Raw genomic sequence first — 288358 nt, 5'->3', positions numbered from 1 at the left:
CCTCAAACCTGGCTGCAGAGTGGAATCTATCCAGAGAGCTCTTGAGTGGTTCTGGGGTGCTGAGCCCAATCTCTCCCCTCCACTGTAAGACTTCATTGCAGTCTTTCACTGCAGAAAAAAAAAATCTGGTGTCCAGACCCAAACACAACCAATTAAATTAGAATCTTTTAGGCATGGAATTTCTCTTCTCAGTATTTTATTGAGAAAATTCTCAAACAGACAAGAAAGTTGAAAAATTTACAATCTTGCCACCTGGATTTTACCATTAGCATTTTATTATTCATGCCTATCCATTTAGTAACATTTTATTACCACATATCTATCTATCTGTTAACAATCCTCTAACTACTAATCCACTTATTTTTTGACACATTTAAAAGTAAATTGGACCAGGTGTGGTGGCTCACACCAGTAATCCCAGCATTTTGGGAGGCTGAGGCTGGAGGATCACTTGAGGCCAGGAGTTCAAGAGCAGCCTGGCCAACATGGTGAAACCCCATCTCTACTAAAAATACAAAAATTAGCTGGGCATGGTGGTGCATGTCTGTAATCCCAGCTACTTGGGAGGCTGAGGCAGGAGAATCACTTGAACCCGGGAGGCAGAGATTGTAGTGAGATGACATCGTTCCACTGTATTCCAGCCTGGGCGACCAAGTGAGACTCTGTCTCAAAAAAAAAAAAAAAAAAAAAAAAGGAAATGCAGATAAATAATGTATTACTTCCTGAGCCTGGGTAGTATGCATGTGGGTGTTTTTCATTATTCTTTATACTGTACACATATATTATAGGTATTGTATTTTATCCCCCAAATAAAAAGACATTTAAAAAGAATGAATAGTATTCTTTGCCCACGGGAAAATACTTAGGTAGTTTTTTTCTGTGTGGAATACCTACCTACCCTACTCTTTTTACCTATGGAAAGTCTACCTTTTTTAAGGAATTGGTGTAACTTTCCCCTGCTGAAGAATCTTTCCCTTGCTTCTGCAGCCATCTTCCTTCCTTCCTTCCTCCCTCCCTCCCTTCCTTCCTTCAGACGGAGTCTTGCTCTGTTGCCAGGCTGGAGTGCAGTGGCGCGATCTCGGCTCACTGAAACCTCTGCCTTCCAGGTTCAAGTCATTCTCCTGCCTCAACCTCCTTAGTAGCTGGGATTACAGGTGTGCCACCATGCCCACCTAGTTTTTTGTATTTTTAGTAGAGATGCGGTTCCACCATGTTGGCCAGGATGGTTAGATCTCCTGACCTCATGATCGCCTGGCTTGGCTTCTCAATCTCTTTCTTTTGAATTTACTTAATATCTTTACCATTCATCCTAGCCCCAAATTAAATGCTATTTAATTTATACTCTTTTCATTTCAGGTAAAAAAGGTAGCTTGCTGACACTAGTCTCAGATCCATTCCCACCGCTTCCCTGCTCTGCTCTGTTGCTGCCTTTTCACAGGCTGTCTCGTTCTTTGGTACTTAATAGGTTAAAACAATGAGAAGCACCACAGGAGGACTGAAAACAGGGGACGAGAGAAGCCAGGCCATTTTTCACTCTGTTACCTCCATCCTCTGGAATCTGGCAGTTTCCCTCTGGACAGCCCCTCCCTTCCTTCTCCTGATCTACTCGAGCAGTTCTCCTGGTGGTTTTGGCTCCTTCTGCCTGACAGCCAAGGCTTCTGGGCTCTCGTGACAACTGCTTCTCTCAGTGTCACACTTGCAACAAGGAGAATAACTTCCCAATTTTACTAATCTGTGAATTACTTCACCATTCCCTTTTCGACTTCTTCACTGCTCCATTCATCTACATAACTAATCCTCTGTTGAAACAATTTCCCTTCCTCTGAAAGACGTGTTTTTTTTTTTGTTTGTTTGTTTTGTTTTTTGTTTTTCCTGGCTAGATCCCAGGATCCCAGCTGACACCATGTATAGGGAAAAGAGCACAGGCTTGGAAACTAGAGGGACCTAAGTTTGAATCCTATTGTTTATTCTATGAACTTGTTTAAGTTACTTAATCTCATTCTTAAACTAGGGGTTATAACACCTACTTCATTGGGTTGCTATGAGTGTTAAATGGCATACTATATGAACAGTGCCAGTACCATAGTTAGGACTTAATAAATGGAAGCTACCATTATTGATTTATAAACTCCTTGACAGTATAGCCATTTTCTTCTTTTTGTGTCTCAGTGCTTTACCTAAAGGTGTTTATCACATTACTTCCTCTTAAATTTAATTTAATCAGCAACTTATTGAGCATGTACTACATACTGACAATTGTATTAGGTAGTACTTCTGGAAGATATGATGAAAATACAGCCCTTGCCTTTAATATGCTTACAATCTAATGAAAGTGAGAGATGTGACAACAACTAAGTCTACAGAAATGCAATCTGACAAACACACCAAACTGAGGTACAAGTGACACCAACAGGTACATGGTTGAAGGAATGAATGAGTGACTCTGCCTAGGAATATCAGGAACAATTTTGGAGAGGAATAGGCGCTGTGCTGGCTTTGAATGAAAAGAAAACTTTCAACAGGCAAAGAATGAGGGAAAGGAGAATTTGGGCTGAGGAAATGGCATGAACTAAATGGTGGAGCTATAACCATGCATGCACATTTAGATCACAATTTCAGCACCTTTAATGGGAGTATGTGGAGGGAGATGTAGGGAGAGACCTTGAAATCCTTGATAGCTACTGGGCATGGACTTGATCCTACAAGTAAAAAAATCAATACAAATTTTTGAGAAGGGGAGTGATTCAATCCAATTGTAACTTAAGAAAGAAGAAACAGAGTATGGAGACCCATTATCAAGTTCTTACTATAGTCCTACTGTGACATAATGCACAACACATGGGGATAGATAGGAAGGATGGGCAAGAGTGTTCATTCAAATTGGCTTTGAAACAGCATTTCTCAATCTGTTTAGCATACGAGTGTCTCATGAATCACAACAATAGCAAATATAGTCAATTATTTTTTTAATGTACTTAGAAAAAATATACATTCTTTATACTAGCCTATGATAAGGCTGTATGTGATCTGACCCAGAAAGTTCTCAGACTTCATCTGTATGCTTCCCCTTGCTTAGTCTACTCCAGCTCTATAAGCCATTTTTCTGTTGCTTGAATAGGCCAACCAGGCCCTGGTTGTGACTCAAGGCCTTTGCAGCTGCTGTTCTATCTGCCTGGAGGAATTTTGCTCCAGACCTTTGTTTATCCTTACATTTTCTGCCACTTCACTTCTTACTACCCTTCCTTTTACTTACCCTCCTTTAGGCATTCAGCCTTCCTACTCTTTCTTGAATAAATCAAGCATGCTCTTGCCCCAGGGCCTTTGCACTTGCTGTTTCGGCCTAGAATTCTCTTCTCCTAGATTTCTGCATGGCTCATTTCCTCACCCCCTTCAGGTCTTTCTTTGCTTACATGTCAACTTTTCAGTGAGGAATCCCTGCATCCCTGTTTAAAAATGTGAAGTTAAATATTTTTTCCCCATAGCACTTAACCACTTGGGATATTATGTATTTTCCTTTTTCTTTTTGTTTTTCCATAGTAGAATTTGAGGTGCATTAAGGCAGAGATATATATATATATGATATATATATCATATATATATGGCAGAGATATATATATATATATATCCATATATATATATATATATATATATATATGGAGTCTCGCTCTGTCGCCCAGGCTGGAGTGCAGTGGTGCAATCTCTGCTGACTGCAAGCTCTGCCTCCTGGGTTCATGCCATTCTCCTGCCTCAGCCTCCCGAGTAGCTGGGACTATAGGCACCCGCCACCACGCCCAGCTAATTTTTTGTATTTTTAGTAGAGATGGGTTTCACAGTGTTAGCCAGGATGGTCTCGACCTCCTGAACTCGTGATCCACCTGCCTCGGCCTCCCAAAGTGCTGGGATTACAGGTGTGAGTTGCTGTGCCTGGCCAGGGCAGACAGTCTTGTAGAATTTTGTTTCTTGCTTTATCCCTGGTGCCTAAAACAATTTGTGGTATACACTAAGTACTCAATAAACATTTTTTGAATGAATGACTGAATAAATGGATAAATAATTCCAGTCTCCTCATATCTCAGGTCTCAGATAAAACGCCTTTCTCAAAAATGCCTTTCCTGATCCTCCCATCTAAAACAGCCTTTCTTATCCTAATTGTGCTTTATAATATCATTATATATAGTACTTGTCGTTATCTGAAATTATTCTATTTATTTACTTGCTTATTGTCTTCCTCTTCCCTCCTCCATTAGAATGTAGGCTCCTTGAGACCTGGGCCCTTGACACGATAATTGTTAAATGAGTGAATGTACAAAGCACTGTGTTGAAAGCTTCAGATGAATTATCTCACCCACTTCTCACAGCAACCTCAATTAAATAGTACCATAGACTTCCCTTATCTCAAATGAGAAAACAGAGGTTTAAAGAGCTTACGTAGCTAGAAAGTGGCAGAGCCCAGATTTGAACACAGGTATTTTGATTCCAGGACTCATTCTGAGTTAGTTTATGTAACTGAAGACTTCTCAGAACCTTGTAAATCTACAATCTACAAGAGAAGGAAAGCATCTACAACACTGCCCAAATTTACTTGACCACAGAAGCCTCTTCTTTGTGGAAAGTTCCTAGAATTTATGGATATACTTTTGAAAATGCGTCCATAAGGTTCTAGCCCTTTTGACTTGGAAGTTGTTAGAGCTTTCTTTACAGGTCTAACATAACTTCATTGTAATTCAAGGCATGTCACCCAACATGCCCAAGAGACATGGTGGGAAGAAGGAAGAGAGGTCTGCTCAATGGAAAAGCAAAGACATTCTGGGGTTACTGTCAAAGAAAGTAATAGAGGAGGAAAAATATCTAGGGGAGAGAGAGAGCCCTAAAATGTGGTCCTAATAAGAGAAAGGAACAAAGATCAGCTTTCTTTCAGCAAAATCTGTGACTATTCAGTATGTGGTCCTGGGTAAGGCAGCAGAAAGTTAATTCTGGCATGTAAATTCCCAGTGGGTGAGTAGACATTGGTGTTGTTTACTCAAAATTCATTCTCTTTCTTCCTCTTTTCTAAGTGAACACTGTATCTTCCCTTGTAATTCACCCTCATGCCCTTAGCCTGTGCTTCCCTAAGCCAATCACTCCCCTCACCAGTAAATGCTGTAGGAATGCATAGGTTGCCTTATGCAGCTGTGATCAGTAAGACATAAAGGCAAGTCTGCCTGGGGACTTACATCCCTTGTAAGTTGGATTCCTAGGTATATTTTATTCTCTTTGAAGCAACTGTGAATGGGAGTTCACTCATGATTTGGCTCTCTGTTTGTGTTACTGGTGTATAGGAATGCTTGTGATTTTTGCACATTGATTTTGTATCCTGAGACTGCTGAAGTTGCTTATCAGCTTAAGGAGATTTTGGGCTGAGATGTGGGGTTTTCAAAATATACAATCATGTCATCTGCAAACAGGGACAATCTGATTTCCTCTTTTCCTAATTGAATACCCTTTATTTCTTTCTCCTGCCTGATTGCCCTGGTCAGAACTTCCAACACTATGTTGAATGGGAGTGGTGAGAGAGGGCATCCCTGTCTTGTGCCAGTTTTCAAAGGGAATGCTTCCAGTTTTTGCCCACTCAGTATGATATTGGCTGTGGGTTTGTAATAAACAGCTCTTATTATTTTGAGATATGTCCCATCAATACCTAATTTATTGAGTTTTTAGCATGAAGGGCTGTTGAATTTTGTCAAAGGCCTTTTCTGCATCTATTGAGATAATCATGTGGTTTTTGTCGTTGGTTCTGTTTATGTGATGGATTATGTTTATTGATTTGCATATGTTGAACCAGCCTTGCATCCCAGGGATGAAGCCCACTTGATCGTGGTCGATAAGCTTTTTGATGTGCTGCTGGCTTCAGTTTGCCAGTATTTTATTGAGGATTTTTGCATTGATGTTCATCAGGGATATTGGTCTAAAATTCTCTTTTTTTTGTTGTGTCTGTGCCAGGCTTTGGTATTAAGATGATGTTGGTCTCATAAAATGAGTTAGGGAAGATTCCCTTTTTTCTATTGATTGGAATCATTTCAGAAGGAATGGTGTCAGCTCCTCTTAGTACCACTGGTAGAATTCGGCTGTGAATCCGTCTGGTCCTGGACTTTTTTGGTTGGTAGGCTATTAATTATTGCCTCAATTTCAGAGCCTGTTATTGGTCTATTCAGATTCAACTTCTTCCTGGTTTAGTCTTGGGAGGGTGTTTGTGTCCAGGAATTTATCCATTTCTTTTAGATTTTCTAGTTTATTTGCATAGACGTGTTTATAGTATTCTCTGATGGTAGTATGTATTTCTGTGAGAGTGGTGGTGATATCCCCTTTATCATTTTTTATTCCATCTATTTGATTCTTCTCTTTTCGTCTTTATTAGTCTTGCTAGTGGTCGATCAATTTTGTTGATCTTTTCGAAAAACCAGCTCCTAGATTCATTGATTTTTTGAAGGGTTTTTTGTGTCTCTATCTTCTTCAGTTCTGCTCTAATCTTAGTTATTTCTTGCCTTCTGCTAGCTTTTGAATTTGTTTGCTCTTGCTTCTTTAGTTCTTTTAATTGTGATGTTAGGGTGTCGATTTTAGATCTTTCCTGAGGTCTCTTGTGGGCATTTAGTGCTATAAATTTCCCTCTACACACTTTAAATGTGTCCTAGAGATTCTGGTACATTGTGTCTTTGTTCTCATTGGTTTCAAAAAAATCTTTATTTTTGCCTTCATTTCATTATTTACCCGGTAGTCATTCAGGAGCAAGTTGTTCAGTTTCCATGTAGTTGTGTGGTTTTTAGTGAATTTATTTATTTATTTTTGCATACTATTTCTTTTTTATTTTATTTTTTTATCATACTTTAAGTTCTAGGGTACATGTGCACAACATGCAGGTTTGTTACATATATATACATGGGCCATGTTGATGTGCTGCACCCATTAACTCGTTATTTACATTAGGTATATCTCTTAATACTATCCCTCCCCACTCCTCCCACCCCACAACAGGCCCCGGTGTGTGATGTTCCCCTTCCTGTGTCCAAGTGTTCTCACTGTTCAATCTCACCTATGAGTGAGAACATGTGGTGTTTGGTTTTTTGTCCTTGTGATAGTTTGCTGAGAATGATGGTTTCCAGCTTCATCCATGTCCCTACAAAAGACATGAACTCATCCTTTTTTATGGCTGCATAGCATTCCATGGTGTATATGTCTTAATCCTGAGTTCTAATTTGATTGCACCGTGGTCTGAGAGACAGTTTGTTATAATTTCTGTTCTTTTACAGAATTGCTGTAATTCTGTAAAAGAACAGAAATTTCTTTTACAGAATTAGAAATTCTGTATTTTACAGAACTAGAAAAGAGCAGAAAATTGCTGAGGAGTGCTTTACTTCCAAGTATATGGTCAATTTTGGAATAAGTGTGATGTGGTGCTGAGAAGAATGTATATTCTATTGATTTGGGGTGGAGAGTTCTATAGATGTCTATTAGGTCTGCTTGGTGCAGAGCTATGTTCAATTCCTGGATATCCTTGTTAAGTTTCTGTCTTGTTGATCTCTCTAATGTTGACAGTGGGGTGTTAAAGTCTCCTATTATTACTGTGTGGGAATCTAAGTCTCTTTGTGGGTCTCTAAGGACTTGCTTTTTGAATCTGAGTGCTCCTGTATTGACTGCATATATATTTAGGATAGCTAGCTCTTCTTGTTGAATTGATTCCCTTACCGTTATGTAATAGCCTTCTTTGTCTCTTTTGATCTTCGTTGGTTTAAAGTCTGTTTTATCAGAGACTAGGACTGCAACCCCTGCTTTTTTTTGTTTTCCATTTGCTTGGTAGATCTTCTTCCATCCCTTTATTTTGAGCCTATGTGTGTCTCTGCACATGAAATGGGTCTCCTGAATACAGCACACTGATGGGTCTTGACTCTATCCAATTTGCCAGTCTGTGCCTTTTAATTGGAGCATTTAGCCCATTTGCATTTAAGGTTAATATTGTTATGTGTGAATTTGATCCTGTCATTATGATGTTAGCTGGTTATTTTGCTCATTAGTTGATGCAGTTTCTTCTTAACATCAATGGTCTTGACAATTGGGCATGTTTTTGCAGTGGCTGGTACCAGTTGTTCCTTTACATGTTTAGTGCTTCCTTCAGGAGCTCTTGTAAGGCAGACCTGGTGGTGACAAAATCTCTCAGCATTTGCTTGTCTGTAAAGGATTTTATTTCTTCTTCACTTATGAAGCTCAGTTTGGCTGGATATGAAATTCTGGGTTGAAAATTCTTTTCTTTAAGAATGTTGAATGTTGGCCCCCATTCTCTTCTGGCTTGTAGAGTTTCTGCTGAGAGATCTGCTGTTAGTCTGATGGGCTTCCCTTTGTGGGTAACCCGACCTTTCTCTCTGGCTGCCCTAACATTTTTTCCTTCATTTCAACTTTGGTGAATCTGACAATTATGTGTCTTGGGGTTGCTCTTCTCGAGGATTATGTTTGTGGCATTCTCTGTATTTCCTGAATTTGAATGTTGGCCTGCCTTGCTAGGTTGGAGAAGTTTTCCTGGATACTATCCTGCAGAGTGTTTTCCAACTTGTTTCCATTCTCCCCATCACTTTCAGGTACACCAATCAGACGTAGATTTTGTCTTTTCATATAGTCCCATATTTCTTGGAGGCTTTTTTCATTTCTTTTTACTCTTTTTTCTCTAACCTTGTTTTCTCACTTTATTTCATTAATTTGATCTTCAATCACTGATACCCTTTCTTCCATTTGTTTGAATTGGCTATTGAAGCTTGTGCATGCATCACGAAGTTCTCATACCATGGTTTTCAGCTTCATCGGGTCATTTAAGGTCTTCTCTATACTGTTTATTCTAGTTAGCCATTCGTCTAATTTTTTTTCAAGGTTTTTAGCTTCCTTGAGATGGGTTTGAACATCCTCCTTTAGCTCTGAGAAGTTTGTTATTACTGACCTTCTGAAGCCTGCTTCTGTCAACTCATCAAAGTCATTCCCCATCCAGCTTTGTTCCATTGCTGGCGAGGAGCTGCGTTCCTTTGGAGGGGAAGAGGTGCTCTGATTTTTAGAATTTTCAGCTTTTCTGCTCTGGTTTCTCCCCATCTTTGTGGTTTTATCTACCTTTGGTCTTTGATGTTGGTGACCTACAGATGGAGTTTTGGTGTAGATGACATTTTTGTTGATGTTATGCTATTCCTTTCTGTTTGTTAGTTTTCTTTCTAATGGTCAGGTCCCTCAGCTGCAGGTCTGTTGGAGTTTGCCGGAGTTCCACTCCAGACCCTATTTGCCTGGGTATCACCAGCAGAGGCTGCAGAACAGCAAATATTGCTGCCTGATCCTTACTCTGGAAGCTTCGTCCCAGGGGGCAGCCACCTATATGAGGTGTCTGTTGGCCCCTACTGGGAAGTGTCTCCCAGTTAGGTTATACAGGGGTCAGGGACCCACTTGAGGATGCAGTCTGTCTGTTCTCAGAGTTCAAACGCCATGCTGGGAGAACCATTGCTCTCTGTGGAGCTATGAGACAGGGATGTTTAAGTCTGCAGAAGTTGTCTGCTGCCATTTGTTCAGCCATGCCCTGCCCACAGAGGTGAAGTCTAGAGGCAGTAGGCCTTGTTGAGCTACATGGGCTCCACTCAGTTCGAGTTTCCCACCACTTTTTTTTTACCTACTCAAGCCTCAGCCATGGTGGATGCCCTTCCCCGAGCCAGGCTGCTGTCTCGCAGATCGATCTCAGACTGCTGTGCTAGCAGTGAGCAAGGCTTTGTGGGCGTGGGAGCTGCTAAGCCAGGAACAGAAGAGAATCACCTTGTCTGCTGGTTGCTAAGACCTTGGGAACAGCACAGTATTTGATCGGGAGTGTCCCATTTTTCCAGGTAGTCTATCACGGCTTCCCTTGGCTAGGAAAGGGAAATCCCCCAATCCCTTGTGCTTCCCAGGTGAGGTGATGCCCCACCCTGTTTCTGCTCACCCTCCATGGGCTGCACCCAGTGTCCAACCAGTCCCAATGAGATGCACCAGGTACCTCAGTTGGAAATGCAGAAATCACCCATCTTCTGCATCGCTCCCGCTGGGAGCTGCAGACAGGAGCTGTTCTTATTTGGCCATCGTGGAATGCCCCAACATTTCTTTATTTCTGGCTTTCACATTGGCATTCTTTCCCACTTTTGTGTAGTTCCAATTTTTTGTTTAGTATTATTATGTGTTTTTTTTTTAAAACCAAATATCTTAGAAGTACTATTAAAGAAATTAAATTTTAGATAGGGAAACAAATCACTCATTCCCAGTAAATAGCATTATGTCATGCATTATTCCATTTTAGAAATTCAGCTTTGACTCCCTATTTCAGGTGATTGCCAGTTTGCTATTTCAGGAGTAAGGAGCCAAACATCAGTTACACAAGCAACTTGCACGAGGTCTTGCAACACAAATGGGTCAGTGCTGACTCAAGGGTGCTGCCTAAATTGGGGGGAGTGGGACTTGTGTTGGAAACAAACAAGAGAGGAGTAGCTGACAGATCAATGGTGTAATACTGGAGTAAAAATCCCCAAACTACTACAGCCAAGGATTTTGGGGGTTCTTTCCTGTTCCTAAACTATGTTCTAGCCTCCTGGATGCCCAGCTACATAACTATCCCTGAGTCTGGGATGAAATCTGTACTTGAAACCAACCAAAGGCTGCTGTTCTTCCACCTCAAAAAACAAATCTAGCTACTTGCATTATTGCCTGAAAGCCTCTAGATATGGCTTGGAGAAGATGTAAACCCTCTCAGACTCAGTCTCTTGAGCTGGTGACTCTGGGTGAATGGAGGCTTAATACAAATAGAGCAAGGGGTTCTTCATGATCACATAATCCTGTCTACATGCTCACTTTGGGGAAAATCAGGATGCCATGGGCTTCAGAATCAGAGTTTAAGAGATTTATAGATGCCTTAACAAGCAAAAGTGAACACCCCTACTCCCACCTCCATGAACTTGCTCAGGTAACTTGTCCGAGGACACATATCTAGTGAGTGGAAGAATGAGATTAAAATCCAAGTTGTCTAACCCTCAATACCTATGCACATAACCATTTTGCTAAATGAGATTTCCGTCAAGGTCCATGCCAAATAACTTCATGCATGAGAAAATCTCGTGAAGGGCTTACTGTCAGAAAAAGGTAATGAGATCGATGTTTACCCACACCCTTCACCATTCTCCACCTTTCACGTCTACCCAAAATGTAGTCAATCCTCTCACTCTCTACATAGAGTCCTCACTGGTTCCTCACTATATATTCATGAGTTCATACTTCACACCCAGCATAGCACACACGCATCAGTGGGTCCTAGCTCCGGTTCAGTAGAACCACCTATAATGGCACATCTAGTTTTTAGATCCCTCCCATTAGAGCAAGAGGATCCAGCAGGATGGAGAAACTCATGAACACTAAACTACAATTGGAGAGGGAATTTCAGTTATGTGATAGAGACAGTTTTCCAGAACTAGACTCTTGGGCAAAACTGTCTTGGCAATGAAAAGGCTGAGCTATCACCAAGCTTTTTGGGAGTAGCAAAGAAAACTGTCTCATTTATCACCACCTCTTTGGGACATTTGTTTGGGGGAAAAGGGTGCCCTTGACCTGGCACATTCATTGGGCAGAGAGCTCTGTGTCAGGCTTTCTAGTTCCTTTTAGACTTTCAGAGGTATGAAAAAATCATACTAATAGAAACTTATTTCTGTACATGTATATGTATATATATTATTTTTCTTATAATTTTATAGTCTACAAAGTGTATGAAATTTGACCTTTTTTTGATGGGAGGAGTAGAAAGTCATGCTCATAATCTTGGAGTAGCCTTTTGGAAGGTACTAAAAATGGCTGTTGGTGGTGATAAAGTTTAAATAAAACTTGGATGTGCAAGACAAGAGGCTGCAGGTACTGGTCTAAAGAGCAGGTAAATATATAGAGAAAGGCAGAACCCAGCCTGCATTGAGTGCTAGCTGAATTTACACTGAAAGCAGGAACAAAGATGGTAAGTGTTTCTCATGGATTAGGTGTGGGCTTGGCAGATGAGAGCCAGCCTGGAGGCATTTCAGATTTCACCTGAGTTCTGCTCAGAAAGATCAAGTGACCCCAATAGAAGATGGGTTCACCTGATTTCCACTGCTATGGGGGGATACATAAGTAACCAGTTGAAGGTCAATGCTTCACCCACACTATAGACCGTTTGATGTGGGGGCTTCCAATGTACCCATGAAAGCAACTGTGAGAAGAATCGTCAGCTTGGAACATCAGCCAGAAAGAGCTGGATTTAAATATTTGTCACAGCTAGAGGTAACCAATGCCAAATTACATTGGTGACATTCAGGTAAGACATTTCTTGCTCCCTCTTATTCCTCTCACTGTTTTAACCCTGGAGGATCCAGAGGCAGCCTGATGGTGAGTAAGGAAGGATAAGTAATTCACCAGGTAGGGAAAGAGAGATGAAGCCAGCTAAGCACCCCTCTCCCACTGTAAGCACTTTGTTAAGGGGAGAAATTTTAAATGAAATTTTGAACTTTGACTCTTACACTTAAATTACTGAACTTTTAATTAACAAAAGAGGACTATCCATATGACAAGATGTAATCAGATGACTTTATTATCTAGGAGTGATCTGCTCTGGATTTCTCTCAAGCAAAGCACCACTTCCTCAAAATGGGCAATGAGGAGAGGCGGAAAAGTTGTTTTTTTTATTGCACCCTATGAGTCCACTAACTCAAAGTGTTGGGTGCATGTCATAGTGTTTTGTGCTGAATTTTCCTGTTATTTGCAAGGGTTCTAATACCATACAAAATATTCCATGTATAGACTAAACATCAAATATTTCCAGCTAATTATTCAAGTAAGACAAAGATGGAAATTATTAGGCATACTAAAAGCAGCAAATATTTGGCTTCAGTAAATTCTTATTGGACTTAAGCTGGTTGACTGTTTAATTACAAATTCATGAAACAAATTAAGTATTTATACAAAATGCAGAAATGTAGTGACAGGAAAAACAGATCAATAAAATTACGAATTGGAAATCAATATCAAGAAATATTCCAGGAATTCAAATGCAAAGCGAAGTTTTAATTCCATAGCTCTGGTGACAGGGATACAGCTTGTGGCTTGATTCCTTTACAAGAGAAAAAAGACTGATGCTTAACTCTCTTTTGAGAAAGTTATCATATAATCTTCTGTTGGATCCCTACAAAATACTCTGAAAATCACTCTTAGCAAACTCTTCCCACCATTAAAATACATTTCCTCTAACTACTAAATGTCCTTTCCAGTAAGCTGAGAGAGATAGAGTTTGAAGTAAATATTCGTATTCATATTCATTCTTAGCTCACTGCAGCCTCCAACTCCTGGGTTCAAGTGATTCTCCTGCCTCAGCCTCCTGAGTAGCTGGGATTCCAGGCATATGTCACCACGCCTGGCTAATTTTTTTTTTTTTTTGTATTTTCATTAGAGACAGGGTTTCACCATGTTGCCCAGGCTGATCTTGAACCACTGACCTCAAGTGATCCACCCACCTCCGCCTCCCAAAGTGTTGGGATTACAGATGTGAGCCGCCGTGCCCAGCCTAATTCTACTTTCTTGACTGGTTATGTTCTGTAGAATATATGTGACATCTCTATATTCAGGCCTTCCTAGGGCCCCAAAGCAAAGATAAAAATATTTGGGGTACATGCAATTTTAGTCCATTCCTTGTAATATGCTAGAGGTCACATGAGAAAATAAGGTAGTTAGAAGTTAGATTTTTCTTGAAATCACCTCTTTTAAAAAATTAATTATTTTCAACGTTTTTGAGTTAGAGGTACATGTACAGGTTTGTTACCTGAATATATTACGTGATGCTGAGGTTTGGGGTATGAATAATCCCATCATCCAGGTAAGAAGTATAGTACCTAATAGTTTTTCAACTCTTGCCCCCTTCCCTCCCTCCTTCCTCTGGTAATTCCTGGAGTCTACTGCTGCCATCTTTATGTCCGTAAGTACCCAATGTTTAACTCCTACTCATAAGTGAGAACATGTGGTATTCAGTTTTCTCTTCTTGTGTTAATTTGCTTAGGATAATGACCTCTAATTGCTGCAAAGAACATGAGTTCATCCTTTTTATGGCTGTATAGTATTCCATGGGTTATATGTACCACATTTTCTTTATCCAATCCACCACCGATGGGTATCTAGGTTGATTTCATGTCTTCGCTGTTGTGAATAGTACTGTGATGAACATGAGAATACATGTGTATTTTTGGTAGAATAATTTATTTTCTTTTGGATATATACCTAGTAATGAGATTGCTAGGTTGAATAATAGTTCTGTTTTAAGTTCTTTGAAAAATCTCCAATTGCTTTCCACAATGGCTGAACTAATTTGCATTCCCATCAACAGTGTATAAGTGTTCCATTTTCTCTGAAGCCTTGCCAGCAGCTGTTGTTTTTTGACTTTTAATGATAGCCATTATGACTGGTGTGAGATGGTATCTCACTGCAGTTTTGATTTGCATTTCTCTGAGGATTAGTGATGTGGAACATCTTTTCATGTTTCCCAGCCACTTCTGTGTCCCCTGTTGGGAAGTGTCTGTTCATGTTTTTTTGTCCGTTAATTTTTTTATTTTTTTGAGATGGAGTCTCACTCTGTCACCCAGGTTGGAATACAGTGGCATGATCTTGGCTCATTGCAGCCTCAGTCTCCCAGGTTCAAGTGATTCTCCCACCTCAGCCTCCCAAGTAGCTAGGACTACAGGCATGCAATACCATGCCTGGTGCTAATTTTGTTTATTTTTTGTAGAGACGGGGTCTCACTATGTTGCCCAGGCTGGTCTCAAACTCCTGGAATCAAGCAATCCTCCTGCCTCAGCCTCCCAAAGTGCTGGGATTATAGGCGTGAGCTACTGTGCCTGGCTTCTTTTGCCTATTTTAATTAGGGTTATTTGTTTTTTGCTTGTTCAATTGTTTAAGTTCCATATAGATTCTGGATATCAGACTTTTATTGGATGCATAATTCACAAATATTTTCTCCCAATGTGTAGGTTGTCTGTTTACTCTGTTGATAGTTTATTTTGCTATGCAGAATCTCTTTAGTTTAATTAGGTGCCACTTGTCAGTTTTTGCTTTTGCTGTAATTGCTTTTGAGAACTTGTCATAAATTCTTTCCCAAGGCCAATGTCTAGAATGGCATTTCCTTGATTTTCTTCTAGAATTCTTCTAGTTTGTGGTCTTACATTTACATTTTTAATCCATCTTGAGTTAATTTCTGTATATGGTAAAATGTAGAGGCTCAGTTTCATATGAGCCATTTTGCATATGGCTAGCCAGCTCTCCCTGCACAATTTATTGAACAGACAGTCCTTTCCCCATTGCTTATTTTTGTCAATTTTGTTGAAGATTACATGGCTATAAGTGTGCAGCTTTATTTCTGGATTCTCTTTTCTGTTCCATTGGTCTATGTGTTTCTGTACCAGTACCATGCTGTTTTGGTTACTGTAGCTTTATAGCATAGTTGGAAGTTGGGAAATGAAATCACCTTTTCTCAGGATGATCACCTGGGCCCAGGGAGGTCAAGGCTGCAGTGAGCTGTGATCACACTGCTGCACTCCAATCTAAGCTACAGAGTGAGACCCTGTCTGAATGAAAAAGAAAAAAAAAAAAAAAGAAATAATCTGTTTTGAAATGTTTGTCAAGACACTCAGGGAGAGATTTCAAATGTAACAATGTAATAGTTTAAAAACCTTAAAAATCCAGGATAAATAAATGCAGGCCTACAGGACCAAACCTTATCAACACTACTGATGTATTCAGTAATTGGATGTTTCTAATTCATGTGCATCAAAAGCCTTTATCATGAAACAGCTATAAAAAGAAATGGCAAAATTAAAAAGCAGAGAGGCTAAGGACTTTTTCTTGAGTTCTAATTCTGACACTTATTAGCTGTATAATCTTGTAGAAGTTGATATACCTGTTTTCTGCTAGGTAAAAAGGGAATATATTAATGGAATTCTGAATCAATTATAAGGCAAAAAGGAAAAAATAAATAGCAGTCACAATATCACCTGATAAACTGCTAAAGGCTAGAATTGAGGATGTGGCTTAGATGTGTAGGAATAATAGGTTTACTGACACATAGCGCCACACATATAGACCAGCTGGACCTGCTGGTCTCCCTGTGCATGAGCCTGCCCCTGTAAAATATATGATATAGAGGAACAGAATAGAGTGCATGCTCTCTGTGGATATTATGTTAAAATGAAGGAGGAAGGAGCCGAGATGAGCATTGTAAAATTCTTCTTCCAAACTTATCAATAAGGAAAGTCACTAGTGTTTCCCTGGGGAGGACTGACAGAGGTTGGCAGAGAGCACACAGGGGTATTGTGCCAGTGAAGCTCTTTCCACAAGGAAAGAAACACTGGAGTAGAGGGACAGTTTTAGCCCTGAACATTTCCCAGACTCTAATTCTCTTAATACATTGGGCTTGACCATTTAGCCTATATTCCATCAAGCTGTAGTCATCCTCTTGTGGAGAAGCGATCAGCAGACAATCAAGATAGTTCTATTCTTACTATTCTATTCATAAGACTGTTCTCCTAACACTAATTGTGATCCTCTGTGCTGTGGGTCCTCCTGGTACTGTCCAGGGTTGCTTCTGACCACAGAATGCTCTGAAATAGGCCAGATTAATACATTACATAAAATAACTTGTAGGCAACATTGTACCCACGGCTGAAAATCAATTTCCAACCCCAGACAATGTCTAGCCAAGTTGTCCTGTTACATAGTATGTATCTTTGGGTCCACTGAGAAGCAGATGCCAAGAAAAGATGAGAAATGGAAGAGATTTATTGGATGGAGGAGCAGGTGAAGACAGGGAATGCCTCCAAAGCATGGTGTAGGTCTGACATCTGTGCAAGAAGAGAGGGAAGGAAGGACAACTGGGTAGGTAGAATCTTAGACTGCAATGCAGCAGTTCTTAGAAAGGTTAAACCTGGTTGATGGAGAATCCTTCAGCCAAAGTTCCTTGTTGGAAGAGTTCTATTTCACTGGAATGGGCATGTTTTAGTACCCTAGTCATCTTCAGTCATTGGTAGAAGCAGCTAGTAGGAAGTGTGGCCTCAGTGTGAACATGATGATGGGTCCAGAGGCCATCAGTCCATTATGATCCTCACAGCAGGAAGTGTGAGCAGTGGATTTTCATAGATGTAACATGTATATAGCCCATCAGAAGTTCCACAATGGCACTGAATGACAGCACAAGAATACCCCAATAATAGTATATAACAAGGCAGGCACAGTGGCTCATGCCTATAATCCTAGTACTTTGGGAGGCTGAGGTGGAAGGATCACTGAGGCCAGGAGTTTGAGACCAACTTGGGCAACATGGTGAGACTTCAGCTCTATAAAAAATTTGAAAATTGGCCAAGCTTGCTGGCATGTGCCTGTAGTTCTAGCTGCTTGAGAGACTGAGGCAGGAGGATCTCTTGAGCTCCGGTGTTGGAGGCTGCAGTGAGCTCTGAGCCTGGGTGTACTTAAGCCTGGGTCATAGAGCGAGACCCTGTCTCTATTATATATATATTATATGATTATATATGTTAACAATATATAATTATATAAATATAAAGCAAGATCCTGTCTCTATTTTATACATATAAAATATACATGATTATATACATTCTTCCAAACTTATCAATAAGGAAAGTCACTAGTGTTTCCCTGGGGAGGAGTGAGAGAGGTTGGCAGAGAACAGACAGGAGTATTGTGCCAGTGAAGCTCTTTCCACAAGGAAAGAAACACTGGAGAAGAGGGAAAGTTTTAGCCTTAATATATAAAGAATTATATATTTTAACATATAAAATCATATATAATATAAAAGTATGCATAATATGTATAAAATATATAAAATAATAAGATGCTTCACATCTGAATATAGACTTCTTCCTATTATCAAATTCCAGGGAGAAATTACAATAAAAAAATTAGATTCCCTTGCAAGTTAAGTCTAAATAAGTTAAAGCCCAAAAAGATTAAAGTCCTAAATAAAATTATTTTGACTTTATGAGTTAAAGTTTAAAAAATTGAAGTCCAAAACTTGTCTTTCCTTATTTCTTACTCTACTCAGTCTTGGACGAGAGAAGGCAGATGTGCTCATTTCCGTCAGCAGCGCAGTTCCTAGGATGGATGCAGTTCCTTCAAGAACTCAGAATTTGTTTTCATGATCCCCACTTAATAAAATAAAGTCCAAAGAATTCCTAGAACATACTGAATTATAAGAGTTCTAGCTCAGTCACTATGCAATTTGGAAAGCAAGCTAATCCCTAGATTATAATGCTGATAATATAGGATATATGGCTCCAGATCGCATCACTTGGTGAGTCCAAAGACCATATCAAAGTTATCTGCATAACGATAGGTGGATGGAGATAATCCAGGCTTGTCTTATCAGGATTCATTCATTCATACTGCAAATAATTACTAAATGCCTACTATGTGTCAGGAGATATTCTAGCAGCTAATAAAATAGACAAAGATTCTTGCCTTCATGGAGCAAAATTGCATTCTTTTGGGGAAGACCTTTTTTAAACAAGATAATTAAATATTTAACGTATTAGTGACATGATAAGGAGAAAAAAACAAAAGAATGGAGTTTTGAGATGTTGAGAGGGGATTAGAATTTTAGCTAGGAGAGCCAGGGAGACTATTTTGAATAAAAACCTAGAGGATGTTAAAGAGAAAGCCATGTGCCTATGTAGTCAGTGATGATTTTAGGGTGGAGGAAATAGCAAATGCAAAAACAGGAGGCAGGAGTACTCCTGGACTGTTTAAGAAACAGCAAGGAATCCTATGTGGCTGGAGTGCAGTGAGCAAGGTGAAGAGTGATGAGATGAGATCAGGGGGACACAGAGGGCAGACCATGTAGTGCTCACTCTGATGAGATAGGAAGCCAGTGCAGGGTACAGAGGAGGGTACTGACTTGAATTAACAAGATCACCTGGATGCTCTGCTGAGAAGAGACTCTAAAGGGTAAGTGCAGCAGCAGGAAGACCATTTAGGAAGCTGTTGCAATAATCTAAAGAAGACATGACTGTGGCTTGGACCAAAGTGATAGCAGGGGAGGTGACAAATGGTTGCGTTTCTGGATACAGTTTGGTGGCAGTCACAGCCAATTTTCAGGAGTCAGGAAATTGTGAGCTTAAACTCAGTTGGGAGAAATTAGCCATCAAGAAGGTAATCTTTTACTTCCAGTATCAGAGGAAGAGCTACTTCTGCATACTATCTGCTTTCTCAGAGAGCAGCATTTGCAACACTTCTGGCTACTATAAAAGTTTTAAAATCTTCATATGATGGCAGCCCCAATTAATATGTTTTACTTGAAGTGCCTTTCCTTTATAACATATTCAAATCCTCTTAATTTCTATTTTCCCATTGAGTCTCATGTTTCTGGCACCTCATTCTGATAAGAGTGGGGCTGTGTCTAGTGACACAGCCTCCGTGAAGTCTTATGAACAGGTATCTCAATCCTGTGCCACAGAGGCTATTGCCTGTACCTCTTGCTATGGCCTAAGACTTGCCTCCTGTGTCCTACTATTGTAATCACCCTCAGCAGAGATGTGAATTAAAGCTGCTTGGGAAACAAGTACTCCTTTCAGTCTAGTGAGTGTCTACACCTATGTCATGTACTATGTAAGACCTTGTCTTGTCTTCACTTTGAATGTCACAAGCCTTGAGTGGCATTTCTTTCAGTTACATTTTTTTCTCTGCAGGAAAGGGTTAAGCCTCTAGTGTTATATATCCCTTCTTTGTCCCATGACTATTTTTCAGAAAGGCTCATTTGATTTTATGATAATTCACCTTGTAACTTAGATCTGTAGACAGGACTCTTGCATATTCAGCAAAAGTATTGATCAATGCATGTTGTAAGAAATACAAAAGGCAAGGGGAAGAATCATCTGAAAGAGTTAGTGGAAGAATACTGGAGAGCTTACACCAGGTCTGGTAATGTTCCTGTTTTTCACCAGTTGATCCCTTCTTTTCATGTCTATGGCAAGGCTGGTATGATTTGCTGGATTTGAGCAACTTCTTTCCTTTACTTTCTTACACAGACATTTTTCTTTTTTTCTCGTTTTGTTTTCTAACCTAGAGATGCATTTTTCTCACATACTTCTCTAGGTTTTGTTTTGTGGGGTCTCACACAGTGAGATGTGAAATCTATGCATTCCATGTTTACCAAAAAACAAAGATATTCTCACCTTCACCTTGCTGAGCTGCATAACATTTCCAGGAGACAGTCACCTAGTAGACCAACATCCAACGTAGGTCTGGATTTGACTTGTCATTGTCTTTTCTCAACCTTGCAGGGCCAAGGCCTTTACCACTCTGCTACTGGCCTTGCTGACAGCTGACCATGAATACATGCTTTTTGCAGGGTGGAATATCTGAAAGACAATGAAGAAGGGAAAAGGAACATGAGTCATATTAGATCTTCATCATACATCCTGTTCCTCATCTCAAACTCATCAAACTCTCTTCTCCTGTCCTGGGGGTTAGTAAGTAGATACAGGCCAGGCGAGTTATTCTAATGGATGTTTCCCCATGTGGAGGGAAATATCAAAAGCGAGGAATAAGTGCTTCCCCATGAAAGTATGTAAAATACTTAGCACAGTGCTTAAAATGAGGTTAGAACTCAATAAATTTTAACTATTATTTAGCAAAAGAATTGAAAAGTTGAGATGAAAATTAGATATGTTCTATGCATAGCTAAAGTGGAAAAGTATAAATAGTAGAGATGGGGCAACAAAACAAATTCTACAATGATGGATTTTTTGTTTCTCAGTTTTTAGAGTAAAACTCTATGCCTTAAACTGTCCTTAAAATCATCTATGAATATAACCTGTCTCCGGTATGGAACCGGCCTCTTGACAAAGGAATACAGTTAGGTCAGGTGTGCATTTTTTTCTTGGATCTCAGGACCACAGAAATGGGTTAATCCTAATCTTTGGTTATGACACATACTCCTCACTAGATTGTTCCTTCCTTTCCTCCTTCTTCCCACCCTCCCTCCCTGCTCTCTCTCTTCTCTCCTTCTCTCCCTTTCCGGTCTGCCATCTTTCCAACTTTGTCTCTTTTCAAGGGAGTCTCATAACATTGATACCTTATTTTGCGTGGAATAGAACTTTAGGATTCTCCAGCCTCTACCCGCTTCCTTTCCCAGGCAATTGTCTTTATTTGTGCTGAGTTTGGAGTTGGAATAAGCACTGAAAGTGACAGACTTGCCACATCTAGAGGAAAAAACAGCTGTTTTTTTGCTTTTCCCCAAAATTCTAAGTGCATCCCTAAAGCTGAAAGGAAGTGCATGGTTTTGACTCAAACTTTGCCCTGTTTGCCAGCCCCAGGGAGTCTTGGTTGAGGTAGGGGGAATGTAACAAAATCTGACAACAGACGAGCATGATGTGGTGTGAAGTTTTATTATGAAACTTATGTGTAGTTCTGCTTTTCACCCAGTTGTGTCATAGAAAAACAAAACATTCATTTCAGTTTTTGCTAACCATGTGTTTAGAAGAGCAGAAATATATAATTTGTGTTTAAATATTATGTACTGTAACACACAATTCTCATAAGATGTCGAAATTATATTATGTATTGATTCATAAGTCAGTTTTAAACTATTTCCTTTCTTTCCATTGTAAGTATGATCATATATGTATTAGTGTGTATAATATCATATATCTATATAAAATATATACATTTAAGACAGGAAAGAGACATATAATTATCATATGAGCAGTTTATCTGCATTAAAGAAACATTAGATAATACAGAAAATTAGAAAGGAAAAAATGTATGGAGCAGTTCCTTAATTCATTCTACTGGCAACTGATACTGTGCTAGGTGAAAAGAAAAATACGTAGATGACTAGGACATAGACTGTACCCTCTAGGAAAGAGATATAAATGAAATATTTTTGAAATATTCAACAGAAATTTAAAATTTGTCAAGCATTTTTAGTATCCTCTGTATCTTCCTGTTACCTTTAACTTAGTCATTTAGAGTAGGCTCTGTTGACCCAGAGATCATATGATCCACGGGTGACTGGGCCTGGTCATAATTTAACTTTAGGTCCAGTCCTCTTTACACCATGTGTCTATGCTTCCTTTCTTAGAAAGGGCAGGAGTTAGGAAGAAATCTTCCCACTTATTTTGTGGGCCGGGCGGGCTGGGCAGATGAGTGATAAAAGATGCAGTGTTGACTGTGCCCATTGAAGACAAAGAACTACATTAAGATGGAGGTAGGGAAGGAACATGGTTATGCAGTGTATTAATGACTCATTCCAAATTTCACTGGATGGACAACCACGAAAACAGAACATTTTTTCTAAAGTTATTTTGAATAGAGAATTTTAACAAAGTCTGTAATAAAGTCAATAATTTAAAATAAAGTAATAAGGTCAATAATTTTAAACAGGTTTATTAAGTCACATATTGGTCATGTATAAAGTTAGGAGTTAAAAATATTTTTTTTAAAAAATTGAGATGGAGTCTTGTTCCAGGGAGGCAGATGTTGCAGTGAGCTGAGATGGTGCCCAGGCTGGACTGCAGTGGCACTGTCTCGGCTCATTGAAACCTCCGCCTCTCAGGTTCAAGTGATTCTCGTGTCTCAGCTTCCCAAGTAGCTGGGATTACAGGTGTGCACTACCATGCCCAGTTAAATTTTTTGTATTTTTAGTAGAGACGGGGTTTCACCATGTTGGCCAGTCTGATCTCAAACATTTGACCTCAGGTAATCTGCCCACCTTGGCCTCCCAAAGTGCTGGGATTATAGGCGTGAGCACTGTGCCTGGCCAAAAATCAATTGGTTCTACTGTGCCTCATTATATGGTATTAAGGACAGACTTCCATTGGTTTCAGATAATCAGAACCATATTTCTGAGATTTCAAAATAATTATGCAGTAAACTACACAAAAGAAGTAAAGTAGTGAAACCCTATAGCTATGCTCATTTTACACAGCGAAGAACTGGAACAGTATTTTAGTTCTTTTTAAGTAAGGTGGTTGAGGCCTCTGCACACAAAGGAGAAATAGGCAGTTGTCTAAATAATTCTGGCATCTTCCACAAATGAAACAAAAGTAGACTATTTGTAATACTCTCTTGATTATGGTTTTTCATACATTTATATATGAATATCAAATTTATAACAAAATCAAAATTACTTTATCACACTCTGCTGCTTTCATTTATCCTTCTACCTATCCATTCATCCAGTAAATATTTATATTGAACTTACTATGAAGAAAAGAACTCTGCTTGTCACAGTATTATCAAATGTCTCAGTTGAAGAACAATTGCATGTCACTGGGATATGGGTTTAAATAATAAAACAAAGCTTTTATGGAAAATTTGGATATTATTTACAAAATAAACAAGTTTTAAATATAACAAGCAAACAGTACTCAGTTTTAAAAACTGAGGGTTTTTTTAAAAGAATACTCCTAAACTACTATGCAATTCTGAGTTATGAGTTTCTATTATTAACAAACAGATGAAAAACTCTTCCCTAGTAAGACGTGTCATCAATGGATTTATTTCTAACTCTGTGGTTTATTTCATTACATGATGAGTAACATTTTTTCCTTTGTTAGTTATAGAGGTTGAGAAAAATTTGGTGAGTATGTTTCACATAGGCTAAAAAAAAAAAAAAAAAAAAAAAAAACAAAAAAAAACCCCAAACAATGAATTGTTCTTCTCTAGAGTGTATATCTGGCTCCTAGATCTCTCTTCTGAGTCCTGACCTTCTATTGTTCATTGCCAACTAGATATTTCTGTTAGTGATCCATAGGCACAATAAACTCAGTACTCAGAAAGATGAAATCTATGCAGTCTCACACAAAGCTACTCTGCTTGAATTTTCTCTCCTAATTAATAGTACCACCATAGATCTAGTTTCTCAAGCTAGAAATTTGATTCTTATCTAGAGCCTGTCTTTTTTTGCATTCCTCATAGTTACTAGGTCACCCAGTTCTGTTCATTAAATCTTCAGAAAATGCCCAGAATCTTTGCTTCCTTATCACTGCCACTGCTTTAGTGTCATTCACCTTTATCTTGCTTGGACTATGGCAAAGATCCCCAAATGATCTTCCTGCTTCTAGTCTTTCAGTACTCTAGTCCATCCTTTACACTGCCATTAGAGGAATCTTTTTCTAACTTAACTATGCTCATGTCACTCTCTTTCTCTGAAAGCTTCTGAGTGGATCCTCATTAACTACAGGATCTAGTCTAGTCATTTTAGCTGGCATTTAAGAGCCTTTATAAGTCTGATCCTAACTTTTCTTTTCAGACCCATCTCTCTAGAAGTATCATGTGCTTCTGCCAAATGGGATTGCTTGTCTGAATATATACCCCATGCAAGTTCTTTTGTATATCTATGAGATATTGACAATGCTATCCTTTTGATTAAAATGTCTTACTCACTTCTCTATTTGGTAAACCCCTACTTATCCTTCAGTGCCTATGTCAAATATAACCTCCTTTAAAAGGTCTTATTTGAAATCCTAAGAAAGTGTTAGTTCCTTTGCTTCTGTGCTGGGTTGTTCTTTGCTGGCCACTTGAGATCCCCTCTCCAACATCCTCTACTTGCCCTGCGTCCTCAGAGGTTGACCTCTTTGGATGACAGTAACAGGTTTCCTTGTCCTCTGACTTTCCAGTAGATTTGAACAGTGGGACACCCTGAAAGAAACTCAGAGGACGGAAAAGTATGATTGTAATATTTCCCTACATCCCTCTCTTCCAGGCCTTGGATTGGCAGGGGCTGGATTAACTGAAACAGAGTTCCTGTGAGGTAGCTCTCTCCTATAGCTTTCTTTCTGAAGTTTGGTAATAGCTCTTTCCCTTTGTCTCTTCAGGCCTAGGAATAGGAGCAATTTTCACTGTTGATGCTTCACTATCCTTAATTGCCTATACCTTTGTAAATAACTTCCTTATTAAACTCTCTTTAATCACTCCTTTTCAGTATGCCATCTGTTTCCTGTCCTGACTGGTCCACTTCTGTGGTACCATTTACATCTCTTTTAAACTATACTTAATACACTGTATTCCAATTATTTTTGCTTACCTGTTTGTTTCCCTCATTGAATTCCTGAAAGGCAGATCTGAATCCAGGGAAAGAATCATTGTGACTAGGTAGGAAAGAGCCTTCCCTTCCTAGGAGGGTTTTGCAAAGACCACAGTAGGACACGCAGAGGCCAGAGCAAGAGGGGATCTCTGGAATGTGCAGATAACCTGAGGGACATGGGATTAATCTTTGAGAATCAAGTAAAGAGCTGCCTGCCTGCCTTACCCATGGAAATCAGAGGCGTCAACCTCAAACCAATTTGGGCTAAAGTCTGAGATGCTTGGCCTGGCATTTGGCACTCACTGATACAATCTTCCAAATTTCATCCGGTAAAGAGCCAAGAACTATAAACAAAAGGGCAACGACTGTAAGAACTGTGTAAGATTTCTTAAACTTCCCTAACTATTGGAGGTGAGAGTTGGAGGATCCCAATGCAGTTTTCTTTTCTTTTCTTTTTTTTTTTTTTTTTTTTTTGAGACAGAGTCTTGCTCTGTCGCACAGTCTGGAGTGTGAGGTGCCATCTCGGCTCACTGCAACCTTCGCCTCCCAGGCTCAAGCTATTCTTGTGCCTCAGCCTCTGAGTAGCTGTGATTACAGGCAAGCACTACCATGCCCGGCTAATTTTTATACTTTTAGTAGGGACGGGGGTCTCACCATGTTGGCCAGGCTGGTCTCGAACTCCTGACCTCAAATGATCTGCCTGTCTAGGCCTTCCAAAGTGCTAAGACTACAGGTGTGAGCCACTGTGCCTGACCAGATCCCAATAAATATTAATAGCACTTCTTCCTGCTTGAGTTTTCAACAAATTGAGAAATAAGATTACAATAGATAAAGGTTAAAATAATAACAATAGTAATGATAGCTCAAACGACTGGAGCGCTTATTTTGTAACAGGCACTGTTCTGCGCTTTATATATGTTAACTCCCTTAATCCTCACATAATCCTATGAGTAGAAACTATTAGCCCTATTTTGTAGGTGAAGAAATTGAAGCCCTGGGGAGGTTAAGTAACTTACCCAAAGTCTCGTGGCTATTATTAAGTAGCAAACTCAGGGTATGAACTAGTTTGGCTCCCGAGTCTATGCACCTAACCACTACATTGTATTGCCTCTTGAGAAATAACACATTTAGTACAGATTAAACTGATGGCGGAGAATGTGGTTTTTATCTATGAACAAAAAATAGTGAACCCCTACTCACAGACAATGCTGGACTTCTCTAGGCTTCCTTACATGAAGCCAGTCTCTGAAAAACATAGGGCATGGAAGAACAGAAATTATCTTCTTTTCAGGCTGCCTGCTGAGAGTAGGTGCTGAGGGAGGGAATAAGGGGCCTGTGTTGCATGCTCACTTTCTTTTTTCATACTAATCAATCAGATTATGTAATTTCTCCTCCTCTGGGAAGGAAAGAGTTGAGGGGTGGACAAAGTTTAGGGAATACCATACTAGTGGAATCTTCTTCATCTGGAAGGAAACACCAAAAATTGGGAAGGGATATTTCCCCCAATGTAGCATTCCTATATTTATTACTGTTAATTTCTTTTTTTAGTTCTCAATATGAATGCTACATTGTACTATAATCATTTGCTTGTTTCTACCTCCCTCTTCCTTCCTCAACTATGTGATTCTTAACAGCAGAAATCTTTTTCTATTAATCTGTGTTTCTCCAGTGACTGGCACAGGGTAAGCACTCAATAATTGCTTGTTAAATGAAAGAATGAATAAATAGACATTTCTCTCTAATTCTGAGAGAATACAGAAGTAAGAACTTAATACACATTAAGACTGTTAGCTCAGAAATAGGTTAGCTGCTTCAGAAATTCAGCTACTTGGTTTGAGTTCATCTTCAGCCTCTTTATTGTCTTTTATTTTTAAATATATATACAGGGGGTTAACAAGTGAGCTGTTCAAGCTGAAAGCTTCTTACTGTTACTGCTGCTGTGACTCACGGCTTTACTGAAACTGAAATCAGGAAAGGTGTAAGGAACAACACAGCCTGGCAGCTCGGCACATACCTTGATTATTCCTTGCCTAGGAGAGAGAAGTACAGTGTGGAGGATATGGGCTTTGCTGTCAACCTGGTTTTGAAAATCCATTTTGCAACTAACTAGCTGTGTGACTTTGGCCAGATTATGTTTGCAGCATAGAAACTATGTTCTAGTAGTTTTTAGGCAATTTTCTTCTGTGAGGGCATCATTTGCTTTTCAGAAAGATTCCCATTTGACCGCTTTTATGGAATTACTCGTGCTCTAGCCTATGGCCTCCTTTTCCATTTTTGAAATCTGCCTGCTTTATCTTCTAGACATCAGATTCTGCTGTCTGATAGCATGTGACTATTGAAAAATGTGATTATTCCTCTGACTTCTTTAATTTATCCTGCTTTTCTAGTTTGTGATTGTATCTCAATTAACTATTTCCTTAGTTACTTATTGACTTAATGGAATCCAGCTTCATTGACATAATTTGTGAACTTTGGCTACCACTAACATCTGTTTGAACCAAGTAGCCTGTCAAATTGCCCTGATATGTTTATTGCCTCTTCTAGAACTGCAGAAGCTTACTATCAGTGGTCACTTCAAAAATGAATCAGTTATTTTAGCCTCTCAGTAGAGTTATCCAAATGTAAGACATGTTTCCTTGACCAATCAAGCCTGTATGTTTTATACCTGGTAACATATATTTCTGGGAATACTATATGGAATTATCCAAATCCTAAGCATCTAAAAAAATGGTCATTTATAAACCAGGATACAAAAATTAGTATTTGAAAGACCTCACCAATGCCTGGTTTTCCAAAACTGAACTCTCACTGCATTACATTACAACCAAACGACAACTTGTTGTCAACTGGCTTCCATTTATTATTCCTTTCATGGTCCTACTATTCCAATGAGTCAAGTTCATTATTTTTTTCAAAGTTTGATTCACAAATTCAGAAACTATTCCCTGAGGGATACTAAAGAGTAAGTAACAGTGACATTTGCTCACATTTGTGTATGATTTTGCAGTTTATAAAGTATTTTTGAATCCATTTTCTTACTGGATTTAAGTTCTGTAACAGATGATCTTATACAGGCATATCTTTAAACTACTAGAATAATAATTCTTGGGTTGATATTTTTGACATGCTGGAATATTTCTGCCTCCACAGCCATTGTTCATTCATTCACTAATTCCTTCATCTAACATCTATTGACTCTCCCTTTTTATTAAGCACGGTGCTAGAAATTCTGGAAAACAGATGAATAAACATGGCCCTTACATTTAAGCCAGGGAGAAAGACTTAAAATTAATCAACAAAAATATGATTTTAAAATACTGTAATATAGGCTGGGTGTGGAGGCTTACACCTGTGATCCCAGCACTTTGGGAGGTGGAGACAAGCAGATTGCTTGAGTTCAGGACCAGCCCAGGCAACACGGCAAAAACTTATCTCTACAAAAAATAAAAAAAATTAGCCAAGTGTGGTGGTGCACGCCTGTGGTCCCAGCTACTTGGGAAGCTGAAGTGGGGGAGCCAGGAGATCGAGGCTTCAGTGGGTTGAGATAGTGCCACTGAACTCCAACCTGGGTGACAGAGAGAGACCCTGTCTCAAAAAAAAAATCTGTAATATAGATTCATAGTGCATAAAGAGCTAAAAGAATACACCAAGAGGAGAGGTTAATTTTGCCTTAAACCTAGGGTGACTCAGCTTCAAAGAAGAGGTAATTATAAAGAAAAACAAGTAAAAGCCTGAAGCAAATTAAGATTAATTTAAATTCATTTAAGTGTTTTTTTATATCACATAATAGATTAATTGTTTTCCTTGAGTGTGTGGGAACAGTATAACACGAGGAAGGTTGTGATGTCTAACAGGCAAAATAGGGTGTCATAATTTCAAAGAGGTTAGAAATCACTCTCTTAGTACCCTAGAAGTTTAAACACTGGATTACTCAGACCTTGTTATGTGTAATTTCTAGGTGATGAATACTGGGAAAAATTTGTGCCAAATCAGCATAACTAAAGGGCTTTAATAGCAATAACTTACTTATCTTTATTGTAATAATCATGAAAAGGTGACTATATGGCATCAGAACCTAGATAAGTATTTCCCACTTCATAAGTTAGGGCATTTTAAGTTGTATTTTTTAAGGATATTGAGCAAACACTTTTAATTCTCATGTACCTAACAGTAAGGACAACAGTGATTTGCTTTCTTCTTGGTTATAAACACTTGTGTGTGTGTGTGTGTGTGTGTGTATGTGTATGTGTGTGTTTAAAGGATGTTTTTAACATTATAACATACCCCAAAGCTCTACTTGAGTTCTTTTTAAAAGGACAATTACAACAGAAGAAGAACAAACAGGATTTCCTCTATAACTAATATTGACTTAACTTTATAGGGTCCTAAGCCTGAACTCCTCTGTTTATTCATGAAACAGATCCAGGCTATTGGTCCATTTGAATTTATTTCCAAACTTCACAGTTCAGACTGTACAGCCAGTTTAACTCTTGGCTTCTCAGGTGACTTGACTTGCAAGGGTTATAGAAAAGACCACAGCAGTGTTGTGATGTTGCAAAAGAAACCCATGCCCTGGCCCATAGCCTAGTAGACTAGAGTCCCTCAGCAAAAGAGAGTTTCCACTGTTTATACTTGGGAATTATCCCTGGTTTAGCCTTTGTCTCAAACCATCTGGATGTCAAAAGTGCTAATAAGCAACTGACTTACTGGAGGAATAAATTCAATCTAGTGATTCTATTCTGGAAGGTTCTGTAAAGACAGAGATACTGGCAATAAAGAAGCAAAGCAATTTCCTAAGTTTTGAGGTCATCTAAACCTAGTTGTGAGACAGTATATTGATAACAGAGTGGCCACTGGAAATTCTTCATAGTGGTTCAACTTTTTTGTAGATGAAAGAATCCATGTTTAGATCTTGTCCAACAACCCACTTCCTAGCTTTCTTAAAAGTAGCAAGCGTGGATTCTTTCCTAGAGACCCTGAAATTATTTCACAGCTTTCATTGTGAAAATTGTTGGGAAAGTTTTATGAAACTTGGGGTTTCCTGAGAATTATCAAGATCATTTAAAATTTGACCACAAAGCTAATGTCAGAGAATAGCAGCTTTAAGGCCTCTCAAATCACAGTATTGTACAAGAAAAAATATTCTTTTTTTCTAACGAAGAGTAGGGTATGTCCTGTTATTATACCTTTTCATTTTCCTGTATTAGCTGGTTCATTGACCTATGTCAGAGATGAAAACTGAGTGTACTTTTAATTTATTTTTACATGGAAATAGTTATTTAGGTAATGGAAAACACCATTTTTGTGGAATGGCTAGTAGGCATAATTGTACTCATTCACTTTATTTCAAGATCATGCTTTGCTTTATTAGTAAAAAGCATTTGTCAAAAATTTTAACTTTGAGATTTTCTGAAATTATCTTTTTTTCTTTTCTTTTTTTTAATTTGAGACAGGGTCTCACTCTGTCACCCAGCTGGAGTGCAGTAGCACCATCACAGCTCACGGCAGCCTCAACCTCCCTGGCTCAGCCTCCAGAGTAGCTGGGATTAGAGGCATGCGCCACCACCCCCAGCTAATTTTTCAATGTTTTGTTTTGTTTTGTAGACATGGGGTCCCAATATGTTGCCCAGGCTGGTCTCAAACTCCTGGGCTTAAGCTGTCCTCCCACCTTGGCCTCCTAAAGTGCTGGGATTATAGGCATGAGCCACCACACTCGGCCCTCAAAATTATCCTAAATATAGCAATGCTAGTAATGAATTGGCACATAGTAACCACCTTTTTCTCTCCACTAGCTATGAAAGTGTCTGTTTCTATAAGTAATTATTTCTTTCCAGCTTTACAATCAGTTTTCTTTTGAGTTTTCCTTGGAAACCTCACACTCTCAGGAAAAATGTTCCAGACTCTTTCACTTTAAAGGCCAACACATGTCTCTCATGTTTCATTTAAACTTCTGGTCAAGGAGTTAGCTTAATGTCAATCTCTCTATCATATCTGATGGTTCTCTGTGGCCTGGAAACATACAATTGATAAGATTTACTAAATGCTTTTTATGTGCCAAACACTATTGTGAATACTTTCCATTTAGTAACTCATTTAATTCTCATAACCCTATGAGCTAAGGTCATCAGCTAAATCAACCTAAGTTAGTAGGCATCTTCTTGAATGTCATACGCAATTTATTAATCCATTCATAAAATACATATAGAATATCTCCTAGGTCCTAGATGCTCTAGATAGAAAAGTATGTAAGACTGGGTATCTACGCAGACTTTTAGGAGTTTGGGGTCAAGCAATTAGTAGCCCCAATTGCAGTTGCTTTGCTGGACATTGTGTAATTAATAGAACAGATTAATAAGGCCTCAGGCACATAGTATGTGGCAACTGATATGATGAATACATTCTTTTCTATTCCAATTAGAAGAGAGGATCAGAAACTGTTCACATTCCTGTGGATTAGATAACAATCTTCAATTACACTTTTGCCTTAGAGCTATATTAATGTTCTTACCTTCTGTCATAGTATACTCTGAAGAAATCTGGACTGCCTGAACATTCCTCTGATACATTAACATTGATGACATTATGCTGATTGTTCAGAATGAGCAAGAAGGCACTAGTATGCTAAAGGCCTTGGTAAAGACACAATGTTGCAGAGGATTGGAAATAAATCCTATGAAGATTCCGGGATTTGAAACTTCAATGAAGTGTTTTAGGAATCCAATGGTTAGAAACATGACAAGATATCCCCTTCAAAGTAAAAGAAAATTGCTGCATCTTGCGTTTGCCACCACAAAGAAGGAAATGACGTGGCTGGTAGGCCTCTTTGGGTTCTGGAGGTGATGTATTCCAAACCTATGAATACTGCTAGACTGAGTGACATAGAAAGTTGCCAGCTTTGAGAGAAGAGGTCTAGGCTGCACTGCAAACAGAGCTGCCACTTGGGGCATACAATCCAGCATATTTCATGGTGTTAGAGGTGACAGTGGTGGGAAAACATGCAGTGTCTTATGGCACGTATCATTGGGAGAATAACAATGTAGGGCCCTGGAATTCTGGGGCAAGGCTATGCCATTTGTAGCATAGAATTATACGTCTTTTGAGAAAAAGCTCTTGGTGAGTTACTGGGACTGGTAGAGGCAGAGTGCTTCACCATGGGGCACAAAGTGACCATGGGTCTAGAACTGCACATTACAAGTTTGGTTCTGCTGGATATGTTAAATCACAAAGCTGTATAGGTCCAGCAGTAGTCTACTTTAATATGGAAAATTACATCAAGGATTGAGCCTGAGAAGGACAAGGGACATGGCAAATTGCATGAGCAGGTAGCCCAGACCAGCATGCCATTCACAACAGCTGAAACAGCACCCTTCCCTAGCTTGTTCCTATGGTCATATGGGGGCCCTGTATGACCAACTGAAGGAGAAGGGAAGCTTAAGCTTGATTTTTGGGTGGGTCTATTCTGTATGTGAGTACAAGTTCAAAATGGACCATGGCTGCATTACAAACACATTCAAGGATAGCCTTGAAAGACAGTGGAGAGGGAAAATCTTCCCAGTGCATGGATCTGTAAACAGTGTACCTAGTCACTGACTTTTTGTGGAATGAGAAGTGGCCCAGTATATATAGACTTGGGAAATAGCCAATGGCCTGGCTGTCTGGTCAGGGGCCTGGAAAGAAAAGAATTGGAAGATTTTAGAGAAGGAGTTCTGGGACGGAGGCATGCAGGTAAACATGAAGAGTTTAGTGTGACATATTATGGCCCAACAGAAAGTATCTACCATGGAAGAGATTGTGAACAGTGAAGCAGATATAATAACCAGACCAGTTTATATAAGCCAGTCTCTGTTGTTGGCTACCCTGAAACTGACATTTTGGCACATGAACAAAGTGGCCATGGTGCCAGAGACAGGCTATGCATGGGCCCAGGAGCATGGACCTCCCATCGCCAAAGCTGACCTAGCTTTTGCTGTTTCTGAATGTCCTACCTGTCAGAAACAGAGATCAATGCTGTTATATCACTATTTCTTAATAAGACCAACTGGCCACTTGGTGGTAAGTCAACTAAAAGGGCTAGAGGGTTGTTTTCACCGATTCTGGGTACAGGCTTGTCTTTCCTGATTGTAGTACCTTAGCCAGAATCATAATCCAGGGGCTTAAAGAATGTCTGATCTATGGGTATAGAGTACCACACAAAAAACATTTGAACAGGTGACTCCCTGATCATCAGGAGGAGGTAGTGCTGCTTATAGACAATATGGATAGGAATATGTATGCAACTCCTATGTGATCTACTTGAAAGCCTGCTGGTACTTCTTTGGCCCACCGTAGCTGTGAAAGGACATGTACAACTCTGACTCGAAAAGGGTATGACTGCCAAGGGCTCAGACCCATCAGGAATGAAGGTTTGGGTCACACCACAAGGTAAGCTTCCATTACTTGCCAAGGTGATAGCTGAGGTTGAGAGGACTTGGAATGGATAATAGAGGTGGGAGAGGTTAAGTACCTTGTTGCAGTCTCAAGCCCAACTGCAGCAATGGGGCTCTAGTTCATCTCACTAACTTCCTTCTAAGTTTTCCCTCAGGAAGAAAGTCTATAGGAAACATGGAGGATATGTTCCCTAAATTTGCGTAGAGAAGCAGATCTGTCCAGAGAAAGAGGTGGACTGTGGGAATCAAGAAAATCTGTCATTCAGCCTGGGTGTGGTAGCTCGCACCTGTAATCCTAGCATTTTGGGAGGCCAAGGCAGGAAGATCACCTGAACTCAGGAGTTTGAGACCAGTCTGGCCAATATGGTGAAACCCTGTGTCTACTAAAAATACAAAATTAGCTGTGCATGGTGGCGTGCGCTTGTAATCCCAGCTACTTGGAAGGCTGTGGTAGTAGAATCACTTGAACCCGGGAGACAGAGGTTGCAGTGAGCCGAGATCGCGCCACTGCACTCCAGCCTGGGCAAAAAGAGCGAAACTCTCTCTCAAAAAAGAAAATTTGTCACTCAAATATTCTGCTATAGAGAGCATAAGTAACTACTGGACCCTTACTCTTCTGGATCTACCCCTGTTTCTGTACTGAGGCAATACTTCTTTTGGGCTTCTCCTAGTCAATAACAGCAGGGGTATAATGTAGGCCCATTCCTGTGAGATGAGGGACTCCTTTTAACAGGTGACTTTGGCTTGAAGACTCCACATTGGCCTGGTTGACACTTTCTTAGAATGATGCTGTAGTATAAGGCTCTTTCTACCTAATCCTCCTTCCTTTCCCCCACTTTCCCTATTGTGAGACTTGCATCACAGTCTGAAGACTCTCTCCACTTCCTCTGGCTATCTTCCACTTACCTTTCATAGGCATTTTCCACAGTAAGTCACTTGCACGTCTAATTCTGTTTTGGGATTTGTTTCTCAGAGGATACAAACTAACACAATGCCACCAGGGAATAAGACCTTAGCTAACAATAAAATGGTAGGGTATGAGGAAGACAGAATTAGAATCTACCTCCTGTACTGGATCTACAGAAATGTAGTATACAATGTTGACTGTGTTCTATGAACTATTTTCTGCAAATACCAATTCAAAAAATGTTATTTTTGCTAACTTAAATAAAGAGGAAGTGCTGGAAAATAAAATGAAAGTAAAGGAATCACTTCCTCTATCTCTAACTGTTCTTTCACTTTTTTTTCCCTATTTACAGTTTTTATTATTACTTAACTGGTAATCTTTTCTATAGTGTGGCAGTCTACAAATTTATAACACTTGGCATTTGAGCAAAACACTGCTAGAAAACCACTGAAAAAGTGTGTGCCATGAAGGAGCAAAAGCATAATCTTAATTCATATAAATGAGACCATTTTGTTACTGCCTAGTCAATTGTTTGAAAAGAAAAATGAACATTAGGAATCTTGTACCGTATTCTTATCTATGTTACTACCATTTTGGCACATCTCTTAAATTCTTGAAACTGTATCTTACGTAACTAGAAAATCAAGTAAAGGCATTTTCTCTCTAAAGAAAGACATATCCTTAGATGGGTCTTTTATATATTAATCATACTTCATGATATGTGTGCATGCATATGCATGTGAGTGTGATGTAGAAAAAATCAGCATAGGATTTGGGGTAAGGAGACCTGAACTCAGCTCTACAACTTGTAAGAAACCTGGGCAAGTCCTATTGCCTTATTGAGTTTGGTTACCCTGTAGGCTGTTGCAAAGTTCAAGTGTAACAGAGCATGTGAAAAGGCTTTGTAAATTATAAAATGCCATATAAACGTGAATTTTTATGATAGCGATGATAATTAGGGATCTTCTTTAGGACAGCTCCTGATATATGACAGATGTAAATAGATTAGGATAAGCAGGAAGTTAATTTAACTCATTGTATGACTCTACTAGGACTTCCATAACAAAACACCATAGTAGCTTAAACAACAGAACTTTATTTTATCACAGTTCTGGAGACTAGAAAGGCTAGAAGTTCAAGATCAAGGTGCTGGCAGGGTTGGTTTCTCCCGAGGCTTCTCTCCTTAGCTTTCACCCCTTCTTGCTGTGTCTTCATATTTTTTTCTCTCCATCCCTGGTGTCTCTTTCTCTTCTTATAAGGACATCAGTCATATTGGATTAGTGCCCCACCATTAGGACTTAATTTAACCTTAATTACCTCTTTAAAGGCTCCATTTCCTAATACAGACACATTGGGCTTAGGGTTTCACATACCAATTTTGAATAAACACAATTTAGTCCATAACACTCATCATTAAGTATGTTCAAATCTATTCCAGGGTCTATTTGAAACTATGCTGGTCTACCTCAGGATAATGTGGTTCCTAGACCTCCTGCCTCAGGGTTACTTGAGGTGCTTGGTAGAAATGCAGATTCCTCAGTCCCATCTCGGGTTTAATGAATCAGAATCTCTGGAGTTAGCATTCAGCAACAGCATTTTTATCATCTGGGTAAAAGTTATCTGGATGATTCTTGTGTACCAAAGTTTAACAATTACTGTTATAATGGAAAGCACATAGAGCTTTGGAGTTCCATGGCCTGGTTTCAAATCCTGGCTCCACCAACTACTAGATGTGTAATCTTTGACAAATTACTTAATCTTTCTGCCCCACAAATTACTTAATCTCAATTGTCCCATATGTTGTAAAAATGAGGATTATTATTTCTACCGGCAGATAGTTGTGAGGATGAGAGTAAGACGCTTAGAGGACCTCACATGCTGTAGTTGCTTTATAATATTTTTATTGTTATCATTCTTGTACTTTATCTTCTGATAAAACAATGATTCCATGAACACTTTCATTTTTATGCCTTTTTTTCTTCCTTGCAATGCCATCCTCTCTTATATCTAAATCCTACCCATCCTTTAAGACAGATTTTAAATCTCATCTACTTTATGTCACCCTTCCTGATCCTCATTGCAATTTGGCTATCTTTTAGGACAGGGGTCCTCAACCCCCAGACGGGTACTGGTCCATGGCCTGTTAGGAATCAGGCTGCACAACAGCAGGTGAGTGGCAGGTGAGTGAGCATTACCACCTGAGCTCCACCTCCTGTCAGATCAGTGGAGGCATTAGATTCTCATAGGAACATGAATCCTTTTGTGAACTGCGCATTCAAGGGATCTAGGTTGCATGCTCCATCTAATGCCTGATGATCTGAGGTAGAATAGTTTCATCCCGAAATCATCCTCCATGGGCCGTGGAAAAATTGTCTTCCACAAAACCAGTCGTTGGTGCCAAAAAGGTTGGGACTGCTGTTTCAGGATATTCCATTTTGTATTACAGTTATTTGTGTATTTCTTGTTCCCCACTGACCATTTACAACTGATTCTATCCTAACACTTGTATACATACACGCAACACACAAATGCATGCAACACATACTTTTCGAGGGTACCTAGGACAGGGCTTAAATTAATAAATATTTGCTGAATGGAATCAAAGGGGATATGCTTTTTGAAGGTGAAGATCCCACTTAACTCTTCGTAAAATTTAGGCTTATTTTTTTAAGTGATTTTTGTATTTTTTGTAGAGACAGGAGTTCACTATGTTGCCCAGGCTGGTCCTGAACTCCTGGCCTCAAGTTATTCTCCTAACTCAGCCTTCTGAAGTGCTGAGATTACAGGCATGAGCCATTGTGCCTAGCCAAAATTCAGGCTTTCTATGCCCATGATACAAGAAGTGGTAGCTCATGTTTTAGGGGCTGGTAGTACACAAGAAAATTTGAAACAGAATTTTGACAAATGTGAATGTACGCAGGGAATAAAGCTAATATATACCTTCATTCTTATATCCCAGTAAGTAAACAGAAGTGGAGCCTTTAGTTATTATTATGAATATGTGGCCAGAGAAACTTCCTGCAATGTGTAACTCTGGAAGAGTAAAGAGTTTGAGAGTGAGATTGATGAAGGATGAAGGAATTTTGATTGTTAGAGAAACTTGGAGCCCACAGTTTATTTTGAAACCATTTTTAGTAAAGATTTAGTCAGGTTCATTCCTATGAAGGTTTAGAAATATCTGGTCTATTTTATAGCACAATAAAACCTCATGGTTTCCTGGTTGGCTGGTATTTGTTTAAAGAGAGTGGCTTGCTGGTCTGGACAACATTTGAGAGGCTATAATGAGAGGAAATCTGATGTAAACCGTTTCACCTGTAAAAAGGAGGGTCTCTAAGGAATAAAATCAGCCATAGCCATGAAGTTCACTGGTTAAAGAGCCGTAGTTTTGATTTGTTTAAAGTGTTGTTCATGTTAGAGTGGATGTTAGTCATCCTTTCAAACATGATTACACATCCCAAAATACAGTATTAAAACCTTGAATTTATATAAGAGTTCTTGTTATTTTTCACAGTTTGCACTTATATTTAATATAGTTACCAAAGCACCAAACCATGCTAGAGAGTTGTCACTGGGAACAGTCCAAGCATAATTCTAGTGAAGATTGATGTTAGGTTAAGAACTGGAGCGCTGCAGTTAATCCCGGTCATTTAGCAGGAAAATGACATAAAATACTGTTGCTTTTGTCTGAATTATCTGACTAGACATTAAACAAATTCTGTAAATGTACAAGTCTTTATTTTGCTTTTCATTAGTAGATCTAGTTGTTTGTTTATTATTTCTGGAGCTGGTAAAAAATATAGTGATTTTAAACAAGAATGTTGAACAAGATCATTTCAATGATCTTACCATCTGAATCTTTTCAAAAGGGAGCTTTCTCACTGACTTCAAAGGGGTACAAGAAAAACAGAATCAGAATAAGATTGTATGACTCATTGAAGCCAGATAATAACTGTTTAGTTATTTTAACCTCTAAGAGCTATGCTAGACATTTATATTTGTTTCTGTATTATATAGAATCTGTAGCCTCACTGTCATATTTTTTACTCTTTTATTTGTAGGATACCACTGTGAATACAAAATAAGTGTTGGTTTATCATATCTATTTCTAGAAATGTAGGGAAGACTGTAGTTAGCATACCATTAAGGGGAATCTGTTATTTTAAACGTATTTTTTTTTACACAGGAGAAAGGTTGGTGTATGTGTACTTTATATTGTATCAATAAACTATTCAAATTTTCTTTTTACACTAAAACTAACAAAATAATAATGAAACTAAAGGTAAAGCTTTTTCCTGGCCAAACTTTCTAGAATGAAACTTTCTTTTCTTAATGTCAAAGTAAGTATTAATTCATTCCTCAATCCACTGCAATCTGGCTTCTGCCCCAACTGTGGCAACTGTTCCACATAAGGTTGACAACGAAACTTGTCATTGTCAGGTTTCATTGATGCCCGTGGTTACTTTCCTCTCCACATCTTTTTAGAATGTGGTATTTTATGTTTTTTTTGTCCCCCTTCTGGAAACTTCCTCATTTTGGTTTGTGACACCACTCCTGTCTGATTCTCTTTCTAGCTTTGCTACTTCCTTTTCAGTCATTCTTTTGAGCAATTCTTTAGTTCCTCGTCCCTTACATGTTGGTATTTCCGAGTTCAAAAACAAATCCTCTTCTATTCTCACACTATATACTCTCATAGGGGATATCTCTTTTTCTCCCAGGGTTCTCCTTCTCCATATATACTACAGGCTTCCAATCTATACCTCTAGCCCAGATTGTTTTCTTGAGCTTCAGACTTATACATCCAATGGCCAAGAAACATTCCCACTTGGATTCAATCTGTTCGAAAGGAAATCCATAATGTTTACTCTCAATTATTCCTCTAGTACTTCTTATCCTGCTCAATGGTTTCAAGATATTCCAGTCACCTAGGCTAGACCTGGGGAACCCTCTTCACAGTCTCCTTTTCCCCACATTCCAAATCTATGGAATTGATAAGAAAGTTTTATAGCTGTTATTAATTCAATTAATTCTTCCTTCCCAAATGGTACTGCTACTGCCATTGCCTTACAGAACTTTATCTTTCATTTGGTCAACTATAATGGTTTCTTAAATGATTTTCCTAACTTTGGTCTTACATTCTTTCAAATTAACCTTCATTCAATATCAGCATTGGGTTTTGAAAAATAATTAAATTGCAATTAAATATAATAAAAATTGATCAAGACTTCTCTCTCCTTTAAAACTTTTAACAGTTCCTTACCACCTACAGAATAAAGTCCAGGTTTCTCAGAATGGCCTATAGGGCTTCCCATGATTTGGCTTCCATCTATCTATCCAGTCTCATTTTTCCATTTCCATCTCCCCCCCCCCCCCCACAAATCATACCAATCTCTTTACAGTTCCAGAAATGCCCATGATGTCTCATGCTTCAATGGCTTTGCAATACTATTCTTTGTATGGAATACTCTCCCTCCTCCTTGTCCACCTGGAAAGCTCCTATTCTTCAATACCTAGGTTAGTACCTCTTCATCTGTGAACTACTCCATGTCCTATCACTGTACCTGGTAAGAACTCTGTTAGAGCATTTTGCACTGTACTGCATTTGTTTACTTATTTTCTCTTTTACCAAACTGAGGGCAGGGACTCTTATTCATATTTGTACCTTTAGCATCTGAGTAGTGTCAAGCACATGCTGAATAAATGAATACATGTTTGCAAACATAAATCTTTTCTTGTCTTCCCTATGTTTAATGCTAATATGAATGAAAGTGGTTACGGCTTATTTTTTTTTTTTTCTGTTTCTCCATGTTACAACACATAGGCCCTAAATCAACATCTTTTCTGCAGAATGAGATCTAAGATATGTAGGGCCATAAAATTAAGATAATATTATGTATGTGTTCCTTAAAATTAACATATAAAACATTTCTGCATTTATAGTAATTAGAACAGAGGCACTAACATCTCTGAAGCATTTACTTTTTGATGAAAGGGAGCTAATTTATCTACTTGATTGTGTAGTAAAAAGGCAGACTTAGTTGAATAAAATAATATTGAAAGTAAGGCTTAAAAAGAGTCAAACAGATAATATAATCTGGAGGTCTCCTTGGAGAAACTCAGAATCCTATGAAGTCCTGAAGGGATGTGAGAGGGTAAGGAAAAGGATAGATGTAAGAAAAATAAACTAACATTTACTAAGCATCTACTCTTTGTTAGTTACCTTACGCATTGTAATTTAATTTAGTTCATAATAACTCTTTAAGAGGTAGACATTGTTATCCCCATTTCACAGATGAGGTAGGTAACATGAGACTTTAAGTAACCTCCAAGGTCATGTAGCTACAAATGGTAACTAGATCAGAATGACGCTAAAGTTTCCTTCCTTCACAACACCCTGCCTGGCCTTTCATATGAAGTTCCCAGAGCTGCTGGGCTGCTGTACGCAGCTTAGTAACACACACAAAGTCACATTATTTACTCCTATTTGCAATGATAATATGTAGGTGTTTCACTTAGCAGTTAATAGTAATATAACTATAATTTATTTCCAATTCCATACTTACTAAAAATTTTTTAATGAAAAGAACAGTCGCAAACTTTTTGATGATGCTAATGAACTAGATGAATCCTTTTGAGCTCCTCTTGCAAAACTGCATGAATACATTTTAAGTAGGCTTACTGGAGAAACACACACACACACGCATATATCTATATACATCTATCTATCTATCTATCTATCTATCTATCTATCTATCTATCTATCTATCTATTTTTTTTTTGGTGCACTCTGCTTGTTGGCTCCATTTGGAATCCAGAAATGATTGCTTTCTGGGGGAAAAGGCAGTTTGCTTTCGCTGCCTCCTGTAGATTGCTTGGCCTGGCAGTTTGTCACTTCCCTGGGCAAGTATCCAGTTTGTGGTAGTGAGGTGGTTTTGTGGCAGAACTCCACAATTAACCACAAGTTCAGTGTCAACGGTAGTCTGCCACCGTCGTGGCTGTGATCCTTCAGATCTGCTGGGATAGCCAGAGCTGAAGAAACTCCTGCTTGTCTAGGGAGGGAACAAGAAAACTTGGAAAGAGTCTGCATTGCTGTTTATTGTTCAAGGTTCAGGTTTTAGATTTAGAACAAAAAATTCAGGAAATTTTAGGGTAATCGTTATAGATTTAATACTTTTACCAATTGTTATATTTTAAAAGTATAATAGTAAGTTTGTGTCAGAGATACAATTGTTGCTCTGAAAACTTGAAATGGAAAGAGGAAATTCTTTTTTTTTTTTTTTTTTTTTTTGAGACGGAGTCTCGCTCTGTCACCCAGGCTGGAGTGCAGTGGCCGGATCTCAGCTCACTGCAAGCTCCGCCTCCCGGGTTCACGCCATTCTCCTGCCTCAGCCTCCCGAGTAGCTGGGACTACAGGCGCCTGCCACCTCGCCCGGCTAAGTTTTTGTATTTTTAGTAGAGACGGGGTTTCACTGTGTTACCCAGGATGGTCTCGATCTCCTGACCTCGTGATCCGCCCGTCTCGGCCTCCCAAAGTGCTGGGATTACAGGCTTGAGCCACCGCGCCCGGCCAGAGAAAGGAAATTCTTAAAGTACTAGAATATATGCTTTCACAGCCAAATAATCCAGGTACTGTCACTTGAGTTAAATGACCCACACATCTCTGAAACATTTATTTTATGTTGAAAGTGAAACACAACATAAACATATGTGTAATTTTGTTTTTGTAAATCTAGGAAAAAGGGTTCTTTTAGTGATTTGGTGCAAATTAATGTTAAAAATATTTTTAAATTACAATATGAAAAGTTTTTTTCTATTATATTCTGAGTTTTCTATTAAAAGTCATTGACTAATAAAGCTAAAAATCAAAGGAAGTACAGTTAAAGTCTGATTTATTAAAATAGTTTTGAGAAATATCAACACACTTGAAAAATTCTGAGGACCTGCTGTAGGTTAAGTACTGGGTTAGGCATGAAGATTGAGCTAAGATTGAATAAGAGAGAATTCTTGTTTGAAGAATATATTGCAGAGGGAGCCATGTAAATAAGCAAATACGATAAAAGAACATAAACCTTTATGTAACAAATGGTAACAAACTCCAGTTGCATTAGTAGGGCCACACCATCTCTGTAGTCCCATCATACCTTACACTTACGCCATAGGATACTTGAGTTATCCAAATGCACTATAGTTGCATTCCTTTAGATTTTTGCACTGCTTGCTTCCTTTGCCCAGATTATTTTTTCTCCTTACTTTACTTAGGTAACTTCCATTTACCTTTTAATATCAAGCCTAGAAATCAGTTTCTCTGAGTCCTCCAGAGAATTACTCCTTACCTGCTACTCCTACTGTAGTCTGGGTTCCTGAGATCGCAGAGTACACTGAGGATTATTACCTCTGTATCACAGCTCCTGTTACAATGGGCTGTAACAGTCTTCTTACTGTCTTGCTCTCATTAGACTAAGGAACCACATCTTCACCATTATGTCTTTGTCATCTAGCACACCAGGCACATAATAAATACTGAATGAATGAATGCATTCATTAATGGAGACAGATTAAATGCTGGTGGAGGGGGGATGGTACGAAGGAAAACTGAAGAAGTAAAAGAAGTTAGGGAATATAATACAGAGATGAAAGAGAGAGGTCAGGGGAAAGAGGAGAGAGATCAGAAGACAGCCATCTGGACGGATGCTGGGGAGAGAAAGAAGGAAGACTGTAAGAGAGAGAAATGGAACTAGAAGAATGAGAAACTGTGAGAAAAAGCTGAGAACTACACAGTGGGGGCACCCTAGAAGAAAATGATTTTCTTCTTTTTTAATAGTCCTAATACATTGTTCTCAACAGTTCTTTTCTTTCTTTTTTTTTTTTTTTTTTTTGAGAGGGAGTCTCGCTCTGTCGCCCAGGCTGGAGTGCAGTGGCCGTATCTCGGCTCACTGCAAGCTCCGCCTCCGGGTTTACACCATTGTCCTGCCTCAGCCTCCCAAGTAGCTGGGACTACAGGCACCCGCCACCACGCCCGGCTACTTTTTTGTATTTTTTTTAGTAGAGACGGGGTTTCACCGTGTTAGCCAGGATCGTCTCGATTTTCTGACCTCGTGATCCGCCCGTCTCGGCCTCCCAAAGTGCTGGGATTACAGGCTTGAGCCACCGCGCCCGGCCGCTCTCAACAGTTCTTAATCACATATTTATTCTTTTGTGCTATTTAATAGTTTATGTGCAGAGGTTCTATCTCTTAGATAAAGTTGCAGCTCTGAGAAAGCTCTGAAGGAACTGTTACAGTTTTAAAAAATGTTCTAAATAGCATTTAGCACAAAGCTGTGGCATATAGTGGGAACTAAATAGCTACTTGTTGAAAGGAACTAAAAGAGTGAGTCAAAATGAGGCTCAGATTCTGAGATGAGTATTAGCTGGAAGGAACATAGGTATTGTTAACATACTTAGGCAACAGAGTTGCCACTGTACATGGAAAACAATGATTCTTTTTTATGCTAGAGAAAAGCTTGTCCATTTTTACTTTTAAATATAAGGTTGTAAATATTAATTATTTAATTCTTTGAAAAACCTTGTAAGGTTTTGCATGTATCTTCAGGGAAGACTCTAGTTTTATAAATGTGGAATCTCAATGATACTGGTTAATTTACTGCCTATTTCTGAGTTTCTTTGATATTTAAAATGTGTCAGACCACTTTATCCTGAGAAATTAGAAAAAAAGAAATACATAGGGGCTTGCATTGTCCTAAAATGACTTGGGAGTGGGGTGGTAAGACCCAGGATCCCATGTCATGGTAAACCAGGAGAGGGGAAAGATTCATTAAGAAGTGGAGAGATCATGGGTCAAAACGTGAGGTAAGGCACCTAATGTAGATGACGACTTTAGCAAACCACCATGGCACGTGTGTACCTATGTAACAAACCTGCACGTTCTGCACATGTATCCCAGAACTTAAAGTATAATAATAATTAAAAAAGAAAAAAAAAGACGTGAGGGAAGGCAAAGTCAGGTAAAATGAGGCTGGGGTAGAGCACTGGGAAAAGTCAAAGGTATATTGTGACTTTAGTTTTTTTTTTATGACAGTTAATGGTCATAAATTCTTGAACCTAAAGAACTAAGTAATTTTATTGGTTGTTTAAGTTTGGCAAGGGAATAATTAAATAATTTGACCTCTAAGAAATGCGGCCTAGTAATAATCTTTGACAAAGACTGTAAACAGAGAAGGGAGTTGCTATAAACATAGCTAGCTCATTCTTTTTGTGCATATTTTTAGTTAAGTAAACTTCTGAAGGTCTTTGGTCACGTCCTTACATTTTATTTTAGAAATTTCTCAGGTGCTAGGTTGGCCTTCAGAGGGATGCACTCCGAGTATGGGTTATTGAAAGAGTTGGGCTTGTAGCCTTATAAAAACCTGAATGACAGCTAAAAGAAGGCTAGAGAATTGAGAAGACAATTTTGTGAAGAGAGCTTTGGATTTTATTTTTCAGAAAACAGTCTTTTGATACAATCCCTTTATTTTTACTTGTCAACACTGAGAGTTTGGTAGTATAAATAATATAAAAGTTTGCTATTGGCTCTTACTTTTATTATACTATTGGCAACCTGAAAGGTGAGTCTTAAGGATGCCTATGTATCTTTGGCATACAGAAATCAGAGCTTTTTCAGACTAGAAGGGATTTCAAAGGTTAGCTAAATTAATTGCTTCATTTTATATTTGAAAAGAACAAGGCCAGTAAGAGTTATAGAATTGCTTAATGTCAGGGTATGAATGGCTAGGCCCAGACAAAAACTCACAAAACTGGATTTCTACTCCCCTACCGTTTCCATGACCATATGCCAATCCTACCTTAGATGACAACTTCAGATTAAATGCACACACACGCACAAGCACACACACACACACCTTTTAATCTGAATTTGTTCTAATTTCCAAATCAATTTATTATTTCCTATGGAATTTATAATGGGAATTTCAATAATGCTGGTGCTAGTTTTGTCATGCCCTTTTGTACAAACTCAAAATGTATCCATTGTTTTTTACTTTAATCTTCAACTGGTGGTAATGAGTTCTATGCACATCATATAAAAAATGTATTTCCTGAGTTTTGCTGAAATGAACATTTTTTTTCTTTTGTCATGGGGATAAAAAGACCTTTTGAATTTTTATCTTTTAGGACAAGCATTTGGGTAATCCATTAGAAAAGGAAAAGCAAAGGAAAGGGAATTCTGGAACTTTTTCATTTTGGTTAAATTCTTGTGCTAATTTCTCAGTGACTTTTGCTATGCATGTGAACTACAACCATATACGAAAATGGTCTGTTTTAAGTCATGGCTGTGGGCAGAGATTAATTGGTGAAAAATGGGCCTGTTTGTGGGATTTACCACACAGTAAGGTTTCTCATCTCTCTGGAAAAATGTGAAATTAGCTCGTTGAGAAATGCAGTCCGGTCATGAGGTTGAAGTGACAGCTTAGGGAGGGAAACACAGTTCACTCTCTAAGGCGGTTATGATTGGTTAGATTCCAGAGTAGTTTCTTTGGTGTAGCAAAGTTCTTTTCTTCTCACTTTCAAGTCTGTGTTTCCTAACGTTGCTAGTTTCACTAGTACTTCACAAATAGCATCTTATTCGGCTTCCTTCAAGGCCAGCTGATCCAAACTGGGGAGTGGTCTTGGAGAGGATTCCTAGTTCTCCCCGCTCCCCCATCTGGAACATGTTACAGTGAAAAAGCCTTCAATTTGCAAAGACCAATTGCGACAGCAAATTTGTGCTGTGTGGAAGGGGATACAGGATGTGAACCAGTAGATATGTATGGCAAGGGTGAAAAATGGAAGGCGAGACGTTGGTTCCTCGCCTGTGAAGATGGTTCATGAGCAACCCTCAAGAACGTGCACGTGGAGTGCTCCCAGAGTGTACTCCACGTACACGGTCCTCTCTGAGAGCCACTGCAAGGATCCTGGGCCTGCTGCGTGGCCCAAGAATCCACGTTGCTCTGGAGGCCAGATCTAGCCACAGTGATTACGGTTTCTTCGCCATGGTCTTGGTGTTGGCTGGCCTTCATTTGGTCACAGTCTGAGAACTCACCCTGAACGGGGCTGAGGTCAGAGACTGCGCCCCGCCCCTCCCACCCTTAGCTCACCATATCCCCACTAAGCACACCCCTCAGTGAAAGGGGACCACAAACGCCCTCTTTCCCGACGACCCCAGTAGTGACCTGTGGGATTCTGGCTGGGTGTCTGTGACTTACCCTCAAAGAGAACCTGCACGCCTGGGGTCCCAGGATGGCGGGCTTGCCCCTCCCATCCGAAGAAGACCTCGTCCTTCTCTCTTAGTCCTGGCCGGTCTTCGGACTGCCGCCGCCGCGCTCTCCTCGGCCCGGGCACGCCGGGTCGGCGGGGTCCCGGCTCGCGTCCCTGTTGGGCGACGGCGGCGCGGGTGGCGGCGGGACAAGGCGCGAGCGCGCGCCGGGCGCGCGCCCGGCCGCGACAGCCGCGGGGGAGGAGCGCCCGCCCGCTGCTCGCGCGCCCAACGGACCAGGCTGGGGCCGTGAGGTAACTGTTGCAGCCAGCGGAGCTGGGAGGCGACACCGAGTCTCCAGTCCCGAGAGGTGCCCAAGGGAAAAGGAGGCGGCAGCCAAACTGGTTCTGGAGAGAAGCCCCTTCTGCCCCTCTCCTCAGCCAGCATGTCCCGGACTCCGCCGCTCCTCAGTCCGCGAGGTGGGGACCTCGGGCCGTGGCGGCGGGCGCAGCCCTGACGGGTTGTGAGTCGGGGGGCGCCCCGAACGCAGGGGCTGGGGTCTGGGAACGCGAGCGGCCGCTACGGTAGGAGCGGGGTGTGCTGAGTCCCGTGGCCACCCCCGGCCTCAGCCATGAGGAGGGACGAGCGAGACGCCAAAGCCATGCGGTCCCTGCAGCAGCCAGATGGGGCCGGCTCGCCCCCCGAGAGTCTGAGGAACGGCTACGTGAAGAGTTGCGTGAGCCCCTTGCGGCAGGACCCTCCGCGCGGCTTCTTCTTCCACCTCTGCCGCTTCTGCAACGTGGAGCTGCGGCCGCCGCCGGCCTCCCCCCAGCAGCCGCGGCGCGGCTCCCCCTTCTGCCGGGCGCGCCTCTCGCTGGGCGCCCTGGCTGCCTTTGTCCTCGCCCTGCTGCTGGGCGCGGAACCCGAGAGCTGGGCTGCCGGGGCCGCCTGGCTGCGGACGCTGCTGAGCGTGTGTTCGCACAGCCTCAGCCCCCTCTTTAGCATCGCCTGTGCCTTCTTCTTCCTCACCTGCTTCCTCACCCGGACCAAGCGGGGACCCGGCCCGGGCCGGAGCGGCGGCTCCTGGTGGCTGCTGGCGCTGCCCGCCTGCTGTTACCTGGGGGACTTCTTGGTGTGGCTGTGGTGGTCCTGGCCTTGGGGGGATGGCGACGCAGGGTCCCCGGCCACGCACACGCCCCCGGAGGCGGCGGCCGGCAGGTTGCTGCTGGTGCTGAGCTGCGTGGGGCTGCTGCTGACGCTCGCGCACCCTCTGCGGCTCCGGCACTGCCTCCTGGTGCTGCTCCTGGCCAGCTTCGTCTGGTGGGTCTCCTTCACCAGCCTCGGGTCGCTGCCCTCCGCCCTCAGGCCGCTGCTCTCCGGCCTGGTGGGGGGCGCTGGCTGCCTGCTGGCCCTGGCGTTGGATCACTTCTTTCAAATCAGGGAAGCGCCTCTTCATCCTCGGCTGTCCAGTGCCGCCGAAGAAAAAGTGCCTGTGATCCGACCCCGGAGGAGGTCCAGCTGCGTGTCGCTAGGAGAAACTGCAGCCAGTTACTACGGCAGTTGCAAAATATTCAGGAGACCTTCGTTGCCTTGTATTTCGAGAGAGCAGGTATGTTGGCTGGAAAGCGAGGTCTGGGATGTGAGAGGGTTCGGGTTTACCGCTGCAGTTTCCGAGTTGAGTTCGCTTATTTGAAAGCATGTTAACTTTCAGAATGGAAAAAGGGTGTGGGGGGGGGGCGGGGGGGAGGGGGAGGAAACAATGTTTTATTCTGGAAAGGATTCTTAAAATACAGGAAGCCTTTTAAAAATGCAGAAGCAAGTACCTTTTGTCATTGAATAGAAATCAAATAGCCCGCTAATCACATGACACTTTTTAAGGATTGTATATGCAAGAGATGAGTTCGCAGGAGAATGAGGTGAATCATTTGTGGTTGAATAGATTTGACTACTCCCGCTTTTGGCATACTCTGATGTGTATCTTTTTGGTGCCATTTATCTGTTTGCTGTTATAGTGATGCCTGCCCAAAGATAACATACAGCCTTTAGAATGAGAGGATACATCTGTGAGTTTTAATCAGTGTGGTTTCGTTATTGAAAATCAAGAGGAAAAATCTGAGATTTTATCGTTAGAAGAACAGTGATGAGCTGAGCTTTGCAAATGAGAGTAATTTAAATGAAAATACAGCAGTATAGGTGAATATAATTTTTTGCGGACTAATTCAGTGTTCTTTGTATTTGTTGCATAATTAGGAGAATGTTTTAACAGTTTAAACTTTAAACTTGGTAATTTCTGGAAAGATGCCAATAGAAAAAAACCTATTTTTTCCCCATAGGTTTACATAGTTTTATTTTTTTAAAGGGATTGAAATCATCATCAGGAAATGAGATTATATCTTTATATAGTATTGGAAAACCTACCTGTTCTACATCAACAAGAAACTCAATAAGTATAGCTACTATTATTGAGGATTTATGAAGTGCAAAACATTTTACACATACTGTCTCAAATCCTCACAAGAACGGTGTTTGGCTGGTGCCATTAACCTCTAGAGATAAGACATCTAGGCTTATAGAAGTAATGCAACTTCACATGTCTAGTAAGTGGTAGTTCTGGGATTTGATTAGATTTTTCAGGTTTCAATGCTGTGTTCTGCACAACTAACTGGTAAGTATAGTGGTTTTAAATAGGAGAGTAAGAGCGTAACCATAGGTTTTCAGAATTTTTGGATTAGTGATATGCTTTACACTGGGAGCCAATATGTTGGAGACAAAAGTTTCTTGTCCTTAATGCATTTGATGCATTCTTCTCTCTTCTTTTCTGTTCTCTTCCTTCACTTCTTCTCTGTCTTCTCTTCGAAATATTTTCTAAGCTACTACATTGATTTTATGACATGTTGAACACTGATCTGTAGTGTTCCAGTGACACAATACTTTGCTTCTTGAGTTGGCTTCAGAGGCCACTTCTGTGGTCAACCTCTTGAAAAAGTTTTGTTATACCTTTCGTTTTCTCAGTTTACTACCAGGGTAATAGACAGTACTTGAGGAAAATGTGTGTCGGAAGAAAAATTGTTTTGAGAGGATTTATTATGGAACAAAGTAGTATCAACTATTTTCATAGAATGGAATTAATATTTGAATTTTGACCAAATGTGAACACATTGCATTTTTTAACACTGGAAAATTGTTTTAGCAGTTTCATCACTTTTGTGGGCAATTTTCCTGAACTTAACAGTTACAGTTTAACATATTTTAATTGTAATTTGTTGGTGGTGTTAATTCGGTCTGTCCTTTTGTAAGTGGAAAATTTCTAGACTTCTTAATCCTTGTATGGTGCTCTTTCCATCACAGCAACCTTTTTCAACCTTTAGGTGCAGTGTTAAGTACCAGGTAGCTTCAATTATTGTTTATATTAGAGGAAAATACAATTTGTGCTTCTAAAAAGGGTGTATTTTCTTAGTGCAGAAAATCCTTATTCACATTCTACTTTTAATAGGAACATTTTTGCACACTTAAAGTATATGTGAATAGTTCAGCGTTTATACATGCCTACCTAATATTCAGTGTCTACAAAATAATTCTATTTTGACATTGCAAGAAAAGAGTATTTTTAACTTAGCAGATACTGTCATAACAAGAATTTTTATTTATGCTTGTTCCTGAAGTCTAACAGTGGATTTGTGCTTTTTGTTTGCATATATATTATAGTAAATATTTTGAGAGGAAATCAGTACTTTTATGGAAGTAAAAGATCAGGAGATTTTTTCTAATTTTCAAAGTGTTGTATATGACAATGGTAAAAACACTTTCTTGTTTCAAAAAATGAAGGAAGATGAAAAGATTTTAGATAGGACCTGACATAGGGGAAAATGTCCTGGATTCATAGGCAGAGGATTGAGGAGTTTTGGCTTAACTGTTTAATTTTGGAAAAGTCAGTGAACCTTTCTGAATCTTAGTATACTGTCAAATTAAGGGATTCTAGTAGATGAATTCTGTAATACCTTCTAATTCTAAAATTAAATTATATAATACCTTCCATTTCTAAAATTAAATTCTTTTAGTTTACACTTTTGGTAAGGTAGAAATAAAACTATAAATAAGATGTCACAAACCAGTAATTCTTGCAGTTTTACTTAAATGTTGAATGTTGATCTTGCTAACCTATGCTTTCCAAGTATAGTAATTGGAAAAGATGAGCAAATATCCTGTTTATTTTGGATAGAACTTTAAAAAAGTATATGGGGGTTCATTTTTAGGATGGTAATAAAATTATCACATTTTCATTTCCTTAAGAATTTAAACGTTTTTATTAACCTCTTTGAAAGCCACTTAAACGTCTATCAATAGAAATGTTTTTAATTGTAGAATAATAGATTTAAAGTAATTTTAACTTTTGGGATGTTATATTACTGCGTTGAAAAATAATGGCATGTTTGTAAAACATTTGATTTTATAATTAGATTTATAATATTTGATTTAAATGCTATATGTGTCAGTTCAGTTCTTAACTAAGGGTTTTTTTTTTTTTTTTTGGCAAAGCATTTAGAGATTTGAAACCCAAATCTAGTTACTGGCGATGGTGTTCTGCTTTGGTGGGTTAATGGAAAGAAGCACTGAGTTTGTAGTCTTATCTGCCAAGAATCAGCAGAAACTAATAGGAAGTTAAAAAAAATTAGTCTTCTGCATAGAAGCTTTGAGAAGAATTGAACAAGCTACATTTCTATGCCATTTTAATTGCATATTCTACAGTGCAATTTTCAGCTTTTCAATGAGATCGCTTTGTGTTTGAGTAGGTAAATACAAGGTTTTGAAAGGCATAAGTTAGTGTGTGAGATATTTTTCTGTACCTTTAATGCTAAGTGCTTTCTAAATGGTTAGGTAAATATTTAAAAATTCCATGGCCCTAATGCCCATAAATATTACTTAAAGTGTTAATTTTATTTGAAAAAGGTATACATGTGTAGTGTGAGAACTTAAGAGAGTTTTTTAAAAGTGTGATTATTTACTCACCTAAGGAATTTGCAAGGCATAATCCCCTGTTAATTTCTTTAAGAATACTGTAGTATTTGTGAAATTTATTTTATGGCTTCAATGAGCGTTTTATTCCAATTTCATGTTACTATTTTGTGGTAAAATATCAGCCTACATAATAATTTAAACTTTATTTTGTAAATATAGTATGTACTCTGCCATGAGTGTTATTTTTCAAAAACACAGATTTGATAGAGTCACCCGCTCTGTTTTAAAAATCTCTTATGGCTTTTCATTTTCCACAGGATACTGTTCATGCCCTTGACCCTTGCTTGCAAAGTCCTTCATAATCCGCTCTTTGCCATTTTTTGTTTTATTTTTTAAAAAAGCATTTTATTACTAATGGGACACTCACTCCTCACATACATTCTAGCTATTTGAGGGCTGCTTCTTGTTATTGACATTGTTGTGGATTTTTCTCTTTTGATTTTACCATCTCCACTTGTTGAAATCTCCTTTAAGGAACAAATAAGATTAGGAAGACTTTAGACAGTACACTGATACTCAAATTTATATATAAGTTGAGAACAAAACTCCATTATAGCAGAATGGGCCATATTTAAAAATAAGAGTTGACAAACCCTGTGAAGCAGTGCTGATGAGTATTTTCATTATAGTGCATTAGATAGTCACATCTCCATAATTTGTTTTTATACACTTAGTAGAAGGTAAGCATAAGTAAAATCATAAAGTTTGTTTTTCATTGTCGTCAGACTGTGCTCCTCAGGGGCAGGCCCTTCTCTCATTCTTTCTCTTTTCCCTTTCAATTACCAAGTCAGCTTATTTCCCTAGCACACTCTTCTGCCTTCTGCACCCCATCCAAAGCAAGAATTTATACTTGCCGAAAAAGCCTATTTCAGTATAAATGTTTGTATAGATATATAAAATATAGGACAGGTTCAGAGTTTATCTAATTGAAATCTGCTCATTGTATGTTGTATAAGGAAAATAAATTGAACTCTAGAGAGATAAAAATACTGGCTCAGGGTTATTCTGTGAGATATTTGGAAAACAGAGACTAGAACCTAGGTCTTTACTCCTAATCCACTTTTACTTTCCGCAAGGAGAATATATACTTCCCATCATAGCTTTCCAAGGCTGTACTTAATTTTGCCAGGTATCTCTAATTATGTGAAAAAAGGCAGTGTCTCTGGTTAAAGGAGGTAGGCGAGAAGCGAGAGAGAGTCAGTTAAGAGGGACTCATGAAAATCGCATGGTTTATAATGACCTTGATGACAAACTTCTGATAAAGTTATTTCAGAGTAATTTGTAAGGATGCAGCTGGTCTCAAACTCATGTACCTACATAACATTTATTTTATATGTTGAAGACAGAGGGGAGGGTCAAAAGGAGAGTAGGAAGAATGGAAGTGAACTGGCTGTTGCCTGCTTTGCTTAAAGGCTTTTAATTAATTAATTAATTAATTAATTATTATTATTATACTTTAAGTTCTAGGGTACATGTGCATCATGTGCAGGTTTGTTACATATGTATACTTGTGCCATGTTGCTGTACTGCACCCATCAACTCGTCAGCACCCATCAACTCGTCATTTACATCAGGTATAACTCCCAATGCAATCCCTCCCCCCTCCTCCCTCCCCATGATAGGCCCCGGTGTGTGATGTTCCTCTTCCCGAGTCCAAGGGATCTCATTGTTCAGTTCCCACCTGTGAGTGACAACATGCAGTGTTTGGTTTTCTGTTCTTGTGATAGTTTGCTAAGAATGATGGTTTCCAGCTGCATCCGTGTCCCTACAAAGGGCACAAACTCATACTTTTTTATGGCTGCATAGTATTCCATGGTGTATATGTGCCACATTTTCTTAATCCAGCCTGTCACTGATGGACATTTGGGTTGATTCCAAGTCTTTGCTATTGTGAATAGTGCCGCAATAAACATACGTGTGCATGTGTCTTTATAGCAGCATGATTTATAATCCTTTGGGTATATACCCAGTAATGGGATGGCTGGGTCATATGGTACATCTAGTTCTAGATCTTTGAGGAATCGCCATACTGTTTTCCATAATGGTTGAACTAGTTTACAATCCCACCAACAGTGTAAAAATGTTCCTATTTCTCCACATCCTCTCCAGCACCTGTTGTTTCCTGACTTTTTAATGATCGCCATTCTAACTGGTGTGAGGTGGTATCTCATTGTGGTTTTGATTTGCATTTCTCTGATGGCCAGTGATGATGAGCATTTTTTCATGTGTCTGTTGGCTGTAGGAATGTCTTCTTTTGAGAAATGTCTGTTCATATCCTTTGCCCACTTTTTGATGGGGTTGTTTGTTTTTTTCTTGTAAATTTGTTTGAGTTCTTTGTAGGTTCTGGATATTAGCCCTTTGTCAGATGAGTAGATTGCAAAAATTTTCTCCCATTCTGTAGGTTGCCTGTTCACTCTGATGGTAGTTTCTTTTGCTGTGCAGAAGCTCTTTAGTTTAATGAGATCCCATTTGTCAATTTTGGCTTTTGCTGCCGTTGCTTTTGGTGTTTTAGACATGAAGTCTTTGCCCATGCCTACGTCCTGAATGGTACTACCTAGGTTTTCCTCTAGGGTTTTTATGGTATTAGGTCTAACATTTAAGTCTCTAATCCATCTTGAATTAATTTTCGTATAAGGAGTAAGGAAAGGATCCAGTTTCAGCTTTCTACTTACGGCTAGCCAATTTTCCCAGCACCATTTATTAAATAGGGAATCCTTTCCCCATTTCTTGTTTCTCTCAGGTTTGTCAAAGATCAGATGGCTGTAGATGTGTGGTATTATTTCTGAGGACTCTGTTCTGTTCCATTGGTCTATATCTCTGTTTTGGTACCAGTACCGTGCTGTTTTGGTTACTGTAGCCTTGTAGTACAGTTTGAAGTCAGGTAGCGTGATGCCTCCAGCTTTGTTCTTTTGACTTAGGATTGTCTTGGAGATGCGGGCTCTTTTTTGGTTCCATATGAACTTTAAAGCAGTTTTTTCCAATTCTGTGAAGAAACTCATTGGTAGCTTGATGGGGATGGCATTGAATCTATAACTAACCTTGGGCAGTATGGCCATTTTCACGATATTGATTCTTCCTATCCATGAGCATGGTATGTTCTTCCATTTGTTTGTGTCCTCTTTTATTTCACTGAGCAGTGGTTTGTAGTTCTCCTTGAAGAGGTCCTTTACATCCTTTGTAAGTTGGATTCCTAGGTATTTTATTCTCTTTGAAGCAATTGTGAATGGAAGTTCATTCATGATTTGGCTCTCTGTTTGTCTGTTACTGGTGTATACGAATGCTTGTGTTTTTTGCACATTAATTTTGTATCCTGAGACTTTGCTGAAGTTGCTTATCAGCTTAAGGAGATTTTGGGCTGAGACAATGGGGTTTTCTAAATATACAATCATATCATCTGCAAAGAGGGACAATTTGACTTCTTCTTTTCCTAACTGAATACCCTTGATTTCTTTCTCTTGCCTGAATGCCCTAGCCAGAACTTCTAACACTGTGTTGAATAGGAGTGGTGAGAGAGGGCATCCCTGTCTTGTGCCAGTTTTCAAAGGGAATCTTTCCAGTTTTTGCCCATTCAGTATGATATTGGCTGTGGGTTTGTCGTAAATAGCTCTTATTATTTTGAGGTACGTTCCATCAATACCGAATTTATTGACAGTTTTTAGCATGAAGGGCTGTCGAATTTTGTCAGAAGCCTTTTCTGCATCTATTGAGATAATCATGTGGTTCTTGACTTTGGTTCTGTTTATATGCTGGATTATGTTTATTGGTTTGCTAATGTTAAACCAGCCTTGCATCCCAGGGATGAAGCCCACTTGATCATGGTGGATAAGCTTTTTGATGTGCTGCTGAATCCAGTTTGCCAGTATTTTACTGAGGATTTTTGCATCGATGTTCATCAGGGATATTGGTCTAAAATTCTCTTTTTTTGTTGTGTCTCTGCCAGGCTTTGGTATCAGGATGATGTTGGTCTTTTTTTAAAAATTTATTTATTATTATTATTATTATACTTTAAGTTCTAGGGTACATGTGCATAATGTGCAGGTTTGTTACATATGTATACTTGTGCCAGGTTGGTATGCTGCACCCATCAACTCGTCAGCACCCATCAACTCGTCATTTACATCAGGTATAACTCCCAATGCAATCCCTCCCCCCTCCTCCCTCCCCATGATAGGCCCCGGTGTGTGATGTTCCCCTTTCCGAGTCCAAGGGATCTCATTGTTCAGTTCCCACCTATGAGTGAGAACATGCGGTGTTTGGTTTTCTGTTCTTGTGATAGTTTGCTAAGAATGATGGTTTCCAGCTGCATCCGTGTCCCTACAAAGGACACGAACTCATCTTTTTTTATGGCTGCATAGTATTCCATGGTGTATATGTGCCACATTTTCTTAATCCAGCCTGTCACTGATGGACATTTGGGTTGATTCCAAGTCTTTGCTATTGTGAATAGTGCCGCAATAAACATACGTGTGCATGTGTCTTTATAGCAGCATGATTTATAATCCTTTGGGTATATACCCAGTAATGGGATGGCTGGGTCATATGGTACATCTAGTTCTAGATCTTTGAGGAATTGCCATACTGTTTTCCATAATGGTTGAACTAGTTTACAATCCCACCAACAGTGTAAAAATGTTCCTATTTCTCCACATCCTCTCCAGCACCTGTTGTTTCCTGACTTTTTAATGATCGCCATTCTAACTGGTGTGAGATGGTATCTCATTGTGGTTTTGATTTGCATTTCTCTGATGGCCAGTGATGATGAGCATTTTTTCATGTGTCTGTTGGCTGTATGAATGTCTTCTTTTGAGAAATGTCTGTTCATATCCTTTGCCCACTTTTTGATGGGGTTGTTTGTTTTTTTCTTGTAAATTTGTTTGAGTTTTTTGTAGGTTCTGGATATTAGCCCTTTGTCAGATGAGTAGATTGCAAAAAAATCCTCAATAAAATACTGGCAAACCGGATTCAGCAGCACATCAAAAAGCTTATCCACCATGATCAAGTGGGCTTCATCCCTGGGATGCAAGGCTGGTTCAACATTCGCAAATCAATAAACATAATCCAGCATATAAACAGAACCAAAGACAAGAACCACATGATTATCTCAATAGATGCAGAAAAGGCTTTTGACAAAATTCAACAGCCCTTCATGCTAAAAACACTCAATAAATTCGGTATTGATGGAATGTACCTCAAAATAATAAGAGCTATTTATGACAAACCCACAGCCAATATCATACTGAATGGGCAAAAACTGGAAAAATTCCCTTTGAAAACTGGCACAAGACAGGGATGCCCTCTCTCACCACTCCTATTCAACATAGTGTTGGAAGTTCTGGCTAGGGCAGTCAGGCAAGAGAAAGAAATCAAGGGTATTCAGTTAGGAAAAGAAGAAGTCAAATTGTCCCTCTTTGCAGATGATATGATTGTATATTTAGAAAACCCCATTGTCTCAGCCCAAAATCTCCTTAAGCTGATAAGCAGCTTCAGCAAAGTCTCAGGATACAAAATTAATGTGCAAAAATCACAAGCATTCGTATACACCAGTAACAGACAAACAGAGAGCCAAATCATGAATGAACTTCCATTCACAATTGCTTCAAAGAGAATAAAATACCTAGGAATCCAACTTACAAAGGATGTAAAGGACCTCTTCAAGGAGAACTACAAACCACTGCTCAGTGAAATAAAAGAGGACACAAACAAATGGAAGAACATACCATGCTCATGGATAGGAAGAATCAATATCGTGAAAATGGCCATACTGCCCAAGGTTAGTTATAGATTCAGTGCCATCCCCATCAAGCTACCAATGAGTTTCTTCACAGAATTGGAAAAAACTGCTTTAAAGTTCATATGGAACCAAAAAAGAGCCCGCATCTCCAAGACAATCCTAAGTCAAAAGAACAAAGCTGGAGGCATCACGCTACCTGACTTCAAACTGTACTACAAGGCTACAGTAACCAAAACAGCACGGTACTGGTACCAAAACAGAGATATAGACCAATGGAACAGAACAGAGTCCTCAGAAATAATACCACACATCTACAGCCATCTGATCTTTGACAAACCTGAGAGAAACAAGAAATGGGGAAAGGATTCCCTATTTAATAAATGGTGCTGGGAAAATTGGCTAGCCGTAAGTGGAAAGCTGAAGCTGGATCCTTTTCTTACTCCTTATACGAAAATTAATTCAAGATGGATTAGAGACTTAAATGTTAGACCTAATACCATAAAAATCCTAGAAGAAAACCTAGGTAGTACCATTCAGGACATAGGCATGGGCAAAGACTTCATGTCTAAAACACCAAAAGCAACGGCAGCAAAAGCCAAAATTGACAAATGGGATCTCATTAAACTAAAGAGCTTCTGCACAGCAAAAGAAACTACCATCAGAGTGAACAGGCAACCTACAGAATGGGAGAAAATTTTTGCAATCTACTCATCTGACAAAGGCTTTCAATTTAAACAAAAGACACTGAAAAACTGTTAGCTGTAAACAACACTTTGGGAGAACTGGGTTCTGTCTGTGGGTGGTTCCTGACAGTTTATAACATTGAGTTGTTGTTCATGTTGTTATTTACAAGCTGATATGCGCTTATTTAGGTTGTTGTTATAAGCCTGTTCTTAGAACTTGGGGCAGAAGAGTGTATCTCCCACTGTTATTTATTTATTTATTTATTTTCTTTTACAACCAAGATCTTTCCTTCTGTCATTGATTTACCTAGCAGATAACTTTACAGATTTCTCCTCCTCCATCTGCCACAGTACGTTGTTTGGCCACCTCTTCCTTAAATTTCATACAACTTGCATTCAGCTATATATATATATATATATATATATTTTTTTTTTTTTTTTTTTTTTTTTTTTGAGAGCGTCTCGCTCTGTTGCCCAGGCTAGGGTGCAATGATGTGCGATCTTGCCTCACTGCAAACTCTGCCTTGCAGGCTCAGGTAGTCCTCCCACTTCAGCCTCCTGGATAGGTGGGACCGCAGTGCGTGACACCATGCCCAGCTAATTTTTGTATCTTTTTTTTTTGGTAAAGAAGAGGTTTCACTGTGTTGCCCAGGCATGTCTCAAACTCCTGGGCTCTATCGATCTGCTCACCTTGGCCAAAGATGTACACATTTGAGAATATGTTACCTTAAGTGGCAAAATGGACTTTGGAGATGGGATTAAGGATTTTGAGTTGAAGAGATTATCCAGCATTATCTGAGTGGGTGCAGTGTAATCATGAGGGTCCTAAAAAGTAGAAGAGAGAGGCAGAAGAGATCAGAGAAGATTTGACAGTGGAAGCAGGGTTGGAGTAATACAGTGTGAAAGGAACTCACTCAACCCATCTTCGCTAACTTTGGTGATGGAAGAAGGGGGACCCTGAGCCAAGGAAAGCAGGCAGCCTCTAAGAAGATGAAAAAGGTAAGGAAGTAGATTTTCTCCTTAGAGCTCCCAGAAAGTTTTGAAGCCCCACTATCATCTTGGTTTAGCTTAGTGAGACCTATATCAGACTTCTGACCTGCAGAACTATAAGATACGTTTGTGTCATTTTATGCCTTTGAATTTGCAATAATTTGTTACAGGAGCATATTAGTTTGCTAGGGCTGCCATGACAAGGTTCGACAAACTAGGTGACCTGAATAGCAGAGATGAATTGTCTCACAGTTCTGGAGGCCAGAAGTCCAAGATCAAGGTATCTCCAGGGCTGGTTCCTTTTGAAGGCTGTGAGGGAGAATCTGTTCCATGTCTTTCTCCTAGCTTCTGGTGGTTTACTGGCGATCTTTGACTTGTAGATGCATCACCCTGATCTCTTTGTTCATCTTCACGTGGCATTCTCCCTGTATGTTCACATAGTCTTTCCCTGTACCTGTCTGTCTTTGTTTCCAAATTTTCGAATTTTCTAAGGATCCAGGTCGTATTGGATTGGGGTCCACCCTGATTTGCCCTGTAGAGACCTTATTTCCTAGTAAGATTACATTCTGAGGTACTGAGGATTAGGACTCAACATGTTTTTTTTTGGGGTGATACAATTCAACCAATGCAAGTAGATACAGAAAACTAAAGCTATGTAAAATTGAATTGTTTTTCAAAATAGATGCTGAATATAAATTGATGTATTTGTATTTTTGCTGGCAATGAATAAGAATGCTCCTGGATCCACATTCTTATCAACCAGTGCTTCCTATTTACTGACTTTTAAGTTTGGCTGGTCTAGTGGGTATGAAATGGTATTTCTTTGTGATTGTAATTTGCGTTTTTCTAATTTTTAGATTTATATGTATGTTGTGATGTAGAGATTCAATCTCATTTTTTATATATATGGATATCCAGTCATGCCAACACAATGTATTGAAAAGTTTATTTTTTCTCCATTCATCAGGGCTGCCTCTGTCCTGTATCAAATTTCAATATATATATGACTGTATCTGGGCTCTATTATGTTTGATTTGTTAGTTTATGCATCCTGTGTTAATACCACACTGTCTTAGTTATAATAGCTTTCTAATAAGACTTAATATCCATTATTGTTAGTGTCCATTGATGTGTAGAAGTTTTCAATTTTGATGAAGTTTATCTACTTTTTCTTTTGTTGCCTATGATTTTGGTATCATATCAAAGAAATCACTGCAAATTCAATGTAATGAAGCTCTCCTTCTGTGTTTTCTTTGAGGAGTTTTATAAAAGTTGTAGTTTTAATGTTTAGGTCTTTGATTCATTTTTATTTGTTTTTGTATACAGTGTAAGGTAATGGTCCAACTTTATTCTTTTGCCTGTGGATATTCAGTTTTTCTAAGACCATTTGTTGAAAAAAACTGTTGTTTTAATAACCTTTCAACAAAGTGTTGACTTCTTTGTTGAAAATTATTTGACAGTACATGTGAAGATTTATTTCTAGGCTGGCTGTTCTGTGTCATAGGTCTATACGTCTGTGTTTATGTCAGTACCACACTGTTTTGATTATTGTATCTTCGTAGTAAGTTTTGAAATCATGAAGTTTGAGACCTCAAACTTTATTCTTTTTCAAGATTATTTTGGCTGTTTGAGTGTCCTTTGAGATTCCATATGAATTTTAGGATGAATGTTTCTGTTTCTGCAAAAAACATCATTGGGGTTTATTTTTTATTGTGGTAAAAACTGTAAAATTTACTCTGTGCTTTATTTTTAAGTGTGCAGTTCAGTAGTGTTAAGTATATTTGCACTGTTTTGAAACAGATCTCCCTATCTTTTCCATCTTGCAGAACTAACACTCTATACTCATTAAATAATGAATCGCCTTCCCCTGTCCCCTGGTAATCACCATTTGACTTTATGTTTCAATGAATTTGATGACTTTAGATACCTCATATAAGTGGAATCATACAGTATTTATTTGTGGCTTGCTTATTTCACTTAGTATAATCATCTTTGGGATTTTGATGAATCTATAGATTGCTTTGAGTAGCACTGGCATCTTAACAATAATAGGTTTTCTCATCCATGAAAATGCGGTATCTTTTGATTTATTTTTATATTAATTTATTTCAGCAACGTTTTCATAGTTTTCAGTGTATGAGTCTTTCACCTCCATGGTTAAGTTTATTCCTGAACATTTTATTCCTTTCAATACTGTTGCAGATGGAACTGTTTTCTTTATTTCCTTTTTGAATTATTTATAGTGTAAAACTGTATGCATCTGATTTGTATGTGGTGATTTTTGTATATTTCAGCTTTGCTGAATTTGTTTGTTCTAATAGTTGTTTTTGTGAAATCTTCAGGGTCTTCATTTAGTTTTTGACCCCTAAAATTAGTGCTGCATATGTAGACTGAGAAACTTCAAGTAAAAATTTAAATTGGCCTCAAGTTGGTAATGCTCCAAGGCGATGGTTAGAAGCAAATTCAGATTCTCCAAGGCCTCAAATAATTCCTACAGATAAAATCCCAAGGAAATTGAGCAATGCTTAGTCAAAAATCCACAAATCAGGCGAGGAAACAAGGCACTATGAATCAGAACCTAAGAAAAGTACACAACAAAAACACATCCACCAAAGCTTCAGATTATATAAGAAATATAAAAACGCACTTATTATGATTAAAGAAATAAAATAGAAACCTAAAAAAAATGTTTGGGGGACAGGTGATTTAAAAAAACTGTCACTGGCCGAGTGTGGTGGTTCATGCCTGTAATCCCAGCACTTTGGGAGGCCGAGGTGGGTAGATGGCTTGAATCCAGAAGTTCGAGACCAGTCTGGGCAACATGGCAAAACCCTGTCTCTACAAGATACAAAATATTAGCTGGGTATGGTGGCGAATGCCTGTAGTCGCAGCTACCTGGGAGGCTAATGTGGGAGCATCTCCTGAGCTGGGGAGGTCGAGGCTGCAGTGAGCTCTGATTGTACTACTGCATTGCTGCCTGAGTGACAGAGTGAGACTCTGTCTCAAGTAAAACCCCCCAAAATCCCAAAACACACACACAAATAGTCATATAGATCAGAAGAGTTGGAGAATAAGAAGTAAAGTATAACTTAGACTTAATTGAAGTTTGAAAAGGGGATAATAAAATGGAGAGGAAGAAACATTTGAAAAGATAATGACTGTAAAATAACATTTTATAGAACTGATGAAAAATGCCAAGTTTTTGTCCAGAAAGCTCACTGAATCTCAAACAGAATAAATTAAAAGAAACCCATACGTTATTGCAAAATTGCAGAACCTTAAAGAAAAAGATAACCACTAAAAGAACTCAGAACAGAAAAATTACCTTCAAAAGAATGAATGGCAGTTTTACTGAAAGGTGACTTATCAGTAGCCACAGTGGAATCCATAAAACAGTGGAATATCAACCGACAGGTGCTGAGAGAAAATAACTGTCAAACTAGAAATCAGTGCCCTGCAGAACTATCTCCCTAGGAAAAGTGCAAGCTAAAACAATTTTAGAAAAGGAAAAATTGAGGGAGTTTTTACTACTGAAAGTACATACTCAGGCAGAAGAAATGAATGAGATCAAGAAGGTATACTAGTGATAAATATAGGTAAAAACAAACACTTATATTGTAAGACATTATTAACAATGCCTTCTAAGAGAACAGGCTAGAACTAAAGTACTAGAAAACAAGAGCATTTACATTGGAAAGAAGAAATTAGAAGAGTATGTTAAAAAGTTATATTTCAACGGGGAGGGCTAAGAGTTTGACTTTAAATCTTGTTTATACACAATAGCTGTCTACACACACACACACACGCATACACACACACAGCTAGTGCAACTGCTGAAATAATAGATATTGTGTGAATGGCTTCCAAACAAATAGATGTGACAAAAGAATTGAGGGAAAACAGGAGAACAAATAAGTAATGTAAGAGAAAAAAGGAGGTCAAAAAAGGAAACCTAGCAAACAGGACGAATACTTAAAGCATGTAAAAAGATAATAAAAATAAATCTAGATACCACCACGAATTACAATAAATATAGAAGCAAAACCTTTGTGAAAAGAATATAAAGATTGTCCACTTGGATTTTCTGACTGTATACTCTTTGCAAACATAAGAATTTATCAAGGTTGAAAATAAAAGAATGGAAAAAGGACACAAGACACTATAATAAAACTGGTAAAATATTAATATCAGAAAAACTGGGAAAACACTTTGCTAGAGAAAAAGATGATCATTATGTAATTATAAAAGACTGAATTCACCAAGAAGATAAAATTTATAATTGGAGATACCTAATAACATAAATGTCTATGTCTACATATATACATACACATATGTACACACATATAATTGATAACTATTTCCAAATTCACCTACAGTAGAAAGCATTCCTTTTGTATATTATTTATACCTTTAATTCATTCCTATCACATTAATATACTTTTCTTATACTGTCTTAATTAACCTTTCAGTTATTAGCTCCCTTTTTTGAGCACCTCAGTGTGCTAGGTGCTGTGGGGGAATATAAAGATCAGTAAGATATGGTTCTATCCCTAGGGAGTTTATATCTAGTAGACTCAGATGTGCAGATTGGCTCACTGTGAGACACAATTGTGTAATTGCTGTGTTCCAGTCAGAGCACCTCATTGTGGAAGGCCAAAGAGTGATCAATTTTTCGAGGGAGTGTCTTTATAGAGGAGGCATTTGAAGGACATATTATATAAGGCTTGATTAAGTAGAGACAGGCGTTGAGACTGGTAAACCATCTGGTAAAGTTCATGACTTTGTTGTAGAAATCAGAATGGAAAGCTAGTAAAGTAAGGAGTGTAGAGTTAGTGTGGGAATGTTACTGGAAAATACTGAAAGATTGGTTGAGAGTAATGTATGGAAGATATTGAATGCCATCCTAAACTTTTTGATTTATTCAATGGAAGATGTTGGAAGATTTTCAGAAGAGAAGAGACATTTGCTTTATTTAGTTTAGAGAGATTTTTGACAATGGGAAAAGTAGATCGGAGAATGAAAATATTGGGAGCAGGGAGCCTGTTTATAATCCTTCGTTTGAGAGACTGAGAACAGTGGGAGTGGAAAAGCCCTGGTGATAGGGAAAAAGGAGGTATGAAGATGCTTAAAGTCTTAGTGACTGAAAGTTTAGTGGTGTCATTAGCTAATGTAGTGAACACTGGAAGATGAGCTGGTTTGGGAGAAATGATAAAGAGCTTGACTTTATTGATTAATGTATGTTCCAGTTTTCACATGTGAATGGTTGATACCTCTTTCACATCTCTAAATGGGATGTAAACTCCCTGAGTGTAAGAACTAAGCATTTCTGTTTTGTATTTATCATTTACATTTTGGAGTTCACAATGGATATCTGTTATTATAGTTATACTTATTGTCATTTCTTACAATATTTCCATGTTAACCTTGAGTGAAGAAAAGAACTGTGGGTAGAGATGAATCCCAATTTCCTACTGTCTTTGGTATTTTCATTAATAGTCAACTATTGCACAGTGGTAAAGCTAGACTACTTGAGTTTAAATGTCATCTCTGCTACTTACAGAATGTTGGACAAGTTATTTAACTTCTCTGTCCCCCAGTTTCTCTGTGTATAAATTAGGGGTAATAACAGTATCTATCTTATTGATGTGAAATAAATGTGATATGAAATGTTGTGAGGATTAAATAAGTTAATAACCTGTAAGTTCTTGGAACAGTGTCTGGCACCTGGCAAGTTTTCAACAGGTTAGTTGTTATGGCTGTTATTATTAATATTTGAAATTCTCATCCTTGAATTATTTAAGTTTATGCCAAGTTTCTCTAAATCAATGGTGAAACTAATTGAAATTTAGGTCTATGAGACAATCCTTTTTTATTGTTTCAATACTTCTCTTGGAACTGGTATTAAGCAAAAAAGCAAATCCTTTCCATAAGGGATTATATAGGGGAAATTCTTTCAACCAGTGGTCAGTATTTAGGACAACAAAGAAAAGATACAAGGAGTAATTTAAAAAGTGATTAAAAGGGCGGTAATTTGGATTTATTTTCTTTTAAAGTTTCAGAGTTAAAGATTAAGAACCTTTGGTCTTCCAGAAACAAAATGTGTCAGCTGCTACCATCATAATTTACTGTCCCATAAGCTTTTTGTTCCAGTTTGTCACTTTGGAGTTGGGAGTACACTGGGAAGTCAAACAAATGTCTTTACCCGTAATTCTTCCTTCACACACTGTCTGTTAAGCATGTTGATAACTATGCAGCACCTCCCCAGGAATGGTAAGAGGGAGATAAAAGATACGGAAACAGAAAGAAGAGAAACTGTGTGTAAAAAAGTGACTCTTCCAACCCTCTTCCTCACTCCAGTCAGTATTAGTCACTTTGCTTTACTGCTTCAGTGTAACATTTTATTCCACTTTTCAGAAAAAGTCTCCTGAAGAGCTTCTACCGGTTAGATGGTGATGGTTCAAAGCAGACAAAAATAAATATGGATAGGAATTTTTACTAATATATGGGAAAATATTTTTCTTTAGAGGAACATACCTACATACGCATTACTAAATACCAGTGTTTATCATTATGTAAGTCATTTTTTGTTTGGTTTTGTTGTAAAAATAAACACCATATAGAAATAACTTTAATATCTGAAAATTCATTTCTTCAGCAACATTACTGGGCATTCTGCTAGGAGCTATGAGGGCTATGAAGAAGAATCATATAATGCCATTGCTCTTAGGAGTTTAATGTAAGATAAAAAGTGAAGATTTTATTTTAAATAATAAAAAAGACAGTGCAATTAATATTGTAGTGTTTGAAAGGTCTCAAAAAATAACACCCAAATTCCCTGCCCAAATTTTGAGAAGAGAGTGACAGATGAGATATCAGAATACCATCTATATTCCTGATAAAACTGTTATTGGAAGGCATGGCTTATTCTGTAGATAGTTTTGCTTTGTAATACTGAACCCCTGAGTTAAACAGACTTACCTGGTCATTAGCAGAATAGGACCAGGAACATTTTCCCTATTTACCTGGAGAGCCTATCCATAGAGAAGCATTGGAGAACTTCTGCTTCCATCTAGTGGGTAGGCTTCCAAGAACAAAAAGCAAGGGGTAGAATTATGCTTACATGATTCATTAGTCTAAACTTACCAGTCAGGTAAGTCACTATCCTCCTTCTGGGGGATAAATAAGTGGAGGGTAGAGAGAGTCAAAAACTATTTAGTGACAGTTCTTCATAGAAGCCATAGGATTGAGAAAAAGGCATTGCCTCTGTCAACACGATAATAGAAAAAGCTATTTGAAATTCTGACATCTTTTAGACAACACATATTTTAATTTTTTGCTTGTCACCTTTCTTTTTTTTTTTTTTTTTGAGATGGAGTCCTGCTCTTGTCGCCTAAGCTGGAGTGCAATGGCACTATCTCGCCTCACTCCAACCTCCGCCTCCTGGGTTCAAGGATTCTCCTGCCTCACCCTCCCAAGCAGCTGAGATTACAGGCACATGCCACCACTCCCAGCTAATTTTTGTATTTTTAGTAGAGACAGGGGTTTTGCCATGTTGGCCAGGCTGGTCTCGAACTCCCGACCTCGTGGTCCGCCCGCCTCGGCCTCCCAAAGTGTTGGGATTACAGGTATGAGCCACTGCGCCCGGCCCTGCATGCCACCTTTCTTGTAACTATAGTGTCTATATAGTTGCATGGAATGTACATAATTTAAAAACTGAGCCTAGATTCTGCCTTTTTTCATTTGTTTCTTTCTCTCAACAAAATTGAGTTACTTATTTCAGTGCATTTATTGTTGCACTTAATACTCTCTGTCATATTTGGGTTGATAGGCCTTTCCTGTTTCTACATTTTGTGTCCTTTAAATGCAGGGACAGTATCTGATTTATTTTTGTAACCCTGGTGCTTGGTATGTATCAAATAGTTTATTGAGTTGAATTATTGGATTAAATACTGTTTTCTTTATCACTTCACAGGCCTTTTTTTTCCTAGATGATACATAATACTCATAATTTCATTACTGAAAGTAACTTGAAGAACAGGATGCCTAAGGAATAAGTTCTTGATGTCACAAAACCCAGCAAAAATCTTCTTCAGCAGGGGAAGCTTACTTTAGGTGAATGCCTCAGTTAATAGGTGAAGCTTGGAAGAGTTTTGCAAGTTGGGAGAATGGAAACTAATGCAGGACATTGTGTGCAGGAGTTACCTCTAAAACAAAAGGAGGGACATGGAATGATAATTTGAGGTGAGATCATAGTGGTGCAGTAGGGTTATAAACAATTTTGACATTACTTTTTCAAATATGACTTGCAGAGTTAAAAATTCCTAGATGTTTGAATGGTTCTCAGTTAAAGAGTATTGATAGAACATTTTCAGTGCTTAGATTGCACTTTTGATTTCTAGAGAGAACTTCATTTTTAACATAAATTTACTAATTTTAATAGTTCACCAAGGAAGAAGATAGTAGTAAAATACTAGTCATAATTATTTAGCAAACTCTGGAAATGTGATTTTTTTTTAAAAAAAACTTTTCTTTAAGTTCAGGGGTACATTTGCAGGTTTGCATAGGTAAACTTGTGTCATGGGAGTTCGTTGTACAGATTATTTCACCACCCAGGTATTAAGCCTAGTACCCATTAGTTATTTTTCCTCATCCTCTTCCTCCTCCCACTCTGGTAGGCCCCAGTGTGTGTTGTTCCTCTCTACATGTTCATGTGTTCTCATCAAGTACATTTTTGTAAGGTAACTGAAGTTTATCTTTTTACAAGTAATATCTTTTTAATTTAAACACATTTTTGCTGTGACTATTTCTATTATGTTTATCCCTATTTCTGCTTACCCTGAATAGATCTTGATGAAAATAATATATTTCTCTGATAAGTAAGGGTTGTCATTTTAAAAATTAGTAGACATATATTTGACAAAATTATTAACAAGCACTGCAGAAGCAGTTCATACAATCTGCTTGGTAAACTGAGTGATCTCCCAGTTCTGTGTTCCCCCAAATAGTTCACCCACACATTCCATAAAAGGTTCTCTTTAGGCAGATGCAACAATACCCTGAAGGCGTAATTGTTAGCTTTATAGTCAGCATTAAGCAATTAAAATCCTCCAAAATTAATTCCAGACTTGGCTGTAACCCTAAGAGCCATTCTGGAAGACAGAGAATGTAGAGTTTACAAGATCTTATGCCCTGTTTATAAGGGAGGGGAATATCCCCAAAATATTTAGAAGAGTTCACACATATTGAATGCCACTAATTTCAATGACAACAGCCTATTTCTAATATTCCTTATATTATTGCTTCTAATATTCTTTTTTTTTTTTTTTTTTCTTTTTGAGATGGGACTTGCCCTGTTGCCCAGGCTGGAGTGCAGTGGCGTGATCTCGTCTCACTGCAACCTCTGCCTCCTAGGCTCAAGCGATCCGCCCACCTCAGCCTCTGGAGTAGCTGGGGCTATAGGCACATGCTGCCATTCCTGGCTAATTTTTTTTTTTGTATTTTGTAGAGATGAGGTTTTGCCATGTTGCCCATGCTGTTCTTGAACTCCTGAGCTCAAGTCATCTGCCCGCCTTGGCCTCCCAGAGTGCTGGGATTGCAGGCATGAGCCACTATGCCCGGCCCCTTCTAATATTCTGATACTAGAATATGCCTTATAGTATTCTTTCTAATATTTCTTATATTTCTAATATTCCTTACATTAGTCTTTAGGGCTAATAGGAATAGCTTCTGAAGTGCTTATAATAGCTGCTTTGGGAGTGTGGCCTTTCTGATTATATGCTAGCTGATCACCCGTGGAATATAAATTCTTGTTAAATCACATATTTACATTTAAATAACAAGAAAGGAGAATATAAGCACCCTGAAGATAAGAATTTTTGTCTGTTTTGTTTACTGCCATGTCCAAAATAATGCCTGGTCAATAGTAAAAGCTCAAATAGCTATTGAATGGGTAAATATCACAGTGACTTTGCTGAAGTATTTAAATAAGTTTCAGACATTATAAAAATAAATACATTTTGGCCAAAAGCTTAATTAATTAATGCAAGAGTTAAAAAAAAAGAAAGGTTTGAAGCATACAGTCCTATTTCAGGGGGCTCAAGAATTTAAGAGGAAGAAAGGGGGAGACATCCAGGTAAGAGGACATGCATGCTAGCTTTCCAATATTGGACATTATCTACTTTTTCTGAGACAGTATCAACCCTTTGACCATGACACATCTTTTCGTAACAGAGTCCTACTTAAGCTCAACATTTAATTGGTACTTGGAGCCAAGAAATATATTGTGGGCCTACATTTTTTGCGTATCTTTTGTGTTATAGCCTCTATACAATCTAAGGACACTTTGTTCTTTCTCTCAAAATTCTTTCTTCACTTTTGAGTAATTTACTTTTGAATTTATAAATACCTCACCTTATTATTCATCATATTATTTGCATTATGTTAAACCCTGGTCAACCCTTAAAATGTTAAAGGAAAGACATTACTATATTTTTTAATGAATACACTAAACTTTTAAGTACAAATACATTTGTCATCAGCCTCTGTAAAGCCATCAAATGTTTGAAAAAAAATTTTAAACAGGAAGCAAAGGGTCTAGTTTTAAGAACTTAGCTGTGAATGGATGATATCCTACCCATTTAATAGTTCTCCAAATGAACAGAAAGTATACAATGAAAGGAAGGTCCCTTAGAGGTATGAAATTTTTCTGCAGCACAATCCTGTCTGTCTTCTTTATTCAATAATTTGTAGTCATTTTCAGAATTCATTCCAAAAACCAGCTTATTAGTTTAGATATCAGCACACCGGTCTTGGCAAAAGGCAACCCAAAAATAAACAACACTATGTCAAAAAGGATGAAAAGCCAGCGATCCAACCAGTAGAATTGTTTTGGAAGCCAGTTTGTCTCGGACTGAGACCACATATTAAGTCTTGGCTGTTGCCGTCCATTCTTGCACAAGGCTCCCTGCTCCTGGGGACTCTCCTGACCATCTGCCTCCACCATGCCCACCTGTATCTCACTCCTGCAGGCAAGGTTGCCACTTTTAACACTGTCTTACTGTGCCGTGATATATGGATGTCTAACTGGCTTGTAAAGTCTGTTTGCCATATACTAAGTGATGTTTCTTACATTTTTATTTTTTTTTTGAGACAGAGTCTCACTCTGTCACCCAGGCTGGAGTGCAATGGCATGATCTCGGCTCACTGCAACCTCCACCTCCCGGGTTCAAGCGATTCTCCTGCCTCAGCCTCCCGAGAAGCTGGGACTAAAGGTGTGTGCCACCATACTCACCTAATTTTTTTGTATTTTTAGTAGAGACAGGGTTTCACTGTGATAGCCAGGCTGATCTCAAACTCCTGTCCTTGTAATCCACTCGCCTCGGTCTCCCCAAGTGCTGGGATTACAGGCGTGAGCTATGGCGCCCAGCCTTTATCTTCTCTTTAACAGTTATTTTGCTTGCTCCTGTTGCTAGATGTTACCAATCTTTATCTCCCCTTTCCCAATTAATTACTGTTTATCAATGGTAGGTCAGGACACTGGTTAACCAAGCTAATTGGAATTCACTGTAAAAGTAAGGATGAAAAGTCCTAGAAGTCTTTCTTGTGGATACAGTATATGGACTTTGTAATATCTGTTTTGATTCCACAGAGAGTTTTTTTTTGTTTGTTTTTATAAAGGACTTCTAGATAAATGAGGTGTTAGCCATATTGTTTCAACGTGAACACCTAAATACAGATTTTTTTCTTCTCTTTTTTAATGAGGTGTACGGTACATACTGTAAAGTGAACAAAACAAGTATATAGCTTAACACATTTTTACCTATGTATACATCTCTGTAATTACCACTCAGATAAAAAAGTAGAACATTTTCATACCCTAGTTGGCTTCCTTATGGTCTCTCCCATTTGATAGCCTGTCTCTAAGATGTCCACAGTTCTGACCTTTATCCTAATAGATTATTTTTGCCTGTTTTTGAACCTTCATGGAAACTGAAGTTTAAGTTTCGTATGATTGTCTTGAGTCATGAAGTATTCTTTTGATTTTAAAAAGTTTTATTTTTTTCTATTCTTGAAACATTCCATTTATTCTTGAAACATATCATAGTACCTACTATTGGCAAAATTAATTATTTTAGAGATTAAAAAATGAATAAAATATACCTTACCATCAAGAAACTTGGAGTTTAGTACAAGAAAAGAAATATAAAGGATATATTTAAAAAGTACAGAGAAGGCCTAGGAAAAGAATGATGCTATAAAAGTGAGCGTCCTAATGAAAATAGATGACACACTCAAATGGCTAAAGTAGGGAGAGTTTATGAAGGAATGATTTATAAAAGAGTGGGAAGTGTTAAGAGAACATGGTATGAGTATCTGATGAGCAACAACAGATAGCCATTATCACCTTTAGACATACAAGGGCAGAATACGGAGCTGTTAAGACGCAGATAGTAGCTGTATAGAGGTTCACTTGACAGAAGCTGTGGCTCTGGTAGCAGAGAAGCATCACTAACCAGAGGTGATTTTACATGAGAGCAGGGGTGGAGGTGGGTGGGAGATTAGGGGAGAGTAACTACTCCAGGCTCACTTCCTGTTTTTCTGTCTTCTGCTCTTGTCTTCAATTGGTTGACTCCACCCCAAAGACAGAGGGCAAGGTGGGCTTTGGATATAAACAGAGGATCCTGGGGCACTGAACAGGGTGGAGAAGAATGAAGAATGGATCTGGACAGGCAAATGAAATATTCATAGCACTACCTTTTTTTTTTAAATTATACTTTAAGTTCTAGGGTACAAGTGCACAACGTGCAAGTTGTTACATATGTATACATGTGCCATGTTGGTGTGCTGCACCCGTTAACTTGTCTTTTACATTAGGTATATCTCCTAACGCTATCCCTCCCTCCCCCCCACCCCATGACAGGCCCCAGTGTGTGATGTTCTTCACCCTGTGTCCAAGTGTTCTCATTGTTCAGTTCCCACCTGTGAGTGAGAATATGCAGTGTTTGGTTTTCTGTCCTTCCGATAGCACTACCATTTTTTTAAGGACACAGTATCTGCAGTATTGGAGGAAGGTCCTTTTAGGAAGAATCAAGTAAACAAAAGGTAGAGGAGTATTGAAATAAAGAGTATGTTGAGAAAATGGAAAATATATCAGATAGTTTGGAGTGTGTACTTAATGAAGTAGAATGTACTTAATGAAGAAAAATAGGCATAAAAAGAAAACATAGGTTAGTATTTGTAGACAAATGTTAATCTATAAAGATTAATCTAAAAAGATATATGTGCAACATAAATTGCATATCCTCTTATTTATTATTAAGTCTTATATTATGAATATTTTTATAAATACCTGAGAATCAATAGTGCCTTCATCATTAGGTGGAAGACAGTTGGTCGAGTTTTGTGCCTTAGCATGGTTATCTGGGTGATTTACACATAGTGACCTAGTGCAAATAGTACAAAGATCAGGAGTCATTTAGAAAGTGGGGCTTACAGTTAAGAATATAGGTTCTGGATTTGGACCATCTGTGTTTAATTTCTGACTCCAGCACTTTCCAGCTTGATGACCTTAGGCAAGTTATCTAATATGGACTTAATTTTCTCATTTTCAAAATAGGTACAATCATAATCGTTTTATTTTACAGTAGTTATGAGGATTGAGTAATTCACATAAAGTATATAGCCCAGAGCCTAGCAGATATTGTTAATAAATGTTACCTATTTTTTGTTTTTTAATTTAGGAGGGTATTATAGATGTCTTTGAATATTTGAAAGTCTGCCCCATGAAATAGGGATTAAACTTATCTCCATGAGAACCTCTAATATCAGAATCAGGAGTAACGTGTGTAAGTAACAGGCGAACAGATTTGGGATTAATATGAGAAAATCTTTTAATAAATTATAGAGTTTCTTGACTTAGAATAGGTTAGCTCATGAGATAGTGATTTACATACCAAGGGAAGTTTTCAGGAAAACATCAGGGGGATGTTTTAAAGTATTAATGTCTCAAAATGAGAAAATTAGATAAAAGCTTTAGGATATCTTCCAACCATAATAGTGTATTACTTTATCCTAAAAAATTTGTGAAAATCAAAGTTCTAGGTAAGAGAAAATGTGTTTGATTTCCTTTTCCACATCTCTGTCTGTTCCTCTTGACAATTTCTCTTCCTAACTACCTTCCAACGTGTCATCTTTTTTTGTTTAATGATATGTGTAATTTTTTTTTCCAGAGACAGAGTCTCACCATGTTCCCCAGGCTGGGCTCAAACTCCTGGGCTAGGTGATACTCTTGCCTCAGTCTCCTGAGTAGTTGGTACTACAAGTGCACACCACCATGCCCAGCATATTTAACAATATTTATTGAGCACATACAAATATTGCCCTGGATACTGTGATTAGTACAGTGAACAAGACACATCAGTCTCCTGCCTTAATGGAGCTTTAAGAAATTTTAGCAGAGGGAAATAGAAAATAAAAACACAGTGAAATAGTTTTCAGGTAGTTTTAAGTACTGTGATGCATGAAAAAATAAAACAGAGTAATAGTACAAAGGGATACTAGGGCTTTGGATGGTGGAGGTGGAAGTGGTGCTTTAGGTATGGTAGAAATGGAAAGCCTCTCTGAAGAGGTGACATTTTAACCAGCATATAAATGTTGAGAAGGAGCTGGTCATGCTGAGGGAAGCACATTCTAGGCAGAAGAAGTAGCAAAGGCCCTGTGGTGGGAAAGATCTTGGCGTGCTTGTTAGAAAGGAAACTGGGTGGCTAGAGAGTGGTAGGAGTGGTAAGAACAGTGTGGATCACATCAGGCCTTATACACCTTGTTAACATTTACATTTCATTCCAATTGCATTCTTATGGCAAGTCATGAGACAATTTTATTGTATAATTTATGTTTAAAAAAGATTATTCTTGCTTGTTTATGGGCTATTGATGGAATAGCTAGAGTGGAAGCAGGAAGATAGGAGGCTGTTGCAGTTATCCAAGTGAGACATAATAGTGACTTGGACTATCTCAGATGACTTTCTCCCCATTCATCCCTGGATAGAATGTCCTTTAAAAAATATTTTATAGGCCAGGCGTGGTGGCTCATCCCTGTAATCCTAGGTCTTTGGGAAGCCGAGATGGGAGGATTGCATGAGGCCAGGAGTTTGAGACCAGTTTGGGTAACATAGCAAGACTCTGTCTCTACAAAAAATTTAAAAATTAGCCAGGCATGGTAGTGTGTGCCTGTGTTCCTAGCTACTCAGGGAGCTGAGGTGGGAGGCTCACTTGAGCCCAGGAATTCAAGGCTGCAGTGAGCTGTGATTGTGGCACTGTACTCCAGCCTGGGTGACAGAGTGAGACCTTGTCTTGAAAAAAATATATATATGTATAAATATATATGTATATATGTATGTGTGTGTATATATATTTTATAGTGTTTACCAGATACTACTGTTAAATTATCTTTATATTATATTTTAGTTAGGTATATAATTGGCTTCCTCATTAGATTCTGAGTTTCTTAAGTACAAGGACAATGTCTTATCCCTTTTCTTATTATTTTAGGTAGCATTATAGCACTTTTATTAACTTTGCACTTAATACATTGCTATTAAGTGAATGAATGAAACTTCTATCTGAACACAGGGCTTTCTATAGCTATTACAAATGGCACAGTTAAATTATGTAACTACAATAAGGTAAGCTAGATTTGAGATGGAATTAAAAAAATACCTTCTCATACTTTACACAGATAATCAATGTAGTTTGTATATAGTTTAGGAAAACCTACTAAGAAGGGAATATCCCTGCCACAACTTCATTAACCACATACTCCTTATTATCTGCGTTTCCACGAAATTTCTTGTAATTTGCATAATCCTCAAGAATGGAGTCCACATTCTTCTTGGCAGAAAGTTAAAAGAGCTGTTTTTGCCTGGTAATTAAGTCCCAGTCATCAACAAGCCATGGTTTTAGCTCTTCAGGAATCTTTACTTTAACTTCAACTCCGTTCATGAATGTTTCCTCATTTTCAACAGTAGGATCTACCCGGGCCCTTTACTTCCGAGGAGGCTGAGAAGTCTCACTGGTACTGCCACCATCTCCATTTCCAGGGGTTTTCTGTTTGTTCTTTTTTGTTTTCACTTCAACATTTTTCTGTTGGAGACCAGATGTCTTCTTTCCTGGGGCAGCCCCTCTCATCTTCTCCTCTGCATACTGCTCTTGATTGGCTTTTTGCAGTTCTCACTGTTTCTGCAAAGTGGTATCCTCGTATTTGAGTACTCTGCTCTCCGGAACCCACTCATCCCAATTTTTATTCCAACAACTGTAATGTATAAAGTATTTCACTTGTTTGTCCTTTATAGCAACCTTTACACACTTTGTTTCTTGAAGAAGAGGCTCGTGAAAACACAGCACTCACTCAACCTCCTGGAATTTAGGCTTCGGGTCCTGCTTTGGCGCCGTTTGTAAATGATTTGCTGCCTCCTCCTTCTCCTACCACCCCCAACTAAAACTTACTAACTTCAATTTTCAGCTAACAATCTACTGTAGTTCCTGTTATTTGAACTACTTAAAGTGAATATGAGGGTAAAAATTAGTTAATTTCTGCTTCTTACTGCCATAGGAAAAATACTGAACTTCTATATAGCACTTAGGGAGAGGCATCTTGATCCTGATTTCAACTGGGATGGAAAACTGATTTTATTAATATTCTAAGAAAAGCTTTTATTTGTATTTTTATTAAAAATGAAGTTATGTTCAAATGAAAGAGAGTATGTATGAGTCTTGAAAATTGTTACTTTAGGTAAGGCAGGACTACTAATTTTTAAATTATTTTTATAAAGAAACAACTCTTGCTCACCAAAGGGCTTGTAGAAATGGTGGGCTGGTCGCCCTCATGGCAGGTATAAAGGATATGGATGTATAATGTAACCTAATGTATAATACAGTGTAACCTAATATTATCACATATTAGGTTAATATAATTCTTCATCAGGTAGAACTGAAGTTCTCAGAGTTCGACTTGAGGATGAAAAGGTGCTTTAGAACCTTTTAGGCCTTAAGTCTGTGTTTCTGTTTTCGGGACTGTCTCCTAAAGAGAGGTAACCTTTTTTCCCGTTAGATAGTGAATTAGCACCTATTTCTCTATTTCTTAAGAGAAGACATAATCTTTGGGGTCGTTCCTTTATAATCTTGATTAAGTATTTTTTCTTTCTTGTTAATATTGTTGTTCATTTTATTTTTTGCTTATTTTTTAAAAAATTCAGATAATTTATATATAATAAAATGCATGGGCCTAAATGTTGAGTTCAAGTTTTGATGATTATATACACTTATGTAATCATGAACCAAAACAAGATACAGAATCTTTCCTTGAGCTTCTTTCCAGTCAGTTCCATCCAGCTCCTCAGAGATAGCAACTTACTGATTTCTATTACCATAGATTTCTTTTACCTGTTTTTTAACCTCTTCAAATGGAATTATACAGTATGCATTCTTTTGTGTTGAGCATCTTTCACTCCATATACTGTCCTGTAATTCATTCATATTGTTTTGTATATCAGTCATATGAATATATTCAATGAATGTGTTCTCTGAATGAATCTATTTTATGAGTAGATCACAATTTATTTATTATTCTGTCACAATTTGTTTATACATTCTTATGTTGATGAATATTTAGGTTTCCAGTTTTTGGCTTATGAATTAGGCTGCTCTGAGCATTCTTGTGCAAGTCTTTTTTGTGGAGACATGTTTTCATTTCTGTTGGGTAAATACCTAAGAGTGAAATTGTTAAGTCAGAGTAGATATGTATTTAACATTAAAAGAAACTGACATATACTTTTTCAAAGTGGTTGTACCATTTACAATCCTACCAGCAATATATGAAAGTTCCAGTTGCTCTACATCCTCACCAACATTTGATGTTGCCAATCTTTTATTTAGCCATATAGTACCCGTGATATTGAATGCCTTTTTATGTTCTTATTGACCATTTATGTATCTTTTGTGAAGTGTTCAAGTCTTTTGCTAATTTTAAAATTGGATTGTTGATTTTCAAAAAATTACTGGTTTGTAGTTGTTTCAGACAGTCATGCGTTGCTTACTCCATGCCTAGGCTATATGTTGTAGCCTATTGCTTCTAAGATACAAACCTGTATAGCATGTTACTGTACTGAATGCTGTAGGCAGTTGTAACACAATGCTAAGTATTTGTATATCTAAACGTATTTGAACGTAGAAAAAGTACGGTAAAAATATGTACACCTGTATAGGGCACTTACCATGAATGGAGCTTGCAGGACTGGAAATTGCTTTTGGTGAGTCAGTGAGTGAGAGGTGAGTGAATGGAAGGTCTAGGACATTACTGTACACTATTATGGACTTTATAAACACTGAACACTTAGGCTTTTGAGTTTTACAATTACTTTATAAAAAAGTAATTACATCACAATGTTATGACAGCTACCACTGAAAGTTTGTTATGTGGCATGTCACTATATTATGGATGTAAGTCCTTTGCCATATGTATGTGTTATGAATATTTTCTCTCAATCTGTTGCTTACCTCTTCGTTTTCCAAATGTCTTCTGATAAGCAGACATTTTAATTTTGTTGAAGTCTAATGCACTAATTTTTTTCCTTTACATTTAGTGCTTTTTTTAATACCTTGAGAAATTTTTGCTTAAGCATCTCTAAGATACTCTGTTTTCTTCTAGAAGTTTTATGGTATATGATCTAACTTGAAGTAATTTTTTGGGTATGGAGTAAGGCAGGGGTCAAAGTTTGCTTTTTCCGTGTAGATAACCAGTTGTTCCAGCACCGTTTTGTTAAAAAGACTTGTCTAAAATAAATTGATAGTATAGTTGTTGGTTTACATATAGGATGCTAGCCTTAGTTTTTAGCTTTTTCTGATTTAAATTCTAAAAAAATGAAAACCAGGTATAGAACCTATAATGAGTAAGATGGCACTTGCCTTGTTGTATTTTAGAGTTTTCTGGTGGTGTCATTTTCAGAATACATTTTGAGTTCCTCAGAATAAAGGAAATGAAGCTTATTTCTTTCATTCTCAAGCCAAACCACTCTCTGAGGATTGAGGAAGTAATCCAGGGTTTGATATGGGGCTCATGGCATAAGGTTAGGTAGACTGTTATCTTCAACTTTCCAGATTACTTAGTAAAAATAACTTGCATATATGTAATGATACCTTTCTATGTTTTAGATGTTGTTCAAAGCACTGAATTGTAAACATATTCTCACTTAACCTTTCCCTTGAATCTTACGTATTTACCTTTTATTTTTTTAAATTTAAAATAAAAAATTAACAGAGTAAAATAGGTATTTTTTGGTGTATGGTTCTATGAATTTTACCATGAGTATAGATTTTGTATATCCTCTACAGCATTCAGGATATAGAGTTGTCTCATTGCTTCCAAAAATTCCTTTGTGCTTTCTATCCCTTTGTAGTTGCATCTTCCTTCTCTCACTAATCCCTGGTAACTACTAGTCTCTTTTCCTTCACTGTAGTTTTATCTTTTTGATGTCATAAGTGAAGTCACACAGCATGTAACCTTTTGAGACTGGCTTCTTTTATTTAGCATAATGCCTTTGAGATTCATCCAAGTTGTTGCATGAACCAGTTTATTCTTTTTTATTGTTAAGTAGTAGTCTGTTGGTTGGATTTACCTGTTTATCCATTCATTCATCCTTTTTTTTTCAGGAAGGGAGGACAGAGTTTTGGTCTGTTGCCCAGGCTTCAGTGAGTGCAGTGACATGATCTCGGCTCACTGTAACCTTTGCCTCCCAGGTTCTAGTGATTCTCATGCCACAGCCTCTGGAGTAGCTGGGATTACAGGCATGCACCACCATGCCTGGCTGATTTTTGTATTTTTAGTAGAGACGGAGTTTTGCCCTCTTGGCTGGGCTACTTTTGAACTGGCCTCAAGTTGTCCACCTGTCTTAGCTTCCCAAAGTGCTGGGATTACAGGCATGAACCACTGCGCCTGGCCCATCCATTCATTGTTTGAAGAATATTTAGTTTTTTTTCCAGTTGTGTTGATTAGGAATAGAACTGCTGTAAACATTCATGTACAAGTTTTTGTGTGAACATTAGTTTTTATTCCTCTAGTGTAATACCTGAGAGTGGGATTGCTGGGTCATTTGTTAAGTGTGTGTTTAACTTTATAAGAAATTGCCACTGTTTTCCAGAGTGTTCATGCCATTTTGCAGTTTTACCAGCAATGTATGAAATGTGTATGTATGTAGTAGTTCCACATCCTGACCGGCACTTGGTATTGTTAGTATTTGTTATTTTAGTCATTCTAGGTGTGTAGTGGTATTGCATCATGATTTCAATTTGCATTTCTTTAATGGATAATGATTTTGAACATCTGTTTTATATGGGTTTATTTTCATTATATATTGTCTTTGGTTAAGTGGATATAAGTCTTTTGTTGGGTTTGTGATTTGTAAATATTTTCTTCCAGTTTGTATCTTGTTTCTTCATTCTATGAACAGTGTCTTTCAAAGAACCAAAGATTTTAATTTTAATGAAGTTCCCGTTTTTCAGTTTTTTATTTTAATAAGTTCTTTTGATGTAATATTTAAGAACTTTTAAACCACAGGACATGCATATTTTTTCTTATGTTTTCTTATAAATCTTATAAAAAAGTTTAATAGCTTTATGTTTTGCCTTAAGACCTGTGATCCATTTTGAGATGATTTTTGTATAAAGTGTTAAGTTTAGGTTTATTTTTCCTACGTACAGAATTTTAAATTCTAACATCATTTGTTGTAGACTCTTATTTGTTTATCGAATGGCTTTGGCACCTTTGTCAAGAATTAATTTGCTATATTTGTGTGGATTTATTTCTGGGTTATTGATTCTGTCACATTGATCAATGTGTCATTCCCTCTTCCAATATCACACTGTCTTGATTACTAGAAAATTGTGTAGTGTGAATCTTATCTTTTTTTTCAAAATTGTTTGGCCTTTGCATAAACATTTTAAAATCAGCTTGTTTATATCTATGAAAAATTTGGCTGGGATTTTCATTATAATCGCATTAAATTAGTAGAATCAATTTGGGTAGAACTGACATTTTTAGGCTCTTGAGCCTCTATGCTTGGGCCCACTCCCACTCTGTGGAGTGTACTTTCATTTTCAGTAAATCTCCACTTTTGTTGCTTCATTCTTTTCTTACTTTGTTTGTGCGTTTTGTCCAATTCTTTGTTCAAGACACCAAGAACCTAGACACCCTCCACTGGTAACATATTTTGGCAAGTCAGTCAGGATGTAAAGTAAGTTTGGGATATTTTTTTTTTTCCTTTTCCTTTCTGCTCCATGCAGAGGAATCTCTCCTTCACTTGGGACCCTTGGTGGGCAGCACCTAAACACAGGCAACTGCAGATTTCTGGCTGGGGTCACTCTGAAGGACTCTTTTCTGTCTTTTCCGGTTGTGGTCCCTGATCCCTACATGTGGAGCAGCTCAGGGCCAGCTCACATGTGTTTCAGGCAACTTAAACCTTCTTTTCTTATACTAAAATTCTCCCTTACTCTACTCGACGGGCTAAGGACAAAAGAAACCCACCTAGCCTCCAGTTCCTAACATTACAGTTCATGGAATGGAGCAAAGTCCACTTTGCACTCTAGTGGAACAGGAAGCATGCTGTTCCACTAGAGTGGAACCAAATGCTCCTCCTTTGCTCCATCACTGCAGTGGAACAGGAAGCACGGGCCTTATCAAATTATAAGGATTCTGAAAGTCAGGGATTACACCTAGGAACCAAAGGAAGGCTCATAGTAGGCCATTGCCTCTGGAGGGAAAACATGCAAAGCAGCACTGGTGCTCACCTGAGGTCAGAGACGTCTGATACTCCAAAGTTTGGACCCTCTTTGGGGTCCAAAGACTGGACCCCAAAGAGGGATGCCCCAGGGGATCCTTCAGACCTCAACCTCTCTGAAGGGAACACCCTTGGCAGAGGTCCTAAGGCCTAGTACTAAGCCCTCCTTAGAATTTTATCTCACAGTTGCAATACTGTTTGGCCCCAGTATTGTTTGGAATCAAGTGTGCTGTTGAATGGGAAAGTGAGATGGAGTTGCGTGTATCCAGGCTTTGATGCTGCTGTTCCAAGCAGGGTTGGGCCTGGTTAGTATGTGATGTTCTCCTTTGGTGCTGTTTGGCCCCAGTGTTCTTTGGAGTCTGGGGAGGTTTGACCTTTAAAAATTAAACTGCCATGGAAACTGCTTTACCTGAAATTTTGGTTCACTGCCTTCATTGGATTAACTATTGGGGCAAACAAAAGTAAAACTGGCAAGTTTGTATTGCTATCTCATAGCTAGAGTTCCAAGGTGAAACTATTGAATCTTCATTTATGTGTGTATATACATGTCTAGATATGTTTATTTGTATGTACACTTATTGTTACATGTTCTGTCTACCAAATTGACATATAGGTAGAAGAGTACTCATAAGTTAAATAAGTCTAAGTACTTTTCAAGTTAATATGACTTAAGTATAACTTTACTAAACAAACTGGTTTTAAAATTATTGGTAAAATAAAAATAGAAATGAGTTGGAAAAAAAAAAAGAATGGACATTTTTACTGTTGACTCTTCCAATCCACGGACATGATGTATCTCTTTATTTACTTAGGTCTCCTTTGATTTTATTCATCAGTGTTTTGTAATTTTTAGTATATAAACCCTGTTCACTTTTTGTTCAATTTACATGTAAGTACAGATCCTCCTCAACTTATGATGATGGGGTTATGTATCCAGATAAACCCATCGTAAGTTGAAAATATTGTAAGTCAAAAAACATATTTTTGGCTTATAATATTCTCACCAGTCAAAATCAGGCTTTCAATTTATGGTATTTTCACCAGTGAAAAGCACACTTTTGACTTAATATTTTCAAACCAGTGAAAAGCACATTTTTGACTTAATATTTTTATCCGTTGAAAACACACTTTGAAATTGTGATATTTTCAACTTACAGTGCATTTATCTGGACAAAACCTCATCGTAAGTCAAGGAGCATACTGACTGTATATTGCTTTTGTACCACTGTGATATGGTTTGGCTGTGTTCCCACCCAAATCTCATCTTGAATATGGCTCCCACAATTCCCATGTGTCACAGGAGGGACCCAGTGGGAAGTAATTGAATCATGGGGGAGGGTCTTTCCTATACTGTTCTCGTGATAGTGAATAAGTCTCATGAGATGGGATGGTTTTATAAGGGGGAGTTTCCCTGAACAAGTCTCTCTTGCCTGCCACCATGTAAGACATGACTTTGCTACTCCTTTGCCTTCTGCCATGAGTGTGAGGACTTCCCCGCCATGTGGAACTGTGAGTCAATTAATTAAGCCTCTTTCCTTTATAAATTACCCAGTCTCAGGTATGTCTTTATTAGCAGCATGAGAACAGACTAATACACATTGTAAAGCTGAAAAATTGTAAGTTTTACCATCATAGGTTGAAGACTGTCTGTATTTTATTTCTTAGAGCTGTTGTAAATGGTATTTAAAAAGAATTGGTTTCCTGTTGCTCTTTGCTAGTAGTATATAGAAATATGATTGAGTTTTGTGTGTTGGCTTTGTATTCTGTGATGCTGCTGAATTCACTTATTAGTTCTAGGAGCATTTTTCGTAGATTTCTTGAGATTTTTCTATGTACAGTTGACCCTTGAATAATGTGGCAAGGTGGAAGTTAGGGGTGCTGATGCCTGAAGCAGTTGAAAATCTACATATAACTTTTGACTCCCCCAAACCTAACTACTGATAGCCTGCTGTTGACTGGAAGTCTCACCAACAACATAAACAGTTAATTAGCATGTATTTTTATGTTACATATATTATATACTATATTTTTACAATAAAGTAAGCTAGAGAAAATGTTATTAAGAGAATCACAAGGAAGAGAAAATATGTTTACTGTTTAATACATGGAAGTGTATTATCATAAAGGTCTTCATCCTCACTGTCTTCACATTGAGTAGGCTGGGGAGGTGGAGGAAGAGGAACAGTTAGTCTTTCTGTCTCAGGGGTGGCAGAGGCAGAGGAAAATACACATATAGGTGGACCTGTGCAATTCAAACCTGTGTTCAAGGGTCAACTGTAAATGATAACGTTGTCTGTCAATAGGACAGTTTGATTTCTTTCTTTCTAATCTGTATACCTTTTATTTGTTATTTTCCTGCTTTATTGCACTGGCTAGGACTTCCAGTACCATGATGAATAAGTGAGATGTGATATTATATTTTTTCCTTGGTTCCAATCTAGTAGGAAACTGTTAAATATGATGTTGACTGTAGCTTTTGTGTAGATGCCCTTTATTATGTTGGGGAAGTTCCTTTCAGTTCTTAGTTTGCTGAGAGTTTTTATCATTAATGAATGTTGAATGCTGTCAAATGCCTTTTTTTGCATCAATATGATCATGTTTGTTTTTAGACTGTTAATATGATGGATTACATTGATTGATATAAAAAATATTGAACAGCTTTGCATTCCTAGTATAAATCCCACTTCATTGTGGCATATTCTTATACATTGCTGGATTTGATTTGTTGATATTTTATTAAGGATTTTTGTCATTGTTATGTTCATAATGGACATAGGCCTGTAGTTTTTAATACTGTTTTTTGTATTGAGGTAATAATGGTGACTGGCAAAATGAATTGGGAAGTGTTCCCTCCTCTATTTTCAGAAAAGAGTGTGTAGACCTGGTTTTATTTCTTTTTTTTATATATTTTTCTTTTATTGATACGTATTATTGATTTTTTTTTTTTTTTGAGATGGAGTTTGGCTCTTGTTGTCCAGGCTGGAGTGCAATGGTGTGATCTCAGCTCACCACAAGCTCTGCCTCCCAGGTTCAAGTGATTCTCCTGCCTCAGCCTCCCAAGTAGCTGGGATTACAGGCATGCACCACCACGCCTGGCTAATTTTTTTCTATTTTTGGTTGAAACAGGGTTTCTCCATGTTGATCAGCCTGGTCTTGAACTCCCGACCTCAGGTGATCCGCCCACCTCAGCCTCCCAGAGTACTGGGATTACAGGCGTGAGCCACCGTGCCTGGCCTGATTTTTTCTTTTAATGTTGGGTTGAATTTGCTAGTGAAACCATCTGGGTCTAATTTTTTTTTCTTTTTCTTTTTTTTTGGAAACTATGTGTTCAACTTATTTAATAGTTATAGAATTATTCAGAACATCTATCTCATCATTGGTCAGCTTTGGTAGTTTGAATTTTTCAAGTAATTGATTCATTTCATCTAAGTGACTGAATTTATGTGTAAAGTGTTATTTGTAGTGTTGTTTTATTATCCTTTTAATATCTGTGGAGTCTATAGTGATATTCCTCTTTTATTCTTGTTACTGGTAATTTATGTATATCTTTTTTTCTGTATCAGTTTTGTTTGAAGTTTGTCAATTTTTAAATATTTTCAAAGAATGAGATTTGATTTCATTAATTTTCTCCATTGTTTTTCTGTTTTCCCTCTTATTGATGTCTGAGCTGATCATTATTTCTTTTTCTTCTGCTTGCTTTAGGTTTATTTTGTTCTTCTTTTCCTAATTTGTTAAGATGAAAACTTAGATGATTTATTTTAGATTTTTCTTCTTTTCTAATATAAGCATTAGATTCTTTGAGTTTCCCTCTAAGCACTATGCTGTGTGCCATAAATTCTGATACACATTGCATTTTAGTTTTTATTTGGTTCAGACTATCTTCTGATTTCTCATTAAACTTCCCTTTGAATGCTGGCTTATTTAGAAATTATTTAATTTCTAAGTGTTTGAAGTATTTCTGCCATCTTTTTGTTACCTATTTCTGGTTCAATTTCACTATGATCAGAGAACATACTTTGTATGATTTCAATTCTCTGCATATATTTGGTGCCTAGATATGAGATTTTATTTGTGGTACTTATCCTGGATAGTTTTACTAGGCTGTAGATTATGTCAGTCTTCAGTTTTGCTAGAAAATGCCACATTGTTTTTCAAAGTTTGAAAGTATTGGGGGAACCCGCCCCCAATATTTCAATGTAGGTTCTTTGTATTTTCCGTAAGTGCTGGCCAGCTGAGAAATAAAGAGAAAGAATACAAAGAGAGGAATTTTACAGCTGGGCCTCTGGGGGTGACATCACATATCAGTAGGACTGTGATGTCTACCTGAGGCTTAAAGCCAGCAAGTTTTATTAAGGATTTCAAAAGGTGAGGGGGTGCAAGAACAGGGAGTAGGTCACAAGATCACATGCTACAAAGGGCAAAAAGGAGAACAAAGATCACATGCTTCTGAGGAAGCAGGACAAGGGCAAATTCAGAACTACTGATAAGGGCCTGTGTTCAGCTGTGCATATATTATCTTGATAAACATCTTAACAGAAAACAGCGTTCAAGAGTGGAGAACTGATCTGACCTCAAATTCACCAGGGTGGGATTTTTTTCCCCACCCTAGTAAGCCTGAGGGTACTGCAGGAGACCAGGGTATATTTCAGTCCTTATCTCAACTGCATAAGACAGACACTCCCAGAGTGGCATTTGTAGACCTCCCACCAGGGATGCATTCCTTTCCTAGGGTCTTCATTATTAATATTCCTTGCTAGGAAAATAATTTAGTGATATCTTCCCTACTTGCACGTCCATTTATAGGCTCTCTGCAAGAAAAAAAATATGGTGCTATTCTGCTCAACCCAGCAGGCAGTCAGACCTTATGGTTGTCTTCCCTTGTTCCCTAAAATCGCTGTTATTTTGTTCTTTTTCAAGGTACACTGATTTCATATTGTTCAAACACACATGTTTTACAGTCAATTTGTACAGTTAACACGGTAGTGGTCCCTGAGGTGATGTACATCCTCAGCTTATGAAGACGACAAGATTAAGTAAGACAAGTGTAAGAAATTTTAAAAGTATTAATTTTGGGAACTGATAAATGTCCATATTAAAATGAAATCTTCACATTTTATGTTCAGAGATTGCAGTAAAGACAGGTGTAAGAAATTATAAAAGTGTTAATTTTGGGAACTGATAAATGTCCATATTAAAATGAAATCTTCACAATTTATGTTCCTCTGCCACGGCTTCAGCCGGTCCCTCCATTCGGGGTCCCTGACTTCCCACAACATGAAAGGAGTTGTACCAATCTATAGCACCGCTCCCCCTGCCCCAGAATGTGATATGAATGTTCTATATCCTCCTCAAACCTACTATGTATTTGATTTATTCATTATTTCCTTATTTAACTTTAAATCTTTCTAGTCTTGGAAGACAATTAATCACTAACGGAACATTTTTCTCATCTTTTTTTTTTTTTTTTTTTTTTAAAGACAGAGTCTTGCTCTGTTACCCGGGCTGGAGTGCAGTGGCACAATCTCGGCTCCCTGAAACCTCCACCTCCTGGATTCAAGTGCTTTTTCTGCCTCAGCTTCCCAAGTAGCTGGGATTAGAGACATGCACCACCATGCCCAGATAATTTTTGTATTTTTAGTAGAGACAGGGTTTCACCATGTTGGCTAGGCTGGTCTTGAACTCCTGACCTCAGGTGATCCACGCACCTTGGCCTCCCAAACTGCTGGGATTATAGGCGCAAGCCACTGTACCTGGCCTCATATTTTGTGAGTTAATTTTTATATCATCCTTGATAATTTATGGTATCACAGTAAGCATACCAAAGTTGAAAACTCAAGTAGGTTTTGGTTATCATTCCAAATGACTTGAAGTTCCTCATTGGTCATGGAGTTTTGGCTGTGAAACAGGACCTGGGGCTGCCTCTAGCCAGTGAGATTTTACCTGTGCCACAGGTGGACAGGTAAGCCCTTTTTTGGTTGCTGAAATAAGTCCATATCCTAGAGATGAGGTTAGACTTTCACCAATATCTACTTCTAATCTTCATGATTTAAATGATGAAGTTCTTTAGTTTTGTACAGGTAAAAGAAATTCTTTATCTAATTCTAAGTTTGTACCTAACTTCTTCAACCAATCTTTTCATTGCCTAATAGAATTCTGCCTGGGTTGTAGATTTTTTTTAAATTTAAATTTTTTTTTTTTTTACATTCTTCCTATCTGACAAAGACACAAGTCTTCCATTAGAATTCTACAAATCTCTTATACTTTTATCTGAGTCTATATTTTCAACCCTTATGTGCTAATGACAAATATTTAATTCCATCCTTAAAGGATAGTTGATTGTGGGCATCTACTGTATTTTGTAACCTTTGTAATACAAGTTATGTAATTTTTAGTGCTTAAACTATACTTTAAAAAAATAACAACAGGGAAAGTAGAACTTACTTAGGTCCCTGAATTAATTTCAGACTGTTGAAATATTGGTCAACTTTTAAGACACAGAAGGAAAGTGTTTTATTTGGGGATAAGTTATTTTAACCTGAGACATTTTAAATGGCAGGAAAGCATCTGGCTTCCTTTTTTGATGAGTGACTCAGCCCAAAATCTCCTTAAGCTGATAAGCAACTTCAGCAAAGTCTCAGGATACAAAATTAATGTGCAAACATCACAAGCATTCTTATACACCAGTAACAGACAAACAGAGAGCCAAATCATGAATGAACTTCCATTCACAATTGCTTCAAAGAGAATAAAATACCTAGGAATCCAACTTACAAGGGATGTAAAGGACCTCTTCAAGGAGAACTACAAACCACTGCTCAATGAAATCAAAGAGGACACAAACAAATGGAAGAACATACCATGCTCATGGATAGGAAGAATCAATATCGTGAAAATGGCCATACTGCCCAAGGTAATTTATAGATTCAATGCCATCCCCATCAAGCTACCAATGAGTTTCTTCACAGAATTGGAAAAAACTGCTTTAAAGTTCATATGGAACCAAAAAAGAGCCCGCATCTCCAAGACAATCCTAAGTCAAAAGAACAAAGCTGGAGGCATCACGCTACCTGACTTCAAACTATACTACAAGGCTACAGTAACCAAAACAGCATGGTACTGGTACCAAAACAGAGATATAGACCAATGGAACAGAACAGAGTCCTCAGAAATAATACCACGCATCTACAGCCATCTGATCTTTGACAAACCTGAGAGAAACAAGAAATGGGGAAAGGATTCCCTATTTAATAAATGGTGCTGGGAAAATTGGCTAGCCATAAGTAGAAAGCTGAAACTGGATCCTTTCCTTACTCCTTATACGAAAATTAATTCAAGATGGATTAGAGACTTAAATGTTAGACCTAATACCATAAAAATCCTAGAGGAAAACCTAGGTAGTACCATTCAGGACATAGGCATGGGCAAAGACTTCATGTCTAAAACACCAAAAGCAACGGCAGCAAAAGCCAAAATTGACAAATGGGATCTCATTAAACTAAAGAGCTTCTGCACAGCAAAAGAAAGTACCATCAGAGTGAACAGGCAACCTACAGAATGGGAGAAAATTTTTGCAATCTACTCATCTGACAAAGGGCTAATATCCAGAACCTACAAAGAACTCAAACAAATTTACAAGAAAAAAACAAACAACCCCACCAAAAAGTGGGCAAAGGATATGAACAGACATTTCTCAAAAGAAGACATTCATACAGCCAACAGGCACATGAAAAAATGCTCATCATCACTGGCCATCAGAGAGTGATTAAAATTTAAAGAAGAAGGTAAAGACTGAATTGGCTTTATACTTACTTTAAATTTTAAAATACCTTACCATCTACTTAACTTAAATATAAGCCACTTTTATTATTCAGTTAACAAACTGAATATCATTCTTTTTTTGTTTTTTTAAAGACAGAGTCTTGCTCTGTCGCCCAGGCTGGAGTGCAGTGGCGTGATCTTAGCTTACTGCAGGCTCCGCTTCCTGGGTTCACGCCATTCTCCTTCCTCAGCCTCCTGAGTAGCTGGCACTACAGGTGCCCACCACCATGCCTGGCTAATTTTTTGTATTTTTAGTAGAGGTGGTGTTTCACCATTTAGCCAGGATGGTCTGGATCTCCTGACCTCATGATCCCCCGACGTTGGCCTCCCAAAGTGCTGGGATTACAGACGTGAGCCACTGCGCCCAGCCATTCTTTTATTAAAATAATTTCTATAGTAAAAATGCAAGTGTATTATGTTATTTATATTTATTCTTTTTGGTAATACAGTTTTATTAAATTTGAGTAAAATGCCTTCTAACTATCCCTGTGTTACTCGGAGATATTAGAATGCATTACCCAAACAATTTGAACAAAAATTAAGATAATAGACATTTAGAATGCTGCTTGCTACAAGTTCTGATTTGTGAAGAATATTAATTTATCAGGTAGGGAAGATATATAAAGGCAGAAAAATTATTAAATTGTGACTTCCTAAATGTCTACTTAAAAACAAATTTATAGTAAATTTATAATGTTATATTGAATTGATTTGAATTATTTGAATCTTACAATACAGTGTAGAAGCTTTTTTCTAAAGTATGTATTATTAAAAGCTGAGAAATATTTAAGTGGTTGAAAGCCAGTGGGAAACATGAAGCAAACTGCTAATGCTACTGGGGAGACAATAGAACTATGTTTATTTAATATTAAGCATTAAACTTTTGAAGACTTTACTGGAAATTTGATTGGTTTTTCTGTCACCCGAGGGTATTTTAAGCCCATTTTATGCATTATACCTGGGCTGTACCAAGAGCAGATGGAAAGTTCCCAGGGGAACTCTCCAACTGACCCATAATTCAAGATAAGATCATAGTTTATGCAGCTACAAAAATAGTCTTGGAGTTTACCACTGTTTTTGTTTTATTTGCCTATCAGATCTTTTGTCACCTTTTCTCTCACAGATCATATGGATGATATACAGTTCTGTTTATTTGTCAATATCTAATTGATTAGCATATAATTATAAGATTATAATTCAAGAGGTGAAATGGATGCTAATTGGAACTCCTATTAGGAATTTGCTTATCAACATGTAATTTCTTTTTTTGAATAATCAAAATATATGCTTTTCATTGTATAGATTCAGAAAGGTTCTGAAAACATAGGAGATACTTTCTTTTAAAGCTGCACTCAGAATTTTATTTCTGTGATATGTGAAAGTATGTAGTTTCCCTTTTCATTTAATTTTATTGAAATTGAATTAAAATTTTTTCTTTCTTCCTCTTTCTCTCTCTCTCTCTCAGAGAACATGAGCATTTTCAGGAAATTAGAGATATGAATTTGAAATTTTTTTTGTATATCAAGTAGTCATCAGTCTTTGTTTAACTATGGAATCTGCAGAACATCAGAGTTGCATGTTTTCAAGCTTAGAGAAAAATGGACACACTGAATCCTAGCAACTGAAAGCAAATAGACATACGTCAGTATCTTTGTATAGTGCTGACACTTATGTCAGCACTTTGTCCTCTTTGCTTGGGAACTCCTGTTTAGTAGTGTGTTTACAATGAGGCCTTTCAGTGGAGAGGGCTACATGACTGAATGTGTGTGTACTCTGTATTGTCTGAGTACATTCTATGTGTAAACTTTAAGATATGTGTATAGACATATTTGTTATTGACATTTAGTCTTGTGTTTATTTTATTTCTCGAAAGTATTTTATTTGTTCATTTTTGATAAGTAGCACTCGGCCATTCACTTTTTATTTCTAATTTTGGTGTCTTTGTGTAGGTCACTGTGTGTGATTTCAGATAAGTTATTACAGCTAAATCTATGTGGCTTATCAGCCACATATTTGTTTGTTGTTGTTGCTGTTTGTTTTGAGACAGAGTTTTCCTCTGTCACCTAGGTTGCAGTGTGGTGGCATGGTCTTGGCTCACTGCAACCTCTGCCTCCTGTGTTCAAGCGATTCTCCTGCCTTAGCTTCCCCAGTAGCTGAGATTACAGGTGCCCACCACCACGCCTGGCTAATTTTTGTATTTTTAGTAGAGACGAGGTTTCGCCATGCTGGCCAGGCTGGTCTCGAACTCCTGACCTCAGGTGATCCACCCTCCTCGGCCTCCCAAAGTGCTGGGATTACAGCCCTGAGCCACTGCATGCGTCCCACATATTTGTTTTAGAGAGAGAAGTTCGTGCAATTAAAGGTGGAATAATCTGGATTTGTCATAAGTCCTGTGATTTCATTGTGCTTTAGTTTTCTGAACAGTTACAATGAAAATTATCTAATAAGGGTTTAAAATATGTCACTGAGGGTTAAAATAAAGTTCAAAGTACTCCCAGGTATTATGGGAATTTGTCTATTACTTGGGAAGGGGGGCAGACGTTATCTAGGTGGAAAAAACCAGTGGGCAATTTAAAATGTTAGATTTGGAGCTTGGAAAGAGAGAATAAGGCTAGAGTTATACTCTAGAAGTTACTCAGTATATTTTATTGATGGCCTAAAATATGTCCTTTGAGATTGAGACCCTGGAATTCATGCAGACCACAAGACTAGCATTTCCCTTGCTTGTGGAATTGATAGTCTAGTTACTAGATTCTAGAGGGAGGATTATTTGCTTAGAAGGTCATAGGTGAAGCTTGGGAATGGATGAGACTGAAAAAAAAAGAGTGTAGATATGATTAAAACAATTAAGGACACAGCGACTTTGGGAAATACATTATGTAGGTTTTTAGGAGAAAGACAAGGAGAAAGACAAGGACATAGGAAGTACCTGTGTTTAGTGATTGGCATGATGAAGAGACAGTGAAGAAAAGAGGTTCAGAGCGTCAGGGATTTGGGGGATTTTTCATTAAGCTAATTAAATTTAAGCTCCAGGTTTGTCACTTACATAAAATCCTTTCAAGTCTTTGAGAGGAAGATTTTCACATCGGCATATGTTTCTATAGGATTTCCAAAAGTAAGGCATTTTGAAATTGCTGTTTCATTTTGACTTACCCTCATGTCGTATGGCATTAGAGTGGCTGCAGGCATTTTTGAGATCCAGCTAAGGGGAAGTTGAATTGGATTTACATTCAGTTTGGGTGGTATGTATTTATGTGGTCATGTCACTTCTGAGTTTAGTTTACACTGGCTGTTCTGGTATAGGAATGATATCAAGGAATACTGTTGTTACTCACTGTGTTAAACACTTAGTTTTATGACACAAAGATGCAAGGCTAGAGATCACTTGGTGATATGGACGTGTCCTCTAAATGCATCACATTAGAAGTATGTGGTAGAGAAACAAAATCTGAAATACACAGGGCCAGAAGCTAGTCTGGAAAAATTTCTTCCAAATCTAATGGTTTATAAATGAAAGAAAATATATGAGTTTTCCTAAATTTGACAATACTAAAAGTGACATTACCAGTAGTAGTTTGTGAAGACTATTTTGTAAAATATAAATAACAATTTAGTCTTTTGAAAATTAAAAAAATCTTTATAGAAAACCTCACATATAATAGCCATATGAAGAGGTGATAACAAAAGTCATGCAAAAAATATGTGGAAGTATACTAGAAGTGTGTCAGGGACTTTATTGATAACATTATTGTTATTTTTTCTGGATTCTTGTGATGTTTATAATGCTATGATTTTTTTTCTCATTCTAAGTAAGTATTCACCTTTGTATCTAATTTTGTATTTGTAATTTTGCTTCCTTTTTTTTTTTTTTTTTTAAAGAAGGCCCCTAAATTCTATAAGATTCAGGCCCAACAATACCTGGGAGGCACAGAATCATGGAAGTTAAGAGGAGACAAATCACAGATGGAGAATATGTGCTGTTTTAAAAGATGCATTGGGGTAGCTAAGGAAGGCAGTTGCATTTGGCGATTCAGGGATTATTGATAATCTTCACTAATGAGTATGAATTTGGGCGTGGGAAGTGGAGGTTGTGTACTTTTTAAAGAAAGTGGCAGTAGAGTCTAAAAACAGTAGCTTTTGAGGAAAGCAAGGTCCAGGGAAGTTTTTTTGTATGTGTACTTGCTTCAAAGGTAGGTGGACATCTAAATATGTTAAAGGAAGGGAAAACATGCAAATAGCACAGAAGGAAAAATTAAAGGCAATAGCAAGAGAGGTTAAAGCAGCACAGAAATAGTGACGAGAGCAGGGAGGAAAAAGGAAATGGGATCAAGGCATAGGAGTGTTCTAAATAGTGGAATTCAGGGAAGGTGATTTAATTGTTACCGTATTAGCACTGTGCTAGTGCTGAGCGCAATAATTGGTTTTCATAATGCTGTAATTTTTCTGTAAATCAACATTTTATGCTTAGGTCAGTAAGATTTATAATACAATTTATAAAGATTTACAATCACATAATTTATAAAGATTTTCATTTGGATGTTTAAAATGAAATGTTTCATGACATAGTTGGAAGATAATTATCGTAATTATCTAATTAGTTGAATATGTTAAAATTAATCTTCCAAAATTTTTTGAATCAAGTGATTGCCCCAAATCAGCTTGAAGATATTATCAAGTAATTTTCTAGTAAGTTATATAAACTAATTAATAGAAAATGCATGAAATAATCTTATTTTCTCTTAATTTTATAGATGGTATGGAAAAAGGTACAGAATTGAGGGTCAGGTAGGATATTTATTATTACTTTTTTCCATTTCACTCATCAAAATGTATTGAGTGTTTATTATATGCCAGGAGCAGGTCTAGGGATAGAGCAATGAACAACACAAAATTTCTGCCTTCCTGGAATTTACATTTTAGTGGGAGAGACAGAATATAAGCAAATAAGCACATACGTATATATTGTCAGATAGTAATGTGTGTTACGAAGAAAAATAAGGGAGAGTAAGGCGACAGAGTTGTATAGGATGATATTTCAGATAGTGTGGTAAGGAAAGCCAGGTAGGACACTTAAATGTTGCTTTTTGTCAGTATATTTAGAAAACTATTTTATGCAAGTCAAATTGTGTTTACTAAGATCAGATCATTTACAATTTAATAGGAGCAACATCTGCTTACCTCAGTTTTCCCTTCTGAAATTATTGATATATAATAGTACCAGGCTAGATGTGGTGGCTCATGGCTGTACTCCCAGTACTTTGGGAGGCTGAGGTGGGAGAATCACTTGGGCACAGGAGTTTGAGACCAGCCTGGGCAAGATGCTGAGACCCCCATCTCTACAAAAATAAATAATTGAAAATCAGCCAGGCATGGTGGCATGTATCTGTAGTCCCAACTACTTGAGAGGCTGAGGCAGGAGGATCCTTTGGCTGAGACCCCCATCTCTACAAAAATAAATAATTGAAAATCAGCCAGGCATGGTGGCATGTATCTGTAGTCCCAACTACTTGAGAGGCTGAGGCAGGAGGATCCTTTGAGCCCAGGAAGTTGAGGCTGCAGTAAGCTATGACCATGCCACTGCACTCGAGCCTGGGTGACAAAGCAAGACCCTATCTCTAAAAAAAAAAAAAAAAATATATATATATATATAAAAAATAATAATAGTATCTAAACCATAGGTTTGTTGCATGGTTTAAATAAGATTTTGTGTGACTGTTTTGGTGCCATACTCTAACTCTTCACTTTATATGAAGTATCCCTGTAAAAGGGAATAAAACTTTATTATGTTTCACAGATACTATGTTTTTCACCAATTGGTGGTTTGTGGCAGCGCTGTGTTGAGCAAGTCTGTTGGCACCATTTTTCCTACAGCATATGCTCACTTTGTATCTTCATATCACATTTTGGTAATTCTTGCAAAAATTTTTTAATTGTTTTATTAGTGTATCTGTTATGACTATTTGTGATCAGTGATCTTTGATGTTACTATTGTAGTAGTTTTAGTGCAACATGAACCACTGTACCCAGAGGAGAGCTAACTTAATTGATAAATGTGTGGATTCTGACTGCTCTACCAACTGACTGTTCGCCTATCTTTCTCCCCTGTCCTCGGACCTCCCTATTCCCTGAGACACTGCAATAATGAAAATGGGCTGATTGATAATCCTACAGTGGCCTCTCAGTGCTCAAGAGAAAGGAATAGTTGCACTTTTCTTACCTTAAATAAAAAGCTAGAAATGATTGTCCTTAGTGAGGAAGGCATGTGGAAAGCTGACATAGACCAAAAAGCTAGGCTTCTTGAGCCAGTTAGTTAGTTAAGCTGTGAATGCAAAGGAATGAATTTCTTGAAGGAAATTAAAAGCGCTTTTCCAGTGAACACAAAAATGATAAGGAAGTGACCAGCCTTACTGCTGATATAGAGAAGTTCGAGTGGTCTGGATAGAAAATCAAACCAGTCAGAACATTTCCTTAAAACAGCCTAATCCAGAACCAGGCCCTAACTCTCTTCAATTCTGTGAAGTCTAAGAGAAGTAAGGAAGCTGCAGGAGAAAAGTTTGAAGCTAGCAGAGATTGGTTCATGAGGTTTTAGCAACTATCTCCATAACATAAAAGTGCAAGGTGAAGCAGCAAGTGCTGATGGAGAAGCTGCAGCAAGTTATCTAGAACATCTAGCTAAGGTAAGTGGAAGGTGGTTGCACTAAACAACAGATTTTCAGTGTAGGTAAATCAGCCTTCTATTGGAAGAAGATGCTAGGACTTTCTAGCTAGAGAGAAGTCAATGCCTGGTTTCAAAGCTTCAAAGGCTAGGCTGACTCTCTTGTTAGAGACTGATACAGCTGATAACTTTAAGTTGATGCCAGTGCTCATTTCCCATTCTGAAAATCCTAGGGCCCTTAAGAATTATGGTAAATCTACTCTACTTGAGCTCTGTAAACAGAACAACAAAGCCTAGATGACAGCACATCTGTTGATAGCATAGTTTAGTGAATATTTTAAGTCCACTGTTGAGATCTACTGCTCAAAAGAATATTCCTTTCAAAATATTACTGCTCATTGACAGTGCAGCTAGTCATATCCAAGAGCTCTGATGGAGATGTACAAGGAGATAAGTGTTGTTTTCATGCCTGCAAGCATAACATCCATTCTGCAGCCCATGGATCAAGGAGTAATTTTGACTTTCAAATCTTATTATTTCAGAATTACATCCCATAAGGCTATAGCTGCCATAGATTGATGGATGTGTGCAAAGTAATTGGAAAACCTGGAAAGGATTGACCATTCTAGATGCCCTTAAGAACATTTGTGATTCATGGGAGGAGATCAGAATATTGACATTAACAGGAATTTGGAAGAAGTTGATGCCAACCCTCATGAATGACTTTGAGGGGTTCAAGACATTAGTGGAGGAAGTAACTGCAGATGTGGTGGAAATAACAAGGGAATAAGTAGAGCCTGAAGATGTGACTGAATTACTTCAGCATCATGAAAAAACTTGAACAAATGAGGAGTTACTTTTTATGGATGAGGAAAGAAAGTGCTTTCTAGAGATGGCATCTGCTCCTGGTAAAGATGCTGTGAACATTGTTGAAATGACAACAGTGGGTTTACATAAACTTAGTTGATAAAGCAATGGCAGCGTTTGAGAAAATTGACTCCAATTTTGAAAGAAGTTCTACTATGAATAAAATGAAGCATTGCATGCTCCAGAGAAATTCTTCCTGAAACGAAGAGTCAATTGATGTGGCACACTTCACTGTTGTCTTGCTTTAAGAAATTACCACAGCTACCCGCCTTCAGCAACCACCACCCTGATAAGTCAGCAGCCATCAGTATTGAGGCAAGACCTCCCACCAGCAAAAGGATTACAATTTGCTGAAGGTTTAAATGATCATTAGCATTTTTTAGCAATAGAGTATTTTTAGATTAAGGTATGTACATTGTTTTTTAAGACATAATGCTACTTAGCACTTTACTACAGTATAGTGTCAATATACTACAGTATAGTGTAAATATACTTTTTATGCACTGGGAAACCAAAAAATTCATGTGACATGCTTTATTCTGATATTCACTTTATTTCAGTGGTGTGGAACCACATTTGTGGTATCTCCAAGGTATACTTGCATTTATTATGTATACTTTTATGTGAATCAAATAAGTTATAAGATGACCAACTCCTCTATTAAATACCTTTCTTTTCTGTGGATACCTCCAAATTACAGAATGAAGCTTCTGTGTTTTTTCAACTTGGAGATTAAATAATTGTTTTAAATTGAGGCATATGTATATACTGTAAGGTATATTAGTCTTAGATATACTATTCAGTGAATATTTTCTTGGATATATACCTATATAATCGCCACACAGATCCAAGTATGCCATATTCCTAGCCCACCAAAAGAAATCTTTGTTCACCCTTTGAATCATTACTATCTTCTGTAGATAGTCATTGTTCTGACTTCCATTTCCATCAATTTGTTTTCTCTTTTTTGAATTTCACATTTCTGACTTCTATTTCCATTTCTATTTTATGAAAATTCAAAAAAGGCAAAACAATTTTATTTATTTATTTATGGTTTGTTATCTTTTTTATCTGGCTTCATTTGCTGAAAACAACTCCTACAAGATTCATCCACATTGTTACATTATCACCAGTTTGTTGGTGTTTCAGTTCTGTGTAGTGTTCCATAGTTTAAATGGACCACAATTTATTTATTAATTTTCTAGTTTATGGACTTTGGATTATTTTTATTTTGAGGGAGTCATTATGAATAAAGCTTGTGTGTACATTTTTATACATCATTTTGGTAGACATATGTACTAATTTTGTTAGTTATATACAAGGAGTGGGTTTACTGAGTCATAGGGTAGATATATATATATTTTTAAAATAAGTGTTTTTTTTTTTTTAAGTTCTGGGGTACATGTTCAGGATGTGCAGGTTTGTTACATAGATAAACGTGTGCCGTGGTGGTTTACTGGACCTATGAACCTATCACCTAGGTATTAAGCCCAGCATTCTTTAGCTCTTTTCCCTAATGCTCTGCCTCCCCACCCTCCCCCAACAGGCCCTAGCAAGTATTGCTCCCCTCCCTGTGTCCATGTGTTCTCATTGTTTGGCTCCCACTTATAAGTGAGAACATGCAGTGTTTGGTTTTCTGTTCCTGCGTTAGTTTGCTGAGAATAATGGCTTCCAGCTTTATCCATGTCCCTGCAAAGGACATGATCTTGCTCCTTTTAATGGCTGCATACTATTCCATCATGTGTATGCACCATTTTCTTTATCCAGTCTATCATTGATGAGCATTTGGGTTGATTCCATGTCTTTGCTATTATGAATAGTGCTGCAGTGAACATATGTGTGCATGTATAATATACTGATTTATATTCCTTTGGGTATATACTCAGTAATGGGATTGCTGGGTCAAATGGTATTTCCAGTTCTAAATCTTGGTGGAATTGCCACACTGTGTTCCACAATGGTTGAACTAATTTACATTCTCATCAACCATGTAGAAGAGTTCCTGTTTCTCCACAACCTTGCCAGCATTTGTTGTTTCTTAACTTTTTAAATAATCACCATTCTGACTGGTGTGAGGTGGTATCTCATTGTAGTTTGATTTGCATTTCTATAATGATCAATGATGTTGAGTTATTTTTCATATGTCTGTTGGCTACATGTATGTCTTTTTTTGAGAACTGTCTGTTCATATCCTTTGTAGAGTGGGTATACTTTTAACTTTAGTAGAAACTCCAAGCAGTTTCCCAAGTTGTACCAGTGTATTCACCCAAAAGCATTAGGTGAGAGTTTCAGTTGCTTCACATTCTCAATAACACTTCCAGTGAGTGAAGTCTTTAGCCATTCTGGGAGGTGTGTATTTATGTATCATTGTCATTTTAATTTGCATTTCTATGGTGCTGATGATGCTCAAGTGCTTCTATATATGTTGACTGGCCATTTGGATATTGATATTCTCTTTTGTGAAATTTCTCATTAGATCTTTACCCCTTTAAAAATTTGATTGTTTGCCTTCTTTATTATTGATTTGTAGTAATTATTTATATTATGTATTTTATATACAAAACTTTTGTGAGATATATGTATTGGGAATATCTTCTCCTGGTCTGTGGCTTATCTCTTAGTGTTTTAATCTTAATGGTGTCTTTTAGGGAACAAAAGTTCCTAGTTTTCATGAAGTCCAACTTATTTTTTTATTTAGTAGTTAAGTGCTTTTGAATATTAATTAAAAAAATCTTTGCCTACAGGAAAATCACAAGTATATTTTCCTACATTTTCTTCTAGAAGTTTTATAGATTTGTCGTTCACTTTTTTTTGAGGCAGGGTCTTGCTCTGTCACTCAGGTTGGAGTGCAGTGGTACAAATACAGCTCAGTGTAACCTTGACTTCCTGAGCTCAAGTGAGCATCCTGCCTCAGCCTCCCTTGTAATTGGGACCATGGTGCATGCCACCATGTCCAGCTAATTTTTTGATTTTTTTTTTTTTGTAGAGGTAGGGTCTTACCATGTTGCCCAGCCTGGCCTCACACTCCTGGGCTCAAAGGATCCTTCCCTCTTGACCTTCCAAGGTGCTGGGTTTACAGCTGTGAGCCACCACACCTGGCTACCTTTCACTTTTAGATATGTGATCTAAAATTAATTTTTGTTCATGGTGTGCAATTGGGATTAAGGTTTTTGTTTGTTTGTTTTACTGGTTTATAGTGCTGTAGCACCATTAATTGAAAAGATTGTCTTTTCCTATCAGACTTGCAATGGTATTTTTCATAAACTAAGTGACTGTTTATATGTGGATCTGTTTTTGGACTCTGTTCCATTCGTCTATTTATGCATTCTTTTGTTGTTGTCACACTATCCAATATAATAAATCTTGAAGTCTGGTAGTGTCAGTTCTCAACTTTGTTCTTCTTAAAGATTGCCTTGGCTAGTCTAGGATCGTTGCATTTCTGTGTAATTTTTAGGAGCCTTACATCAATTTCCACAAAAAAACTTAATGGAATTTTGATTTGGTTTGCATTGTATCTGTAGATTAATTTGGGGAGAATTAGCACCATAGCAATATTGAGTCTTTCAAACCATGAACATGGTATATTTCTCCATTTATTTACATCTTAAATTTTTTTCTCAATTTTTAGTTTTCAGTTGTAGATGTCTTTATTCATTGGTATTTTATTTTCTTATGTTATTGTATAAGTGGTGTTTCATAAATTTTATTTTTGATTTTTGTTATTATTATATAGAAATAGAAAAATCTTGAGCTTGTATCAAACAACCTTACTGAATTTGCTTATTCATTGTAGTTGGTATATAATCATGTTAACTGTTTTCTTTTTATCTTTATACTTTCCCACTCTCTTATTGCCTATTTTCCTGACTATAACCTTTAGTGTAATGTTGAATAGAAGTGATGATAGACAATCTTCTTCTCTCTTTAACCTTGGGGGAAGTGTTGAACATTTTACCAATCTAATAAATAGATTGGTATTAGCAGTAGATTTGTGTGTGTATGTGTGTATGTATCATTACTATTATTTTTGGTAATAGTTACCTTTTATCAGATTAAGGAAGTTCCCTTCCATTCCTAGATTACTAAGAGCTTTTTTAAAAAAATGATAAATGAATGTTAAATTCTATCAGATACTTTTTCTGCATCTATTGAGATGATCCTAGAATGTCTCTCCTTAATTTTGTTAATGTAGTGAATTACTTTCTTTTTTAAAGATGGGTCTCACTATGATGCTCAGGCTAAAGGGCGGTGGCTAGTCACAGATGGAATCGTGGTGCAGTACAACCTGAGCTCCTGGTCTCAAGTGATTCTTCTGTCTCAGCTTCCCAAGTAGCTGGGACTCCAGGCTCATATCACTGTGCCTGGATATTACTTTGGTTTATTTTTGAATGTTGAATCAACTTTGTATTCTTGGAATAAACCTCACTTGATTGTGTATATTATCCTTATATATTGCTGGCTTTGCCTTGCTAAATTTTTTTTTATTTTTAAAAGTTTTCATCTGTGTTCATGAGAGATGTTGGCCTATAATTTTCTTTTCTTGTGTCCATATCATGTATTTGTATTATTAGGCTGATGCTGGCCTTACACAGTGACTTAAGAAGTGTTTTCCTCTCTCACTATTGGCTAGAAAAATAGTATAAGATTGATTTCTGTTATTTTTCATCTGTATGATAATCTCTTTTTCTCTTTTTAAAATTTGTGAAATAGTCATCACAATAGAGTATGGTTGTCTTCTTTTGCAGCTGAAGAAACTGAAGCTTGTAGAATTTCAGTACCATTAGGTAGCTGGTGGTTACTGCTCTGTATTAAAAACCAACCTGTTTTACTTCGAAGCCTTTGCTATACGGTATACATGGAAGAAAAATGACTGTCCAGGTGATCATATGGAGATCTTAAGAAATACCAGAGGTTGTTCTTTTGGAAGCTTGTACACTTCTTTTAAAAACTTACTTCCTGTCGGTCTAAGAAGGACACTCTTGATGAATGCTTCTTAGTTGTTTGCTAGGGTTGTGGTTTAAAGTAGCTAAGCTTTATAATTCTGTTGGCTCTGTCAAATGAAAAGTCTATCCATTTCAAAACTGACAAATCAGTTTTATTTCTGTGTAAGAACAAATGGTTACTTGGAATTTACTGGGATTTTTCTTTTTCCAAATCCACATAGTACTGGCAACATTTTTTTCTTTGATGTTAAGGTATTTCCAACATTTATTCTTTACAGTATATGATAGGTTAAGGGATTCCATTCATTATATACTGATAGGTCCAAGGATAAGGGAAAAACTTCATACAAAAGGGAAATATAAGGTGAGTTTTAAGACAAATCTGGTACCTTATTTTCCCACAAGCCCAAACATTCTTACTTTCTTATATAAGAAAAATGTTTGACTGTTATTTCATGTGGAAACATCTTTTCTTCCTTTAAGTGATGTAGAATATTTGAAAAACTATTCCTTGTTTTTGTTAGCAAAGAATTTAGGTTTTCTAACAATTGTTTACTAATGATTTCTCATTCTGTAGCTATTTACATTTTTTTTCTTGAGGATTTTATTGGAAATGTTTGGCATCTTTATGAGTTTTCAGCAAGTTTTGATGTGTTTAATCACTAAAATTTATACTGTGCCAATGATATTATTTTATTTACTTGATATGAAAAACCTCAATAAGTTTGTCTCATTTCCAGTTAACTTAATTGAAACATTTGGCTCCCTTTGAAACCGCTTCTCATTTTTAAAGCAGAAGGTGTTATTTAGTGAAACCTACAAAAGAATAATGTTAGAGAAAAAAGTACTTTTTAGCTGAAAAATGTTCTGTATTAATAAATTTTAGAGCTAGAAACTTTTTCGAGAACTCAGTCAATCCTTGTGGGACTTTTGAAATTGCTATCTCAGTGGCAATATTTTCTTGACAAATAGAGTATTGAGTGCTTTTAATGATCTCTTATTAATTATATATGGCTCCGACAGTAGAGAGCTGAGTTTGGCTTAAAGGAATAGATACTATTTTTACCCATGGTCACCTTAAAAATTGGAGTTAAAGTATTGGCCTGCTGGCCTTTTTTCTTCTCTTTAGTTCTGCTAGTAATAGTAGGTTTTATTTGCCATTGTATAGGTTTAATTGGTTAACATGTGGCTGCTACTATTTAGTAAAGTTAATTTTTAGTATGAGAATTAAGAGTTTGATTTTGGTTTTTATATAAAGTGAAGCTATGGATTAATAGATTTGTAGTTAATATTATGCTGAATAACAAAAGTCTAATATTTGGATGATCAGTGTATTAGTAGAATTAGAAATACTTGCTCTTGAAGTTGTTTAAAAATTGAGATAGAAAAAGAGGAAGCTGATTTTATTAATGCTGTGAAACAGGAAAAATAAAAAAATAGAGGTATGCTATCAAAAGTAAGTATTTGGAAAGGAATATTTGAGTGGTAAATTACTTATGAACTGACAACCGTTAATTCTTTGCTTAAGATTAAAATCAAAGTATAATGTTATCGAAACAAGCATAGAAAAGGCATGCCAGTTCCCCCCATATTTAGGATATTATTTTTCAAAACATTTGCTGAATTAAAAAAAGGTTACTTAAATTTCAAATGTGAATTTTCCTCCAAATGAAAATTTTCCCTTTTTCTCAGTGTTTTGCTAATGTTCAAGTGGCAGTAGGTGTGGGAAACTGTTGCAAGCAATATCTCCCAAGAGCGAGCTTATTCTCCTATTGTAGATATCTGGGTATCATTGCTTTCCTTTCCTGCACTGTATCATGGTTTAGTTATTTTATGGAAATCTGTCAGAGTGAAAGAGCAAAAGGTCAGTTGGAAGAGAAAAAAGATGAAACTGAAACTAAAAGTGGTTAAATATACTTACATTAGTTATCAATTACTACTTGTATATTATCCATGGTACATTTTAAATTTGCATTGACTTTTTTGTTTTTCTTTAGGTACCTTGCTAGGATTATCGATTTTGGTCATTATGAGCAGATGTGCTTATCATGTACATAACATTCTGTGACCATTCGGTTCATTCATTGTGCTCAAGTGATAATAACCAATTTTAATATTAATTTTGTAAAATATATAGACCTTAATGTTCCTCACAGATGGAACTTAATCTTCCCCCACAAATTTTGTTTTGTATATTTTAATTGCAAAAATAAAAGATTTATTCATATTGTAGTTACTTTCCATCAACATGAATGAATAATTTTCACTATTTTTCTTGTTAGTGTTTTAAAGTTTTATTGAATTAGATGGCTAAATGAATAGTAATTATATTGTCTGCATTGTAATTATCTTTGATTTCAGTTATTCACACCATGTCTTTACAACTGATAATCAAAATTATTTCAAAGTTTGAAAATTTTTAACATAAAATTTCTGCTCAATTTTTATAATTTTAAAATTTCTTTCAAGTAATACATATATATAGTTAACAATAAGATAGTACCAAAAGGCTTAAGGTGAAAAATAGCAGTTTTCTTTTTAGTTCTGTCCCCTTCTACAGTCCTGCACCCCAAAAGTAATTACTCCTAATTTTTTCCCAATTTCTTAAGGTATTTACCTACATAATATAAAATAATATGGCTCTTCTACTAATTTTTTGGCCTAAGCATAAGTTTTCTTATGATAATTGAGGAGTTAGCTCTTTTATTATGCCTCTCTCCATTCTTTTTCCATTCTCTTCTTATAGTTATGTCATGAATTTAAAATCTATTTTTGGTATTTACATTGCTTGATTATGGAAATACTGTTTATTTGTGAACTAAATAGTCCACTTTTTTTTTTTTTTTAAGCATCCAGTGTTACTGTTAATAAGTATTAAGCCATTCTCATTTCTCTCTGGAAGTGTTCAAGATTTCCTTTACCCCTGGTGCTCACAAGTTTTGTGATGCTGTGCTTTGATAAGTGTCTCTTTTTTGACCTTTGTGCTGATATTCAATGGATCTTTTTATCTTTTAATTTTTTGGGAAAATTTCCTGTGGTTTTTTTTTTTTTTTTTTTTGTATTTTTTTTCTCTTCCCTTTTTTTGATTCTTTCTGGGCTTCCTATTAGTTGACAATTCTGTTCCCTAGGTTAATTTGCCTAATTTTTAAAGTATTTTTCCTCTATAGTTTATATGTTAGGCTTTTTGTCTTATTTTTCTAGTTGTGCTTCACTTCAGCTTTCTGTCTACTGAATTATAAAAATTTTGTTATCATAGTTTTAATTTCTTAAAGGAGTTCCTTATTCTCTGTTCCCATTTTAATATTATGTTTTTAATTCAGGGGTACAACATCTATTATTTTTCTGAGATTATTAATAAGAGTTTATTGATGTCATTCCTCCTGGCTCCTAATTTCTTTTGGCACATTTTGGTCTGCTTTTCTGTTGGAAGCTTTTGTCAGATTCTTCAAGTCTTAGTTCTTGCAAAAGCACAATCTAAAATACCCTATCTTTGGTTTATTTGGAAGGTGATTCCAGGAATTATGATGAGAGAATAAGGAAGTGAGACACGGAAGAGAGGAAATCCAGTACAAGGTGTATTGATTTTGTGGGTTATCGTTTTGGGCGACTGGAACTCAATACTGCTGGAGACTTTCAGAGACTGTATAGAACTGCACTGTCTAATACTAATCACTAGCTACATATGGTTATTAAAATTAAAATTAAAATGAATGAAATTAAATAAAATTAGAGATTTAGTTTGCATTCATACCAGCTGCACTTTAAGTGCAGATATAGAACACTGGACAGTGCAGATATAGAACACTCCGATTCAGTCCAGTCCAGTGCAGATATAGGACATTTCCATCATGGTTTAGAACATACCTTAGAATTGTACCATGGAGGTTCAGGAAAGCTGACCTATTTATCTACCAACATCTGTCCCTTATTGATTTAAGAGTCGCTCCTAGAGTTCCTGACTCCCTGTCACTTACGGCCTGTGCCACACAGGGGCTGTGTCATTTCTGCTACCTTACTCATTTCCACTTGTTACCTATTAACACCAAATGCAGAGTTTCTCTAGTTCATTTTTTTCTAGAGACCCAAATCCTGGTCTTCTATTAGTCTGAGGAAAGTAGTCACTTGACTGAGTGTGGTGGAGGGAAGATAGGCTTTTATAAGTGTAAGTATGCAGATTTTTTAGCCAAATTGCCCATATTTTTGGGGGGAAATCTTACTCCAGTATCCCATGGCAACTGTTACATTCAATCTAAGCCTTTGGAGGATTCTGTGGAGTAAATTGACTTCTTATTCTTGTCCTTTACCACAGGCATTCTGATTTTAGTTTTCCCTGATCTGCAAATTACTACCACTCCGTAGCTTAAGAAAAATTATGATACATAGTATTTCAAACATGTGGAAAAGTATAAAGAAAAAATGTGCTTGCAATTCATATAGTGCTGGGATAAATTCAACTAAGCCCTGATGGGTTTGTCTTTTTTTTTTTTTATACTAGGAATCTTTTATTTGTTTAAATTTTAGGAGACTTATCACCACCCAGTGATATCAAGGCTATGGGGTTGTTACGTCTTTTTTCTTCTCCTTTGCTGTGTTTAGTTGGCTAATAGTTTATTGAGAATTTTTTGGTCTATTTGCATAAGAGATCTTAGCATATTATAATATTCTTTCTGTGTAACATTTGTCTGCATTTGGTTTTGATGTCCAGGTAACACTAGATTTATGAAAAATGTTTGTGTTACCTCTTTTTCAGTTATGTGGAACAGTTTGTACAAACAAAACAGTTTGTACAAAATGTTCCTTAAATGTTTGGTTGAACTACCCAGTTTAGGCCTGGTTGCTTTGTGTGTGTGTATGTGTGTGTGTGTGTGTGTGTGTGTGTGTGTGTGTGTGTGTGTGAGAGAGAGAGAGAGAGAGAGAGAAGGGGGGGAGAGAGAGAGAGAGAGAGACATTCCTTCTTACTAGTTTAATGTTTTTCTTTTTAAAACACATTAAATGTAATTTTTTCAGTTAGAGTCTGTTAGTGGTAAGTTCTTTATGTGTCTGAAAATTTCTTTAACTCTCACTCTTGGATGGTAGTTTAGCTGGGTATAGAATTCTGAGAAGCCTGTTTTGAGTTTTTTCTTCCTTAAATCTTTTGAACATTTTCCAAGTTTTTTCTTATTTTTAATTTGGCTTGATGACCATGTGGTTTGATATGTGGCCTGAATCTTAGTTAAGTATTAGGTCTATAGATTTAACAAATGAAAACTAATTTTTATAATTTGTTTCCTAGTTTTTATTTAGATACCAGCAATATTCATGATAAAAAGTACCATATAGTCTCAGATATCTTTAATTTTAATGGTTAGAATTATGTTAAAATATTAAACCAGCATGTCTGAATCATGACTACATAATAAAGCCTATTGATTTAATTGGTTTGAGGTGGGAGTCCAAGCCTGTATTTTCTTTCAGTGCACTCAGATAATTCTAATGTACAGTCAGATTAAACAACATGAAGTTACAAATTGAACTGTAAATTCAGTGATATCCTAATACAAATCTCAACAGTCTTCTTCCTGTTTTGTTTTTATTTAAAAAGTTGGCAGCCTAAATTTAAAATGTATGTGGAAACACAAATCAATAGTCAAAGCAATAAAAAAGAAGTGCATCATTGGATTTATAGTTCCTGATTTCAAGATTTATTAAAAGACAGTGTGATATTAGTAATAGGATGGATATTATGGACAATAGACCCACACATACAATCCAGTTGGTTTTTGGCAAAGGTATTAGGGCATTTCAAAGGAGGAAGTAATAAAATTTGCAACAAATGTGCTGGGAAAACTGTGTAATATGTATGTAACAAAATGAATACTGACTCTTACCTCATATCATACAGGAAAGATGAACTTAAAGTGTATCGTAGACCTACATTTAAAACTAAAAAAAGCTATAAGACATCTAGAAGAAAACACAGAACACAGAAAACACAAACTATAAAAGAAAAAATTCATAAAGTGTACCTTGTCAAAATTAAAACCTTTTGTTCTTTAAAAGTTATCAATAGGAAACTGAAAAGATAAGCCTTAACATAGAAAAAATACTTATAATACATATATTTGAGAAACAACTTATATATTGGATATATAAAGAACTCTTACAACTCAATGAAAAGAAAATAATTGACTCAATTTAAAATTGGCATAATATTTCAGTGCTGCTACCACATTCTAAAAGATTTGAACATGTACCATTTTCATTCCTCGGAAAATAGTTTGGCAGTTTAGCATATGATACTGAAATTCTCTTCTAGGTATTTATCCAAGAGAAATGAAGACAGATGCCCACACAAAAATTTCGTCATATGTGTTTATAGCAGTTTTATTCATCATAGCTCTAAACTGGGAACACCCAGATATTCTTTGCAGGTGAATGGATAAACAAATTGTGCTCTATCCCTACCAGTAGAAGGGAATTAACTATGAACACAGACATGGATGAGTCTTAAAACATTAACAAAAACATGATGCTAAATGGAGGAAGCCACATACAATAAAGTATATTCTGTATAATATCATTTATATGAGATTTTAGAAATCAAAAACTAATTTGTAGTGTCAGAAAGTAGATTAGTGCCTTGGGATAGTGGTAGGAGAGTTTGACTGCAGAGGCAAATGAGGTATCTTTTGTTGGTGATGGAAATGTTTTGTATTTTAATTTTGTTGGTTATCACACAGTTGTACAACATTTGTTTAAAATAATCAAACTGCACATTTTAAATGGGTGTATGTATATTTTATTCAACTTTATGTTACAGTTACTTTCTGCTGTATATTACTGGGAATGTCTTTCATTACTTATATAGAAATAAGGCCAAAAAACTATACAGTTAAAAATATGGTAATAGTCACTTCAGATATTTTATGTGTGCCTATTAAAGCAAACAGAATACTAAACTTGTTTTATATATGTTCAATAAACTGCTGAACAATAATAGGATGCAATGGCCCTGTTGTTAGACTGTTGGAGTAAGTGTAATAGCAATAACCTACCTTCCTTTTTACCTTCCTTCCTTCCCCTCTCCTTCCCTTTGTTTCTCCCTTCCTCCTTCACTCCCTTCTCTCCCTCTTATGCCTATCCTTATTTCCCTTTGCTGGTGACAGTGCAAGTTGAATTTGTACACCGATCTAGACTCAGATTAGTTTAATAAATTTTTAAAAAGATCAAGCTGAATGAAGAAGGAAAATTAAAATTTTACAGTACCTGAAACTAAAAGGTTAAACAAATGGATTAATCTGTTTAAAAAATGTTACATTTTCTGCGCATCTAGAATTCAGTTAAGAAGATACACTGAAAATTGCAGTTTACTGGATGATCTTAGGAAAATTATTCTGTTCCTCAGTTTTCTCATTTGTAAGACAACAATAATAATATGTTGAAAGGATTAAATGAGCTAATACTGCTGGCACATAGTAACTACTCAATAATTATTTGCCTGTCATCATCATGGTCATATTAAGAGTGAAATTTCTTCCACATCTGACCATGGCTATTTTAATATATGTGTTACTAAGCAATATAATGTATTTTAAAGAAAAATACGGTGATATGCCACTTTCGAAGAAACAAAAAAGATGTGCATTGTAAATTTTAGATCATAGGTGAAATTGTACTTACTGTCAATTCATTAGGTGCATGCAATAAACATTTAGATAGGAGCATTGTTAGAGTTTTTGACTGTTTTCGTACATGTCAAAATGGCTTTGAAGACATAATTGCGGTTTTCATATTTTTCATACTTTAGCATTTTGGTACATGCCATATTAGAATGTATCTTAGACATTTGATAAGTGTCAAGATTTCCCCCTTACTCTGTCATCTAGTATATATTGAGTACCTGGTATATACCAGATGTTGGGGATATGACAGTGAACAAGACGATCTAGATGCCTCTGTCATGGAACTTAGATTTCATTGTTGGGGGAGATGCTGGTGGGGGAAAGATTGGACAAGACAACACGTAAAATAACAAGATAACTTCAGATAGTAATAAGTGATGAGAAGAAGAACATGGGATGATGGGGGTAGAACATACCTGGAAGGACTAATTTAGGTTGTGTGGTTATAGAAAGCCTTTGTGAGATGACATTTGAACAAAGACCTGAATGATGAAGAGTCATGAAAATCTGGGGGTGGATTTTCTAGTCAGTGGGGACAGGAGTTCAGCTGCATCTTAGACCCGATGAGCTTGGTATATTTGAATACTTACAAAAGATGAGTATTGCTAAAGGATGGTAATTAGGTAGAAGACTAATAAAGTAGAAGAGGAGGGTGGAAAGATAGGCAGGACCTATCTTTCACAGATAGCCTTGGGCATAATTTCTTACTGAGTCTGTGAAGCTTGATGCTGTAAGCAAAGAGAATTATGGAAAAGAAGTGGTTGGTATTAAGTGTGGCTTTTAGGAAACAGGCAAAAATATCCTGGAAGATTTTTATTGGGGATTTAGAAGTATAATAAAATAAATAATCATTAACTTTGTATGCCATGGGGAGAAATCAGGTCTGATTATTGACTTCTCTTTAGGGAAACATCAATTTGTAAAATGTGTTTTGAAAGTAGCAGAGGAGGTAATATGGGCATACTACTCTTTCCCTCCCATTAATTCTTTAGACTTCTTCTTTGATATTTTACTGTGAGTGTGGGATTTCCCCCCTGTATATATGATATTTGTGATGAAGAAAAGCAAATAATTTAGCTAGAGTTTAACACTTTTTTTTCCTACTCTTTGATCAAAACATAAATAGTATTTGGATACCGTATAGTAATATACAAGGAGAAGCAACTGGAGAGAGCTTGTTTGGTTAAGATCACTCATTTAAGTAGATTAGAAAAGTGTACCTACGGAGAAGCATCCCTTGGAAGATAAGACTAGGTTATTTTATTTAGCCTTCTTCTTGGTTGCTATGGTTTGGATGCTTGTCCTCTTCAAACCTCATGTTGAAATTTGATTTTCAGTGTTAGAGGTAGGGCCTAATGGGAGGAATTTGGGTCATAGGGATGAGTCCCTTACAAATAGATTAATGACTTCCATTGGGGTTGAGTGAGTTTTCCATTAGTTCCTAGAAGAGCTTCTTGTTAAAAAGAGCCTGGCACCTCCTTCCATCTCTCTCTTGCTTCTTCTTTTGTCATGTGGTCTCTGTACACTGGCTTCCCTTCACCTTACCCCATGAGAGGAAACAGCTTGAGGCCTTTCCTAGATGCAGATGTCCATTCTTGAACTTTCCAGTCATCAGAATCATGAGCCAAATAAATCCTTTTTCTTTATAAACTCCCTAGCCTCATGTATTCCTTTATAGCAACAAAAAATGGAATAAGACATTGACTAAGTCCTTTATAAATATATATAAGTATTTAAGTGTGTTTTTTACATATGGGGACAGCTTAGAGTCTCAAATATTAGACATACCTAAATGTAATACGTGGCTTCTAGACTAGATTCTATAAGCAGTGCTACAAAGAATGTTATTGGATCAGCTGACAAAATTGTACCAGTACAGTAAATCTGATGCAAGTATTTAGTGATGTTGATTTTTCTGGAGTCGATAACTATAGTGTGGTTATGTAAGAGAATATTCCTAATCTTAGGAAATTTACATTGAAGAATTTAGGGCTAAAAAGCATGATGTAAGCAACTTACACTAAAAAAGTTCAGGGGTGAATAATATATATATTTTATATATATATTCATATATATAGAGAGAGAGGGAATGTAGGAGTATGTTAATAATAAAAGAAATAGGACAAAATTTTAACAATAGATGGATCTGGATAAAGGACATATAGGAGTTCTATGCACTAATCTTATTTTTGCAACACTTCTGTAAGTTTAAATTTTTTTATGTCTAAATAAAATGTTAAAAATGGGTTAAAGATATTTTTTGTTTAAAAATAATTTCAAAATGTGGCTATATCTCATTGGTAGAAATACTATCAATTCTCTGTTGAGTTTCTCAAGCAAAATGCCAATGGTAGTACAATTATTAAGTGTTAAATGTTGAATTACAAACTAATATTTTTTGAATCTAGAGGTAGGAAAGATTAGTGTGGATTGAATGTTAGAACTATGAAAAAAAAGTGCAGAGTGGTGAGGTAGGTAAGAGAAACTGGAAAGAATAAGCTGGTTGAGAATTCAGAATTGGAGAAGGTAAATTTAGTAGTTACCCATGTAAATGCTACCATTGTGAAGCAATGTTTTGTAGTCTTTTGCAGTCTTCCTGAGGATACTTACCATATTTTATTGATTTTTAACATGCACATTTTTTTTTCCACATTTAAAAAATATCTGAAATCAGGATGTACCTTATAATCAGTGGCATCTGATAATTAGCGTCGGTGTGGATTAAAGTCAGTTTTTCCATAAAAGATTTGTGGTTTTGCCTGTAACCTGGGGGCACTACCAGTAACCTGGAGGCACTACCACTTTTCTTCTGCCAGTAACGTGGGAACAGTACCAACCTGAAACTATTTTAAGTTATCTTTTGTGTTTGAGTACTTGGACCACCCTAGTGTGAATTCAGATTACAGATTTGTGTGTGTTCTGGCTGGTGGTTCAGGTTTGGAGAGGAGATAGCACCTCCCTCCCACATGCCACTAGTGCCAAGATTGAGAAGACAAATTTCTGTGCTGTTGCTTTCCATGTAATAGGTTTATTTCCCCTTTACTCTTACACCTTTTTGGTCACAGTCTTATTATGGGGGTTCCTGTTAGACTACTCATCTTGGATATTTTTTTGTTGTTTTCAGTTATATATGAAAATAATGATGATAAAATACTTTTTTTCCTGGCTAACTTCGGTGTGCTTGCTTTTTGGATATGTGTTCTTAATTGTATTATTCCTATGCATGGTTTCACAGATATCCTTAATCTCACCCTATCCATAGGAATTCTAAAGGTAAAATAATACCCTACATTGATAGCTCAGTCCATTAAGTCATTTGTCTTGGTGACAAATTGTAGCATAAAGTCATAGTCAATTTTTGGTTAGGAGGACCTTGTAGAAGAGATGAATGAGCATACATACACCCTGGAGTTAGTCCAAGTTTTGCATTCTCTGAAGCTTACCTCTGTAACTTAACCTTTCTGAACTTTAGTTTCCTCATCTAGAGAATTGTTTATGATATGACTGCTGTGTTAATGTTATTGTGCTCCTTCAATGAGATATTGTGTATAAAGATTTAATGTGGGCTCTGGCAGAGATATGGTGCTGAATAGATGATTTATTTTTTGATTGATTGTGATTGCCCTTATTTTTGGTTTCCTAAGACATCTTCTTCCACCCAGTCCCTCTTGTTATGGAAATATATCTTGTCCAACCATCCCCTCCCACCAGTCACAAGATGGGTGGGCATGTTATTCATCCTGGCCAATTTAGATTAATCTCCTAAATATAATGGTAGGTTCACGTCTGAGTGGGCATGTGACCAAAGTTCATCGGAGTCTTTTCCCATTAGTACTGATATACAGTTTACCACGGCAATAATGCTCTATATGATCTAGTCACTTTTTTGACTTCATATTGGAATGCTGTTTCCCTCTACTTCAGCTTCACTGGCCAAGACTCCGCTATTCCTTGAAGATACCAGTATTATTCCAGACTTCAGGGCATTTGCATTTGCTGTTTTTTCACTTGGAATGCTCTTCCCTCGTATTTTCACTTAGCTTGCTCCCTCACTTCATATCAGTCTCTGTTCAGCTGCAATCTTATGAAAGAGGTTTTCCCTGACCACCCTATATAAATAAGCCTTCTTTGACACCTGCCTATCATTCTGTATTCCCTTAGCCCGTTTTTATTTTTCATTTCACTTATCTAATATGTTCTTGTTTATTATTTTTTCTCTCCCTCTAGAACGAAAGACCCTGTCTGTTTTATTAATGTCTGCATCCCAACAGCTTACGATAATGCCTGGTACATAATGTGTGGGTTCCTTAAACATTTTTTTAGTGAATGAATGAATGAATATACAAGTCTGGAGCTCAGAGATTTCAGTGCTGAAATGTAAATTTAGTAGTCAATAGCATATATATGGTCATTTAAACTATAGGAATGGATGCAATTATCAAGAGACAGTATGGAGCCAAACCAGAAAAGGGACCCAGATTCAAGCCTTTGGCTGCTTTTTCATTTGTAAATCAGACTAGAAGGACCCAACAAGTTAGGAGGAAAACCGGGAGAGATATGTCATTGAAACTAAGAGAGGAAATGTTCTAAGGACACAGCTTTGTTGAATAATGCTGACAGGCTGGATTAAGATGTGTTTGTAAATTAGCCATTGGATTTGCAAAGATGAAGATTGTTTTGTGGCTTTTAAGAGTCATTTCAGTGGAGTAGTTGGGGTAGAAATCAGACTGGAGTATGACAGGTGAGGTAGGGAGAGTGAAGTAGACAACTCCTTTGAGAAGTTTTGCTGTGAAGAACAGAGAATTGAATGATCATTGAAGGGAGGAAATGTAATCAAGAAAGGACTTAAGTATTCCCCCAGAGTTTTCTGAATGTGCAATTGATTCATCTTAATTATCTCCCCTTGAGGTCTAGCTGTCATCAGTTAACTGGAGGATTGATTCATAATCCCTTTTTGCAAGGTGGCAAAGCTTACCTTCCTCCTCAAACCTTGTATCTACCAAGGTTCTCTTTCTTCTTTAATTTCATTAGAGTCCTTGGTAAATGATTCACATTTGTTTTCATTATAACTCTTCAGTAAATTAAGCCTTTGCCTTTCTTGCTGATTTTACTGTATTGTATAACTATCGTAGATGATTTCAAATGTTAATAGTGATAGAAACTGTAATAATATAATACTAACATATATTGATATTTACTATGTATGTGGGGCCTTTTGAAGAAATTTACATATTTTTTTTTCTTAATATTCAAAACAACCATGGGAGGCAGGTGCTATTATTATCCTCAGTAGAGGATCTAAGGATCTGAGTTTCAGAGGGCTTAAGTAATTTCCTCAAGATCATATAGTTATAAGTGGCTACAAGTATGGTTGTAGAAATTTTGCTCTTAGCCACCATGCTATTCTGCCTTTAAGTTAACAAAGTAAATGTTTCATCTTCTAATTATACTAAATTAATATGCCTTTGGTGAATTGTTTTGGTAAAGTTAATACTTCTTTTTCTCCACTTTTTATCTATTATATGAATTTATGTCTTGGACAGGATTGTTGGTAACTCTATTATTTTTACAATAATCAAATTTTAGGGCTAGATGGGACATTTAATTACATAATGAATGGAATAAAAATCTGCTAATCAGATAGACCTGTTTTCTAAATTGCATTTTTTTTCTCCTTTGTCTTTTGGCCTACTCTTTTGGCTGTGAACTTTATTTTAAAATTCATTTGTGCTTATAACAATAATAAGCACTATTTATTCCTTGAGTGGTTTTACAAACCTTACAAGGCTTACCATTTCCAGAGTGTCAGAGTAGCCGTAGCAGGTTTACACTTCTTAAATATACTCTTGGTTTTATGACATTCCATTTTGACAGTGATGAAGAGCATGCTTATATGCATCGTTGAAAAGGAATGTTAGAACTGTTTATGTGATAGTTCTACAAGTTTCTTACATTTATCTATTATAGAAAGATCTATCAGACATGCTTACTTTTCACAGAGTTTATAGTATATGCATATGTTTTAATGATTTGTTATAAATAATATGCTTAACTAAGCTTAATAAGAGCTTTTAGTAATTTAAGTTTTGGGATTATTTTAAATTATGAATTTAAACAAGCTCTTTCATTTCAGGTGACTGGCTAAACCAACTGTGGCTGATAGTGTTATATAAAGTTGTTTTCTAGTTTTGAAAAGCTGAAAGTTTATGTTTTTATGCTTTTTGTGAAAGTCACTAATACTTGTAATCTAATGAAAATGTTTCTACTGCTGCAATTGTGGAGAAATTTTGAAAACCTAGATTTAGTCAGTATTTTTCATGCTAACATTGTAAAGAATGTCAGAGGCCATGGAGAGAATCTAAGGGAATCAGAGAAAAGGAAGAGGAAGTAACATTTTTAGAGTACATTTTATGTTCTAGGCAACTAGTAATAGGGCAGTATATCATTTCATTCTCACAGAAGTCTTTCGAGGTAAATATTATAATTTCCCTTTTATAGATGAGGAAACTGAGGTTGCAAAGGTTATGTTGATAAAGATCACATAGTTAGTAGAACTAGGATTGAAATCTAGATCTACTTGATACTTAAGCTTCCTCTTACACTTGCTTTATGAAGTTGTTCTTGGGCCTTCTTAAACAGATAATTATTCTATGTCATAGCATAATTCTTGATAGAATTATGATATTTAAATTTTTATTTACTTAGCTATCATAAACATAAAAATACTATACTACTTTATAAGCTTGCAGATCTTTTGAATATAAAAACTAAACTGCATGTTGACTCATTTATCAGAGTTCTCTAGAATAATTAAAAGTAATTATAGCAAGTCTTTTTTAAGTATATGTAATCATTTGTATTATTTGAAAGCTTAGACAGCTTTTGTAGCATTTTGCTTCCAGACCATGCTCATTGATGCATTGAAGAGATACCCGTGAACCACCTTATCCACTCCCATACAGCTGATTTATCTTTGTAGCAGTCCCTGAGTCAGAGAACCTTCCCTACTACCTCTGCTATAGTTTTCAGTAAATTGGGCAAGATCAAATGTTTCCTGAAGATAATTTCCTTGGCTTTTATATTAGATCCCTAGCAGTAAATATGTTATTGACTGATGTGAACACAGTAAGAAAGCATCTCAAACCTTTTGTCGATCAGAGCATAGCTCAGTTGTTTTAGGAATTCCAGATAAAATGACAGTAATGCATTATTGTGATTATTCCCTTCTTTTGAAATGAATTTGAATATACATTTTTATTTTAAAAATAACATTTCAAAAATCACATTGTGCTTATTTTCACAGCGGCCTCTGGCCAAAAGCAATAAAGTTCTGTCCTGGGTGGAACTAGGCTAGTTGCAGTTTCTCAAATTTCCTTGATGAGATGTTTTGCTTTTGTGAAAATAAGTCATATTGTCTACTGCCACCTTTGTTTACTTCTCCATTTTATCCCCTCTTGGTTGCAGAAATTAGCTACTACATAATAAAATGCCAAGATTTTATAATTTTCTGTGTTTAAATTTGCAAGTAAAAAATTTTGTTGAAACATTTGTAAGATCAAACTAATGTGAGATAAATATGACTGATACTCAGAAGTTGATTAATCTTTCAGTACTGTACCTATTACATAAAGTATGATTAATCTCCATGTGCAAGTGTATAAACAAATTTTGAGTATAAAATAATAATCTTAATTTTGTTTTATATTTAGTGGAGTGTTAAAATACTTTTAATAAAAACAACGAATGACTAAAATGATTGAATAAGTTATCAAATAGAGCTTTGTAAACTAGGGTTCATAGTTGCAAATAATAGAAATCAACTCTGGATATTTTAAGAACTAAATAAAATATTGAAACGTTACTAAAAAGCTTACAGAATCACTGAGAGGGTTGTAGAACTAGGCTCAATAAAAGGATAAGAATAGGAGAGGTTAGGCAGCAAGTAGGACCACAGCCAAAATCACAGCACATCAGTCTGGTGAATACATGCATGGCTGCCACCAAAAATGAACACTCACTTGCCCCTCACATTAGCCAATGAATGCTGTCTCTTCCACTGCTACCTAAGAACCTTGATGTTGCTGCCATCAGTTTACAGACTGGATTCTCTGATACTCCCCTCTGCATCATTATCTCCCAGTTTGAGTAGGTAACCTAAGGTCACATACTAATACTGTAACTACAAGAATAGTTGGGGAAGTGAGTATTGTGTATTTTCAGATTGTGTGGAGAACTAAGCTCTGTGGTTTATCAACACTCCTCAGGTAGGTAATTTCTAAGTGTAGGAAAGTTCAGATGTTGGGTGGACAAAAATGTATAGATATCCACTACATTCCTTGTGATAGCATCTTCAGTTCTTTCCATTTCATTCTTTTATGAATTCTTTTAACATTATTGTTGCATAAGAGAAAAAGTCATAAATTATTTTAAAATTTTAGATTAAGAGACTTGGTTGGAGACATATTACTCTGGATGTTCTTAGATGTTTCAGGCCATTTCAACCTTATTTTAGTTATTACTTTAACAAGTTTCTGCAGAGTCGTGGTTGCGTTAATAGCAAACATACTAATAGTGCTATTTGAGCATTATCAGAGATCATAAACATAGCATTCTATCCCTTCTTCCAAAAGATATATCAGCATTTCCCTAGATATATCCTTATCTTTGTACCCACTTTGGAGAATGAACTCTAAAAGTATAATGGAAGGAACAAAAACTTTAGAGCCAGATTTGGAATCAGATGTGACCTCTGTCACTCTGTCATCATCATTTGGTATCTAACATTAGCTATTATTCTCATTTTAGATATGATAAAACTGAATTGTAGAGAGGTTAAGTAGCCCAAGACTTTTAAATGAAACATGAATGATTAAACATTAAAAAGTATCCAGAAAAATTAACGTACTTTTTTTTTCTAAATGTAGTATAAATATTTTTAGTGCATCTCAAGTATGCAGTGGCTTTGATACCCATATTCCAATTACAGGTGTCTAATTTTTTAACTTACGTACAGGAACAGGTAATCATGTTAGATCAGTTTGTCTCAGAACCTTGTGTTTTATGTTTAGAATGTTGGGGAGATTTTGTTCGTATTCTAAATAACTATTTGTTATATCCTTCCACCATCATTTAATATCTTAAAGTTTTAAAGCATTTTACTTTGAGTTTTTAACCTTACAACACCCCTTGTACTTGTATAATGTCATTTTTACAGATGTGGGAAATTAGGAATATAGATTAAAAATGACATAGTTATAAGGCTATAGTTTAATTCTCACAGAGAAACTCAGTCATATAAGTTAAACATTTTTGTTCCCAAATGATAGTCATAGTAGTAAAAGAAAGTTTTGAATTTCACTTATTAATTCAGAAAGTACTTACTGAGCCCCTAGTGTGTTCTGTGCACTGACCTAAGTGCTGGAGATACCTAAGTAAATCAGACGATTTCTGCTTTCATGGCGCTTATATGCTTATAGAGGGAAGTAAAAAATAAATGTAAAAAATATTTTCACCTGTTGATAAGTAAGTGCTGTGGAGGAAAATTAAGCAAGGAAATTAGTAGAAGGGAATTCTAGGGGTTAGCAAAGGGGAGTTATAATTTTAAACAGAATTGTTGAGGAAGACATCACTAGGAAGGTGACATCTGAGCAACAAAAAACCTAAAGGAGGTATGGGAGGGAGACATGCAGATGTCTTGGAGAAGAACATTATAAGTAGAGAGAAGAGCCAAAGTCCAAGGCCCTGAGAATGGAGCATGTCTGACACGTTCAAGATGAGGCAGGGTGCGGGTTGGGGGACAGTATGTTGAAAGCAAGGTAAGCAAAGGGAAGAGTAAAAGGAAATGAGAAGAAAATAATGAAAAAGCATACGAAAGTAAGTGATTATTTTCTTGGGTCTAGATTGCATACTGGTACCTAACTTTGCTAAATGTTTCTATTATTAGTAGGAGCTGTTAATGAGCAGTCAACATATCAGAGAACGGGGTTTGGGCAACTATAGTTTAATGAGGCAATTAAATTGAGAACCATGGCTTTAGACTAGTTCAGTATGAAGAACAGATTAAATGTACTCCGAGGAACTGCCTTTTAAATATAGATTTTTGAGATTCATTTTAGTGGTTTTTTTTTCATGGTTAAACAACATGGAGAGGAAAGTAATGATCTTATAAAATAGAAGTGTTCAAGATAACTTACTAGGATGGATCACCTGTGTTTGCCAAATCAAACAGGGCAAACAGGGCAATTTAAAATACAGTTGTTCCTTGGCATACATGGGAGATTGGTTCCTTGGCATACATGGGAGATTGCAATATACCCAAATCTGCACATACTCAGGTCCTGCATTAGACTCTGCAGAACCCACATATACAAGTTTCACGTCCTGAACTTACTGTATTTTCAGTCCGTGTTTGGTTGAAGAAAAGCCATGTATATAAGTGGACTTGTACAGTTCAAACCTGTGTTGTTCAGGAGTTGACTGTGTATCAGGTGAGCATACAGACCTGTTTTGTTTTGCCTACCATAAAACACTGATCTTTAGATCGATAACACAATTGCTGTTTTATGCATTGGTTCATATACACCTAATGAGACTGCTATTTTACTTTCATTGTTAATACACAGTTTTTAAATTCTTAGTACTTAAAATGTATATGAAAAATTTATTTTTCACAAATTGATATACCTGTTTTTTGAATAGTAGTATGCATATTGCTTTACAAAATGACAGTGTAAAAATGGCATTCAGATTCCCTTTTCTAAGATGCTAGAACATTTTGATTTTTACTGATTAGAAGTTTAATTGATATTAGTCAACAAGGAGAAACAATGAGGAACTTACAGAAGATTCTCTAGAGTGTCAGTTGTATTAAAAGATTAGGAGTGAATGTTTTATCTTGTAAAAAGATATCTCAGCCCCTAGGATGGTCTAACAGAAATGACAATAAGCTCCAATTCTATATATTTTAATTTTTTATTTTTTCTGTTTCTCTGTCTCCTGTCTTTTCCTGCACATTCTCTCTTTTACTCCCAACCTCTCCTGTTGATTTCTTTGGATCCATCAAAGTTGGAAATTGAACAGTATTTCTGATATGTTATATAGTATGAGTTCTGAAATCTTTGTGAATTAAATTCATGAATGCTACCATAGTGATTTTATTAAGGTGTGGCTTTTGATTACATGTTCTTCAGGCTAGAGTTATGGGAATCAACTAGTAGGTAGGCTTAGTTTGATTGTCCTGCTTTAACATTTGTTTTTCCTTCTTGAAATAACTTTCATGAAGTTAGATACAGGCTTTTGTACAGGATCATTTTGTGGGAAATGGGTCTGAAAAGTAAGCCATTGGTAGTGAAAAAAGCAGAGAGAAAATGAAAAAGAAAAAAAGATAAGAAAGATGTGCCTTTTAGCCACAAAACAGAAGTTTAAAAGACATGAAAGAATGAGATGTCATTTTTTTAGGAGCTCTAATTTAGCCATGAACACAGCCACCATTACTCCACAGAAAGGGAAAAAAGGGATTCTGTTTCAGAATTTGCTGTATTAAAAACCATTTGAGAAAGAGAACACTTTATTGAAAATTGAAAATTATTGACTAATATTCGATGTGAGGATATGCCTAAGTACCACCCGACTAAAAACAAATTAAGTGTAGTCTTGAGTCAAACATATTGTTTCATCCAAAATGTAAATTAAATTAGTTTCATATGGGTGTTTTTTTGTTTGTTTGTTTGTTTGTTTTTCTTGAGACAGGCTCTTGCTCTGCTGCCCAGGCTGGCTTACATGACATGTAGCTTTAGCCTCCCAGGCTCAAGTGATCCTCCCACTTCAGCCTCCTGAGTAGCTGTTACTACAGGCACGTGCCACCACACTTGGCTAATTTTTTTTTTTTTTTTTTTTTGTACAGTTGAGGGTCCAACTATGTTTCCCAGGCTGGTCTTTAATTCCTGGGCTCAAGCGCCTCCAGCCTCCAGCTCCCAAAGTGCTGAGATTACAGGCATGAGCCAATGCGCTCAGCCAATTTTGTATGTTGATAACAATCTTGCTGAACTTATTGTTTCTTATAACTTATAGGTTCTTCTTCTTGGGGTTACCAAGTAAATGTCATTTGCAGTGGTTACAATTTTTCTTTGTTTTCAATCTAACGTTTTGCTTTTTTCTCTGATTGTGTAAAGTTAGCACTTCTAAAACAATACTCTCAGCATGTATTGCATGATTACATACTTTTTCTTCTTATATTAATAAGGTGAAGTATATTAATTGAATGCTCAATATTGAATTAATCTTGAATTTCTGGAACATGTCATGTAATTCTGTTCTTTTAAATGAGTTATTATGAAAAATTTTAACCATACAGAAAAGTTGAAATTTCTTCAGTGGAAATCTGTATATCCTCTGTCTTAATTTAACAATTAACATTTTGCTATATCTCCTTTTTTTTTGAGACCACTTGAAGCCATTTTCGCATACATTTTCAAGAATAAGGATTCCAATACAACCACAAAAACCTTACCACATCTAAGAAAATTAATACTGATTCTATATTATGTAATATCTGTTCTTTCTTTAAGTTTCCCCAAATATCCCCAAAATATCTTTTATAGCTTTCATTTTTTTCCAAACCAGGCAAGATTTATACATTCATTACATGTGGTTATGTCTCTTTCATCTCTTTCAATCTAGAATAGCCCACCCCATCATCTTTTCTTCTGTTGGAAAGTTATACTAATATGCAGAGATGATATCATATTTTTCACTACAGAAAAAGCACTCATAAATATATATAAATGCATATCGATCATAATGCTTGAGAAGGAATGGGCATTGGACCCATACCTCTGCACTCTGGCTTGAAGGAAGATGAAAAGTTTCTAGATACAATAGAGGAAATGATAATTAGAGAAGTCCAGGAGACACAAAATCTATGTGACAAAGATAGAGTGTAGAGGAATGTGATACAAAGGGAGAGGTAAAACCTTTGAACCTGGAGCTATATAATAAATGTTAAAATTCTTTATACTGAGGTTGTGAAGCAGGACAATAGTGAAGAGGAGTAGTGAAGAAATTATAGGAGTATTAAAAATTATTACAAGATGTATCCTATATAGAGAGAATATTACAATTTCTGGTGAAAACTATCAGATATAAGGGGATGTTCTCTAGAATCAAAAGGTGAAGGAAAACACTTCACTGGCACTATGCAGAAAAAATGGGTTATAATTATCCACCACTGCACCTACCAGCCACGAATGGCTGTTTAAACTTCAGTTAAACTAGTTAAAATTACATAAAATAAAAAATCTAGTCCTTCAGTCACACTGGCCACATTTCAAGTGCTCAATAGCTATACATAGCTAGTGGCTGCCATATTAGAGTGTTTTCATCATCGAAAAAAGTTTAACTGGCCGTCACTGCAATAGATTCAATATGAAAGTATGCTGACTTTTAGGGTATGCATTCAAGGTTTGGTAGAGAGCCTTTTAAAACTGATCAAAATCCTTGATTGTTATTTAGTCTGGATGAATCACATAGGGGATAATGACAGTGAGGAAGAGAACACGGAAGCATATTTAGAGTCCTCACAAAAAATCCAGATGTGCTGGGAATAATAGGCGTGTGTGTGTGTGTGTGGGGGTGTGTGTATTAGTTACTTCTTATTGGTGATTGACACAGTGGAACAATGAAGGAAGATGGTAGAAGACAAGTAATCTAGTTTTACCTGTGCTCTTCTCTCTTGCAAGGTAGAGGGCTAAGACTTGGATCCAGGCTGGAGGCCCTGAAACTGGGATTGATAAGATATGCTTATTACTATGTTCCTGAACTGAAGCACAGTTGAGGGAGGCCTGGGAAGCAAGGCATAAACACAGCCTTGATAAACAAAATGAGTAAAGGATGTGCGGTAAAGAGCTAAAAAGAGGATAGCTTGAACGTGTAGAAGGAAACTAAAGCTATAAGGAGTTAAAAGCTTGTTGAAGTAACTGTTTTGGGGGTTTTCTGTGAATTAATAATTTTGAAGAGGAAACAGCCCTGGTGCGTGGGGCACATTTTCATAGAGATCGCAAAGAAAAGAAGACCTCTTTTGTGCATATTTTCTTTCAGTATTTTTGGGCAAGGAGAATGATGTACTTTTTACTGACAGGAGTACAACTAAAATTGCCATTAGCAGAAATAAAGCCCAGTTATCATAAGGGAACTGAAGTCCAAGATTAATGAAGATTATAGAAAAGTACTTGATTGATTGTTCATAAACATATTCAAATATCCCAATACAGATGAATTTTGTCCTAGGGTATTGAGGTAATTTACAAAGGAGATTAGCAAACAGACTATGTATTTTTTAAAGACACTATAGAGAATGAGAGAGGTTCTGGAAAACTGGAGATAGATACATGCCATTCTGATTTTCAGAAGGGAGAAATGAAGGTTCCACAAACAATAAATCAATTGGTTTGACATTCATCTTAGAAAAGATTAAAGGGGTGGGTTTTGATCATCTGAGAGAGATAGTAGTAGTCACTAAGAGAAGATTAAAAGAGTGGGTTTTCAACACCCGAGAGAGGTAGTAGTGGTCATTAGGAGTTAGTATGGGCTCATGGTGCATAATTGTAACCAAATGACTTCTCAAATCCACAATGTACTAGTTGTGCAACATTGAGTAATTTGCTTCATCTATCTGGGTCTCAGCTTTCTTATCTTTAAAATGAAAATAAAAATAATATCTATTACATAGGGTCATAATAAAGAATAAATGAATTTATGTTTGTAAAACATTCAGAACAAAGTGTGATACATAAAAAGTGCAATGTCAGTGATAGATAAATAGCTAGAGAGATACCAACAGGCTGCCTGCTTTAATCAAATTGTAGCTCAGTGGGATGAAATGGCTCATGTGCCTAGATTGTAGCAGGTCTTTTAAAAAAATTGAGGTGAAATTTGCATAACCTAAAATTAACCATTTTAAATTATACAGTTCAGTGCTATATAGTATACTCAGTATTGTGTAACCATCATCTTTATTTAGTTCTATATTTTTGTCACCCGAAAAGGGAACCGCATATCCGTTCTGCAGTAACTCCCTATTTCCCCCCCACCCTAGTCCCTGGCAACCACTAATCTGCTTTGTGTTTCTATGGATATACCTATACTGATGTTTCATATAAATGTACACATGCAATATTTGACCTTTTGAGTCTGATGCCTTTTACTTTAGCATAATGTTTTCGGGGTTCATCCACATTGTAGCATGTGTCAGTACTTCATTCCTTTTTATGGTGGAAGACTATTTCATTGTATGGATATACAACATTTTGTTTATCCATTCATCTATCAGTGGACACTTGAGTTGCGTCTACCTTTTGGCTTTTGTAAATAATGCTACTATGATTATGGGTGTATAAATATCTCTTCAAGTCCCTGCTTTAAATTATTTTGGGTATATGCCCAGAAGTAGAATTGCTGGATAATAAAGTGTTATAGTCCCCTCTTATATGCAGTTTTTGCTTTTGACAGTTTCCATTACTTGTGGTCAACTGTGGTTCAGAAATATTATATGAAAAATTCCAGAAATAAACAATTTATAAGTTTTAAATTATGTGCCATTCTAAGTAAGTTGCATGATGAAATCTTCCACCATCTAGCTTTGTCCCTCTCACCTGGATTGTGAATCATCCTTTTCTTCAGTGTATCCACGCTGTGTGTGCCACCTGTCCCTTCGTCATTTAGTAGCTGCCTCAGTTATCAGATTGAAAAAATATTGTACATACAGGGTTTGGTACTGTTCGTGGTTTCAGGCATCCTGGTGTCTTGGAACACATCCCCCACAGATAAAGGGGGGACTACAGTAATTCTGTTCTTAATTTTATGCGGAACCACCATTACTGTTTTCCATAGTGGTTGCAACATTTTACATTCCCACTATCTGTGCATAAGGGTTCTGATTTATCCATATTCTCATCAACATTTGTGATTTTCTTGTGTTTTGTTTTGTGGTTTGAATAGTGTGTTTTAATAGTTGTGAAGTGGTATCTCACTGTGATGTTGATTTACATTTCCCTAATGATTAGTGTGTTCAACATCTTTTTATGTGCTTGTTGGTCATTTTCATATAGTCTTTGGAGAAAATGTATCTAAGTCTTTACCCATTTTAAAATTAGTTTTTTGTTGTTGTTGTTGCTGTTGATTTGTAAAAGTTCTTTGTATATTCTGGATTTTAACTCCTTATGAGATATTTTTGCCCATTTTAAAGTTGAGTTGTCTTCTTGTTGTTCAGTTATGAGAATTGATCATATATTCTGGATGCTTGAGCCTTACCAGATGAATATTTTGCAAGTGTTTTCTCTCATTCTCTAGGTTGTCTTTTCATTTTCTTGATAATGTCCTTTGGTGTGGAAAATATTTTACTTGTTATGAAGTCCAGTTTATTTTTTCATTTGTTGCTTGAGCTTTTGGTATCATATCTAAAAATCCACTGTCAGACCCCAGGTCATGAGGATTTACAAATCCCTTTGTTTTCTTCTAAGGTTTTATGGTTTTAGCACTTACATTTAAGTTTTTGATCCGTTTGGTGTTGATTTTTTAAAATTTTATTTTCTAATTGATAAATCGTAATTGTACATATTCATGGGATATATAGTGATGTTTTGATACATATATAGTGATAAATCAGGGTAATTAGCATATCTGTAATATCAAACATGTATCATTTCTTTATGTTGGTAATGTTCAATATTCTCCTTCTAGCTATTGGAAACGATATATTATTGTTAAGTGTAGTCATCCTACAGTGGCATAGAACACTTGAATTTATTCCTCTGTGTTTTTTGTTTTGTTTTGTTTTTATTTTTTTGTTTTTTTTTTTTTTGTGGTGTGAGGTAGAGTTCAGATTTCAGATTTGCTGTGGCTATCTAGTCGTCCCAGGACTGATGTTGAAGAGATTAGTTTTTTTTTTAATTAAAAAAATTTTTTATTATACTTTAAGTTCTGGGATACATATGCAGAATGCAGGTTTATTGCATAGGTATACCCGTGCGATGGTGGTTTGCTGCACCCATCAACTTCTCACCTACATTAGGTATTTCTCCTAATGCTATCCCTCCCCTAGTCCCCCACCCCTGGACCGGCCCCGGTGTGTGATGTTCCCCTCCCTGTGTCCATATGTTCTCGTTGTTCAACTCCCACTTACGAGTGAGAACATGCGCTGTTTGGTTTTCTGTTCTTGTGATAGTTTGCTGAGAATGATGGTTTCCAGCTTCATCCATGTCCCTGCAAAGGACATGAACTCATCCTTTTTTATGGCTGCATAGTATTCCATGGTGTATATGTGCCACATTTTCTTTATCCAGTCTATCATTGATGGACATTTGGGTGGATTCCAAGTCATTCCTATTGTGAACAGTGCCACAATAAACATACATGTGCATGTGTTTTTATAGTAGAATGATTCATAATCCTTTGGATATATGCCCAGTAATGGGATTGCTGGGTCAAATGGTATTTCTTGTACCAGTTCCTTGAAGATAATCATGTATTTTTTGTCATTGGTTCTGCTTATGTGATGGATTACATTTATTGATTTGTGTATGTTGAACTAGCCTTGCATCCCAGGGATGAAGCCGGCTTGATCGTCCTGGATAAGCTTTTTGATGTGCTGCTGGATTTGGTTTGCCAATATTTTATTGAGAATTTTCGCATCAATGTTCGTTAGGTATATTGGCCAAATTTACTTTTTTTGTTGTGTCTCTGCCAGGTTTTGGTATCTGGATGATGCTAAACTCATAAAATGAGTTAGGGAGGATTTCCTCTTTTTCTATTGATTGGAATAGTTTCTGAAGGAATGGTACCAGCTCGTCTTTGTATCTCTGGTAGAATTCAGCTGTGAATCTGTCTGGTCCTGGACTTTCTTTGGTTTGTAGGCTATTAATTACTGCTTCAACTTCAGAACTTGTTATTGATCTATTCAGGGATTTGACTTCTTCCTGGTTTAGACTTGGGAGAGTGTATGTGTCCAGGAATTTATCCATTTCTTGTAGATTTTCTAGTTTATTTGCGTAGAGATGTTTATAGTATTCTCTGATGGTAGTTTGTATTTCTGTGGGGTCGGTGGTGATATCCCCTTTATCATTTTTAATTGCGTCGATTTGATTCTTCTCTCTTTCCATCTTTATTAGTCTGGCTAGTGGTCTATCTATTTTGGTAATCTTTTGAAAAAGCCATCTGCGCTCAAGCCTGTAATCCCAGCACTTTGGGAGGCCGAGACGGGCGGATCACGAGGTCAGGAGATTGAGACCATCCTGGCTAACACGGTGAAACCCCGTCTCTACTAAAAAATACAAAAAATTAGCTGGGCGAGGTGGCGGCACCTGTAGTCCCAGCTACTCGGGAGGCTGAGGCGGGAGAATGGCATGAACCCGGGAGGCGGAGCTTGCAGTGAGCTGAGATCTGGCCACTGCACTCCAGCCTGGGCGACAGAGCGAGACTCCCTCTCAAAAAAAAAAAAAAAAAAAAAAAAAGAAAAGAAAAAGAAAAAGCCAGCTCCTGGATTCATTGATTTTTTGAAGGGCTTTTTGTGTCTCTATCTCCTTCAGTTCTGCTCTGATCTTAGTTATTTCTTGTCTTCTGCCAGCATTTGAATTTGTTTGCTCTTGCTTCTCTAGTTCTTTTAATTATGATGTTAGTGTGTCGATTTTAGATCTTTTCTGCTTTCTCTTGTAGGCATTTATTCTGTAAATTTCTCTCTAAACACTGCTTTAGTTGTGTCCCAGAGATTCTGGTATGTTATGTCTTTGTTTTCATTGGTTTCAAAGAATTTATTTATTTCTGCCTTAATTTCATTATTTACACAGTAGTCATTCAGGAGCAGGTTGTTCAATTTCCATGTAGTTGTACGGTTTTGAGTGAGTGTCTTAATCCTAAGTTCTAATTTGGTCCGAGAGACATTTTTTATGATTTCCATTCTTTTTCATTTTCTGCAGAGTGTTTGACTTCCAATTATATGGTCAATTTTAGAATAAATGCGATGTGGTGCTGAGAAGAATGTATATTCTGTTGATTTGGCGTGGAGAGTTCTGTAGATGTGTATTAGGTCTGCTTGGTCCAGAGCTGAGTTCAAGTCTTGAATTTCCTTGTTGATTTTGTGTCTCATTGACCTGTCTAATATTGTTAGTGGGGTGTTACAGTCTCCCGCTATTATTGTGTGGGAGTCTAAGCCTCTTTGTAGGCCTCTAAGACTTGGCATTATGAATCTGGGTGGTCATGTGTTGGCTGCATATATATTTAGGATAGTTAGCTCTTGTCGCATTGATCTGTTTACCATTATGTAACGCCCTTTTTTATGTCTTTTGAGCTTTGTTGGTTTAAAGTCTGTTTTAGCAGAGACTAGGATTGCATTTTTTTTTAAATTTATTTATTATTATTATACTTTAAGTTGTAGGGTACATGTGCATAACGTGCAGGTTTGTTACATATGTATACTTGTGCCATGTTGCTGTGCTGCACCCATCAACTCGTCATTTACATCAGGATAACTCCCAATGCAATCCCTCCCCCCTCCCCCCTCCCCATGATAGGCCCCGGTGTGTGATGTTCCCCTTCCTGAATCCGAGTGATCTCATTGTTCAGTTCCGACCTATGAGTGAGAACATGCGGTGTTTGGTTTTCTCTTCTTGTGATAGTTTGCTAAGAATGATGGATTCCAGCTGCATCCAAGTCCCTACAAAGGACTCAAACTCATCCTTTTTTATGGCTGCATAGTATTCCATGGTGTATATGTGCCACATTTTCTTAATCCAATCTGTCACTGATGGACATTTGGGTTGATTCCAAGTCTTTGCTATTGTGAATAGTGCCGCAATAAACATACGTGTGCATGTGTCTTTATAGCAGCATAATTTATAATCCTTTGGGTATATACCCAGTAATGGGATGGCTGGGTCATATGGTACATCTAGTTCTAGATCCTTGAGGAATCGCCATACTGTTTTCCATAATGGTTGAACTAGTTTACAATCCCACCAACAGTGTATAAGTGTTCCTATTTCTCCACATCCTCTCCAGCACCTGTTGTTTCCTGACTTTTTAATGATTGCCATTCTCACTGGTGTGAGATGGTATCTCACTGTGGTTTTGATTTGCATTTCTCTGATGGCCAGTGATGATGAGCATTTTTTCATGTGTCTGTTGGCTGTATGAATGTCTTCTTTTGAGAAATGTCTGTTCATATCCTTTGCCCACTTTTTGATGGGGTTGTTTGTTTTTTTCTTGTAAATTTGTTTGAGTTCTTTGTAGGTTCTGGATATTAGCCCTTTGTCAGATGAGTAGATTGCAAAAATTTTCTCCCATTCTGTAGGTTGCCTGTTCACTCTGATGGTACTTTCTTTTGCTGTGCAGAAGCTCTTTAGTTTAATGAGATCCCATTTGTCAATTTTGGCTTTTGCTGCCGTTGCTTTTGGTGTTTTAGACATGAAATCTTTGCCCATGCCTATGTCCTGAATGGTACTACCTAGGTTTTCCTCTAGGATTTTTATGGTATTAGGTCTAACATTTAAGTCTCTAATCCATCTTGAATTAATTTTCGTATAAGGAGTAAGGAAAGGATCCAGTTTCAGCTTTCTACTTATGGCTAGCCAATTTTCCCAGCACCATTTATTAAGTAGGGAATCCTTTCCCCATTTCTTGTTTCTCTCAGGTTTGTCAAAGATCAAATGGCTGTAGATGTGTGGTATTATTTCTGAGGACTCTGTTCTGTTCCATTGGTCTATATCTCTGTTTTGGTACCAGTACCATGCTGTTTTGGTTACTGTAGCCTTGTAGTATAGTTTGAAGTCAGGTAGCGTGATGCCTCCAGCTTTGTTCTTTTGACTTAGGATTGTCTTGGAGATGCAGGCTCTTTTTTGGTTCCATATGAACTTTAAAGCAGTTTTTTCCAATTCTGTGAAGAAACTCATTGGTAGCTTGATGGGGATGGCATTGAATCTATAAATTACCTTGGGCAGTATGGCCATTTTCACGATATTGATTCTTCCTATCCATGAGCATGGTATGTTCCTCCATTTGTTTGTGTCCTCTTTTATTTCACTGAGCAGTGGTTTGTAGTTCTCCTTGAAGAGGTCCTTTACATACCTTGTAAGTTGGATTCCTAGGTATTTGATTCTCTTTGAAGCAATTGTGAATGGAAGTTCATTCCTGATTTGGCTCTCTGTTTGTCTGTTACTGGTGTATAAGAATGCTTGTGATTTTTGCACATTAATTTTGTATCCTGAGACTTTGCTGAAGTTGCTTATCAGCTTAAGGAGATTTTGGGCTGAGACAATGGGGTTTTCTAAATATACAATCATGTCATCTGCAAACAGGGACAATTTGACTTCTTCTTTTCCTAACTGAATACCCTTGATTTCTTTCTCTTGCCTGATTGCCCTAGCCAGAACTTCCAACACTATGTTGAATAGGAGTGGTGAGAGAGGGCATCCCTGTCTTGTGCCAGTTTTCAAAGGGAATTTTTCCAGTTTTTGCCCATTCAGTATGATATTGGCTGTGGGTTTGTCATAAATAGCTCTTATTATTTTGAGGTACGTTCCATCAATACCGAATTTATTGAGCGTTTTTAGCATGAAGGGCTGTTGAATTTTGTCAAAAGCCTTTTCTGCATCAATTGAGATAATCATGTGGTTCTTGTCTTTGGTTCTGTTTATATGCTGGATTATGTTTATTGATTTGCGAATGTTGAACCAGCCTTGCATCCCAGGGATGAAGCCCACTTGATCATGGTGGATAAGCTTTTTGATGTGTTGCTGAATCCGGTTTGCCAGTATTTTATTGAGGATTTTTGCATCGATGTTCATCAGGGATATTGGTCTAAAATTCTCTTTTTTTGTTGTGTCCTTGCCAGGCTTTGGTATCAGGATGATATTGGCCTCATAAAATGAGTTAGGGAGGATTCCCTCTTTTTCTATTGATTGGAATAGTTTCAGAAGGAATGGTACCAACTCCTCCTTGTACCTCTGGTAGAATTCAGCTGTGAATCCATCTGGTCCTGGACTTTTTTTAGTTGGTAGGCTATTAATTGTTGCCTCAATTTCAGAGCCTGCTATTGGTCTATTCAGGGATTCAACTTCTTCCTGGTTTAGTCTTGGAAGAGTGTAAGTGTCCAGGAAATTATCCATTTCTTCTAGATTTTCCAGTTTATTTGCGTAGAGGTGTTTATAGTATTCTCTGATGGTAGTTTGTATTTCTGTGGGGTCGGTGGTGATATCCCCTTTATCATTTTTAATTGCGTCGATTTTATTCTTCTCTCTTTTCTTCTTTATTAGTCTGGCTAGTGGTCTGTCAATTTTGTTGATCTTTTCAAAAAACCAACTCCTGGATTCATTGATTTTTTGGAGGGTTTTTTGTGTCTCTTTGTCCTTCAGTTCTGCTCTGATCTTAGTTATTTCTTGCCTTCTGCTAGCTTTTGAATGTGTTTGCTCCTGCTTCTCTAGTTCTTTTAACTGCGATGTTAGAGTGTCAATTTTAGATCTTTCCTGCTTTCTCTTGTGGGCATTTAGTGCTATAAATATCCCTCTACACACTGCTTTAAATGTGTCCCAGAGATTCTGGTATGTTGTATCTTTGTTCTCATTGGTTTCAAAGAACATCTTTATTTCTGCCTTCATTTCATTATGTACCCAGTAGTCATTCAGGAGCAGGTTGTTCAGTTTCCATGTAGTTGAGCGGTTTTGATTGAGTTTCTTAGTCCTGAGTTCTAGTTTGATTGCACTGTGGTCTGAGAGACAGTTTGTTATAATTTCTGTTCTTGTACATTTGCTGAGGAGTGCTTTACTTCCAATTACGTGGTCAATTTTGGAGTAAGTATGATGTGGTGCTGAGAAGAATGTATATTCTGTTGATTTGGGGTGGAGAGTTCTATAGATGTCTATTAGGTCTGCTTGCTGCAGAGATGAGTTCAATTCCTGGATATCCTTGTTAACTTTCTGTCTCGTTGATCTGTCTAATGTTGACAGTGGAGTGTTGAAGTCTCCCATTATTATCGTATGGGAGTCTAAGTCTCTTTGTAAGTCTCTAAGGACTTGCTTTATGAATCTGGGTGCTCCTGTATTGGGTGCATATATATTTAGGATAGTTAGCTCTTCCTGTTGAATTGATCCCTTTACCATTATGTAATGGCCTTCTTTGTCTCTTTTGATCTTTGATGGTTTAAAGTCTGTTTTATCAGAGACTAGTATTGCAACCCCTCCTTTTTTTTGTTCTCCATTTGCTTGGTAAATCTTCCTCCATCCCTTTATTTTGAGCCTATGTATGTCTCTGCGTGTGAGATGGGTCTCCTGAATACAGCAGACTGATGGGTCTTGACTCTTTATCCAGTTTGCCAGTCTGTGTCTTTTAATTGGAGCATTTAGTCCATTTACATTTAAGGTTAATATTGTTATGTGTGAACTTGATCCTGCCATTATGATATTAACTGGTTATTTTGCTCGTTAGTTGATGCAGTTTCTTCCTAGCCTCAATGGTCTTTACATTTTGGCATGTTTTTGCAATGGCTGGTACCGGTTGTTCCTTTCCATGTTTAGTGCTTCCTTCAGGGTCTCTTGTAAGGCAGGCCTAGTGGTGACAAAATCTCTAAGCATTTGCTTATCTGTAAAGGATTTTATTTCTCCTTCACTTATGAAACTTAGTTTGGCTGGATATGAAATTCTGGGTTTAAAATTCTTTTCTTTAAGAATGTTGAATATTGGCCCCCACTCTCTTCTGGCTTGTAGAGTTTCTGCCGAGAGATCTGCTGTTAGTCTGATGGGCTTCCCTTTGTGAGTAACCCGACCTTTCTCTCTGGCTGCCCTTAAGATTTTTTCCTTCATTTCAACTTTGGTGAATCTGGCAATTATGTGTCTTGGAGTTGCTCTTCTCAAGGAGTATCTTTGTGGCGTTCTCTGTATTTCCTGGATTTGAATGTTGGCCTGCCCTACTAGGTTGGGGAAGTTCTCCTGGATGATATCCTGAAGAGTGTTTTCCAACTTGGTTCCATTTTCCCCCTCACTTTCAGGCACCCCAATCAGACGTAGATTTGGTCTTTTTACATAATCCCATACTTCTTGCAGGCTTTGTTCATTTCTTTTTCTTCTTTTTTCTTTTGGTTTCTCTTCTCGCTTCATTTCATTCATTTGATCCTCAATCGCTGATACTCTTTCTTCCAGTTGATCGAGTCGGTTACTGAAGCTTCTGCATTTGTCACGTATTTCTCGTGTCATGGTTTTCATCTCTTTCATTTCGTTTAGGACCTTCTCTGCATTAATTACTCTAGCCATCAATTCTTCCACTTTTTTTTCAAGATTTTTAGTTTCTTTGCGCTGGGTACGTAATTCCTCCTTTAGCTCTGAGAAATTTGATGGACTGAAGCCTTCTTCTGTCATCTCGTCAAAGTCATTCTCCGTCCAGCTTTGATCCGTTGCTGGCGATGAGCTGCGCTCCTTTGCCGGGGGAGATGCGCTCTTATTTTTTGAATTTCCAGCTTTTCTGCCCTGCTTTTTCCCCATCTTTGTGGTTTTATCTGCCTCTGGTCTTTGATGATGGTGATATACTGATGGGGTTTTGGTGTAGGTGTCCTTCCTGTTTGATAGTTTTCCTTCTAACAGTCAGGACCCTCAGCTGTAGGTCTGTTGGAGATTGCTTGAGGTCCACTCCAGACCCTGTTTGCCTGGGTATCAGCAGCAGAGGCTGCAGAAGATAGAATATTTCTGAACAGCCAGTGTACCTGTCTGATTCTTGCTTTGGAAGCTTCCTCTCAGGGGTGTACTCCTCCCTGTGAGGTGTGGGGTGTCAGACTGCCCCTAGTGGGGGATGTCTCCCAGTTAGGCTACTCAGGGGTCAGGGACCCACTTGAGCAGGGAGTCTGTCCCTTCTCAGATCTCAACCTCCGTGTTGGGAGATCCACTGCTCTCTTCAAAGCTGTCAGACAGAGTCGTTTGCGTCTGCAGAGGTGTCAGCTGCGTTTGTTTAGTTTACTGTGCCCTGTCCCCAGAGGTGGAGTCTACAGAGACAGGCAGGTTTCCTTGAGCTGCTGTGAGCTCCACCCAGTTCGAGCTTCCCAGCAGCTTTGTTTACCTACTTAAGCCTCAGCAATGGCGGGCGCCCCTCCCCCAGCCTCGCTGCTGCCTTGCCGGTAGATCACAGACTGCTGCGCTAGCAATAAGGGAGGCTCCGTGGGTGTGGGACCCTCCCGGCCAGGTGTGGGATATGATCTCCTGGTGTGCCTGTTTGCTTAAAGCGCAGTATTGGGGTGGGAGTTACCCGATTTTCCAGGTGTTGTGTGTCTCCGTTCCCCTGGCTAGGAAAAGGGACTCCCTTCCCCCTTGAGCTTCCCAGGTGAGGCAATGCCTCGCCCTGCTTCAGCTCTCGCTGGTCGGGCTGCAGCAGCTGACCAGCACCGATCGTCCGGCACTCCCCAGTGAGATGAACCCAGTACCTCAGTTGAAAATGCAGAAATCACCGGTCTTCTGTGTCGCTCGCGCTGGGAGTTGGAGACTGGAGCTGCTCCTATTCGGCCATCTTGCTCCGCCCCCGGATTGCATTTTTTTTCCTTTCCATTTGTTTGGTAAATATTCTGCCATCCCTTTTTGAGCCTATGTGTCTTTGCATATGAGATGGGTCTCCTAAATACAGCACATCATCGATGGGTCTTGACTCTATTCAATTTGCCAATCCATGTCTTTTAATTGGGGCATTTAGCTCATTTACATTTAAGGTTAATATTGTTATGTGTGAATTTGATCCTGTCATTATGATGCTAGCTGGTTATTTTGCCCATTGGTTGATGCAGTTTCTTCATAGTGTCGATGGTCTTTACAATTTGGTATGTTTTTGCAGTGACTGGTACTGGTTGTTCCTTTCCATGTTTAGTGCTTCCTTCAGGAGCTCTTGTAAGGCAGGCCTGGTGGTGACAAAATCTCTCAGCATTTGCTTGTCTGTAAAGGATTTTATTTCTCCTTCTTTTATCAAACTTAGTTTGACTGGATATGAAATTCTAGGTTGAAAATTCTTTTCTTTAAGAATGTTGAATATCGACCCCCACTCTATTCTGGTTTGTAGGGTTTCTGCCAAGGTATCCGTTGTTAGTCTGATGGGCTTCCTTTTGTGGGTAACCCAACCTTTCTCTCTGGCTGCCTTAACATTTTTTCCTTCACTTCAGCCTTGGTGAATCTGACAATTATGTGTCTTGGGGTTGCTCTTCTTGAGGAGTATCTTTGTGGTGTTCTCTGTATTTCTGCATTTGAATGTTGGCCTGCCTTGTTAGGTTCAGGAAGTTCTCCTGGATAATATCCTGAAGAGTGTTTTCCAACTTGGTTCTATTCTCCCTGTCACTTTCAGACGCACAAATCAAATGTAATTTGGTCTTTTCACATAGTCCCATATTTCTTGGAGGCTTTGTTTGTTCCTTTTCATTCTTTTGTCTCTAATCTAATCGCTTTATTTCGTCAAGTTGATCTTCAGTCTCTGATACCCTTTCTTCCATTTGATCCATTCAGCTATTGATACTTGTGTATGCTTCACAAAGTTCTTGTGCTGTGTTTTTCAGCTCCATCAGGTCATTTATGTTCTTCTCTAAACTGGATATTCTAGTTAGCAATCGTCTAACCTTTTTTCAAGGTTCTTAGCTTCCTTACATTGGGTTAGAACATGCTCCTCTAGCTCGGATTAGTTTGTTGTTACCCACCTTCTAAGCCTACTTCTGTCTTTAAAACTCATTCTCCATCCAATTTTGTTCCCTTGCTGGTGAGGATTTGTGATCCATTGGAGGAGAAGAGGTGTTGTGTTTTTTGGAATTTTCAGCCTTTTGTGCTGGTTTCTCCCCATCTTTGTGGATTTATCTACCTTTGGTCTTTGATGTTGGTGACCTCTGGATGGGGTCTTTGAGTGGACATGCAATTCCTTTCTGCTTGTTAGTTTTCCTTCTAACAGTCAGGCCTCTATGCTGCAGGTCTACTGGAGTTTGCTGGAGGTCCACTCCAGACCTGGTTTTCCTGAGTGTCACCAGGAGAGGCTGCGTTCACAGCAAAGATTGCTTACTTAAGTTCCTTCTTCTGGAAGCTTTGTCCCAGAGGGGCACTCACTAGATGCCAGCCAGAGCTCTCCTGTATGAGGTTTCTCCCAGTCCGGAGGCATGGGGGTCAGGGACCCACTTGAAGAGACAATCTGTCCCTTAGCAGAGCTTGAGCACTGTGCTGGGAGATCTGCTGTTGTCTTCACACCTGGCAGGCAGGAATGTTTGTCTGCTGAAGTTGCACCTACAGCCGCATCTTACCCCAGGTGCTCTGTCCCAGGGAGATGGGAGTTGTATCTCTAAGCCCCTGACTGGGACTGCTGCCTTTATTTCAGAGATACCCTCCCCAGAGAGGTGGAATCTAGAGAGGCAGTATGGCTATAGTGGCTTTGCCAAGCTGCGGTGGGCTCCACCCAGTTTGAACTTCCCAGCGGCTTTGTTTATGCTGTGAGGGGAAAACCACCTACTCAAGCCTCAGTAATGGCGGACACCCCTTCCCCCACCAAGTTGGAGCATCCCAGGTTGACTTTAGATTGCTGTGCTGGCAGCAAGAATTTCAAGCCAGTGGATCTCAGCTTGCTGGGCTCCATCAGGGTGGGTCTCTGAGCTAGACCACTTGGCTCCCTGGCTTCAACTCCCTTTGCAGGGTAGTGAACAGTTCTGTCTTGCTGGTGTTCCATGCGCCACTAGGGTATGAAAAGAAACTCCTGCAACTAGCTTGGTCTCTGCCCAAATGGCTGCCCAGTTTTGTGCTTGAAACTCAAGGCCCCGGTGGTGTAGGCACCAGAGGGATTTTCCTGGTCTGCAGGTTGCAAAGACTGTGGGAAATGTGTAGTATCTGAGCTGCAATGCACCATTCCTCACAGTACAGTCCCTCATGGCTTGGCTAGGGGAGGGAGTTCCTTGACCCCTTGCACTTCCTGGGTGAGGCGATGCCCACCCTGCATCTGCTCGCCCTCTGTGGGCTGGACCCACTGTCTAACCAGTCCCAGTGAGATGAGCCAGGTACCTCAGTTGGAAATACAGAAATCACCCACCTTCTGCATTGATCTCTCTGGGAGCTGCAGACCAGAGCTGTTCCTATTCAATCATCTTGCCAGCCGCTATCAAAGAGATTAGTTTTATATTGTTGAGTATTCTTAGCACCCTTGTTGAAAATCAGTTGACCATAGATATATGGGTTTCTCAATTCTCAGTTTTATTCCATTGATCTATATGTCTGTCTTTATGCCAGTATCACAATGTTTTGATTACTGTAGCTTTTATAATCAGTTATGAAACCAGCTATATGAGTCTTATCATACTGTTTCTTTTTTCCTTTCTATTCTTTTTTTTGATTTGGCTATTCAGTGTTCCTTAAAATTCTGTATGAATTGTAGAGTCAGTTTTTTCATTTCTGCAAGAAAAGTCATTGGGATTTTGATAGGAATTGCACTGAATTTTTAGTTTGCTTTGGGTGATATTGCTATCTTCACAATATTAAGTCTTCCAAGTCCATGAATGTGAATGTTTTTCCACTTAGTTAGGTCTTCTTTACTTTCTTTAGCAATGTTTTCTGGTTTTCAGTGTCAAAGTTTTGTACTGCCTTGATTAAGTTTATTACCAAGTACTTTATTGTTTTTGATGCCATTTTAAATGCTGTTGTAAAGATGGGTTATGTCGTCTATATCTCCCATCTCAGTTCTTTCTCTTAATATCCCAATGTGTGTACAAAAAGAATAAAATAAATTGAGTAGTAGATTTAGTTCTAAGCATCCTGAAAGGCTGGCAAAAAGGAAATGAGATAGGGAAGCTGGGTCAGTGTATGTGACTTTCTTTCTTTTTTTTTTTTTTAATTTATTTTTTATTATTATTATACTTTAAGTTCTAGGGTACATGTGCATAACGTGCAGGTTTGTTACATATGTATACTTGTGCCATGTTGGTGTGCTGCACCCATCAACTCATCAGCACCCATCAACTCATCATTTACATCAGGTATAACTCCCAATGCAATCCCTCCCCCCTCCCCCCTCCCCATGATAGGCCCCGGTGACTTTCTAATAAAAGAGAAGAATTTTTTTCTGGAACTCAACTCTAGGAGAAAATTATTATGAGAACTTTTGCATTAGGGACATGAAATAACATTATAAGGATAATTTTAATGTTTTATTGGAAACATATTTTAATACTGACAATGAATAAAAGCCAAGGAATATATAGGTTATATATTAGGGTTATAATTTAGCTCAGTCATGTAGTATAATTGTTTTTTAAGTGTTTATCCTTCTCATTAATTTATAAGCTCCATGAAAATAGCTTTTTTTGTTTTCTGTTTTTATTTTATAGAGACAGGGTCTCCCTATGTTACCCAGGCTGGTCTTAAACTCCTGAGATCAAACGATCCTCCCACCTCGGCCTCCCAAAGCACTGGGATTATAGGCATGAGCCACTGCACCGGCTGAAGGTGGCTTTTTTAGAGGGAGACTGTGTTTTGTTCTTTTCACATTCCCGAGAGCAACTGCCTCACAAGCTGTTTATAAAAATATTTTTTTTTCTGAATACTGTTATTAAATATATGTGAAATTTATAAACTGACTTTGAAATTTTAGTGGTTCTTTAAAACATTATTTCTTGATTCAGAGAAAGAATACTGTATGTGGATAATCATTTATTTTTAACGTTTTGATTTTTTGCTTGAGTCTTGTTTGTGATCTAACTATATTGATTAAGTTATTATACATACACACACACAGCAGATCTAATATGGCATTTTTTTTTTTTTTTTTGAAATCACACTGGTTTTATTTATATAAAACTTGTTTACCTAAATCTTATATTTTTCTCCTGGAAGCTAAGGAAGTGGAGAGTTAAAAACAGAAATTATAGTGATTAAAGGTGCATGGTTTTCCTATACCTTTTTTTAAATTATTATTATTATACTTTAAGTTCTAGGGTACATGTGCATAACGTGCAGATTTGTTACATATGTGTACTTGTGCCATGTTGGTGTGCTGCACCCATCAACTCGTCAGCACCCATCAACTCGTCATTTACATCAGGTATAACTCCCAGTGCAATCCCTCCCCCCTCCCCTCTCCCCATGATAGGCCTCGGTGTATGATTCTCCCCTTCCCGAGTCCAAGTGATCTCATTGTTCAGTTCCCACCTATGAGTGAGAACATGCGGTGTTTGGTTTTCCGTTCTTGCGATAGTTTGCTGAGAATGATGGTTTCCAGCTGCATCCATGTCCCTACAAAGGACACAAACTCATCCTTTTTTATGGCTGCATAGTATTCCATGGTGCATATATGCCACATTTTCTTAATCCAGCCTGTCACTGATGGACATTTGGGTTGATTCCAAGTCTTTGCTATTGTGAATAGTGCCACAATAAACGTACGTGTGCATGTGTCTTTATAGCAGCAAGATTTATAATCCTTTGGGTATATACCCAGTAATGGCATGGCTGGGTCATATGGTACTTCTAGTTCTAGATCCTTGAGGAATCGCCATACTGTTTTCCATAATGGTTGAACTAGTTTACAAATCCCACCAACAGTGTAAAAGTGTTCCTATTTCTCCACATCCTCTCCAGCACCTGTTGTTTCCTGACTTTTTAATGATTGCCATTCTCACTGGTGTGAGATGGTATCTCATTGTGGTTTTGATTTGCATTTCTCTGATGGCCAGTGATGATGAGCATTTTTTCATGTGTCTGTTGGCTGTAGGAATGTCTTCTTTTGAGAAATGTCTGTTCATATCCTTTGCCCACTTTTTGGTGGGGTTGTTTGTTTTTTTCTTGTAAATTTGTTTGAGTTCTTTGTAGGTTCTGGATATTAGCCCTTTGTCAGATGAGCAGATTGCAAAAATTTTCTCCCATTCTGTAGGTTGCCTGTTCACTCTGATGGTAGTTTCTTTTGCTGTGCAGAAGCTCTTTAGTTTAATTAGATCCTATTTGTCAAGTTCGGCTTTTGTTGCCGTTGCTCTTGGTGTTTTAGACATGAAGTCCTTGCCCATGCCTATGTCCTGAATGGTATTACCTAGGTTTTCTTCTAGGGTTTTATGGTATTAGGTCTAACATTTAAGTCTCTAATCCATCTTGAATTAATTTTCGTATAAGGAGTAAGGAAAGGATCCAGTTTCAGCTTTCTACTTATGGCTAGCCAGTTTTCCCAGCACCATTTATTAAATAGGGAATCCTTTCCCCATTTCTTGTTTTTCTCAGGTTTATCACATAATATGGCATTTTATTACCACTTACTTTTCCTGTTCCTGTTGTGGATCAACCATTTCTTTGTATTTAGCTACATAAAAAACTATCAAGAAATATATAAAAATGTACTTTTAGAATTATTGATTTCTGCTCACCGTCATTTGTCAACTTCAATGTTAGACTGCTACTAGTTAGCTGGAATTCAGTGCCAAATGAAGTCAGAGGTGGGTAGGAGTCTTTATTATGTATGTTTTTATTATTTTCCCTCTCCTTTTATTTTTCCTCCTTTCCTCCCTATACTTTTTCCCTTCACCATTTTTTTTTCATCTTCCCTGCCTGTGCCCATCTGAAGTACATACAAGGATTGTTTAACGTGTTTGACAGGAAAAGGAAAAGAATGAATGTATATTGGCTGGATTCTCTTGGAATTTTGTGAGATCAGGGACCTGAATCTGAATCAGGTAACATCCATGATAGTTTTTCCACATCCCCATTTGCTGTCTGATTCAGATTCAAGTCCCCAATAATATAGCATCCATGATAGTTATTCCATATCCCCATGTTCTGTATTGTGTTGTCCAGCTCTTCCCTTCAGGACTGAAAGATTTATTTCCCCAGCTGCTAAGAAGATTGTCCACTGACAGGACTCATCAGGAAACTCTCTCAAAAAATTGTCGAAATGTCTTAACGAGAGCTGTCTTGGCTATGTGCGGTGGCTCATGCCTGTAATCCCCTTACTTTGGGAGACCAAGGCTGGCGGATCACTTAATGTCAGGAGTTCGTGACCAGCCTTCCCAACATGGTGAAACCCTTTCTCTACTAAAAATACAGAAATTAGCTGGGCATGGTGTTATGCACCTGCAATTCCAGCTACTTGGGAGGCTGAGGCACAAGAACCCAGGAAGCAGAGGTTGCAGTGAGCCGAGATTGCACCACTGCACTCCAGCTTGGGTGATGGAGTGAGACTCTGTCTCAAAATAAAATAAAATAAAAAATAATAAAATAAAATAAAGCTGTTTTTAAAATGCTAATGCCCTTTCTCTAGGGCATCTCACATTAAATGACTTGTTGATTTGATGCTGTAAAGGCTTCACCTTCTCTCAACCCAATGTAGGACAACTCTGAAGGGATGTCTTTGTTGCCCTTTTCTTGTTACTAGACTAGGATGTTTTAAAAGCTGAGGATAAAAACTTACCTAAATGTTTTCGTATTCTTTTGCTAATGAGAAATAATCTGTCACTGGTGTCATGTTTTGAGATATTTGAAAGCCATCTTTAGGCTCATTTAGCTGTCCCTTAAAATATTAAGTATTACATAAGGTTAAAAAAATGAAATAGTGGCAAGAGTGTGACCCAGAAAGCACGAGCGAGGCTGAAAAGAATATGAGGATCCTTTCGATGGTAATTTTGGAAGCTCCTGTTTGAAATGGTGAACTTAATTATGTAGAATTTCATTTCCTTCTTTATGACTTTAGTCACTGTTACAGGACATTTTTGCATCAGTGTAAAGGAATACCTGAGCCTGGTAATTTATAAAGGAAAGAGGCTTAATTGGCTCATGGTTCTGCAGGCTGTACAGAAAGTGTGGTGCCAGCATCTGTTCCTGGCGAGGGTCTCAGTAAACTTACAACCATGGTGGAAGGCAAAGGCGGAGGAGGTGTGTCACATGGCGAGGGCGAGAGCAAGGGTTGGGGGAGGTGCCATGCTCTTTTAAACAACAGGATCTTGCCAGAACTCATCACCAAGGGGTTGGTGCTAACCCATTCATGAAGGATCCAGCTCCATAATCCAGTCACCTCCCAGCAGGCCCCACCTTCAACTTTGGGAATCACATTTCAGCATGAGATTTGGAGGGATAAACATGGAAACCGTATCAGTCACTCTATTTTGTTTCAGAGTGAATGCTACTTACAGAATCATAGTGTTGTAAAGCCCTTTGATTTGCCGTTTTTGGCTAGACTTACACAACATAATACAAATGTCAAAGCCTCAACATTGTAAAAAATAATATAACATGAAAATGAGTGAGTACTAGGAAGAGTAAGTGCTGTTATGTCTTTCTACCATAGAGAGGACAGTCAGAAGATACCCTAAACAGAATCTGTTATTCATTGTGGTTGACTCCAGGGCATAGGGACAAAGGGAAGTGTATAGTTTTCATTTTAAGCCTTTATGTGCTGTATAAAGTTTTTAAAGAAGCATATTGTATACCTAATTCCTAAAAAATCAAGCAACCAAAATCTAGTGGTGATGGTGGGATGTGTGTGTATTGGGGGAGGGGGGGAGGGGAGAATGCCTTAAAAATTAATTCATTTAAAATCTTTCTTATTTTTTAACTTCCATATTTTAAATCAAATGATGTGCAAAAATAATGGATTGTTTTATAAACATATGTAATATACATATTTAAGTAGCAGGTGTTTCATAAATACCTTTTTATAGAAGTGTACACATTTTTGTGTTTCAAAATTTGAAAGCCCCTGTGAAGAAATAGTCACTATCTGATACACCACGTATGTAATGACAAGAAATTTACAAGTATAATTAGATTTTTAGTTATTAAATTGTGCATATAATAATTTTACCAACATAGTATAGCATTTCCTTTAGCATTTATTATATTGTAAATGAGTGTTATAAGTGAGTTATAACCTAAATTCTTTAATGTAACCTAGTTCTTTAACATAATCTAGATTGTTTAATATAGGCATAGGCCTATAATATTAGTAAGAATAGAGCATATGGTTTAGAATTATTTTAAAATGTTGAGGATTACTTCAGATCTTATTACTGTAATTCCCTATTTGTGATGTGTAGCCGTTCTGTGACTTATTAATTGTTCTCTTGGATATGTAGCTGTTTATGTTTCAGATTGGCCGCAGCTGTTTTTGTTTTGATTTGAGGCAGGTGGCCTAAAGAAGCAACATTCATAAATTAAATCACAAATTTTTTTTCTATGTATTTGTAAATCATTCTCAGAAATCTGAAGGCTTTTCAGTACAGAGTTAATTTCAAATTCATAATATTCTTTGAATTTTCACATAATCTATTAACCTGAGGTTTGTATAACAATATTCTTTTCATTTTTATGAAATATGTAACTGCTAACTTATTTTAACATAGACATGAGCTAAAGAGACGCTAATTATACTTTTACACAAATCTTATAAAATTATTTAAATTCTGACCCAAATAGCAGAATGGTTATTACATTGATTCTTTAATCATTTCAAAATAGGAAAAATTATTTCCAATGGAATTCTCACTTTCTAACTTACTTAGTTCTCTTTTTCATTCATTATGGTTTTGGAAAGTATCTAAGACAGCTACATTTATTAACTACACTATAGCTAAGGTAAAAAGATAATGGTCTTTCTCTTCATTGTTGAAATATCTGTACTAAAATGATACTATTAAAAAAAGAGCTAACCTCATTTTAAGGAGTGGTCTGTAGCCTTTTTTTTTTTTTTTTTTTTTTTTTTTTTTTTGAGACAGTTTCGCTCTTTTGCCCAGGCTGAAGTGCAGTGGCACAATCTTGGCTCACTGCAGCTTCCGCCTCCCAAGTTCATGCGATTCTCATGCCTCAGCCTCCCAAGTAGCTGGGATTACAGGTATGTACCACCATGCCTGACTAATTTTTGTCTTTTTAGCAGATTCATGGTTTGTGCCATGTTGCCCAGGCTGGTCTCAAACTCCTGGCCTCAAGTGATGCATCCACCTTGGCTTCCCAAAGTGCTGGGAGTACAGGCATGAGCCATCCGCGTCTGGCCAAGAACTTTCTATTTTTCTATAAGCCTTTTTTTTTTTAAACATAGATTAGGTACATATGTAAATGAAAAGTAATAGAATATTCATGTTGAAAGAGAAGTGAAGATCATCTAGTCTGGCCTTTCGGTGCTTGAATTTCCTTAAACACATTAACTAAATAGTAAGCTAGCTTCTGCAGGTACTAATCCAATGATGAGTAACTATATCTCTGAAGATAATACATTCCATCTTTAGATAGCATTGACTAGTGTAAACCAAATAGTTATACAGAATCAAAAGTCAGCTTCCTTGTGTTTCTTTTTGTTTTTAACCCATTGGCCCCAGATTCTTTGAGGCTATACAGAACAGTTTAAACAGTCTTCCTTATGACAATCATAAAATATTTTATGATTAATATTATAAAATATTAATATTATTTTATAATAAAATATTATTAATCATAAAATAGTAAATACTTTTAGTTCCTTCAGCCATTCTCCATATGTCACAAAGGCCTTCTCTGTTATTCAGAATATATTGCAGATGGTCTCTACTAGGAGCAGAATCCATAAATAGGATTCAGGAAACCCATGGATTTCGATATTAGGGTTCTCCAGAGAAACAGAACCAATAGTAGGATATTTATACACACACATCCTCCTATATCCCATATATATATATATGGGAGTTTCCAATGATTATTACTTTATATCATTACTATAATTCATACTTTTCTGTTTTGAACCAGTTTGTTTCAAGAAATTGAGTGCATATATATATATGGGATATAGGAGGATATGTGTGTGTAAATATATATATATATATATATTTGTGGAAGCTGAGAAGTTCCAAGATCTGCATTTAGCAAGCTGGAGACCTTGGAGAGCCAGTAGTGTAAATTCCAGTCTAAAAGCTGGCCAGCTTGAGACCCAAGAAGAGAGGATGTTTCAGTCCAGTTCTAAGGCTGGAAATCACCAGTGTTGTAGCTCAAGCTGTCAGGCAGGAAGAATTCCTCCTACTTAGCCCTTTGGTTCTATTTAATTGATTGAATGAGGTCCACCAGCAGTAGGGAAAGCAATCTGCTTTACTCAGCGTACTGATTCTAATGTTAGTCTCATCCAGAAATACTCTCATAGATCCAGAATAGAATAATGTTTGGCCAAATGTATGGGCACCTTGGGACTCAGTCAAGTTAACACATAAATATCACAAATATGAAAAATTTGTATCCTTATATTTACTAACTTCTGAATGAGAGTTGAGAGTTTACGATTATTTCAAATCATAAATTTGAAAATTTATGATTGTAAGCAACAGACCACTATAGCAAAACTGTGGCTTCACAACAGTAGAAATCACAGATAATTTTATGTCTACTATAGTTGTTGCAGATATTTGGAAATATTGACATTCATTGGTTCATAATGTGAATATTATATGTAATTTCCTAATTATAAGAACATATATTATTGAATCATGTTTATTTTAATAATATTTATAATGTAGATATGATATAAATTTTATTGACTGATTGGTTTTCTCTGTTTTCTTATGCATTACATTTTATGCTTTTAAGAGTATTATTTTGAAAAGGATCCATAGGCTTTACTGGACTGCAAAAGGGGTCCATTGTTCAAGAAGTGGTTAAGAACCTTTGGTCTATACTTTTTCTAAAGTGTAATTTTAGAAAGGAATACATTTTATGGGTGTGGCCCATTAACACTAAGGTAGGCGTAGAGATTATCATCTGCCTGCATCTACATAAAATAAACCAAGATCTCATTCATTTTTTTTAGGCAGCCAGACTGATCACACTAGTTGGAATTAGTCCATCTTTTGATTCTAGCCTGGTCTTTTCAGACTCACTCTGTTAGTGTGTTTCCTGTTCTATGTTTCTGTCATTTACAAATACAATAAGCATGTTCTCTGTATCACAGATTACCAAACCTGGCTGCTCCTCAGAATCATCTGAGGAGCTTTAAAAAATAGATTTTTAGTTCCTCCCTCACATTTAGTCAGAAACACGGTACACCTGGTGATTATGCAAGCTGCCTGGCACTGTTCTGTGAATTCATATTTGAAAATCCCATTATTTTATATAATTTATGTCATTTATAGTAATATTTATTAAAATGTTATAAAAGTTAGAATTTTGTAGTGTTGCACTTGCTAAGTCTTTCCAGGTTGACCTGCAGCACCCTGGAGTTTCCAACGATTATTACTTTATATCATTACTATAATTCATAATTTCCTGTTTTGAACCAGTTTGAACCAGTTTTTTCAAGAAACTGAGTCCATCTACCTCATTTCTCTCATACGCCATCCAATAATAAATCTTGGCAAAAAAGGCAATTGTCACTCATATTTCTAGTGAGTTGATATAAACTTATACTAATCACTACCTCTTCATCTGATTTGTCATAAATTATTTCTTAAAACTTGTTTGTAAGCAATTGATATCATCCTTATTGTTTTGGTTTAAGTTTCCCTAAAAGTCAAGCGTGGAACAAGGACAGTAGTTTATTTGGGAAGTGATCCCACAAAGCGGGAATAAGGAAGTGGGCAAGAGTGAGACATGGAAGAAGAAAATGCCAATATAAGACTATAGTATTGTAGTAGTAGTTGTGGCAGCAGAAGCTAGATTCTGCTGTGACATCCTGAAAAGTGTTCAGAGAGTTTCCTAGACTTTCTATCTGAAAGATAGGCAATGAGATTTATCTATCAGCTCTTGTTCTTTATTGGTCAATGATTCCCTCCATCCCTCAGCCTGGGAAAGTTAACTCACCCATATTTCCAGGCTGCCCTTGCTAACAGGCTGAGTGGGACATTGTAGTGCCAGTGAAAATCCTGGGACAGAAAGTGGAAAGATGGTAAATGCATGTTTGAAGTGGCAGTCTGTTAATGTGAGGTAAATCTTTCCAGGAAGTTTCGTCACAAGTATGACAAAAAGTGGACTGAGGGGCTGTGACATGGGGTGTCAGTGGCACTTGCTACACTCATCTTCTGTATTTTAAGAAATCTACTTTTTTATTTTTATAAATCAATTACATTTGTTTGTTTCTAAGAGTCTTCAAAGGTTACCAATAACCTCATGTGCTAGTTCTCTCAGTATCCTGTGACTATAATTCATTCTGACTAAGAACTTGGACTGATTTACCTGTCTTGGGCTTTAGTTCTGGCATTACAATGTTTGTTCAAACCTTTTCAGTTTCTGACAGATAAAACTGGGACGATCTAGGAGTTAAAGAGTTTTACTTTCTCTTTAGTGGTATTATATTATCTTCTGAAATAAGCCGGTTTTTTTTTTTTTTTTTTTTTTTTTTTTTTTTGTTGTTGTTGTTGTTGTTGTATCTTGGTTTAATCTAGTCAAAAAGAAAAAGAAAATTCCTTTAGTTGTCTCTTGAATTTTGCAAGTCATAGGTAATTTTGAGGTTTGGGTTTTTTGAGTTCACCGGTTAACTTCTTTAATTTCTTTTCCGAGCTGTCTTCTAAAGTTCCTCCATCCTTCAAGTTTTATGCTAAGGAGTCCTGGCTGTCTTTTCTGTGAGAACATTGAAATGTTTTCTTAAATTTTAAGGAGATCCGTTGAATATGTCTAGACTTTCTCTTTATTTGTGGCCATCACAAACTTTGAGCTGACATGGTTACTCCTTGCATTTTCTCCTTGATTCTGATAAGCCCTGGAATCCTTCATTTATTTATTCCTTGTCTTTGTACAAATCAAAGGCTACTGTTATTCGGTCATTTTTGTCCTCTTGCCCCATTCTTACCTTTTTTCTTTTGCCTTACCCCTCTTTTCCACTTCTTCTAAAAGTTATCTAGTATTCTAGTATAATCTGTTGACTTTTGCTTTCTGCACTATCTACTGTTCTCTCTCATTTATTCCATTGCTTTGGGATGCTTATTCAGTGACCATAGCTAGACTGGTTAAACTACTTAGTCTTCAGGTATTAAGGATGATAGTGTGTGGAAGTGATAACATATTTGTGTTTTGTCAGGGGTCTGGGATCCCTGTTTTTCCCCTTTGTTTCCCTATTCACCATCCACTGGATCATAGGAAAACTTATCTGTTAATATAAGTGAAAAGTAACTTAGTTCTTTGGAGGGAGAGATACAAAAGTTTTGACTCAGGTGATTTTACGATTACGAGCATATTTTCAGTATAGATCTTTTTGAGTGCCTTCCATGAACCACATACTTTATTAGTCACCAAGGATAAAGAAGGCCAGGAACATTGTTATCAAAGAGTCTAATAAAAGAGATGGAGATGTAAACAAATACTTGAATTTTAATGTCAAAGTTAAATTGTGCTCTAAATGATGGATATATTTTTTATGAAATCTCTTCTGTAATAACGTGATGTTCTGATAATTATTTGGTTTATAAATTGAGTCATTGGGTGTGTGAAGTTGACATATTATTCTCAGACGCCAATTCTGATTTCTCCATGCTGAAAATTATGATGGTAAGAATCCAATAGCTTTGATTTACTTAGGTAAACATTAGGCTAAACATCCAGTGCTGTATCTTCAGTATTTTCTACCAGGCAGAAGAATTGTTATTTTTATGCCTCTGTGTTTAAATGATAGAAGTAAGATACTTTAATTGAAAAGAGAATAAAAAAACAAAGTATCCCTTTTAGAGGATCAAAGGGGAGCAGGAACTCCCCAGGTTTTTAAATATTTTAATACATAAAATATACACAACAACTTAAAATCGTTACTTTTCTGGGAAAACTGAAGCACACACTGGAGATTTTTAAAAACTCCACTTGATGTTAGATGATTAAACAGTATTTTGCTTTGGAAATTGAAAAACAAGACTTGTTATAAAAATAGTTCATTCCATACCAATAAAATCTTATTGGCTTGTTTACTTTTATTTTGTAATAAGATAGAGTGAATGTGGAAGCTTGTGTTTTAAGAACTTCTTGTCCTGTTTAGATTATGTTAAATAACATACAACATTTTTAAAAACAACTTTTATAAACACCTAAGACTTTAGACAAAGGAATATGGGTGTGTGATGAGGCTTGACCCAATTAAGTAGGCAAAAACTTTTAAAAATATTTCATGGCGTAGAGGGAGAATTAGTTCACTTTTTATGAATTACTTGTTCTTTTCTGAGTTACATGTATATTTCTGGGAATTAAATTTTTAAATAATTGGATAATTTAATGTGATAATCTAATTTTACTAGCCAGTTTCTTTAGCATTTTAATTTTCACTGTTCCTTAACTCTATATAAACAAATCAAGAGAACTCATTATTATTAACATCAGTAATACTAACAAATCATGCTAACATTTCTTGAGATCAGTCTCTAAAGTAATATATAAGCTCTCATGTGTATTATGTCATTTAATGTCTCACTAACCTGTGTAGGTATTATTATTGCTGTGTTATAGACGACATTACTTAAAAGAACACTGTAGTAAATCCTTTGGAAAAATAGCGTTTTGGAATGTGAGCACCCGTTCCTCAATTTGTCTATGTTATACGTATATACTTTTGTATATGACAATTTTTTTTTCAGTATGCTGTTTCTAGCCAGGTGCAGTGGTGGGTGCCTTTAGTCCCAGCTACTCAGGAGGCTGAGGTGGGTGGATCGCTTGAGCCCAGGAGTTCAAGTCCAGCCTGGGCAACATTGCAAGCCTCCATCTCTTTTAAAAAAAACAACAACAGCTATTTTTGGTCTCTTCATCCTTTATTATTTTTGTGAATGTTGCCATTATCTTTTGTGTCTGCTCAGACTTGAACTCTATAGGCTCTTTTGGCTTTGCTCACCTTCTTCTCTTTCATGCCCTCTTCAAACCAGGAAGTTGCACAGTCTTGGAGGACAATCTCTATAATATTTCTCCCATTATCTGTTGTACTTTTTGAGCTCAGGACTGAGATTGAAATTTTTCTGAATGAGAAGAACCACCCTCAACTGCGATTACTGAACACCGAATGACTTTGGAAATTAACTTTTGCTGCAGACTTGATAATGTGTCTTAATAAATCCATCCTAAAATTACAAGGAGTAACAGAGTTTAAATGTAATAATCATGTTATAGTAAAAGTCATTTTGATGACATTGAATGTTGTTTGAGTCACAAGTAATGTCAAGCCACTGTATATGTCACATCTTGTCAAAAGTTAAAACAAGAAAAGTTAGATTCCATTCCCACACAAATTTATAGCAGATATATTTTCTAGATAAAATTATAGTTCTAGCAGCAGTTTTCAAACTAAAATACAAGTTAGGGATTTTCCGTATTTCAAAATCTGTTTAACTGTGCAATCAAGGAACTTCCAGGTAACTGTCAATTGGAAATGATTATTTACAGTGTAATAACTTGCTAAAAGACAAATGTCAGGAGAAGATTCTCATAGAATTTTATAAATACCTTGTAAGTGAGGAATATTCTTAAATAAAAGCACATGCCTGTGGACTGGTATCAATATTTGGCAGTGCCTGTCTGCATGAAAAGACATTTTCAAAAATGAAATATGTAAAATCTAATTACAGAAGAACATTAACAGATAAACATTGATTTTGATGATAGAGAACACCAACTTTGAGTCCCAATTAAAATGAAATACTCTTAATCATGGTGGATAAGCTTTTTGATGTGCTGCTGGATCTGGTTTGCCAGTATTTTAAGGATTTTTGCATTGATGTTCATCAGGGATATTGGTCTAAAATTCTCTTTTTTTGTTGTGTCTCTGCCAGACTTTGATATCAGGATGATGTTGGCCTCATAAAATGAGTTAGGGAGGATTCCCTCTTTTTCTATTGATTGGAATATATGAAAATTAATTCAAGATGGATTAGAGACTTAAATGTTAGACCTAATACCATAAAACCCTAGAAGAAAACCTAGGTAATACCATTCAGGACATAGACATGGGCAAGGACTTCATGTCTAAAACACCAAAAGCAACGGCAGCAAAAGCCAAAATTGACAAATGGGATTTCATTAAACTAAAGAGCTTCTGCACAGCAAAAGAAACTACCATCAGAGTGAACAGGCAACCTACAGAATGGGAGAAAATTTTTGCAATCTACTCATCTGACAAAGGGCTAATATCCAGAACCTACAAAGAACTCAAACAAATTTACAAGAAAAAAACAAACAACCCCATCAAAAAGTGGGCAAAGGATATGAACAGACATTTCTCAAAAGAAGACATTCATACAGCCAACAGACACATGAAAAAATGCTCATCATCACTGGCCATCAGAGAAATGCAAATCAAAACCACAATGAGATACTATCTCACACCAGTGAGAATGGCGATCATTAAAAAGTCAGGAAACAACAGGTGCTAGAGAGGATGTGGAGAAATAGGAACACTTTTACACTGTTGGTGGGATTGTAAACTAGTTCAACCATTATGGAAAACAGTATGGCGATTCCTCAAAGATCTAGAACTAGATGTACCATATGACCCAGCCATGCCATTACTGGGTATATACCCAAAGGATTATAAATCATGCTGCTATAAAGACACATGCACACGTATGTTTATTGCGGCACTATTCACAATAGCAAAGACTTGGAATCAACCCAGATGTCCATCAGTGACAGACTGGATTAAGAAAATGTGACACATATACACCATGGACTACTATGCAGCCATAAAAAAGGATGAGTTTGTGTCCTTTGTAGGGACATGGATGCAGCTGGAAACCATCATTCTTAGCAAACTATCACAAGAACAGAAAACCAAACACCGCATGTTCTCACTCATAGGTGGGAACTGAACAATGAGATCACTTGGACTCGGGAAGGGGAACATCACACACCGGGGCCTATCATGGGGGGGGGGGGGGGGGGGGAGGGGGGAGGGATTGCATTGGGAGTTATACCTGATGTAAATGACGAGTTGATGGGTGCTGACGAGTTGATGGGTGGAGCACAGCAACATGGCACAAGTATACATATGTAACAAACCTGCACGTTATGCACATGTACCCTAGAACTTAAAGTATAATAATAATAATAAAAAAATAAAAAATAAAAAAAAAAAGAAGTAGTTTTGTTTTTTGTTGTTGTTGTTGTTGTTTTAGACGGAGTCTTGCTCTGTCGCCAGGCTGGAGTGCAGTGGTGTGATCTCGGCTCACTGCAACCTCCACCTCCTGGGTTCAAGCGATTCTCCTGCCTCAGCCTCTAGAGTAGCTGGTACTACAGGTGTACGCCAGCATGCCTAGCTAATTTTTGTATTTTTAATAGAGATGGGGTTTCACCATGTTGGCCAGGACGGTCTCGATCTTTTTACCTCATGATCTGCCCACCTTGACCTCCCAAAGTGCTGGGATTACAGATGTGAGCCACTGTGCCTGGCCACAGATGTTGTTTTAAGTGGTTTAGAACTCAGCTTCAGGAGGAGGCTAAGTAGTAAGAAGCCTGGAAGGTAAATAATGCATTGCTATTTTTTATCAGTTGAAAATGCATTATTTTGAGATTTTTATAAACTGGTCATTTTTATAGGATGAAAGAGACTTACATAATAGAGATTCTCAACCTATAAATAGTGAGTATTGCAGTATAATATTGTGGTTAAAGTTATGAATTTTGTAGTTAGAGAAACCACAGTTTGATTCTGGCTCTGCTACTCCCTTGCCCTGTAAGTCTGGGCAAGTTTCTTAGACTTGCTTGGCCACCGTTTATGGTAAAAATGAGGACAGCCACAAGGTTGTTTCAAGTTTCAAGTGAGATAATGGCATATAGTAGGCCCTTAATAAATGTTAGCTATTATTAGTAGTGTTCATAGATTCTGTAACCAAAATTTCAAATTTATAATGGAACAAGTGATATTTATAGGTTAAATCATTCTACAGATATTTATTAAACAATGATTATGTGCTGGGTACTCACTGTGCTAGATGCTATAATCAAAGTAGGAACAAATCAGACCTCGATCTCCTGGAGACCAAAGGTGCATAATTTGCATCTAATTTATATTAATAATTAATGAATTAGTAAACAGTTCCTATACTCACATACGTGCTGCCAGCCTAATGGATTACTTAGTTGTCCTCATTGACCATCAGCATACCAAAAAGACTAGGATAGTTTAAAATTGTTTTTCTTCAAAATCAAGTTTAATGGGGTTCTTATTTAATATTTCAAAGTACATAATATATTCACATGGTTCAAAAGGCAAAAAGTGGAAACAGTCATACATTGACAATTCTCTTTTGCATTGCTTAGTTCTCAACTTATCCCACAAAAGTAACCACTGTTCTCAGTGTGCATATATATTCTTTTGGAATATTAAAAAATTGACATATCACAGTTGTACATATTTTTGTGGTACATGTGATATTTTGATACGTGTATACATTGTGTAACAATCAAATCAGGGTAACTGGAATATCCATCACCTCCAGGATTTATCTTTTCTTTGTGTTGGGAACATTACAGTTCTTCTATTTTGAAATATACAATAAATTATTCTTAACTATAATTTTCCTATTATCCTATACTAGAAATTATTCCTTCTAGGAGTGTTTATTTTTTTAATTGTTTTGTGTTCAAGAATTAGCACAATTTATCATCGTGCTAGACTCTGTCATCACAATAAAACACTAGACTTGTGTATTTGCTTCCTAATAAATGAGCAGTGCTATTAATATAGAAAAAAGATCATTGAATTAAAAATAGAAGTCTTTAAAAATTCTACTAGTACATTGATCTTTGAAAGACTTTAATTATCATCTGATTTTCCTTTCTATGCCATTTGGAATTATAAATGGTAATTTTTTATTTGCTTGGCACTACCAAAAAGTGCAATGTTTGGAAAAAGAAATCATTTCACATTGAACAGTAGTTAGACATCGTGCTCATTTTAGATAGGATTACTTGAAGCTTGGTTTTGATTTGTCAGTTTCATTAGCTTATACATGCCATTTTGTAGTAATAGTCAATTCAGTATTAGATAATTCTCAGATTTTTATTATTTTATGCTATTTTATACATGAACAATTAGTATTTAATGGTCCTTTGTAAAGTTTTTTCTCAAAATGTAGTGTTAATTTGTCTGCGTGTTTAAAGTTAATTGGAAAAGTTATTTTGCCTATTCAGAGCATAAAACTTTTAGTACATTTTGTTTTATAAGTGTAGGATACCATGATGATCCCTGGGGAATCTGATTTTTTTTAATAGACAAGAAGTTCCCCGTTTTCATTTTTAAATCAAGTTGCTATGGGGCTAGCATCTTTGCTTAATTTTAAGCACGGTTACCATGACAAAACATTTATTTGGCTAATGCCTAACAGTGTCAAATATATACTGCTGGCAACTGGACTAATTTCTATCTGACTAATAAAAATCCCAAATAAAAATGGTACATTTTAATTTTAAATGGAAAAAGATTAGTTTCTGAATATAAATTGAGTTTTAAGTTTTTCTTTTTGGTTAATTAAGATCTATTCTGATGCTTTTTGTTAATTTTCTTTAATATCTATATCTCCCAAATTTAATATTCAGTTCTAAAATAAAGGCAAGTCAGTTGGGTGTGGTAGTTCATGCCTGTAATCCCAGCACTTTGGGAAACTGAGCCTGGCATATCGCTTGAGCTCAGGAGTTTAAGACCAGTTTGGGCAGCATGGTGAGACCCTGTCTCTCCTGATTTTATACTTTTCTTTTTTTTGAAATGTGGTCTCACCATATTGCCCAGGCTGGTTTTGAACTCCTGGGCTCAAGTACTCCTCCTGCTTGGTACTACAGGCATTCACCACCCCACCCAGCTGGTTTTGTACTTCTTGACAGGAAAAGAAAAGTCACCAAGAAATTCCTTAATACATATTTTAAGTGCTGCTTTATAAAATTTATCAGTACGGCTTTAGAACATCACACTAGATAATAGTGTTGTGCTGTTATTTCCTTTTTAATTTATTAAGAAAAAGGAAGATGCAGGGGAATGAATCTTTATTGAACTTTCCTGGCCTGTTCAAGGAATAGTAAATAAACCAATTAGCTGGAGGGGAGTGGAGAGGGCCTTGTAGGCCATTGTTAAAACCTTAGGCTTTTACTCAGATTGAGATGAGAAGTCACTGGAGAGTGTTGAACAAAGAAGTGACATTATGTGACTTAAGCTTTAAGAGGGTTGCTTTGCTCTATTGAGAATAGATTCTACCTGGGCAAGAAAGGAAGCAAAGAATATTTAGGAGGCTTTGGTAATAATTTGGGCAAGAGAGCATGATGGCTTAGGCTAGAGTGGGAGCAATGAAGATATGATAAGTGTTTATATTCTGTACATATTATGACAGTAGAGATAATAGGATTCTCCAGTGTGATGTGTGAGAAAGAGGGGAGTTATGTTTTTGGCTTAAGCCAAGGTAATGATGAGATTGCCCCTAACTGAGATGTGGGAAGACTATGGGGAGGAAGGTCAGTTCAATTTTGGACATGTTAAGTTCAAGTTATCTATTAGACAGCCAACTGGAGATGTTGAGTAGGCTATTGGAATATAATTCTTCAGCTCAGAGAAGAAGATACATATACATTTGTGAGTCATTAGCTTATTGAAGGTATTTACACCCACAAAGTTAGATGAAATAGAAAAGAGAAGAGGTCCAAGGTCAGGGGGGGTCACAGCAATGTTAAAGCATCAAAATAGTAAGTAAGACTCAGGAGACTGAGAAATACTGTTCAATGAATTAGAAAGAAATCTGAAGAATGTAATAATCCAGAAGCCAAGTGAGAAAAATAATTTCAGGGAGGAAAGAGTGTTAGATTGTGTCAAATGGTGATGGATCAGAAGGATGAAGAGAGACTTGACCATTGGTTTTAACAACATTAGAAACCTCATCAAGAACAGATTTAATGAAAAAGTGCCAAAACCTGTTTAGAGTCAGCTTACCAGAGAATGAAAGGAGAAGAACTAGAAACAACCAATGAAGACAACTCTTATGAGGAATTTTACAAAGAAATGAGATAGTGGCTAGGTTGAAGTATGATCATGATAAAGGTGTATGTGTGTGTAATGAATGTGTGAGATGTGAGAAACTGAAGCATGTTTATAATCTAATTGGAATGATTTAGTAGAGAAAAAATGATGATGAGAAAGAATTGCTGCTGAAATATCTTCAGGTAGGGAGGAGGGAATCGAATCTACTACATTTATGGAAAAGTAGCTGTAGGCCGGAGCAGACAGTTAATCTGTTGTGACAGAATGAAATACCAGGTATATGGATACAGATATTAGAAGGTAATTTGATGATTTGATAAATAAAAACTAGGTCTAGGTAGATGCTTTCCATTGTTTGAAAGAAATGTATTATAAAAATTATTACCATTTTAGCATAGTGGAAAGAAATGAAATTGGAGGGAGATAAACCTGGGTTTAGATTTTAGCTCTGCCAGTTACTAGCTGGCATGTGGCAGAACTTAGTTACAATGCCCCTGTATTATTTAGGGACCCAGCAAGAAATAAAATTCACTAAAAAGTGATTCAAATAAAAACACTTTAATGAAGAGTCTACTTTGAGAGAATGAACAGCATTAAGGAATGGGCAAGATATGGTAAGGCACCTGGAAACTAGCAATTATGGAAAGCTGTTACCTCACCTGGGGCTGAAGAGGCAAGAGTGGACATGGTGGTTTTAGTTTAGTGATTGCTGAACGTATGAAGGAAGGACCAGCTGGTAAGAGCTATAGTCATGGAGGAACACAGTTGTTGCCAGAGACAATGGTTCATAGGTAAGGAAGCAGCAGAGAAGAAGTAACTTTGATCTCTCTCTACTCCTCAATGCCATTTTTCTGCTATTGACCTCCATTGGCTAGATGTAAGCAGAAACCAGCTGCAAGGCTTCTTAGGTGTTACAGAATTTAGGGTTCACTCTCCCTAGGGTCCAGAGAAGGGCAAAAGATGAAAGTGGGAGATGAATGCCGAGTAATCAGTAGAATCATTAAGCCTCAACTTCTCCATATATAAAATGAGGCTACTGCAAAGTTGCTGTGATGTTACATGTACTGCCAAGCACCTGCTACATTGCTAGCATATAGCAGTGTTTATTAAATGACAAATATAAGATGCCACAGCATAATGGTTAGTCCTTAAAGCTTTGGAATTAGGCAGATCTAGGTTTAAGTTCTGTCCCTGTCACTTACTAATCATGAGACTTTGGGAAGTCTTTGTTTTGTCATCTGTAAAATGGGGAAATAAGGCTTACCACAGATAATTCTAGTAAAGATGAAAAGGGACAGTATATAGTAAGCGCCTAACACAGTGCTGATACGTAGCATGCAGTTTAAGTTACCATGACCATCATGATATTATGTGACTGGAAAGAATAGTAAATGACATCAGTTTCCAGGTAATACTAGTCTCCTCCCCCTCCCACTCCCCCCACAGTTTTTTTTCTGCTTCTCAGTTTTTCTGCATAGGGTTATTTCTTTGTCACATAGGGTTCAAAGTTACTATCTTTGCACTCTAAACAGTAGTAGCAGTGGTAACTACTGTGCATTATTTACTGTGTTTTTATTACTTGTTCTCTGCTCTATGGGGTAAACATAATGTTGAAAATGTTTAAAAAAAAGAAAACATAGCTTTAGTTAGTTTAACTTTTTGGCTATTCATTTATTTTGTTTTTGATTTATGTTCGCTAAACACACACAAAGAGTTAAGTGGATTTTTTTATTGGGCCTAAGTTGGAAAGCATAGAAACAGTTGGAAACACTGAATTCAATCAGTTTCATTAGCATAGATTTATATATGAAGCTCAAGTAAAATGTCATCAAGAAATAGGAGACTATAGGATGCTGTAACAGTTAATTCAGAGCCGTACTATAATAAGTATTCTTTTTAAATTTCACATAAATATAACAGTTCTGTAAGCTTGATTTGAGGGCACATACATGTTTTTCTTTTTGGTTACATAGAGAACAATGAAATAAAGCCTCATTGACGTAATTGAACCTGATAACATCTCCTGGTTGTACTGCTGATGTTTCACTGTGGTTTTGGTGGTTTTGTAGAGCTCCATAGAGCATGTTAGACTTAAAAACATATTCAAACAGAAACTTTTATCAGGATTCAACTTCTTAACCATCAAGAAAAAATGAATTTAAATAAAGGCACAGTCTTGGGTACACTTAAATCAACTTAAATAATTTTTAATAGTATATATTACTTAGAGAAATTACTGTTCCTTAATTAGTTTTGAACAAATAACCACAGTATGAAAAGAAATAATAATTTCTGGTATGGTATTATATATTAGCACAGAAGGAAAGAGATAAATATAATAATGGAAGCTCCTAAAAACAGCAAGTTAAAATTTTGTGCTTTCATTAAATGATGTCTTATAGTTCGACAGAACTACATTTTTAAAACATATCATAGCACTATAACTTTTTGTTTTAAACTGAAATTAAAAATTTATTTTTTAATTCTTATATTTAAGTTACTTACAAGATCTACTTTGGTATTGGGGTTTAGATGCCTAAAACTTTGCTGACTTGGAAACAATGTGTATCAGAGCATTTACTGTCTACTTGGAAGTAAAATTTTAAAATAGCTACATTTTATTATGTATGAGGAATGAGTGCTTGAACCAATATTTCTTAAAACTTTTAATGTACATGTACCGCCAACTATGCATTCAGTATGTATGGTAGCTACCCACCAACTTAAGGTAAATGTATAAAAAAGAATCACAATTTTTGAAAACTAAAAAATTAAAATATTTTATATCAGTGTATATTTGCAATATTAAAGGTATCTCTGTTTAGCTCAATGTTGAGTAAATAGGCTGCTTGTTGTAGGTTCATTGTATATCGTCATATTCTTTTCTCATCCCTATTTCTCTTAAATTGGAAAAATCCAACCAAAATTATAATTTATGAGGAACGTCAGCAGGGGTTTTTTGGCTGTTGGTTCTGAATACTCAGATTAAACAGGGACTCCAAAATTAAGAGATTGCTCACTGAAGACTCTTTCAAGGCTGAGTCACTTGCTAAGTTGATGGACATTATCATACTTGAAAGTTTAAGAAATAGAGGCTTTTGCATTTTATTGAAAATAGCACTGTTTGCTCTTTATATTTTATATTTGCTTTTAAATATTTTATTTTCTCAGTTTTTGCACAGCACACTGAAAAGATGTATACTCTGTATCCAAAAAGTTGAGTGCATTTACATTTATGCTATTTCTTTAACATTGAACTCAGCATAATGTATTTTAACCACCAGCCCTTTTCTGTGAAAACAACAACAACAAAAACAGGGTATATAAATTTGCAGTTAGTGTAGTACTCCTTGCTTAGCAAAGCTTTTTCTTGATGTGCAGACAACTGATTTTTTCTCTCAGGACTGATTTCAACACATTTTTCCCAGTCTATATCATAGTTTACAAAATAAATATTAAAGTAGGAAAAAATTATCTTTTATAGTATGGATTTTTCAGAGGTAAAAACATAAAAACTTGTCTGCTATTCTTTCTCATGTGTATTACACATATACCAAGAGCTGATTTGGACTCTGCACTTCAGTGCACTTATCAAGCAGTAAAGTAAAATATCTGGTTTTTCTTTCAGCATAATGTTCATCATTTGTGTGGCTGAGAGTTTTATAAATCTCTCAGCAATAGTCTATCTTTTTAATATGCTTTTGCTAGGAGGAGCACAGAATCTGAATGGTGCCTGTGTAGTTTTTGTCTCTTCTCTTTTAGGAACAAAAATCTTCAGTTTCGTATATGAAAGCATTTTGTGCTTGTTTTAGAAAGATTCTGTTCATTTACCAAAGAGGTTTTTATGTTTTTTTTTTAAAACGTTCCATAGCTTCATGTTATTATTTGATAAAGTTTCAAAATAGACAACATCCAGAAGAATATGGGGTAAATGAATTACCAGTCAAAAGGAAATCCAGCTTTTAGATAGTTGCTGTTGTATGTGCTAGTAAAATTTTTGGTTTTATCCCGTTGTATGGTATTATCACACGCACAGATTTATATTGTTTGCATTAGAGTCCTATTCTTGATTTAGGCTTAACATTTATTCTGAGCTATTTATGTTACCTTGTTTTTATCAATACCTTAGGCTTTAGAAACCAGTTTTGAGCCATTTATTTATTTTATTGATTGGGGAGTATAATGCAACACAATGAAAATAATGCAAATTTAAAAGATATAAATAATATTCAAATGGTGTGAAAATACTTTAGGAAAGATGATTTGTTCTCTTTTAGAATAATGCACGTCTTAGAGAACCTTTTCAGCTTTTAAGAATATAATTTGTTAAGATAATGAGATTTCTGTGGAAATCAAAATTAACCTTATAGTTCACAATTATGAAATATATGCAAACTAAATTGTTTCCTTTTTCCCTCTAACTATTCTGGGACAAGGAGGAACAACTAGTGATTGACAGATCATAATTTGATAAATAATGGCTAATACTCTATTACTGTTTCCTAGTTTAAAATTTTATGTTTTTAAATATATATATATTTCATGTATACGTATATGTAATCTAATATTACAGAGACACTTAGCAGTATTTTCATTAAGTATTTGCTCTTTGCATATTTCTCACTTTATTCTGTCATTAGTTCTCCCACTGTCCAGGATCATTCCTATCAAGTACAAGCATGCTTTAGAACCTATCATGTTAAAAAAAAAAAGTATTATTCCCACATTTTTTTCTAACGATTGCTTCATTTCATTCTTGCCTTTACAGCACAGTTTTTCAAAAGAGTTTTCTCTAGTCACTTTCTCTACTTCCTTACCTTCCTAAATTCATCTTAACTTTTAACTAAAGCTGAACAAATATTTATGAAATACATGTAAAGTATAGAGACTAAAGAAACAGACACCATCGACCCACCATTACTGTTATTTTTGAACATTGCCATTAACATTGAAGTTCCCCGTGTGTCACTCCTGGATCTGGTTCACTTCTTTCTCTTTTAGAGATAATCACCATCCTGAATTTCTTTACAGTTTACCATATGTATTTCTAATAAGCATATCTCAGTGTGTATTTCATTTTACATGAGTGAAGTTATACTGTATGTATCTGTCTGTGATTTGCTTTTCTTGTTCAACATTGTTTCTGAGATCCATCCATATACTATGTAGCTGTATGTATTCATTCATTTTCACTGCTGTACTCCATTGTATGAATATACCAAAATTTTTCTCTTTTATTGTTGATGAACATTTGGATTGTATCTAGTTTTTTGCTACCCTAAGCTGCACAGCTATGTGCATTCTTCTTGTCTCCTTCTGTCAAACTGTAGCAAAGGACCAAGTTTTTGAGTTTTTCCCTGATCTGTTGTGGATTGATGCTTTTGTAAAATATACTAAAAATGTCTCACCAATGTCAAATTGCTATAAAAATATATAAACCTTTACTCTGAATTTCTGTATTTATCTTGTTATGGACTGCATTTTGAATACTGCTCTAAGATGTGTACCTAGCTGTGGAATTACTGGGTCGTTCATCTTCTATTACTTATGGAGAAAATTGTTTTCTCAAAATCGCTAATAATCTAGTTGCTCAAATTACACAGAAGGCAGTCTGCCAGCTCTTTGTGGCTTTCTGTGTATCTGCTTTCAATTCCTAATATGAAGGGGATTTCACAGTAAGACCTGCTGCTTTAGGGTAATGTAATTTTCATCCTAGAGAAAGTGACTGCAAATAAGATTAGGCTTTGCTTAAGAATTGATTCAAAGCTAACCTAGCAAGCACAAGTGAGAGAAAACTATGATAATGGGATAAAGGGCCAGGATGAGTGAATTTATTGAGGGAGATGGTCTGTAATATTGTAATACTACAATATTGTAATATGCAATATTGTGGAAGATGGTCTGTAATATTGTAATACTACAATATTGTAATATGCAATATTGTGGAAGATGGTCTGTAATATTGTAATACTATAATATTGAAATATTTTAATACAAAATGCTACGGTAGAGAGATCTAAAGAAAGCAAGCAGAGAAAAAAAAGCATTGTACATAGTAAGATTTTTAGAGACCTTTAGGAGTCCAGTTAAAATAGGGCATACATTCCTTCTCATGTTAGCAGCCTTCCTTCTGCATAGGCAGCATTACAATTGTCTCAATGCGTTAGAGAACTTTCACAAAATATAAGCTGAGATTGCTCTTATAAGTAAGCAGCAGGACTACTTTATATCAGTGTTTCTCCACTGTATTTTCATTACAACCCCAAATCCAGGAAAATATATATATATGTTTATATTATATATAATATACAAAATATTATCTATACATATGTAAAATATTATATATACATATATAAATATGTTATATATATGTTTCCCTAATCTCCCACTTCATGTCATTTTCATACCAAAGATGTACAGTACATCTGTTTGTATACTGTAACCTTTGGAGGGCTATGAACCATTTTAATTTTCAAGATTTTTTTTTTTTTCCCCAAGAACCAATTACCACCTGCTTGGGAGTGATAGCACCCCTGTTGAGAATATATCACATGAATACAAACATGGCTCTTGGCATTAGAGTACAAATATTTAAAAAGGTAATGTTTATTTAATCATGTAGGTCAATGAAGTGGGGAAGGCAGACTACTCAATGTTAAGAAACCATTCTAATGAAAGTATGCTTGAGTGAGCAACAAATCAACTTCTACTTAGGGTAATGAATCAGGGAAATAAGGTATACAAGTATTTTTCTCTGTTTGATGGTGTTATTGTGGGAGAAGTATAGAAATATGGATCAGATGATAGTACAGTTAGGTAAGGTTGTAGACCAAGAATGCAAATTAGTTCATTGATGCCTATCTCATAGGTGATTTTTAGTGATACATGGTATGGCTCTGTTTTCACTTCTGTCTCTTCTATACATCTATTCGTGAACTTAAGAAAACATCAGATTTATAGATGTCATGATAATGGGAGGAATGAAGAATAGGGTAGTTGACATTCTCAATCTCCAAAGAAACTGACAGGCTAAAATAAGGGCAGAAGTAAAGTATTGCCGTTGGGTCTAAAAAGCCATATTTATAAGAATAGCATGGAGGAAAATGGATCATAACAATATCATGTATAAAAGAAACTTAGGGATTTTAGGTTATGTTAATCTTAAGAAGCATTTTAGGAAGCTATTAACATCTTTATTTGCAATAATTAGTGTCCCTTGAATCTAGATTATATGCTGATTAAATCACAACCTGAAATAATTATATCAGGATCACATTTAGGACCATATAAAATATTGCTTAAATTTAATGTGTCTGTTATATATGTGGTATACTTTGCATGTAGTTATATCAGAGCCATTTTGTGGGCACTGGTTCATGAGCCTTCTAAGTGATTGTACTGTGTCTGAATTTTCTTTGGGAAGAAATAGATTTTTCTTCAGTGGTAAGAAAGAAATTACGTTCTGCAAGGATATTGATGAGGAGATGGTGTTAATGATAATTGACAATTTTTTGAGTGATTAAGCATGGGTGTATTATGTAAAATATGAGTCAACAAACTGTAGTCCACTGACCAAATCCTGCCAGCAGCCTGTTTTTGTATGACCTTTGAGCTAATAATTTTTTTTTGCATTTTAAAGGGTTATAAAACAAAAACAAAAAGCAAAGAATATGCCATAGAGACCTTATGTGGCCTGCAAAGCCCCAAATAAGATCTTTTGCAACCAGAAAACTTAAGCCTGAAGGACAAGAAACAACACAGATAGTTCAATATATAGAAATTATATGATTATATTACAGATTAGGCTCATATTCAATAAAGGTTCAGAGCTATGTACAAAATAGCTGTTATAATGTATTATTTAATCAAAAGGAGAAGACCTATTTAACTCAGTAAATGTCAAAGAAATTTAGGATTGATGATAGGTAGCAGTTATAACTTCCTGAATTAAAGTTAATTTTATCTCCTTGGGCATATGTAGTGACTACTATATTGGGTTGGGAAGCAACCAAAAAGCTTGTTAGGAAGAAGGGTAGGAAAAAAAACTAGTCTGGGACTCAAGTTACCGTTGATAGGCTAGTCTATCAAGGAGACAGACAGGAAAACAATCACTAATTATCTGCATATCAAAAGGAGTATGTGCTGCTTTTGATAAATCCATTCCTTTATACTTAATCTAACCCCAAGGACAACAAGCTTTTCAAAATGTTTTTGACAGAAGTACCTTATTGGTAAGAAGATAGCATCACCCATTACCCATGATGAGCCTTTGGAGATGGTGGGTAGGCAGAGAATATCTGATGATGTGTAATATTTCTTTTATTTTTTGTGACTTAATGTGGTTTTGGATTTATATTTTCCTTTTTGTGGTAATATTTGAAGATTAATATGGCTTGTTTTAGTTACTTTATTGTGATAATTCTTTATTTTGATTTCTCAATTACAGATTGTATTAATTAATGAAATATTCTGTCTGGAGATAATTTTTATTCTCACCATTCCAGTATCTCTTCCAGATTTTGAGCTATATTAGATAATTGTAATGGAAAATGCTCAATTTTGTCTTTACATATTCTTGTTTATTTATTTCTGGTTTGTAACCAAGTGAATTTTTTTTTTCCAGATGATTCTTTGGGATTGGGACTTAAAGCAATGGTATAAGCCTCATTATCAAGTAAGTATAAGTAATATCACTAAATAATACCTGTGATGAAACTTTTGACACTTAAAGATTTGCAATATTTCTGTGCCATAAGATTTTCTTTAACTAAACTCATAAGTTAACTAGAACCTTCATTGAGGTAGATTTTTTAAAAATACATTTTAATTATAAGGGAAAAAGAAAATGATAAAAAACCAAATTTATATAAATTGTTATGAAAATATTGCTAATATAATCTGGGCTCGGAATCAACTCATATTTCTATATTAAGAATAAGATTTTTTTCTTTTCTGATGTAGACCACTGATCTATAAAGGGGAAAAAATAGATGGAAGGCCATATCTGAGACAAAGCAAAGCAATTGGCAACATATTTTATTAGGGAAGTAAAGATACCCAACTTTTATTTTTTGGTAAACTTTTTATTGAATTATAACATACATGCAGAAAAGTGTACAGCTCAATTTTCAGAAGTTAAACATCCCATGTAACTGATACCGATATGAAGAAATGGAATGTTTCCAGTATCTCAGAAGCCTTGCTTATGCCCAATTCCAGTCATTACCTATATCCTCAAAGGTAAATCCTATCCGACTTCTAGTTACTAGTTTTGCTAATTTTTGAACACTATATATATACAAATGAAATAATATGTGTTAAGATTAATTTTTTGAATACCTAAGTAATATATGTTTATATCAGATAAAATGAAAATAGAAGTATTTAATATAAGGAGGAAAAAGAAAAATCACTCATAAAACATCAAGCAATAACTGTGTTAACTGTGTTAACTTTTGATGTATATCTTTATTGATCTTTCCCATTATGCCAAATTTACTTAATAATTCTAATAGCTTATTTGAAGATTAAGTCTTGAAGTACACAATAATGTTATCTATGAGTAAAGACAGATTTATTTATTTATTTCCAAACCTATGCCTTTTATTTCGTTTTCTCATGTTATTGTACTGTCTAGGACCTTCAATTCAGTGTTGAATGGAAGTGGTATGAGTAGGCAGCCTTGTTTTTCTTCATGAACTCAGGGAGAAAATGTTCAACATATCACCACTAATGCTTTTTTATAGATACCCTTTAGCAGATTAAGGAAGTTTTATTCTAATTCTAGTTTACTAAGGACTTTTTTTCTCTTTTTAAGTCATGAGTGGATATAGAATTTTATCAGATGCTTTTTCTGCATCTACTCAAATGATTCGAGAATTTTTTTCTAATTATTCTACTAATGGGGTGAATTGCATTAATTGGTGTGTTTGTTAAACCATCCGTGTATTCCCAGAATAAAGTAAATTTGATCAAGATGTATTTTTAGGCCGGGCGCGGTGGCTCAAGCCTGTAATCCCAGCACTTTGGGAGGCCGAGACGGGCGGATCACGACGTCAGGAGTTCGAGACCATCCTGGCTAACACGGTGAAACCCCGTCTCTACTAAAAAATACAAAAAACTAGCCGGGCGAGGTGGTGGGCGCCTGTAGTCCCAGCTACTCGGGAGGCTGAGGCAGGAGAATGGCGTAAAAACCCGGGAGGCGGAGCTTGCAATGAGCTGAGATCCGGCCACTGCACTCCAGCCTGGGCGACACAGCAAGACTCCGTCTCAAAAAAAAAAAAAAAAAAAAAGATGTATTTTTAAAAAATCTTTATCCCTAGATTCTATTTGTTAATGTTTTGTTGAGAAATTTTGAATTTGTGTTTATGAGAGAGTGTTGGCCTATAAATTCTTACTTTTCATAATGTTCTTGGCATTATATTGGTATCACGGTTACCAAGAACCTTGATATCAAAATAAAATAAGGTGAGATATTTACCCTTTCTATTATCTCAAAAAGTTTCGGTAAGGTTAAAAATTGGTATTATTTCCTCCTTTAATGTTTGGAAGAATGCTCTGGTGAAGCTACCTCACCTTGAATAATTCTTTTGTGGACAAATTTTAAGTTATGGATTCAACTTCTTTGTTTTAGTACTATTTAGGTTTTCTATCTTTTCTTCTAACAATTGAGTTACTTGTGTTTTTCTAGGAATTCCTTTTTTTGTTGTTCCTTCTGGCATTTGTGAGACTGCTGAAAGCCCTATTTTAATTTCCAAATAGAAATCTTTTTGAGGATTTCTACTTGGTTTATCTCTCTCTCTTAGCCACTTTTATAAATTGACAAATGCCTTTAGAGGAAAAGCAGGTCTGAATTTAAGCTCACTACTTTGTTTTTCTCATCACTTTGAGATCTTGTTTGGCCCTCCCTGTCTTTATAACTCTGAACTGCAATTTCAGTCTCCCACCCCCTTGAGACTATAGATCTCTACTCTGTTTCCTGGCCTCTTTTGTGCTTTTCATCCTCTCTGCTCTGTGCCAGTTATGAATCAGCAGAAAATTCCTAGAGGGAAAAGAGTAGCACAGAATGTTGGGTTTCTTTTAATCTTTTCTCTTAATTCTGGGTTCTTGGCCCTTTATGCCCTGGCTGTTTGGTTGTGTTTTGATGCCTTGAAATGTATGCTATTTATATTTTATTTCAGCTTTTCTAGTTGTTCTAGACAGAAGAGTTGGTCTGATACAAACCAGTCCCTCTTGGCTGGAATATTAGGCAAGCCTCTTAAGACACTCTGAACCTATTTCCTCACCTACAAATTGAGAATAATACCAGTTCCCTCAAAGGGCTAATTAATATGTGCCTAGTACTCAGTACAAATGTGAGCCAATATTATATAAATTTCAATAATAATAAATACTAATCTGAACTTGAAGTATAAGACAGAAATGAGCATTTTTTTCTTTAAAAGGCCAGAGAGTAAATATTTTAGCATTTGCAGGTCATACAGCCATTGCTACCTTCTGCCACCCCTACTGCTTCTCCTCCTTCTCTCCTTTTTCCTCTTCTCCCTGCCACTCCTCTTCTTTTTCAATAGCCATTTAAAACATAAAAACTATTCTCAACTTTCTGTTTAACAATCAAGATTTTGCCAAAAAAAAGTGAATGGAAAATAGGAATTTAAGTTCAACTTTTAAAATTGTGGCAAATAATTTGAATATTCAATTTGATCTGTCACTCTCTTGCTCATTTCTCTCCTGTTTCACCCAGAGTAAAAGTCTTTGTCATGTACGTAAAAGAACTTGCACAACATGGTTCCCTCCCTTACTCTCTTGTACTTCTCTTTGTCTTCTGCTACTTTCTCCTTCATTTACTCTGTTCCAGCTGCACTGGCCTCCTTATTATTCCCCAAGCAAGTCAGACAGGCTTCTAACTCAGGTCTTTGCACTTGCTAGTCTTTCTGCCTGGAATGCTTATTTCCTACACCTTGTCATGTCTTTACATAAGCATTTCCTTCTTAGTGAGGCATACCCCAACTATCCTCTCTAAAATTGCATTGCGTTCTATCACATCTTTTTCCCTTAACTTACTTTATTTTCTATTTTTAGCAACCTGTTCAAAATCTATTATATACGACCCTTTATTACTCATATTACTTAGCTTGGAATCAATTGTTCTCAAAAATTTGGTCCCAACATGTCTTTCCAGCCTGTTTTTCATTGCTTTCTTATATAATCTATACTTTAACAATTTCATGTTCCCTGTATAGCATTATTTTACTGCTTAAAAATTGTATTTTACCACGTTTATACTTGTATTTATGCAGTGTCCATTTTGTGCAGTATACTTCCCCAATACATTTTTGTTTTGTTTTATTGTAAACAAATATAAATATAATCCTAACAAATTTTTAGGGCCCAGCTCAAAATGCTACCCCTTCCATAAAATTTCTGTTACCATCCAAATGTAAGTTTTCTATATCTCTTTTGAACTCTAATGCCATTTTGTCGCTATATATATATATTTCATTTTTTGAGACGAAGTTTTGCTCTTGTTGCCCAGGCTGGAGTGCAATGGCATGATCTCAGCTCACCGCAACCTCCACCTCCCGGGTTCAAGCGATCCTCCTGCCGTAGCCTCCCAAGTAGGTGCGATTACAGGCATGCACCACCACGCCTGGCTAATTTTGTATTTTTAGTAGAGATGGGGTTTCTCCATGTTGGTTAGGCTGGTCTCGAACTCCTGACCTCAGGTGATCTCCCCACCTCGACCTCCCAAAGTGCTGAGATTACAGGGGTGAGCCACCACGCCTGGCCATTTTGTCTATATTTTTATATTTTCACTTTCTGCTAATAATAACAGTACTATCTTTGCCTTTAGTTATTTGTACTATACATTACTTTATATGCTCTGTGTGTGTTACCATATTTATTTCTCTCTTTTCCTCCTTGCTAAGTACAGTTATTAACTCTAGAAATAATGTAAGAGGAAATCAAGCGAGAACTATGAAAAATGGAAAGAGGAAGGCAGACTGACTAGGGACCTTAGTACAGGAAAAACAACACAGTGACAGAGTCTCTTATGACCCACACCCAACAGCAAAACATGGTCTAGGCCCTCACTCTCAACCTATAAACATAAGGTGACACAGGTAGGCTTATTCTTTACCCCAGATTAAACAAGAGCCCTGCCAACAACACTAAGCAAGTCTGGTGGCTCTAGCAAGGGGGAATTAATTTGGAGCCACTGGCAATCAGTGGCTAGGGAGAAGCTTTCTCCTTCCCTCCTGGGCATGAGACTCCCCTTCCCCACTGACAGACACTTGGTAGCCAATGTGCCTGGCAAAGGGGATATCCTTACAAATGCCTAGCCCAGAAAGTGATCTTTATTCCTGTGGCCTGGAGACTCCTTTCTGTCCCCTAAAGGAACCAGATGACTCAACCTGAGGAAGCTCTCTCTCCCTCTACCCTAAGGTACTAATATGGACTAGTGGGAACTCAAGGGGCACCAAAAAAAAAAAAAAAAAAAAAAAAAAAAAAAAATCAAACACACCAAAATGATTGTGAATGCTTTGAAAATTGTCATCCAAACCACAGCCCACAAAAGTACACCAGGACCTGTGTGACAAACCTAAATGGGGATACTGCCTTCTAATGTCAAAGATTTTGGTAGGACCCAGAGTCTTGTAAGTTATAGTCAAAATATTGAGAATAAAATAAAAAATCACCCATCATACCAAAGCAAGAAAATCACAAATTGAATAAGAAAAAGGAATGACAACACCAAGATGAATCAGATTTGGAATCATCTGGCAAGGATTTTTAAAGCAAACGTCATAAAAATGCTCTAACAAATAATTACAAAGTATCTTGAAACAAATGGAAGAAGAAAGAAAATATTAGCAAAAGAAATATAAATTATTAAAAAAAATGGAAATTATAGAGCTGAAAAATACAATAATAGAAATTTTAAATTACTGGATAAGATGAATAACAAAGTAGAGATGACAGTAGGATAGAATCTGTGAGCTTAAGCATAGATCAATAGAATTTACCCAATTTTTACAACGTAGAGAAAACAGAAACAAAATGAACAGAGTCCTAGGGACCTGTTGGGCAGTAACAAAGAACCAACATTTGTATTATTGGTGTTTGAGAAGGTGAAAGAGGGTGGGATTGAAAGAGTATTTGAAGAAATAATGGCTGAAAACTTCACAAATTTAGCCAAAAACATAATCCTACAGATTCAAGAAGCTTTCTGAACCCCAAATAGTATCAACCTCTCAAAATCTACTCTAAGACATGTCATAATTAAACTTCTGAAAGCTAAAGACAAAGAGAATATCTTAAAAAGCATCCAGAGAGAAACAACACATTACCTATAGGGGAACACCAATTCAAGTAATAGCATATTTCTCACTTAAAACCATGAAGACCAGAAGGAAGTGGCAGAACACTTTTGAAGTACTGGAAGAAAATGGCTGTAAAGTCTATATCCAGCAAAAGTATTCTTTAAGAATGAAGGGGGGTAGGTTCCAAGATAGCCGAATAGGAACAGCTCCAGGCTACAGCTCCCAGCATGAGCAATGCAGAAGACAGGCGATTTCTGCATTTCCAACTGAGGTACCGGGTTCATCTCACTGGGGCTTGTTGGACAGTGGGTGCAGGACAGTGGGGGCAGCCCACAGACTGTGAACCTAAGCAGGGCGAGGCATCACCTCACCCGGGAAGTGCAAGAGGTAGGGAAATTCCCTTTCCTAGCCAAGGGAAGCCGTGACAGATGGCACCTAGAAAATTGGGTCATTCCCACTCTAATACTGCACTTTTCCAATGGTCTTCGCAAATGGTACACAGAGAGATTATATCCTGCGCCTGGCTCGGAGGGTCTCACACCCACAGAACCTTGCTCACTGCTAGAACAGCAGTCTGAGATTGAACTGCAAGGCAGCAGTGAGGCTGGGAGAGGGGCGCCCGCCATTACTGAGGCTTGAGTAGGTAAACAAAGCCACGAGGAAGCCGCTTTGGAGCCCTCGGCAGCTCAAGGAGGCCTGCCTGCCTCTGTAGACTCCAATGCTGGGGGCAGGGCATAGCTGAACAAAAGGCAGCAGAAACTTCTGCAGACTTAAATGTTCCTGTCTGACAGCTTTGAAGAGAGTAGTGATTCTCCCAGCACAGAGTTTGAGATCTGAGAACGGACAGACTTCCTCCTCAAGTGGGTCCCTGACTCCTGAGTAGCCTAACTGGGAGGCACCTCCCAGTAGGGGCTGAAGGACACCTCATACAGCTGGATGCCCCTCTGAGAGGAAACTTCCAGAGAAATGATCAGGCAGGAACATTTGCCCTTCTGCAATATTTGCAGTTCTGCATCCTATGCTAGTGATACCCAGGCAAACAGGGTCTGGAGTCGACCTCAGGCAAAATCCAGCAGACCTGCAGCTGAGGGTCCTGACTGTTAGAAGGAAAATTAACAAACAGAAAGGACATCCACACTAAAAGCCCATCTGTATGTCACCATCATCAAAGACCAAAGGTAGATAAAACCACAAAGATGGGGAGAAACCAGAGCAGAAAAGCTGAAAATTCTAAAAATCAGAGCACCTCTCCCCCTCCAAAGGAACGCAGCTCCTCGCCAGCAACGGAACAAAGCTGGACAGAGAATGACTGACGAGTTGAGAGAAGAAGGCTTCAGACGATCAGACTTCTCGGAGCTAAAGGAGGAAGTTCAAACCCATCGCAAAGAAGCTAAAAACCTTGAAAAAAGATTAGACGTATAGCTAACTAGAATAACCAGTTTAGAGAAGTTCCTAAATTACCTGATAGAGCTGAAAATCATGGCACGAAAACTACGTGACGCATGCACAAGCTTCAGTAGCCGATTCGATCAACTGGAAGAAAAGATATCAGTGATTGAAGATCAAATGAATGAAATGAAGCGAGAAGAGAAGTTTAGAGAAAAAACAGTAAAAAGAAATCAACAAAGCCTCCAAGAAATATGGGACTATGTGAAAAGACCAAATCTACGTCTCATTGGTGTACCTGAAAGTGACGGGGAGAATGGAACCAAGTTGGAAATCGCTCTTCAGGATATTATCCAGGAGAACTTCCCCAACCTAACAAGGCAGGCTGACATTCAAATTCAGGAAATACAGAGAACAGCAAAAAGATACTCCTCGAGAAGAGCAACTCCAAGACACATAATTGTCAGATTCACCAAAGTTGAAATGAAGGAAAAAATGTTAAGGGCAGCCAGAGAGAAAGGTCGGGTTACCCACAAAGAGAAGCCCATCAGACTAACAGTGGATCTCTCAGCAGAAACTCTACAAAACAGAAGAGAATGGGGGCTAATATTCAACATTCTTAAAGAAAAGAATTTTCAACCTAGAATTTCATATCCAGCCAAACTAAACTTCTTAAGTGAAGGAGAAATAAAATCCTTTACAGACAAGCAAATGATGAGAGATTTTGTCACCACCAGGCCTGCCCTACAGGACAACTGGTACCAGCCACTGCAAAAACATGCCAAATTGTAAAGACCATCGACACTATGAAGAAACTGCATCAGCTAACAAGCAAAATAACCACCTAACATCATAATGACAGGATCAAATTCACACATAACAATATTAACCTTAAATGTAAATGGGCTAAGTGATCCAATTAAAAGACACAGACTTGCAAACTGGATAAAGAGTCAAGACCCATCAGTGTCTTGACTTATTCAGGAGACCCATCTCACGTGCAGAGACACACATAGGCTCAAAATATAGGGATGGAGGAAGATCTACCAAGCAAATGGAAAACAATAAAAAGCAGGGGTTGCAATCCTAGTCTCTGATAAAACAGACTTTAAGCCAACAAAGACCGAAAGGGACAAAGAAGGCCATTACATAATGGTAAAGGGATCAATTCAACAGGAAGAGCTAACTATCCTAAATATATATGCACCCAATACAGGAGCACCCAGATTCATAAAGCAAGTCCTTAAGAGACTTAGAAAGAGACTTAGACTCCAACACAATAATAATGGGAGACTTTAACACCCCACTGATAACATTAGACAGATCAACGAGACAGAAAGTTAACAAGGATATCCGGGAATTGAACTCAGCTCTGCACCAAGCGAATGGACCTAATAGACATCTACAGAACTCTCCACCCCAAATCGACAGAATATACATTCTTCTCAGCACCACATCACACTTATTCCAAAAATGACCACATAGTTGGAAGTAAAGCACTTGTCAGCAAATGTGTAAAAGAGCAGAAATTATAACAAACTATTTCTCAGACCACAGTACAATCAAACTAGAACTCAGGATTAAGAAACTCACTCAAAACCACTCAGCTACATGGAAACTGAACAACCTTCTGAATGACTACTGGGTACATAGTGAAAAGAAGGCAGAAATAAAGATGTTCTTTGAAACCAATGAGAACAAAGACACAACATACCAGAATCTCTGGGACACATTTAAAGCAGTGTGTAGAGGGAAATTTATAGCACTAAATGCCCATAAGAGAAAGCAGGAAAGATCTAAAATTGACACCCTAACATCACAATTAAAAGAACTAGAGAAGCAGGAGCAAACACATTCAAAAGCTAGCAGAAGGCAAGAAATAACTAAGATCAGAGCAGAACTGAAGGACAAAGAGACACAAAAAACCCTTCAAAAAATCAATGAATCCAGGAGCTAGTTTTTTGAAAAGATCAACAAAATTGATAGACCACTAACAAGATGAACGAAGAAAAGAGAGAAGAATCAAACAGATGCAATAAAAAATGATAAAGGGGTTATCACCACCGACCCCACAGAAATACAAACTACCATCAGAGAATACTATTTACACCTCTATACAAATAAACTGGAAAATCTAGAACAAATGGATAAATTCCTGGACACATACACCCTCCCAAGACTAAACCAGGAAGAAGTTGAATCCCTGAATAGACCAATAACAGGCTCTGAAATTGAGGCAGTAATGAAGAGCCTACCAACCAAAAAGTACAGGACCAGATGGATTCACAGTTGAATTCTACCAGTGGTACAAAGAGGAGCTGGTACCATTCATTCTGAAACGATTCCAATCAATAGAAAAAGAGGGAATCCTCCCTAACTCATTTTATGAGGCCAACATCATCCTGATACCAAAGCCTGGCAGAGACACAACAAAAAAAAGAGACTTTTAGACCAATATCCCTGATGAATATCGATGCGAAAATCCTGAATAAAATACTGGCAAACCGAATCCAGCAGCGCATCAAAAAGCTTATCCACCATGATCAAGTGGGCTTCATCCCTGGGATGCAAGGCTAGTTCAACATATGCAAATCAATAAACATAATCCATCATATAAACAGAGCCAACGACAAAAACCACATAATTATCTCAATAGATGCAGAAAAAGCCTTCGACGAAATTCAACAGCCCTTCATGCTAAAAACTCTCAATAAATTCGGTATTGATGGGGTGTATCTCAAAATAATAAGAGCTATTTATGACAAACCCACAGCCAATATCATACTGAATGGGCAAAAACTGGAAGCATTCCCTTTGAAAACTAGCACAAGACAAGGATGCCCTCTCTCACCACTCCTATTCAACATAGTGTTGGAAGTTCTGGCCAGGGCAATCAGGCAGGAGAAAGAAATAAACGGTATTCAATTGGGAAAAGGGGAAGTCAGATTGTCCCTGTTTGTAGATGACATGATTGTATATTTAGAAAACCCCATCACCTCAGCCCAAAATCCCCTTAAGCTGATAAGCAACTTCAGAAAAGTCTCAGGATAGAAAATCAATGTGCAAAAATCACAAGCATTCTTATACACCAATAACAGACAAACAGAGAGCCAAATCATGAGTGAACTCCCATTCACAATTGCTTCAAAGAGAATAAAATACCTAGGAATCCAACTTACAAGGGACGTTAAGGACCTCTTCAAGGAGAATTACAAACCACTGCTCAACGAAATAAAAGAGGACACAAACAAATGGAAGAACATTCCATGCTCATGGATCAGAAGAATCAATATCGTGAAAATGGGCATACTGCCCAAGGTAATTTATTTATAGATTCAATGCCATCCCCATCAAGCTACCAATGACTTTCTTCACAGAATTGGAAAGAACTTATTTAAAGTTTATGTGGAACCAAAAAAGAGCCTGCATTGCCAAGACAATCCTAAGCCAAAAGAACAAAGCTGGAGGCATCACGCTACCTGACTTCAAACTATACTACAAGCCTACAGTAATCAAAACAGCATAGTACTGGTAACAAAACAGAGATATAGATCAATGGAACAGAACAGAGCCCTCAGGAATACTACTACACATCTACAACCATCTGATCTTTGACAAACCTGAGAGAAGCAAGAAATGGGGAAAGGATTCCCTTTTTAATAAATGGTGTTGGGAAAACTGGCTAGCCATATGTAGAAAACTGAAACTGGATCCCTTCCTTACACCTTATACAAAAATTAATTCAAGATGGATTAAAGACTTAAATGTTAGACCTAAAACCATAAAAACCTTAGAAGAAAACTGAGGTAATACCATTCAGGACATAGGCATGGACGAGAACTTCATGTCTAAAACACCAAAAGCAATGGGGCAACAAAAGCCAAAATTGAGAAATGGGATCCAATTAAACTAAAGAGTTTCTGCACAGCGAAAGAAACTACCATCAGAGTGAACAGGCAACCTACAGAATAGGAGAAAAGTTTTACAATCTACCCATCTGACAAAGGGTTAATATCCAGAATCTAGAAAAAACTTAAAAAAAGTTACAAGTAAAAAATCAAACAGCCCCATCAAAAAGTGGGTGAAGGGTAGGAACAGACAGTTCTCAAAAGAAGACATTTATGCAGCCAACAGACACATGAAAAAATGCTCATCATCACTCGCCATCAGAGAAATGCAAATCAAAACCACAACGAGATACTATCTCACACCAGTTGGAAAAGTGCTCATTAAACAGTCAGGAAACAACAGGTGCTGGAGAGGATGTGGAGAAATAGGAACACTTTTACACTGTTGGTGGGTCTTTAAACTAGTTCCACCATTGTGGAAGATGGTGTGGTGATTCCTCAAGGACCTAGAACTAGAAATACCATTTGACCCAGCCATCCCATTACTGGGTATATACCCAAAGGATTATAAATCATGCAACTATAAAGACACATGCACACGTATGCTTATTGTAGCAGTATTCACAATAGCACAGACTTGGAACCAACCCAGATGTCCATGAATGATAGACTGGATAAAGAAAATGTGGCACATATACACCATGGAATACTATGCAGCCATAAATAGGATGAGTTCATGTCCTTTGCAGGGACATGGATGAAGCTGGAAACCATCACTCTGAGCAAGCTATCACAAGAACAGAAAACCAAACACTGCATGTTCTCACTCATAGGTGGAAATTGAACTGTGAGAACACTTGGACACAGGGTGGGGAACATCACACACTGGGGCCTGTTGTGGGGTGGAGGAGCGGGCAGAGATAGCATTGAGAGATATGCATAATGTAAATGACGAGTTGATGGGTACAGCACATCATCATGGCACATGTATGCGTATGTAAGAAACCTGCACGTTGTGCACATGTACCCTAGAGCACAAAGTGTAATATTAATTTAAAAAAAAAGAATGAAGGGGAAAACATTGTGAAATAAAGGAAAAGAAAAGAATTTGTCAGTGAGACACTTACCTTGCAAGAAAGACAAAAGAAAGTTCTTTAAACCAGGATTTACCAACCAGTACTGGTTTGTGGCCTGTTAGGAACTGGTACACATAGCCGGAGATGAGCAGCAGGCAGATGAGCATTACCGCCTGAGCTCTGCCTCCTGTCAGATCAGCCACCACATTAGATTCTCATAGGAGCACAAATCCTATTGTGGACTGCATATACAAGGGATTTGGGGTTGTGCACTCCTTATGAAATTCTAAGGCCTAATGATCTAAGGTCCGGATGATGGAACAGTTTCATCCTGAAACCATCTCCTCGCACCCCCACCCAGCCTGTGGAAAAATTGTCTTCCATGAAACCTGTCCCTGGTGCCAAAAAGGTTAGGGAACCCCTGCTTTAAACAGAAATTATAAAAGAAGGACTCTTGAAGTAACAGGAAGGAAGAAAGAACAGTGAAACAAGAAGAAATAGTGGGAGAATGCAATAGACTATACTTCTTGTGAGTTTCATGAATCATATTTGATGATTGCAACAAAAATTATAACATCATCTGATACTCAAGACAAGACAATTATACTTAAAAGTAGGCAAGGTAGAGACCTAACTGGTAGTAAGGTTTTCACACTTCACTCAAAGTGGTAAAATGTCGATACCAGTAGACTGTGATAAATCACATATGTACATTGTATTGCCAAGAACAACCGCTAAGAAAACTATATAAAGTAATAAACTCAGAAACTCTATAAATTAATCATGATGGAATTCTAAAAAATTCTAGTAACCCCAGAAAAACAAGAAAAAACAAAGGAACAAGGAACAGAAGAAACAAACAGAAAACAATAAAATGGCAAACTTAAGGCCTGACATAAGTATTTACCTTAAAAGGATACAATATGAACAAAAGGAAAAATTGATCATGAAAAAAAGATTTGTCTATGAAAATGATTTTTTTTACATGAGGTATTCCTGTTGTCATGGGAGATATTTATGAGTAGATTCTAATTACCTTGTATTGTTAAAGTGAAAGTCACTCTCAGTAAATTTGTGATTTGTTCTTTCCTAATTTCAGCAGTTTTTTTTAAAATTATTATTATACTTTAAGTTCTAGGGTACATGTCCACAACGTGCAGGTTTGTTACATATGTATACATGTGCCATGTTGGTGTGCTGCACCCATTAACTCGTCTTTTACATTAGGTATATCTCCTAATGCTATCCCTCCCCCAACCCCCTCCCCACAATAGGACATGGTGTGTGGTGTTCCCCTTCCTGTGTCCAAGTGATCTCATTGTTCAATTCCTACCTATGAGTGAGAGCATGCGCTATTTTTTTTTTCTGTTCTTGTGATAGTTTGCTGAGAATGATGGTTTCCAGCTGCATCCATGTCCCTACAAAGGACACGAACTCATCCTTTTTTATGGCTGCATAGTAGTCCATGGTGTATATGTGCCACATTTTCTTAATCCAGTCTGTCACTGATGGACATTTGGGTTGATTCCAAGTCTTTGCTATTGTGAATAGTGCCGCAATAAACATGCATGTGCATGTGTCTTTATAGCAGCATGACTTATAATCCTTTGGGTATATCCCCAGTAATGGGGTGGCTGGGTCAAATGGTATTTCTAGTTCTAGATCCTTAAGGAATCGCCACACTGTTTTCCACAATGGTTGAACTAGTTCACAGTCCCACCAACAGTGTAAAAGTGTTCCTATTTCTCCACATCCTCTCCAGCACCTGTTGTTTCCTGACTTTTTAATGATTGCCATTCTCACGGGTGTGAGATAGTATCTCATTGTGGTTTTGATTTGCATTTCTTTGATGATGAGTGATGATGAGCATTTTTTCATGTGTCTGTTGGCTGTATGAATGTCTTCTTTTGAGAAATGTCTGTTCATATCCTTTGCCCACTTTTTGATAGGGTTTCAACAGTTTTTAAACAGTATTGAGGAAAGGTTACTTCAAACAAAAATTGTTTTTGTATGTGTTCCATTTGAATTCTGTGGTGGCTAAATGAGACCACTACAGAATTCCAATGAGTGGTTAAAATGACAAAGTTCACAGAAAAAGGAGTATAAACGATATAAATATTATAAGGAACATTTAGAATCACAATAATCAGAGAATTCAGGTTGAAGCAGAAATTAGAGTTTTTTTTTTTTTTTTGGCTATCAGATAGGTAGGGATTAATTAAATTCATAGTTGCTAATTGTAATGGGATATGGAAAAATAGGTGCTGTTATATACAATTAGAAGTGTAGATCTGATCAACATATTCTAGGGCAGTTTTAGAGGAATGGCAACATTTTAACATGTTAATTTGCATTCAGCAATTCAGATTATGGAAAGCTGTGTATAAGAAATCTGCTTAATTGTTCACAGTAACATATATAGACAGGTGTTTATTTTAGTGGTATTTGCAAGGGAGAAAGGCTAGAAATAGTTGGGCTATGCCCTGGTATCAGGAAATGTTTTAAAATAAAAACTAATACATATTAACACTTCACAAGAAAAAAAAATTCCACAAAGAGCAGACATTATTTAGCTGTGTTGGTGTAATGTTCATAATATTTCTAACTTCCAAAATGTATTGAGGATACTTTAATAAACATTTTTGTTGTGAACTCATTAATTTGAATAATTATTAATTGCAAACATACCCAAATGTAAGTTCAATGTACAACAACAACAAAAAACAAAAGTAACATTTAATTTACTGTTCTGATTGTTAGTCCACTTATTTCTATGGGTAATCAAATTGAACGTCATATATATGTTTATTTGAAGAGTAAAAATCATCTTATGTTTACATCAGTGACATATTTCTTCTAAATTAAAATATTTTTTCTACCAATTTTTTAAAGCCTTGCCTGATGTTACCCTGTCTGTGAGGTTTTTGTTAATTATTCATCTTTAAGTTATCACTCTCTTTTGAACTAACATTTTTTCTGTATTTTTATCTCATCATTTTCCATAATATTAATAGTAATAATACTTTTAATGCTCTAAATCATACATTATCCACTTCTTTATTTGCTTTACATATATTATCAGATTTCTCATATTAGCCCATAATAAGGTAGACATTACTATCCTTTTTTTGCATTGAAGAAACTGAAATTTTCAGAGATTAAGTAAACTGCTCAAGGTCACACAGGTGAGATTAAAGTTTAGGTTTCAAATTCAGGTATGTTTGCTACAAAACCTTGTCACTGTGTTAGACTGCCTCTTAAGTGAGTAAGGTAAATGAAATAAGTGCTTTGTGTGTTTAAAAGAAATTTTGTTATAAAGGAAAGGAAATAATCGACGAATTAATGAAATGTTCAAATTACAGACTTTAAAGTAAATACAGATTTAGTTTTATACTTGTCATTAGGTAATTCAGTGTTAGTAATTAATACCATTAGATATAATGTGATAATCAACTAGTGAAAAAGAAAAAAATTAAAGTTCACGGTTATTTGCTACATATATATATAAATTTTAAGTTAGAATTATACCATTTGTTATGTCATTTATGCCATGTACAAATGAATGAAAATTTCACTTTTTTTCTTTCTAGAATTCTGGAGGCGGAAATGGAGTTGATCTTTCAGTGCTAAATGAGGCTCGCAATATGGTTTCAGATCTTCTGATTGATCCAAGCCTTCCTCCACAAGTCATTTCCTCTCTACGGAGTATCAGTAGCTTAATGGGTGCTTTCTCAGGTTCCTGTAGGCCAAAGATTAATCCTCTCACACCATTTCCTGGATTTTACCCCTGCTCTGAAATAGAGGACCCAGCTGAGAAAGGGGATAGAAAACTTAACAAGGTCAAAATACAGTAATCATCCAACCCTATTTATCAAATTTAATGATATTTTCAAAATAACTGCTCCTTTAAATTCTATATAAAATACAATTTTCCTTTCAAGGACCGGACATAATATTGAGCTGCTTGGGATGTTAGAGGCAATTATAAGCTCAAATAATTATAGTTGAGTATTCAGTTTTTATTTTAAGTACATTGCTGTGATTAGTACTTATAATTTGAATGGTAACAACTATGTATTATTATTCTTGTTAAGAAGTAGAGAACAACAAGCAAATTTTGTTCCAGGGTGGTACAACAAACTAGTAGCCAGATCATTTTGTTGCTGTATTTTATTCTTTAGAATCCAGGAATTGTTCTTGTTGAGCCAAGAAGAAATGGTCATTATAATATTCATTTTATGAATTACATAGCATTATTTTAAAATGATTTTTATATTTTTTGAACCCTGTTTTCCCCCCTTTTATACCTACTGGAGATTACGGTAGCCCAGTAGGCACTGATTTTTATATCATTGGAATAGAGGATTAATTTCTCTTTAAAATATAAATATTTCAAAATAGGATTTTCTTTAGAAAATAATAAATACTCTTCTAAATTGGTATGCATTATCCTTATTCAGAGTGCTTTTACTTGTTTTATTTGACTATTAGTATCTTTACCAATAGCTAAAATCATAAAACTTTAAAACTAGAAACATTTTAGAAATTATTTTACTCAACCACTTTATTCCAGATAAGGAAACTAACCAAGAGAAGATGAAATTTATTTCAGTTAATTTTGTCAATTGTAATAATGCTTATAGAACTTAGAAATAGATAAATATAGTTTTTGTAGGAATTTTGATTATCAGTTAATTTTGTCAGTTGTCAGCATTAGGGTTTAGAAATGTGGAAAAATTAAGCAAACCCAATTAGAAGAAAAGGGTTTCAAAAGTACTGATCACAATCCGGATCATAGTTATGTGATACTTTTATTTTTTTAAAGTTTATACAGTAGCACCTACATTAGTCAAAACCCAATTAATTAGTACTTAGTTATATGACTTCTTTTTTAGCAGTCTACCTTTTAAGAAAGAGATTAATCACAAGCATTCAGAGGGCATAGCAATAAACCATAAATAAAAGAACTCTAATGTATTCTTGAGTTAGTTTTCACTCTACCCCTCCTTTGCATTTTCTATTGATATTTGATACTCAGGATAGTAATTTTTAAAAATAGTAATTCTTAAAATTTTAAATCAGAAATCATATTGATATCAGTATTTAGTGTGTAGAAAAGTGTGCTAGTACATTTTAGGAACATTTTAAACATAATATTAATTAAACAGGATGCCTAAATGCCTCATTTCCTGAGCATTGTAGTTAATCAAGGTTATTTCGGGTTCTGGAATCTACTGATAGAGTAAGTCATATAAGAACCAGGAAGTAACCCTTATTCCTTTTCTTTGTGTTCCTTAAACTGCTTATTAGAATTCTATATCAAATTTGTCTCTCCTTTTGGAAAAGCATATAAAAAGCCTGATGTTACTTCAGAAAAGGGCAATGGCATTTATTTAAAAAACAATAGGTGAAAGGGAAAAGGAACAGATAATATAACTTTCTTATACACGTTAAAAACAAAGAAAGATCATGTGAACCTAAATTACAGTCAACAAGGATATTAGCATAAAGGACTTTTTCACTGCAGGTCTAATTAACTATTAACCTTTACAAAGTCAATGTCCTTGGGAAAACTGAAATATAAGACAGATATTTATCTCTGAGATTGCTGCAGTGTCTGCTGATAGAGGAAATTCATAAAAAGCAGAAACTATTATGTAAATATCAGTAAAACATTTATAATGGTCAAAAATGGAATATTGTTAATTGAACATTTGGGTTAGTTGAAGATATTTTTTAAAATTAGGGCAAAATATTAATGCTAAAGGTGTTCTGTATTTAACTCAGTCATTTATTCAAACTCAGAATCCTGCAGTTTCTCCTGATTAACCACTAAGTAAATTCTATAGCACTGTACTGAAAATATAAAAAAATTAGAATATAGGGCTGATCATCCCTGATCCTAAGATTGTCCTCCGAAGTTGATTTTCAGGGTAAATCTTTCATATCCACTTTTTAAATTGCCAATTGTTTCTTTCTCATGACACAAGTAGTAAAATGTACAAAAGGAAAAGAATCTAGTTTAAATTATAGAGCTCAGACATATTTTTTAGTAGGAGGAAGAGGAATAGAATAACAAAATAGAGTGTGAAATTTGGAGTAAATTGACAGATTTTTAGAATAAAATGTTTCTTTTTTCTCTGTACATGTTAAAAATATACTTTGTATTGATACTTGCATGTGCCATCACTAATACTACATATATAGCATATTAAAGAGTGACATTTTAAACCATTGTTAAATTATTCAACAGGGACTAAATAGGAATAGTTCGCCAACTCCACAGCTGAGGAGGAGCTCAGGAACTTCAGGATTGCTACCTGTTGAACAGTCTTCAAGGTGGGAACGTAATAATGGCAAAAGGCCTCACCAAGAATTTGGCATTTCAAGGTAAAATCTGCAGAGCCTTTTAAGAAACTTGAATCAAATGCATCTACTTTGCTTCTGTCAATAATGTTTCAGTTAGTTCTGGAAGCAGAAAGGAATGGTTGAAGTATTTTAGGTATAGGACAACATGTGTAGTAATAATATGGTAAAATAGAGAAACTGATTATTAAAAAGAAGCTAATGTGTCTTGTCCTAAAACTTTGATAGGCTGGGTACAAAATGTGCTGGATCCCTGAGAACATGAGATAGTTTAGGGAAATTGGGATCAACTCAGGACTGGGTGCTGGGGAAGTTTTTAAATCGAGAGAAGTGGCCATTACAGGGTTAGCCACCAATCCAATGAATAGTATCCAGAGGTAGGTCTGCAGAGTTGGCTGACTTCTGAAAAGAGGAGCACGTTTCCAAGGGTCATCACAGTTGTTAGGTTGAAGGTAAACAGACTTTCAAATCCTGTTCCTGCTGGAGACTGAGACAACTAATATAATCTATATTCTGTTGAGGATTTACTTGGAACCGAACAATGCTAATCTTATAAATGAAAGTCATCAGTAACTTTAAGTAAATGAGGCTGGGAAAATGTAGGAGCTGAAATCTCCTGAATGTAAATATATACATTTACCCTCATAACAAAGGATTTAATAATATAGTACTTTGTCTTTTGAAAACCAGGAAAGATACTGATCCTTGCTTGAGTTTATCATAATTTTCTTTACTCAGCTTTCTAATTATGTTAATATAAGATCGGAATTGGCACAAATTCTGCGTTAACCACTTTCTGTTATTATTGAGCATGTTTTATACTTTTGAGCTGTATCGTTTCACATTTGAAACAGTAGATGGCAGGATTGGATCATAGATATTTGTTAAAATTTATGTTAATATTTGCGTCTGAAAGAATAAGATGATTATAATTTTCTAGATTCTTAGGTGGTTTATTAATTTGAATCTTGTATAATATATTCAAGCAGCTGAACTCCTTTTTTGTAAAAGAAAAATTGAATGAAGCGATGTCTAAAACAGGAATGCAGTGAAGTACGAAGAGTACTGTACAGGAAAATGAACACTGGTCCAAAATTTGCTGTGGCCTGAACATCATAGTCTTCTTTTTTTTTTTTTTTTTGGTAAAGGAAGCAGGCTATAGGGAAGTGAATGATGTCAGGAACAGAAAATGTGACAGTATTTCTTAACTATGGGTAGCATTATCTTGAGAATATAGTTGGGTTTTAAAAGGAATGATAAAAATGTTTTATATTTTAACCTTTCATACTGCTGTAACAGCAATGCATTTGCAGTTAAAGAAACATTTGATACATTGAGTTAAGGTCATTTTTATCCTGCTGCCTCAGATAATTGATTAAAACAGAAGCATAGTCCAGAGAAAACCAATCTTTAACTCTGAAAAGTGTTTATTATATAAAGCTAAATGTAGGTAGGTTCTATATAATGACTTAACTCTCATTAAAACAAAATTCATGCCTCATAAAATATTTAGAAATTTAGAGAATAAATTAATTGGTGGTATTATGTACATCTGTTTTAAAGAGACCAAGGTAGACGTATCTTTTCTAGTTTGCAGAAGCTGGAGCCTCTTGGTAATAAATGTCTATGTGTACTTTGCACATAGGTGGGTTATGATGGGAATATATGAAACATTTATAACCACTATTCCTTTTCAGATTCAAATCTCTACATCAGTGCTAATAGAAATTTTTGTAATGATGGAAATAGTTTATATCTGCACTGTCTAATATGGTACTCCCTAGCTACATGTGGCTGTTAATCATTTGAAATGTATCTAGTATGACTAAGGAAGTGAATTTTAAATGTGATTTAATTCTTATTAATTTCATTCAGATATAAAGAGCCATATGTAACTGTTTTGTAGATACATGCGACATCCATATTAGTGCAGCTCTAGATCTTTAATGCGTAGTGATGTTTTGTTCAGGAATCTTTAGATTTTAGTAGCACAAAACTAATAGATTTATGACTCTGAAATCATCTTGACTTTATATTAGAGTACTCCAGAATCGAGATCTCATATGCTTGATTTTGAGTCTTGAGCTTTGGATTCTGATCACAGTTTGCCTGACTGATTTCAACATGATTCCAGTGTTGAACCTCTCATTTCCTGAGCCTATACCTGAAACCAGATTTCTCATCACTCCAGCTGCTTTTTCGTCTGTTACTGTTGTTCTGCCCTTATTTCCCGGCACAATGCTGCCATCCTCTAGTGGAGTGGTTGCTTACAAAATTGATTTACTTAGAGACTTGGTGTTATCTTTGCGTCCTGTCACCTTATTCTACAGATGACAGTTGTCAGATATCTGTCTGCATTATCTTTTACTCTCTATTCCTTCTTCTCCTTTATCACTGTGCCTATACTATTTTATGCTTTCATTGCTGTTTACTTGGGCTATTGAATTAGCCTCTTAATTCCAGTTTCCAGTATCCTTCTTGACTTTATTAATCTTCTACTTTACACTACAAATGTTCCTTAAATAAAACTGTGATTGCAGTTGTCCCTGGGTATCCCTGGGGGATTGGTTCCAGGCCCCTCCCCTTCCCATGGGTACAAAAATCCATGGATGCTTGAGTTCTTTATATAAAATGGTGTAGTATTTGCATATACTCTCTACACATCCTTTCATATACTTTAAATCACCTCCAGATTACTTATAATACCTAATGTAATGTAAATACTGTGTAAAGAGTCGTTATACTCTATTTTTTATTCGTTTTTTTATTACTGTTGTTTTTCCTTGAATATTTTTGATTTGGGGGTGGTTAAATCTGTGGATGTAGAAACCTCATATACAGATAGCTGACTGTATATAGTTTTTCTAGTCATTGCATTTTTGGACTCTTTACCAGTCCTATAGAATAATGCCGAAATTCCTAGTGTAGAATGTGAAACCCAATTATTACCTCATGACAGAGCTGCAACCCTTACTTGGAAAAAGTAAATGAACTAACACAGATGAGCAGTCTTTCAAATACTGAGAATAGAAAAATGATATGGAAAGCTTTCTAGGTAAAAACAATAGGCATATAACTTGTTTAAGACTCTTCCTTGATGTTTTCTGATAATTTTGTTCTTAGTTTAACTCCATTTGAAAATTAAGCTAAATTATGTTTCAAAATAATTAAAATACAAACAATGAAATATATATATATAAGGTATTTGGATAAAATACTATTGCCAGGCAATGAGTTATTAGATTTGATTACACAGCAGTGGTGAAGATAAATGGTGACTCACGGGTTTAAAAGCAAGTCTCTTTAGTGTAGGAGTAGGAGGGTAGTATAGGAGTATCAATTATAGTTGATAGCCCACAGGATAATTGAACACAACTTGCCTATTTTTTCTCCAGGGAAAACCTGTTCAAAAGGAGTGACCTGTAAGCCCTGAATATATATGCTGTTTGACCTCAGAGAAGACTGGGTCCCATCACTCAGTTCAAAAATAGCAGTTCAGTCTTCTTTTAACTCTAAGTATAGGTTGAGCATCCCAAATCCAAAATGCCCCAAAATTCAAAATTTCTTGAGTACAAACATGACTCTGCAAATGGAAAATCCCACACCTGACCACATGAGACGGGTCACAGTTAAAATACAGTCAAAACTTTGTTTCATGCACAAAATTATTTAAAATATTATATAAAATTACTTTCAGGCTATGTGTATATGAAATATAAGTGAATATTGTGTTCTATCCCCAAGATATCACATTGTGCATAAGCAAATATTCCAAAACCTGAAATCTGAAACACTTCTGGTCCCAAGACTTTCAGATAAGGGATATTCAACTTGCACTAAAACTAGAACTCAGAGATGGGTAATTCAATCATCAGCAAGTCCGGAAAACAACCTTTCTTGGAACTTTCTGACCAGAGAAGTCTCATCCCAGATCTGAAACTTAAACAGAAGGCAAGATTAAGGGTCATAATGCCGTTCCATATGGTCATTCCACAACTGTGCCTTATAATTTATCAGAGACTTACAGCAAGGTTATATTAGCAAACTTGACCCTATTTGAACCCCAGCAATTCAAGAGGGCTAATTGTGTCATCCTACTCAGCTTCTTAAGAGAATAACTCTGTAAATTTAGACATCTACAATTATCAAATTTATACAACTGCATTGAAACTGAGTTGGTACAGACCTTGTTAAGGTAATTTGTATTGACTGTCTAGAAGTTAGCTCTTAAAATATAGCTTAGCTCAGGGACCATAACTTTCGATGTCTCTTGTTTGTTTGCTTTTGACAACTCATTCCCAAGTGAGTAAAAAAGAAAAATAAACTCAATTTCTTCCACCATACTCTGACAGCACATTTCTGATACCAGATGTGTGGGGATTTCTCCCCAGCAGCAAGCAAGCAAGCAAGCAAGCAAGCAAGCAAGCAAGCAAGCAGTTCTATAGTAGACATAAGCTAGGTGTCCTATAATTCAATTATTTCTTTTTCTTTCTTTCTTTCTTTTTTTTTTTTTTTTGAGACAGAGTCTCACTCTTTGCCCAGGCTGGAGTGCAGTGGCACGATCTCGGCTCACTGCTACCTCTGCCTCCCGGGTTCAAGCAATTCTCCTTCCTCAACCTCCTGAGTAGCTGGGACTACAGGCACATGCCACCACGCCCAGCTAATTTTTGTATTTTTAGTAGAGATGGGGTTTCACTATGTTGGCCAGGCTGGTCTCGAACTCCTGACCTCACATGATCCGCCTGCCTTGGCCTGCCAAAGTGCTGGGATTACACGCATGATCCACCGTGCCCAGCCTAATTCCATTATTTCTGACACCATCTACCCGGAGATAGCGTCAGATCATACTGGTTAAGGACTCAGTCCCACAAGACTAATCCCCACTTCTGATGCCACGCAGGCCTCAGGTTATTTTGCCTGTGCTTCTGACCAACCTGCTGTAAACCAGGTTCCCTCAGCCCCCTCCCTGGATTCAGATAATTTGCTGGAGCAACTCACAGAACTCAGGGAAACATGTTTACTGGTTTATTACAAAGAGTATTTTAAAGGATACAAATCAACAGCCAGATGAGGAGATACAAAGGACAGGTCTGGAAGGGACCTGAGTACAGGAGCTTCTGCCCCTGTGGAGTTGAGTTATGCCACCCTCCTGGCTTGTGGACATGTTCTTGTTCACTTTCCTGGAAGCCCTCACGTGTTTGGCTGTTCACAAGCTCCTCAGACCCAGTCCTTTCTGGATATTTATAGGAGCTTCATATTATAGGCATGATTGATTAAATCATTGGCCATTGGTGAGCAATTTAAGCTTTTTAAAATTTAATTTAGTCCCTCTCCTCTCCCTGGAGGTTGGGAAGTGGAGCTGAAAACCCCCATCCTCTAATCCTGTCTTGATATTTCAAGTGACTAGCCTCCATCCTGAAACTGCCTAGGAGCTGCGGGCCATCAGTCAACTCATTAGCATACAAAAAGACACTTTGGAGATCCTCAGGATTTTAGGAGTTGTATGCTAGGAAACAGGCACTGGACTAAAACCAAATATGTATTTCACAGTATCACACCAAGTCTGACTTTAATCACCTTCCTACCAACTATTAGTAATCATTGGAACTACTACTCTGCTTGTCTTCTGTTTTCTTCGTATTTATTTATGTAATTTTATTGAGGTGTGTATTTATCTGTTGCTGGGCCAGGACATAATGGGAAGATTCAGGAACTAATCAGATAACCTATCATTTGACCTGTAACTCTTAATTCTAAATAGCTAAATGAATGTATGATATACAGAAATTATTCAAAGACCCTGGATCAAGATAGAAGACATTGGAGCAGTGCTGTGGTGCCATTCTGAAAGGAGAAATCTCTCTTTGTCTTGACTATTAATCAGGGAATCAGGGAGTGGACTTTGGTAGAATACACAGATTTTTCTCTCTTTTTTGAGTTTTCTTTCTTTTTTATTTTAAACTAGAAGCTTTTAGAGTGTTTGTATGCTGTGAATGATACGGACAAGAACATGTTTATGAGATTTAATTTTGTTTGCATGACTAAGTATTTGAAAGCTCAATTCATTATCTTATTATTATTATTATTGTTATATTATACTTTAAGTTCTGGGGTACATGTGCAGAATGTGTAGTTCTGTTACATAGGTATACACGTGCCATGGTGGTTTGCTGCACCCATCAACCCGTCACCTACTTTAGATATTTCTCCTAACGCTATCCCTCTCCTAGGCCCCCACCCCTGGACCGGCCCCAGTGTGTGATATTTCCCTCCCTGTGTCCATATGTTCTCATTGTTCAACTCCCACTTACGAGTGAGAACATGCACTGTTTGGTTTTCTGTTCTTGTGATAGTTTGCTGAGAATGATGGTTTCCAGCTTCATCCATGTCCCTGCAAAGGACATGAATTCATCCTTTTTTATGGCTACCTAATATTCCATGGTATATATGTGCTACATTTTCTTTATCCAGTCTATCATTGATGGACATTTGGGTGGGTTCCAAGTCATTCCTATTGTGAATAGTGCCACAATAAACATACATGTGCATGTGTTTTTATAGTAGAATGATTCATAATCCTTTGGATATATGCCCAGTAATGGGATTGCTGGGTCAAATGGTATTTCTTGTACCAGATCCTTGAAGAATCACCACACTGTCTTCCACAATGGTTGAACTAATTTACACTCCCACTAACAGTGTAAAAGTATTCCTGTTTCTCCACATCCTCTGCAGCATCTGTTGTTTCCTGACTTTTTAATGATCACCATTCTAACTGGCGTGAGATGGTATCTCATTGTGGTTTTGATTTGCATTTCTGTAAGGACCAGTGATAATGAGCATTTTTTCATGTTTGTTGGTTGCATTAATGTCTTCTTTTGAGAAGTGTCTGTTCATATCCTTTGCCCACTTTTTGATGTGTTTTTTTTTCTTGTAAATTTGTTTAAGTTCTTTGTAGATTCTGGATATTAACCCTTTGTCAGATGGATACAGTGCAAAAATTTTCTCCTATTCTATAGGTTGCCTGTTCTCTCTGATGATAGTTTATTTTGCTGTACAGAAGCTCTTTAATTAGATCCCACTGGTCAATTTTGGCTTTTGTTGCCATTGCTTTTGGTGTTTTAGACATGAAGTCTTTGCCCATGCCTATGTCCTGCATGGTATTGCCTAGGTTTTCTTCTAAGATTTTTGTGGTTTTAGGTCTTACGTTTAAGTGTTTAATCCATCGTAAGTTAATTTTTGTGTAAGGTGTAAGAAAGGGGTCCAGTTTCAGTTTTCTGCATATGGCTAGCCAGTTTTCCCAACACCATTTATTAAATAGGGAATCCTTTCCCCACTGCTTGTTTGTGTCAGGTTTGTCAAAGATCAGATGGTTGTAGATGTGTGGTGTTATTTCTGAGGCCTCTGTTCTATTCCATTGGTCTATATATCTGTTTGGTACCAGTACCAGAGGAAAGAACAGGCAGTAATGATTGCTCTTCTGCAGCCTCTCCTGGTGGCACCCAGGCAAACAGGGTGTTTTGGTTACTGTAGCCTTGTAGTATAGATTGAAGTCAGGTAGCATGATGCCTCCAGCTTTGTTCTTTTTTCTTAGGATTGTCTTGGCTATGAGGGATCTTTTTTGGTTGCATATGAAATTTAAAGTAGATTTTTCTAATTCTGTGAAGAAAGTCTATGGTAGCTTGATGGGGATAGCATTGAATCTGTATATTACTTTGGGCAGTATGGCCATTTTTGCGATATTGATTCCTCCTATCCATGAGCATGGAATGTTTTTTCATTTGTTTGTGTCCTCTCTTATTTCCTTGAACAGTGGTTTGTAGTTGTCCTTGAAGAGGTCCTTCACATCCCTTGTAAGTTGGATTCCTAGGTATTTTATTCTCTTTGTAAAAGTTGTGAATGGGAGTTCACTCATGATGTGGCTCTCTTTTTTGTCTATTTTTGTTGTATAGGAATGGTTCTGATTTTTGCATATTGATTTTGTATCCTGATACTTTTCTGAAGTTGCTTATCAGCTTAAGGAGATTTGGGGCTGAGGCAATGGGGTTTTCTAAATATGCAATCATGTCATCTGCAAACAGGGACAATTTGACTTCCTCTTTTCCTAATTGAATACTGTTTATTTCTTTCTCTTGCCTGATTTCCCTGGCCAGAACTTCCAATACTATGATGAATAGAAGTGGTGAGAGAGAGCATCCTTGTCTTGTGCTAATTTTCAAAAGGAATGCTTCCAGCTTTTGCCCATTCAGTATGATATTGCTTGTGGGTTTGTCATAAATAGCTCTTATTATTTTGAGATACATTCCATTGATACCTAGTTCATTGAGAGTTTTTAGCATGAAGGGCTGTTGAATTTTGTTGAAGGCCTTTTGTTCATATATTGAGATAATCATGTGGTTTTTGTCATTGGTTCTGTTTATGTGATGGATTACATTTATTGATTTGTGTATGTTGAACCAGCCTTGCATCCCAGGGATGAAGCCTACTTGATCGTAGGATAAGCTTTTTGATGTGCTGCTGGATTCGGTTTGCCAGTATTTTATTGAGGATTTTCACATCAGTGTTCATCAGGGATATTGGCCTGAAATTTTTTTTTTTTGTGACTCTTCCAGGTTTTGGTATCAGGATGATGTCGGCCTCATAATATGAGTTAGGGAAGATTTCCTTTTTTCTGTTGAGTGGAATAGTTTCAGAATGAATGGTACTAGCTCCTCTTTGTACCTATGGTAGAATTCAGCTGTGAATCTGTCTGGTCCTGGACTTTTTTTGGTTGGTAGGATATTAATTACTGCCTCAATTTCAGAACTTGTTATTGGTTGGTTCAGGGATTTGACTTCTTCCTGGTTTAGACTTGGGAGGGTGTATGTGTCCAGGAATTTATTCATTTCTTCTAGATTTTTTAGTTTATTTGTGTAGATGTGTTTATAGTATTCTCTGATGGTAGTTTGTATTTCTGTGGGATCAGTGGTGATATCCCTTATATCATTTTTTTATTGTGTCTATTTGATTCTTTTCTTATTCTTACTTATTAGTCTGGCTGGTGGTCAATATATTTTGTTGATCTTTTGAAAAAAACCAGCTCATGAAATTCACATTGATTTTTTGAAGGGCTTTTCGTGTCTCTGTCTCCTTCAGTTCTGCTCTGATCTTAGTTATTTCTTGCCTTCCGCTAGCTTTTGAATTTGTTTGCTCTTGCTTCTCTAGTTCTTTTAATTGTGATATTAGGGTGTCAATTTTAGATCTTTCCTGCTTTCTCTTATGGGCATTTAGTCCTATAAATTTCCCTTTACACACTGCTTTAAATGTGTCCCAGAGATTCTGGTATGTTGTGTCTTTGTTCTCATTGGTTTCAAGGAACATCTTTATTTCTGCCTTCATTCCGTTATGTACCCAGTAGTCATTCAGGAGCAGGTTGTACAGTTTCCATGTAGTTGTGTGGTTTCTAGTGAGTTTCCTAATCCTGAGTTCTAATTTGATTGCACTGTGGTCTGAGAGACAGCTTGTTATAATTTCTGTTCTTTTACATTTGCCGAGGAGTGTTTTACTTCCAATTATGTGGTCAGTCTTAGAATTAGTGCAATGAGATGCTGAGAAGAATGTATGGTCTGTTGATTTGGGGTGGAGAGTTCTGTAGATGTCTATTAGGTCCACTTGGTGCAGAGCTGGGTTCAAGTCCTGAGTATCCTTGTTAATTTTCTGTCTCATTAATCTAATATTGACAGTGGGGTATTAAAGTCTCCCACTATTATTATGTGGGAGTCTAAGTCTCTTTGTAGGTCTCTAAGAACTTGCTTTATGAATCTGGGTGCTCTTGTATTGGGTACATATGTATTTAGGATGGTTAGTTCTTTTGCATCGATCCATTTACCATTATGTAATACCCTTCTTTGTCTCTTTTGATCTTTGTTGGTTTAAAGTCTGCTTTATCAGAGATTAGGATTGCAACTCCTGCCTTTTTTTTTTTTCTTTCCATTTGCTTGGTAAATATTCCTCCATCTCTTTATTTTGAGCCTGATGTGTCTTTACAGGTGAGATGGGTCTCCTGAATAGATCACACTGATATGTCTTGACTCTTATCCAATTTGCCAGTCTGTGTATTTTAATTGGGGCATTTAGCCTGTTTATGTTTAAGGTTAATGTGTGTGAATTTGATCCTGTCATTATGATGCTAATTGGTTGTTTTGCCCTTTAGTTGATGCAGTTTCTTCATAGTGTCGATGGTCTTTACAATTTGGTATGTTTTTGCAGTAGCTGGTACTGGTTGTTCCTTTCCATGTTTAGTGCTTCCTTCAGGAGCTCTTGTAAGGCAGGCCTGGTGGTGACAAAATCTCTCAGCATTTGCTTGTCTGTAAAGGATTTTATTTCTCCTTGACTTATGAAGCTTAGTTTGGCTGGATATGAAATTCTGGGTTAAAAGTTCTTTTCTTTTGGTGGATCATGAGGTCAGGAGTTTGAGTTCAGCCTGACCAACATGGTGAAATCCCATCTCTAATAAAAATACGAAAGTTAGCCAGCCTTGGTGGTGTGTGCCTGTAATCCCAGCTACTCAGGAGGCTGAGGCAGGAGAATTGCTTGAACCTGGGAGGCGGAGGTTGCAGTGAACTGAGATCACGCCACTGCATTCCATCGTAGGTGACAGAGAGAGACTCCATCTCAAAAAAAAAAAAAAAAAGAATATTGGCCCCCATTCTCTTCTGGCTTGTAGGGTTTCTGCTGACTTCCCTTTGTGAGTAACCCAAGCTTTCGCTCTGGCTGCCCTTAACATTTTTTCCTTCATTTCAACCTTGGTGAATCTGACAATTATGTGTCTTGGGGTTGCTCTTCTCAAGGAGTATCGTTGTGGTGTTCTCTGTATTTTCTGAATTTGATTGTTGGCCTGTCTTGTTAGGTTGGGGAAGTTCTGGATAATATCCTGAAGAGTGTTTTTCAACTTGACTCCATTTCTCCTGTGACTTTCAGGTACACCAATCAAACGTGGATCTGGTCTTTTCACATAGTCCCATATTTCTTGGAGGCTTTCTTCGTTCCTTTTTATTCTTTTTTCTCTAATCTTCTTGCTTTATTTCGTCAAGTTGATCTTCAGTCTCTGATATCCTTTCTTCTGCTTGATCAGTTCGGCTATTGATACTTGTGTATGCCTCACAAAGTTCTCGTGCTGTGTTTTTCAGCTCCATCAGGTCATTTATTTTCTTCTCTACACTGGTTATTCTATTTAGCAATTCGTCTGACCTTTTTTCAAGGTTCTTAACTTCCTTGCATTGGGTTAGAACATGCTCCTTTAGCTCAGATTAGTTTGTTATTACCTACCTTCTGAAGCCTACTTCTGTCAGTTTGTCTAACTCATTCTCCATCCAGTTTTGTTCCCCTGCTGGTGAGGAGTTGTGATTATTTGGAGGAGAAGAGGCGTTGTGTTTTTCGGAATTTTCAGCCTTTTTGTGTTGGTTTCTCCCCATCTTCGTGGATTTATCTACCTTTGGTCTTTGATGTTTGTGACCTTCGGATGGGGTCTTTGAGTGGACATGCTATTCTTCTGTTGTTCGTTTTCCTTCCAACAGTCAGGCCCCTTTGCTTCTGGTCTGCTGCACTTTACGAGAGGTCCATTCCAGACCCTGTTTGCTTGGGTGTCACCAGGAGAGGCTGCAGAACAGCAATCATTACTGCCTGTTCTTTCCTCTGGAAGCTTTGTCCCAGAGGGGCACCTGCCAGATACCAGCAAAAGCTCTCCTGTGTGGGATGTCTTTCAGCCCATGCTGGGAAGTGTCTCCCAGTCAGGGTACCTGGGGGTCAGGGACCCACTTGAGGAGGCAGTCTGACCCTTAGCAGAGCTCGAATGCTGTGTTGGGAGGTCTGCTACTCTCTTCAGAGCCATTAGGCAGGGATGGTTAAGTCTGCTGAAGCTGCACCCACAGCCATCCCTTCCCCCAGGTGCTCTGTCCCAGGGAGATTGGGGTTTTATCCATAAGTCCCTGACTGGGGCTGCTGCCTTTTTTTGAGAGATGCCCTGCCCAGAGAGGAGAAATCTGGCAGTCTGGCCTCAGTGGCCTTGCTGAGCTGCAGTGGGGTCTGCCCAGTTCAAACTTTTGGGTGACTTCGTTTACACTGTGAGGGTAAAACGCCTACTAAAGCCTCAGCAATGACAGATGCCCCTCCCCACACCAAGCTTGAGCATCCCAGGTGGATCTCAGACAGCTGCTGTGCTGGCAGTGAGAATTTCAAGGCAGTGGATCTTAGTTTGCTGGGCTCTGTGGGGGTGAGACTTGCAGAGCCAGACCACTTGACTCCCTGGCTTCAGCCCCCTTTCCCGGGAAGTGTAGGGTTCTGTCTTGCTGGCATTCCAGGTGCCCCTGTGGTATGGAAAAAACAATACAACAACAACAAAAAGAAACTCTTGCAGCTAGTTTGGTGTCTGCCCAAATGGCTGCCCAATTTTTTACTTGAAACCCAGGGCCCTGATGGGGTAGGCACCGGAGGGACTCTCTTGGTCTGTGAATTGCGAAGACTGTGGGAAAAGCGTAGTATCTGGGCTGGAATGCACTGTTCCTCACGGCACAGTCCCTCACAGCTTCCCTTGGTTAGGGGAGAAAATTTCCCAACCTCTTGCCCTTCCTGGGTGAGGTGATGCCTCACCCTGCTTCGGCTCACCCTCTTTGGGCTGCACCCACTGTCCAACCAGTCCCAGTGAGATGAACCAGGTACCTCAGTTGGAAATGCAGAAATCATCCAGCTTCTGCGTCGATCTTGCTGAGAATTGCAGACTGGAGCTCTTTCTATTCGGCCGTCTTGCCCAGGAACACACAGATTTTTCTATTTGAATGTTGCCCTGGGTGGTACTGTTACTCTTCCAGTCTTTGCCACTCCACATGTAGGCAATTGCCAGTATGAAATAATCAAAAGAATAAGAATCCAGCTTAAAAGAGTATTCAAACACAAGCTGAGGATGCCCATCCAGGAAACACAGACTCCAAGGAAATAGGGTCAGTGCTTCAAAGTTGAAAAGTTAGGATCATATTTGTATAGGCAGAAAACAAAGATGTTTAGCAGAATAACATATTCCACAAAAAGTTGGCTTCTGAGTTACAGCAGTTTGATTAGTTACAGCTTGTTTGTTTTCTTTTTCCAATTTTAAAGAATATATTTAACATTCCATCTTAAAAAACATGTCTTTGTGTACGAGAAGAAAAAGGGAAGTTAATCTATAATGAAGATCAGCAGTAAAGAGGGAAGGAGTCTTCTCTGACATCCTTTAGTTTTTTGCAGCATTTAGCAAAGCAATGTAAGTTAGGGAGGAAAAAAGGCTAATCTGTAATCAGGGAAATCAAGGTTGTATCTGCCTAGGTTACAGCTGCCTGTTAATGACTGAGGTCCCAAAATCACATTCCTTTAAGTCTCAAAATAAAAGTTCCAAACTTTGGTTTTGAATTACTTGTTTTCACACAATGAAAATATGAAGAATGACAGAGCATTGGCAGGGAGATGAGTTCATTGGGTGATGAGTTCATTGGGTGGTATTATTTGCTTACTGCTTGTTTTTTGCCTACACTAATAAAAGTTGTCAACATCTGTGAGGATAGGGAACAGAAAAAAATGAAAAACTGTACTTTAGTCCAGTAGTTCGCAGTGAGGTCACTGGATCAGAAACTCCATCATGTAAGAACTTGTTAGAAGTGCGGATTATATGGCCCCACCCCAGACGTAGTGAATCAGAAGCCTTGGGAATGAGACCAGCAGCCTATGTTTCAAGAAACCTTCAAAGTAGTTGTGATAACCTGCTTTAGCCCAGGGATCGGCGGTCTACAGCCTATGGACCTAATCTGGTCTATAACCTGTTTTTTTGTAAGTAAAATTTTATTGAAACAAAACCATACCCGTTTGTTTATTTTAGTTTATGGATGATTTTGTGCTATAGCGGCAGAGTTGAGTAGTTACAATAGAGAACATATAGCCAAAGTATTTACCATCTGGTTCTTTACAGAAAAAGTTTGCTGACTCCTGCTTTAGACCTTAGGCACTAGAGGCCCAAACTCTGAATTTATGAGAATATATTTGCTAATTAAATTGAGGACCGTAAGGAAAAAAGATGAAACTTTTCATAGTTTTTACAAATTTTAACCTGTTATTTTTCCCTTTTAGTCAAGGATGCTATCTAAATGGGCCTTTTAATTCAAATCTACTGACTATCCCGAAGCAAAGGTCATCTTCTGTATCACTGACTCACCATGTAGGTCTGAGAAGAGCTGGTAAGAAATCATTCTTTATGACTCAGATATGGGGGTTCTCAAAGTATATGATAGTGTAAACAGTTTTCATCACACATTTACAGCTAATTTTGAATACAATTTCATGTGTTGTGAGTTAACATGACTTAGCAGTTTGGGGTGGCTACTAGTTGACCATTTGCTAATTCTTTCAGTAAACAGTTTTAGAATATCTACTCTGTACCAAGTACTTTGCTAAGCAGTAGGGATTCAGGGATAAAATATATAACTATTTAACTAACCTGAATGGTTGCAGACCCAGGACAAGGGAAAATCTTCAAGAAAGAGTATTTTTTTTCGTAGAATAGTAATTATGGAGAAAAGAATTTTAGTATTAGAATAAAAAAAAACTATGACTTCATCCTGGAAAAACATTATAATAGGAATTTTTTTAATTAAAAGATTATAGAATTATTAAAAACTCTTAGATGAAAGATATGTTAACAAATACAACGTAGGAATAGCAAAGCAATACTGATAAATTCTGCTTTTAAAGTACATTATGGCTGATATTACATAGATACAATTTTGTGATTGAGATACACAATTACAACATTCTTTTATACACAATACACTACAAAGCATGTGAAGAGGTCAGAAAATGTTACTGATAATCAAGAAAAGCAGGCACTAGAAAAAGATCTACATATGATATTGATGCTGTATTTTACAATCTTTAAAATAACAATGATGTTTAAAAGGAAATGGAAGGAATAATGGCTAAAATGAATGGATACTTCAAATAGAGAACTAGAACACATAGAAAAGAAATGGACAGTCTAGAATTGAGAAATGCACTTGATTAAATTAAAAGCTTATTCAATGGTTTAAGAATGGATTGGATACAACAGAATACAAAAGTAGTGAACATGAAGACAGAGAGATAGAAAATTTCCAAACTGAAGCGCAGAGAAGGAAAAATATATAAATAACAGAACAAAGTTTAAGAGATATATGGGACATAGAATTTCTAAAATATGTGTGACTGAAGTTCCAGAAGGAAAGGAGAGAAACAAAAGGACGGAATAATTTCCCAAAACTAATAAAAGAAAGCAAATAACAAATTCATAAAGTGCAGTGAGCCCCAAGCAGGATAAATACAAGAAAATCACAGCTAGATATATGAGTCAAGCCTCTAAATTATAAAGAAAACGTTTCAAAAGCAACCAAGCAAGGTTGTTTTTATTTTTCAAGGAACAACAATAATACTGACAGTGACTTGTTAACAGCAACTGTGAACTCCAAAGACAATGGAGTGGCATATTTTAAAAGGTGTCGAAAGAATAAAACTTGACAACATAGAATTCTTTATCCAATGAAGAAATATTCTTGAAAAATTACATTGGAATAAAAATTTGTTTTAGTATCCTCACTCTCCTGTGACAGTAACTGTGGTGATGGGTATGTTAATTAACTTGATTGTGGTAATCATTTCACAGTAAAAATGTAAATCAAGTCATTATGTTGTACACCTTGAATACATGCAGTTTTTGTCAATTATACCTCAGTAAATCTGGAAAAAATCTTTTAGTAAATCAGATGAGAAGCAGAAAAACGTACATTTTTTTCAAACAAACAAAAGCTGAAAGAATTTGTAGGTGGCAGACCTGTGCTTCTAAGATTCAGTAAAGCAAGTTTCTTAGGCAGGAGGAAAATTATCCAGATTGAACCATGGAACTGCAAGAACAAACCAAAAGCACTGGTAAGGCTAAATAGGTGGGTGAGGATTAAAAAATATTGATGGGTCAAAAAGTGGGCAAAGGATATGAATAGACACTTCTCAAAAGAAGACAATTATGCAGCCAACAGACATATGAAAAAATGCTCATTATCACTGGTCATCAGAGAAATGCAAATCAAAACCACAATGAGATAACATGTCACGCCAGTTAGAATGGCGATCACTAAAAAGGATTATAAATCATGCTACTATAAAGACACATGCACACGTATATTTATTGCAGCACTGTTCACAATAGCAAAGACTTGGAACCAACCCAAATATCCATCAAGAACAGACTGGATAAAGAAAATGTGGCACATATACACCATGGAATACTATGCAGCCATAAAAAGGATGAGTTCATGTCCTTTGCAGGGACATGGATGAAGCTGGAAACCATCATTCTCAGCAAACCATCACAAGAACAGAAAACCAAACACCACACGTTCTCACTCATAAGTGGGAGTTGAACAGTGAGAACACATGGACACAGGGTGGGGAACATCACACACTGGGGCCAGTCCGAGGGGGGAGGCCTGGGGGAGGGATAGCGTTAGGAGAAATACTTAATGTGTGTGACAAGCTGATGTATGCAGCAAAACACCATGGCACGTGTATACCTGTGTAGCAAACCTGCACATCGTGCACATGTACCCTAGAACTTAAAGTATAATAATAATAAAAAATTGATGGGTAAACACAATAATAACTTTCTTTTAGCATTTATGAAATACGTAGAAGTCAATATATGACAACAGTAGCATAAAGGGTAGTCAAGGGGTAAATGGACTTAAATTTGTCATAAGGTACTAGCAATGCTTGAAAAACAGTAAAAAGTTCTAATTTAAGATAAACTAATAATCAAAGATGAACATTGTAATATCCAGGGGGCCAATTAAAAGACCAATAGAAAAAGATATAACTAAAAAGCTTATAAGGAGATAAAATGACATGATTAAAAAAAACTTGAATAAGAATCTGAGAAAAGAAAAGCAAAAACAGAAGCAAAAACAGAAGAAACACTTAAAAAGTAAATAGCAGCATGATGGATTAAGCACACTTTATTACATTAAATATATACCTTTGGGGCAGAGGAAGGGATCTGACTAGAGTTGTCAGTATATTATCTGAAATGTCAAGTTTTCAACAAAAAATTACACTCCAATTAAAAGACAAAGATTAGGCTGGGCACTGTGACTCACACTTGTAATCCCAGCACTTTGGAAGGCTCAGGTGGGTGGATCACCTGAGGTCAGGAGTTCGAGACCAGCCTGGCCAACATGGTGAAACCCCATCTCTACAAAATACAAAACTAAAAAATACAAAAATTAGCCAGACGTGGTGGTGGGTGCCTGTAATCCCAGCTACTTGGGAGGTTGAGGCACGAGAATCGCTTGAACCTGAGAGACAGAGATTGCGGTGAGCCGAGATTGTGCCACTGCACTCGAGCCTAGGCGACAGAGTGAGACTTTGTCTCAAAAAAAAAAAAAAAAGAATCTTCTGACTGCTCATTGGTTGATGTCCAAATTATGCTGATCCCCTGACTTCCAGGAAACCATGCTTAAAAATATAATCAAAAACTTAACAGAAAAAGCTAACAGAGAACTAAGTAACTACACATTGCAGTAGAAACAGAATCTACACAATTAATTCAGGTAAGTCACTAAACAAATAATCAGAAAGAAGAAAACAAACACAAAACCAGCAACATAATAGACCTTTGGTGTTGGAGGGATCTGATATAAAGCTGTTACAGTATTTTATGTAAAATGTACAATTTTTAACAAAAATATATGAAACATGCAAAGATACAAGAAATTTTTGACATATACCCAAGGAAAACGTAACCAACAGAAATTATCCCTGAAGTGGATTAGAGTTTGGACTTAGTATAAAACAAAATTGTGACATGGTTTTAATAATTATAGAGTAAGGCTACTTTTACCTCAATATTGGATTAGTGGTTCTAGCCAGGGCAATTAGGTAAGAAGGAATAAAAGGAAAAAGTAAAACTGTGTTTGCAGATGGCATGAGCTTATATATATAAAATCCTAAGAAATTCACTAAAACCTATTATCATCAATAAATAAGTTTATCAATGTGGCAGGATATACAAAAATCAATTTATTTCTATATGCTAACATTAAGGAATCCAAAACTCAAGTTACAAAAAGATTTCCATTTACAGTTAGCATTAAAAAATCTTTGAAATAAATTTAACAAAATAGTATAACACTTTGACAATGAAAACTATAAAATATTGTTGAAATTAAAGAAGACCTAAATATATTGGAAGACATTCCACGTTTAAGGATCAGAAAACTTAATATTATTAAATGGCAGTATTCTTTAAATTGCACTAGATTCGATACAATCCTTATCAAAATTTCAGCTTTGCCAGAATTGACAGTCTGATGCTAAACTTCATGTAGAAATGCAAGAGTCCCAGAATAGCCAAAACAGTTCTTTAATAAAAAAGAAGAAAAAGTATGAGGACTCCCACTTTCAAATTTTAAAACTTACTATCAGGCTACAATAATTTAGATAGTATGGTACTGGCATAGAGATATTTCTGTTCAATGAAATAGAATTCAGGTTTTAGAAATAAACCTTGACATATATGGTCAAGTGATTTTCAACAAGGATACCAAGATAATTCATTGAGGAATGAATCATATTTTCAATAAATAGTGCTGGGACAAGTGGTTATGAACATGCAAAATAATTGATTTAGAATCCCACCTCTCACCATACTGAAAAATTAACTTGAAATACATCATAGACTCAAATGTAAACATTAAAGCCATAAGAGAGAACAAGTGTCGGCAAGAGTGTGGAGAAAAGGGAAACTTCTGTACACAGGGAATGTAAATCGGTGCAGCCATTATGGAATACAGTATAGAGATTTCTCAAAAAATTAGATAGAACTGACATATGACCCAGCAATTTCTCTTCTGGGTATATACCCAAAGGAAATGAAATCAACACCTTGTAGAGATATCTGCTTTCCCATGTTCATTCACAGTAGCCAAGGTTTGGAAATAACCTAACTGTTAATCGATGGATGAGTGGAGCAAATAATATTTATATTTTTATATATATATATAAAATGGAATATTATTTGGCTTTATCAAGGAAGGAGATCCTGCCATTTGTGACAACATGGATGAACCTGGAGAACATTATGCTAAGTGAAATAAGTCAGACACAGAAAGAAAAATACTACTTGGGGTCTCACTTATATATGGAATCTGCAAAAAAAGTCAAGATTCATAGAAAAAGAGTAAAATGGTGGTTACCAGGAGCTTGATGGGGTAGTGGAAATGGGGAAATAGAGGTCAAAGGCTACAAAGTTGTAGATATATAGGATCAAGAAGTCTAGAGATCTAAAGTACAGCATGAAAACTATAGTCAATAATAATACATTGTATACTGGAAATTTTGCTAAGAGAATAGATTTTTAGGTGCTCTTACCACACATACATACACAAAAGGTGTCTGTGAGATGATGGATATGTTAATTTGCTTGACTGTAGTAACCATTTCACTATGTTTGTGTATATCAAAACATCATGTTCTATGCCTTAAATATGTACAATAAAAAGAAGCAAAAATAAAAGCACACATTATGAAAAAAGCTTCCATTATACCCTTTGTACTAGAAAATGAACTGGAAGCCAAATAAAAGAAAAAGGATTCCATGAGGAATAAAAGTTAAAACCATAAAACTTATAGAAGAAAACATCAGAGAAAATATTGTGACTTTGGGTTTCGAGTAAGGCATTCTTAAATGTGATACCAAACGCATCGTCCATAAGTGAAAAATATTGATACATCAGAATTCATCAAAACTGAAAACATTTGTACTTTAACAGACAGCATCAGGAAAGTGAAAAGACACAGGATAAGATAAAATGTTGGCAAATCATATTTGACAACAGGCTTGTATCCAGAATATGTAAATAACTCCTGACAACTCAATAAGAAAAAGAAAAAATGGCCTGATTAAAACATAGATCTCAACCTGGGCAACCTAGCAAGACCCTTTCTCTACAAGAATAATAATAATAATAATAATAATAATAATAAATTAGTTGGGCATAGTGGTGTGACTTGTGGTGGCACCAGCTGCTCAGGAGGCTGAGTTAGGCGGATCACTTGATCCCAGGAGGTAGAGGCTGCAGTGAGCTATGCTGATACTGCAGCACTCCAGCCTGGGTGATAGAGCCAGATCCTGTCTCAAAAAAAAGTATAAATAAAAATAAAAGAAGGGAAAGAAAATAGAAGGTCTGAATAAATGTTTCTCCAAAGAACATATACAAGTGGCCCATAACCATATGAAAAGATGCTCAGGATCATTAATATTTTGGAAAATACAAGTCAAAACCACAGGGAGCTACCATTTTACACCCACTAGGATGTCTGTAATTATAAAGACAGACAGTAACATGTTTGGGTAAAAAATATTCAGAAGTTAGAACACTATACAATACATTGCTGATGGGAAAGTAAAATGATATAGCCACTTTGGAAGACAATTTGGCAGTTTCTCAAATTTTAAACAAGTTACCATATGACCCAGAAATTCTACTCCTTGATACATATCCAAGAGAAGTGAAATCGTAGGTCCACACAAAAACTTGTACGTAAATGTGTATAGCAGCATTATTCATAGTAGCCAAAATTAGAAACAATTTGGCTATCAATAAATGGTTAAACAAAACGTGGCTTAACCATACAGTAGAATATTTTTTGTCACAAAAATAAAATGGAGTAGCACTACGTGGCATACCGTTGAATGAACCTTGAAAACATTATGCTAAGTTAAATAAGGCAGTCACAAAAGACTACAGAGTGTACAAATCTACTCATATAAAATGTCTAAAATGGACAGATATATAGATATAGAAAGTGTATTAGTGGTTACTATGATTTTAATGTTTGTGTACCTCCAAAATTCACATGTTGAAACCTAATCCCCAATGAAACAATATTAAGAGCTGGAGCCTTTTGGAAATGATTAGGTCATGAGGTTGGAGCCTTTGTGAATGAGATTAGTGCCCTTATAAATGAGGCCTGCGGGAGCTAGCTATCCTGTCAGCCATGTGAGGATACAGTGAAAAAATTACCATCTGTGAGGCAGAAACTGAGCCCTCACCAGACATCAAGTCTGCTGGCACCTTGGTCTTGGTCTTCCCAGCCTCCAAAACTGTGAACAGCCAATTTCTGTTGTTTACAAATTACCCAGACTAAAGTATTTTTTATAGAAGCTTGAATGAACTAAGACAGTGGTCACCTGTGACTATGGGTAGGAGGGACAGCAATAGGGAATGACTGCTGATGGGTATAGGGTTTCTTTTTGAGTTTATGGAAATATTCCAGAATTAGATAGTGGTGATAGTTTCACAACTCTGTGGATTTCTAAAATTCCCTGAATTGTACAATTTAAAATAGTAAATTTTATGGTATGTGTATGATATCCTAAAAAACTGTTTAAAAAACACATAAGCATGTTCTGTCACCACAGTGTAATTAGATTTAAAAACATCTATCAATAGATCTGCAGAAAATCCTCAAATTATAAATAACCTATGAGTTAAGAAAAAACAATGAAAATTAGAAATTATTTTGAGCTGAATAATAATGAAAATAGGACTTATTAAAATGTGGGAAGAAGCTAAAGCAGTGCTTTGTTGGGAAATTTATAGCAAAAAAAGAGAAAAATTAAAAATCAGTTAAGCTTACATTTTAAGAAGCTGTAGGTTTAACAGCAAAGTAAACCAAAAGAAAGAAGAAAACGTGACACTGATACAAAAAGATGACACTGATACAAAAAATGATAAAAAGTCTGAAGAGTCATATATCTTCTAACGAAATTCAACCTGTAGTTAAAAACCTTCCTACAAATAAAATTGTAGCTCCAAATGACTTTACTGGTAAATTCTTCCCAATATTTAATATTGTTATGAAAGATTATATCCAGTGCCTTAGTTTTCTATAGCTGCTTGCTGTAAACTGAATATTCATATCCCCTCACTTACACCCCAATTCATATGTTGAAACCTAATCTTCAATGTGATGGTATTTGGAGCTGGAGCCTTTGGAAGTTGATTAGGTCATGTGAGTGAACTCTTTGTGAATGGGATGAGTGCCTTATAAAAGAGACCTCAAAGAGCTCTCTAATCCCTTCCACCATGTGAGGACATGGCCATCAGTGAAACAGGAAGTGGGCCATGATCAGACACCACATCTGCCAGTGCCGTGATCTTGCACTTTCCAGCCTCCAGAACTGTGAGAAATAAATTTCTCTTATTTATAAAATACCTAGTCTATGGTATTCTGTTATAGCAATCCAAATGGACAAAGACATTACTGTATCAAATTACCATATGCTTAGTGACTTAAGTAACACAAATTTATTCTTGTAATTCTGGAGGTCGATGTTTGAAATTGATCTCATTGGGCCCAAAGCAAAGTGTCAGCAGGGCTGTGTTTCTTCTGGGATAATCCATTTTCTTTGCATTTTCCAGTTTCCAGAGGCCTTCCTAGAGCTTGCCTGCCTGCATTCCTGGCCCATGACCCCATTACTCCATCTTCATTGCCAGCAATGTCAGTCTGAATCCTGATGCTGCCATCTCTCTGGCTTTTTTATGTCTGACTCTCTCTTTTACTTAGGCATAGGACTCAGCCGTGTGTGACTCTTATAATGACAAGAACCCTTGTCATTACATTGAGCGCAACTAGATAATCCAGGATAATCTCCCCATCTCAAGGTTAACTGATCAGCAACCTTAAATCCATTTGCAATTTAAATATCCCTTTGCCATGCAATCTAACATATAGGTTCTGTGGTTTAGGATATGGACGTCTTTGGGGGTGATTATTCTGCTTACCACAGCCAATCTTACACATCTCTTTCACTGAAAAGGGAAAGAGGAAACACCAAATTTTTATAAGGCCAGCATAACCCTAATATCGAAACCTGACAAGGATATTACAAGAAAATTAGAAGCCTACATCTCTTGTGAATATAGATACAAAAATCCTAAACAAAAAGTTACACATATAATTGAGTAATATATTAAAATGTTAATACCATAATGTCCATGTTAGGAAGTATTATTACAGGAATATAAAGTCTGTTTAACCTTTGAAAATTCACTGCATTAATAGAATAAAAGAGAATAATCATATGGTCATCTTAATTGGTACAGAGAAAGCTTTTCATGTATGTTCATTTGATAAATTTGATAATTACAATAAAAAATTTTAAGCAAATTGGGGATAGAGGGAACATTTTTAATCTGATAAAGTATCTATCAAAAATGTTTTTCAAACATAATACATAATGAAATACTGAGCATTTTTCTCCTGACTTTGGAAACAAGATAAAGATGTTCACTGTAAACACTTGTCTCCAACATTATCCTGTAATTTCTAGACAATGCATGAAGACAAGATAAAGAAACAGAATAAATACTGGAAAGGAAGATATAAACCCTTTTCTTTATTTGCAGATTGCTGTTTTGTATATATAGAAAATCTAGAAGGCTCTAAAAATATAGAATTAAGTAAATTTTGCAATATTTTAATTGTACAGAAAAATTAATTGTATTACTCTATACTATCAGAAAGTGGTTGAAAATGAAATTTAGAACACCATTTACCTCAGCATCAAAAGCCATCAATTACCTAGAGATAAATTTAATAAAAAATATGCAGTGCTGCTACACTCCATGATTTTAGGGAAAAATTTCCGTAACAAGACATAAAAATACTTACCATATGGGATTAGATGAATAAATCTGACTACATGAAAATTAATAACCTCTTTATTAAAAAGTCATATAAAGGCCAGGTGTGGTGGCTCACACCTGTAATCCCAGCACTTTGGAAGGCCAAGGCTGGTGGATCATTTGAGGTCAGGAGTTCAAGACCAGCCTGGTCAACATGGTGAGACCCCCATCTCTACTAAAAATGCAAAAAAATTAGCCGGGCATGGTGGCGGGCGCCTGTAGTCCCAGCTACTCAGTAGGTTGAGGCAGGAGAATGGCATGAACCTGGGAGGCAGAGCTTGCAGTGAGCCGAGATCTCGCCACTGCACTCTAGCCTGGGCAACTGAGCGAGACTCCGTCTCAAAAAAAAAAAAAAATTAGCCAGCCAGGTGTAGTGGCGGGCACCTGTAATCCCAGCTATTTGGTAGGGTGAGGCAAGAGAACTGCTTGAACCCAGGAGACAGAGGCTGCAGTGAGCTGAGAGTGTACCACAGCACTCTGGCCTGGGCGATAGAGTGAGACTCCATCAAAAAAAAAAGTCATAAAAAGATTTGAAAATAGTAATAACATCTGAGAAGGAACTAGAATTCAGCTGTATAAAGAACTTTGTCAGTGGAAGAATTATGGACAACTATTCATTTTCTGTTGCTGCATATCAGATTACAACAAATATAGCAGTTTTTGTGCAAGAGTCCACACACAACTGAGTCCTCTGCTTAAGGCGTCGTAAGTCTCGAAACTAGATGTTGGCTCTTCCTTGTTCTCATCTGAAGAATCAGCTGAGAATGAATCGACTGCCAGGCTCATTCAGGTTGTCCTCAGAATTCATTTCCGTTGGTTGTGGATTCTTGATGGCTCTGGGTTCTTGATAGCTGTTGGCTGGAGGCCACCCACAGTTTGTAGAGGCTGCCCATAGTTTTTTGTCACATGGTCTTCCTCACTATGGCTGCTCACTTCATGGAGTTAGCAAGGAGAATCTCTAGAGTGAGTCTCTAGCAAGATGGAATCCATAATGAAACATAATCATAGGGGTGACATCCTGTCATCTTTCTTTTGATAAGAAGCTAGTCACAGATGTTTTCTACACAAAGACATGAACACCAGGGAGCAAGGGTTAATGGGACTACCTTAGAGTGTGTCCATCACCACAAGCCAATGGAAAAATTGGCAAAAGACTTGAACGAGCATTTCAGCAGAAAACTATACAAATGGCATATAAACATGAAATGTGTTTAACCTTATTAGTAATGAGGAAATTAAAAAGTGAGGGTACAGTGCTCTTTTATTTACCATCAGATTGGCAAAAAATAAAGAACATTATATTTATACACACACACATATGCAGAGAAAGAGAGAAAGTTTGTTTTAAGGGATTAGCTCACACAACTGTGAGGGCTTGCAAGGCAGGCAAGTAGGAAATTTTCAGGACAGTCTGGCAGGCTGGAAATTCCAGCAGGGGTTAATGTTGCAGTCTTGAACCTGAGACAAAATTTTTTCCTCTTTGTGAGACCTCAATCTTTTCTTGTAAGGCTCTAAGCTAATTGGATGAGGTCCACCCATGTTATAGAAGTTAATCTGCTTTACTCAAAATTTATCGATTTAAATGTTAATCACATCTGAAAAATATCTTCATGACAACATCTATACTAGTGTTTAAATAAACAACTGAGCACCATAACCAAGTTGACACCAGCGCACACATCTATAAGTTTACTAGTATGCCTGAAAATATTGTAGCTCCTTAATGACTGTTACTTGTTTTCCTTTCTGAATGAGACTTTACTTGGGTCTTTATTTTCAAATAAGGTTATAAATCTGCCTGCCTCTTTCCAGATATATCCATACTGCTTTAGTTTGAGGCACTCAGCAAAGGTTTCTGGAATAAATAGACAGAATTATAGACTCATCTTATGTGTTGCTGAAGCACACTGTTTTATTCCCTTATTAAGCACTTAGCACTTGTTTGTATTCTTCACTATGTGCTAGCTTCATTGAGTTTCAGGGATGGCATCTTTTTCTCCATTGTGAAACCCAGTGTATTTTCCAGCATATAGTAAGCTCTAAATATTTGTTGAATGAATGAATCAGCTGGAAATATTTTCATGTAATTTTTAAAGCGATCTGACATTGCGTTAGCATATGATGTTGTTCTCAACTTGCTTAATGCTATTAAGAATTTTAGTTCTTTGGCCAGATGCAGTGGCTTAAGCCTGTAATCCCAGCATTTTGGGAGTCTGAGGCAGGGGGATCACTTGAGCCCAGGAGTTTGAGACCAGCCTGAGCAACATCGTGAAACCCTGTCTCTACAAAAAAATACAAAAATTAGCTGGGTACAGTGGCTTGTGCCCGTAGTCTCCAAGACCAGAGGATCAATTGAACCCAGGAGGTTGAGTCTGCAGTGAGCCATGATTGTGCCACTGCACTCCAGCCTGGGCAATGGAATGAGACCCCATCTCACACACAAAAAAGAGAATTTAAATAAAATTTAATTTTATTGAATTGAAAATAATTCAATAAACTTTGGTAGAGATGCTTTGCTCATGTGGATTATCAGTCTGATAGGGACACATAGGTGAAAGTTAAAGACCAATAGGAATTAGGAAAATTTCTGCCATACAGTATGTATGTTTTAGTCATACCGTTCACATTTACCTATTATAAATGTAGATATTTACCCAACAAGGGGTGTTTACCCAGCAGCCATTGATCATGACAAATATGGCAAATATTGCTTAAGTTTCTAGAATATCTTGAGGCCCCATGTAGGAATTTATCATTTAATTGTAAATAATTTGCTTTTTTAAATAAGGAAAAAATCCATAAAGACACAAATATATTTAATAAACATATACACATAAATACATTCTTATTTATCTGTCTCCTTTCTTTTAATTTTTTAAGGTGTTTTATCCAGTCTGAGTCCTGTGAATTCTTCCAACTATGGACCAATGGCTGCTGGCTCTCTAACTAATCGATCACCCATAGAATTTCCTGATACTGCTGATTTTCTTAATAAGCCAAGCATTATTTTACAGAGATCTCTGGGCAATGCACCTAATACACCAGATTTTTATCAGCATCTTAGAAATTCTGATAGCAATCTGTGTAACAAGTAAGTTTCCCAACTGTTTATTATTTCTTTTTCAAAATGTTGATTACAGTTAAGTCCTCAACATTTTGGATAGGTTCTTGGAAACTCCAGCTTTTAAGCATTTATAAATGACCATATTTTTTTCGGTGTTATAATGAAATGCCATTATTTGAAGATGTGCTATAAGTTGTTTCACTTAAAATGTCAGTTCTTAAAATGTCAGTTTTCAAAAACTTATCAATGATATTGAGGACTTTACTGTATTTTAATAAAGTATTACCGGTTTTCTAGTTCTTTGTTATAACTAGATGATGGATTCAGCCTATATTCTTTTCCTTATTTATGTAGTAGTTTTTATTCTAAATAAATGTCTTCTTATTTTAGTGGTTATTAATTTTTTAAATTAAATGGTCTCCATTTGAGGTAAAATGTAATGGTATTCTACCCATCCTAAGATCTTAATATTAAATTATTTTAGTATACACTGCTTTAGTACCTATTGATAGTACCCAGTTCATATGGTGTTTGATCTTATTTCTGCTTTACTAATAGTAGAAGTTTACCTCAGATCCAGTGTTGACTTTTCAAAAATATTTTGTTTCCTTCAAGGACACATAGATACTTTCTAGGTTAAAGCCTTTTAACTTTATAGAGATTGGAATATTAGGATGTGTTGCAGTTGGGATCTTGGTTAAAAATTAAACAGATTTTCTAATTGTGTTCAGGTAAAAAACTTTTACCTCATTTACCATATATATTTATCTATTTTATTCTATAAGCTGTGGACATCAAATACTGAAATATGTTTCAACATCTGAATCAGACAGTACAGATTGCTGCAGTGGAAAATCAGGTGAGATTACAAAAGTCATATGTATTTGAGTTTAAGATAAATTTCTTACGGTGGTTTTTAGAATGGGAAAATGAATGAGTTTAACTTCAGTTTATCCATCTTTAAAATGAAGATTATTCTTTTTTACCCACTTCACACAGGATTTATTTAGAACAAATTATAAATAATAGATGATGAAAGTAATTCAAAGAATAAAAATGTCCTGTACAAATGAATGTAGTCTTCTTATGTTATATCTGTTGTTTATAAATAGTGAAATTATTTGTATTAACATTGAAATTTGTACTGCACAATCTAAACCCAAAAGGTATAAATTTTTTATGGCATAAAGAGGAGTTGTTTTAAAGTGTGGTTAATTATATCATTCTGAAATATTTTATATCCTCAAACAAGAAATGTTGTTGTTGATGAAATTATAGTTGTTTTATAACCTTAAAAATTGATGACTCAAACTACCAGTAGTAGTTAACTAAGTAATTCAGACCAACATTTCCCCTGAGGGCAACTAGAAAATGTGGACGAATTATTATTTTTTTTTAATCTACTTGAAGCCATTGAAGAACTAAAAAGATCCTGTGAATCACCCATACAAGATCTGTTGGAAGATAGAACTCCAAGAAAGTGAGCCTGGAGTTTGGGGCTATCAAAAGAGTATATTCCAGTTCCACAGAGACCAGTGACTAATAGGATGAGCAATTTTATTAGTAGCTTCATGGGACTAGGAAGACAGAGACTAGAGTTGAAGGCTTGCCATGGTATGGATAACTTGATAAACTCTAAAGTGTTGTACCCTAAGAAAAAAGTTAAACCAAAAATAGATAAGCGTTTTCAGGGATTGTAGGCTCTTCTCAATCTGTTTACATACCATAAAATTTACCTTTTTAAAGTGTGCAATTTAATAGTTTTTTGTTTTTTGCATTTTAAAGGATTGTTAAAAAATAAAATAAAATAAAAAGACTAATTCTTCACAAACTCTTCCAAAAAATAGAAGAGGAGGGAACACTTCCCAACTCATTTTTTTTTTTTTTTTTTTTTTTGGTATATCATTACAATGGAATGATTCAGTTCAGCAATTAAAGGAATAAACTTCTGATACATGCTGCAACATAGATGAACTTCAAAACATTATTCTAAGTGAAAGAAGCCAGGCTCAAAAGATCATACATTGTATGATTACATTTATATGAAATTCTTAAAAGACAAATTTATAGAGACAATAATCAGAACAGTTGTGGCGTAAAGTGAGAATAGGGATTAACTATAAATAGGCATGAAGGAACATTTTGGGGGGCGTGTTGAGGATGTTCTAAAATTGGATTGTAATGATTGCTGATAACTGCAAATATACTAAAATTGTTGAATTGTACACTTATGGGCTGAATGTTTGTGTTCCTCCAAAAATTTATGTGTTGAAATCCTATACCCCAATATGCTGGTATTGGGAGGTGAGGCCTTTGGGAGGTAATTAGGTCATGAAGGTGGATCCCTCATGAATGGGATTAGTTCCCTTGTAAAAGGGATCCCTTGTAAATGAACCCCAGAAAACTCTCTAGCCTTCTTTCCCACCGTGAGGATACAATGTGAAACCAGTAGTCTGCAACCTGGAAGAGGGCCCTCACTGGAACTTGGCCAGGCTGGCACCCTGATCTCAGACGTTCAGCTTCCCTAACTGTGAGAAATAAATTCCTATTTTTTTATAAGCCACTCAGTCTATAATATCCAGTTATAGCAGCCTGAACTAAGGCATTTTACAATAGGTAGATTTTAATGGTATGTAATTTATACTCAATAAAGTTTTTAAAAAGAACAATAATTTATTAAGTGTCATATTTCTTTGGGTGGACTAGCCTCAACTGGGAGATTGTCACCTGAGGACTTTCATGAGATTGCAGTCAGATATTGGTTGGGGAAGCAGTTATCTGAAGGATTGGTTGGGCAGAATTTCCAAGATGGATTACTCATGTGCCTGTTGGCTATTGACCAGTCCATCTAAATATGACCCTTCCATGGGCTTCTCCCAGTTTGTTGGTGGCATTCCAAGAGAGTAGGAAGTGGAAACTGCCAGTCCAGTTAATGACTCAACTCAGAACAGAGTGTCACTTCTGCCATATTCTGTTAATCAGAGCAGTCATGAGGCCTGTTGAGATTCCAGAGGGTTGGTAAACAAATGCTCTGTCTTGATAGAGGAATGATAAGAATACATTTCAGAAAAGTGTTTGGGACAAGAGATAGTGTTGCAGACATCTTTAGAAAAGAAATGCTACATTTATCTCACCTGTTTTTATTGTTATTTGTAAGATAATAGTCATTAGGAATTCATATCATTAAAAAGCAAATTATGTAATATACCTCAAGTGCCAGCAATTTTTAGATTAACTGCTATTTTAGAATATCATTGTAGTTACTGCCTTAACTTACCATAAATACTTGAATAGTCTAAATTTAATTTTTTAAATTAAATGTTTTTCATTTGGAAAAAATAATATTTTCTAAACAGTAAAACTTCCAGATCATCATCTAATCAATTAATGATTGGTATATTCATTGTATTAGGTTGAGATTACACTAACATTTATTAGTCACCTATTATGTATAACATCTTGTAAGGTAGGTATTATCCAAATTTTACAGGGGAGAAAGCTTGCCATTATTAAGTACAAAAATCAGGGTTTGAACCTAGTTTTCTGAAACTCAACTCCAATGAGTACTCTTAAGAATTCTTTTATTTGTTTTTTTTTTTGAGACAGGGTCTTACTCTGTCACCCAGGCTAGAGAGTATGGTGGCACAATCATGGTTCACTGCAGCTTCCAACTCCTGAGCTCAAGCAGTCCTCCCTCCTCAGTCTTCTGAGTAGTTGGGACTACAGGCATAGGCCACCATGCCTGGCTAATTAAAAAAATTTTTTTTTGTAGAGATGAGAACTCGCTGTGTTGCCCAGACTAGTCCCAAACTTTTGGCTTCAAGTGATCGTCCTGCCTTGGCTTCCCAAAGCACTAGGATTATAGGTAGGAGCTGTTGTGCCTGGCCGAGATCTCTTTTTACAAACAAACAAACAAACAAAACTCTACATATTGAGTTTATAGCTTGTAATTATCATATAATCAGTACCCAGATCCAGAAACAAAATAAGAGGCTGGCCAAAATGGCCAACTAGAAGCAGCTAGTGTGCACTGCTCTCATGGAGAGAAATAGAAGGGGTGAGTACGTACAGCACCTTCAACTGAAACATCCATGTACACACATTGGGATTCATCAAGAAAACAACCCACAGAGAATGTAGAAAAGCAAGGCAGATGACTGCCCGCCTGGGAGTGACATGGAGCCAGGGGAGCCTCCCTCGCCTAGGGAAGAATGACTGAATGAGCAACCCTGGGGACCCATGCTTCTCCCGTAGATCTCTGCAACCCTTGGGTCAGGAAACCCCCGCTCATAAACCCACTGCACCAGGGTCTTCAGTCGGATATGCAGAGCTCTGTGGCATCTTGGCAGAGTAGCTGCTCAGCCACATGCGGAGCCCCAGGAGCTATAGATACTTGGGCTTCTAGGCAAAAGCAACTGCAACTCGGCAAAGCAGGGGTTTAGACCCCCATACGGACCCCTAAGAAGCAGCTGAATTCAGGGGACTGAGCAGCAATGGCCTGCAGGTCCCATGTCCACAGCATCTTACAGGATAAGACCACTGACTTGGAACTCCAGCCAGCCACTGGTAGCAGTGTTGATGTGTTGATGGAACTCCCAGAGGGAGGGGTAGGCTACCATCTTTGCTGTTTTGTAGCCTTAGCCATTGTTGCCTTCAGTGTAACCACCCTACAAAAAAGCAGCCAGCTTGCTTTTTTATGTGGGTCCCTGACGCCTCTTCTTCTCACTGGGCAGGACCTCCCAACCAAGGTAACCAGCCACTCTTGCCACTGTTATTCAGCTGGCAGTGGTTCTGAGCCTCCGGGGGATGGTGCTGCCAGGGGAAGGGACAGGCTGTTTCACAGCCTTTGCCATTGTTGCCTTCTGGCTCTAGGAAGTCCAAGGTGACTAGGGTCTGGAGCTGTCTTTCCCCACAGCTCTATGGGAAAGCAGCTAGACTGCTTTTTCACATGGGTCCCAGATCTCGTTCCTTTTCACTGGGCAGAATCTTGTGACCAAGGTCTACAACCACCCCTGCCAGTGTTTTCTGGCCAGCAATAGTATCAAACTTTGCTGGGACGGAGTTCCCAGAGGGAGGGGCAAGCTGCCATCTTTGCTGTTTTTCAGCCTTAACCATTGTTGCCTTTGGGATTTGGAGAGTCCAAAGTGACTGGGGGCTGCAGCAGACCCCCAACACAGCCCAACTGCTCTACAAAAAAGTGGCCAGACTGCTTTTTCACACAGGTCCTCAATCCTGTTCCTCCTCACTGTGTGGGACCTCCCAACTGGGGTGTCCAGCCATCTCTGCCGGTGTTTTCTGGCCAGCAGCAGTTTCAAACCTCCCCGGGATGGAGCTCCCAGAGGGAGAGGGGGACTGCCATCTTTGCTGTTTTACATCCTTCACTGTTGATACCTTCAGGTGCTAGATAAACCAAGGTGACTAGGGACTGGAGTGTACCCCCAGCATACTGCAGCAGCCCTACAGAAAAGTGACTAGACTGTTTGTTACATGGGTTTCCAATCTCATATATCTTCACTAGGCAGGTCCTCCTGGCCTGGTTCTTCAGCTACCGTCACCTCCAGGCTATCAAGCCAGTAGCAGCTCTGTAACTCCCTGAGACAGAGCTCCCAGTGGGTTGGGCAGGTTGCCATCTTTGCTGTCTCACAGCCCTAGGCTTTGCTGTCTTCAGGCTTTAGAGAGTCTTTGGGGACCAGAGGCTAGCCGGTCCAGAGCCCAGCACAGAGTACCTACCTCACAGAAAAGTGGCTGGACTGTTCTCCATACAGGTCCCGGTCCTCACTTCTCCTCTCAACATGGGACTCTAGCACAAACATGCTGTCCCTGTCTGACCACATCAATCAGAGGCAGCCCAGCTGTTAAAGGAACAGCCACATGCAGAGATAAGAAAGAACCAATGCAAGAACTCCAGCAACCTAAATGGTCAGTGTTTTATGACCTTCAGACAACCACACTAGTTCTTAACCAGGCTGAGCTGGCTGAAATGACAGAAATAGAATTCCGAATATGGATAGGAACAAAGATAATCAAGATCAGGAGAATGGCAAAACCCAATTCAAGAAAACTAAGAATCACAATAAAATGATATAGGAGCTGACAGATGAAATAGCCAGTATGAAAAGGAACCTAACTGATCTGATAGAGCTGAAAACACACTACAGGAATTTTATGATGCAATTGCAAGTATAGCAGAAGAGACCAAGCTGAAGAAAAAATCTTGGAACTTGAAGACTGGCTCTCTGAAATAAGAAAGTAAGACAAAAGTTATTTTAAAAAGAATGAAAAGGAATGAGCAAAACCTCTAGAAATACGGGATTATGTAAAGAGGCCAAATCTACACATCATTGACATCCCTGACAGGAGAAAGCAAACAACTTGGAAAACACATTTCAGGATATTATCTATGAAAACTTCCCCAACCTTGCTAGAGAAGCCAACACCCAAACTCAGGAAATATAGAGAACTCCTGCAAGATTCTACTCAAGAAGATCATCCCCAAGATGCATAATCATCAGATTATCCAAGTTTGAAATCAAGGAAAGAATGTTAAAGGCAGCTAGAGAGAAGGGAACCCAGTCAGGCTAACAGTGGACATCTCAGCAGAAACCCCTACAAGCCAGAAGAGCTTGGGTTCCTATATTCAACATTCTTTAAAAAAAAAAACTTCAAGAATTTCATATACAGCCAAACTAGGCTTCCTCAATGAAGGAGAAATAAGATCCTTTTCAGATAAGCAAATGCTGAGGAAGTTTGTTACTACTGTTTGTTACTACCAGACCCACTTACAAGAGATCTTGAAAAGAGCACTAAATATGAAAGGAATAACCATTACCAGGTAATACAAAAAAATACAGTTAAGTACACAGACCCAATGATGTAAAGCTACCACACAAGCTGGCTTAATAACCAGGTAACAGCACAATGACAGGAACAGATCCACACATATCAATACTAACCTTGAGTGTAAATGGGCTAAATGCCCCATTTAAAAGGCATAGAGTGGCAAACTGGAATAAAAAAAAAAAAAAGCAAGACCCAATGATATGCTGTCTTCAAGAGACAGTTTCACATTTCACAGGCTGTGACACCTGTAAGCTCAAATTAAAGGGATGGAGGAAAATCTACCAAGCAATTGGAAATCAGGAAAAAAGCAGAGGTTGCAATCCTAATTTCAGACAAAACAGGCTTTAAACCAACAAAGATCAAAAAAGGCAAAGAAAGGCATTACATAATGGTAAAGGGTTCAATTCAATCAGACCTAACTATTCTAAATATATATTCACCGAACACAGGAGTACCCAGATTTACAAAGCAAGTTCTTTGAGATCTACAAAGAGTCTTAGACTCCCACACAATAATAGTGGGAGACTTCAACACTCCACTGGGCAGTATTAGATTACTGAGGCAGAAAAATTAACAAAGATATTCAGTACACAATAATAGTGGGAGACTTCAACACTCCACTGGGCAGTATTAGATCACTGAGGCAGAAAATTAACAAAGATATTCAGTACCTGAACTCAATATGGGACCAAATGGATCTGATAGACCTCTACAGAACTCTCCACCCAAAAACAACAGAATGTACATTTTTCTCATTACCACATGGTACATGTTCTAAAATCAATCAGACAATCCTCAGCAAATGTAAAAGAACTGAAGTCATGCCAAACATACTCCTGGACCACAGTGCAATAAAGATAGAAATCAAGACTAAAAAAAATCAATCAAAACCATGCAATTACATGGAAATTAGACAACCTGCTCCTGAATGACTTTTGGGCAAATAATGAAATTAAGGCAGAAATCAAGAAGGTTTTTAATATGAATGAGAACAAAGATACAACCTACAAAATCTCTGGGACACAGCTAAGGCAGTGTTAAGAAGGAAATTTATAGCACTAAACACCCATATCAAAAAGTTAGAGATATCCCAAATTAATAACCTGATATCACCACTAAAATAACTAGAGAAGAGAGAGCAAACCAACCCCAAGGCTGACAGAAAACAAGAAATAGCCAAAATCAGAGCTGAACTGAAAGTGATTGAGACACAAAAACACCATCCAAAAGATGAATGAAACCAGGAGTTGATTTTTTGAAAAAATTAGTAAGATAAATAGACTGCTAACTAGACAAATACAGAAGAAAAGAGAGAAGATCCAAATAAACACAATTAGAAATGACAAAGGGGGTGGTGCCACTGACCCCACAGAAATACAACCATCAGAGACTACTATGAACACCTCTTTACACACAGACTAGAAAACCTAGAAGAGATGGATAAATTCCTGTATGCATAACCCCTCCCAAGACTGAACCAGGAAGACATGGATTCCCTGAATAGACCAATACGGAATCTGTAATAAATAGCCCACCAACCCCCCCGCAAAAAAAAAAAAAAAAAAAAAAAAAAAAAAGGCCAGGACCAGATGGATTCACAGCCAAATCCTACCAGATGTACAGAGAAGAGCTGGTATTATTTATACTGAAAGTAGTGATACAAAAAACTGAAGAGGAAGGACTGAAAGTATTACAAAAAAATGAGGAGGAAGGACTCCTCCCCAACCCATTCTATGAGGCCAGCATCATTCTGATACCAAAATGTAGCAGAGACACAAGAAAAAAACAAAACCTCAGGCCAATATCCTTGATGAAAATTGATGCAAAAATCCTCAACAAAATACTTGCAAACCAAATCCAGCAGCACATCTAAAAGCTAATCCACTATGATCATCCCTGGGATGCAAGGTCAGTTCAACATATTCAAATCAGTCAATGTGATTCATCACATAAACAGAACTAAAGACAAAAATCACATGATTATCTCAATAGATGCAGAAAAAGGCTTTTGATAAAATTCAACATCCCTTCATGTTAAAAACTCAATAAACTAGGTATTACAGGAATATACCTCAAAATAATAAGAACCATCTAGGAGAAACCCACAGCCCAGCATCATACTGAAAGGGCAAAAACTGGAAGCATTCCCCTTGAAAATGGGCACAAGACAAGGATGCCCTCTCTCACCACTCCTATTCACATAGTCTTGGAAGTCTTGACCACAGAAATCAGGCAAGAGAAAGAAATAAAGGGCACCCAAATAGGAAGAGAGGAGGTCAAACTATCCCTGTTTGCAGACATGATTCTATATCTAGAAAACCCCATAGTCTTGGCCCAAAGGCTGCTTAAGGTAATAAGTAACTTCAGCAGAGTTTCAGGATACAAAATCAATGAACAGGAATAACTAGCATTCCTATACACTAACACAGCCAAACCAAGAGCCAAACCAGGAACACAATCCCATTTACAATTGCCACAAAAAAACATAATAAAATACCTAGGAATACAGCTAATCAGGGAGATTAAAGACCTCTACAATGAGAATTACAAAACACTGCCCAAATAAAGCAGAGATGACACAAACAAATGGAAAAACATTCCGTGCTCATGGATAGGAAGAATCAATATCATTAAAATGGTCATACTGCTCAAAGCAATTTATAGATTCAGTGTTATTCCTAACAAACTACCAGTGAAATTCATCACAAAACAGAAAAAGCTATTTTAAAATTCATATGGAACCAAAAAAGAGCCTGAGTAGCCAAGGCAATGCTAAGCAAAAAGAACAAAGCTGGAGGCATCATATTACCTGATTTCAAAGTATACTACAGAACTACAGTAACAAAATAACATGGTACTGGTACAGAAACAGACACATAGACCAATGGGACAGAATAGAGAGCCCAGAAATAAGGGCGCATGCCTACAACCATTTGATCTTTGACAAAGCTGACAAAAACAAGCAATGGGGAAAGGACTGCCTATTCAATAAATGGTGGTGGGATAACTGGCTAGCCATATGTAGAAGATTAAAACTGGATCCCTTCCTTACATCATATACAAAAATCAACTAAAGATCATTTAAAGACTTAAATGTAAAACCCAAAACTATAAAAACTCTGAAAGACAACTGAGGCAATACCATTCTGGATATAGATACTGGCAAAGATTTCATGACAAAGATGCCAAAAGCAATCATAACAAAAACAGAACTTGACAAATGTGAATATAATTATACTAAAGAGCTTTTGTACAGCAAAGTAAACTATCAATAGAATAAACAGACAACCTACAGAAAGGGAGAAAATTTTTGTAAACTATGCATCTGATAAAGGCCTAATATCCAGCACCTACAAGAAACTTAAATTTACAAGAAAAAACAAACATAAAAAGTGGGCAAAGGACATGAACAGACAATTTGCGAAAGAAGACATACATATGGCCAACAGTCATATGAAAAACAGCTCAACATCATTGATCGTTAGCGAAATGCAAGTCAAAACCACAATGAAACACCATCTAACACCAGTCAGAATGGCTGCTATTAAAAAGGCAAAAAATAACAGATGCTGGCAGTGTTGGGGAGAAAAAAACACTTGTAGACTGTTGGTGGGAGTGTAAATTAGTTCAGTCATTGTGGTACGCAGTGTGGTGATTCCTCAAAGACCTAAAAACAGAAATACCATCCGACCCAGTGATCCCATTACTGGGTATATATCCAAAGGAATATAAGTCATTCTGTTATAAAGACACATGCATGCGTATGTATATTGCAGCACTATTCACAATAGAAAAGACATGGAATCAACCTAAATATCCACCAGTGATAGAGTGGATAAAGAAAATATAGTACATATACACCATGGAATACTATGCAGCCATAAAAAGAAAGAGATTGTGTCCTTTGCAGGGACATGAATGGAACTGGAGGCCATTATCCTTAGCCACAGGAACAGAAAACCAAATATTGTTATGTTCTCACTTATAAGTGAGAGCTAAATGATGAGAACACATGGACACGTAGAGGGGAGCAACACACACTGGGGCCTCTCAGAGGAGGGAGAGGATCAGGAAGACAACTAATGGGTACTAGGCTTAATACCTGAGTAATGAAACAACCTGTACAACAAACCCCCTTGTTACATGCTTACCTATGTAACAAACCTGCACTTATACCACTAAACTTAAAAAATAAATAAATAAAATGAAAAAAATCACAGCTAGTGAAGTAGTGAGGCTAGGGCTCATTTCTATAGTAGTATTCAGACTTGAATCCAGATTCTATTTTACTGTATAGTTTGGGCTCTATCTTATATGTCCATAGTAGAACAAGTAATAAATGATTATGGTAGTTTTTCTAAAAGAAAAGGCAAAGAAGAAGATGTAGTATATATACATCATAGAATACTATGCAGCTATAAAAAGACTGAGGTAATGTTTTTTTGCAGAGGCATGGATGGAGCTGGAGTCAAACTAACATAGGAACAGAAAACCAAGTACTGTCACTTATAAGTGGGAGCTGAATGACTAGAACACATGCACATAAAGAGGAGAACAACAGATACTGGGTCCTACCTGATGGTGGAGGGTGGGAGGAGGAAGAGAATCAGAAAAAAATAGTAATTGGGTACTAGACCTAGTACCTGGGTGATGAAATAATCTGTACAACAAACTCCATGACACAAATTTACCTATATAACAAACCTGCACATGTACCCCTGAACCTAAGATAAAAGTTGTTTTTTTAAAAAGAAACAAAATATTACCTACACCTCAAAATTACCCATCATGACCCCTTCCAATCATATGCCCCAAAGGTAATGATCTTTTTGTCTTTCATACGCTTTTGAACTTTTCTTAAAGAGAATCACAGAGTATGTACTTTTGTGCCTGGCTTCCTTCACTGAACATTATATTTTTAAGTACCATTCGTATTGTAGTTCATTCTTTTTGCTCTGTAGTGATCAATTGTGTAACTATACCACCAACTGTCGATAGGTTCTGAGTAATTTCCCTGTTTAAGGTATTACAAATAGAATGAATATGAATGTTTTTTAACATGTGAATGAATACTATTTAGCTGTGAATACTGCTGTCCTTTTCCATGTGATTTGAGAAAAAAAAATTATTACATTGATAGAGATACAACTCACAATTTATAATATTGTGGTTTAAGGTTTACATGTGATTTAATCTTACTGATTTGTAATTATGATTTTAGAATTTTTATATCTAAAACTCAGAGATGTTGAAAATTGTTTACATCAAATTGGTAAGAAAATTTCTATTGATAGGAACTTTTTCTTTTTCTCACTTTTAAAAAGAATATCCACTTAGGATCCATGAGTAGATATGAAAGGGGAGTCCAATACAGGAAATGTCTTTGCTGCCTGAGCATAAGCTATCTAGGCAAAATAGCACAGCAAGATACAACTTAATGGTGTCATGAAATAATTTAGATTGAACTCCATTATGATTTACTTTATCTAAATATTTTTAACAATTATTTTTCATGTAAAACTGTACATATAGGGCACATTTTACTCCTATCTATTACTATATATTTTTTTGAAAGGTGAAGAAGAAAACATTTTCTCAAAAGAATCATTCAAACTTATGGAAACTCAACAAGAAGAGAAAACAGAGAAGAAAGACAGCAGAAAATTATTTCAGGAAGGTGATAATTGGCTAACAGAAGAGGCACAGAATGAACAGCAAACAAATGTAAAAGATAAACTTTCAATATGATTATGTTAAGGTGAAATATAATACTGTTAGTACTGGTTTTATTACTTTTGCCCAGAACAAGATTTTTAATGTAATAGTATTTTTAAATTGTTTTACGGATAAGTGACTATGACTGAAATATTGCTTGGGTTACAAATAATACAGTAACTTGTTCTAATTCTATCATCCTAAAGCAACAAACTGCATTCAGTTTTAAATGAAGATATTTTATTTAGTTTTATATAAAGTACATTATTTTCTATTCTGATATTTTCTTTTGCATATGTGAAGGTATAGAGAATATGTGCATGTTACTAAAAACAATGAAAATAATGTATTTGTAATGGCAATATAGTTTTGTTCTTAAATTTCAAAATTTAGGCTTTTAGGAAAAAGAAACACCTATTTCTTTTGAAAAATTATCCTGATAATAAATGCCAACATAAGGATATGTTTTTTTTTTTTCCTCTTACCCTTTGATACCTGTAACTACTAAAATGAAAATAATAGACTTTGGATTTATATAGTAATTTGGAAATATAATACTTTTATTCATAAAAATAATATAAGAAGATTAATAAGTCTTACACCCAGGAGTTATGTGTTTGTCTGAAGATAACATTCTAGAAAGAGAAATTAGAAGGGCAGATAAGACTATATTTAAGAATAACCATTATAGAAAATAGTACAGACTTTTTTTAATGTTTAATCCTAAGTGTTCTCATTTTAATGTATATTTCACAGTATTTATAAAAGATACAATAAAGTTGTTTTTCTGTATGTACAGATTGAACAGGAAGTATCACTGGACCTGATTTTAGTAGAAGAGTATGACTCATTAATAGAGAAGATGAGCAACTGGAATTTTCCAATTTTTGAACTTGTAGAAAAGATGGGAGAGAAATCAGGAAGGATTCTCAGTCAGGTTTGCTTTCAAATATCTACTTTTTAACTGTAAATTAAATTTTCTTAAATCTTTATAAAAAGCAAAATCTAATATTATATAATGGTTTAGGCACTAGTTCAACTGACATTGTTCATTAAGTTATTTTTCAGAAAAAATTAAATATATACATAAAACAATTACATATAAGATGTAGATCATACTATTATATATATGACAAGTAGTTTATTTGACCATATTAATGGGATTTAATTTATGCTAAATAAATAATAAAGATTTACATTTTCTTGAATGTTGAGGTTGAAAAGGACATGAAAAATCGTCTAGTTCTAACCACTGAAATTTAAGCTTAATTTTTTCCACCTACCCTCCCTATACTTTACTCAAGGTCAGATGGTTCATTTCATGCTAGAACTATGGGAAAATACTTTGATTTTACCACCGAGACTCAGGGTTATACCTGATGGTTCCGCATAACAGCATCAGATTAACCGCCCCAAAATATTACTCCCGTTAATTACTTTAATATCTTATTTATGAAATGCAAAAACATAAGGATAAATTTTGTGAAAGATATATAAGTTCATCTCATTGAAGTCCTTAGGGATAAAAATGTGATAAACATAGTATTGTTTTGACTTTTTTTTAATACCCAGGACTAGATTAGAATAGAATTCACATGACCTTCAGTAAATTAGGAACGAAAAGCTAAGGAAAAGAATGGAAAAATTTAAAAATTGGGACATGATATGTATGGTAAGCCTTCTTTAATTTTCAGGGGCTTTAGGGTGATATCTTCCATTCTGATTTTTTGGAAAGAATTAATTGTAGGCAAGTTTTAAATAAATTATTAACTTAAAGGCATATATTAATACATGGTTAACATTCCAAAATACAAATCACGGAAACATTATACTCAGCTACAAATAGAAATTCTGATTTTTAAAGTAAACTTTATTTTAATTGACATTTAGGTTATGTATACCTTATTTCAAGACACTGGTTTATTGGAAATATTTAAAATTCCCACTCAACAATTTATGAACTATTTTCGTGCATTAGAAAATGGCTATCGAGACATTCCTTGTAAGTATTAACATATCTTATTATTTAAGTTCAAATAATATGGGTTTTGAAACTCTTTATCGTCTTTCTCTTCAGATGGTCCCTTAAACACTTTTAAAACTGCATGTTTGAAAAAAAAATTTTTTTTTTTTTCTTGAGACAGAGTCTTGATCTTGTCGCCCAGGCTGGAGTGCAATGGTGCGATCTTGGCCCACTGCAACTTCCGCCTCCCGGGTTCAAGTGATTCTTCTGTCTCAGCCCTCACAGGTAGCTGGGATTATAGGCACCCACCACCATGCCCAGCTAATTGTTTGTATTTTTAGTAGAGATGGGGTTTCACCATGTTGGCCATGCTGGTCTTGAACTCCTGATCTCTGGTGATCCACCTGCCTCGGCCTCCCAAAGTGCTGGGATTATAGGCATCAGCTGCCGTGCCTGGCCTGAAAAATTTTTAAATGGAGATTTAAAAAGAAAATTTGTATTGTACTACCTAGATTTAACTGACTACTGTTAACATTTTGTCTGTTTTTTGTTAACATTTTGGTATATATTCTCCAAGAGTTCTTACATAAATTTATTTTTTGTAAAGGTGGTCATAATATTGATACATATTTATAATCTGCTTTTTTACCTGGTTGTTATATAGTATACATCTTTCTATTTTTAAAATTAATTGCCTGAGCACTTTATCTTTTTAAAAGTTAGTCAAGAGTTTCAGAAAATCATTCACTTAAAAATGTTTAAAATTGATAATCTAATTTCAGTTTTTAACTGTGTTCCAACTTATGGAATAATTTAATGGCTATTGCATATTGTGTTTGAATATAATTTGAGTTCTGTATTAGAAAAAGGTAGGACTGTCTATATATTGTCTACAGTTTCCCTCCATGTGGACACATTTTTGAGAAATTAGCTATAAATAGTGAATTATTCTTCAATTGGCATAACTCACTAATACTGTTTAATAATTTAAGGTGAGTTACATATACTATAATTTCGACTTATAAATTGTGCATTCAAAAAAGTGGTTGAATTTTATAAATGGAATATAGGGATGCTTTAAGATGGACTTCAAAGGAAATGGAACGAAAAGAAAGAGGTGGTAAGGAGTCTTCACTGTCAGTTTCAATTAGGATATATTAGTTAAGAAAATAGTCTCTGGACCTAACTTTTCTAAACTTCAAAAATTTGTGAATGAGAATAACAATAGTACCTACTCCATAGGTAGTAATGATATAATTCATGTAAAGCACATATCAGAATTTTTAGTAAATGGTCAGTAAAAGGTGGTGATTTATTAATAATAATTAAGTTCCCAGTGGACGCCATGTCATTTCTATAGGCAAAACAATATTATATTATCTACTAATGCATACATATACATTAAGTATTTGTTGAAGTGTTAAATTTTCATTGGATATTGATGTTAACTGCAATCATTAGATTCACATAGGTTATCTTATTCAATCTTTTTTGGCAAAGTTGTATTATATACTTTTATAGGTGAGAAGTAAACTCAGAAGGATCTTTCCCAAGATTATAAAACTAGATACCAAAGTACTGTTTCAGTTTCAGGTCTATCTGACTTCTAAAGCCTATACTCTTTACACTATGCCACATTGCCTTTTCACATAGTTGAATTTCAGTAAATTAATGTTTTATTGATCATATATGATGTGTCAGACACTGTGCTGGATGCTTTCACATATTTAGCATTTAATTCCTATAGCAAGCCTGAGACATAGTATTTCTGACCTTTTTGTTGGGGACAAAAATGTAAGTAACCAGAATTTGTAACTGTTCTGTGTACAAAACTGTTTCGTGTGCAAACATGAGTCTCTGTAATCCAGACACTACATGATATTTTTGAAAGCCACAAAATGGCAACCTTAAGAACATTTTCCAATGCCTTTCAATACTCCTTGGTTATCCTGCCTTTTCTTTGGCACCTTTACTATGTTTTCATAGTATACGGGGAAGTTTTTAAAACAGAATTTTTTTTTAACACATCAAGAGACTTTAGATGAAATACAGTTCAATTGTGGGGAATTATTCTGTCACATCCTTTTTATGAGGATATAGTATGATTAGGAAATTATTGTAGTTTTTAAATGTTGTATGTTAAACCTAACAAAAACATTTTGGTGACTTTAGATCACAATCGTATACATGCCACAGATGTCCTACATGCAGTTTGGTATCTGACAACACGGCCAGTTCCTGGCTTACAGCAGATCCACAATGGTTGTGGAACAGGAAATGAAACAGGTACTTCCTTCTATAAATCTCTGTTAATTATTTGATCAGGAATAGTAAATCAAACTTTCTCATTTCATTACCTCTGTCCTTTTCAATTTTTCGTTAAGTAACCTTTTAGTACATATGAAGGACTATGTAAGTTTTTTAAACCACTTATCCCCAAATTCTACTGTGTAAGTTTTTATGCATAATAATGACATGAAAATTTTTAAACCTGATACCCATCTTATGAGGTAGATTAATATTCAGTACTGCTGGATCTATCATATTTCCTTCTTTGCCCCATTCTTTGGTTTTCCTCACTGAGATAGCCACTATCCTGAATATTATGATAATTAGTCCTTTGTTTTTTTAAAAAAAATTCTTGTTTTTTTTGTCTCAAGTGCATCACATACATTTAAAATATATAACATTCGAAAACCAAAGAAAACATGTTTAAAAGCCTCGCAAAGTATTTTAATGATGACATCAAAAACTTTTATAAACAAATTTTGCTTCCAAAAAAGTTAATGCTATTCCTTATCATAAATATAATAGTTTATATAAATACAATGAATCATAACATTTATAGTTATCTTATTCTAGCTTATTAAAAGGGCCAGGCATGGTGACTCATGCCTATAATCTCAGCACTTTTACAGGCTTAGGCAAGAGGATCACTTGAGGCCAGGAGTTTGAAACCAGCCTAGGCAACAAAGCAAAACCCCATCTCTACAAAAATAATTTTTAAAAATTTAGCTGGATGTGGTGACACACACCTGTCCTAGCTAATCAGAAGGCTGAGGTGGGAGGATCTTTTGAGCCCAGGAGTTCGAGGCTGCAGTGAGCCATGAACATGCCGCTGCACTGATATATATCAAGACAATTTGCTCAGTTACCAATACTTAAGAAATAATATTACCATGCTAACAAGTGTAAATGTCGTAGACTCAGCCACTGATATTACCTTTTACATTTGGGTAGTTGAGTCTAAAGTATGCATTATTTGTTTAATGGATTTGCTTTATGTCACTGGTTCATTTTTGTCTGCCATCTGTATTTATTCTTTCTAGTGCCCTTCATTCCTTCCAGCAGTCCTGTGCTTTTATTAGAGATAATTTTCTTCAACTTTTTTTAGATGTAATTTTGTCTTAGAATACTTATATTTTAGCATGTTTGAAGGTATTATTCCATAATCTTGTGACTTTCACAGTTTTTGTTGACAAGTCAAGACTTAGGTCATATTGAGAAATATAATATATAAATATAATATGTTCCTTTTTCTCTTTCCTATTGGTTTTTAACATTTTAACTATGATGTACTCATGTAATTTTTTTTTGTATTAATCCTGCCTGATGTTTAGTGAACTTTTTGAATATGTTGATTGGTGGTTTTTTACTGGTTTCTGTCATGCCCTTCAAAATTCAGCCTCTCCATTGTCCAATTCCAAAGACATTCCCACATTTTTAGGTGTTTGTCACATCAGTACCTCACTTCTAGGTGCCAAAAGTCTGTATTAGTTTGCTATTGCTGCTGTAATAAGCTACCAGAAATTTAGCCTCTGAAAACAACACAAATTTATTCTGACAGTTCTGGAGGTCAGAAGTCCAAAAAAAGGCTTCACTGGAGTAAAATCAAGGTGTCAGCAGAACTATTTTTCTCCTGTATGCTCTAGAGGAGAATTAGTTTCCTCGCCTCCTCCAGCTTCTAGAAGCCACTTACACTTCTTGGCTCATGGCCCTTTCTTTCTTTCTTTCTTTCTTTCTTTCTTTTGGAAACGGTGACTCGCTCAGTGGCCCAGTCCGGAGTATAGTGGCTCGATCTCAGCTCACTGCAACCTCTGCCTCCTAGGCGGGTTCAAGCAATTCTCCTGCCTCAGTCTCCCAAGCAGCTAGGACTACAGGCGCACGCTGCCATGCCTGGCTAATTTTTTGTATTTTAGTAGAGATGGGGTTTCACCATGTTCCCCAGGTTGGTCTGGAACTCCTGAGTTCAGGCAATCCACCCACCTCAGCCTCTCAAAGTGTTAGTTTTACAGGCGTGAGCCACTGTGCCCAGCCAGCCCATTCTTTAAAGACAGCAGCATAACATCTTCAAATTTATTTTTGACTCTGACCTTTTGATCTTTCCAAGGAACTAGTGAAAATCGATCCAGCTCTGCAACCTTGGCTTTCTATGCAGAACACACTTAACTGACAGCAACTCTCTTAATTTTAGTCTCTTTTGTAGTCTGCATAGGCTGAGAATTTCCTGAATTATCACGTCCTTATTCCTCTTTGCTTACCAGTTCTCCACCAATCTTTCTTTTTCCTCTCATATTTACTATAAACAGTAAGAAACCAGACTACACCTTCAACACTTTGCTTGGAAATTTCCTCAACTAAATGTCTTAAGTTTATCATTTGTAAGTTTTGTATTCCACATAACTGCAACACCTAATTCAGACAAATTTTCTGTTACTATATAACAGGGATTCCCTGGCCTCTAGTTTCCAGTGACATGTTCCTCATTTCCTTCTGAGCATTCATTGGCAATGCCCTTAATGACCATTTTTCTATCTCCAGTCTGTTCTCGATGACTTATAGTATTCTCTAAGACAATATATGTTTTCTCTCTCATGCTGCACACTTCCTTCTGAGTTCTTACTAGCAGTGTTACGAGTTCTCATACATAGTGTTATGGAGTCAAGTATCTGTAGAAGAAAGGAAACCAAGTAGCTTTGGGGAACCAAGCAGCTATTGCAATGGAAAATTATGATGAAAACTAAGACTACAAGGACCATGGGATGTGCTGTCCTATTCTCACTGCACTGGAGAACTAATAGAAAATAAACGACAAGTTTAGGGCTGTAATTAATGGTTGGAGAACCAGATAGCATCTCTGACCTAAAAGAAACCCTTATTTTATTATTTTATTATTATTATTATTATTATTGTTTTGAGATGGAGTCTCGCTCTGTCACCCAGGCTGGAGTGTACGGGCGCAATCTCGGCTCACTGCAAGCTCCTCCTCCCGGATTCACACCATTCTCCTGCCTCAGCCTCTTGAGTAGCTGGGACTACAGGTGCCCTGCCACCACGCCTGGCTAATTTTTTGTATTTTTAGTGGAGATGGGGTTTCACCGTGTTAGCCAGGATGGTCTCGATCTCCTGACCTCGTGATCCTCCCACCTTGGCCTCCCAAAATGCTGGGATTATAGGCGTGAGCCACCGCGCCCGGCCAAGAAACCCTTATTTTTTATTGTAATAGGATCATAACTTCTGAAAATAAAACCCAATGTCTGATCCTGAAGTTGCTTGAAATACAATGCAAATAAGTTTGTGGCTTCAGTAGACCTCTTATGTTAGAATTAAGATATGAAATGGGAACCACTGCTCAGTGAAATAAAAGAGGACACAAACAAATGGAAGAACATACCATGCTCATGGATAGGAAGAATCAATATCGTGAAAATGGCCATACTGCCCAAAGTTATTTATACATTCAATGCCATCCCCATCAAGCTACCAATGAGTTTCTTCACAGAATTGGAAAAAACTGCTTTAAAGTTCATATGGAACCAAAAAAGAGCCCGCATTGCCAAGACAATCCTAAGTCAAAAGAACAAAGCTGGAGGCATCACGCTACCTGACTTCAAACTATACTACAAGGCTACAGTAACCAAAACAGCATGGTACTGGTACCAAAACAGAGATATAGACCAATGGAACAGAACAGAGTCCTCAGAGATAATACCACACATCTACAGCCATCTGATCTTTGACAAACCTGAGAGAAACAAGAAATGGGGAAAGGATTCCCTATTTAATAAATGGTGCTGGGAAAATTGGCTAGCCATAAGTAGAAAGCTGAAACTGGATCCTTTCCTTACTCCTTATACGAAAATTAATTCAAGATGGATTAGAGACTTAAATGTTAGACCGAATACCATAAAGACCCTAGAAGAAAACCTAGGTAGTACCATTCAGGACATAGGCATGGGCAAAGACTTCATGTCTAAAACACCAAAAGCAATGGCAACAAAAGCCAAAATTGACAAATGGGATCTCATTAAACTAAAGAGCTTCTGCACAGCAAAAGAAACTACCATCAGAGTGAACAGGCAACCTACAGAATGGGAGAAAATTTTTGCAATCTACTCATCTGACAAAGGGCTAATATCCAGAACCTACAAAGAACTCAAACAAATTTACAAGAAAAAAACAAACAACCCCATCAAAAAGTGGGCAAAGGATATGAACAGACATTTCTCAAAAGAATACATTCCTACAGCCAACAGACACATGAAAAAATGCTCATCATCACTGGCCATCAGAGAAATGCAAATCAAAACCACAATGAGATACCATCTCACACCAGTGAGAATGGCGATCATTAAAAAGTCAGGAAACAACAGGTGCTGGAGAGGATGTGGAGAAATAGGAACACTTTTACACTGTTGGTGGGATTTGTAAACTAGTTCAACCATTATGGAAAACAGTATGGCGATTCCTCAAGGATCTAGAACTAGATGTACCATATGACCCAGCCATGCCATTACTGGGTATATACCCAAAGGATTATAAATCATGCTGCTATAAAGACACATGCACATGTATGTTTATTGCGGCACTATTCACAATAGCAAAGACTTGGAATCAACCCAAATGTCCATCAGTGACAGACTGGATTAAGAAAATGTGGCACATATACACCATGGAATACTATGCAGCCATAAAAAAGGATGAGTTTGTGTCCTTTGTAGGGACATGGATGCAGCTGGAAACCATCATTCTTAGCAAACTATCACAAGAACAGAAAACCAAACACCACATGTTCTCACTTATAGGTGGGAACTGAACAATGAGATCACTTGGACTCGGGAAGGGGAACATCACACACCGGGGCCTATCAAGGGGGAGGGGAGGGATTGCATTGGGAGTTATACCTGATGTAAATGACGAGTTGATGGGTGCTGACGAGTTGATGGGTGCAGCACACCAACATGGCACAGATATACATATGTAACAAACCTGCACGTTATGCACATGTACCCTAGAACTTAAAGTATAATAATAATAATAATAATAATAAATAAATAAAAAGAAAAAAATATGAAATGGGAAATAAAGGATCCTGATAATCGAAATGAGATTATTTAGATAGATTTAAATAAATATTGCCTTGTATTTCCCAAATCCTGCTGATTCTTCCTGCTGGGAAATCGTCATTTCTCCTTGTGTTGATTGCCTGAAAGCCCTGTAATGACCTCACTTGAGATTCTTGATTTATAGGGGAATAAATCACTTCTAAATCCAACTCTGCTGTCCCTCATTTCTTTGAGATCCATAATTAAACTTAAATCCTGCAGATCTTAGAGGAATAAGTATTAAGTCTGAATACCAGAATAATTTACCAATTCATATTGGTAGAAACCTGCGGGATATATATCTGAATAGACTTAAGGGTGTTAGACCAGGGAGAAAGGAAGATGTACCTACCAGATATTCTGGAGTCAGTGTATTAGCTTGAGCAACTGGCAGTGGCTCTAACAGTTTGCCTCATGAGTTGTCTAAAGTATAGGCATCAGATGAAGTAGAACTGTGAAACTTCCTTGTGTACTGTAGAGGAAGGAATCCAGAAGCTTATCATGATAAGATGTTGAAATGGGGTGATCATATTCAATTTTATCACCCATCCCTAACTTTATCCTCAAGAAGTATCCTCCTTTATCACAGTGCTGGGAAATTTATTTCAACATTAATTCCTGGAGAGTGAAATGCTATGCTGATCCTATAGCCAGAGTTAGGGGCTTATGGAATTTAGATGATAAAAGGATTTTGGACTGGGTTCATCTAATAATGGTAGTTAGCTGAACCACACCCATTTTCTGAATGCATTGAGTAAACATATTCAGCAGCTGGCAGAATCACTTCATCAATTCCTTGATCTTTGGAAAGAGGATCATCATTGTAGGAAGGATCAAATGGAATCTCCAGGAATTGCCTCATTCTGGCAAAACAGTGAACCAAAAGCAATATACTACATTCATAGATGAGTTGCAGAAATCAGTGCTACTATCAAGTACTTAATAGATGCAGGAATGGTGATTTCCATCACATTGCTGTTCAACTTAATTATATAGGTTTTACACAGGATAAGTAGATCCTGGAAAATGATGGATTATTCTCAACGTAATCAGGTGGTTACTGTAGTTGCCACAGCTGTTCCAGATGTGGTCTCTTCTTTTAATAAGTCAACCTAACTTGTGATATTTGGCACAGAGCAATTGATCTGGAGAGTTGTCTTCCCTCCATAACTCTTAGCAAAATTCACAAGAAGACATATATTTACATCTGGCAGGCATCACAGTACACTTCTGTTGTCTTAGTTCTGGGCTATGTCAAGTCTTTCATTCTCTGTTATAATCTAATCTGGTCCCATAAGTTATCAAGGTCATCCATTACATTGATGAGATAATGATGAGTAGCTCCACGGAGCAAGAAGTAACAAATATCCTAGATGCCTTCATAATAGTGCCCGCAGATGAGAGATGAGAAAAATTGCACAAAAATTCAGAGATCTGTCATATCATTGAAGTATATTAGGGATCCAGTGGTCTAGGACATGTTGAGATATTTCCTCTGAGTTGAGGGATAACTGATACATTTGAAATTCTCTACATAAAGGGCTCTTTGGATTCTGAAGGCAAATTCATGACTTCTGAGTACTATTGCTTCAAAATAGTACTGTAAGGCTGTGTATGCAACCCAGAGCAAGAGAAACATGTGAAGCAATTTCTACTTGTGCAAATTACTCTGCCATTTTTCCATCTGACTGCCAAAAGAAAATGTCTTTTGCAGATAGAATGCCCTGTGGAGTCTCTGGAAGACCGCTACAAGATAATTACAGTGTAAATACTTGGAGTTTTGAGACAAAACCAGGCAGCTTTCCTCAGATAATTATTTTCCTTTCTGTAAAAGCAGCTAAATTGTTGTTGCACTTTGGTAGAATCTGAATACTTGGCCATGGGCGCTAGGTTACCATGTTACCTGCCCATAATGAACTTGGGGCCCTTTGATCCTCCAGTTCATAAATTTGTCATGTGCAGTAGTTCTCGATCATCAAGGAGAAGAATTACTTACAATATTAGTTTTGAGTTGCTCCTAAAAGCACAGAACATAAGCTCAGACTTCCATGACGTTTATTCCTAATACACCAATACCTCTTCCTTAATCCATAGTTACAGCTTCTTGGGGAATTCTCTATGACCAGTTGACTTAAAGAGAAAAATCAGTGGCCCTGGTTTATAGATAGTTCTGCCCAATATGCCAGTACTTCCTGAAAATGGGTAGCTACAGCATTGTAGGATCACTCAAGGGTATCCTTTGAAAGGTAATAAAGTAAATCCTTCCAGTAAGCAGATCAAGCTGTGAATCAGTTGGTCAAGAAAGAGACATGGCCAGCTGAAAGGATCTATATTGATTTATGGTCAATAGCTAAGAACTTCCTTGGATGCTTTGGGATTTAGAAGGAAAAATATTTTAAAATTAGAGTTTTTAATTGGACAAGGAGTTTTTGTTAGGAGGTTTATGGCTAACCTTCCCAGAGTGGTGAATATTTGTTTGCCAGGTGAATGCCTACTATGATGCTTAATTTTACATGTCAACTTGGCTGGGCAGTAGTACCTACATATTTGGTCAGACATTAATTTTAATATTTCCCTCAGGGTATATTTTTGGATGAGATTAACATTTAAGTTGATGTACTTTAAGTAAAGCAGATAACCCTCCATAGGTCACTGGGGTTCATCCAATTATTTGAAGGCCTTAATAGAAACAAAGACTGACCTCCTCTGAGCAAGCAGGAATTCCACCAGTAAACAACCTTCAGACTTGAACTGCAATATCAGCTCTTCCTTGGGTCTTTAGCCAACCAGCCCACCCTGCAGATTTTGGACTTGCCAGCATTCTTAATTTCATGAGCAAGTTCCTTAAAATAAATCTCCTCTCTCTATATATATGTGTGTGTATATATATATGTATGTATATATGTATATATGTGCATATATGTGTGTGTATACACACACACACACATCCTATTGTTTATGTTTCTCTGAATAACCCTCACTAATATATAATACTTACCAAAGGCCATTCACTGTAAAGAAGGCTCTCGATGATCAGGTGGACAAAATGATCTCTTATCTTATAGCTATCAGTCTCTTTCCCTGTGTACTGGAGTTCTTATTCCGTGGGTTTATGCACGCAACAACTAAGTGTGTTAGTCAGTTCTGACATTGCTATAAGGAAATACCTGAGACTGAGTAATTTATGAAAGAAAGAGGCTTAATTGAGTCACAATTCTGCAGGCTGTACAGGAGGCATGACTGGAGAGGCCTCAGGAAACTTAACAATTATGGCTAAAAGGTGAAGGGGAAGAAAAGCACCTTCTTCACAGGATGGCAGAAAGGAGAAATGCAAGCAGGGGAAATGCCAGATGCTTATAAAACCGTCAGATCTTGTGAGACTCACTATTATGAGAACAGCCTGGAGAAAACTGCCCCCATGATCTGGTTACCTCTACCCTTAGTCCCACCCTTGACATGTGGGGATTATAGGGTTACAATTCAAGATGAGATTTTGGGTGGGAACACAACCAAAACATATCCCTATGATGGAAAGAATAGAGATATTATGTATGGGCTAAATACCATGGGCTTCTTCTCTACAGCTCACCTGGCTCAGGCCTCTGCTGAGTGCCTTGCTCTCCAGTAAGAGAGACCAATGGTGAGTCCTTAATAAGGCACCATTCCCTGAGGGAACATCCAGACATTCGGGTGGTGGTAGGTTGATTGCATTGGACCCTTTCCTTTATGGAAGAGACAGCTTTTGTTCTCACTTATTGTGGATGTGGATTTATCTTCATTGTCTGTAGTGCTTCACCATCGCCATCCTTGAACTTACTTAATGCCTTATTTACCATCAGGTTATTATAGGTAGTATTGCATCTGATCAAGAAACTAATTTTTCTGCAAATTGTGGCAATGGGCTTATGCCCACAGAGTTTACTAATCTTTCCATGAACCTTATCAGTCTACATCAGACCTGAGAGAATGGTAGAATGACATCTTTAAGACTCAGATGGGGTTCCTGCTAGGCGTAAATATTATGTGGAACTAGAGTACTGTCCCACAAGATGTGATTTGTTCTTTGAACTGATGCCATTATGTGATATTCTCTTCCATTGGTTGAAATACCTGTTTTTGTGCTGGTACCATGCTGTTTTTTGTTTGTTTGTTTGTTTTTGAGACAGGGTCTGGCCCTGTCACCTAGGCTGGAGTGCAGTGGCATGATCTCAGCTCACTGAAACCTCTGCTTCCTGGGCTCAAGCCATCCTCCCACCTCAGCCTCCTGAGTAACTGGGAGTACAGGTGCATGCCATCATGGCTGCTAACTTTTTTTTTTTTTTTTTTTTGTATTTTTTTTATAGAGATGGGGTTTCACCATGTTTCTCAGGCTGTTCTCAAACTCCTGAGCTCAAGTGATCCACCTGCTTTGGCCTCCCAAAGTGGTGGGATTATAGGCATGAGCCACCGTGCCTGGCCCATGCTATTTTGATTACTATTGCTTTGTAATAGATTTTGAAATCAGGTAGTCTGATGCCTCCAGCTTTGTTCTTTTTGCTCAAGATTGCTTTGGCTACTTGGAATCTTTTTGTGGTGCCATATGAATTTTAGGATTGTTTTTTCTGTTTCTCTGAAAAATGTCATTTTTTTGTTTGTTGCTAAGTATGTAGAAATGCAATTGGTCTTTGCATGTTTATCTTGTTCCCTGCTAACTTGATGAACTAATTTATTAGTTCTAATAGTTTTTCAGTAGATTTCTTGGGATTTCCTACATATATGAGATTAGGCCATCTGTGAATAAAGATAGTTTTGCATCTTCATTTCTAATCTGGATGTCTTTTACTGAGGCCTCCTTTTAAATGTGTCAGCAAATTTTTAAAATCACAGTTTTCTGAAATGAAGTGAATAAATGGGATTCAAAATAGTTATGTTTCATTGCCCTTGCCAACTGTGTTGTTTTTCATACTGTTTTTTTTAAACATATATAAGCTAATGTTTTAAGATCCTAATATATAAATTCCAAGTAATTACTGAATTTAAAAGGAAATCTTTTGCCATTTTTGAGTTTTAAAATATATTTTAAAATTGTAGGGAAAATCCAGAATGTGTATCACATAGGAAAATTCAAATTATTGACTCTGTATTGATATTTAAAGTCTTATTAGAAATTTGATTACTTACATATATCATTATGCATAGATTTAACTGCCTCTTGTTTACTTTTTATAATTATTTAAAAAATACCTCTAAGCCGGTGTGGTGGTACCTAACTCCAGTCTAAGCTACTCAGGTGGCTGAGGGCAGGTCAATTGAGGTGAAGAATTTGAGGGTATAGTGTACTATCACGATTGGACCTATGAATAGCTAGCTGCTGCACTCCAACCTGGGCATCATAGCAAGACCCCATCTCTAAAAACATAAATTAAAAAAAAAATGCTCTAGCGTGGGCTGTTCCAAAACTTAATTTTGGTACAAATTATAAATAGGATGAAAATGATGAGGTATATTTACAGTTGTCACTAGTATATTAAAGTCATGTTAAAAAATTATTGTGATGGTTATATTGAGTCAACTAAAATAGGATTAAATAATTCTTTTGGACTTTAACAAGCCAGAGCATTATTTCTAGGTTCCCCCAATGAATACAACCAAGGAAACTTTGTACCTAGTATCTGTGGTTTTATGTGTCTACTTTAAATATAGTTTCTTTTTCCTTATACTTTTTACAGATTTCTTTCGCAAAAATAATAGAATGATCATCTAGATAGATAAAGCCACCAAAATAGAAAAAAGAAGAAATCAATGGCAAGATATTAAGACACCAAAAGCACAGTATGGATAGTGAACGTGTTGTTTCTAAGAGGATAAAAATAGACTTATGTTGACTGAGATGTTCCCCAGTTTTCCATGCCTTTTCATTTTCCATCATTTTTTATTCCATTATATTATATGGAGCTTCATGAAAGAAAACAAAAGGGAGATAAGGAGTTGTAGTTAGGGCTACAAATGAAATGTAATCTTCCTGGATGAGATTTGAAAAGCATCTATGTAGAGAAGCTTAGTTTGGTAAGATATTAAATTCCTAAATCTTTGTAATGTTTTCATCAAATTTTATTCTCTAGTATTGCCTTTTTCTGTTATATACCCTGGCCATTATATCTATCTAGTCATTAAATAGCAAATATTTAGAAAATCAGAGGTTTTTAAAATTATTATTTGCCTGAGTAAGACAGCATCACACTGGTGTGAGAATCCTATCATGTCTTGTAAAGTAAGCAACTTCAGAGTCAGATTTAACACTGTTTCTCTCTACTAATATTTTAAGTTGGGAATAATATACTCTTTTAAGTTCATAGATTTTAGTTCTTACTTAAATCAGCAAATAAAATAAGTAATCATATTACCCATGAGAATCCCCTCCGTAGCAAAATTGTGAGGAATTTGTGTGCTAATGCTGGTTTATTTTGCAATTTATTTTTTCTCAGATTCTGATGGTAGAATTAACCATGGGCGAATTGCTTATATTTCTTCGAAGAGCTGCTCTATTCCAGATGAGAGTTATGGCTGCCTGTCTTCAAACATCCCTGCATTAGAATTGATGGCTCTATACGTGGCAGCTGCCATGCATGATTATGACCACCCAGGGAGGACAAATGCATTTCTAGTGGCTACAAATGCCCCTCAGGTAGGAAATATTTTTCAGAACCTTTAAAGAGTAATTCTGAAATTTTCAATCATGCTGTGTATCCCTTTGTAAATCATTATTCAATTGAATCATATAGCCATTCCATCTGACTTTAAGACCCTACATTTTAATTAATTGGATAATAACACATGGCATTAATGTGATGTGTGCTAGGAAATTAGGGGGAAAATCAACTTCTTCAACTAGAAAATAATGAACAGTTTTTGAAATAACTCATTGTTTTGTGAAATTCTAGAGTCCTTTATTGTCAGTATTTTTGTCTTTTATCAAACCAACAAAACTCTGACTGTATTTAAGATTTCTGTTCCTAGTTAGGCCCATTGTATGGCTAGAAAGCTATAGTGGTTGAGAACTATTCATCTTTTTTGTTGTTCTCTTGTTTCCCTAAAGATTTGCCTTAATACCAGACCTTAAATCTCTTATCTCTGAATATATTCATGTATGTAAAAATTATTCTGGTATATTATTTTTGTACCTAGTATAGCTGATAAGATATAAAATTCCTTTAAGGTCACAATTTGCATGAGGAGGCAAGAGTTCCCAACAAATAGATACTATAATTGCAGTAGCTTTAAACATTAGGACTTGGAACTAAATATGTGTTTGGTTTTTGTTTTTTGAGATGGAGTCTTGCTCTGTCACCCAGGCTGGAGTGCAGTGGCTCGGTTCACTGCAAGCTTGGCCCCCTGGCTTCTTGCCATTCTCCTGCCTCAGCCTCCCAAGTAGCTGGGACTACAGGCGCCCGCCACCATGCTCGGCTAATTTTGTTTTGTTTTGTTTTGTTTTTAGTAGAGACGAGGTTTTGCTGTGTTAGCCAGGATGGTCTGGATCTCCTGACCTCGTGATCCATCTGCCTTGGCCTCTCAAAGTGCTGGGATTACAGGCGTGAGCCATCATACCTGGCCCTAAATACATGGTTTTAAGTAGAATTTAGTGTGGTTGTGGTTTAAGCAGATTTTTGTGTGGTAGCTGGGTTTGTTTATGCTGGGGATTCCTAAAATGTCATCTGTGTGTTTCTAATTGGATGCTTTATGAAGAGTAGGTACTCACTGACTGTTGCTGAATTCATCTCACTTCCCACTTCTTTATTCTATGTTTAAACCTTGGCTCTGATCCTTTCATTTTCTGTAGCCGTTTTCTGTTTTTCTTTTTTTACTTCAATCTCTTTCATATACTCCAACTTTTTTAAATATAGGAGATATAGTCTCTTGAATTGTGAGCATGTGTGTCGGGGTTGGGGGAAGGAATGTAGGGAACTATGAATATGTATATGTGTAAATGGGTATAATAGAGTGTGTGTGTGTGTGTGTGTGTGTGTGTGTATGGGTTAAAAGGGCCATATGATTCATTTTTCCAGTGAGACTTTATTAATAGCTCATGATTTCCACAGGTAACTTTCTGATGAATGTAAATCTAGGTACTAGTAGTTGCCCACTTTCTAAGTGTTATTTTTTAAAAAAGTACCTTCTAAGTGGCACATATTTTCTTATTTGCAATACAATTCTGTAAGAATCAGATGCCCATTCTCTCAAACCTAGCACATCCTAATCTTTGAAAATCCTAGTCCTTTGGTGAATCATAGACCTGAGGAGTAGTGGCATAGTGGAAAAAGCACTGGACTTGAGATTAAAAGTCCTGTCTTAGATTTCTGATTGCCCACTTATTAGCTGTATGACCTCAAATAAAGGTTTATTCCTCTGAACCTAAAAATAGTTATCTGATATGATTAAGGAGATAACATATGGAAGGTTTTATACTGTTTCCGATGGCATGAGAAGCTTCTGAATCAGAAATCACGTAGGTAGAAATTACTTACTGTTCTAGTCCACTCTGTTGTTTTGTTTTGTTTTGAGATGGTGATGGAGTCTCACTTTGTCACCCAGGCTGGAGTGCAATGACATGATCTTGACCCACTGCAACCTCCACCGCCTGGATTCAAGTGATTCTCCTGCCTCAGCCTCCCAAGTAGGTGGGATTACAGGCGCCTGCCACCATGCCGGCTAATTTTTGTATTTGTAGTAGAGATGGGGTTTCACCATGTTGACCAGGCAGGTCTCAAACTCCTGACCTCAGGTGATCTGCCCACCTCGGCCTCCCAAAGTGCTGGGATTACAGGCATGAGCTACCATGCCGGCCTACTCTCTGTTTTTATTACTGCTTTCATTTTTGTAAAGTATATCCTCCCTCGAGGATGTTACAAATGAGTGAATTCCAATGTTAACTCTCACATGAAGATAATTTAAAACAGTGTTATATGAATGCAACTTATACAAGTTGCGTACTCAACTGTTATCCTAATCAAAATACAGTCATGAAGTCTGAACATGATATCAATCATCATGTTATTTCTAACTTCTCATTGTTAAGAATTGCCATTAGATGAAGCCATAGGAAGTGCTAGAATGGAAAGGAGATGGATTAGAGAGTTCAGCTGTGAAAATGTATAGCCTCTTACCTAGTTTCCTTGCTTGTTCCCTGCTCTCCTTCAGTCTGTTCTCAACACATGTCAGCCAGAATGTGACCCTGTTTAAGTGTGTTGCATCACTCTGTCCCAGACTCTCTTGCCAGGTGCTGTGGCTTACACCTGTAATCTCAATGCTTTGGGTGGCTGAGACATTAGGATTGCCTGAGCCTAGGAGTTTGAGATCAATCTGGGCAACATTTGAGACCCTGTTTCAAAACAAATAAAAAAACAAAAAAGTAAACTCTCCAATGGCATTCACCTTACCCCTAGTAAATGACAATCATAAAATGTTCTGCAAGGCCCTGCATTATTGGCCCCATTAAGTCTTTTTATTTTTATTTTTATTTTTATTTATTTATTTTTTTACTGACTCAAGTCTAGTCTCACTGGCTTCCTTGCTAATACCATCTCTGTCCCTTTCTGAGAGTGTTTGCACTTTCTGTTCTCCCTGCCCAGAGGGCTTTTCCTTTAGATATCCGTATATTCATTTTGTCACCTCCTTCCATCTAAAATTTCTTCCTTATACCACTATGTTCCTTCTCTGCTTTTTTTCCATAGCAGTGACCATTTAGGATACTATATATTTTGTTTATGTACTTTGTTTTTTATATGTATCTCCTCAATGGAATATAAAGTTCCACAAGGGCAGGGATTTTTGTCTTTTATTCCATAATACCTAGAGTAGTGCTTGACATACAAAAAGCATTTAGTAAATATTTGTTGAATGTTGAAGGATGTCTGAATTCTTTGCTCTGTAGTACTCCTAGGTTTTCTGAAATATATTCTGTGCTTCCCAAAGTAACAAAGTTTATGAGGCCTTCTTCAACTAGCACCTGTGAGATAAGGACCCTTGTAAAAGTCTACGGCTTAATGTGGTTAAGTAGCAAAGTAGGTTCTTTCATCTTTGGAAACTCAGTGGGTCTAGTCAGGCCATAATTAATAAAAGATATTATAGTTCCGGTGTGTTATAGACAGTAGCATATAATACCACCAGCTGGGTCAAGCATTCTTTTTCATTCTCATGGCAAGGAATGTGTGCTAGAAAGATACACGAGGATTCTTAACATGAAAGAAGGTGATACATATAGCCAGGTATATCCCAGAGGAATGTCAGTATTAATAAGATTCTAAGAGATTTCTGAGCTGTTTCCAAATGAAAAGTTGGCTGAAAGATGGAGGTTAGTGCTGAAGATAGTAAAATTTCTGGAATATTTTTATGAGACTGGGTAAAAGGAAACACAGTTTTAAGTTGAGATTTGTAAATGTTTTCTCTCCCAAAATATGGATTAAGATGACTAAACACATGAATCTGTTTCCCCTTCTTCCTGAGAATGCATTAAAATGATAGTAAGATATGAAGTTCATTACAACAGAGAGCAATAAGAGGATGATAGGTATTATCACCAGCAGATAAAAAAATTTTTATAACATTTCTGGAAAATGAAAAGTGGATGAATATTGACAGATAAAACAAAAGTACCCAGCATAGCTGGAACCCCACAGAGACTCCTGTTACCATTTGCTCCTGCTTGCTCTCTCTGTACACACACACACCTTTAATCAGAGTGACTACAACCCTATGTTTACCTCCAGGCAGAAAACTCATCTCTTAGATATTGAAGGAAACTGCCTGGAGAGTAACAACAGTTCCTAAAGTGGGTATTAGTAGTTCAAAGTAAATTTCTCTCATTCTAGACATCTAATAGCTGGCACCCGTTATTCTAAAGCAAAACTTGCTAGGTAACAAACCCTATCCACATTTACATAGTTCCCACTCATTCATCCCAAGGGAAGACACTCCACAATAAAACATACATAACAGCAGAGAGAAATTACAACTGAAATCTAGAATTCATTGTGTGTGTGTGTGTGTCTAAGACAGGGTCTCACTCTGTTGCCAGGCTGGAGTGCAATGGCATGATCTTGGCTCACTGCAACCTCCGCCTCCAGGGTTCAAGCGATTCTCCTGCCTCAGCCTCCCGAGTGGCTGGAACTACAGGCGCATGCCACCATGCCCAACTAATTTTTGTATTTTTAGTAGAGATGGGGTTTCACCATGTTGGTCAGAATGGTCTCGATGTCTTGACCTCGTGATCCACCCACCTTGGCCTCCCAAAGTGCTGGGATTACAGATGTGAGCCACTGCACCTGATTTAGAATTCATTTTTCTATATACACAGATAACCAAGGATCATCAGACATGGCATTAATCACAAGCTTGGAAAGAAAAGGCTAAGATGGAAAGAATAACTGACCACAGGGAGAATCTAGGGAATAGAGAAGCATCTAATTATTTTTTTAAAAAGTATTATCAGAGAATTTGAAAAATACTGCATCCATAAAGTAAGAACAGGAAACTATAATAAAGGAACATCAGAGAACAAGTTAGGCTCTTAGAAACTAAAAATATTACTGCAGGAAATTTTAAAAATTCAATAAAAGCTTGGGAAGTAACAGTCCAGGTAGTCTCTCCCAGAACATAGACCAGGAAGATTAAAAGAAAATACAGGGAAGGAGAAGATAAGACATGGGGGACTAGGTCAAGATGTGACTAGTGGAAGTTCTAAAAAGAGGGGAGTCTTTGGATTGAAGGGGCTCACTAAGTGCCAGGAAAGTTGAATAGAGAAAAAATACTCAAACCCCACATGTAGCACATCATGGAAAAATTTCAGAACCCCAGAGATTTTATTTAAAAAAAAAAAACAAATTCCTGAGAAGATGAAAACAATACCTCTATAAAATAACAAAAATTCAACTGTCATTATATTTTTAGCAACAATAGATGCTAGACAATACTGGAATGAAGTCTCTAAAATTCTAGGGGAATTAATTCATTCATTTATTTGTTCAAGTATTTATTGGGTGCATATTGTGGGATAGGCACTATTTAGGCATTGTTATGTTGAATAAAACATGGGAAAAATCTTGCCTCTCATCGAACTTACATTCTAGTACAGCAAGAAAATAAATAAATAAATAATGTGTGTGTGAGCAAGAGAGAGAGAGAGAGACAGAGCATGAGAAAGAGAGACCAAGCGACAGAGAGAGAAAGAGAAGATTATGACTTAAGAGCTAGGATAGAAGTAAAATGAGAGGAGATAGGAAGTGCTGGCTAAGAGTATTATTTTCAAGTTAGAGTTCTATATTCAGCTAAGCTACCGTTTTACATAAGAGCAAAATGATGAGATTCTCAGATATGCAGTGATTTTAAACAATCATATCTTGACCATCCTGAGAAAGTTATTTTAAAATGTATTTCAGCAAAACAAGGGTGGTAACTCAGATAAAGGAAGATAAGGGATTAATAGAAATTTTAGAACTGATGGGTTTGTCTCTGTGTCCCCACCCAAATCTCATCTCAAATTGTAGTCCTCACATGTGAAGGGGCAGGGCCCTGGTGTGAGGTGATTATGATTAGATCATGGGGGCGGGTTCTCCCATGCTGTTCTCATGATAGTGAGGGAGTTGTCACGAGATCTGATGGTTTAAAAGTGGTAGTCTCCCCTGTGTGTGCTCTCCCTCTTTCTCCTGCTATCTTGTGAAGAAGGTACCTGCCTCTCCTTTGCCTTCCACCATGACTGTAAGTTTCCTAAGGCTTCCCCAGCCATGTGGAACTGTGAGTCAATTAAACCTCTTCTGTTTATAAGTTACCTAGTCTCAGGTAGTATCTCTATAGCAGTGTAAACACAGAAAAGAACAAACCGAGAACAGTGTAAAAGAATCCTGAGATAACAGCTGTTCATCAAGACTATTTCTTTACCCTATAAAAAAAACAACAAAACTAGCTGCTTTGTGTTCTGTAGCACCTTATTTGTCTGCTCTCTACTGGATTTTTTTGAGTTGGAAGTATTATTTTTTAAAAGAACAGTCTTTCCTAATCTTTTCCACTTGAAGTGCCTGCCTTCTTAGTTGGCCAGGTGTGGTGGTTCACGCCTGTAATCCCAGCACTTTGGGAGTCCGAGGCGGGCAGATCACGTGGTCAAGAGATCGAGACCATTCTGGCTAACACAGTGAAACCCCGACTCAAGTAAAAAACACAAAAAATTAGCTGGGTGTGGTGGCGGGCGCCTGTAGTCCCAGCTACTCAGGAGACTGAGGCAGGAGAATGGCTTGAACCTGGAAGGCGGAGCTTGCAGTGAGCCGAGATTGTGCCACTGCACTCCAGCTTGGGCGACAGAACGTGTGTCTCAAAAAAAAAAAAAAAAAAAAGAAGTGCCTTCTTAGTCATGAGATAATGGCTATGACCTAGATTTTTTGTTAATGTTTCCTCCTGTTTCTTATGTTTTAAAAGGGGACATTTGTTCAGATTAGTCAGACTCATCCTTTGTATGATCTAAGTCCTTCTTCTGTCTGAAGGGTTTTCGCTTTGCTCTTAAGTGTTACTATTTGCTAAGATTCTGTCAGTTTGTATTAAACCCCTTCTCAGATCTTTCCAACTCAGAGGGTGAAAAGTAAGATTTATGACCAATTAATTTGTTTTGCCAAAGTATTGATGTATTTACTGTAGAGAGAAGGATCTATAGCCAGAAAAAGCAGGTAACAAAATGCTTTAGCACAAAGTCAAAGGATGTTAGTTTATTGCAGCTCCAAATGAGCTGGGGCCCTGTCTTTTTTCTCTACTTCTAAGACCCCGCAGTAAGAGCTGAGACGACTTTATCTGTTTGCTTGATTAGTTTTTCTTACTCAGTTTAAGCTTGGTCTGCTGCTCTCTGTGCTACCTTCAAGTATTCTTCTAAAGTAGAGTTGACATTTGCTTCCTACTTACTGCTTCATGATTCTTTCTTGCCCCCCACTCACCTTTGAGCTTGTGAATCTACTGGGGTCCAGCAGGGAACCCCTTCCACCTACTCTTCAGATAGGTTTTCTCCTTCTTATGCAGTGACTTGGTTAGCTTTTCTGTACCCATTCTCATTTTCACTATGTCTTTGAAGTTTCCAGTATGGTGATTATATCTAGATTCTAATACTGATTCAGACTTTTTTCCCCCCATTTTATATTTCTTTGGCATTTTCAAATGGTAATTTGAATGGTGAAAGAATTCTGAACTTGCTCATTTTTTTAAAAACTGATCTTGCTAGCTGTGAGTTTATTAAGTCAGCTAGCTTCACAGGACACTCATTGTACATTGTGTTTTATTGAGCCCAGAATCAGATTACTTCCTCCTGAACAGACAGAGCTGTTCTCATAGTTAAGTCTTTGTAACATTTGAGCATGAATTAGTCAAATCATTATTAAATGTAAATGACCCCTTAGGGAGTTTTTAAAGCTTACTCTTTGTTTGGTATTTATAATGTTTAGAAGTTGTATTACAGGTGGTATGAAATGCCTTTATATGGCTCATTGCAAAGTTTAAATCATACCATTGCTTTTATAAAATCAAATAGTGTAAAACATAATCAGTGTTATGCATCTGTGCTTAAAGCTAGGCTATAGCTAATTTTCACAAATAAGTAGAGCTATTCAATTAAGCTCTCAGAATATGTATCCTACCTGAGATCTCATTCTATCTGTCCTTCTTTCTCATTACACAGTAGGTTCCATGAAAACAGGGATAGGGTTTTAATTTTTATCCCTGGCCTTTAACACAACTTGGCTGTAGAAGCTTTTTAAAATAATTATATGCTTATTTAATAATTTAAAGAATTGCTTTATTTTTAGAGATGGAAGAGGCTTTAGAAATTCTATACTCCACTGATTTTAAGTCTGTATTCCAAAGTCCTAGAGTACTGAGAAGGTACCTCAGGGTCTTCCACTGGAGTGAAGTGTAGGAAAAGTGAGTAATTCCACACCATTTGAACCAGAGGATTTGTGTTTTTATCTGTTACATAGTTCTGTTTTACTCCCAGGCACTGTGTGAGGATGGGAATCCAGGATATGTCCGTCTCAGACAGGCAGGCCTCTTACTTACCCTGGACAGTACTCCTGCTTCCTCTTCTTTAGTCACCATCACCATTGACTCCAGAATGACTAAACAACAGAAATGTATTCTGAAACCTGCTCTAGATCCCTAATGACTTTATTCACAGTTTATCTGAGAAGGTTTTCTGATTAAATGAAATAGACCTCAAAATATCAACTTCACATCTCTTGGGAGGCAGCACAGGGTCTGCAAAGATAAACTTTAAAGATAAGTAACCCTTTCACTTACTAGCCATGTATGCTGGAAGGAAAGGTGTATCCTAACCTCTTTGCACTTCAGTTTACTCATTTATAAAATTATCACAACCTATTTTCACAGGCACTAAAATACCTGGTAAAATGCTAGTATATAGTAGGTATTCATTGTTTGTGTACTTCCAACCTGATATTAATGATATTAAAGTTTAATATCTTTGAGGTGTCTGCCTCATTTTTCTGTATTTCTTTTTAGGCAGTTTTATACAATGACAGATCTGTTCTGGAAAATCATCATGCTGCGTCAGCTTGGAATCTGTATCTTTCTCGCCCAGAATACAACTTCCTTCTTCATCTTGATCATGTGGAATTCAAGCGCTTTCGTTTTTTAGTCATCGAAGCAATCCTTGCCACAGATCTTAAAAAGCATTTTGATTTTCTTGCAGAATTCAATGCCAAGGTTTGTTATGAAAATTAGTGCCTGATTTAAAAAATCTTTATTGTCAGTGTTACTGATAAAATATGATTTTTAATGTTAAGTTAGAATTATTACTGCTTAGAAAGTAACAATAAATAGTTGATATAAAATAATATATATGCCTATATTTTAAAAAATAAACATTTTTATTGTTATGGTAACATTTCCTAAAATATTATTGCTTGCTATATTTTCTTTCAACACATAAACTTATACTATTGTGACTTTATTTCACATACTTTCACCTAGAAACAAACCAGTTATTTCAAATGAGTTTAAAGAGAGATTTGACAAAGCCATGCTTAGTGTCAAGTAAGACATTATATAAAATTAATTTTATGTGTTTCCTAAGAATCCAGTTAATTCTAAGAATCCAGTTAATTATGCCTACCTCACTGCACCTGTTATACCTTCTTTATATTAGTGATTCTTTAGCTGGCTAGTGTAGGGAAAAGGAAGCACCTTCTTCTGCTTGAGAATAATTCAGTCATTCAACAAGTATTTATTGGGATTGCCCACTATGTGCAGACATTGTACTAGGCCAAAGAACTCATATTCACCAGGGGATCAAGAATCACTGACCCAGTATGACAGTGGTACTCATGGGACTATGCTTTATCCCTCAGACATTTGAGGTGAAAAAAGTTGAGGACCACCGCTTTAGATTCCTGCCCTGGCTTGCAGGAAGCTGCTATTTTCTTGATGACTTTTGTGACCTAAAAGAAGCTGTACCTGCAGGGTAGAGAAACTGGTAACAAAGGAGTACTAGATTAAATCCGCTGGAAGGAGACCCTTATATATGTTGTTGTCATGACATTAATGAAATGCTTATGAAAATCAGTGAGAAATCAGGGTACCTTTAAAATTATTTCATAGTTGTATAGTTTTATTCACTTTAATTTTTAAATAAAATTCATTTAAGTGCTTAAGTCACCTTTTACAGGTAAAAGATTATCTAACACAATACTTTGAATGTGTATTCCGTAAAGACTTCTATTTTGAAGTCTCTCAAAAAAATGCCATATGAATGGGGCTCTAGACCTCCTATTAAGTTTCAGTCAAAAGAGCTCTTCTCTCAAGTGTTTTCTATGATGGTGTTCTACATAATTTTTTTTTTTTTCTGAAAGAGTTTGGTGCCAAAAAGCAACCATAACACTGAAGTTCAAAAGCTATGACATGGCTCATTCTTTTCATTTTTTACAAAATGAAATTTTAGTTCTTGAAAGGCTTTTTTTTTCCAGCTAATAATGACAATTATCATTTATTTAAATAACAATATTTAACACTTACCGTGAGCAAGACATTTTTTCATTTATTAATCCTCATAGCAGCATGGCTAGATTGGTATTACTTTTCCTACTTCATAGATGAAGAAAGTTAGATTCGAATAGATTAAGCAGTTTTTTCACTGTTACACACTGAATTTTTGATTCAGAATACAGCTTGCTGATTCATGACATTCTGAGTCAGGATTTAAAACTATAGGGCCAGCTTCTCAGACTTGTGTTCAGGTCACTATATCATTGCCTTTTACAGCAAGAACAAACTTCCCTAGCTTAAGTGTTCTTTTTTGAGGTAGAAATAAGTAGTTATAATTCTTATATGATTTTTTTGATATTGTGTATCTACTATACTTAATATATATGTGTATATATATACACACACATATAATTCATGATTCTTTGTGGTAATCACAAATATTGAAACCCATGGTTATATGTTTTTCTAGAAAGCATTTTTAGAAAGGAAATTTAACCAATAGAAGTCCATATTATGGAATAAATTGATTTTAAAAAGAACTATTTGCTGAACTAACTTTCTGTCATTTAGACAGGAAACAGTTTTAAGATAATTTGGTAAAAGCAAACAAAACAACAATTTTTTTAAATGCCTTCAGAACCTAAAATGAGTTTGTTTTTCCAAAATAGGCAAATGATGTAAATAGTAATGGCATAGAATGGAGTAATGAAAATGATCGCCTCTTGGTATGCCAGGTGTGCATCAAACTGGCAGATATAAATGGCCCAGCAAAAGTTCGAGACTTGCATTTGAAATGGACAGAAGGCATTGTCAATGAATTTTATGAGCAGGTAAGTTGAAACATGAGCTTGGTGGGATTTTTAAGAGCTGTCATAAGAAGACACTCCTCTTTGGGTTTTTGGATAGCTTTATTAAGTGTTTCAATTCTGAGTTGCTTTGACTGGGAAGGGTTAAAAATTGTTGCATTTGCTTTGGTTCTTAGTATTTTCTATGTTCTGTTTGCCATTGCTGTTAAAATTTAAAAAAATAACCTATTCCCTATCTTGAGTGAGCTGAATATACTCGTGAGTCTATAGGTAGGGCTGTTAGCAGCGGCAAATCCGTACGAGTCTGCAGCAACCTCAATTCTTGCCCCCTCAGAAGAAAGAATTCAACTGAGGGGCATAAGGCAGAGGGAGCGATTGAGGCAAGTTTTAGAGCAGAAGGGAAAGTTTATTTAAAAGCTTTAGAGCAAGAATGAAAGGAAGTAAAGTACACTTGGAAGAAGACCAGGAGGGCAACCTGAGAGATCAAGTGCATGGTTTGATCTTTGACTTGGAGTCTTATGCACTGGCATGCTTCCAGGGTTGTGTTACTTCTCCCAATTCATCCCTTGAGGTGGCTGTCGGATGTGCAGTGGCCTGCCAGCACTTGGGAGGGGCCACATACACGGTGTGTTTACTGAAGTTGTATTCATGCTCACTTGAGGCATTTTTCCCTTACCTGTCCAGAGTTCATGGAGGAAGGCTATATACCAATTAAACTTCACCATTTTGCCTCTTAGTGTACATGCTTGAGCCCACTCACCCAGCTCCTGAGATCTTATCAGGATACTGCTGATGACCAGCATCTATTGGGTGACTGCCTTACCTTGGTGCCAGCTGTGACCAATTATTATTTTAGAGAGACAGCTTAACCTATCACCTGATGGTCACCTGACATTTCTGATTGGGTTGGGGGCAGGCCCTCTCCTGCTCTGCCCATGTCTTTCTGACTACTTTCTATAACAAGGCTAGATGACATTATGATTCCAAGGTCTCTTTCAGCCCTGAGATTCTGTAACCTAGAATAATTTATTTCCAGATGAAGTGGTTTTTAAATTATTCAGGGTATGCTCAGAATATAAAGAATATCAATCCATTTTCAACTCTGCTATAAAAAGACTAACTCCCTGCCATAGGAACATCAACTGGGAAGAAATCTGGACAGAGGGCTACAAATGGAGAGAATAGACACTTAGTGGTTTTCAAGGATTCAAAGATATAAGCATGCTCTTTTGTTCTTAAATCTTTTTTTTTTGAGACAGAGGCTTGCTCTGTTGCCCAGGCTGTAGTGCAGCGGCACAATCTCAGCTCACTGCAACCTCTGCCTCCTGGGTTCAAGCGATTCTCCTGCCTCAGCCTCCTGAGTAGCTGGGATTACAGGCACACGCCACCATGCCTGGCTAATTTTTGTATTTTTAGTAGAGATGGGGTTTCACCATGTTGGTCAGGCTGGTTTCAAATTCCTGACCTCGTGATCCACCCACCTCAGCCTCCCAAAGTGTTGGGATTACAGACGTGAGCCACCATGCCCAGCTGTTCTTAAATCTTTAAATTTTTTTTTTCATTATTATTCTTTAAGTTCTGGGGTACATGGGCAGAACATGCAGTTTTGTTACATAGGTATACACGTGCCATGGTGGTTTGCTGCACTCATCAACCCGTCATCTACATTAGTTATTTCTCCTAATGCTATCCCTCCCCTACCGCCCCACCCCGTGACAGGCCCCCATGTGTCATGTTCCCCTCCTTGTGTCCATGTGTTCTCATTGTTCAACTCCCACTTATGAGTGAGAACACACAGTGTTTGGTTTTCTGTTTCTGTGTTTGCTGAGAATGATGGTTTCCAGCTACATCTATGTCCCTGCAAAGGACATGAACTCATCCTTTTTTTATAATTGCATAGTATTCCATGGTGAATATGTGCCACATTTTCTTTATCCAGTCTATCATTGATGGGCATTTGGGTTAGTTCTAAGTCTTTGAAAAGCGTTCCTGTTTCTCCACATCCTTTCCAGTATCTGTTGTTTCCTGACTTTAATGATCGCCATTCCAACTGGCATAAGAGGTTATCTCATTGTGGTTTTTATTTGCATTTTTCTAATGACTAGTGATGATGAGCTTTTTTCATATGTTTGTTGGCCACATAAATATCCCAAGACGCATAATCGTCTGATTCGCCAAGGTTGAATAAAGGAAAAAATGTTAAGGGCAGTCAGAGAGAAAGGCTGGGTTACTCTCAAAGGGAAGCCCATCAGACTACCAGTGGATCTCTCTGCAGAAACCATACAAGCCAGAAGAGAGTGGGGCCAATATTCAACATTCTTAAAGAAAAGAATTTTCTTTTTTTTTTTTAAGAAAAGAATTTTCAACCCAGAATTTCATATCCAGCCAAACTAAGCTGCTTAAGTGATGGAGAAATAAAATCCTTTACACACAAGCAAATGCTGAGAGATTTTGTCACCTCCAGACCTGCCTTACAAGAACTCCTGAAGGAAGCACTAAATATGGAAAGGAAAAACTGATACCAGCTACTGCAAAAACATGCCAAATTGTAAAGACCATCGACACTATGAAGAAACCGCATCAACTAATGGGCAAAATTAACTTGCTAGTATCATAATGACAGGATCAAATTCACACATAATAGTATTAGCCTTAAATATAAATGGGCTAAATGCCCCAATTAAAAGGCACAGACTGGCAAATTGGATAAAGAGTCAAGACCCATCAGTGTGCTGTATTCAGGAGACCCATCTCACATGCAAAGACACACATAGGCTCAAAATAAAGGGATGGAGAAAGATATACCAAGCAAATGGAAAGCAGAAAAAAAGCAGGGTTTGCAATCCTAGTCTCTGATGAAACAGACTTTAAACCAACAAAGGGATCAATTAATCAAGAACAGCTAACTATCCTAAATATGTATGCACCCAATACAGGAGCACCCAGATTCATAAAGCAAGTCCTTAGAGACTTACAAAGAGACTTAGACTCCCATACAACAATAATGGGAGATTTTAACACCCCACTGTTAACATTAGACAGATCAACGAGACAGAAAATTAACAAGGATATTCAGGACTTGAACTCAGCTCTGGACCAAGTGGACCTAATAGACATCTACAGAACTCTCCACCCCAAATCAACAGAATATACATTCTTCTCAGCACCACATCGCACTTGTTCTACAATTGACCACATAGTTGGAAATAAAACACTCCTCAGCAAATGGAAAAGAACAGAAATCATAACAAACAGTCTCTCAGACCACCGTGCAATCATATTAGAAATCAGGATTAAGAAACTCACTCAAAACCGCACAACTACATGGAAACTGAACAACCTGCTCCTGAATGACTACTGGGTACATAACAAAATTAAGGCAGAAATAAATAGACACAATGTACCAGAATCTCTGGGACATAGCTAAAGTGGTGTTTAGAGGGAAATTTATAGCACTAAATGCCCACAGGAGAAAGCGGGAAAGATCTAAAATCGACACCCTAACATCACAATTAAAAGAACTAGAGAAGCAAGAACAAACAAATTCAAAAGCTAGCAGAAGACAAGAAATAACTAAGATCAGAGCAGAACCGAAGGAAATAGAGACACAGAAAACCCTTCAAAAAAATCAATGAATCCAGGAGGTGATTTTTTGAAAAGATTAACAAAATAGACCACTAGCTAGATTAATAAAGAAGAAAAGAGAGAAGAATCAAATAGATGCAATAAAAAATGATAAAGGTGATACCACCACTGACCCCACAGAAATACAAACTATCAGAGAATACTATAAAATTTTTGGCATTAAAATAATCTTTCCACTTTGCTGAATCTGCCATTTTTGGGGTCCACTTTTGAGGCTTCCTACAGTGTAGGAGTGCATGATTTCCTGACATACCTAACATTTTGTTATCTCCAAAATAGCAAATACACCTTTTTGACTTTGGAATTATATTCCTTAGGAATCCTTGTTGGCCCTAATTATCAGGAAAGGTCAAGATATCTACCAGGTGAGGGCTTTCTTAACATGAGTGGAAAGTGGGAGTAATTGAGCCTATGTAACCATGCACCTGGTATATTTTGTTACTTCCAGATTATATTGAAAATGTGCAGTGTTTTACACCCACCAGCTAAACATCCCAACACAATAGTGTATACTCTGCTGTTTATAAGTTACAAAATGCCATATTGTATAATCATGGAAAGATTATTAGTATTTTACTATTCTCTGATATGTTTAAATTATATTTAATTTGGGGTAGTAAATGGCTGTATTTACCTAATTTGTAAGATTATAATATGCAGTTTGCATATTCTCATCTTCATTCTCAGTGATAATTGAAACTTGCTTTATTTAGAGCTCGCCCATGGATCTCATGTTTACAAATGAGGAATTTTATCCTAAGGAAAATGTTATCTTTATATTATATGTACAAATAGGTAATAAAAAATAATGGTGTATGTCAGTTTTAGAAAATTCACTAGTTCAGTGAGATAACATTAGAAATATTCATTTAGACCCTGCATATTATTTTAAAAGCATATAGAATTTTACTTATTAAGCAAACCTGGAAGCCCTGCCTGAGGCTGAATCCTGGCTTCTCTTCCTTATCTGCAATATGACCTTGGTTGGGTAAGTTACTTAACCTCTCTGTGCCAGTTTCCTCACTGATAAAATAGGAATAATGATGGTACCTATGTCATAAGGTTTCTGTGAGGATTAAATGAACTAATATATGTAGACTTCTTAGAATAGTTTCTTACACATAAGTTCTCAATAAATGTTAACTATTATAATTTCACATATATCACTAAAAATATATTATCTCAGAGAGTTTCACTTAATCTAAGTGTCATTCAATATCAAAGGAGGAAAATGTCATCTGATATCCTACCACTTATGAAAGTTTTAATCATCCCTCATCAGAACTAAACTTCTTTCTCATTCTGGTTATGCTATTAAACTTTCTTCAGATATTGATGTAAAATTCTAACCACGCCCAACTTTTTTCCTGTTATCCTAATTATACTGTCTTTATATGCCTACAGCCATTTAACTGCCATGGGCTTAGGAAAGCCAAACTCCTGGGTTATATGTATGAAATTACAGAGTCCTATAGATAAACCCAACGTTTTTGGAAAAACATCAATTGTTTTCTTCCTCATAGAAGATAATCTCGTAAAAGATTTCTAATCATGGGACAGTTAATCACGGGGACAGTTTCTGTTGTTTCCTCAGCATTATGTTGGCTCATTACAGAACAGACACTGCTTACCTGCAGAATTTGTACACTGTGGGGAGAAATTTATCCCAAACCAGTTCAGACACTAGGACTAAAATGTTAATAGTGCCATTTGGAGAATGCTCAGTACTGTGCTAAACACCTTATATAATACTGCCTTTTAACCTCATCATGGCATCCCTATAAGGTAGATTATTATTCAGATTTTACACACAGTGCATTTGTACATAGAGCTTGCTCAACACCACACAGATAGTAGTCTGATCTCAAATTAAGCCCTAGAAGCCTCAGTGGTAGGGTAACAGAAGGCAGGCCATTGGGGATCTAGCCCCAGGAGCCTCACCTCCATTATGGTAGCTCTACTCTATTTGTTTTTCATATTAGGTTTTCTCATTTTGAATCATTAGAGAGTTCTGCTGTTAAAAAAAGGGGGGTGGAGGTAGTGTTATTGAAAAGCACTTGCAAAATTCAGCTCTGTACATTTGAGATATAACTACAACAAAAATGTTTCTATTATGCTTTTGCCCCTAGATAAAGAGAATCCATAATTGACACTATGGAATTTTGCAGGTTGTTAGTAAAATATCTGATACTTATTTTTAAAGATCTGTATGTTTCTTATTAACTGAGTATCAGCCATACTGGTTGATGTGGACAGAATGTGAGAATAAAGTTTTGTTTAGGATTTCTCAATATTAAATTCTTACAGTTGAAATGATAGAATAGATTCATTGATGCTTATTTATAAAAAATAGTTTTATATAAATTGTTTATTTTAAAAAAACTCAAGATAATTTTAACAGCAAAGCTCAGTAGTGGTTCTTTCACCAGTTAAAAATGTACTTTTCTTTTTAAAATATGCAGGGAGATGAAGAAGCAAATCTTGGTCTGCCCATCAGTCCATTCATGGATCGTTCTTCTCCTCAACTAGCAAAACTCCAAGAATCTTTTATCACCCACATAGTGGGTCCCCTGTGTAACTCCTATGATGCTGCTGGTTTGCTACCAGGTCAGTGGATAGAAGCAGAAGAGGATAATGATACTGAAAGTGGTGATGATGAAGATGGTGAAGAATTAGATACAGATGATGAAGAAATGGAAAACAATCTAAATCCAAGTAAGAATATAGGGACATTATAATTTATGTAATGTTATAGGTTGAGTATTCAAAGTCTGAAAATCTGAAATATGAAATGCTCCAAAATCCAAAACTTTTTGAGTGCCAGCATGGTGCTCAAAGGAGATATTCATTGGGACACTTGGATTTCAGATTTTTCAATTAGGGATGCTAAATATAATGCAAATATTCCCAAATCAGAAACAGTTCTGGTCCCAAGCATTTTGAATAGGGATACTCAACCTTTAATAACTGCATATATCCATTTAACTTAGATTTGGAACTTTGTTTCTCAGATACAGATTCAGCAGTCATTATATTGAGTAACCACCATCTAAATGTTCAGATTCAATAGTCATGTTTTGAGTAACTGCTGTAAGCTGGGTACTGGGTGAATACTGTAATACAACAAGCATTCTTATTCTTATTTAATTAAAGTAACATCTCTTGAAGTGTTGTCCTCTAACCAGTACTCTTCATTCAGCAGGCTCCACCTGTGCATGCACGATAGGGCCATCACCACATCTGAACATAGGTGGATCCTCATGGCGAGTCCTCCTTCATGTCACTCCTTTTCACACATCTCACCCCCAATCCCACTGGAAAGCTGAGGAGCACAACTTCCATAGCAGCATACTAATCTGCCGTTCACATAGACTTGAGAAATAGATCAAAACAGTGGGGGGTGGGGGGGAGGGGGAAGGAAAACATACATTCCCTGGTTGTAAAGGGAGAGCCAAGTTTTGTGGCATTATGAATTTGAGTTACCAAACTGTAATGACATGCTTTTCTATATAAGACAATTAGTATGAATGGAAAATGAAATGAAAATTGTCACTTTGTAATTGTGAATGAAATCAGTTATTTGCTCATTTTAAAGTAGAATTTAAATTATACCTACATAAGTATTGTTTTGATTTTCAAGCATGCAATAAATCAGACCAGATAGGAAAACTACAAAGCACCTCCCACTGCAACACACACATGCCTTGTATTTAGGATTAGCATGGCAAATCCTATTAAAATGTATTTAAAATTCTTTTTTTTAAAATGGCATTAGCATCTGAAGGTTGACTGACTTCTAAAAATTATACTCCCCCATCTCTACTAAAAATACAAAATATTAGCTGGGCATAGTGGCGGGCGCCTGTAGTCCCAGCTACTCGGGAGGCTGAGGCAGGAGAATAGCATGAACCTGGGAGGCAGAGGTTGCAGTGAGCTGAGATCGCACCACTGCACTCCAGCCTGGGTGACAGAGCAAGACTCCGTCGCAAAAAAAAAAAAAAAAAAAAAAAGAAAATTATACTTATCAAAATGTTGGTAATTGTGTTTAATTCAATACATAAGATGCCCTTAAAGGTTGTTTTTTAACTTTGGGTTATTTTCATTTGAAATTTCAGCATAATTCTTCCCTCTCCACCATACCCAGCCAGTTTTCCCTAAACCTCTTCTCTATTTTGTTTTTATCCATAACAATACCATCTAACGTATTCCTGTTTTGCTTCTTTCTGTTTTCCTAGCTCTTTCCATTAGAATCTGAACACCATAATGCAGGGATTATTTTTATAGTACTATTTCATTATACTATTTTTATTATACTATTATTTTATAGTACTGTTTACTTTTGTAACCCCAGTGCTTAGATACCTAGAATATAATAGGCACTTAATATTTGTTGAATGATTACATCATATTGCTGTGATTAGAATATATTTCTTTTAAATTTCACAGAACCACCAAGAAGGAAAAGCAGACGGCAAATATTTTGTCAGCTAATGCACCACCTCACTGAAAACCACAAGATATGGAAGGAAATCATAGAGGAAGAAGAAAAATGTAAAGCTGATGGGAATAAACTGCAGGTGGAGAACTCCTCCTTACCTCAAGCAGATGAGATTCAGGTCATTGAAGAAGCAGATGAAGAGGAAGAGCGACAGTTTGAGTAAAAGAAAAGTCATATTGAAGAAGCCCAGAGGGCTGTGCCCAGGGGCAGAAATCATTGCCTAGTGTCCACCGGCTGACTCTCAACTGACCATTCCCACATGGACAAGCCTTAATACTGTGAGAGGATCCTTGCTCTGCTGGCAGTTTCCCACTCCTATGCACTTTCACAGGAACTAGAAAACTATTCTTAAACCAAGAATACCATCCATGTTGACCCATATTGCAGAGCCCTTACTTAAATCCTTCACTATTGTATGAATACTTTGTCATAATGCTGCTTTGCTGGGTAGTGAGCTCTTATTTTTCATTGGGGGTCAGCTATAACTAAAAACTCAAGTGACTTATTTCAGTTACCAAAGTGGCCAGAACTTTCGCTTTTATGAAAATAGATTCATATTGTATTTCCCAATGTGTCTTTTATGTCTTTGAATGTTTTGGAAAAAAGTCTATGCCTGTCTAAAAATGAATCCAGTGTTGCCTTTCTGAGGGATTTCTTCTCAATGCAATACACTGTTAAGTTCTATTCTCCCAGCTAGGTTTATCCATGAAGGACTGAGTGACCTTTGTTATATTTAACAAAATCCAGGTGCATCAATTTCTGATGCTTTTTACTATTGTGTATTATCTACTATGTGTGTTTTATTTCTGCTGAGAGTATTCAGGTTTGCCATGGACATCAGAAGTTTGAATTCCAGTCTTACCTTCTTTATGTTCCATGGCTGAATTTTAAAGCTGTTTAGGCTTAACAATGAAGGGATTTATTCTTTAGTCAAAATTGTTATTTTTACTCTAGCTCAGGATTTGTATTTTTAAAGATTTAGTTAATATAAACACAGCACAGATTTGTCAGAAGAAAAAAAATTTGCCGTAATACCAAGGTTCACCTTTTATGAAATGAGCAACATTTTTCTTCTTAGATGAATTTGAAACTAATTAAAACCAAAGAAAAGGAGATGTCTGTCTTTTGCCTTAATGCAAAATCAAATGAAACTAATCTCATTAAAGATAAAGAAAAAAGGAATATAGTGAGCCCTAAAGGACACGTACATTGAATAAATAATTGGAATATGTGGTTATCTTTAGATCCATATCTTAGTTCTCATTTGTTTACTCTCAAACTGATGTGCATCTTTCTGTTAATTTCCCTCTGCCTCAAGACTACATGACAGAAATGACCTATCACTACTTATTATTTCTGAAGCCCAACTGCAAGACTGATTTCTGAGATCAAGTAAAGAATTGGAATACTTATTTTTCATATAAAAAATCTAAATATGTTAATAAATCATTTCATACAAAAGTACATTATTAAATAACCATATTATCAAAATAATCACAAGAAAATGGACCATATTTACAATGTTTTGTAAACTTGCCAGTGTGTGGATATGTACCCTACTTGTGAAATACATTTGAAGATATAAAGATCAGCCAAAATGATGGCAAAATGGTAGGCTAATATCTTCTATTATTATTGGAGACCATATCATATTTTGGATTCATGCAATTTTGCACACAGTGAAACCATTAATTTTCCAAGGTAATTCCTTTAGAATATGGTATTGGCATGCAGTTTCTTACTTATCTAGAATATTTGGCTTATCTGAAACATACCAATTTAAGATCTCTGGAAGTGTTAGAATTTTTGATCCTTCACAGTATCAATATTTAATCACTAAGCTTTATTTATTAGACATGTTGAGTGAGTGCTGAGTTCCTTGCTGCCACTTTTGTTACCATTGCCACACACTATTTGTAAACCAGTCCCACCACTTATTACTGATTAATAAAATTTTAACTGATAATTATTTGCACTTGAAATGTATATATCCTGTCCTTATATTTCTCTAGAGTACATTTTCCATCATGTTTACGTGTATTTCTGTTATTACTTCCTCTCCTGCAGAATACATACAAGTGTATGTGTATAAATTCATACATGTGCAAGCATGCATATTGAGATTCAATCACATTTCCATACTGTCTTTTATTGGGTTTTATATATATATATATTTTTTAGTTTATGTTATTTTCTCAAAAGCAGCATTTTTAATTACAAATACTGGATTTACTGGATTTAATTATAAATCCAATTACTATTGGGAACTCATTTTTACATAATATAGTCCTTAAATTATTTAACCCTTGCTAAGTAATTGACATATGTCAAAATAACTAGCCTAAAGAAACCCAAAAAAGTATCTCTCCCGAGCTGAAACTTAAAAATTCATAAGTGTAAGAAAGAATGTGAGAGTATATTAAATGCACACCGTACTATTAGATGAAATCTTACTTGAGAAATTGCCATAAGCCATATTGCAGATCTTATTTTGACTGCTACTGAATCAGATTAATTTCTTGTTAAAATAATTTTCATCATAAATCTCCTATTTTTAAAGCCACTGGTATTAGAAATATTCTTTTAGTGCTGTATATATGTATCTACTGACACATTTTTCTCCATAAAAGTACTTTTAGAAATTATTTCATGATTTGAAAGCTGTTTCCTGCTGCTATTTCATTACTTACTTTGTTGGTGCTATTGGCTTTTTCTACTTACTTTACAAGAAACCTGGAGTTTCTGGCTTACTTAAGTCATCAGAAATTCCCTGTATCTAGATTGCATCATCTCATAGAAACAAACTTCACAAAGGAGATAAATAGATACAACTCTGGTTCCTTCATTATAATTGCCAGATTAATATAAGCTCTTCTAGTGTGTAGGGGATAGGAGTGGCAGGTGGAGCAGAGATGCATCACTTCTCAAAGGAATGTGACTTTTAAGCTCAGAACTGAAGAATTAAGAGTTAGCTCAGAAATGACTGCTTGTAGAGAGAGAATAACAGTGTGTACAGAGGCCAGAAGAGAAAGCATCCCTACACTGGATGAGCCAAAGAGATTTAGGGTGGCTGGAAGATAGAGCACAAGAAGAGGGAGTGGTAGAGAGATGGTGGTTAATGAAGGGCCTTGTAAAACATGACGTGCCACTTTAAACTTTATTCCTAAAGGAAATGGGAAACAATGAAAAAGTTTAATCAGAAGAATAACATGATTAGATTTACATTTTACGAGGATCAAATAGCATACTTCAGTTGTCCTTTGTTATATGTGGGGGATTGGTTCTAGGACCTCCTCAGCTATAAAAATTGTCATATATTCAAGTCTCACAGTCAACCCTGTGGAACCCGCAGATACAAAAAGTTGGCCCTCTCTATACGAGGGTTACACATCCCACTAATACTATATTTTCATCTGCATTTAGTTGCGGATGCAGAACCTGCCAATACAGGGCCAACTATATTTACTGAAAAACTCCACATATAAGTGGAGCCATGGAGTTCGAACCCATGTTGTTCAAGGGTCAACTGTATTTTGAATGGTTTAAAACTATTGTTTTGGACTGAGTTCCTGCACCTAGGCCCCAACAGACCAGACCAAAGCAAAATGGAGTCATTCATACTAAATGCCACACAATCAAACTGAAACTTTAAGGAAATACCTTGATCCCCAGATTAGTTTTTTCTCAAAACAGGAGATTCCAGTCTATCTGAGCATAATGAAGGAAGTCCCCGCTGCTTTAACCTGTACAAAGAAGACGTAATCTGAAGTAACCTAGTGATAACTGATCAGTTTTTATTTTTCTATTATTCTGTTTCCTTGTTCCCATCCTTACAAAACCCACTGTTCTGCCATTACCCAGTGGGAATTTCATTCTATTTTGTAGAATGCAAGTTACCTGATACATGAATCTAGAATAAAAGCCAATTATATCTGTAACAATTTGTTGTTAATTTTGTCTTTTGACAGAATGGCAGAGCAAGATTTAGACAAAGGGAGTGCTTGGCGATATTGACTGGAATAGATTGTGGACCACAGCGACGTGAACAGAGTTATGATTTAATATGGAGTTGGTATGGGGGTAAGAAAGATTAAGGGTGGCTCCCAGATTTCAGATTTAGACAGCTGTCAATATCATTCACTGAGTTAGGGTATATCAGAGGAATTGATTTTGGATGTGTTAGAGAGTGAAGAGACAAATTCAGATTAGAGCAAAGTGAGATTAAGAGGCTTGAGACAACCAAGTGTATTTCAGTGTAGGTATGGAATTCAGAAAAGTGATATGGGCTACAAGTATGGATCTGGGAGTCAACAGCAAATAGTTGGAAGTCTACTTTGAGTATCAAGCTTTTCTCAAAAACTGTGTCATAGTATTGGCTTCTGGTACATTGGACAATGAGCCCTTTTTGCTTGCTAACACTGCTACATTCTGTATCTTTGTTTCATTATCCTGGACATCTCACCATATCACTACACAGAAAAATTCCTTATTCTTGGCTGGGTGTGGTGGTTCACACTGTAATCCCAGCACTTTGGGAGGCCGAGGGGGGTGGATCTCTTAAGCTCAAGAGTTCGAGACCAACCTGGGTAACATGGCTCTCAGTATTAAGGTACTTCTACCTATTTGTTTTTGCATGTCTTATAATTTCTGCCTTATGAAAGTTGTTATTTGGTGTGGTATTATAACTGTTATAAAGTCCTTATGAATTATAGTACTTAGAATTACAAAGTGCACTTTTTTGTCTTATGTTTTCTGACTTGAATTCTGCCTTGTTTTATTAAGATCATGACTCCTGCTTTCTTTTTATTTGTATTTCCTGGCATGTCTTTAACCGTCCTTTTATTTTTAACCTTTAACCTATGTTTTAAGTATCTCTTCTATACAACAATAATATAGCATTGGATTTGGTCTGAAATCAAATTCAATGCTATATTATATGAACACCTTTTTGATAGGTGAGATAAGCCCATTTATATTTATTCATGTGACTGTAAGGACTTAATTCTTCATATTATTTGCTCTTTTCTTAAAAACTCATTTTAATTATGACGTTTAAGAAAGTGTGTATCTTTGATTCAGTGGCAATAGTTATACTATCTTTGGACCCCATTTCTTTATAGTATCTGCTTCTCATCTATAAATTAAAAAATTAGCTTGTACATATTCTTCTCTATCTCCCACTACCCAATTTAAGGCAATATTATCCTTTACTCTTGTACTGTTAAATATTATTAAACGTCTACTACTTGTCACTTTTAAACTATATCTTTTGAATTCTAACTATATGAAGCAAAGAACTTATTCTGTGTTCTACCATTTCTCCTCTTCTCATTTTTTGTTAGATGCATTATTTTTATGAGTATAAAACAGATAGTATTGTCACATTTATGCCACCATTGTCTTAGTTCTATACTTAAATTTATTCAATGCTCAAGGCTAGTCCTTTTGCTGATGTTTCCCCAGTCATCACTTGGTTCACTGAAACTTGTCCTCACACCCGATTAACAGTTTAGGCGCTAGAGAACTTACCGTTTAAAGCAGACAAAATTAGGGAGCCCTCAATGTAGGGCACCAATTCCAGGTAGGAGCACCACCATCTCCTTGGCATAGGAACCCGAACTTATTTATACTTATTTCAGCACTTGGAGGCAAATTCTACAACTGCACAAACAGGAGGAGAAAATGAGACGGGGCAAATTGTTCAGCTGTTTATCCCAGTAAATCTGCTTGATTTCTTTCCACTTTTAGAAAAAGTTATCCTTACCTACTTCTCTCCTTATGTACTGATTTTCTCCATAGCTATTCCATGAAGAATGGGCTCCCATCTCCACCTCTGGCTTCGTCTATGCATGGTTTTGTTTGTGGTTTTCTATATTTTTCCATTCACCTTCCATCTCCTAAAATTTCAAAGTATCTGATCCACTAACATTGCCCTCCACCCGTATTCTCAATGCCTTTATTCCATTTTCTATCCTTAATGGTTATTTCAGTGATAGGTGAGAAAAAACAAGCGTGCTCACTTGTTGAATCAGAAATTAGATCTCTAACATTTTAATCAGTAGCTTAGCACTAACTGATAAGAGAGAAGGCATCCTTATTGCACAGATCCAATGTATCTGTTACAATGTAATTTCAAAAAACAGATTTTTCCAGTATGGATTACTTACTAATTCATGTTAATTTATATTTTTCCAAAAGTGTAGCATTTTATTTTTACCACAGCTAACTGGTTCCAAATAATCGAGTTGAAAGTATAATGAAAAACAGCCTTATAAATTGTAAAGTGTAAGATAAATTATTGGGTGTGAATAAAAGGAATATGGAATGAAATAAGGCATGCCTCTGCCGTGATCTAGAGAATTCACTTCCCCTGTGTAAACCTCTATTTCCTTGGCTATAAAATGAGCACATTAAGTGAAGTTAAGGTTCTTCTACCTTTAAAAGTTGATGAAGCTACATCTTTTATAATTTGTCTGGCTTGACAATTAACCTGTGAAAATAGCATGATCTTCATTCTGCATAGATTTATTGAGTTCCTAAATTGTACTAGCAGCAGTAGTGGTAGTACTCAAAAGCAAAAGAAAGCCTCCTCAACTTTTATTATAATCTACTTCAGTTCACTAAGTTGTTTTACCCAGTAAAACTACCTTAAAGTTCAACTTAGGCTCTTATAGCAGATATGACAGTAAGTAGGAGACCCTGGGATGACAGATTTGCTATGTCAAAGAAAGAGCAAAGATTAAGGAGCAACCTGAATATGTTTGTCAAGATTCAGGAAGGTTGGGGCTGGGTGTGGTGGCTCATGCCTGTAATCCCAGCACTTTGGGAAGCCGAGCTTAGAGGACTGCTTGAGCCCAAGAGTTCAAGACCAGCCTGGACAACTATCTCTGAAAAACTAAAATAAAATAATTACAGAAAGATTCAGGAAGGTAGGTTGGAAAGTTGCTTGGCTTAGCAAGTGAGGCAGACACTATAGTTGGTCTTCTGACTTATAGTTCCTCTTCTCTTCATAATTAGCCCTAGTTTTGTTTAGATAACTACATCACCCATATGTAGCACATGTATTTTAGAAGAAGCCAACTCCATGACTACTTCTAGTAGTCAGGCATATGTTCAGGCTAAGTGAACCATAATTACACTCACAAACCATAGTTTTAAATTAATGGATGGGCACATAACTCAGAACCTATAGGACACAAAAAACAGTTTTCTGGGGGCATTTAAAAAATTCCCTTGCTCTCCCAGAAACGATCTAAGCTTGCTTTCTCTGTATGGAGGTGGGCAAAGCACATGTACTCCATGAGCTAGCCTTAAGATAAAGCTGGTATCATCTGGAAGGCAAAATTGAGAAGTGGGAAGAAGCAGAATCTTTGATTACACCATGTAACATCTAAGCCATATGGACCCTAAAACTTCCACCCTTCCTCCAAATTTCCCTTTTATTATTTAAGTGAACTTGCAAGGATTTTCTTCCCCTTGCAACTGGAAACATCTGAATATATCCAAGATGCAGACTCCTGATGTATAACACACAAACTTGAAACTGTTCAACAGGTAAGTCCAAACTAAGGTTAAATCCATATTCTTAATAGAAGTCATTGTTGTGTGCGCTGACTCTGAGGCTGCAACTATTCATGAGCCATGTTACAAGAGCATGTACCCATAATTTCACAACTTTATAAGAAATGATGATGTAAAAATAGCTATAAATGGGTCAATATACATTCCAGTTTGTTTAGGGCAGTCACAATTTACTCTTGTTGTCCTGATATAACTATGAATAGGAAGACCCATTCACTCTCAAGTGTGCCAGTTTACACAGTTACCCTATCTCTAGAGCATGTTTTTGGATTTGAATATAATTATCTTTAGAAAAATAACACTAACCCATGGAAATGCCTAGAGACCTCTAAAAGATATAAGTGAATTCAATCTTTAATCCTTGTGATTAGTTTTAGAAAGAAGTGGTGCCAGGGAAAATGTGCCAACAAAGATTCAACAACCATGTATCATTTAAAATTTTAAATATATTATTGTAATGTCCTATCTACTTAACTGCTGCTATGAAGGTGGACACTCAGGGTCACACAGACCCTCATTTATAAGAAGAATGACACAGTTCTTATGAAGACAGAGCAGGGAGTAAGATACGAAAGCACTGGCAGGCTCTACATTAAATACATATTTCTTCTACAATCTCCCACCATATCTAAAATACCTCTAAAGTCCAAACTCATTTATTTGGGTTTTAATTTATTCTGTAGTCCTCTATTAAACTGGACTGGTACCACACAGTTCATTAATGACAATACCTGATCAGAAGGGAGCTGGTTTCTGGAACCAAGGCCCCCCAGGACAGAAGCCAGATGAAGTCAGGAAGGGATAAAAGTACCTGCTACTAAACAAGATGCTCTGCTTAGGGCATCCATGACTCTTCTTAGCATTTTAAGCAACACCCATCATTTGCACCTTTGTGTCTCTCAACAGAGAATTTTACCCCAGAAGTCATAAAATCTTGAAAAGCAATCATGACTAGTGCTTGTTTCTGCTCCAGTACTATTTTAAGACACATCTGTGTTCATTTGGCTTTATGATGCTGTGACTTTTATTCTAATACACACATTGATTTGATTAAACCAAGTTCAGGGATAAGGCAAATATACATCCTTGCTCCCGAAAACATCCAGGCACTTTCAGCGTCTTTCAGCACAGATGAGGTAGGGTTGGGGCTGCAATGTCATGCCTAACCTGGGCTTCAGATCTGGAACTAGTTCATGTGGAAAATGCAAATGAAACCTCTGAAGCAATGCTGTGAAAAACAAGAACATTTCCATCCGAGCCAACTGTTCTCCAAGACAATGTCTTCTCCCTAAACAGAAAAAGCAGATATAATAATTTTTTAAACCCACAATCTTTACCAAAATTAATGTCTAATATTTGGGTGTCATTCAGGAAATCTGGAATTTAAAGAAAGTAAGAGGGAATTATGTTTATTAAAGGATTCTCTTAAATCTCAAAGAATAGGATTTGACACTTCAGCTCCTAGAACCCATACATTTACCTCCTTTTGTCAGACCATGGACTTTTGTAAGACTTTAGTTCCATCTCCCACTTCCCTCCCATGCTGCAACAGAGCCTAAGATATGCCACAAAAGATCTAATTTGAGGTGAGACATTTTGCTCAAGAAAAGTCCGCTTCATTTCAACTAAGTGTGTGTTCTTCCCCAATGAAGGGGAAGAGTTTCTAGTCCATTTTCCATGGGTCTTTTGTACCTTTTCACAGAAGAAGCAATATTTTCCTAGTTGAAGATGAAATACAATAACCAGAAGCCAAGATAGTGAGATTCTAGTTTTACTTAAGTGACTGTATCTTTTCCCTCTCTGGGTTACTGGCTTCTCATTCCACAAGTTTTGATTATGGGCAAAAAAGCCACAAGCAAAAACAGTTTTAGAAGAAGCCAGGGGTTCTCAAAAGTCCATCTATAGTTGATAAATTAAGGCTTATATTAAGCAGAAACAGGTGTTAATTACTTCCAATTAAATCATTCTCTCCTGTAAGAATCAGTTCTGTGTTTTTAGAATTGGGATATTTAATTCTACAGGAGGATGCTTCAGATTAAGATGCTATATCTAATGAATTATCATTATCCTTTATTCTAAAGTTACGCCCCTGTGAAAGTTCTCTTACCTAGGGAAAAAGGAACCAAAGCTTCCTTCTTGGCAAAATATCCACTGCTGTCCAGAAATCGCTCAGGATGGAACACTTCTGGGTCTCTCCAGTACTTTTCATCAAAATGTACAGAATAAAGATTTGTAATTACTGTTGTGCCTTTAGGAATGGAATAACCACGTACAACTGCATCTTCAGAGGTTGCATGGAAAATCCCTAATGGAACTATATTACAGAATCTCAAAACTTCATGCAAAACTGCCTCAGTATAAGGCATTTTGAATTTGTCGTCCCAAGAAGGCTTCCCATTGGGGCCCATAATTAAATCAATCTCTTTCTGAACTTGTCCTGTCAGAGAAAAAGTATTCAAGTTATTATGCAATTCTTAGAATTATAGCTAAAGTTATTTCCCTCTGGAATAAAATAAATGATAACCAATAACAAGCCAATAGGATATAGATACATCCAGATTCAGATTTTTTATTATCTGGGCATTCTGTTGAAATATATGCTATATATCTTGTACTAATAGTACCCAGTGCTCTGGGTAGCTCTATTGTGAAAGACATAAGTAATAAGAATAAACATCAAACAAACCTAGAATTGGAGTAAGAAAAATAGTAAAGCATAAAATTAGTTTTTTAAATTCTATCAGAGTTCAGGTTCCAGCTCTGCCACTTGCAGATACAGCGTTTTTTCTCATTTATAAAATAAGCATAATAAGACCTCTTTCAGAGATTTTTTTTACATGAATTGAGATAATAGATTTGGAAACTCTTTTTTGTAGCTATTAAATATTTCTGTCCTTGGCTGACATAGCAGGAGTTCCTAAAGAAAATGTATTGTGCATGGCTAAGACTCAAAAACATGTATGAACCCTACATGTAAGGATAGACCCTGAGATCATCAAGAGAATCCTCACCTTGAATATTAGGATAAAGGGCCATGAAAAGAATCGCCCACCGTAGCACATTGGTTGTAGTTTCAGTTCCAGCAATGATGAGTTCACCCACTGAGAAAATTAGGTTTTCTTTGGAGAAAGTAGATGATGGGTCATTTTTACCTTGATCCATCTCATCAAAATAAGCATCAACAAAATGCTGAGGTAGCTGAGGCTTTCTGTTGACTGAAGCTTTTTCAATGAGTCTGGAGAGAAAATCATAGACCACAGATGCATTTCTAAACAGCTGTTGATGTTTTCCAAAAGGCAGGATGCCAATCCATGGAAAGGCATTATACAAGAAGACTGAGGCACTGGCAGCTAGTTCCACATTTTCACTAAATAACTCAATCATGTGCTGAAAATCGGTGTCTTCATAAGTGAATCGTTCTCCAAAAATGATCAGATTGGTTATGTTTGAAACAGCATTCGTTATTAATTGTTTAAAGTCAAAAGGTCTACCTTTGTAAGTTTCAATAGCATCAGTGAAAAATTTGGTTTCTTCCAAGATTTTAGATTCAAAAGACTTTTGGCCATATCCAAAATATCGAAAGCTGTTTACAGCTAATCGTCTGTGATCGACCCATCCTCGGCCATATCTGGAATTGAGTAGGCCTGAAAAAAAATTAAAATATTGTATAATTCCTATTTCTCTGTATCTAAAAAATGAAAGGGAACAAAATGTTTTAATGGATGGTTAGTCATCTTTCTGCAAATTATACTCCTATATAACTACATGGTTGGGTCCTGTTCTCAGCAACTCATTAGCCAGAGTATTATAACAGATAAAGGTTTTCCACTCCTTATCTGTGGACTGGTAGAAAAGACCTATAATTGCACCACCACAAGAAGCTAGTCAGTCTTGTGTAATTTAACCTGGTGAAATAGGGCCAGGTGACTATATATTATCCAAATTTTACCATAAGCCTAATTTACCAAAGAGAAATGACCGCATGTTCAATGGGCAAAATTTTATCTTAGACTAAACAAACACCTAAAAAATCATCCTTCTAGGATTAGAAATTTTCTGCTTAAGAGAGAATGGATTTTAGAATATAAATTTCCTCCTGTTAAAAAGGGATATGGTAGACAATCAAGTAACTATGACAGGGATAAGGGAACTCTGAATGAGCTGTCAATATAGTCAAAATGCTGAAGTCAAAAGAAGGGCAAACATGAAGCTCAAACTTTTCTAATGCTGATATTGCCTACCTTAAAATTTCAGAGTCTCCACAATGTATCTGCTGTTTTGATGTGGCTACTATGGAAAATTTCCCCCTTAAATTAATTCAACATCTTCAGTGCACATATTTATGTAACATGTACTTTACTCAAAATTTCACTCATTACTGGGACACGGTTGTACCTATGATCAATTTAACACTGATATGTGATTCCCAATGTTGGAGGTGGGGCATGGTGGGAACTGATTGGATCATAGGGGCAGATCCCTTATGAATGGTCTTACAACAGCCTCTTGGTGATAAGTGAGTTCTTGCTCACTTAATGTGAGATCTGGTTGTTTAAAAGTTAAGGACCTCTCCCTACTCGCTCTGTTGCTCCCACTCTTGCCATATGACATGCTGGCTTTCTCCAATGCCTTCTGCCATGATTGTGAGCTTCAGGAGAAGCAGATGGCCTCAGCAGAAGCAGATGCCAGCACCATGCTTTCTATAAAGTGTACAGAACCATGAGCCAATTAAACCTCTTTTCTTTATAGGTTACCCAGCCTTGGGTATTTCTTTATAGCAATACAAAATGGACTAACACAACCCACAATGAAAAATGTCACATTCTCTTGTGTACATGAGGTACACACAAAATTTACATTCCAACAACTTATTGTGCAATAATTTTTGAATGTAGAGCTTATTAAAAAGTTACCATATGTGAGGGGGTCATTAGTGCTGTGTAGCAATCTTACATTCCCATAGTCCATTCTTTTTTCTATACTCCCAGATGACTATTCGTTCAACAAATATTCATTTAACATGTATTTGTGGAACACCTACTATGTTCCAGGCAATGTTCTAAGTGTCAGGAATGTATCAGGGAACAAAAGAAGCAAAGATCCCTACCCTCACAGAGCTTAGACACTAGTAGGAGAGACAGACAAAACAACAAATAAATTATATAGCAAGTAAAAAGATATAGGGTAGTCAGCAAAAGGCTCACTGAGAAGATGACATTGAGTAAAGACTCACAGGAGATGAGGAAGTGAAACAAGCAAATACCTGAGGAAAGACCACTGTAGTTAGAAGGAACAGCTAGTGCAATGGTGCCAAGATGAAACCAGCCCTAGAGAAATATGTGCACATGGGATATATACACAAGAAGGTACAGAGGAGCACTGTTTATAATAACCCTACACTGGCCAAGCTGTGTGCCTGGGCATGACGCTGGGCCCACCCAAAGGGCAACTTTTTTCCATTCACACAGTGGGCTAATAGTGGCCATGATTTTCTACTTCCAAGGTCAGTACATAGTAACTTAAAGCAACACATAATTTTCTACCTGGTTTTTAAAAATCTTAAGTCAAATGATTTATGATGAAAATAGTCTAAACAATAAATTTACAGCTTTGAAAAATATATACTTTGTCTCAAATATTACTGTGATTGCATCATCTTTCATTTTCATCATCTTTTTAAAGGTCTATTATAATTGTGGCTTCTTATTTGGTCTAATTGCTTGTTTTTTATTTATATTACTGCTTTCAAGTATCATTATACCCTGGCCTGAGAATTCAGTCTTTTACAATTTGTGCTTTCTCTGCATTAGTTGATTTCCTTTGTGATGTAATATAGGAGTTTTATTTTTGTCTTTTCAATCAATGTCTTTAGTTTTTGCCTATGTAACCAAGATATTGTTAAATTTTTCTTTGAAATTAAATGTGAAACTCATATTAGAGAATTTAGGATACAACTTCAGTAAAAAGTCTTATACTATTAACTATTAAAACCACTGTATGTGATTTGAACATTCTATTTTAGGCTGTCTGTTGCTGCTTTCTTCTTACCGATTTTGTCAACTTTCAGTCTCTCCCCCTTGTTGAATATGGAATCTCCGACACTGATCAATACTAAACCATACAGAACGCTAGTCCTTTACACAAGCCATGCAACTCTACACCTACTAATCACAGTGATTAGTAGTCAAGAAAGCTGCTTCAAGTTCTGTAAGCTTTTAAGTAAAACGATAGTAAAAATGTCATCAAGTACTCAAGACTGGGTTCAAAAGGGCACTTTGGATTCAAGTGCAAGTATGTGTTTATTCCTAACTTGTTTCACAAAACCTGCAGATGTTATTAGGTGCTGATTCTTTAAAAGTTTATAATACTTATTAGAGCTGAACCACAACAGAATTAGCAATGTACTGGTCTAAAATATGAAAGTAGTACAGCCTGAAAGGTCCTCAGATACCAGGTTCTATAAGTAAATAGTTTCTTATTAATCAGTACAAAATAATCCCAACTCTATGCACTAAAACTTAAAATAAGAAATGTGATTTAAAATAGCTTAGTAAATCACTAAATAGGTGCAAATAAACATACCTCCCATTTTTGTCATCTTCATGAATAAAGGAAGGCATGGTCTGTCTGCAAAAATTCCACTTTGATGAACAAGACATTCCTTTACTACATCATAGCCATTTAGAACCACAGTTGATATGCCTCCAAGATCTAAACTGAAGATCTTTGAGAAGAGAGAAGAAAAACAACATTTAAATGGCAGAATGTATGGAGAAATATAACCATGGAAATCTACAAGTGGTAAGTGTGGCTTTTCCAGTATTTGTTACGTCCCTGAAAATATAGGCAGTTATTACTCACCTGACAATGTTCAGAGTGCCCTCCTTCTATAAGCCATGCAAAACTGTGTGATTTCATTATGCCATTCAGTGCCTGAAGTCACAATCTTACCAACAGTATAATGAAAAGGGTACTGGACTTGGGAGGCCTGAGTCTAGTTTAAGGTTTGCCATTAAAGAGATATAAGACTCTGGGCAGAACACTTAACCTATTTAGGCTTCAGTATTGCCATAGAAAATATATTTGATATACATGCTCTCTTATGATTCATTCTACCTCAAAATGTTCAATGATATCTAGGAATCTCCTTCTATTTCCAAGATGAATGAGGCTAAGTGAGGGAGAGGATTGTCAAAGACCTGAGAGACAACTTTGAAGTATAAACATACTGTAACTAAGCCCATTTGTATTTGGCTCTCTGTATTCCACAAAGGGAATGAACAGGGCTCTAAGGGAACCTAACCTTGGAGGAAAGGCATTTACCACATACATTAGGTAGTTGCCTCTCAGTTAAGGGGAAGGCAAAACAGAATCCATTCCATGCCTTGCTGGAGTTGTCTGCCCTGTGCCTCACCTCAGGTTCACTTACAGTGTCACACCTCCTGTAGTCTATTCTAGCTAACCCAATGTAAGAGCCTAGTCCAGTGAGAGAATGATACTTCCTTAAGACTGCTTATTGCCATCCTTTCTGGATAGCTTTTTACAGCCAAAATACTGAGACAAGCCTTATCCCTGTGCAAACAAGTCAAAGAGATTTAGCCATGGCACACGCTACTTCAGAAGAAAACAGGAGGCTTAGCAGAGAACAAAAGTTCAGCAGAAAGTTATATCAGCAAAGGTCATGAGGACTGCCAAGTGGTAACAACTAACCAGCTGAGTAATGGGGCCACCAGAGTCTTTGGCATAAGGGTGGGCTCTGCCAACTGAGCAGTAGGTATATCCAGAACCTTGGGAAAAGAACATTGACTGCCTGCCATAAGCAGTGGTATTAGTCAAAAGTGACAACAGAAGAGTTCTAAGTAAAAGGGAATGGCTACCAGCTGAGCAAAGAGGGGACAATGCAGTAATGTAGTCCTATTAAAGGAAAGTCTCTTCGCAGAAGTGAACTTTAGCAGAGACGATAAAAAAGATGGCATTCCACAAGGATAGTAAAAGAACCATGAACTTAAAGTTGTGTCACTATGAAGGCAGAACAGAGGGCAAATGTATTTCAGATAGCGCTTCAGGGTAGAACTTCAAACTATGGACACCAGGGACCATAAAAAGCAAGGAGGAGCCATGGCTTGAGAAAGTTGTTACACAATCCACCTTTACTCAACAATCTGAAATAGTCCTGTATTTGAGGGTAGAACTGGAGAAATTTTTACTTGAACTAATATGTATTCCTGTATACACTGTTTTCAAGGACTTTAGTAAAGGTTTGTAACTCAAATTGTGAAAACTTATCCTTAAACTGCTTTGATCTATGGAAGGGTACAGATTAGCTTATATATTATTTGATTTATTCAATAATTTTTAGTGCCAATTATGGGCTAATTATAATGCTGGCAGAGATGTAAAGAGGAATACACAAAACATTTTCCTTGCCTTCTTCTAGATCACTCTGTGATCTCCAAGTCTCTTTCCCTCGCCCAAACCAGCCCTACTCATAATTTTTCACTCTCCCAGTTAATGACCACTCCATACATCCTTCAAGTTGTTGAGGCCCAGAACTTTGCAGTCACCCACACTGACTCATTATTTTCTTCCAAACTCCACATCCAACTGCTCAGCAGTTATGCTGTTCCTACTTTCAGAATATAAACAGAATCAGACAATTTATTATAACCTGCAGGTGACCAATCTAAGTCACCTGCATTTCTCCCTTATAACAACAATCTCCTAACTGGCCTCCTTAATTTCATCCTTGTCTTTTTACAGGTAATTCTCAACATGGCATTCTCTTGCTTTATGGCCTTTGTTCTTGCTCTTCTCTTAGTCTAGAATGTTCTTCCTTTTCATATTCCTATAGCTTGCTCCTTCATTTCCTTTAAGTCTTTGTTCAGATGCTATCTTTGTGGTGAGACTGTTCTGATTAAGCAATTTAAAATCTGACCCACTAACATTCTCCATTCCCTTACCCCAATTTAGTTTACTTCCTGCTCTGTACTCTTTGAACATATTATATAATTTACTTAATTGTGTTTATGTATATTGTCTGTCTTCCCCCCATAGAATATAAGCTACATAAGGGCAGGAATCTCTGTTTTGGTCACTGCTATATCTCTAGCACCTAGGACAGTGCACAGCATATGACAATAGAAATAGACGTTGAATTAACGAATAGTTGTAGAGATATACATTTAAGCATATTATTATAACATCATGGGCTAAGTGCTAATAACAGACAAATGTGCAAAGTGCTGTTGATGAAAACCATTAGATGACTGCCACACTTTTCAACCTTTGCTTGGTTTGTTCCCTCATTTTGAATGCTTCCCTTGACTGCCATACTATCATAACCATACCAACTCTTTAGGGACGATCCTCCATGATGCCTTTCTTGGGGCACTCTTTTTCTCTCTGCTTTGAACCACACATGGGAGTTTAGAAGCTCCCATGGCACTTATTTAACACTATCTTGGACCCGAAACATTCATATTCTTGTCTTCTGCCTGCCTGCTAAATTATAAACTCCCTAGGAGCAGTGATTTCATCTTTTTCATCTTTGAATCCTTACACAGAATCTCATTCAGTGCCGTGCATAAAGTTCTCAATAAATGCTGTAAAAATAAATTAATACACTGTCAATTCTACTTGCCTTAATGGAATAATTTTATTGTCCTTAAGTCCATTACCTGAAAATAATCTGATAAAGCCACTTGTATTGGCTTTGCTAGCCAGAGAATGCCTCTCTAAATCTAGACTAAGATTAAAGTTACTGCAGAAATTTAAACATTCAGAATGAATCTCCAAGGAAATGGTAATTTTCAGTGTGATACACTTCTATATAAGATTGCCTTTAAAATGAATATATAAGTCCTGAGGACTGGCTGTTTAACTTTCAAGAATCACAAAGCAGAACTGAATTCACAGATTAACACAAAGGCGGGTATCACCTGAAGTGACTGTCCTAAGTAATTTTAAAGTCCAGTGTTTTTTGGGGTTTTTGTTTTTGTTTTTGTTTTCTGTGAGCATACATCTCAAATTTAAAAGACAGTGGGAAACTAAGATTTTATTTAGAAATAAGTCCTAGGAACAACTTTTCATAACCTTTCGGAATTACAGGAGGGAACAGTCTTCTTCCACTTCCAAAAAAAGGTATAGTATTTTAACAATTTATACCAACTTTGAGAGTCTGTCAGAATTGGAATATATCTCTAAAATAATGGGAGATCTTTAGAGATGTTTCACACCAGGATAAAGATCAAATGCTGCTGTAGCCTAGAGTTAATATGTTTGGTGGTTATCAACTAAACCTAAGGCATAGTGAGGCAAACAACGTCTATCTACTCTTTGATGCATATTCTTTTTCATGTTTGCTCCTTTCAGTTTTTCCTCTGCCCCACTGCAGCTAGTAACAGTTTAGTCCTATTTCATTTGTAGTCAAGAGCTTTCTCCGTAAAGAACCATGGTTCCCTCAAAAGTGGTACCAGTAATAAAACTAGCTGCTCATGCCCAATTCTTATCTATTGAACCGATCTAAATATCTCAAGACGACAGTCTAGTACGTTTATAATTTGTAACCTATGATAGGGGACTTAGACAACCCCCTGCCCAAAATAAATATTCATAGTAATACAGAGTGTCTTTCAGTTCAAATACTTATATAAGAAACGTTTAATTCCCTTTTCTGTGAGAAACCATTTCAAATAACTTGTTTAAAAATACTTTCAAACTTGGAGGTCGAACAAACCTGTTCTGGGTATAGAAACTAATAACATAGGCCGGGCGCGGTGGCTCACGCCTGTAATCCGAGCACTTTGGGAGGCCAAGGTGGGCGGATCACAAGGTCAGGAGATCGAGACCATCCTGGCTAACAGAGTGAAACCCCGTCTCTACTAAAAAATACAAAAAATTAGCCAGGCGTGGTGGCGGGTGCCTGTGGTCCCAGCTACTCGGGAGGCTGAGGCAGGAGAATGGCATGAACCCGGGAGGCGGAGCTTGCAGTGAGCCGAGATGGCGTCACTGCACTCCAGCCTGGACGACAGAGTGAGACTCATCTCAAAAAAAAAAAAAAAGAAAAAGAAAAAAAAAAAAGAAACTAATAACACACACAATAACCAGAACACTTGAGTAGCACTTTACTGTTTTCCGTTGTTATTCTCACTAACGAGATGAAAAAAAAAACTAAGTCTCAGAACAGGGGTCAAGTTTTGTCTGGCAGAAGACCCGATCTCTAGTCTTATGCTTTCACATTTTGAATAAACTCAATTCTGGGAGAACTGTCGGCTGGAAAATAAGATCTAAGAATTACACATACTTTTGTTACCTCGTCCAGCTTACCTTTAACAACGTAAACTATTAGTGAGTCGTGAAAGGAACGTAAACCATTAGTGACTTTCTATTCTAGAAACCTAGACCAATTTTTTTTTTTTTTTTTTTTTTTTTTTGGAGAAAGAGTCTTGCTCTGTCGCCCAGGCTGGAGTGCAGTGGCGAGATAGCTCACTGCAAGCTCCTCCTCCCGGGTTCATACCATTCTCCTGCCTCAACCTCCCGAGCACCTGGGACTACAGGCGCCCCCACTACGCCCGGCTAATTTTTTGTATTTTTTTAGTAGGGACGGGGTTCCACCGTGTTAGCCAGGGTGGTCTTGATCTGCTGACTTCGTGATCCGCCTGCCTGGGCCTCCCAAAGTGCTGGTATTACAGGCGTGAGCCACCGCGCCCGGGCACCTAGCCCAATTCTTGTAAAAATTGGTTTAAGTAAGGATTTAAGGTCAAACCTGAAATACCACAGTTGCCAAACATCCCTGTACTTTTCCTTCAAAACACTGACCACAGCCTGTGGTCGATAAAGAGATTAGTTTTCTCTCCCACTCATCTGCCAACTCCTTAAAAGGCTGTATCTGCCTTTTTCACCGCTAGCGTCAGGCCTGTAGTTGCATATAAATAAGTGTAATTCAAAACAAAACAGGTAAAGCTCTGGTCAGGCCCCGTGGAAACTCCTGCCCCCTCCGGACTTCAGGACACCCACACACATGCGGGGGTCGCCTTTTCCGCTGCCAGTCACAAGGCATTTCCGTGCTGCTTTCTCCTCCGCAGATTGAGGAGGAGCTAAGTACCGACCTCACCGGCTGGTTGTGAGTTTTAAATGAGTCACCAAGTTGGCAGTGACAGTGGCACACAGAAGGCGCCTTTTAAGTATCTGCTAAGGGGCCGTTCCCAGCCAGTCAGAATGGCATTGCCATCTGTGCTGTGGGACCCCCGCAGCGGATTTTAGTCATCAATTCATTCACGCGTTCACAGTCATTTCCCAGGGCCAGCTTCTCAGTTAGGGGCGTTCCCCTGCGTTCTCCATTCTCACAGCAAACGCCTACACCAGTAGTTCATCGACTGCAAACACCGAAGAATCTGTTATTAACCATCTAGAATTTAGAACGCCTTAATTTTCCGACAAGCCGCGTGCAGCTTCCACAGAGCTGCGAGGCCGACTCGCAAGACGCCCGCCCTGAGGGCAGGGGTCCAACCTGGACCTGAAGTGGCTCCGCAGCCGGCGAGCCAAACGGCGCAGGCGCAGGAGCAAGAACTCGAGCGGTAGCGGGAAAATCAGGCCTGTATCGCCTCGGGGCCTCGGCCCGGAGTGGGTCACCGGCAGGGGCGGGGCTCCCCTTGCAGGGGGCACGGCGTCGAGGACTTCTCCCTTCCACAGCCTGGAAGCGGATGTCCCTCAACGGGCAGCCGGCATATGGAGAGGTCCCTATTACTCGGCTCACGAGCGGCCATAAGTCCAACCAGGAAGGCCCTGGCCAGCCCGGGCCAGTCTGGCGGCCCTCCCTGCCCGGGACCCGTCGGAGCGGTACCTCTCCGTACACCTGGCTCTGCTTTCTCATGTAGACATGGGGAAGCTCGGCTGAGGCGGCCAGGGAATAGATGTTGCCGATAAATGGCAGCCCCGGCGGCCCCGGAGGGAAGCCCATCGGCCTCCTCAGCTTCAGCAGCTGGCGGACCCCCAGCGCGAAAAGCAGCAAGAAGAGCGCGCCGCCGAGCGCCGCTGCGCCCTCTTCACCTCCCCAAAGTTTCCACATCTGCCCGAGCTGGGGGTGCGAACGCCACGGCCGTCCTGAGTCCCTGGCACTCCAGCCTCCAGCCCTGCCGTACTCCCATTGGCAGGATACTCTCAGGTCCCGCCCTAGCTCCGTGGCCATTGGCTGACTGAGTGAGCGCTCAGGTCCCCTCGGGACGACGACCCTCCAGCTCTGCGCTGCTCGGAGTCGGCTCTGCGGAGCGGGTAGCGGGTGCTACCCTTTGGAGGTGGCGCGGCTCTAGGCGGAGCAATGAGCCTGGAGGCCGTTTTCCAGAATGTTGACACCAGAATGTTGACCAGGTGTCAGGACGGCCTCACTCACTGGAGTAGGCGGATCCTGCCTCTCTGGGGCCAGCCCTTTCTTAAAGTGTCTTTTTAAGTACCAGGTCTGCTTATTTCATTTCAGACTAGGAAAACTGGAGAGGTGATCAACACTGCAGTCTTTAGCTGAACCTGATACTTTTAAGAATTTCCAGTAGAAAACTGACCCATCAGTAGTAAAAGAAAGTAATTTTCCTGTTTTGTCCTGTTTTACTATTTTTCTCCTGTTAATATATTTTTGTGTGTGATCTTTTAAGAATTGTGATGATTGAGCAGTTTATGTGATTAACTCAGTTTACCTATATTTGACCCCTCTCTGGTCTTTCCAAACTGATTACTTACTGGCAATCACGGAACTCTTGTCTGCACTTGTTCACGGAGAGTATTTACTATTCAAGATTTCTGCCTCCACTGCCTGGAATTAAGCAACTGATTTCATATTATTCTTGCTAATTCTGTTTTTATTCCTGTTTTCTACTGGACAGTTCCTTGCAACACAGGACTTACTAGGTTTGGGACTCTTCTAACAGCTGCCCTCTAATTGTGATTTAGAAGGGCATGAGTTTTATGGTCCTCGTTACCTTACGGCTCATTCACACAGCAAATATTAATTGAATGTCTACTATGTTCCCATGTCCTAAGCGATGGAGATACATAGGTGAATAAGAGCAACAAAATCCCACCCTTTCTAGAACTTACATTCTTATGAGAGGGAAGAGCAATAAAATGGAAATACAATAAATTTAGATAATCATCAGCAAACAAAAAGTGCGTTATAGAAAATGCCTGGTGGTTTGGGAGATATTTTAGCAAGCAAGGGCTGTCAAGGAAAGTCTTATTAGGAAGATGACGTTGGAGCTGAGATCAACTGCTAAAGAGGTGTATTTGTTTCCTACCACTGTTGTAACAAATTACCCCCAATTTGATGGCTTAAAAACCACACAAATTTATTTTCTTACAGTTTTTGAGGTATGAAGTCCAAAGTGAGTCTTCCTGGGCTGACAGAGAGGTGTTAGTGGGACTTCATTCCTTCTAGAGACTGTAGGAGAGATTCTATTTCCTTATCTTTTTCAGCTTCTAGAGGCTGCCCACATTCCTTGACTTTCATCCCCATTCCTTCCTCTTCAAGGCAATTAATGTCAGTTCAGATCCTTCCAACATGGCTGTCTCAACGATCTACTTATAAGGATCGTTGTGATGATATTGGGCCCACCTGGATAATCCCCGACTCAGGGTCAGCTGATTAGCCCTTTAATTCCATCTGCAACCTTAATTCTTCTTGCCATGAAACCTAACATATTCACAGTTCTAGGGATTAGTATGTGGACATATGGGGGGAGGGGAGCATTATTCTGCCTACTATAGAAGGGAAATTTGAGGCAGATATAGGGGAAAATATTCCAAACAGAAGAAATATCAAGGGCAAAGGCATCATGTACTAAGCAAACCTTGTCCTCTGAGAGTGTTTCCAATTTCTCTACATCTCCCATGCAAGGACACTGCAGAAGTCAGCAAGTTAGTCAGGGCTTTTAGTTTTTCTGTTTAACCGACTTGTGACCATCCCCAGGGGCTGAAGTTACCCCTCCAGGGCATGTGTCATAGGATCTCCAGTCACAGAATATCTACCTACTGCCTATTACAAATGCCTATTAAGAGATTCCTTAAAATTCTTATCAATCAATAATCTAATAAAATGAAAAAATAATTGTGAGAGATCGTTACTAAACTTGGTCTCTAATTTCTTACCAAAGGCCAGTGGAGATGACACAGGATGTATATTGGGACTGTGGGTGGGAGGCAATGCTGCTGAGGCACCAGGAGCTGGGGAAGATCACCTATGGGATGCCTGAGATCAACCCTGCCTTTGCAGCACCAGGAGGCTTACAGATTTTGGTCTGGCCACAGCCGTTATACAGTACAGGTACTTGGTTCAGGAGTGGGCCCCCTGCCATCATTTATTTTCAGAAAGGATTAATTTTCATTACAAAAATATCCTCCAATTCACTTAAATTAAGGAGCATTCCTTCTTTGGCATTCTTTCCCTGGCTACTGTAGCAGAGGTGAGCTGAGTTACCCCGAGGCAGCCATGTCTGACTGACAGCACTAATGAAATGTTCCCCGCCCCACCCCACCCCAGCGCTCCTTGAGGGATAATAGGTGGGGGATTCTCAGGAATAACTGTAAGTCTTTCAGGACACAGAGCCTTCCCTGTAACAGTTTATCATGTTCTTTCAGCTCAACAAAGATAAATCTCTCCCTTATTCCCCCTCTTTGCATTTGCTCTTTGAGTGATAGCAAACAATCAATAATGTTTGTCTATGGCTTTTATCATGACAGGAAGGTTTAGGGGAGCAGGAAGTTAAGTATTTCACTGTTTCATGGCTGAGATCTCATCTTCAGTACTCGGGGTGGAATGGGTGAACACCCTGTATAGGGCTTTGCCATTTATATGTGTAGAACAGTAATGGTTTTAACAGAGAACAGCAGTGCTGTGCCAGAATCAGAACCTCTTTCTGGGCCTTTGGGAACTGAACCAAAGCTCCAGGACTCATCCTGAGGGGCAGTATCTCCTGGGGTCCCTTTCTGTTCTTGAAAGGCTGTAGCCCTGGCCTGGGCCATCAGTGTTGTCCCAGAGAGCTCCCAACACAGAGTGATGCCATCAGCGCAAATGTGCCTCCTTTGCACGTTCCATTATGTGCACTCTCAGTGTGTTTCATCAGAATTGAAGGAAGTGAGAGTCAGAGGAAGTACCAAGCTGAGCCATATTGGAGCCTGAGCTAAAAGAAAAAAGTCAATAATACTTATCCTGCCTTATTAAAAATTTGATGTCTTGTTCATAATGGGTTTTTGCCTCAATTTTGATTTTAAAGTGTTGCATTAAAGTGTTATCTTGATTCTGAGCTTCTTGGAGCCCTCTTAAATTCTGTTCCCAAGGTGAATTCCTCACTTGCCTTATCCTAGTCCTTGTGCTCAGAGGTAGGGTACCCAAATGAAGACTTTGATTACAAAATGGTGTGTAGAAACTGAGTTTGTGCACTTGGATATTCATTATGCTCTTGGGAGCCAGGCACTGAGGTGGGGCTGGCAGACCAGTAGCACTTCTGGGTGAGATTAGGAACTTTATGAAAGTCTCCCTGTGACCACTTTAAAAAGTCCTCCCCACCCCACTTGCCTGAAGTTCAGTCTTTACAAATTAAATGATACGAATGGAACATTCCCTGTAACAGGCTAGTTGGAAAATGCAAAATCTGGTGTCAGGAGAGTACAGTAATAGGAAGTTCCTAAAAATGCTTATACATGAATGAATTTAATCCCACATTTACAGGCAAGGCCTAATGGGAGATATGATGACATGGATTTATTGGAGGTGGTGGCATGGTGATGATGGTGGTGGTGGGTGTTGGGACTTAAAAAGAGGATGCAGAAGGGGAAAGGAAGTTTTATGGAGAAACTTCTTTCCCTTCACAGTTTTTCCAAAGGCTAGATCAACTTAGAGAAATCACATTTCTCAGAACCAGGAGTTATTCCTGCCATTTCCTAGGGATACTCAGCCAACCAATCCTTGCCACTTCCTCCCATCCAGCTCCCCAGTGAGCCATCTTCTGTCATGATATCTTGTATTCCTTTCCTTGTGTTACAAAAAAATAGAAATCTAAAAGTGCATGAACAATTCATGATCTTGTTGAAGACCCTCTTCCAAATGCAGTAACAGAGAGTCAGAGGAAGTTTAGTGTTCTGTCCAAGGTCACACAAGATAGCACCAGTAGAACCAGAATTCTGGGCTCTGGACTTGCCATGTGTTCTTTCAGTCATTCACCACAAATGTATTGGGCACCTACTAGATTAGATGCTGGGGATATAATGGTGAGCAAAATCAGTCATGGTCCCTATGTTCCTGGGGTTTACAGTCTACTGGGGGATGCCAACACCAGTCAAATAATCACAAGTAAATTTATTATTTATGTTTGCAAGTATTACTATGTTTTCAAGATGCCAAACATTTCTGTTTTCTGAATTAAAGAAACAGTTCTACAAGTGTGCAAAACATAGGAAATGTACTCAGTCTTGGGGGTCAGTAATTGTAGTCTGCACCAAACAACCAGCTTATACCCAGGGACTTCCTCATGATTGTGTTCATTGAAGATGTTACTACAATTCTTCCCTACCAACTGGTCTCATATGGGACACTGAGTGAAGGGAAAGGAAAGTAATAAAATTCTCTATTTAAAATTCATGAATATCACTCAGAGAGACATTTAAGTCTTAATTTAAAGCTTTCTTCTGCTTTGCAAATGATTTTCATAAACATTCTTATATTGTGCTTCTGGAAACAGTAGATTTGAAGAAGCAAAGTAATAGTAGATTGAATTGTTGTTAGAGATAGCCACACCAACCATTCTGGAGACATCTGACAGTCTGATAATGAAAAAGGAAACAATAATTATAAAATACAGATGTAATGAACCAAAAAGCTCAGGAGTCTGAGATCATTTCGGGTAGAGAATATCAGTACCACACATCTCAAAGCCTGAGAACATCATGTATATGACAACAGAACACATTAATTCATGTTCTTATTAAATGAACATCCTCATCAAAGAAGATTAAAATTATTTAAGAACATTCTAATTTAAGAGTACAGAGGAAGTATATATGTATTTTTGAAAGATTTGGCTACATTTCAAAAACAGAAAAAATTCCTAGCACTTGAATAATTTAACTTTGGTTATTTAGAAAATGTTCTTTGGGAGCCCTAATACCCTGATGATGATGAAGGAGGCCCCTAGCTTTGGCTTGAAAGTTTAGTGAGGATGCCTCTGGCCCCTCTCTAGCTGGTTTTACAGGTCAATGCCCTCAGAGGACACAAGAAGAGAGTCATCTGGCCTTTGCCTCTGAACCCCAAACAATTTTTATCGTTGTGGAATATAAGTTGAGAAATTATTTAGTATCATTTGTGGAGGTTGTCCACCTCTCAGAGTGAACAACCTGGGCCTGTATCTGGGTACTGTGTCTTGGGTCATCACACTCAGATCATATTCTTCAACAACTTTGAAAATTATCTTCTGATCTTCAGAAGGGGCATCTGCAGATGGTTGGTGGTACAGAGGTTTATTTCTCTGGGATTTTAGAGACTGGCATTTTAAGCATCAGAGAGAAACCAGAGCATTTTCTGGGCCTGCAGGAGATGGTCAGTCAGACTTTCCACAGGAATACCCGGCTTACTAATTTCTGTCCATCCTCAAACCCACCCCCCTCAGGCCTGCTCCAGACCGCCTCTGTTGCAGAGCCTTATCCAAATGCTCTGGCCCATAATGCCTCTCTGCCTGTGAGCCCCTCCAGCGTTTATGCTTCTTATCACCTAGCTCAGCATTCACTTTGCAGGGCTTTCTCTTTTTCATTTATCATTTAATGAGAATGGCCCTAGACTTCTGGAGAACAGGATCTCTCTATTACTCTTTTTTGAACCTTAATACCCTCATATGTGGTTAGACCCATCAAGGGCCCTGAACCCATCCTGGATGATTGACTGGGTCTACCTGGGATAGTCTCTCCCATCAAGACTCCTCCTTAGAGGGCCCTCTGGGGAAGGTATTTCAAGCCAGTTTGTAGGCTCCAGCAGAAGATGTAAAGTTTTGCCTCTTGGTGGATTCATCAGACAACCACACTGGGAAGCTTTTGTCTACAGAAACATGTGGTGTTATCCACAGAGAACTTGTTCACAGAGAAGCAAGGGCCCAGACACAATGCAAGTCTGTTTTAAAGAAAAAGGAATAACCCCTACTGGTCTGAAGGGTATAGTGCTCCTCACCTCCTTTTCCTGTCTCTTCTGGGAATTGTATACTTCTCCTGTCCAGGGGATGGGGCAGTAATTTTTCTGATTATGCCTCACACCACAATGACACATCCTTGCACCTCTTAGCTATACTTTTAGAAGTCATAGCCTGACCTGATATTATAGAAAAGTAGTGTAGAGTTCACATGGCACAACATTTACAGCAACTTTATAGAATTTCAAAATTTGAAGAAATATCCAAAAGCTATATTTTACATACAGAAGTGGAAGTTGAGGTCCTGAGAGGACAAATGATTCACTCAAGGTTACCCATTGAGCTGGTGGCAGAAAAAACAGCACAGTGTACTGACTCCTGGGGCTATGCTCTTTCTTTCTTTCTTTTTTTTTTTTTTTCTTTTTTTTCTTTCTTCTTTTTTTTTCAGGCTGTCTCAACTGTGTGAGAGTGAGTATAAACCTATTCAGACTGGATATGTAATACCGTTCAATATGAAATCAAGTTGCTTGCCTTTTTTTTTTTTTTAACCGACATAACTGAAAGCCACACTACTAAACACTATAACTTAGCCTTCACTAGCTTCCTTTTAAATAATACTTCTGACATATATGTCTTCATGGTAATGATTGCTTAAGATGTCTTTCAGGAACTTGCAGCAGCCCCTGTCCAGTTCAAACCAGTTGAGACCCTCTGGCTGAGCTTGCACAGATGTCTGAAAAGTGACCTTTTGATATCAGAGACCCCAAAACTCCACCCTCAGATCATGCTAATGCTGCCATTTTCTGAACATGTGTCCTGTGAAGAGCCATGAACCCTGACTATGCTTAGTGCAGGATCAATGATTACATTTTTTTCACATTGCCAATTACCTTTCCACATGCTCTTTATCACCCTGCTTCTTTATTTAATAAATATTCCTAAGTCTTATCTTCAGGAAGGTGGATTTGAGAGCTGTTCTACTGTCTCCTTCCCTGGCTGTCCTGTGAATAAATTTTTTCTCTACTACAAAACTTGTCATTTCAGTAATTGGCTGTCTGCATGAGGGCAGAATGAACCTGGTTTGGGATCAAATCTAAGTAAATTTGCAGATGTTTGAGTTCCAATTTAATCAAAACAGGTTGATTTATTTAAGCAGATTTGTCAACATAATAAAATGAATAGAGAATAAAATAAAATTTGGTATTGCAAATTTATCTTTTACTTTAATGAATTTAGTTATTTAAAAATTTCTATGATTTACTCTGAAATAAGTGGGGAAATACATATTTTTCTCCTGTAAAACTGGAAGTTTCCCGCACAGTATCTTTGGATAATTTATATACAGTCATGATGTCTTTCATTACAAATCAGTCTGGTCCAAGCAGAAAGACCTGGCTATATTTTCTCTTGAGTACATTCATTGCCCTAGGGAACCAGGTGTCTTAGCAAATATGGCAGGAATATGAGAAGTCTGTAGGCTATACATTTTAGTTAAAAGTCTATGGTGAATATTATTACTGAATTCAAGTTTAACGATGAATAAAACATAAATATCTAATGTTTCGTTTCCAGTTTTAGTTTGGGTACTTTTCATTATACTTATGTGTTGATATCTTTAGAACACCATCTTACAATTAGGCTTATAGTCAAACTAAAATCTCCTTGGGTTTTCTTGTGGTAAAGCTACATAAATAGTGGTATAATAAACACCCCTTTCATACAGTGTTCTCTATGTCTGAAATAATTTCCTTGGTGTAGTTTTTCAAATTCAGAATTATTAGATCACTGCCAGATCGCTAAGCAGAATCTTCATCTTGGTACCCTGCTACCTGGATTCGATGTCCACCCCCACTCCCCGACCGCCAAAGAGAAGTAATACAGTTCTCTCTAATAATAACTGAATACACAGCGGGCTAGCAATCATTTTATTTCCTTTTTAAGTTCTCTCTTAATAGGCCTTTTAACAGAAGGCTTTTGGCTGTCTCCTTCAAAAACCATAATCTCTGTGCAATTTGGAACACTCCAGTTAATTAGAGATCTTTAAACTGTGCCAAGATACAGAAAGGACCAGGCTTTTAAAAATATTGTCTTCCACATGGCTTGGTCTAAAAGTGTATTTTAACCTAAGGTCTGAAATACAGTTTTACAGTAACTATTATCCTAGGGCAAATGAAAATTTTGAAAGAATGCATTTTGACTATGTGACATATTATTCGCTTTCAGAACTTCACAATATGCTCTCAGCTATGAATCTAATAATATCCTAGAACTTACATATAAATTTAAAATCAAATTTAAACCACTTATTTTTTCTTTGTAAATATTTATGTGTGAGTATGTATGTGTGTATGTGGTATGTATTCTGGCAATAGTGGTATTAAGTTTCTGAAGAGAAAAAAAATTTGTTAAAAATATTATATAAGTAATCCTCTCAGATTATTTCAGAATACATTAGAAAATAGGACCTCTATCTTATAATTAAATATTGAGAATTAGCCATTACTGACCAAATAAAAGTTATGAAAATAGTTAAATACCAAACTACAAGTAAGATAGTTATGGAGGTAATACACTTACTATTTATTTTAATTAATTAATTTTTTTTTGAGACGGGGTTTTGCTCTTGTTGCCCAGGCTGGAGTGCAATGGCACCATCTTGGCTCTTTGCAACCCCCTCATCCCAGGTATAAGTGATTCTCCTGCCTCAGCCTTCTGAGTAGCTGGGATTACAGGTGCCCACCTCCATGCCCGGCTAATTTTTTGCATTTTTAATAGAGATGGGGTTTCACCATGTTGGCCAGGCTGGTCTCGAACTCCTGACCTCAGGTCATCCATCCACCTTGGCCTCCTAAAGTGCTGGGATTACAGGTGTGGCCACTGCACATGGCCATACATTTACTATTTAACCAGTTCTTAAACACATATAAGACAACCTTTGAAAATCCAAGAAATTATTAAACAAAGGCCATAAGTAGATACATAATTCATTAAAGAGGAATTAATAAAGGCTAAACAAACATGAAAAGACACAGTTTCACTCATAATAAAAACACAAAATAAAATATCTCTGAAATTCACAGCAGCTTAATTCAGAAAACCCAAAAACTGGACGTAACCCAGGTATATATCTACAGGAGAATCAATACATAACTGGGTGTATTCATGCAATAGAATTCTACTCAGCAATAAAACGGGGGAGGAAAATCTGCTGGTACATCAAACAATATGGATGAATCTCAAAAACATGCCAAGTGAAAAAATGTGTATCTCAAAGCATACATACTGTATCTGTCCATTTACATGGAGTTCTGGAGCTCCCTTTAGTAAACTATGATTTTTTAAAAAACTGAAAATGGCAGTTGCCTCTGGGAAGGTGGGGGCAGGTATTGGGGGCAGAGTTTGATGGAAAGGGGCATGAGGCAACTTTTTGGCACAATGGTATCCTGTATTTTCTTGTAGGTTTATATTTTGTAGGGGTATGCATTTTCAAAACCCATCAAACTGTGTACTTAAAATTTATGCATTTCATTGTATTGAAACTTTTTCCCTAAAAAGGACCAGCAAGCAAATATTGAACTCTACAATACACATACTAAAGTGTGTAGGGTGAAGTGTCCTGTTGAATGCAACTTACTTTGAGATAAGTTAAAAATAATACACATTAATGCATATACAGAGGGATAAATAGATATCTAAATATGTGTTACAGCAAATACAGCAAAATTTTAAAGTTTAAGTATTGGGTACATGGGTATTCATTGTACAAGTTCTTCAATTTTTCTGAATTTTTCAGTTTTTTCTTAGTAAATTGCTAACAAACTCTGAAGTACTATTTTGCCTATTAAATAAGAATAATATTTTAAAAAACATGATGAGCAGAAAAAATTTTAAACCCACAATAACGGCCATGATGCCATGAAAGAGATACTCCCTTGTCTACTGATATTTGATATTGATACTAAAATATCTAATTGATTTTTTTTGGGAGAACAATTTAGCAATTTCTATCCAAAGCCACCAAAATGGCCTACCTCATCTAATAATTCTATATATAATCTACACCAAGAAATAATCTCAAACATGGAAAACTCTGAAGAAAGAAAGATATTCATTATAACATTACTCGATAGGAATAAGTTAGAAACCTAACTGACCAAGAATAAATCAATGGATAAGTTTGTATCCCTTGTTGTCACAGAAAATTTAAGGTTCTGGTAA

At 37.1% G+C, this 288358-nt stretch overlaps 2 protein-coding genes and 1 pseudogene across 5 annotated transcripts; 1 reads left to right on the top strand and 2 right to left on the bottom strand.

Moving 5' to 3' along the window:
* Nucleotides 1-46620: 46620 nt before the first annotated feature.
* PDE3B (phosphodiesterase 3B) lies at nucleotides 46621-262133 on the top strand. Of its 2 annotated transcripts, XM_050759408.1 has the most exons (17): nucleotides 46621-48270; nucleotides 164338-164388; nucleotides 179939-180187; nucleotides 182602-182738; nucleotides 196845-196951; nucleotides 209369-209579; nucleotides 210338-210411; nucleotides 213325-213417; nucleotides 221968-222116; nucleotides 222907-223044; nucleotides 223998-224109; nucleotides 226243-226356; nucleotides 237920-238119; nucleotides 246975-247178; nucleotides 249125-249286; nucleotides 255370-255622; nucleotides 257354-262133. In XM_050759408.1, the coding sequence occupies exons 1-17, from the start codon at nucleotides 47293-47295 to the stop codon at nucleotides 257566-257568; spliced, it is 3447 nt and encodes a 1148-aa protein (XP_050615365.1). In that variant the 5' UTR covers nucleotides 46621-47292; the 3' UTR covers nucleotides 257569-262133. The 2 variants fall into 2 exon arrangements, with proteins under 2 accessions (XP_050615365.1, XP_050615366.1); XM_050759409.1 differs by lacking the exon at nucleotides 213325-213417 and having other exon boundaries at nucleotides 46624-48270.
* Nucleotides 74855-91884, bottom strand: LOC126935716 (mortality factor 4-like protein 1; annotated as a pseudogene).
* A 3849-nt stretch (nucleotides 262134-265982) lies between the features above and the next one.
* On the bottom strand, nucleotides 265983-278150 carry LOC126936604 (vitamin D 25-hydroxylase). 3 transcript variants are annotated; one of them, XM_050759418.1, is made up of 5 exons: nucleotides 277828-278150; nucleotides 271569-271710; nucleotides 267998-268630; nucleotides 267094-267423; nucleotides 265983-266274 (listed from the first exon to the last, which is right to left on the bottom strand). In XM_050759418.1, exons 1-5 carry the CDS (start codon nucleotides 278050-278052, stop codon nucleotides 266099-266101), a joined length of 1506 nt encoding a protein of 501 aa, XP_050615375.1. In that variant the 5' UTR covers nucleotides 278053-278150; the 3' UTR covers nucleotides 265983-266098. The 3 variants fall into 3 exon arrangements, with proteins under 3 accessions (XP_050615375.1, XP_050615377.1, XP_050615376.1); XM_050759420.1 differs by having other exon boundaries at nucleotides 267998-268221; nucleotides 277828-277922; XM_050759419.1 differs by lacking the exon at nucleotides 277828-278150 and having other exon boundaries at nucleotides 267998-268221; nucleotides 271569-276001.
* Nucleotides 278151-288358: the final 10208 nt, after the last annotated feature.

This window comes from Macaca thibetana, chromosome 14 (genome assembly GCF_024542745.1).
Source record: "Macaca thibetana thibetana isolate TM-01 chromosome 14, ASM2454274v1, whole genome shotgun sequence".
Taxonomy (NCBI): domain Eukaryota; kingdom Metazoa; phylum Chordata; class Mammalia; order Primates; family Cercopithecidae; genus Macaca; species Macaca thibetana.
This window is presented reverse-complemented; position numbering and strand designations above follow the sequence as displayed.

Coding starts and splice junctions, on each gene's coding strand:
- LOC126936604 (XM_050759418.1), bottom strand. CDS start 278,052: ATGTGGAAACTTTGGGGAGGTGAAGAGGGCGCAGCGGCGCTCGGCGGC. Junction 271,711..277,827: donor AGAGCCAGGTGTACGGAGAG/GTACCGCTCCGA, acceptor CTCTTCTCAAAG/ATCTTCAGTTTAGATCTTGG. Junction 268,631..271,568: donor GAAGATGACAAAAATGGGAG/GTATGTTTATTT, acceptor ATTTTTTTTCAG/GCCTACTCAATTCCAGATAT.
- PDE3B (XM_050759408.1), top strand. CDS start 47,293: ATGAGGAGGGACGAGCGAGACGCCAAAGCCATGCGGTCCCTGCAGCAG. Junction 210,412..213,324: donor TTGCTGCAGTGGAAAATCAG/GTGAGATTACAA, acceptor TTTTTTTTGTAG/AGATGAGAACTCGCTGTGTT. Junction 255,623..257,353: donor GGAAAACAATCTAAATCCAA/GTAAGAATATAG, acceptor TAAATTTCACAG/AACCACCAAGAAGGAAAAGC.